This window comes from Leucopleurus acutus (genome assembly GCF_964270905.1).
Source record: "Leucopleurus acutus genome assembly, chromosome: 10".
In the NCBI taxonomy this organism is placed as follows: domain Eukaryota; kingdom Metazoa; phylum Chordata; class Mammalia; order Artiodactyla; family Delphinidae; genus Leucopleurus; species Leucopleurus acutus.
Genome location: NC_139153.1, coordinates 21,944,402 through 22,232,759, shown reverse-complemented (window position 1 = coordinate 22,232,759; position 288,358 = coordinate 21,944,402). Strand labels below are relative to the sequence as shown.

The following is a 288,358-nucleotide window of genomic DNA, read 5'->3' as shown; positions in this document are numbered from 1 at the left end:
GAGTGTTCTAAAAACAGGTTTATAAAATATGAAATTGGTTTCTTGGGCCCATGTGTTGTGGGAATATTAAATCTGTGCCTTGAATTAAGGGTCTGTCACTTGCTCCATGAAATGCTTGTGTCTTCAAGAGGGGCTTTATGTGGCAAATGAAATAGAGGTGAAACAGAAATGCAGGTTTTTCTCAAGATGTGTTGCTCTAAAGAAAAGTGGTTTTGTTGCTTGGACTTGCAAGGAATTGCCTTCAGTATCTAGAATAAGGTTTACTTTGACCACTGTGACAGATCTGTCTGGTTTTTGTGTAGTCTTAAATACCATATACGCCTGAATATAAGGCAAGGTATTTTCCTCAAAATTCACCATTCAGAAAATAGGGAGTCAGCTTACAATACAAGTTCATACCAAGTTTCTAAATGACTTTATTTTGAACAACCAAGTATAAATTGGGAAAAACCTGGCCTGAAAGATATTCAGTCCATTTTAGTTTAAGATACTTGTAGAGATCCCTGTACAGGGTTAGTTTTTTACATTTAATTTCTGCTTGTCTTTAAACACCTATTGAATTCATTTCTGCAGGGATGACCCTCACAGCTGCAAAGTTTCAGTGTCATGAATAGGCCTTTTAAAAATCTCTTTAAAATAGAGTAGGTGGTGGCATTGAGGAGATCACAAGTGTAGCCAGTATAGAACAAGTGGGGAAAACAGTGTCCTGATGTTAAGCAAAGAATGTTCACAGCTTGGGAGAAAATATCCAAATTTAGCAAAATACCTGGATTCTCTATGTGGCTGCATGTTAAAATAAGCCACAAAGCTGATATGCTCTAGAAAACTGTTAGGTGATGCAACGTGTTTCCAGAGATGACAGAAACATTGAGTCAGAGATACACACCTCCGGCTGTCAGGGCCTTCACAGTTTGCTCAGCTGCAGAGAGCTGCCTCATCGAAGGGCACACCCCTCTGAGAGTAGCCCACATTCAGTGACTGATGTAGTGGCAACATAGAGACCTGGCCCAGCCTGGGACAACTCTAATGGGTCCTGGGCACTCCAGAGCTCTCCACCGGGTGAGCCAAGATTTTATTGGGCCTGCCTCACAGCAAAACTTCTCTCTTTTCTCAATCCTGCATCTCACTCCCTCTCTACCTTCCCATCCACAGATGTTGATCCCTAATCAATACCCTGCTCACCAAACTCCATCTCAACATTTACTTCCAGAGAATGCAACTTGTACGAGCTGGTTAGAGGGCAGAGACAGAGGAAAATTACAAGTTCTGTTCTAGGTGGAATATATGCAAGGTATCTGTTAGGCAGCTGGGGGGAGGGGGCACCATGGAAACAATTTATATATGAGCCTAGTGCTCACGGGAAAGGTCAAGGCTGGAGAAACAAATTTGGGAGACAGCAACTTAATAGATGGTATTTAAAGCCAGGGGACTAGATGAGAGCTCTTAGGAAGTAAGTACAGGTAGTGAAGAAAAGAGTTCTAAGGATTGAGCCCTACCATTTAGAGTTTAGAGGAAGGGAATCCAACAAAGGAGATTGAAAAAGAAGCAACCAAGGAAGTAGAAGAAAAACCAGTTGTGTTTGATATTCTGGAAACCTAGGAAAGAGTTTCAAAGAAGTGATCGTCCATTTCAGTGTGCTGGGAGTTTGAGTCATATAAGGATATAGGTAATCCCTAGATTTGGCAAGACAGAGGCATTGCCAACTTGACAAGAATGATTCCGTGGAATGGTCTGGATAGAAAGCCTGGTCTGAGTATTTTCAGGATCGATTAGATGTAAAGAAGTGGAAAGGGGGAGTATGAAGAATTCTTTTCTTTTGCTATCAAGGGGAAGGGAGAAATGGGGTTGTGGCTGGAGGGAGAAATAAGGTTGAGGGAAAGCATTTTAAGGAGGGAAATAATTTCAACTTGGTTATAAACTGATGGGTATGAGCCTGTGGACAGTGAGAAAATAATGATACAAAAGGAAAAGGGGAGGGCTTCCCTGGTGGCGCAGTGGTTGAGAGTCCACATGCCGATGCAGGGGACATGGGTTCGTGCCCCGGTCCGGGAAGATCCCACATGCCGTGGAGCGGCTGGGCCCGTGAGCTATGGCCGCTGAGCCTGCGCGTGCGGAGCCTGTGCTCCGCAACGGGAGAGGCCGCAACAGTGAGAGGCCCGCGTACCGCAGGAAAAAAAAAAAAAAAAAGGAAAAGGGGAAGATTATGAGAGGAAAGTCCTAGAGTGGGTGAGAAGGAATGGCATCGGATGCACAGGTAGAGGGACCAGATGCGAGAAGGGACAGTTTTTATCCCATGTATCAGGAGGGAAATAAGAGAAGCGGGTACAGGTTCAGGTGGATGGTAGATTTGGTGGTGGAAATACGAGGGATTTGTTTTCTGGGTACTCCTACATTCTCAAGGGCATCACCTGAGAGTGGGAAAAAGGTCTTGACTTTCCAGTGCCAAGAGCATCATCTTTTACTCCTTTGTAGTCATCCCCCCACTTCACTTCTCTGTGAATGTGTGGATTTTCAAAAGCTTGTGACTGGCCACTTCTCACTCTCCTTCCTTTTTCCAATAGCTGTATCCCCCTGGTCCCGTGTCAGGGTATCCTCTCTTTCCTTTTGTGTTGTTCATTTTTTTCTAATGAGTTCACCCTCTTGGCAATGTGGTGTGACTCACAGCCATGCCATTTCTTCACACCTGAGTCAGTTTCCTTTCAGTTCTCATGACCCATTGATCCAGCTCCTTCTTCCATTGGTTGGAGCGGGTTTTTTTCTTATGCTTTGGTCAGGGTGCATTTGTCACTAAACAATGTGTGCCTCCCTGTTCAATTCCCAGATCCTGCACACACAAAAAGGAGTTGATTCCAAATAGGAATATTTAGGTACAAAAATAAATTGTTCAGCTCTTCACATGTGCCTGCACCCCTGGAGGCCATTGATAATCACGTTGCTTAGTTGCCCAGAGATCCTACACTGTTTGATTCCTAAAATACTCTCAGCAGTAGAACATTTATCCAATGACAGGTTCGCAGTCATTTCCCATTGGACATTCATCCTATGAATCTTCTGCACACACACAACAAAAATCCTGCCAGCACCATGGGAGACCTCAGAGATCCCCAATGCCCCGTATATGCCTGCATAGCCCAGGCTCTGGACTCAGACTTGCAGGCTCTCTTAGAGGAAAACATAGGCAGAACACTCTATGACATATATCACAGCAAGGTCCTTTTTGATCCATCTCCTAGAGAAATGGAAATAAAAACAAAAATAAACAAATGGGACCTAATGAAACTTAAAAGATTTTGCACAGCAAAGGAAACCGTAAAGAAGACCAAAAGACAACCCTCCGAATGGGAGAAAATATTTGCAAACGAAGCAACTGACAAAGGATTAATCTCCAAAATATACAAGCAGCTCATGCAGCTCAATAACAAAAAGACAAACAACCCAATCCAAAAATGGGCAGAAGACCTAAATAGACATTTCTCCAAAAAAGATATACAGATTGCCAACAAACACATGAAAGGATGCTCAACATCACTAATCATGAGAGAAACGCAAACCAAAACTACAATGAGGTATCACCTCACACTGGTCAGAATGACCATCATCAAAAAATCTACAAACAATAAATGCTGGGGAGGGCGTGGAGAAAAGGGAACCCTCTTGTAGTATTAGTGGGAATGTAAATTGATACAATCACTATGGAGAACAGTATGGAGGTTCCTTAAAAAACTAAAGATAGAACTACCATACGACCCAGCAATCCCACTACTGGGCATATACCCTGAGAAAACCATAATGCAAAATGAGTCATGTGCCACAGTGTTCATTGCATCAGTGTTTACAATAGCCAGGACATGGAAGCAACCCAAGTGTCCATCAACAGATGAATGGATAAAGAAGATGTGTCACATATATACAATGGAATATTACTCAGCCATAAAAAGAAATGAAAATGAGTTATTTATAGTGAGGTAAATGGACCTAGAGTCTGTCAGACAGAGTGAAGTAAGTCAGAAAGACAAAAACAAATACCATATGCTAACACATATATATGGAATCTAAAAAAAAATGGGACTGAAGAACCTAGGGGCTGGACAGGAATAAAGACACAGACGTAGAGAATGGACTTGAGGACATGGGGAGGGGGAAAGGTAAGCTGGGACAAACTGAGAGAGTGGCATTGACATATATACACTACCAGATGTAAAATAGATAACTATGGGAGGCAGCCGCATAGCACAGGGAGATCATCGCAGTGCTTTGTGACCACCTAGAGGGGTGGGATAGGGAGGGTGGGAGAGAGACACGAGAGGGAGGAGATATGGGGGTATATGTACACGTATAGCTGATTCATTTTGTTATACAGCAGAAACTAACACACCATTGTAAAGCAATTATACTCCAATAAAGAGTTTTAAAAAAATAAAAATAAAGGCAGGTAACCTTACCTCTTTTACTTAATTTCTCCATCTGAGAAATATGGATAGTAATAGTATTTATCATTGTTACGATGAGCATTGAAAGAGCTAAAAAGTATCAGGTGATTTAAAAAGTGCCTCACATATAGTGAGCCCTCAGTACTAAATACTCTGGTTGCTATTGTTATCTTTATTTTACTGACTTCTAGCTTCACCAGCTTGTGGTCCAAAATGAGGTCATGGCATTCAATATACAAGTGAAATGACTCTGAGCACAGTGCTTCCTGCAGAGAGAATGATGTCTTTCTTCCCTACCTGGGCCAGTTCCCCCCTCACAGTCACTCCAAGGCCACACGAATGCTTTTTAAAGTCTGGTGGTCAGTGACCCCAGCAGCTAAACAGACTGACTGAACACTTCATGTATAGAAGTGAATGAATAATAAGCCTACAAGGGTATCAACCAGAAGCCCAAGTCAAGCCAATGGCTGATCGTTCCCCAAAGTTTTGCGTTTCGAGCTCTGACTTTTTTCAAGCAATATGTGAGGTGGTGGGGAATTGGGGACAACGTCAAGAATGCCCAGTACCAGTGGTGCAGATGAACCTATTGGTAGGGCAGGAATAGAGATGTAGATGTAGAGAACGGATATGTGGACACAGGGTGGGAAGGGGAGGGTGGGATGAATTGGGAGATTAGGTTTGACGTAAATACACTAACGTGTAAAATAGATTGCTGGTGGGAACCTGCTGAGCTCAGCTTGGTGCCCTGTGATGACCTAGACTTGGGGGGAAGGTGAGGAGGGAGATCCAAGAGGGAGGGGGTATAGGTTTACATATAGCTGATTCACTTCATTGTGCAGCAGAAACTAACAGAACATCATGAAGCAATTTTACTCCAATAGAAATAAAAACTCCTGGAGATAAAAAAAAAAAAAAATTTTCTTTACAATCAGAAGGAAAAAGAGATAGGGTTATAGAAATTTTTCCCCATATCAGAAAAAAATTTTCTTAATTAATTTTTTGTTGAAGTGTAGTTGACTTACAGTGTTGTGCTGATTTCTGCTGTGCGGCAAAGTGATTCAGTTATACATATACATTCTTTTTTATATTCTTTTCCATTATGGTTTATCACAGGATAGTGAATATAGTTCCCTGTGCTCTACAGTAGGACCTTGTTGTTTATATGTAGAATCTAAAATATGACCAAATGAACCTATCTACAAAACAGACTTGTGGTCACCAAGGGGAAGAGTGGGGAGGGGAGGGATGGATTGGGAGTTTGGAGTTAGCAGATGTGAAAAAAAAAAAAAGAAATTTTTAGGCCATGAAAATTTATTAAGTTTTGCCTACACAAAATGAAAAATAAATTGTTTACGTATTTAAAGTGTAAAAAAAAAAAAGGAGTGCCCAGTACCAGCATGGGTCAGCCTAAGAGAACTAGAAAGTGGGTGAGTTAGGGGACAGAGTGCTCTGACCATGTCTTAGAAACCATATATAGAAAAGCCTTTGCCAGCCTGAGCTGTTCCCAGCAGGGCTGCATGCCCAGAGCCTGACCTCAGATTCAGAACAGAGAAAGTAGGCTGCAATCTTTTCCCTGACCAAAACATTGTCTAAAGTGAAGCATTTTTCCTCTTTGTTTTCACAGTGCTCTAGAGGTCTGTGGACCCTTCTGAGCTGCGTGATAGGTTGCCTGGGGCCTAAATAATTACTTGGCATTGAGAAATGGGTTCTCTTTACGCACAGTCATTGTCAGCGCTATGGCTACTGCTTTAAGACTTTGAGATTATTTTTGCAGGCTTAAAGATTGATCACACTACCGGTTTTTTTACAGTCTTTCTCTCTTTCTAATTGAGATGGAATATTGCATTCGTTTTAGGTGTACAATATAATGATTTGATAGATGTATATATTACAAAATGATCACCAAAATAAGCATAGTTAACATCCACCACCACACATAGTTACAATTTCTTTTTTCTTGTGATGAGAGCTTTTAAGATCTAATCTCTTAGCAACTTTCAGATATACTATACTGTGTTATTACTTATAGTCACCACGTGGTACATTACATCCCCAGGATTTATTTATCTTAGACCTGGAACTTTGTACCTTTTGACCGTCCACTCCTTTCCTTTTTTAGTGTGATAGGAGCCATGTAGGTAGGAAGAGATAAAACGTATCCTGAGCAAGTGATATTCACTTAATAAGTGAGAAGAATGGAGCTGCATCCCACCTGTGCACAGCTAGTGTTCTAAGAGGAGTCAGGTGTGTCCCCTAAGGGAATTCCCCGTTCGCAAATAACCTGGATGGCAAGAGCTAGCAGTGGCTTTTTCATGGTGTCTCATCATGTTACAAAATTGTGGGAATATGTTGTTTGTCTCTTCACTCTCTGTCCCTGCTCCACCCCACCAAAAATCAGGTCCCTGGTTTTTCTTGGGGGACATCATCCCTCAGCCCTTCTCCACGTGTTTCAGGTGGGGTTTACCTCACACCTTTATTTCCAATCAGAGGCTCTGATGGGCCTAAGTCAAGACCCCTCCCTAAGGAATTGGCTCAAGCATGAGCATCTGACCAGATCAGAACCAATAAGATACAGGAAACATTTTGGAGGGAGAGAGGGTGTTTCCCGGAATGAGCAACCCTGGCTTTCTCAGCCCCTGTCAAGTGAGGTGAGAGGAGATGGAATCTAGCACTGCTACAGAAATACTGCTGCCATTAGAGAGCATGAGGAATTACTGAAGGCAAATGCAGAGCCCAAAGATGAAGGAAATTCTGCAGGTGGCAGGACAGAGGAGAGCCACGTGGGTGCTGGCAACATTGTCTGTGCCTTTTTTTTTTCAGTTGAATTATAGTTGATTTACAATGTTGTGTTAATTTCTTCTGTACAACAAAGTGACTCAGTTATACATATATATGTGTATATATATATATATATATATATTCTTTTTTATGTATATTCTTTTCCATTATGGTTTATCACAGGATGTGGAATATAGTTCCCAGTGCTATACAGTTGGACCTTGTTGTTTATCCATTCTATATATAATAGTTTGCATCTGCTAATCCCAAATTCCCACTCCATCCCTTCCCCCACATCCCCTCCCCCTTGGCAACCACAAGTCTGTTCTCTATGTCTGTGAGTTTGTTTCTGTTTTGTAGATAGGTTCATTTGTGTCATATTTTAGATTCCACATATAAGTGATATCATATGGTATTTGTCTTTCTCTTTCTGACTCTACTTCTCTTAGTATGACAACCTCTAAGTCCATCCATGTCTGCGCCTTTGAATGAAGCCTCACCTGAAATATACTGTAGTCTCTAGACCAGTGCTTTCCATTGTATGGTCCCTGGACCAGCAGAGTCAGCCTTAGCTGAGAACTTGCCTAACAATGCAAACTGTTGAGTCCCCACTCCAGACTTCCTGAATCAGAACTCTGTGCGTGCAGTCCCATAATCTACATTTTAGTAAGTCTTCGGGGTGATTGGGTTGCACACTGAAGTTTGAGAAGCACTGCTGTTGACCGATACAATGGAAAGTAAGCTAATAGAAAGTTAGCTAGTCTAACTCAAGTACAATTATTCCAGGGTTCTCGGTACCACAAGCCGATCTATGCCTTTCTTATTAAAGCTGGTCTGAGTTTGGTTTTTATATTCCTCATCCTAGCTTTAATCTTTTTGTTCTAATAGTAGGAAAATCAGATGAAATGTCTTAATCAGAATTCTTCCTTATATTTCCAAAACATATTGAATTATGTGATGATTCCTGCTCCTTGGGACAGCTCTCTGAAGGACAGCAAGGATGTTCAGTGTACAAACTCCTCATTGTAGGGATGAGAAAACCGAAGTGCGATCCCTTAAACCTCCTGGCTGGCTAAAAGTCTGGTCTGGTTCTTTCCACCATACTTGGCTACCTGTGCAGCTGAGTAATTAGACCCACAGCTGATGGAGTCTAGCCAACCCACGTTTATATCCTGATTCTGCTACACGGGAGCTTCTAGCTTTTGTGTCTCAGTTTCTTTATCTGTGAAATGATGAAAACAGTTCTGCTTCCTTCAGATGCCTAGTGTGAGAGATCTCTGAGAATTAGTATGGAAAGGGACAAGCTCTGGGCAAATGGTCAATAAACTGTGTCCATTCAGAATAATATTGTCAAATCCATCATTGCTACTGCACTATAAAATGCAGGGCTGCACCCACAGCAGATTGAACCGAGCCAGGGAGTGTTATCTGGGAGAAGCAGCATCTCGGTCCTGCATGGAGTTATCCAGCCTGCTGATTTCAGGGAGCCTCTGAATTCCCTCAGCCAGTCACCTAACTCAAGCGGCTCCAATCAGCCTCATAATGAAATCTCTCACTTCAGCTTTCCATCAGAAGCTGTGTTTCTAAACCTCATCCCCTTTAAGGCCATCTTTCTTCTGAAAGGAGCGAGGCTGCTGGTGATTAAGAGTTGTTTAAATCGCCATCAAAACAATTAAAAGGTGAATCATTTTTACTAAAGAACTGGTCTTTATTCCTGTCCTGCCCCTAGGTTCAGGCTAGGAATGAAGACGTAGAGAATGGACTTGAGGACACGGGGAGGGGGAAGGGTAAGCTGGGACGAGGTGAGAGAGTAGCATTGACATATATACACTACCAAACGTAAAATAGATAGCTAGTGGGAGGCAGCCGCATAGCACAGGGAGATCAGCTCGGTGCTTTGTGACCACCTAGAGGGGTGGGATAGGGAGGGTGGGAGGGAGACGCAAGAGGGAGGGGATGTGGGGATATATGAATACATACAGCTGATTCACTTTGTTATACAGCAGAAACTAACACACCATTGTAAAGCAATTATACTCCAGTAAAGATGTTTAAAAAAAAAAAAGAACCGGTGTGCTTGAATCAGTGGATATCTCGCTCATTTCCATGGATGCTTGATTCATGCCTCATCCACAGAGAGGGAGGTGGTTTATTAAGGATTATGACGTCCTGCCTTCTCTGGGCCATCCAGAGGTTGTGCTGCTCTGGGAGGGGAGGGACCACATTCAGCCCAGTAATATTTTTAGAGCTGCATTTCTCTTGCCTGGCTCTAGATCATTCATCTGGCCTTTCAGCATGGCTACAACTTAAGTGACACACCAGGGACATTTTCCTGATAGATCTCATTTGGAGCTGAATCTTGTAGCTGCATGAATAAAATGGATATCTGTTTAATAACTGCCTGGGTTCAAGTCCCAGCTTTGCCGCTTAATACCTGGATGACTGTGAGGAAAATATTTAGCCATTTGGTGCCCTGGTTTATCCATCTTTGAAACGGGGATAATGGAACCTACCCATAGGATAATGATTAAACAAGTTAACGTTTGTTAAACCTTCGATGAGTAAAAATGAATAATAATAATAATATTTACCTTTTACTAAGAACTTATTTTGTGCCAGACTTTACGCTAAGCACTTTGCATTTAACAGATATGTTTATCCCGAACATAAATCACTGTAGTAGTGTGATCGTAATAATAAACAATATTGATAACAGTATTAATAATAATGGCAGAAATAATAATAGTAATGTGTGCACACAGAACTAGAGTACTATGTCTAACCTCACAAAACCTTATTAGTGAGGTTCTGTTATGATCTCCATTCTGCACATGGGTAAACTGAGCCACAGAAAGGCTAAGTATCTTTCCCAAAGTCACACAACTACCAAGCGGCAGAGTTAGAATTCAAATTTCATCCTCCCTGACTACAGATCCCAAGCTTTCAATTGCCCACCAACTCAAAACCACATAAATATTGCATTATAAAATGAAGGTGTCAGTGTTCACATTTTCTAGATGCATGGGATAGATCAAAAATGTCAATACCATTTTTTTCTCTAGGCAAATCATTCCAAATAGGAGACACATAAATGGAATGGAGAACTGTAAAGGTTCCCAGTTGGCTGTGGGGCAAGCCCTGTGTGCTCCATGAGAACGAGGGATTGTTTTCCAAGTGAAAAATGACTCCATTAGTAATAAGTTTTAAAAACTATAGAGTCAGCACCTTTCAGAAGATACTCAGTTGGGTAACAAAAAAAAAAGGAGGGGCTTTTATAGCATCCAATTACATGACAAGTGAGTTACATTTAAAGGAATTGAAAAAAAGTGATTTCAAATGTGAAATGAGGGGTGTGAGCAAATGTAACCAGCCCTCATATTAAGCTCTTTCCAAGCCCATGGGGGAGGTGAAGTCATAAAGGATAAGCATGTAACCTGACTTGAACTTGACATTTCTGCATGTAAGTAAGCAGGTGTGTCTGGTGACCAGAGACAAAAGGGAAGATTAGAAGATTAGAGTCATCACTCATCCACTACCCACTCTGTGCCTACTTCTGTGTGAGGTCCTTCCCAACACCCTGTTCTGGTCCTTCCTAAAGTGTTTCATTGGGAACCCTTATGAGCTCCATTTTACAAAAGAGGAAACTGGAACTTTGAGGTAGTAAGTGACTTGCCCACGGTCCTTCCGCCTGGTCAGGGGCCAAACTGGGGTTCGTACTGGTGTCTGTGTACTTGAGAGCCAACTCGCTTCCCACCACATCATGTTTCCTTTCTAAAAAGAGACCACAAGAGAAATTCCAGGATTTGAAGGCTCAGTTTTAGGGGAAATGACTTTTGATTTTCTTTGCACAATGTCACATTTAGGTAGAGAGGTAATTTTTTTAGAGGTGGAGACAAATTGAAGCCTTGCTATTGTGGAAATACCTAAGAAAAGAGAGCCTAATGATAAAGATTAGGGAAGATCCCTTCTGGGACTAAGTTCAAGAGAAGGATTTGTGTATTTATCTTTATGTCCTAGTGTTTTGTGTCAAGCTGGTGTAAAGTCCATGCTCCATAAACGTTCACTCCGTTGGCTCGAATTTTGTTCTTTTAGTTCCCAAACCCCTTAGGCGGAGCCAAATATACTTTAAGTTCCTTGAACCCTGGGAGAATGTCTAGCATTTCTTTGATACCCACATCTGCCCTCCAAGGCACAATGGTAAGCGTGTAGGTGCTCAAATCAATGCAATTAATACAGACCCCATAGGAAATTCTGTTAGGGTTTGCTTCAAGTTCAGTGTACTTTAGGAGGCTATGAAGGACTGAGCTAGACATTGATACCAAGCTAGACCAAAATAGTAGCTGTATCCTCAGAAATTCTGATTAAGCAGGATTGAGAGAATAACCACTAGAGACTGAAATTTTAAAAATAAGACTCTGTTTACTGCAAATCCGTATACAGAAAGAAGAAATGACGGAAGCCCAAAAGAACGGTTTAACTCTTCCATCTTCCTGGAATCTTGAAATTATAATCATTGTTGTATTCACCCTTATATAGAATTAACTTAGTTGCTTGAACAAGTGGCCAGGAATCTATCTAAGAGAATTGTCCTTTTGTGTGTGGTTAGGGGTGTGGTTATTTAGATTTGTTTTCCTAGAACTGCTTTTTATTTTTCTGTGGTCACAGGATTCTAGTAATGTAGGGGAATTTGGGGCACAGGTGTCTCAGAAATCAAGGGTAGTTTATAGATTCTTGTAGTAGAGGAAGGGAGCAGTTTAATAGTTCCCCAAATATACCGATGTCCTAATCACCCAAAACCAGTGAACGTGTTACGTTTATATGGCAAACGACATTTTGCAGACGTTTAAGGGGTTACGAGGATTAAGTTAAGGGTCTTGAGATGGGAACGTTTTCTTGGATTATCCACATGGGCTCAATCATAGGGATCCCTCTAAATGGAGACAGGGTGTTAGAGCCAGAGAAGGAAATGTGATTGATGGAGCAGAGGTCAGAGTAATAAGACTGCTCACCTGGAAGAGAGAAGAGAGCCACGAGCCAAGGAGTGCAGGCAGCCTCTAGAAGCTGTGAAAGGCAAGGGACAGTTTCTCCCCCGGAGCCTCCAGAAGAAACGTAGCGAGACTTCTGACCTCCAGAAGTGTAACATAATACATCTGTATTGCTTAAGCCACCCAGTTTGTGGTAATTTGTTACAGCAGCCGTAGGAGACTAGGACAAGGTTCCCCATCAGCAGCCTCGGCCAGAGATGGGCGTTTCCTGACGGGAGCGTCAGAAAATAGTCTACCTGATTGGAAGCCTAAGTATTATCTTTGGGTACTTGTGATGTACCTTAGGGTTTCTCAGTCTCTTCAACGTCAGCGCTATTAATATTCTGGCTGGATGGTTCCTTGTTGTGGGGCCGTCCTGTGCATGGTACGATGCTTAGCAGCGTCCCTCGCTTCTACCCAGTAGATGACAGTAGTACCTCTTCCCCTCAGTTGTGACCATCAGAAATGTCTCCAGACATTGCCAAAGGTCCCCTGGGGAGAGGAAGAGCAGCAAAAGTGCCTCCAGGCTGAGAACCATTGATCTAGCTCGATCATATCCTCCTCAGTTTTCAAATTTCTGGTGACAGTGAGCAAGCCGTCTTTCTCCCACGGCCCTAATTCATAAATTAGCCAAACCCTAGGACACACAAAATATGCTTCAGTCAGAGTCATTTTGTTGCTCAATTATAAGGCAAAAAAGTCCTCACCTCTATACTTGATAGAATAATCTCATGGCTTGTACCAAAATATCAGACAGGATTTCTTTGTGGATGAAACTCCGCTGATAACCTAAGGCAAGTTATTCATCTACTCAGCCCAGCCAGCCAACACCTTAAGCCTGTTACTCTCAGTAAATGCCAGATAAAGTGTTTTATCAAATTGAGTGAAATGGCTTTGCGGCCCTCCTCTTTATTGGTGGAAGTTAATTGGGAATCCAATTCATAACTGTTACTGGTTCAAAATTCCCAAAATGTACTGGGATGAAATGTGGTAAAGTCTGAGTAAAGGAGAGGGTACGCTCTGTGCTTCGTCTCGTTCCAAAATGTGGCTGTTATTGGACATGGAAGCAGAAGCAGCCTCTAGAAAGCCAGTTCTCCCTTCTCTGAATCAACATGCCTGCCAAAGGAGGCCTGAATTCAGGAGGCGGGGTGGGTGGGAGGAGCGCAAGGGAGAACCGATTCCAGTTCATTTACCGAAAGAAATTCACATTGTGCCATGGATAGGTTTGGCAGAGATAAGGCCGTCAGAAGTGGGAAAAGGACAAGAGAATAAATGACCCTGAGTTACGATCAGCTAGGATGGACGGGTAGGAGGATGTTATAGACTAAATGTCTGCGTCCCCTAAAAATGCTCATGGTGAAGTCCTAACCTCCAATGTAATGGCATATGGAGATGGGGCCTTTGGGAGGTATTAGGTTTAGATGAGGTCAAGAGAGTGGGGCCCCCAGGATGGGGTTACTGTGCTTATAAGAAAAGCCCAGAGCTCTTTCTCTCTCCAACATGCAAGGACACAGAAAAAAGGTAATCATCCGCAAGGCAGGACGAAAACCCTCACCAAGAACCCAACCATGCTGGTACCCCGATCTCGGACTTCCTGGCCTCCAGAACTGTGGGAAACAAATGTCTATTGTTTAAGCCACCCAATCTCTGGTATTCTGTTGTAGCAGCTTGAGGAGGCTAAGATGAGCAACTGAACCACAGAAATTTTATGAAGAGCTAGAAAGATACCAACGTATTTGAGTTTCTTGGAATGACCCCTACCATCACCATCAAACATGAGACCTCTGGCTTTTTAATTAGTTCTCTGAATTTTGTAAACATGAAAATCATGTGCTAGGTTGAAGACTAGATTCTCACTAGTTCTATGAGTGTGTACAGGTCTCTTTCTTGCTTCCCTTTTTTGGTTTCTATATTAAAATGGGCATAATAATACCTGCCTTGAAAGAGCATCATAAAAAGAGAATGAAATCATAGGTGTGAAATTCATAGGTATGTGATAGGCACTCAGTAAAGGTAAGTCTTCTCCCCTCCCATCTAGCCTCATCTTGATCAATTGAAAACAGGTCAAACCTAAATGAGGCAGGTTCAGTTAGTGTGTGAGTGTGAATGAGGGTATGTGAACATTTATGCCTGATTTGGATAATTACCAACACTAGTATACTCAAGTATGAAGGGTAGTTCTTCTAAGGGTCTCTTTGTGGTAAATATTTGAAAACACTGCTTTTGTAAACCCATCTTCTAGTCCCCATTCTTCTGGTAATTTCACCTTGATTCTCCTTTGAGAAGTCTTTTTCTCATTCTCAGTCTATGAGTTGCAGTGGGAGCTGAGAACGCTCTGTCTCATACACACACAGATATATACACACACACACACACACACACACACACACACACACACACACCCCTAACTCAGGAAAGAACACTTCCTTGGTTTGTAAATATGATCATCTACACCAATTATTTCAGATTCCACATATATGCATTAATTTGTTTTTCTCTTTCTGACTTACTTCACTCTGTATGACAGTCTCTAGGTCCATCCCCGTCTCTACAAATGACCCATTTTCGTTCCTTTTTATGGCTGAGTAATATTCCATTGTATATATGTATCACATCTTCTTTATCCATTCCTCTTTTGATGGACATTTAGGTTGTTTCCATGTCCTGGCTATTGTAAATAGTGCTGCAATGAATATTGGGGTGCATGTGTCTTTTTGAATTATGGTTTTCTCTGGGTATATGCCCAGTAGTGGGGTTGCTGGGTCACATGGTAGTTCTATTTTTAGTTTTTTAAGGAACCTCCATACTGTTCTCCATAGTGGGTGTCTCAATTTATATTCTCACCAGCAGTGCAAGCAGAAATAGAGATACAGACATAGAGAACAAACATGTGGATACCAAGGAGGAAAGGGGAGGGGTGGGATGAATTGGGAGATTGGGACTGACATATATACACTATCAATACCATGTATAAAATAGATAACTAATGAGAACCCACTGTATAGCACAGGGAACACTACTCAGTGCTCTGTGTTGACCTAAATGGGAAGGAAATCCAAAAAAGAGGGGATATATGTATATGTGTTGCTGGTTCACTTTGCTGTACAGTAGAAACTAACACAACATTGTAAAGCAGCTATACTCCAATAAAAATTTTAGAAAAAACAAAAACACTTCCTTGCATCTGGCCAGTGAGTTTATTAATCATTACCCAAACCAGATCAGAATAAATTAATCTCGAGAATACTGTTAGAATTCATTAAAAGGGGAAAGATTTCTTTCTGCTGGGATTGCTGGTAATAAGTGTAGTCTGAGCCTGAGGTTGTCAGGAGCCACCATAATGAGAAGGCCAGTGTAGAACTTAAAAGTCATCACAGAAGAAAGCAGAGCTGAGAAATGGAGAGAGTGATGGCAACAAGTCCCCTGGATCCAGCTGTTCCTGAAGCTAGTTGGTCCCTTGACCTTCCAGGGATTTGAGCCAATTTATGTTTAAGCCAGAATGAATTCAGTATCTCTCACTCTCTATATAAAGACTCCTGAAAAATATATCCTCCCACAATTATTTCAGGATTTCACCTTGGGGTGAAATTTCCTGTGTTCAGAAATTCATTTTCTCAGCCAAAAGGAGACTCTGCAGCTGCTCTTCAAATGCTGTTAGAACCATCTCAGGGCTAATTGGTTGAGAATGTATACTGATGGCCAAGCTCCCAGCACCACCTCCATATGCCTGGGAGACTGACCACAGCTACGGTCTCAGTGCTAGTTGTAAGGAAGTTTCACTGTCAGCCAAACAAGGCCCCAGTTTGAAACTATTAAGCCGAAGCCACCCCTTTCTAATAACCAAGGAGAATTCTCCTTCCTTCCATGTGACACTGGATAAGGGATACAGAGCTGGCCTCATTTAGCTATAAAGATTCCAACTGTTACTTGCTGCCTGAAGTCCCCCCAACATGAAATAGTAGGGGCTACTTTTCTCCCTTCTACTCCAACCATTGTCTTTTCCAGAAGACCCAGCCAGCATTTCTCCTGTTTTAATAAGTATTTGAGAGGTTTGTCTAATCAGGGAGGAAAAAGAGATAATAATAGGTCAGAAAAGAAAGCAAGGGAAGCAGAAATATGAGTGTAGGGTCCAAATGATGTGCTGTCATGATTTGTGGCAACATAGCATTTAGAAAGGAGATTCACTAATGAGAGGTTTCGTTTTATTCATAAATTTTTCCTGATGTAAAACATGTAACTTTTTCTTGCTACTTAACTGCCAAATAAACTTGGAGAAACATGTCCATAGGAATAATGACTCCCTCAGATACTGCCAAGTATCTGAGGGAGTAACATCAAGATGAGTGCAGATATCTAGGAATCAGCAATACTTGGGTCCATGATTGACATACCAAGCTAGCCTTTTTGTGTCTGCAATCACTGTCTACCTTTCGGTGCGTGGATATCCTTCTCTATGAATCACGTAAGATGAATCCAACTGTGCTGCTTTGACAATATTTCTTACGTAGGCACAACTTTTGTTAATTTCTCTACATTTCAAGTCAAAAAAATACGTCCTGAGTGAGTGACTATCCTTTGAAAAGGTCTAGACTAGAAGAAGGAGGTATTTAAAGATGGGTAAGATTAAGATGCCTCCGTAATTCTCTGCATGGGTAGCTCCAGCAATGTTATTATTCTATCAATTTTATGCCAGTAGGAATGCAAAGAGAAGAGTTTGGTGTTGGAAATGAGAAGTGAAAATATAAAGTGGCTTTGATAATTAGACATGCTCTTTTTCCTTAACACTGACTAGTCTTGAAATCACTAACCTGGGAAGGAATCTACCATGTGTCTGGAAATCAGAGACTACAGTTTCTAAGGGCCCTGGATCCCTCTCTCTCTCTAGATCCCTTTCTGCTTTTTCTAGGGCTTCCTCCAAAGGTTTCAAAGCCAATTCTCTTCCTTCCTCCCAGCTAAATGGAAATGTGGGACTGAAGCTGCCATCAACCTATATCTCTTGAAATGCGCATGTCCCAAGTTCAAGAAACAACAACCATAAATAGATTAGAATGCCTCTGTATCTCATTGCCAAATCCCAGGAGAATCTGATGGCCAAAATCGGGCCAGGTGTTCACCTCTGATCCAATCACCTCATCCTGAGGGGTGATACCGGGTAATACAAACATTGTCATTAGTAACCACAGGGTTATTTTGGAAGTAACTCCGAATCGCAGATGGTAGCTTTTCAAAAGCCATCTCTGTCGTTCCAAAGTCAAAGTCCCCATTCCTTTCTGTGCTTTGCTCCCTTGCCATCTTGAGCTAATTACAGCTGTGGAGCCTGTCCTCCAAATCCTAGCAGGGAGAAAGCTTGTTTCCCCTTAAGTGGAGCTTAGCCAAATGTTGCTTTTTCAAATGCAGATTTCATACAAACAGGCCCTGAAGTTTAAAAGGTGTCTTTAAACCCCATTAAATAACACAGTTCCTTAGCAGGAATATCTCCTGGGACGGGATGTCTTCTATTCAAATGCCATGTTATGACAAGCATGACAGACTTGATGGGCATCTGTTCTGAGTCATGACGTCCCTTAAATTAAGTTAGGTAGAATGTGTGCAGGCGTTCTAAGAAAATCTCCTCGGAGCCCCAGTCCTGTTATTTTTCTTAATAGCTCTGAGTTATGACTGTCTTCTCCTAGGGACGGTAAACCCTCTTTCCATACTGGCTACATCATAGCATGTTTTTAGTACCTGATACCTTACCAGCAAAGCCAGTTGGCCTGCCACACATTAAATACTAATTTACTGTTGCATTTCTTCTCCTCTCTCTCTCTTCTTCCAATAGGCCAGAGTCGGCTTCCCCCACCTGAACTTTAGTTTCTGCAAATGCTACAAGGGCCCCTCCTGTTTCCAATTTAACCTTCACCAAAGAGAAGAGTCCTGGGATGCCTCCTAATCCCCAGCTTATGCCTCAAACTTGATTCACAGTCGCCGTTTCTTTGGTGGCAAAGGCTCAACTTGCCTGTGATCATTATTGGTTATATTGGCTCTTCGATCCAATTTAGTGCATCCTCTCCATTGATCACTGCAATGTAAATCTACCTCGTTATTTTAGCTTCAAGGAAATTTGAGGCAGGACTTAATCGGTTACAAGTCATCAGGAGTAAGTTTCTCTCTGTTTCTCAGTTCTGCTTTCCTATCAGGCAGCTTTGTGAAGACAGCTGGCAGCTGCAGTGTCACATGCTCCCAGCCTCAAGCCAGCAGAAGGCAAGAGTCAATTTTCCAATAGAGAAATTCCAGAATTTCTGTTGGCTTAGTTTCAGTCACTGTGGTCAGGAGAACAAGATGTTCATTGGTCAACCCTAGTTCATTGGTCCGCCCTTAGACCTTCTACTCACTAGAGGCCAGTAGCACACTTCTCCCACCACCACCACCACCCCCAACTGCCTCAGTTTGGACAACTAAAAATGTCTCCAGACATTGCCAAATGTCTCCTAGGGGGCAAAACGTGCACCTGGTTCGAAATCATTGGCCCAGTCAAGCCATCTGAGTGGCCAACCTCTTCTTGGTTTACTACGAAATAGCCATTCAGAATCCTGGAACTCTGGCTTCTTAACCTTCTTGGAAGCATCACGTAGAAGGAATCACTGTGCATAAGAATCAACCAGATTCTCAGGGCCCACCTCCAGAGACCATAGCTTAGTAATCACGTGTAGAGTCATAGAATGTGCGGTTTTTATAAGTACTTTGAGACCCAGTTCCATAGATTACTGTTGGTCATTTTGCCACTAGTTCCTTCATTCAAGATCTATTTACTGAGCATGTACTGTGCTAAGCACTGTCCTAGAAGCTGGAAATACAAATATCACTTCCTTCAGTGAGCTTTCATTCTAGTGGAGGAGACAGGCAGTAAACATAATAAATAAGTAAATTATATAGTGTAATGAAATGTGATAAGTCTTTGGGAAAACATCAAACCTTAAATGGGGGTGGCGACGGTAGAGGGGGAATCCCAGGAGTGGAGATAATAGACATGGTGACCTCAGTGAGGGAGTAACATGTGAGCAGGCACATGGAGGATTTGAGGAAGTATTCCAGCATGCATCTAAGGGAAGCACAGATCAGAGCCAGGAGAGCCAGTGCAAAGGCCCTGAGGTGGGTGTGTGCCTGACTTACTGAAGGAGTACCAAGGAGATGACATGGCTGAGGCAGAGTGAGCAAGAGGAAGAGGGGGAGGGGATGAGGGCTAAGAGTTAATGGGCGGGGGCGGGGACTTCCCTGGTGGTCCAGTGGTAAAGAATCCACCTTACAATGCACGGGACGCTGGTTCAATCCCTGGTCAGGGAACCAAGATCCCAAATGCCACGGGGGAACTAAGATCCCAAATGCCACGGGGCAACTAAGCCCACGTGCCACAACTACTGAGCTCGCGTGCCCTGGAGCCTGTGCGCCACAACTAGGAAGAGAAGCCCTGACACCACAGCAAAGAGCCTGCGTGCCGCAACGACAGGTCCCACATGCCTCAACAAAGATCCCTCATGGCACAGCTAAGACCCGAAGCAACCAAAAATAAATTAAATAAATAAATAATAAATAAATAAATCTTTTTTAAAAAAAGAGTTAATGGGGGCAGGGAGAATATCACATAGAATCTTGTATAAAATTATATGTACTTCATACAGTGAGAAGTGATAAAAGAAAATTTCACATATTGTGATGTGGGGAAGTCATTCTGGCTTACACATGAGTTAACATGAATTTTATGCTAACTCAAAGAGCCTGTTTGTGGCCTATCAAACATACATTGTACGGGCCTTCCCTGGTGGCACAGTGGTTGGAAGTCTGCCTGCCGATGCAGGGGACGCGGGTTTGTGCCCCGGTCCGGGAGGATCCCGTGTGCCGCGGAGCGGCTGGGCCCGTGGGCCATGGCCGCTGGGCCTGCACGTCCGGAGCCTGTGCTCACAGCGGGAGAGGCCACAGCAGTGAGAAGCCCGCGTACCACAAAAAAAAAAAAAAAAAAAAAAAAAAATTGTACATCTGCTTTAATTATTAGAGAAAAGGACACATTGACCAAAAGCAAAGCATGTCCCCATTTAAAAAAAAGATTAAATGCCCCTCTTCCTGGGATGCCAATGCTGGTCCTCCTTTGATGATAAGACTCCCTTGCCAGGCACCGAGGCCATACTGACTGTGTACGTGCTGGTCTGTTCTTCTGGGGTTTCTTGTTGTTTTTGTTTTTAACCTTGAAAAAATGTAACCCTGACTTTTTAATGTTCTTTGTTCTGACAAGATATAAAACTGTGCTGGAAACCATGCGTCTCCAGAACAGTTTCTCAGAGTAATCTGGAAAGTGGGCTTCCAGCCTCGTCCTCAGTTTGGCTCGAATAAAACTCTTCCCTATTCTTATTGTTGATCGTGTATTGATTATTTTCGTCGACAGAAGACATGAACGTGTTTTAGGCAGAGGTGTGACATGATTTGACTTATGTCTTGTTGCTGAGTTTAAAACACTGTATGGGAGGGCTTCCCTGGTGGCGCAGTGGTTGGGAGTCCGCCTGCCGATGCAGGGGACACGGGTTCGTGCCCCGGTCCGGGAAGATCCCACATGCCGCGGAGCGGCTGGGCCCGTGAGCCATGGCCGCTGAGCCTGCGCGTCCGGAGCCTGTGCTCCGCGCAGCGGGAGAGGCCACAACAGTGAGAGGCCCGCGTACCACCAAAAAAAAAAAAAAAAAAAAAGCCAAAAAAACCATATATACTGTATGGGAGGCAAAGATGGGAAAAGCAAGACTAGAGAGGAGGTTATGAGAAGCGGTGACAAGGAGTTCGTGGGTGACGTCACTGAGAGCGCTTCCATGCAGTGATCTGTGTGAAAGCCTGAAAAAACGGATTGAACTGGTTCAGAGGGAAAGTGAAGAGTATTAGCATAAACAATGCTTAGAGGAGGTTTGCTTCAAGGAGAGCAGAAAAGTGAAGCTCCGGGGAAGAAGCAATGGGATCAAGGGAGACTGTTTTAAGGTGGGAGAGACGCCCGTAGTTTTACACAGCTGGGAGCAATCTCTAGATTGGCACGCACTGATGACGTAAGAGGGAGAGAGGTGAGTTGCGCGGGTGGTGTTTTCAAGCCGGAGACCGGCTCTTGTGCGAGAGGGAAGGTGTTGCCTTTGCAGAGGAGCGTGGTCAGTTTACCTACAGCGACGAGAAGGAAGACGAGGAAGGTGAGTCAGTGTTGCGGTGGGACTTTGTGGAAGTTCTCTTGTTATTGCTTTAATCTTCTCAAAGAAAGAAACAGCAGGGTTGTCAGCTAAGAATGATGAGCAGGAGATGTTAGCATTTTGAGGAGGGAGGAGATGTCAGAAGGAGAGTAGGAGAGGGATGCGTTGTGGTACTAATGCCAGGAGCGTGGGTTTACACCCAGAGATGGGTCAAGGAGTACGAAAGTGATGGAGTCACTTTCTTCTGTGTTGTTGGAAGGAAGGTGGGGACAGGATGACGTCCTCAGCGCCGGGCATGGGTTTGAGGAACGTGTTCGGGACACACCAAGTTATTCATTGAGTCTTGGCGAACTGTGGTGGAGAGGGCAAACCCTGGCAGGCAGAATTGGAATTGGGAGGCACGTGAAAAAAATGTCTTGCTGTACTGTTCGGTCTAAGTTTGATGTTGGCCTTGGACTAGTGCTTAATCCTCTGGTATATACTGGTATATACGTGTTTGCCTTCTTGCCCTCACATCACCAGGATTTTCTCAGGGTTGGAGGTGGGGAGAAACTGTGAGAAGGTATTTGAAAGCCGTTCAACCTCTTCAGAGAACAGCTGCTATGAATCACCAAGTAGTGTTCCAGAATTAATACCAGTAGGGTGGGGGAAACATGTCTTCTAAAGTGAGGGTGCTTGTAATCTCGTGGTCACCCTGTATTGAATAATAGATAGGTGCCTATCCCTTCAGCAAAGAAAATGAGATGAAAATGCTTTTTTCCAAAGTTGTGCATTTTCAGAAGAGGACTGAGCCATCAGCACCTCACCATCCTTGCCTAAAGGAAGGCTCAACAGGATCAATTGAGTGCACTTGTTGACTCATCCTATTAAAATGCCTCTAGGCCTCTAGGAAAAGCTGAGCCCAAAATGCACCGTCCTCAAAGAGAAAATTGATGGATGTAAATAGACCAGCTAACCAAATTGGGTCTGAGAGGCAAGACTAGAGATTGGAAGGACTTATTTGAAAATTATATAAAACTGTTGCTAAAAACGAACTGACTGCATCTCTCTATGTGTTCCCTTATGTCCTTTAAAAAAAAAAAAGTGTTTTTCTTACCTCACACCTTATAATGTACTTATCCGAACAAGCTTTGTTTCCTTCACAGCAGTTGCCTTTGAAGCTTAGCATTTATCTATCGTAATGATGTTCACATGAGATGCTGTCATAACGTACATGGCATCCTTTTGCACCTGCCAGCTTCCCAGTACATCTCCTTCTAGGGGGATTTAATTTCAAGGAGAAGCTACCAGCTGTTCTGAGTCAAAGCTAACAAATAACATGGCTGATCAGATAGGGGATCTGAAATTTTAAGAAGGAGAGGCCTGGGCTTCCCTGGTGGTGCAGTGGTTAAGAATCCACCTGGGGCTTCCCTGGTGGCGCAGTGGTTGGGAGTCTGCCTGCCGATGCAGGGGACGCGGGTTTGTGCCCCGGTCCGGGAGGATCCCGTGTGCCGCGGAGCGGCTGGGCCCGTGGGCCATGGCTGCTGGGCCTGCGCGTCCGGAGCCTGTGCTCACAGCGGGAGAGGCCACGGCAGTGAGAAGCCCGCGTACCACCAAAAAAAAAATAATAATAATACATTGTACATCTGCTTTAATTATTAGAGAAAAGGACACATTGCCCAAAAGTAAAGCATGTCCCCATTAAAAAAAAAAGATTAAATGCCCCTCTTCCTGGGATGCCAATGCTGGTCCTCCTTTGATGATAAGACTCCCTTGCCAGGCGCCGAGGCCATACTGACTCTCTGTGTACGTGCTGGTCTGTTCTTCTGGGGTTTTTGTTGTTTTTGTTTTTAACCTTGAAAAAATGTAACCCTGACTTTTTAATGTTCTTTGTTCTGACAAGATATAAAACTGTGCTGGAAACCATGCTTCTCCAGAACAGTTTCTCAGAGTAATCTGGAAAGCGGGCTTCCAGCCTCGTCCTCAGTTTGGCTCGAATAAAACTCTTTCCTATTCTTATTGTTGATCGTGTATTGATTATTTTCGTCGACAGAAGACATGAACGTGTTTTAGGCAGAGGTGTGACATGATTTGACTTATGTCTTGTTGCTGAGTTTAAAACACTGTATGGGAGGGCTTCCCTGGTGGCGCAGTGGTTGAGAGTCCGCCTGCCGATGCAGGGGACACGGGTTCGTGCCCCAGTCCGGGAAGATCCCACATGCCGCGGAGCGGCTGGGCCCGTGAGCCATGGCCGCTGAGCCTGCGCGTCCGGAGCCTGTGCTCCGCGCAGCGGGAGAGGCCACAACAGTGAGAGGCCCGCGTACCACCAAAAAAAAAAAAAAAAAAAAAGCCAAAAAAACCATATATACTTTATGGGAGGCAAAGATGGGAAAAGCAAGACTAGAGAGGAGGTTATGAGAAGCGGTGACAAGGAGTTCGTGGGTGACGTCACTGAGAGCGCTTCCATGCAGTGATCTGTGTGAAAGCCTGAAAAAACGGATTGAACTGGTTCAGAGGGAAAGTGAAGAGTATTAGCATAAACAATGCTTAGAGGAGGTTTGCTTCAAGGAGAGCAGAAAAGTGAAGCTCCGGGGAAGAAGCAATGGGATCAAGGGAGACTGTTTTAAGGTGGGAGAGACGCCCGTAGTTTTACACAGCTGGGAGCAATCTCTAGATTGGCACGCACTGATGACGTAAGAGGGAGAGAGGTGAGTTGCGCGGGTGGTGTTTTCAAGCCGGAGAGCGAGCATCGGGTCTTGTGCGAGAGGGAAGGTGTTGCCTTTGCAGAGGAGCGTGGTCAGTTTACCTACAGCGACGAGAAGGAAGACGAGGAAGGTGAGTCAGTGTTGCGGTGGGACTTTGTGGAAGTTCTCTTGTTATTGCTTTAATCTTCTCAAAGAAAGAAACAGCAGGGTTGTCAGCTAAGAATGATGAGCAGGAGATGTTAGCATTTTGAGGAGGGAGGAGATGTCAGAAGGAGAGTAGGAGAGGGATGCGTTGTGGTACTAATGCCAGGAGCGTGGGTTTACACCCAGAGATGGGTCAAGGAGTACGAAAGTGATGGAGTCACTTTCTTCTGTGTTGTTGGAAGGAAGGTGGGGACAGGATGACGTCCTCAGCGCCGGGCATGGGTTTGAGGAACGTGTTCGGGACACACCAAGTTATTCATTGAGTCTTGGCGAACTGTGGTGGAGAGGGCAAACCCTGGCAGGCAGAATTGGAATTGGGAGGCACGTGAAAAAAATGTCTTGCTGTACTGTTCGGTCTAAGTTTGATGTTGGCCTTGGACTAGTGCTTAATCCTCTGGTATATACTGGTATATACGTGTTTGCCTTCTTGCCCTCACATCACCAGGATTTTCTCAGGGTTGGAGGTGGGGAGAAACTGTGAGAAGGTATTTGAAAGCCGTTCAACCTCTTCAGAGAACAGCTGCTATGAATCACCAAGTAGTGTTCCAGAATTAATACCAGTAGGGTGGGGGAAACATGTCTTCTAAAGTGAGGGTGCTTGTAATCTCGTGGTCACCCTGTATTGAATAATAGATAGGTGCCTATCCCTTCAGCAAAGAAAATGAGATGAAAATGCTTTTTTCCAAAGTTGTGCATTTTCAGAAGAGGACTGAGCCATCAGCACCTCACCATCCTTGCCTAAAGGAAGGCTCAACAGGATCAATTGAGTGCACTTGTTGACTCATCCTATTAAAATGCCTCTAGGCCTCTAGGAAAAGCTGAGCCCAAAATGCACCGTCCTCAAAGAGAAAATTGATGGATGTAAATAGACCAGCTAACCAAATTGGGTCTGAGAGGCAAGACTAGAGATTGGAAGGACTTATTTGAAAATTATATAAAACTGTTGCTAAAAACGAACTGACTGCATCTCTCTATGTGTTCCCTTATGTCCTTTAAAAAAAAAAAAGTGTTTTTCTTACCTCACACCTTATAATGTACTTATCCGAACAAGCTTTGTTTCCTTCACAGCAGTTGCCTTTGAAGCTTAGCATTTATCTATCGTAATGATGTTCACATGAGATGCTGTCATAACGTACATGGCATCCTTTTGCACCTGCCAGCTTCCCAGTACATCTCCTTCTAGGGGGATTTAATTTCAAGGAGAAGCTACCAGCTGTTCTGAGTCAAAGCTAACAAATAACATGGCTGATCAGATAGGGGATCTGAAATTTTAAGAAGGAGAGGCCTGGGCTTCCCTGGTGGTGCAGTGGTTAAGAATCCACCTGGGGCTTCCCTGGTGGCGCAGTGGTTGGGAGTCTGCCTGCCGATGCAGGGGACGCGGGTTTGTGCCCCGGTCCGGGAGGATCCCGTGTGCCGCGGAGCGGCTGGGCCCGTGGGCCATGGCTGCTGGGCCTGCGCGTCCGGAGCCTGTGCTCACAGCGGGAGAGGCCACGGCAGTGAGAAGCCCGCGTACCACCAAAAAAAAAATAATAATAATACATTGTACATCTGCTTTAATTATTAGAGAAAAGGACACATTGCCCAAAAGTAAAGCATGTCCCCATTAAAAAAAAAAGATTAAATGCCCCTCTTCCTGGGATGCCAATGCTGGTCCTCCTTTGATGATAAGACTCCCTTGCCAGGCGCCGAGGCCATACTGACTCTCTGTGTACGTGCTGGTCTGTTCTTCTGGGGTTTTTGTTGTTTTTGTTTTTAACCTTGAAAAAATGTAACCCTGACTTTTTAATGTTCTTTGTTCTGACAAGATATAAAACTGTGCTGGAAACCATGCTTCTCCAGAACAGTTTCTCAGAGTAATCTGGAAAGCGGGCTTCCAGCCTCGTCCTCAGTTTGGCTCGAATAAAACTCTTTCCTATTCTTATTGTTGATCGTGTATTGATTATTTTCGTCGACAGAAGACATGAACGTGTTTTAGGCAGAGGTGTGACATGATTTGACTTATGTCTTGTTGCTGAGTTTAAAACACTGTATGGGAGGGCTTCCCTGGTGGCGCAGTGGTTGAGAGTCCGCCTGCCGATGCAGGGGACACGGGTTCGTGCCCCAGTCCGGGAAGATCCCACATGCCGCGGAGCGGCTGGGCCCGTGAGCCATGGCCGCTGAGCCTGCGCGTCCGGAGCCTGTGCTCCGCGCAGCGGGAGAGGCCACAACAGTGAGAGGCCCGCGTACCACCAAAAAAAAAAAAAAAAAAAAAGCCAAAAAAACCATATATACTTTATGGGAGGCAAAGATGGGAAAAGCAAGACTAGAGAGGAGGTTATGAGAAGCGGTGACAAGGAGTTCGTGGGTGACGTCACTGAGAGCGCTTCCATGCAGTGATCTGTGTGAAAGCCTGAAAAAACGGATTGAACTGGTTCAGAGGGAAAGTGAAGAGTATTAGCATAAACAATGCTTAGAGGAGGTTTGCTTCAAGGAGAGCAGAAAAGTGAAGCTCCGGGGAAGAAGCAATGGGATCAAGGGAGACTGTTTTAAGGTGGGAGAGACGCCCGTAGTTTTACACAGCTGGGAGCAATCTCTAGATTGGCACGCACTGATGACGTAAGAGGGAGAGAGGTGAGTTGCGCGGGTGGTGTTTTCAAGCCGGAGAGCGAGCATCGGGTCTTGTGCGAGAGGGAAGGTGTTGCCTTTGCAGAGGAGCGTGGTCAGTTTACCTACAGCGACGAGAAGGAAGACGAGGAAGGTGAGTCAGTGTTGCGGTGGGACTTTGTGGAAGTTCTCTTGTTATTGCTTTAATCTTCTCAAAGAAAGAAACAGCAGGGTTGTCAGCTAAGAATGATGAGCAGGAGATGTTAGCATTTTGAGGAGGGAGGAGATGTCAGAAGGAGAGTAGGAGAGGGATGCGTTGTGGTACTAATGCCAGGAGCGTGGGTTTACACCCAGAGATGGGTCAAGGAGTACGAAAGTGATGGAGTCACTTTCTTCTGTGTTGTTGGAAGGAAGGTGGGGACAGGATGACGTCCTCAGCGCCGGGCATGGGTTTGAGGAACGTGTTCGGGACACACCAAGTTATTCATTGAGTCTTGGCGAACTGTGGTGGAGAGGGCAAACCCTGGCAGGCAGAATTGGAATTGGGAGGCACGTGAAAAAAATGTCTTGCTGTACTGTTCGGTCTAAGTTTGATGTTGGCCTTGGACTAGTGCTTAATCCTCTGGTATATACTGGTATATACGTGTTTGCCTTCTTGCCCTCACATCACCAGGATTTTCTCAGGGTTGGAGGTGGGGAGAAACTGTGAGAAGGTATTTGAAAGCCGTTCAACCTCTTCAGAGAACAGCTGCTATGAATCACCAAGTAGTGTTCCAGAATTAATACCAGTGGGGTGGGGGAAACATGTCTTCTAAAGAGAGGGTGCTTGTAATCTCGTGGTCACCCTGTATTGAATAATAGATAGGTGCCTATCCCTTCAGCAAAGAAAATGAGATGAAAATGCTTTTTTCCAAAGTTATGCATTTTCAGAAGAGGACTGAGCCATCAGCACCTCACTATCCTTGCATAAAGGAAGGCTCAACAGGGTCAATTAAGTTCACTTGTTGACTCATCCTATTAAAATGCCTCTAGGCCTCTAGGAAAAGCTGAGCCCAAAATGCACCGCCGTCAAAGAGAAAATTGATGGATGTAAATAGACCAGCCAACCAAATTGGGTCTGAGAGGCAAGACTAGAGATTGGAAGGACTTATTTGAAAATTATATAAAACTGTTGCTAAAAAGGAACTGGCTGCATCTCTCTATGTGTTCCCTTATGTCCTTTAAAAAAAAAAAAAGTGCTTTTCTTACCTCACACCTTATAATGTACTTATCCGAACAAGCTTTGTTTCCTTCACAGCAGTTGCCTTTGAAGCTTAGCATTTATCTATCGTAATGATGTTCACATGAGATGCTGTCATAACGTACATGGCATCCTTTTGCACCTGCCAGCTTCCCAGTACATCTCCTTCTAGGGGGATTTAATTTCAAGGAGAAGCTACCAGCTGTTCTGAGTCAAAGCTAACAAATAACATGGCTGATCAGATAGGGGATCTGAAATTTTAAGAAGAAGAGGCCTGGGCTTCCCTGGTGGTGCAGTGGTTAAGAATCCACCTGGGGCTTCCCTTGTGGCACAGTGGTTGAGAGTCCGCCTGCCGATGCAGGGGACATGGGTTCGTGCCCCGGTTCGGGAAAATCCTACATGCCGTAGAGCGGCTAGGCCCGTGAGCCACGGCCGCTGAGCCTGTGCGTCCGGAGCCTGTGCTCTGCAACGGGAGCCGCCACAGCAGTGAGAGGCCCGCGGAAGAAAAAAAAAAAAAAAAAGAATCCGCCTGCCAATGCTGGGGATAGGGGTTCGAGCCCTGGTCTGGGAAGATCCCACATGCTGCGGAGCAACTAAGCCCGTGTGCCACAACTACTGAGCCTGCACTCTAGAGCCCGCAAGCCACAACTACTGAAGTCCCCGCACCTAGAGCCCGTGCTCCGCAATAAGGGAAGCCAGTGCAATGAGAAGCCTGCGCACTGCATTGAAGAGTAGCCCCTGCTCGCTGCAACTAGAGAAAGCCTGCACGCAGCAACACAGACCCAACGCAGCCAAAAATAAGTAAATAAAATAAATAAATTTTAAAAAAAGGAAGAGGGCTGATTTTCTAATACAGAATGTAAATAAAATCTCCAATTTGCAAAGTTGACTCGAGATGGGAAATTGGCTCTAGAATATAATTGTAGCCTCCTACATCTAGATTTCCCCCTAATTAGAAATAGCTTTATATTATTTCTTCTGCTTATTATTTAAACTTTATACAGAAAACATACAGATCAAGTGTAATCTCACTGCCAAGAGGTACCTGGGATTTATAGTTTTGTGTATATCTTTCTTAATTTTTCCTTGTTCCTATAGAGTTCAAAATGAGGAATTTTCTTTTGTAAATGGGATTATTATGATAATTTATCTTGTCATTTATGTAAAATGAGTGCCATTCTGTGTCAAATGTAGAACTAGACATCATTTTTAATGGCAGCACAGTATTGTGCTGTAGGGAGGATTCGTAATTTAACCAGCCCACTCCTGATGGGCGCTTAAGTGGTATCCAAAATGTTGCTTCTATAAACATTACTAGGAACGTTGCTGTCCTTCCCAATTCTGTTATTTACAAAAAGGCCTTAACCTGTTCTTCCTACTCACTAATCCTCCCTCAGGCTTTCTTCTTGAGGTAACATGTTTTTGAAGGATGTCTAACTTACAGAGTTTCCGTAGTCATCATTTTTTTTTAATAGATTTATTTTATTTATTTATTTATTTTTGGCTGTGCTGCATCTTTGTTGCTGCATGTGGGCTTTTTCTAGTTGCGGTGAGCAGGGGCTACTCTTCATTGCGGTGTACGGGCTTCTCATTGTGGTGACTTCTCTTGTTGCGGAGCACGGGCTCTAGGCACACAGGCTCAGTAGTAGTGGCACATGGGCTCAGAAGTTGTGGTTCGCAGGCTCTAAAGCGCAGGCTCAGTAGTTGTGGCATACGGGCTTAGTTGCTCCTTGGCATGTGGGATCTTCCTCGACCAGGGCTTGAACCCGTGTCCCCTGCCTTGGCAGGCGGATTCTTAACCACTGCGCCACGAGGGAAGCCATAGTCATCATATTTAATACCAAAGTTCAAATAAAAATGGCCTGTTCTGTGGCCAGCCTTGGTGTGGACACTGGGGATTCTCATCTCAATGTCGTCCTCTTGGCCAGGAGAGGACAAATTTTGTTATCACCTAAGTCACAGTTCTAGCCAGCTGTCCCCATGGGAGCTCCAGGGGTCACATTTGAACATGTGTCACTGTGTAATGCCATGCTCTCTGGGCTCACATGGTAGGGTGATACACTTAGTCTGAGAAAAAATAGAGGAAACTGGTTACACATCGTCTAATCCATCCTCTGCGTTCTGTAAACAAGATGACCAAGTCTCAGGAAGGTGAAGTCATACCGCCACAGTGTGTAGCAGTACCTCATTGAACTGTAGATCCAGGTTCACACCTTGATTGGATTCCCTGGAACCCTGGTTAATAGCATTCTGTGAGCGCATTAGTCGAAGTCTAAGACTCAGTTTTGGAAAATGGGAGTTCCAGTATTTAACTCATAGGATTATTTCATGACCATGGACTATAGTGACTTCTCAATAGTTTTTTTTCCAGCAGTAGTGGGACAGTAGTAGTTGTTGACGTCACAGTTGCTGTTGATATTGTTGTTGATATAGAAGTAGCTGCTGTTGGGGTAGAATTTGGGCAGAATTCAGGCTAGATTCCCTATTGGGTATTTCTTTCATTTTACCTGTCTTACTAGAGTTCCCAATTCATTATTTTGAACCCTACATACAACGTAGAATTCTCTCTGAGATCTGTGTGTGTGCTTCTATGGCGATAATAATCCTCATTTTTTTCTGATGGAGGAGAGCAAAATCACACCTACTTGTACTTCAAATCACATCCTGGTTGTCAGTTTCCCCCAACCCCAGGGAAACTCACGTTTGGTTGAAGCTACTGGAGTGGCCATATGTTTAAAGAAGGAAGTGAAAATTATGTTGAGGACACTAATTTTTTCTATTTCATTTTTCTGTTTGCTTTTCTTGACACCGTGAATTCCTTTGGCAAAGTGTGTGTGGCTTTACGTTTTTAAAAGGAAGGGAGGAGAAAAAAGTGTCCACGAGCAGGCAATCAATTATAATTCTCACGAATAGAACAAGTGGATCACATCTGAGGTTACATTTTCAAGTCTTGTGTATGGATTTATTCATTGACTCCCCACTGACTTAAATAAGTATCACACTGATAAATTACAACACGTAACATTTTTTTTAATTAAGGGCTAGACATCCACTGGGGATGCTCAAAATCAAATTATATTTTTTCTTATGACCATATTCAGATAACCATTCTGAAGGAGAAAATAATTAACTAACCTCATAAGAAGGCTTGCAGAGCTACCATACAACTATTTTCATTTGGAATGTTCATGCCCGAGCTTCCTCGAATTCATCTGCAGTGATTCAGCATCCAAGATGGTTGTAAGCAATGGCGCCAGTGTTTGTTTAATGTTCGTTACATGCTGCACATTGTGCTAGGGGTTTTCCCTTATGCTCTGTGTCAGTCTGGAACAGTGGTTTTAAGCTGGGCATGATTTGACCCCCAGGAGGTACATGGTGATATTTTTGGTTGTCACAGCTGGAGTGAGTGCTCCAGCATCTAGTGGGTAGAGCTCGGGGATGCTCCTGAACATTCTATCAACAGGAAATTGCACTCACTTTTTCCCATTAAAATAAATATTTTTAAGCTATTAAAATGCAGTACACCTCTGGCATGTCATATAAACATTTTTAATGATACAATGAAATATAAAAATATGTGGAATATTTGAAAATTTAAAAAGAAACTAAATAAACAAATTATTTGACTTGCATTCCACTAAGCTTCCTAGATGTTATTTTTTAATTAATTTTTGTATTAGAGTATGGTTGATTTACAGTGTTGTGTTAGTTTCTGCTGTACAGCAAAGTGAGTCAGTGAGTCAGTTATACATGCACATATATCCACTCTTCTTTAGATTCTTATACCCACATAGGTCATTAGAGAATACTGAATAGAGTTCCCTGTGCTGTACAGTAGGTTCTTATTAGTTATCTATTTTATATGTAGTAGTGTGTGTGTGTCAATCGCAATCTCCTAATTTATCCGTCTCCTGATTCCCCCTTGGTAACCATAAGTTTGTTTTCTATATCTGACTCAATTTCTGTTTTGTAAATAAGTTCATTTGTACCATTTTTTGTAGATTCCATATATAAGCAATATCATATGATATATGTCTTTGTCTGACTTACTTCACTTATATGACAATCTCTAGGTCCATCCATGTCACTGCAAATGGCATTATTTTATTCTTTTTTATGGCTGAGTAATATTCCATTGTATATATGTACCACATCTTCTTTATCCATTCCTCTGTCAGTCGACATTTAGGTTGCTTCCATGTCCTGGTTATTGTAAATAGTGCTGCAGTGAACATTGGAGTGCATGTATCCTTTAGAATTATAGTTTTCTCCAGGCATATGCCAAGTAGTGGGATTGCTGGATTATATGGTAACTCTATTTTTAGTTTTTTAAGGAACCTCCATACTGTTCTCTATAGTGACTGTACCAATTTACATTCCCACCAACAGTGTAGTAGGGTTCCTTTTTCTCCACACCCTCTTCAGCATTTATTGTTTGTAGATTTTTTGATGATGGCCATTCTAAAAGTGTGAGGTGATACCTCATTGTAGTTTTAGTTTGCATTTCTGTAATAATTAGTGACGTTGAGCATCTTTTCATGTGCCTTTTGGCCATCTGTATGTCTTCTGTGGAAAAATGTCTCTTTAGATCTTCCGCCCCTAGGTGTTAAATTATTTACCACACACAACAACCCTTTTGAGGAAATGTTGCTCATATGAATACTAATCTCAGATAAGCAGCACTGAAATCCAGTTATCTAGGGAACTGCCATCCAGAAAAGCTGAGGAGCTTGCACAGGGTCTCATGGCTAGGAAGTGGCAGAGTCAGGACTCACACAGAGAATGGAGTATTCACACATCCCAATATAAATGCATCCCACCAGATTCCCTCGGCCTCTGCCTTTCTCTCCCTGATCCAGATGTTCACATCTCCTCTCCCTCTCAGCAACAACCCATCCAGAGGTCCCTGCCCAGCCTTGAACCAGCTACCCAAGATGAACAACCCAGAGTCAGAATCTTTATCTGAATAACAGACTTCCAATCCATTTGTTGCAGTTGGAGATAAATTACCATTTCTAACTTTTTGTGGGAGGAGATATTGCTACTATTTACGATTCCTGACTATCTTCTTAGAGGGCATAACTCAAGGAAAGTCTCTGAGCTAGTTCTGAATGTCAGAAAGTACACAAGTATCAGAGAGAGTGCCCAAAACTATACTTCTAATAGCTTTCCCAGATGATTCTAATACTCACAAAGTTTGAGGCTCACTTTTCCAGGAGGAGAGAGGAACATGTATCCTGGTAAATTATGGTGTAACCAGATACATTACTGTGTAACCAGCCAAATGTTAAAATAGAGAAAATGCCTATCAATTCTATTTAGCTTTCAAAGCTGAATTCCTTGTGCTCTATGAAGGGTTTTTTGGCTGCCCAGAATACATTGATCTCCAAAAATACTCATATAAACGTAATTGTCTCTGTTTCTGAGTATAACGTTTTTCTTTTTCCATCTCGATGGAATCCCTTTGAAGATCATTATCTTGTATTCCCCAGAGTAAATAGGCTACTCTACTGAAAGCTCAGTCAGCCAGTAATCGTGGGCTGAGTGGCTATTGAATGGAATAAGTTGTATTCCTCTGTCAAGGTCCAGGGAGGGGAAATCAAGATAGAACCTAACTGAAAGAAAAATAAAAAATACTTCCTAAACACTGAGATTTGTTTCCATCCAAAATCTGAGTTGACCGGGCCCAATCCCCTCAAGGTGATTAGCCCAGTCCTAATTTTTTGTTGTTTTTTTTTTTTTGCGGTACGCGGGCCTCTCACTGCTGTGGCCTCTCCCATTGCGGAGCACAGGCTCCGGACGCGCAGGCTCAGCGGCCATGGCTCACGGGCCCAGCCGCTCCGCGGCACATGGGATCTTCCCGGACCGGGGCACGAACCCGTGTCCCCTGCATCGGCAGGCGGACTCTCAACCACTGCGCCACCAGGGAAGCCCCTAGTCCTAATATTTTTGAAGTTCTTTTACTAGGGTAGATTCTTCTCCTTTTGAGGGTTTGCCAAAGGGAAATTAGCAGAACCAATCACCAATTTCTAGCAAATTTTGCTGACATGACGATCAAAATAGAAACTGCTGAGGTGTCATGAGTTCAAGGACAAGGAACAGAGACCGTGGGAGAACACATCCATGTCCTGAGATCCTCCATAATCACTTGGAATTTATCAGAGATATTGTAGTAAGTACAGGCCCACTTACTAGGACATAAGTCAGGGTAAACACTCTAGGGTCTTTAGGACAGCTAATGCCAAAGCTTGTTTGGAAATGTGTGTGTTTATTATTTTAGCAGTCTTCAAGGCCTATCTCACATAGGAGGTAGTGCAGATATCAAGATGATTGTCTGCCATCCTATAGAAAAATCCTCGCCAAGAAAAAAACATACCTTGTGTTAAGAGAGAGTTGTGCACGTCCTCGTGGCTCCTACCTGTCTGGTTAGATCTCTGACACAGGAGGGAAAAATTGACTTATTTAGAGTTACCACCATGATTTGCACAGAGCAATTTGACCATGATCAAGTTTTTTTCTACACTAACACTTCAAATAGGCAGTTAAGCAATTATTCCCTTATCTGATCCATTCAGGGAGATAGTCCACTCAATACAGCCCCAAAACGAAGTTTGGAAGGTAGAATATAAATACCAGTGATTAAAAAAAGGACATGTAAGATACTATTTCAGAATAATACACCATTTTGCTATGTTTTAATTTTTTGCCTATTGCATAAGCAACCCCAAATTAATCTTCAAACCATATTAAAACAATCCTTCCATCACTACCAACCAAGCCCACCCCCCCAGCCCAGTACACATGTATAAGACTTGAGCAAAAGTATGCAAATTGTATGCAAATTTTAAAATTGTGGGTGTGTTATACTTGCGAATAAGGAATCCAACAAGTTACCAATTTGCATATTGTGAACTGCCTACAGCTACAGTTCCCAGAACTGATGAGACGTTCAGACCCTAATACACTTTTTTTCATAATAAGGAGGTAAAAAATGGGAAAAAATACAAAAGGAAAGCTTTTATTACAAATTTCTTTCCAGCAGTTTGGTCAGGTTTAGAAATGTTTTATTAAAAGATAGGCAGCCAGAGTCTATGATAGGGAAAAGGGTGGATAATTTTTCCAAGGCAAATGTATTCTACTTTTTCCCCTTCTTGTTCACTGTAGCACCCAAATACCAACACTTTTATCAGTATGTGGCTGGTAAATCCAACAGGAATGTCAAATTGAGAAAATTACTCTGTTCAATATCTTGTTATTGGCAGTGATCCTTAGGATCAAATACATGAGTGATGTTAGGAGTAATTCTTTCGATGGCTGACATAAATGTTAACTCAGGGTGAATAGTTAGGAGAGAGCATGATGCATGACCCATCAGGCAAAGCCACAAGAGAGAAGTTGACTTGAACCTCATCTAGGGTGCCTAGATATGACCTCAAAGTAGAGATTTTGCTAGAAATGAGATAATAACAACAACAACAAAAAAAGGTAGTCCTTTTGGGCACACTTTGGGTTTTGCTGACAAATGTTTATTTCAGTTTTCCAAGAACTGCCCAGATGTCCGTGCTGGTATATTGGGTAATATCTGGCTTGAAACTCACAGGCGGACAAATATGTCTTCTTGAGGTTCCTTCTAGGCCAATGAGAGTTCAGGCTGACATAACCAAGCCACAGGAGAAGGACTTTAGTCCTTCCGTGACGAAAGGAGAATTGCACTATTTCTGTCAAGCTTATCAAGAAAAATCCCCTCACTTCATCTTTGACCTCGTGATATTTCTGTTTTACCACATTTCCTTATTTGCTGTTTATACTCATGAAAGTCCAAGCAATCACTGAATAGCTGTCCAATGAGAGGAGATAAAACCTTCGAAATTACTATCTAAGGGCGAAAATATAAGAATGGCATTTCTGAACAAACTGTGAGAGACTTGCATACAGATGGAATGTTACTTTTTATGCATGGAAACATCAGACAAACCAGGATCAAGTGAAAGGAAATGTCTTGAAGTAACAGTGTTTGTAGTTTATTATCTCCTGTATTTCAAGCTAATTATCTTTGAGGTGAAAAACTAGAAAGACTTAATCTGTTTTTGAAGTTCAGCCCCATCCAATTAGGCAGAATATATAGGGAGCTTCTTGCTGGTGGAACTAGGATCCAGCAATGATTTAAAAATTAATAGCAACTACCTTGTAATATTTTACTCTTTGGCAAATTTCATTTATTGATTCCTTAGAGGCTTATAATTGTTCTAACTCTCTAGGGAACCAGCTTTGTGTGCCACTGAACTAGCGGCTTCAATTTAAAATCAGGAAAGGAAAATGGAGACTTTATTTTAATGGTGTCATTTTTAGGTAAAATGTGTAATGTATGCAAAAATCTTACATACATAGTTATTAAGGCATTAAATGGTCATGAATGAAAGTTGAAGTCTGGAATAAGTTCGACATGGAATACTGTAGAAGTTCTGGGCTTCTGTTTACTGCTTGAGCAAGTTTCTTATCCCCTCCAGCCTGTTTTGTGATCAGTAAAATGGGAATGATACAAACTTTCTAATAGGGTTGTTGCAGGTAATAAGTGCCTGGCATACAAATAAGCAAGCATGTATGAGTAATGTTCTCGTTTCAAGAGTGTTTACCTTCCGACAGAGGAGAGGGAGACTAAATTATTGAACACCTAACTCTATGTAAGAATAAAATGGGGTTATGGCCCTCTTTGTAAATGAGAATAACGAAAAGCAAAGAGATCAATTATGCGGCTGCCCTTGGTCTCACAGCTACCCTTTGGTCAAATCGGAGTTTGAACTAAAGTTGTTGGACACCAAAGCCCTGGGCTCTTATCCAGTACCATGCACTGATGGGTGCTCAGTGGTCCTTTTGGGGGTTTTTGGAAAGCAAGCAGTGACAAGGATTCAGGAAACCAGGGCCCTGAAAGAAAGGCTACTTCACTTTCTCAGGGCCACCCAGTGCAATACCAAAACTGAGACCAACTTTCTGATTCCTGCCCGTGGGCCTTTCAAATCTCCCTGGCTAGGTCTCGGAGCTTGCAGCCCCCATAATACAAAACTTTTTGGGTCCTTAAAATCAATGCCCTTTCTCATTTATATAAGCCTACTTATGCACTTAATTGTCATTCCTGTAGTTAGGAATGATCTTTATTCTTTAAAGTATAAGCCATGCTTTCCTAAGTGATGATCCCATCTATGTGAACTCAACATAACAGCGCTCTGTATTTTTAAAAAATCTCTCTGAGAAGTTCACATGTGTAGAGATAGAAGCTACTTCCCCTCAAACAGCTGTTGCATTGAAAAGCACTAGAATTTGAGGAGGGCTGTCTGAAAATTCATCCTTGGATTTTTACCTAGCCATTTCAAAAACACCCACTCTTTGGTCTCAAGAGTTTGATATAGCAAGCCCCATCTAGACATTCTCTTCATTTATTGCTATTTTAAATGTACAATTCTCTATGTCATTCTTCTGTAGTTATGAGACACGAGACACACCCTTTATGTGAGTTGACCTCAGAAGAGAAACCAGTATCAGCTAACCAAAGAAACTTTGTCTTCTACTTCTTTTTTCCTATTGGACCTTTCACTGTTAAGGAACCATGATTGAGTATTTAAGATCATTTCCATCATTTGTGATTGGTGGAAATCCCTGTATTCTCAACTCACTTAATAAATCTGCTGGAAAAACTATAGTCCAATATACTCTAATTACTAATGGGAGGAGAAATATAAATATTATTCCATTTGGTTAGATTAAATCTATAGTATAGTCACAGGTGTTTAGAAAGCTTCTGGAAAATGGCTGAGTTATTGACTAAAATATAATTGATATACAGTATTATATTAGTTTCACATGTACAACGTCTAAATACATTATGAAGTGATCACCACAGTAAGTCTAGTAACCATCTGTCCCCATACAAAGTTATTACAGTTCTACTGACCATATTCTTTTTACTGTATATTATATCCCTATGACTTATTTATTTTATAACTGGAAGCTTGTACCTCTTAATTCCCTTCACCTATTTCACCCAACCTCACTCCACTCCCCTCTGGCAACCACCCATTTGTTCTCTATATCCATGAGTCTGTTTTCATTTTGTTTTGTCGGTTTGTTTGTTTTGTTTTTTAGATTTCATGGATAAGTGAGATCATACGATATTTGTCTTTCTCTGACTTATTTCTCTTAGCATAATACCTTTTACATCCATCCATGTTGTTGCAAACAGCAAGAGTTCATTCTTTTTTTATGGCTGAGTAATATTCCATTATATATATACACGTTATCCATTCATCCATCATTGAACACTTAGGTTGCTTCCATATCTTGGCTATTGTAAGTAATGCTGCAGTGAACATTTTATCTTAAGGCCTAATGTGGGGGGCTTCCCTGGTGGTCCGGTGGTAAAGAATCTGCTTTCCAATGCAGGGGACACAGGTTCGATCCCTGGTCAGGGAACTAAGATCCCACGTGCCACAGGGCAACTAAGCCCACGCGCCACAACTACTGAGCTCGCGTGCCTCAACTAGAGAGGCTGTGTGCCACAAACTACAGAGCGCATGTGCTCTGGAACCAACACACCACAACTAGAGAAGAGAAAACCTGTGCACCACAACCAGCGAGAAGCCCGCCCGCCACAATGAAAGATCCCATGTGCCTCAACGATGATCCCGCATGGCACAACTAAGACCTGATGCAGCTAAAAATAAATAAATAAATAATAAATCTTAAAAAAAAAAAAAAAAAGAGGCCTAATGTGAATTCTTCATTCTTCTGCCTTGCCTCCTGACTAATGGTTACTTTTAACATTAAAAAAAAAAAAAAGAACCAGTTGTTATGAATTTTTCAATATTGAAAATGAAAAAAAAATCTGGCTCTATGTAGATGAGTCCTTAACCATATTTCTGTAACTTCTCTTTACCTACTGCCTACTAGATTGATTTTTTAAATATTTTAAATTTTCTCTTTCAAGATTTGTTTAATTTTGTTTTGTTTTGTGACCACATTAACATTAGTTATATAGAATTTCTGTTTTGTTTCAGTGCTAATTGTTCCTATTATGCCACAAGTAATTCATTTCAAGGTTTCATATATATATGTAAATATTACATATATATCTAAATTTAAATGTGTATCTATATATAATCTCTATATACATACCATAATTGTTTTAAGGAAAGTTATATGTGTGATACACTTTCTGAGCCATTAAATGTCTAAGACCATCTTGCTGTTGTCTTCAGAGATGAAAAATTATTTAGGCAGAAGTAGATTTCTTGAATTGTGTTTTTCTCAAATGTTGGTGATTCACTTATTTTCTAGCTTTAGTATTATAGAGTCTACATACAGCTGGAGTTTTGTTCCTTTGTAAGTGACATTTTTCATCGTTATTTGTAAGGTGCCTTTTTAAATCCGTAAAATTCGAAAGATGTCATAGGATAAGCCTATGATTTTGTTCTTTTCATTAATTTTTCTTTGGGCTTTTTTTTAAAGACAGAAAAACTGCTTGCTGTTATTTTCTTTGTTATTCATTCTGCTCCATCAATTCTGTTGTCTTTCAGGGATTCCTCATATGTATTTCTTCATGTTTCTAACCTTTTCTCCCATTAATTTTATCTACTTTGCTTGAATTCTGAGTGTATTTTACAGGGTTGCTATTTTCTGCAATAATTGATTTGCTAGGATATTTTATCATCTTTCACTGCCTTTTTACTGTTTTATACATTTTATATAAAATATTTATGAAAAAAATATGAATGCTACATATTTTATTAAATAATCAGAAAATACAAGAAAAGAAAAATGAAACACTCAATACAGTGCCATAAAAATAATTGCTGCTGTTAATATTTATTTTTCCCAACTCCAAATATTTCTTATATTTGAGAAATATCCCCTTTTAGATTTTATACATGTTTCATAAATGTGTTCATACTACTAGTTAACCTGGTTTTTTTTTTTAACTTAGGAACAATTTCCCTGATGATGCATATAGATTTAGTTCAACATTGATAATAACTTCACATAAATCTAATTAGATGAATGTTCTATAACTTAATGATCCATTACCTAATTGATAGACCTCTAGGAATTTTACAGATTTTTTTCTTTTTTATTGAAATATAGTTGCTGTACAATATTATATAAGTTACAGGTGTACAATATAGTGTCACAATTTTTAAAGGTTATTTAGAATTACTATAAAATGTTGGCTCTGCTCCCCATGTCACACAGTATATCCTTGTAGCTTATTTTATACCTAATAGTTTGTACCTCTTAATCCCCTACCCCTAAATAGCCTCTCCCCAATTCCCTTTCCCCAGTGGTAACCACTAGTTTGTTCTCTACATCTGTGAGTCTGCTTCTTTTTTTGTTTTATTCACTAATTTGTGGTATTTTTTAGATTCCACATATAAGTGACATCATAGAGTATTTGTCTTTATCTGTCTGGCTTGTTTCACTTAACATAATGTCCTCCAAGTCCATCCATGTTGCAGCAAACGGCAAAATTTCCTTCTTTTTCATGGCTGAGTGGTGTTTCATTGTATACCACGTTCTTTATCCATTCTTCTGTTGATCCCTGATGATTAGTGATGTTGAGTATCTTTTCATGTGCGATTTGGCCATCTGCATTTCCTCTTTGGAAAAATGTCTATTTAGTTCTTCTGCCCATTTTTTATTTTTTTTACATCTTTATTAGAGTATACTTGCTTTACAATGGTGTGTTAATTTCTGCTTTATAACAAAGTGAATCAGTTATACATATACATATGTTCCCATATCTCCTCCCTCCTGCATCTCCCTCCCTCCCACTCTCCCTATCCCACCCCTCCAAGTGGTCACAAAGCACCAAACTGATCTCCCTGTGCTATGCGGCTGCCTCCCACTAGCTATCTATCTTATGCTTGGTAGTGTATATATGTCCATGCCTTACCATTTTTTAATTGAGTTGTTGGTTTCTTTAATGTTGAGCTGTACGAGTCTATTTATATATGTTAGATACTAACCTCTTATCAGTCATATCATTTACAAATATTTTGCCCCATGCTGTAGGTTGTCTTTTTGTTTTGTCAATTGTTTCCTTTGCTGTACAAAAGCTTTTAAGTTTAACTAGGTCCCATTTGTTTATTTTTGCTTTTGTTTCCATTACTCTAGGAAATGGATCCAAAAAGAATATTGCCACAATCAATGTCAAAGAGTGTTCTGCCTATGTTTTCCTCTAAGAGTTTTACTGTATCCAGTCTTACATTAAAGTCTTTAATCCAGTTTGAGTTTATTTTTGTATATGGTGTTAGAGTATGTTCTAATTTCATTCTTTTACATGTAGCTGTTCAGTTTTCCTAGCAGCAGTTATCGAAGAGACTTTCTTCTCTCCATTGTGTGTTCTTGCTTCCTTTGTCATATTGACCATAAGTGTGTGGATTTACTTTTGGACTCTCTATCTTGTTCTCTTGATCTATGTATGTTTTTGGTGCCAGTGTCATACTGTTTTGATAACTGTAGCTTTGTAGTATACTCAGAAGGCAGAGCGTGTGATTCTTCCTGCTGTGTTCTTTGTCAAAATTGTTTTGGCTGTTTGGGGTCTTTGTGTTTACATACAAATTTTAAAATTATTTGTTCTAGTTCTGTGAAAAATGCCATTGGTATTTTGATAGAGATTGCATTGAATCTGTAGATTGCCTTGGGTAGTACAGTCATTTTAACAATATTATTCTGCCAATCCAAGCACACAGTATATCTTTCTATTTGCTTGTGTCAGATTTAGTTTGCTCTTCTTTTTCTGGTTCCTTAAGATGTACAGTTAGGTTATTGATTTGAGATCTTCTTTAAAGTCTGAATTTATAGCTATAAATTTCCCTCTTAGCACTGCTTTGCTGCATTCCATTAGTTTTAATATGTTGTGTGTTCATTTTTATTTGTCTGTAAGTATTTTCTGATTTCTCTTGTGATTTCTTCTTTGATCCATTGGTTTTGTAAGAGCTAGGCTTTTTCATGTTGCCCTTTATCAAACTGAAAGGATTAGCTTCAGTTGCTGGTTTTCTTAGAGTTTTTATAATGAATGGATGTTGACTTTTTTATTATGAATAAGCATTAAATTTTGTCCAAAATTTATGCATATATTGAGATGAACGTGTGTCTTTTCTCCTTTATTCTACTAATACAGTGGATTGCCTTTATGATTTTCAAATGTTAAACCAAACTTGAGTTCCTCTGATAAAGCCCACTTGCCCATAATATGTGATTCTTTTTTATGTATGGCTGTATTTAATTTATAATGTTGAAGATTTTTGTGTTTTTTCTCTTAAGTGGTATGACTGTAGTTTTCTTTTTTAATATCTTTGTCTGGTTTGGGTATTAGAATATTCCTGACCTGAAGAAGTTGGGAGGTGTTCACTACTCCTTTATTTTCTGAGGAAGTCTATGTAGGGTTGGTTTTATTTCTTCGTTAATTCTTTGATAACACTAACCACTGATACTATCTGGACCTGGAATATAACGTGTAGAATTCCTTTAAGAGACCTATTCAGGTTATCTATTTCTTAAGTGAGCTTTGGTAGTTTGCATCTTTCAAATAACTTCTCCAGTTTTTCTATGTTATCAAATTTATTGAAATGAAGTTATTTACAATATTGCTTTATTATCCCTTTAATAATGTAGGGTTTGTAGTGCTGTCTTTGCTTTCATTCCTGCTATGGATAATTTGTGCTTTCTCTCTTGAGGGTCATTCTGACAAGGCGTTTGTCAATTTTATTGTTCTATTGAAAGATAGGCTTTCTTTTTTTTTTAGCTTTCTGAATTCTTGCATGCTTGAGCATGACTTACTTCACCCCTAGACTTGATTACATAATATATGTATAGTTTCTAAGTTGTTTAACATTGCTTTTCTTCAGAAATAGGAAGGTCCTGTTGTCTTCTCTCATCCAGTACTGCTGGAAGTTGAATTCCAGTCTAATTCTTGGTAGGTGACATTTTTTTCTCTGCAAGTAGAGGGGATGGTCAGTATGACAATTCCTTTCTTTGTTGACCAGCAGGTTTCTGAATTGGCATCAGTTCCTTTACATTTTATACTCTTAGGTCCTTCAAAATAGAGAGAGAGCATAGAGCAGTGGTTGAGAACACAGTTTATGGAGCCAAACTGCCCAGATATGAATACCAGCTCCATCATTTACTTGGTTCTGTGACCTTGGGCAACTTGTGTACCTCAGTTTCCCCAACTTTAAAATGGAAATGATGGTAATAATAGCACCAACTTCATAGAATCGCTAGAATGATTTAATATTTATAGATCCTTAGAATTGTAACAGGTATAGAGTAACATAGGGGTTAGCAAGCTACAACTCTTGGACCAGATCCAGCTTTTGGCCTCTTTCTCTACTGCCTATGAACTGAAAATGGTTATTACGTTTTTTTATGTCACATATATATATATATATATATTTTAACATCTTTACTGGAGTATAATTGCTTTACAATGTTCTGTTAGTTTCTGCTGTATAACAAAGTGAAGCAGCTATAGGTATATATCCCCATATCCCTCCTTTTTGCATCTCCCTCCGACCCTCGCTATCCCACTCCTCTAGGTGGTCACAAAGCACTGAGCTGATCTCCCCATGCAATGTAGCTGCTGGGAAGCTAGCTACCTAATTTACATTTGGTAGTGTATGTATGTCAGTGCTATCTCTCACTTCATCCCAGCTTACCCTTCCCCCTCCCTGTGTCCTTAAGTCCATTCTGTACGTGTGCATCTTTATTCCTGTCCTGCCCCTAGGTTCTTCAGAACCATTTATTTATTTTTTAGACTCCATTATATATGTGTTAGCATATGGTATTTGTTTTTCGCTTTCTGACTTACTTCACTCTGTATGACAGACACTAGGTCCATCCACCTCACTATAAATAACTCAATTTCATTTCTTTTTATGGCTGAGTAATATTCCACTGTATATATGTGCCACATCTTCTTTATCCATTCATCCGATGATGGGCACTTAGGTTGCTTCCATGTCCTGGCTATTGTAAATAGTGCACAGTGAACATTGTGGTACATGACTCTTTTTGAATTATGGTTTTCTCAGGGTATATGACCAGTAGTGGGATTGCTGGGTCATATGGCAGTTCTATTTTTAGTTTTATAAGGAACCTCCGTACTGTTCTCCATGGTGGCTGTATCAATTTACATTCCCACCAACAGTGCAAGAGGGTTCCCTTTTCTCCACACCCTCTCCAGCATTTATTGTTTGTAGATTTTTTGATGATGGCCATTCTGACCAGTGTGAGGTGATACCTCATTGTAGTTTTGATTTGCATCTCTCTACTGATTAATGATGTTGAGCATCCTTTCATGTGTTTGTTGGCAATCTGTATATCTTCTTTGGAGAAATGTCTATTTAGGTCTTCTGCCCATTTTTTGGGTTGTTTATTTTTTTGATATGGAGCAGCATGAGCTGCTTGTAAATTTTGGAGATTAATCCTTTGTCAGTTGCTTCATTTGCAAATATTTTCTCCCATTCTGAGGGTTGTCTTCTCATTTTGTTTATGGTTTCCTTTGCTGTGCAAAAGCTTTTACGTTTCATTAGGTCACATCTGTTTATTTTTGTTTTTATTTCCATTTCTCTACGAGGTGGGTCAAAAAGTATCTTGCTGTGATTTATGTCAGAGTGTTCTTCCTATGTTTTCCTCTAAGAGATTTATAGTGTCTGGCCTTACATTCAGGTCTTTAATCCATTTTGGTTTATTATTGTGTATGGTGTTAGGGAGTATTCTAATTTCATTCTTTTACATGTAACTTTCCAGCTTTCCCAGCACCACTTATTGAAGATGCTGTCTTTTCTCCATTGTATATTCTTGTCTCCTTTATCAAAAATAAGGTGACCATATGTGCATGGGCTTATCTACGGGCTTTCTATCCTGTTCGTTGATCTGTATTTCTGTTTTTGTGCCAGTACCACACTGTCTTGATTACTGTAGCTTTGTAGTATGGTCTGAAGTCCGGGAGCCCAATTCCTCCAGCTCCGGTTTTCTTTCTCAAGATTGCTTTGACTATTCAGGGTCTTCTGTGTTTCCATACAAATTGTGAAATTTTTTGTTCTAGTTCTGTGAAAAATGCCAGTGGTAGTTTGATAGGGATTGCATTGAATCTGTAGATTGCTTTGGGTAGTATATTCATTTTCACAGTGTTGATTCTTCCAATTCAAGGACATGGTATATCTCTCCATCTGTTTGTATCATGTTTAATTTCTTTAATCAGTGTCTTTTTATTTTCTGCATATAGGTCTTTGGTCTCCTTAGGTAGGTTTATTCCTAGGTATTTTATTCTTTTTGTTGCAATGGTAAATGGGAGTGTTTCCTTAATTTCTCTTTCAGATATTTCATCATTAGTGTACAGGAATGCAAGAGATTTCTGTGCATTAATTTTGTATCCTGCTACTTTACCAAATTCATTGATTAGCTCTAGTAGTTTTCTGGTAGCATCTTTAGGATTCTCTATGTATAGTATCATGTCATCTGCAAGCAGTGACAGCTTTATTTCTTCTTTTCTGATTTGGATTCCTTTTATTTCTTTTTCCTCTCTGATTGCTGTGACCAAACCTTCCAAAACTATGTTGAATAATAGCGGTGAGAGTGGGCAACCTTGTCTTGTTCCTGATCTTAGAGGAAGTGGTTTCAGTTTTTCACCATTGAGAATGATGTTAGCTGTGAGTTTGTCATATATGGCCTTTATTATGTTGAGGTAAGTTTCCTCTATGCCTAGTTTCTGGAGAGTTTTTATCATAAATGGGTGTTGAAATTTGTTGAAAGCTTTTTCTGCATCTATTGAGATGATCATATGGTTTTTCTCCTTCAGTTTGTTAATATGGTGTATCACATTGATTGAATTGTGTATATTGAAGAATCCTTGCATTCCTGGGATAAACCCCGCTTGATCACGGTGTATGATCCTTTTAATGTGCTGTTGGATTCTGTTTGCTGGTATATTGTGGAGGATTTTTGCATCTAAGTTCATCTAAGTTGCATCTAAGTGATATTGGCCTGTACTTTTCTTTCTTTGTGACATCTTTCTCTGGTTTTGGTATTCAGGGTGATGGTGACCTCGTAGAATGAGTGTGGGACTGTTCCTCCCTCTGCTATATTTTGGAAGAGTTTGAGAAGGATAGGTGTTAGCTCTTCTCTAAATGTTTGATAGAATTCGCCTGTGAAGCCATCTGGTCCTGGGCTTTTGTTTGTTGGAAGATTTTTAATCAGTTTCAAATTCAGTGCTTGTGATTAGTCAGTTCATATTTTCTATTTCTTCCTGGTTCAGTCTCAGAATGTTGTGCTTTTCTAAGAATTTGTCCATTTCTTCCAGGTTGGCCACGTTATTGGGATATAGTTGCTTGTAGTAATCTCTCATGATCCTTTGTATTGATGCAGTGCCAGTTATAACTTCTTCTTTTTCATTTCTAATTCTGTTGATATGAGTCTTCTCCCTTTTTTTCTTGATGAGTCTGGCTAGTAGGTTATCAATTTTGTTTATCTTCTCAAAGAACCAGCTTTTAGTTTTTTTGATCTTTGCTATTGTTTCCTTCATTTCTTTTTCATTTATTTCTGATGTGATCTTTATGATTTCTTTCCTTCTGCTAACTTTTGGGGTTTTTTGTTCTTATTTCTCTAATTGCTTTAGGTGTAAGTTTAGGTTGTTTATTTGAGATGTTTCTTTTATCTTGAGGTAGGATTGTATTGCTATAAACTTCCCTCTTAGAAATGCTTTTGCAGCATCGCATAGGTTTTGGGTCATCCTGTTTTCATTGTCATTTGTTTCTAGATTTTTTTTAATTTCCTCTTTGACTTCTTCAGTTATCTCTTGGTTATTTAGTAGCGTATGGTTAACCTCCATGTGTTTGTATTTTTTACAGTTTTTTTCCTGTAATTGATATCTAGTTTCATAGTGTTGTGGTCAGAAAAGGTACTTGATACGATTTCAATTTTCTTAAATTTACCAAGCCTTGATTTGTGACCCAAGATATGATCTATCCTGGCAAATGTTCTATGAGCACTTGAGAAGAAAGTGTATTCTGTTGTTTTTGGATGGAATGTCCTATAAATATCAATGAAGTCCATCTTGTTTTATGTGCCATTTAAAGGTTGTGTTTCCTTATTTATTTTCATTTTGGATGATCTGTCCATTGGTGAAAGTGGGGTGTTAAAAACCCCTACTATGATTGTGTTACTATCGATTTCCCCTTTTATGACGGTTAGCATTTTCCTTACGTATTGCGGTGCTCCTATGTTGGGTGCATAAATATTTATAGTTGTTATATCTTCTTCTTGGATTCATCCCTTTATCGTTATGTAGTGTCCTTCTTTGTCTCTTGTAATAGTCTTTATTTTAAAGTCTGTGTTGTCTGATACGAGAATTGCTACTCCAGCTTTCTTTTGATTTCCATTTGCATGGAATATCTTTTTCTATCCCTTCCCTTTCAGTCTGTATCTGTTCCTAGGTGTGAAGTGGGTCTCTTGTAGACAGCTTATTTACAGGTCTTGTTTTTGTATCCAGTCAGCCAGTCTATGCGTTTTGGTTAGAGCTTTTAATCCAATTACATTTAAGGTAATTATTCATATTTATGTTTCTTTTACCATTTTTTTGTTTGTGTTTGTTTTTGTAGATCTTTTCCTTCTCTTGTGTTTCCTGCCTGGAAACGTTCCTTTAGCATTTGTTGTAAAGTTTTTTTGGTGATGCTGAATTCTCTTAACTTTTGCTTGTCTGTAAAGGTTTTAATTTCTCTGCTGAATCTGAATGAGATCCTTGCTGGGTAGAGTAATCTTGGTTGTAGATTTTTCTCCTTCAATACTTTAAATATGTCATGCCACTCCCTTCTGGCTTGAAGAGTTTCGGCTAAAAGTTCAGCTGTTAACCTTATGAGGATTCCCTTGTATATTATTTTTTGCTTTTCTCTTGCTGCTTTTAATATTTTTTCTTTGTATTTAATTTTTGATAGTTTGAGTAATATGTGTCTGGGTGTTTTTCTCTTTGGATTTATCCTGTATGGACTCTGTGCTTCTTGGACTTCATTGACTATTTCATTTCCCATATTAGGGAAGTTGTCAACTATAATCTCTTCAAATACTTTCTGAGACCCTTTTTCTCTTCTCCTTCTGGGACCTCTATATTTCGTATGTTGGTGAGTTTAATGTTGTCTCAGAAGTCTCTGAGACTGTCCCCAATTCTTTTCATTCTTTTTTCTTTATTCTGCTCTGTGGTAGTTATTTTCAATATTTTATCTTCCAGGTCACTTATCCGTTCTTCTGCCTCAGTTATTCTGCTGTTGATTCCTTCTAGAGAGTTTTTAATTTCATTTATTGTGGTGTTCATCATTGTTTGTTTGCTCTTTAGTTCTTTTAGGTCCTTGTTAAATGTTTCTTTTATTTTCTCCATTCTGTTTCTAAGATTTTGGATTATCTTTACTATCATTACTCTGAATTCTTTTTCAGGTAGACTGCCTATTTCCTCTTCATTTGTTTGGTCTGGTGCGTTTTTACCTTGCTCCTTCATGTGCTGCATATTTCTCTGTCTTCCCGTTTTGCTTTACTTACTGTGTTTGAGGTCTCCTTTTAGCAGGCTATGGGTTCATAGTTCCTGTTGTTTTCAGTGTCTGCCCCTACTGGGTATCATTGGTTCAGTGGCTTGTGGAAGGGACTGGTGCATGTGTTCTGGTGGATGAGGCTGGATCTTGTCTTTCTGGTGGGCAGGGCTGCGTCCAGTGGTGTGTTTTGGGGTGTCTGTTAGCTTTTTAGGCAGCCTCTCTGCTAATGGGTGGGGTTGTGTTCCTGTCTTGCTAGTTCTTTGGCATGGGGCGTCAAGCACTGGAGCTTGCTGGCCTTTGGGTGGAACTGGGTCTTAGTGTTGAGATGGAGATCTCTGGGAGAGCTCTCACTAATTGATATTATGTGGGGCTGGGAGGACTTTGGTGGTCCGAAGTCCTGAACTCGGCTCTCCCACTTCAGAGGCTCAGGCCTGACACCAGGTTGGAGCTCCAAGACCCTGTCAGCCACATGGCAGTTGAGTGGTTTATTACCAAGTATATTAAAGCACAGGAACCAACAGCCAGATGAAGAGATTCATTGGGTGAGGTTGAGAACAAAGGAACTTCAGTCCTCTTGGAGTTTGGAGCCCAGCATGGCGGCACGTGGAGGCATCCTGCTTCACCAACCTGGAAGCTCTCTGAAACCCTTCCTTTTGGATTTTAATGGTGGCTCCACTCCAAAGATAGGCTTTTGATTATATTAGTTTTCTGTATTATTTTTTGGTTTCCTGATCATTTGTTTTTGTTTGGTTGGGTTTTTTGTTTGTTTAATGGGGGGGTTGGTTTTTGTTTTGTTGTGTTTTGGGGGATTTGGGTTTTTTTCTTAAACATAGTCTTTATTTGTTTGTTTATTTTTTGGCCGATCCATGCGGCTTGTGGGATCTTAGTTTCCTGACCAGGGATCGAACCCCAGGCCCTTGGCAGTGAAAGCGTGGAGTCCTAACCACTGGACCACAAGGGAATTCCCAGTTTCCTGTATCATTGGCGTCTTTTTCTTCTTAATGACCCTCTTCCTTCTACATATTTGGGTATTAGTTAATATCCACTCTACCTTTTCCCTGACTGTGCAGCCCTTCAGAGCTGCAGATTATTCTGGAGAGTGTCTCCTGCTAGAATCACCAGTTCCTTGGGCTCTGCATTCTCCTGAGAGCTTTTCACAGTTAAAGGGCATTGTTTCTGTTAGCTGCGTAATTCTCTGCCTTCTCAGTTTTCCTTTCAGTTTTTGCCAGCTAATTTCTTACTCTTCTGTTTCTCTTTGTTGTTTTAGGAAATTTATTTTATAATTTATCCTGCATTTTTGATTGCTTTTCCATAGTAGGATTTGTCTAGAAAAGCTAGCCTTCTGTTACCAGCAGTTAGATCCCTAGTAGTTTTTCCACTTTGGAGGGCCATTGTCTCAAAGGCATTTGTGGTCCTTTCATTCCCGTCTTCTCATATTCCATCAGAACCTTGATGATTGTGCTAGTTTCAGGACAATTAGGTTGAATTCAGTCTTCTGTGTCTCACATTTTTATTTTACATTTTTGGGAAAAAGCAATATTTGTATTTCCTGAGAGACCATACATGAAACTGTGTTTTCTTGATTCTAAACATAATAACTCTTGAACATTTTTTAAAAGAATGAAGAGAGGGCTTCCCTGGTGGCGCAGTGGTTGAGAGTCCGCCTGCCGATGCAGGGGACATGGGTTCATGCCCTGGTCCGGGAAGATCCCACATGCCGCGGAGCGGCTGGGCCCGTGAGCCATGGCCGGTGAGCCTGCGCGTCCGGAGCCTGTGCTCCGCAAGGGGAGAGGCCACGACAGTGAGAGGCCCGTGTACCATAAAAAAAAAGAAAAGAAAAAGAAAAGAAAAAGAATGAAGAGAAAATGTCTATATGTCTTCATCCTAAAGAAAACTGCAATGAATATAATAGTGCATTTCCTGCCAACAAGTTTTTTAATGTATTTAGATAGACAGCTGCTCTGGCCACTGACTGTGTGTATATGTGTAGGGTTTTTTTTTAACATCTTTATTGCAGTATAGTTGTTTTACAATGTTGTGTTAGTTTCTGCTGTATAACAAAGTGAATCAGCTATATGTATACATATATCCCCTCCCTCTTGTGCCTCCCTCCCACCCTCTCCCACCCCTCTAGGTGGTCACAAAGCACGGAGCTGATCTCCCTGTGCTATGCAGCTGCTCCACGTGTCCTCGGGTCCATTCTCTATGTCTCCATCTTTATTCTTGTCCTGCCCCAGGTTCATCAGAATTTTTTTTTTTTTTTAGATTCCATATATATGCGTTAGCATATGGTATTTGTTTTTCTCTTTCTGACTTACTTCACTCTGTATGACAGACTGTAGGTCCATCCACCTTACTACAAATAACTCAATTTCATTTCTTTTTATGGCTGAGTAATATTCCATTGTATATATGTGCCACATCTTTATCCATTCATCTGTCGATAGACACTTAGGTTGCTTCCATGTCCTGGCTATTGTAAATAGTGCAGCAGTGAACATTGTGGTACATGACTCTTGTTGAATTATGGTTTTCTCAGGGTATATACCCAGTAGTGGGATTGCTGGGTCATATGGTAGTTCTATTTTGAGTTTTTTAAGTAACCTCCATACTGTTCTCCATAGTGGTTGTATTAATTTACATTCCGACCAACAGTGCAAGAGGGTTCCCTTTTCTCCACACCCTCTCCAGCGTTTATTGTTTGTAGATTTTTTGATGAGGGCCATTCTGACTGGTGTGAGACTGACTGTGTTTAATAGGAATCATACTATTGTACCTGCACTACCGAGAAGGTTAGCCACAAGCTACATGTTGCTGTTGAGCATCTGAAACGTGGATAGTCTTTTTTGAGATGTGCTGTAAGTGGGAGATATACTCCAGTTTTGCAAGTTTTATTATAAAGAAAAATAAGAGTGTGAAATATCTCATGTATAATTTTTATGTTGATCATGTGTTGAAATAGTATTTTGGCTATATGGGTTAAATAAAATAGATTATGAAAATTAAGTTCTCTCTTTTTGTTTCTTTACTCTTTTATTAAGCATGGCTTCCAGGCATTGACAATTATTTATGTGACTCATATCTGTGTCTCTTATAATGCTTTTGGATGGACTTGCTATATACTGTTTTATATTCTTTTTCACTCAGCTTTATAGAACAGGAAGTTTTGCATACCACACAAAATTCTTCAAAATTATCATTTTTAATGATAATTCAATATTTTATCATTTAGAGATACTATATTTATAGTATAGCATAAAGAAACTTTAAAAAATATTTTTAATTTATTTTATTGAAATATGGTTAATTTACAGTGTTGTATTAATTTCTTCTGTACAGCAAAGTGATTCAGTTGTATATATGTATAAATATATATTTTTTCATATTCTTTTCCATTTTGGTTTATCACAGGATATTTAATATACTTCCCTGTGCTACACAGTAGGATCTTGTTGTTTATTCATTCTTTGTATAATAGTTTGCATCTGCTAATCCCAAACTCCCAATCCATCCCTCCCCCACTCCCCCTCCCCCTCGGCAACTACAAGGCTGCTTTCTATGTCTGTGAGTCTGTTTCATAAATAAGATTATTTGTGTCATATTTCAGATGCCACATATAAGTGATATCATATGGGATTTGTCTTTCTCTTTCTGACTTACTTCACTTAGTATAATCTCTGTTTACATCCATGTCACTGCAAATGGCATTACTTCATTCTTTTTTATGGCTGAGTAGTATTCCATCATATACATGTACCACATCTTGTTTATCTATTCATCTGTTAATGGACATTTAGGTTGTTTCCATGCCTTGGCAATTGTGAATAGTGCTGCTGTGAACATAGGGGTGCATGTATCTTTTTGAATTATAGTTTTGTTGAGATATATGCCCAGGAATGGGATTGTGGGACGATATGGCAGCTCTATTTTTAGTTTTTTAAGGAGCCTCCTTACTGTTTTCCCTAGTAGCTGCACCTATTTATATTCCCACCAGTAGTGTAGGAGAGCTCCTTTTCCTCCACAGCCTCTCCAGCATTTATTATTTGTGGACTTTCTGATGATGGCCGTTCTGATTGGTGTGAGGTGATACCTTGCTGTAGTTTTGATTTGCATTTCTCTAATAATTAGAGATGTTGAGCATCTTTTCATGTGCCTATTTGGCCATCTGTCTTCTTTGGAAAAATGTCTATTTAGGTCTTCTGCCCATTTTTTGATTGGGTTGTTGGGGGGTTTTGTTGACTTGTATGAGCTGTTTGTATATTTGGGAAATTAAGTCCTTGTCAGTCACATCATTTGCAAATATTTTTTCCCAGTCCATAAGTTGTCTTTCCATTTTGTTTATAGTTTCCTTTGCTGTACAAAAGCTTGTAAGTTTGATTAGACCCCATTTGTTTACTTTTGCTTTTATTTCTATTGCCTTGGGAGAATGACCTAAGAAAACATCGGTACGATTTATATCAGATAATGTTTTGCCTATGTTCACTTCTAGGATTTTTATGGTGTCATGTCTTATATTTAAGTATTGAAGCCATTTTGAGTTTATTTTTGTGTATGGTGTGAGTATGTATTCTAACTTCACTGATTTACATGTGGCTATCCAACTTTCCCAACACCATTTGCTGAAGAAACTACCTTTTTTCCATTGTGTATTCGTGCCTCCTTTGTCAAAGATTAATTGGCTGTATGTGTGTGGGTTTATTTCTAGGCTCTCTGTTCTATTCCATTGATCCTTATGTCTGTTTTTGTTTTTGTTTTGTTGTTTTTGTGCCAATACCACGTTGGATTTTTTGTTTGTTTTTTACATGCTGTTTTGATTACTGTAGCTTTGTAGTGTTGTCTGAAGTCTGTGGGAGGGTTATGCCTCCTGCTTTTTCTTTTTCCTCAGGATTGCTTTGGCAATTCTGGGTCTTTTATAGTTCCATTAAGTATTACTTATGACATGTTTTTTCTTGCAGTGGAAATTCTACTCCTGTTACTCAACAAACATTAATGACTCTGTGATTCCTGTTCACCTACTTCTTTCTTCATTCCTTCATTGTATTTCTTTTGTTTTCCCTTCTTGTATTCATTTACCAGATATTGTTGAGGGCCCTCATAGGCAGGATAATGTAATAATGAAGCATAATTGCCTCTGGAGCCAGACTGCATGGGTTCACATCTTAGCCCTGTCACTTAGTAGCTGGATTACTTTAGGCAAGTGACTTAATTTCTCTGGTCCAGGTTTCTCAATAATAACATGAAGCTTATAGTTGTATTTACCTCATATGTTGTTGTATTAAATAGAATATAATTAATTGTAACAACACATTTTGCACACCACCTAGCAAATTTTAAGTACCATGTAGGTTATAAGTTATTAATATCAATGTCTGCTACCTTGTAACAGTCTAGCAGGGAAGATGGGCACTAGACAAGTTACTACAATCATGCTCACTCTTAGGAAATCTCTGAGAGATCCCCCAATGAATAAGATATATTCATTGCTCTCAAGTAGTTGACAGCCTGTTAGGGGAGAAAGACATGAAGATAAATAGTCCTAGTACCGTGGGCTAAATGCTAACAGGAGTTGTATTCAAAATGCTACAGGAGGGAGGAAGGATGAGCTCACTTCCTTTGGTGGTTTGTAGAAACAGTATTTTTGAGCTGAGTCTGGAGGGATGCCTTTGGTTTTTAACTCCATTCATTTGATCATGTGCAAAGACTCATGGAAGACATTAACATCAGTCAGCAAAATAAAATGCATTTTCACAAGCACGTTAGCAGTTGAATTGGACTAGCCAGTTGCATTTTTGTAAATAGAGCAAAGGTCACCAGTACCAGTTTCACACACTGGTACTTGGAATGGAGGAAGGGGAGATACTTCAGCAAACAAGGGATGCTCTTTCATAATAAAAGCATAAACAGATTACCAGTGTGTTGCAGGGATTATTTTCTTCTATTGCTGATGCCTGGTTATCAAGCAAAATACCAAATACCTCATCAGGTAAAGTGGGAAGCTTTTCCCTTACAATGAAAAAGAACTAAAGACTTCAAGTGTGAGCACAAGAGGAGTGTTAGGAGTTTAAGAAAAAAAATTAACTTAGATAAAAAATGTCCTTGATTTTAGAATGGCCAAGAACAATGTAATGATTGAAATTGATAGAATTGCTACTTACCCAGTTAAATTATCCAATCTCAGTATAATGTCCAGGTGACTTTGTGTGTTTTTCTTTTTCTTTTTTTTTAAGTGATAAGAACTATGCTTGAATCAACCCTCATTCAAGCCTTGAATCTGCTAAATTAACAGTCAGTTTACTGGGCAAAAATAATTTGACTAAATACTTGTTTTTGGACTGAAGAAAATATATCAGAACTAGAAAGCTTCCTTAAAGTCATATGTCTCTCTGTGCTCTTTTTACATCATGTTTATCTACTAAGTTAATTAATAGCAGCCAACTCTTAAACAAATAGAAGGAATGTCTAATAATGAAAGGTATAAAGATTTTGATTGAAAGCTAGTGATACAGTGTGACCTTAACTTTGCTTTGTCATTCAATTACAACTGATGAGGATTTCATTTATTTTTCTTCACCTTTTCATTAGAAAGTCAAGATGTTTATAAATCCAGATTAATGATAACAGCACTTAGCTACACCTGCTCATAGATCTATTTGTGTTAGTGTATTTTGACAGGTGGAATGTGTTGTAATCTAACTCCCACTGTACGCATTTCTCTTTTCTTTCCAATTTATAACAATCTCAAAAAGAATGCAGTAAGGGACACACTTATTCTATAATATGTTTCTGTGTTTTCATTTGTTTTGTAAACTCATTTCCAATTTAGTTGTAATGCCAGCTTTGCCATGATTTATGGTTATAACTTCTTTGTTTTGATTATATAGTTCTATCTGCATGAAAATGCTCTGACTAATGTAGGCTGATAATGCTTCAGAATTAAAGATGCTATGTTCTGTGCAAGTATTTAATACATTAAAGACATTTTTAACACAATAGCTGCTTGGGACAGATAGAAATTTCTCTTAAGGCAGTCCTGAGTGATAAAATGCAAGGTACATGTATATAGTTTATGAAACTATCACCAAGGGATCCTGTGTTGATTTGATGTCTCTCTAACTGTTGGGTAACTAAAAGAAAACAATTGATCCACTTTTTCCCAACAGGGGTGATTTTTCTCTCCCAGGGAACATTTGGCAACATGTGGAGATACTTGTGGTTATCACAACTAAGGGATGGATACTACTGGCATCCAGTGGGTAGAGAGGCCAGAGATACTGTTCAGCGTTCCACAATGCACCAGCCAGCCCTCACGCTAACAAAGAATTGTGCAAAACTGCCAGTAGTGCCAAGGATGAGAAACCCTTATCTGGTCTGAAGAATTTAAATCCCCTTCATATCCTTTAAGTGTGGCCATCCATATTTCTCTAGCTATTAGCCCTTGTCAGAGCTACCCAAGCAACATCTCAGATACATATTTGATGGTGCATACCTCTCTGGCTTGATCTAAATTGGCAAGAGTCCTGAGAAATTGAGGTGGCTGAGCTGGTCCCATCTGTACCTTCACTGGTACACACACACGCGCGCACACGCACACACACGCACTCGCTCTCTCTCTCTCTCTCTCTATCTCATCACTCTTTGAACCCAAACATAGAGCCTATCTCTCTCATCTATATATCCAGGCAGCCTGAAAGTTGCCACAGTTATTCTGACTTGCTGACAGCATTCCCCTACCGTGTTGCTTCCCTGTGGTTTTTCAATGAGCCCAATAAGAGAAGCAGTGGGAATAAGGAGAGTTAGGTGGCACCGCTGTGAGTAGCCGCTTGCTTTCCAAGGTAGCTCTGATTCCTGCCAAGCCTCAGCTCTTGTCAGCCTGGCTCCTGAACACCCTTTCAGTGTGGTTCCTCTGGACATGAGTGGCTGTGACTTCCCTTTCAAGAGGTCTGCTGTGGCAGCCTGCCATTCCCAATGGCTTGCAGGACAGAGAAAATAATACTGAGCTATTCAGAATCAGTAATTCTGTGTTCCAGGAACTAATTCTGCAGAATGTGGCAGACGCATGTTTCTTTCCATGTACAGGGTATATATGTCTTCCTTAATTTCTGCTCCTGGGTGTCAATCACTCAGCATATAATTACCAAGTATTTACAGCATGCAAAACATTCCTATGGAACTGTTCATACAGGGGAGAAAAAAACTTCTTCTGTGAATTCCTCTGAAAGTTTGGGGGATATGTGAAATGATCGTACCCAGGAGTGATCTCAAGGCAGGATGGGATTTGTAACCAATTAAGGTGATGATAATGGATGGTAAAAGTCACAAGAGGGACAGTAATACATGACAGTCTCACCTCCACTCCCCACTCCCATGCCTGAGGCAGACATAACATGTCAGAGCACTCTTGCCTGCTGTACCCAGACATGGACTCAGAAATCTGAGTCCAACGTAGCAATGCAGGTGGCTATAACCACTCAGTGGGAGAAGCTGTCTGAGATGCACTCTATTTGCCATCCATGCAGTGTGGACTCAAGTCACAGTGGTGTGGAGAGAATAGACTGGTGGGTAGATGGAGTTTTGGTAGCAAGAAGGATATTTCAGGTCTGAGAGTAACACCTTCAAATCCTAGTGTATGGGAAGTATTTGGAGAAGATTTCAAAAGCGTCTGAGCAGGAATCTGGGGCTTTATTAAAATAAGTGGAACAGTCAGAGAAGCTGCGAGTTTGGGGAAAACATCAAAATGGAGTCTAAGAATTACGGACCTCCGCTTCTTTTTTCTTATTCCCTCCCTACATTCTGGGATTTCTTCTCCATGTCTTCTCACTTTTTCACCTTTTCCACCTTTCCTCTCTTGCCGTCTTTCTTGCCCTCTTTCTGACATCACGCATCCCTAACGATAAGAGTGTTGACAAGAGGAGCATAACAATAAAGTCAGGTCTCTCCTTGTTTTCCTGAACTAGTTTTATAATTACCAGTTTCAGCATTCTGCTTATGTAAATTTTTATTAGCTGGAGTGATTTCAGGTCTCAGTTTATTGATAACAACTCTAATGATGGTAAATACTCAGAGCTAACATTTAGCAAGCACATCCCCTGTGCTAGATATACCTGCATAAATTCACTTCATCTTCAGAACAGCTCTTTGAGGATAGTTACTATTAACATCCCACTTTTGCAAAAGAGACTTAGTTACATAACTCGCCCAAGATCATCTACCTAGGAAACCATGGAGACGCCTGGCTCCAAAATCCATGCTATTAGTAATGATGGTGTTCATCTTAGTAGAGAAAGGTCATTAAAATAAAAGAGTTATCATGATGAGAGATACAGATGTATTTAAGGAGCAGTGAGAAATTAAAATTTACTGTGTGTGTTTGGGGTGGGTGGAAATGTGTAAGAGTGCTTGTTTTCCTCTTCATGTTCTCAGAGTTCTGAAGGAAAGGGAAAAAGCTATAAATCTGCTGGATGAAGGAAACACTCAGGTGTCCCCAAATGGATCCGTTTGGGAAAAACCTGAGTGACAATCAGGAGATTAACTAACAATTTGGGGGACGATGATCTTGTTTAACCGCAGAGTCTGTTCTTCATTTGGGTAAAGTTATTGTTTCTGAGTAATTCTTTGTCCCAGACACGATCTACTTGGCACGGGTACCCGGCCACCCATTATGTTTCTTCCAAAACCTTTGAAAAATACATTCATCTATTCTTGCATCATAGTACTGGCTCATTAAATGCCTTCTCCCAGAGACATACACACACCTTCATTTGCCTCCATGCAAGGACTTGCAGATGAACTCAAGTCTTTCAACAGCGTCCCCAGCAATCATGGAGCTGTTGGTAGATATTGCTTGTTGAGCTTTTCTTAGTCACTGCTAATGCACACACCAGCACTGTCTGAATTACTCTGTGAGTCCTTTGGATGTCTGGAAGTCAGCCACCCTTACTGTTACAAGAGTTTACTCTGTCAGTGGGACAGCTACATTACTAAGTCTAATTAAACACATAAAAAAGAAGGAAAATGTCCACATATCAAGCTGGATATAGAAGTCAAAGTTTAACATAAAAGAGAGGCTTTTGGGGCTTCCCTGGCGTACCGCAAAAAAAAAAAAAAAAACAGAGAGGCTTTTAATTCAATATGTCAGTTATCTTTTGCTGTCAGCTCATAGTTTAATTCAAGCACTCGCATTGTGAAAACACTGGGTCAAGAATCCTTCCTCTGAGTGAAAAGTAAATTTTGTTATGGTTTTAACAATATGCTATATGCAATAAGTTTTCTGATCAAACTGAATTTCTGAATTATAATGAAAACATAAATAAAAATAATTTCACATGTGTATTTTTCACTTTAGAAATTACTTTAGGTATCATATAGAGAAAGAGACCCTGTTATTATGTCTGATTTTTAAAAATTTTATTAAAAAATCACTAAAAGGAAAAATCTTTCCTCTGGAGACCTAGGGCATACAATCATTCTTGTCCAGCTGTAGCCAGATTCTGTTTGGAGGCCATTCCCACTGCTTTAATTAGGGGGAAAAATTTAATGTTGTAAATTCATAGCGTGTCACTCCGTATTTCCACACAATCCATCACAGTCTGAGCCTGTGTGTGGCAGCTCTTTTTAATAAAGGATTTTGCAGAGCACCTGCTGGGGCTAAAACACTTTATCATCTTTGCTAGCTCCAGGAGTCCTAGCATTATGTCATGCTTGACTCCAAAAAAATATTATTATAAGCCCTGGAATTAGAAGCCCAACAATGGAACTAGCTGATTTCAATTGCCTGTGAAGCTATCATATTCTGAGGGATAAAACTTGGTAAGTTTTCATTTTAATCAAGACCTATAACAGGACCTGGGGTGCTTGTCTAAAATGAACACTTTCCACATTTCTGGATGCTATCGGATAACGGCTCTCTCATCCATGAATTAATTATAAAACTAGAAATACTCTAAGAATATCAAATTGTATCCCCCATACTTTCTTTTAATGATAACTTTGTTTCATACACTCAGAGCTTAAAGGATGGGAGTGAACAGCCATCAAGAGACAACATTTAGAGCATCTTTTCAGCTGCGATGCCTGGGAAGATATCAGGGTTTGCCGTGTCTCAAGCATCATCCTAGTGTAATTGGGCTTATTGAGGACTCACAAGTTATTGGGGTAACTTTCAGGGAAAACTTTTTTCCTAATAGTAGCCTTCAAGGAACATATGTAAAACTGTCTCTAGTATTTCCCAGCTGAGTGAGACCTCCTTCAGTATCGAAGCCCAGTTCCACAAGTTTGAGCTATTTTCTACTTATTCCAATGGTCTCTGCAACTTGTGTGGAGGCACAGTCCTGGTTGTTTTTAAATCTCATTCTCAGCTTTTCTCTGTGTGCCCCAGACCTGAATCTCACCAGCCTTAGGAGAGAATCTTGTCTCTAACCTGTCCCCGACCTACAAACAAAGTAGTTCTGTCACTCACAAGCTTTAAAAGTGACTTTCCTGGAGGACTGTCTCTTGAGTCCAAAGAGGGAGAATATCTCCCAACGCAGACCCCCTGGTGAGAAGTAGAGGCAATAGCTCTGTTTTGTTTTGTTTTGTTTTTGGTGTTGTTTGGTTTTAAGGTTTGCTTTTTTTTTTTGCTTTTCTTATTGAAGTATAGTTGGTTTATGGTGTGTTAGTTTCAGGTGTGCAGCAAAATGATTCAGTTGTATGTACATAGATATCTTTTTTTTTCCAGATTCTTTTCTCTTGTAGGTTATTACAAAACATTGAGTATAGTTCTCTGTGCTATACAGGAGGTCTATGTTGGTTCTCTGTTTTCTATAGAGTAGTGTGTATATGTTAATCCCACACCCCTAATTTATCCCTCGCTCCCCACACCAATAGCTCTTTTTGCTGTACTTGTCTTATTAAGGGGGTGGAGGTGAGGTAGAGAAAAGGGGCCAGTTTTACAGTGATGCCCTTAAGCAAGTGCTTTAGGAGAATAGCTGCTCTCTTCACTCTGACTTCAGTATATAGTATACTTCCAGATTCTTCTTCAGCTGTGGGCTTTAGCCACAATTCTGAGATGACAAGGGCAGTCTCCTGGGTACAAAGGAGACTTTATATACGTTCTCCTCAGCAAATTAATACTGACTTTCTAAAGTAGTTTTGTACCTTAATTAGAAAGATGTCATGGCTTGGAGAGATAACATACTATAGTGTCTATACTCTAACAGTTAAATGGACAAAGCAGTGTCAGACAGGACTTCAAGTTGTAGGCTCAGTAAATTATAACTGCTTAGTAGATCTAGGAGTTAGATGCGGGTTTGGGGTCTACCCCCTCCTCATTTTCTGTGCACTGATTCTTACCCTTAGCTTCTCTACTTCTCTCCAGGCCTATCTCTTATCTGAAGCTTCCTGACATAAACCCTGCTGCTCCTAGTAGATCCTGTTAATTTCCTAGATCCAAGCCTTTGCTTATGTTGATGACTTACCTTAGAAGTTTTCCCTTCCCTCTTCACCCAGAACTCCCAGAAGAAAAGTAATCATCAAATTATTAAGCGTGGACTTACTTAATGACTACATTTGTCAGTTAGGATAAGCTGGGTTTTGCTGCAGTAACAAACAAGCCCAAAATATAAATGGTTGAAAACAACACAGATTATTTCATACTCATATGACATGTGTATTAGAGTCAGTTGGTGGCTCTGCTCTGTGGCTTCCTCAGTCAGAAACAGTCTCGAGCATGTATAGAAGCTCTGTCCCAATAGATCTCTCTGTGATGAAGGGAATGGTCTATATCTGCACTGCCCAAAGTGGTACCCACTAGTCACAGGCGGCAATTGAGTACTTGAAAAGTGGCTAATGTGACTGAGGATCTGAATTTTGACTTTAATTTAATTTTAATTATTTTAATTTCAGTGGCCACAATTAACCAATGGCTACTGTCTTATAGAGTGTAGGTCCAAATCATCATGCATTGCTAGGGGAGAGCGAAATGTGAACACTTACACACTGGTCCTTAAAAGCTTCTACTCAGAAGTAATCATTGCTACACTGTCTGACATTTACTGCACCAAAGCCCCATGTCCACCTATAGATTCCAGGGATGAGATAGAGCTGTCCCGTCTTGTCCTTGGAGGAGGAGAAACAATAGTATCACTGAGGAGCACTGATGAATTACACACCACTGCTATTCAGTATTCTGGATGTTAAGTGCAAAATGAAAGAGACATGTGCCTGGCCCTCATGGAACATAGGGTCTAATAGGGGAAGGAGGATGAGATGATCATTTGAAATACAGCCCCTTTAACCAAGCTTTAAATGTGATTAAGAGATTGTGCTCTAGAGGCAGACACACTTGAGTTCAACCCTGCTTCTGTCTCAAGTAAGTAAAATGACATTCAATGAAATTACATGACATTTATAAGCTATTTCATTACAGTTAGAACAATAAGTTATTATTGTTAATTCAGACTGTATGATTCTGTGTCCATAAATAAAATTTATCTTTATGTAATAAACTAGGTTTTTTTCCCTGAGTGCAAAACAATTAAAAATAAAAATTAAAATGCACCAACAAATAACATGGTTACATATCTTTGGGAAAAAATAACTGACTTATAAATAAAGGCTTGTAATTTAGCCAGGGAAGTAGGAAAGTATGGAAAAATGACGTGACTGATGAGTATGAAATGGTTCAGAGTGTGGTAAAGAGTGTTTCAGACGAAGGGAAGAGCCAGTGTGAAGGCTCTGGATTTGGAAAGTACCTGGTGGTACCTTTTAGGAAGTAAAGGAAGCCCTGGGAGGTTGCAGTGTAGGCCCAGGGAGGAAATGGCACTATGAGGTCTGTGTCATACTCTCTGGTGTAAGCTGTGGTGGGAGCTGAAAGTTGGCTCTCATTAACAGGAGGCCATTAAACAGTTTTAAGAGAGACACGATCTCCTGTACAGTTTTGAAAGGTCATTCTGGTTGCTGCTTGAACCATGGGTTTGAAGAGGCACAAGAGAGAAGGGAGAAAGCCATTTGTGGTGGTTAATTTTATGTGTCAACATGACTGTGCTAAGGGATGCCAAATAGCTGGTAAAATATTATTTCCCGGTGTCCTCTGTGAAGGTGTTTCCAGGACAGATTAGCACCTGAATCAATAGACTGGATAAAGATGATTGTCACTAATGTGGGTGGGCATCATCCAGTCCATTACAGACCTGAACAGAACAAAAAGGTGGAGGAAGGGCAAACTTGCTCTCTGTTTGAGCTGAGACATTTATCTCTTCCTGCCCTGGGATATCAGCCTTCCTGGTTCTTGGGCTTTCAGATTCAGACTACATTGTACCACCATCTTTCCTGGTTCTCTAGCTTGCATACCACAGATGGTAGGACTTTCTCTGGGGAGCCTTGGTTAATACACCCCTCCTCCAGAAAGGCTTTTGTATTCGTTAACAAAAAAGATGCAAACATAGTGATTGTAAACAGCCCTCATTTATGATTTCCCAGTTTGAGTGGGTCAGGAGTCCCAGCATGGCTTATCTGAGTCCTCTGCTCAGGGTCTCTCCAAGCTGCAATCCAGGTGTTGGCAGAGGTACATTCTTTTCTGGAGCTCAGGATATTCTTCAGTTGGTTGTTGGCAGAATTCAGTTCCTTGTGGTTGTAGGACTGAGGTCCCTATTCTCTTAATAGATGTCCGCTGGGGTTCCTTCTCAGTGCCTGAAGTTCCTTGTTGTGTGGACTTCTCACAACATGGCAGCTTGCTTCTTCAAGGCCAGCAGGAGAATCTGTCTTTTCAGAACAGGCCAGTGTCTCTTTCAAGGTCTCTTACCTGATTAAGTCAGGCCCACACAGGATAATCTCCCTTTGATTAACTCAAAACCAACTGACTTGGGGCCTTAATTACATCTGTAAAAAAGTCTTCAGTTTTGACACATAATCTAATCACAGGAATGATATCCCATTATATTCACAGGTCTTTTTCATATGCAAACGGAAGAAATTATATAGGGTGTGTGTACCAGGGGCAAGATTCTCAGCTGGGGCCTGGAGTGCCATCTCAGAATTCTGCCTACCGTGACTTGGTCTTTTGAGCTTACACAGCATTTGGCCTCTGAGAACCTCCCACAGCAGTTATTGTCTGCATTCAAGGGAAGAGAGAACAAAAATTAGGCAGCTCTTGACCCCTAAGAACTATTTCACTCATGTGGGTCATAAGAAGCCACAGTCTACCATTTTTTATCAACTTAATTTACTCATATATTTAGCTCTGAGAGCCTAATGTAGGCTACCCAGGCTCACAGGAGACTGACCAGTAAGCAAGAATGACATCACTATCATTTTTTTTAATTTTTAAAAAAATTTTTGGCTGCCTTGGGTCTTCGTTGCTGCATGCAGGCTTTCTCTAGTTGTGGTGAGCGGAGGCTATTCTTCATTGCAGTGCGCGGGCTTCTCATTGTGGTGGCTTCTCTTGTTGCGGAGCATGGGCTCTAGGTGCACAGGCTTCAGTAGTTGCAGCGCATGAGCTCAGTAGTTGTGGCTCACAGGTTCTAGAGTGCAGGCTCAGTAGTTGTGGTGCATGGGCTTAGTTGCTCCATGGCATGTGGGATCTTCCCGGACCAGGGCTGAAACCCATGTCCCCTGCATTGGCAGGTGGATTCTTAACCACTGTGCCACCGGGGAAGTCCCTTAATTTTTTTTTGGAGTATAGTTGATTTACAATGTGGTGTTAGTTTCTGCTATACAGCAAAGTGAGTCAGTTATACATACACATATATCCACTCCTCTTAGATTCTCTTCCCATATAGAATATTCAGTACTCTGAGCTCTATTCAACACTCTGGGAAAAGAGAACAAAATAATAGGCAGCTATTGAATATTGAATAGAGTTCCCTGTGCTATTCAGTAGGTTCTTATTAGTTATCTGTTCTATATATAGTAGTGTGTATATGTCAATCCAAATCTCCCAACTTATACCTCCCCGCCTTTCCCCCCTGGTAACCACAAGTTTGTTTTCTACAAATGTGACTCAACTTCTGTTTTGTACATAGGTTCATTTGTACCATTTCTTTAGATTCCATATATAAGTGATATCATATGATATTTGTCTTTCTCTGTCTGACTTACTTCACTCAGTATGACAATCTCTAGCTCCATTCATGTCGCTGCAAATGACATTATTTTGTTCTTTTTTATGGCTGAGTAATATTCCATTGTATATATGTATCACATCTTCTTTATCCATTTCTCTGTTGATGGACATTTAGCTTACTTCCATGACCCGGCTATTGTAAGTAGTGCTGCAATGAACATTGGGGTGCATGTATGCTTTTGAATTATGGTTTTCTCCAGGTATATGCCCAGGAGTGGATTGCTGGATTATATGGTAGCTCTATTTTTTAGTTTTTTAAGGAATCTCCATACTGTTCTCCATAGTGACTGTACCAATTTACATTCCCACCAACAGTGTAGGAGAGTTCCCTTTTCTCCACTCTCTCCAGCACTTATTGCTTATAGATTTTTTTGATAATGGCCATTCTGACGAGTGTGAGATGATACCTCATTGTAGTTTTGATTTGCATTTCTCTAATAATTAGTGATGTTGAGCCTCTTTTCATGTGCTTTTTAGCCATCTGTATATCTTCTTTAGAGAAATGTCTATTTAGATTTTCTGCCCATTTTTTGATTGGGTTTTTTGTTTTACTGACATTGAGCTGCATGAGCCGTTTGTATATTTTGGCAGTTCATCCCTTGTCAGTTGCTTCATTTGCAAATATCTTCTCCAATTCTGTGGGTTTTCTTTTCATTTTGTTGATGGTTTTCTTTGCTGTGCAAAAACTTTTAAGTTTAATTAAGTCCCATTTGTTTATTTTTGTTTTTATTTTCATTACTCTTGGAGGTGGATCAAAAAAGATCTTGTGGGCTTCCCTGGTGGCGCAGTGGTTGAGAGTCCGCCTACCGATGCAGGGGACACGGGTTCCTGCCGCGGTCCGGGAGGATCCCACATGCCGCGGAGCGGCTGGGCCCGTGAGCCATGGCCGCTGAGCCTGCGCGTCCGGAGCCTGTGCTCTGCAACAGAAGAGGCCGCAACAGTGAGAGGCCCGCGTACCGCAAAAAAAAAAAAAATATCTTGCTGCTATTTATGTCGGAGAGCGTTCTGCTTGTGTTTTCCTCTAAGAGTTTTATAGTATCCAGCCTTACATTTAGGTCTTTAATCCATTTTGAGTTTATTTTTGCGTATGGTGTTGGAGACTCTTCTAATTTCAGGGAACGACATCATTATCTTCTGGCACAAAATAATACTGCCAGGAAGACCAAAACGATCGTGTTAGCTAAGAAAACTGCAGAAAGTTTTCAAAGAGTTTTGGAATCAGAGAAGAAGGTTCAACAAGGTCAAGTCTTTTAGCTGTTCATAGCCTCAGTTTCTTCATCTGTAAAGTGGAGATCGTTTTAATCACTATGCAGCATTATTTATGGGGAAAATATGAGATAACGTATGTCAAACCCTTAACACAGGGCCTGGCACCAGATTTTAAAAAACTGGTAGCTGCTGTTATTCTCTTTGTCCTCCTCACCAGGCACAGCCAAAGCCAGATAAATACATGTTGCTGTAACACAGTGGAAGGCAGGCAGCTTGGGAAGCTGCCAGGTTTTGTCCCAGGAGGGGATCCAGAGTTGAAATGAACAAGCTTACCAGTGTGTCACTAAGCCACTCTGGGCCATCATTTCCAAATCTGTCAAACCAAGATAACCTTTCCCTCCACCTCCTTTGGTTGAGGAAGTTTCTGGCAGCAGATCAACATTTGTAGAAGAAATATGTCATGGGATAATCACACAGTGATAAATACCTTGCTTCCGTGTCTCTTGTTTCCTCCCAGAGCATAAAGGTATTCTTGCAGCTCTGACTAACATGGCTTGGTAACAGAACTTTCCTGAGCAATCTATCATTCCATTACTTTATTACTGGAATTTGATTATTTATTCATTTGGACTCTGCTACAGACTGCTTCATACCACTGAACAGCAAGTAATCAATTAGCACTCAATTTTCCTGTTGTCACACATGTATGTTGGAATGGGCACAATTTCCCCACCTTGCACCTCTGAAACCTCAGGAGTATTCTTGGAATCTTGAAGGCCCAATACTTGCCAGATATTTTCTAACACATAGTTTTATGCATTCTCAGCTAAATATGATGAGTCTTAGGATGCTGTTTTGTAATTGATTTGCAGGGATGTGTTCAGAAAACAGATGCGACTCATTCAGAGCCACACATAAGGATGTTTTGGTTTGAAATGAGAATATTATGTTTTCTCAGATTCATTGTATGTCAGATGTCAATATGCAAGTTTCCAGTAATGTAGACATGGCTGGTAACAAAAATGGAAATGTATTTTCACATCCATGTTTTAGAACTGGAGGCATCGTAGAAGGAAGAATTGTTCTCGTAAATAAACTCATCACAAATTGGTAGATTAGAACCTTTGTAATTCAGCAAAGTTCACAGAATCAAAATACTTGCTGGAATTATGCAGAGGAAATAGCCCAAAAGAACACAAAGAATGATACTGATAAAAGAACCCAAGTAATAAATCACACTGCCAAAACCCATTTATCTAGACCAGGGGGTACTAAATATGGTCCAGCCCACTGCCTATTTTTGTAAATAAAGTTTTGCTGGAACATAATCACACTTACTTGCTTTCACATCATATATAGCTGTTTCGTCACTACAGCTGTAGAGTTGAGTAGTTGTGACAGAGGCCATATGGCTTGCAGAACCTAAAATATTATTGTGTCCTTTACTGAAAAAGTTTTCAGGCCCCTGATCTAGAACATCGATTATTAACTTACTTTTGTAAAGACAATTACATACAAAATTCATTTAGAATATTGCTGTATCTACAATTAACTCACAACAGTGTCCATTATGATAGAAAATGTGTCAAGAGGAGACAGGTGTACCTAACAGCACAGTCCCAAAATAAATGAAGCAAAAACTGAAGGAAGAAATATACCATATTATTCAATAACGATAGTTAGAGACTTCAATATTCTACTTTCAATGATGGATAGAACAACTACACAAAAGATGAACAAGGAAACAGAAGACTGGAGGAATAGTATGAACCGAGTAAGCTAAGAGGCATCATCTATAGAACAGTTCCTCCGAGAACGGTTCCTCATTTTTCTCAAGTGCAGATGAAAACTTCTCCAGCCATGATAGCACAGTACTTATTATCTTTTTGAGGGGAACTTTTCAGATAAAAAGATAAAGGGAATTCTCCTTTGTTAGGGAAAGATTTTGCGAAAGTAGAATGAAGATACTTACTGAAAAATAAATATGGCTTCAAGGCTTCATAGGAGATAAAAGGAAAATATGCCGCTTTTTCTCCCATGCCTTTATTTTGTTATTGCTTCTCTGGACCAGTGCTTGGAGCAGTGGCCCAGCTTGAGGGGATACCTTTCTCTGACCGGAAGAAATGTTCGACTGACCAAGGAAATCTTATGTTTGATGTTCAGATCACAAAGCAGGTGGTCATCACTTGCAGAGCTGCAAAACCAGAAGAGATTTTCCCCCAGGCCCTACTTGATCCTCCTCTTAGCCTGTGAAAAACAACCTCCTTTTAGCTAATTGCATCCTGTTGGCTCCGATTTTCTGCTGAGCCAGGGTCTCAGCAGTTGGGATGACGTTCCATTAAACTCAAAGACACGTACTTTCTCATTTCAGCAGTCTTGCTGACTATACCTCACATAATGTCTTTTTACTGAAACCAATTAGTATCTTATCAAATTTTTAGTTAAGTAATTCTCATTTAAATTTATTTACTTTCTAAGAACTCACCTTCCCCGTTCTGGACAGTCTTATGTAATTACAAAATTAATTATAGCATTAGGCTCCGAGTCTCTCTCCTTTTGACTTCTGTTATCACCACCCTGATGTGACTTTATTTTTACAGTGCCTTCTCTGGCGGGAGGCGGGTTGCTCAAGCTTTAAGGCACTGAGAATGACTTGAGGGTCCTGACATTACTATTGACTAACATTTTCTCGCAAAGTGCAAACCTCTAAGAAAGACAGGTAGGAACATGACAGAAGGTGTGAGTCTTAGCTCTGACACTTTCTGTGTCTTCAGGGTGGCTTTTCATTCTTTCTAAGACTCAGTCTTTTCATCTGGCAAATACTGGTGAGCTACAATGTTGCGCCTTACTCATACCGGATGTTCAATACATATCAGTTCCCTTTTTCTCTCTAGTGATTTCTGTACCCTGGAACCAAAGATGTTTCGGGCTTGCGTCAAAATCTAGAATGTGAGGGATCAGATGGAAAGATAATAGATGAACTCTGATGGCTACACACATCTCTTTCCAAACATTCTGACACATGACATCTCTAAGTTGGTGAGACTTATATTTGAGAGATCAAGTTGAAAGTGATCGTCTTGGAGAGTTTTAACAGTCAAACAGAATGTCATTTCTAGCTACCTGGATTGTCCTCCCTGCAATGGAATAATAACTCAGTTTAAGTTAGAATGACTAGGTAAACCAAGGGAATATCTGAAGGGAGATCAGTTGGAGATTAACTGTATTAGTGAACTTGTCTCAAAGAAAGATTGTGTAAAGAAGAAACTTAAAGCCACCCATCCTCCTTTCACTTAACATTTTATATATGAGATCCATGCCTGTATTTTAATAAAATGGGATTATACTAGAGAGTTCAATATAATTCAGTAACGTTTTAATGGCTCTATAATACTTATTGCTTGGAGATACCATATTTAGCCACCTCTTCTTTATAATAACCTTTTATTTTGAAATAGTTTAAGGGTCACAGAAAGTTACAAAGACAGTAGAGTTTATGTGTACCTTTCAACCGGATTTTTCTAATAATAATATCTTACATAACTATAGTATCATGTCAAAACCAGAAAAGTGATGGTAGTTTAATCAGTCCTTATTATTCATGAATTCTGAATTAGTGAGGTTCTCAAATCTGTGAATTTGTCTACTGGCCAATATTTACTTGTAACCCCAAAATCAATACTCTCAGTGCTTTCATAGTCATTTGGACGTGTGTCTGCACAGAGCGGTGAAAACTTTTAGTCACCCAAAGCGAACGTTCACAGTGGAGGTTGAGCATGGGGACTCTGCCTTCTGGTTTCAGCTCTCATACTGTAAATGAGTGTCCTTTACGCAGTCTGTTTAGCACCACGTTTTGTGTCTTCTTGTGCTTTTTTGTTGGTGAACTCACTGTTAAAGTGGCCTCCTGGCTAGCGCTCCTACACACAAGAAGGCTGTGATGTGCCTTACGGAGAAAATATGTGTGTTAAATAAGCTTCGTTCCAGCACAAGTTATAGTGCTGTTGGCCATGCGTTCAATGTTCATCGGTCCACATTCACATAGTACATAGGGTGTCCTTAAACAGAAAGATACATTGAAAAAGGTAATGTACTGATCCGTTGATGAAAATGTTGTGACTGGAGGCCCGTAGGAAGATAGCCCCGTGTTTCCCATAGAAGCAGTGATTCAGCGTCCATTCATTGAGCGGCCCTTGTGACGCTGCAGATCATAACTACTGTGAAAAATCAGCATCACCCGTACGAAGCTGGTGAGGATGTAGGGTAACTAGACTTCTCACACAGTGCTGGTGGAAATGTAGGATGGTACCACAAGTCTGTAAAAGTCTGGCAACTTATAAAGCTAAACATACATTTACCATGCAACCCAGTAAGTGTACCCCTGGGTATTTATCCCAGAGAAACAAAAACTTACATTCACACACGTACTGTTGCATCTGTAAGTTTATGTCTGTTGTCAAATTTGGGAAGTTTTCAGCCATTTTTTAAATATTTTTTGAGCTCCATATTCCCTCTACTCTCCCTGTGGGCCTCGGAGGACATGAATGTTAGATCTCTTGTTACTGCATCACGAGTCCCTGGGGCTCAGTTTATTCTATTTCAATCAATTTCCTCTCTGTTGTTCAGATTAGATGCTTTCTTTTAGCCTATCTTCAAGTTCACTGAGGCTTTCCTTATTTCAGTTCTGCCATGAAACCCATCCAGTGAGTTTTTAAAATTTTTTATCTATTGTGTTTTTCAATTCTAAAATTGTAATTTGGTTCTTCTTTGTGTCATCTATTTTATTGTTGAGATATGTTTCAGTTTGCTTCTTGAGTGTTCATAATTGCCTGTTGCAGCATTTTTATGACAGCTGCTTGAAAACCATTAGAAAATTGCAAAATCTATGTCTTCTCCGTGTTGGCGTCCATTGATCACATTTTCTCCTTTGAGTTGAGATTTTCCTTTTTCTTGGTATGATCAGTAATTGTGGACTGCATCCTAGGCTTTGGAATATTACATTATTAGAATCTGGTTCCTATTTAAATCTTCTAATCAACCTATTAGGTTCTAAAGACATATCCCGGTTCACTCTTGTGGTTCATGGTTCAAATATCAGTTTAGTTTATAAAACCTGTGCAGTGGTTTTATACACCTGTTCCCCTCACTTGCGTGTTACTTAGATGATAGGAGTCCACCCTATAGTGTCCCCACTGGTGGCTGGAGGTGGGAAGGGGAGAGACACATATCATTCCTGCAGGATGGGGAAAGAGGACAGAGTCTTATGCAGTGACAGACCTAGGACAGGAGGGGTCACCTTGTTCCTGAAGAGAAGATTGAATCAAAATTTTGCCTACAGGCTCCACGGGACCAAAGTCTCCCCTCATTATCACCGTGGTGGCGTGAGGGTGCAAGTCAGAGTTCTGCCCACAGAAGAGGCAAGTTGCCTTATTATTTTCCACTCCATGGTGAAAACAGGCTCCGATTTTTTGCCAGCAGGCTCTATGCGGAAGGAGTGCTGTCTGATTACCATAACAGGGAATGCAGGAGACAGGGCTCTGCCCATGGGCTACAAAGGAGCTGGGTACACCGCGTTCCCACCACAAGAAAGCGGAGGAAGTGTGAGTTCATCCCCCAGCCCTGCAGGGGAGGGACACGCTCAACACTGGGAGATGGGGATGAAGGACAGAGTTCCACCCGCAGATCCCCCAGCTGCAGTACCCATTTGGGGAGGGAGTGGCTACAGAGGGTTTTCGTGATGTTCACTCAAGAACAGGCAGATACGGCTAATGGTTTCTGCTCGTTTGGATTGCCCTTTTCTGAGGCCTTGGCGTGAAAGAAAGCAGGTTTTGGAGGGGGGCTGTGTTTTGTCTGCACCCTTTGGCATTTCTGGGTTGCAGGTTACTCCAGCACCCAGCTGGGTTACACAGAACACAAGAAAAAAACAGCAACTCCAGAACCTCACTCCTCAGTTATTCCTTGTGTCAACTGGAAAAAATAAAAAAAAAGCATAACGTGTGAGCTGTGAGTTATGTTTTATCTGGGGCAAAATGAGGACTATAGCCTGGGAGACAGCCTCTCAGATTAGCTCTGAGGAACTGCTCTAGAGAGGTAGGGGGGAGGTCAGTATACGGTGATTTTGGTGAAGGGGGTGCGTGCAGTCAGGCACACACTTTGACAGGTTACTGCTGGTCACAAGAAGTTTGCTGATATTCCAAAGGAGCAGAGGTCTCCATTAATGATTTTAGTGCTTTTCTAGATATGAGAAGATGCAATAATTTGGGCTCATAAAATCTTCTCCTGAAAAATGTCTTACTATCTGAAGTCCTGTTCTGCCAGTTTTTCCCAGAGCCCAGAGTGCCTCCTTCCTGATCTCCACCCTGAACTCCTTTAGGATGTATTGAAGGTTAGTGGCTGCAGTGGCCAGTGACTTCATTCTGCCATAACCAGATGACAAGTGACAATTTTTAGTTGGCACTTGAGTCCCAAGGTCCCTAGCTAGTCTGCCTGTCGTCCGTCTTTGACCCTGCCAGGATTTTAATGTGTTTTGTCCAGGGATTTCTGTTGAGATAAGCAGGAGTGCCCAGAACCAGAAGTACAGCCCTTTTTGATGATGATGTAGGATTTCTGATTGCTTTTTGCCCTTATGAACAATTCTGGGATTCATATTCTTGTTCATGCCACTTGGCCTCGTAATTTCTTATGTTCCTGCAAGTAGAAACCCTGAGTCAGGAAGGTTGACTGCTAAGCCTCTTGATGCAATATGTACAGGGTAACATCACACCCCTGCAACTCCTGTTACATATTCTTTCTTTTTAATATCGGCCAAACTGACTTGAAAGACTGTGCAATCTCAAGTATTCATCAAAAATTGCAAACCATTTGGCCTTTCTGTATTTCTTCTTTTGTGAATTATTACACCTTTTGTTTGCTTTTCGATTGAGGTGTTCATCTTTTGCTTAGCAGTTTGTAAAAGTTTTGCAAGGATATTAATATTTGTCTGCCAATACAAGCTCTAAATACTTTTCCCACTTTGATTTTTAGTTGGGTTTATGTGGTTTGGTCATGCACAAAGTTTTGCTTTGTATGGAGTCAAATCTATCAGTTGCTACAAATCTTTTCCTGTTGAGTAGATCTGCCTTCCAGGTCCTAGTCTGAGCCTGAAGAGATTTCCCTTCCCCCTTTGGACCCCTTTCTGCATCTGAAATGGCAGGAGGGAGAAGAGAAACTGACACAGCTCTCTTTAAAGCACAGGAAGATGAATGGAGTAACAAATGGGAAGACCTTCTACACCAGTCTTCTATGTAATGGTTAGTCAAATGAGAGCACTCCAAAGCACATGGAAACCCCTTTCTACTTCACTCTCTCTGACCACAGCCCAAGGGCCTGCATCACCAAATCAGAGCCATCTGTACTGACCTGCCACAGGCAAAGTCCCCTTCCCACGAGAACATCAGACATAGTGTCTTTTAAAGATCCCCTGCTCTATTCCCACTCTTCATCTGTGCTCTAGTAGCGAATCAGAAAAGACAGTGATTGAAATAGCGTTTGGCAGCATCAGATACCAATTTTTCTGACTCTGACAGTTTCAAGAGTTGTCACGAACTTCTTCTCCAGCTGAGACGTAGTGGTTTTACTCCCCTTTCTTTACTGTGGCACTAAGGATCCGTTTCAGCCCTCTGTCAGATATATGGAGCTCACAAATATTTAAATGTTCCAAAGTATTGTCCTGATTCCTATTTCAACCCACGCCCCCACTGAGCTGACCTAAGCAGTCCACTCTATTGATTTGTGTGTGAAGAGAGACAGGATGAATTATTTTTTATGTTTTCTTTTCAGTTATTGCAACGCTGAAATAGTAAGGGCATGATTAAATTTTCTGTGACGTCTGTGAATGGGCTGTAAAACACTCAATGTTGAACTTAATAGATGTAACAAAGCAAGGATGAAGACGCAGTTCAGAAAGACGGCAGGCAGGTTCAGAGATGCAGACTGAACTCCTGAGAGGAGGATTTCAGATTTGCAAGTAGAGGACCCAAGTTCATTGGCTTGCTTCCATTCCTTGGCTGTTAAATACAGTTATTCAATTAATAATTCAGTGTCCTGAACTATTGTGATAATTCCTCATTAAGAAAATCAAAGCTGATCATTAAAGGACAGGTCACAGACCTTATCCACAGAGAGCAAAGGTCCAGGTCCGGGTGAACAATACAAAAGAAATACCACTGCACATTCCTCACAGGGAAGCAGGCTATGAATATTGATAGCAGCAAAGAGGAGAGGAAGAAATCTCAAGCATGAGCTTGTTTTGTTCACAGCCCCGAATCAATACTACAAAGACTGTCCAATATGCTTCAGTAACTATTCATCAATTATTTAAGGGGCTCTTTTGTTCCAAGTTTCTGTTTACAAGATTACTTTGTAACTTGAAATGATTGTTTCCTTTCATGTGGCTGCTGGATGGGGCTTGAGTTTTTTACACGATGAACCTGAAAGAACGGTGTTCACGTGTTTGTCCTACATCTGTCACCTCGGGTTGCAGATTCAAATCAGCATCCCCGTATAGTACATCTTTCTCTGCAGTGGTGCTCTGACTTCTACCAGGTAGGTCCTGCAGACTCAAGACATTGACGTGTCCATGCAGAAAGCATAAGCGTCTTCAGTTCTCTGCCAGATAGACAGCCAAGGTCAAGGGGAGGCAGTGTTCCTTGAGTTGTTTGCCGAGTTTGTCCTCGCTCTGCTTTCTCAGAGTTTTTACTGACTTGAAAACAGGGAGAGAACGCTTTAAGGTCTAGTCTCATCTGGCCCCGATTTTCTGTCAGTGGCGTCCACTTAAACCCTACACCCCCGTTTTGAGCCCAGGGCCTGCGACTTGCTTCTCCTATTCTGTGTGAGGTGACTACTTGGATTATGAATTACTCATCCCAGAGGCACAACTTTATCAAGAACCTATTATTTGCTCGCCACCATGCTAAGAGTTTGTTGATAGAAAATTCTTATCAAAAAACTCCTGCAGGATGTATATATCATTATCCTGACATCCCTATTTTATGAAGGAACTGCAGTTGATGGAGTAGAAAACTTTGAAAGATGAGTAGCAGAGCCCATATCCATCCTTCGATCTGTCTGTCTCCAGAGCCTCAAATCTTTGCCATTCTGTTACCAGGTTCCGGTGAACTCATACAATAACATCACGTTCTTCCATTGTAGAGAACATAGATTGGCCAACTTCTCTGCAAAGGAGCAAAGACTAAATATTTTAGAATTTGTGGGTCGCGTGGGCTCCATCACAACTAGTCTTCTCCGCTGTTGTAGTGCAAAACCCCAGCTTCTACACAGATGAACGGCATGGTTGTGTTCTAACACACCTTTATTAACAAACCCGGGCAGGCTGGATTTGACCGCCGTTTGCCAACGCCTAGTATAGAAGAACCCACAGGCTTCAGGTACACCTCTTAATAATGCTTTGCCTATTTCAGAGAGACCCAAAATGGTGAAGGCAGTTACCAGACTAGCTGTGGATTAATCCTTGGTCAGTGAGTCCCTAATTGCCCATCACTAGGAATTCTGTGCAGAAACATTTTCCAGTCTTGGAGAAATTATCTATGACACAGGCATCTTGATGAGGTTGTTTCCACAGGAGGCAATTCCCACCCTTGTGCACCCACAAATTCTTTACAAAATTCCATAGTATGAGCAAAAATTCAAGTGAGGGGGACTGGCCAAGTAGTCATGGCATCGGACCGGGGCGGGGGTGGGTTGTGCATACCCATCGAAGGGGCTGCCGTCTCCCCTCCACCCAATAGCATTGATGTGGAAGAATATGGGCTTAGCGTCACTGCATCTCCAGGAAACCTTCAGAATCCGTGGAACATATACCTGGGATGCATCTGCCCTGAGGCAGCCTCTAACTAAATCTTACGTGGGGAAGGGCTGGTGTTCTGCCAGTGTACACAGTGGTATATGGAACCTTATAGTTGCTTACAGTCTAAGTCATAGTAATGAGCAGTTCAATTGTTTAATCATTTTATCCCAGGCCAACAGTATTTTTTTATTCTTCTTTGGTTTTTATTTAAAATTTTATTGGAGTATAGTTGACTTACAATGTTGTTAGTTTCAGGTGTACAGCAAAGTGATGCAGTTATACATATATATATATTGTTTTTTTTAGATTCTTGTCTCAATACAGGTTATTACAGAATACTGAGTAGAGTTCCCTGTGCTATACAGTAGGTCCCTGTTGGTTATCTATCTTATGTATAGTAGGGTGTATGTGTTCATCCCAAGCTCCTGATTTATCCCTCCCCCTGCCCCATGTTTCCCCTTTGGTAACTGTAAGTTTGTTTCCGATATCTGTAAGTCTGTTTCCCTTTTGTAAGTAAGTTCATTTTTATCACTTGTAAAAAAATTAGATTCCACATATGAGCGATAGCATATAATATTTGTCTTCTCTCTGACTTAATTCCCTTTGTATGATAATCTCTAGGTCCATCCATGTCGCTGCAAATGACATTATTTCCTTCTTTTTTGTGGCTGAGTAGTATTCCATCGTATATATGCACCACATCTTCTTTATCCTCCGTTGATGGATGTTTAGGTTGCTTCCATGTCTCAGCTATTGTAAATAGTGCTGCAGTGAACATTGGGGTGCATGTATCTTTTCGAATTATGGGTTTTTTCCGGATATATACCCAGGAGTGGGATTGCTGGATCAAATGGTAGCTCTATTTTTAGTTTTTTAAGGAAACTCCATAGTGGCTGTACCAATTTACATTTTCCCCTACAGTGTAGGAGGGTTCCCTTCTCTCCACACCCTCTCCAGCATTTATTATTTGTAGAGTTTTTGCTGATGGCCATTCTGATTTGCAGTTTTGGTTTGCATTTCTCTAATAATTAGAGACGTTGAGCATCTTTTCATGTGCTTTTTTAAAAAAAATAGTTTGAGTAAAATTTACCACTTGAAATCGGCTTCTTGCAAGTCAGCCCTGTTTTGAATTCTTCTTGGATTACCTACCCCAGGGCATTTCTTGAGCGCAGGCTGTCCTTTACAGCCCTGCAGGCCTTGTGACTCTGAAGTGTGAAATTGTTATGGAAAATGGCCACAAGGCGGCAGCATTTCTTCATGCCCAACTCTGGTTACTCAGGCAACCAGAGCCTTCGCGTTCCTGGGTTATAACTTGGAGCTGAAGGTGCCAGCACACACACCCAAGGGCTTGTGTCTCATTACTTCTTTCCCCTCGCCTTTCACCACCCACCCTGCCCCGGGCAAAATCCCAACCCTGCATAACCGCTGCGGCAAGGGTGCTGTCTTGTGCAGGTGAGGCGACTCTAAGGAAGGAGGCTTGAGGGTGGGAACCCCACCACCAGGAGACATGGAGACCTGGGGACATTTCAAAGCTAATCCAACCCAGAGGCTCCACCATCCTTTGCGTGCACTGGGCTTGCTTTAGCTGTAGGAGGGCCCATCTGGATCTGGAGATTGTGGTCCCATCCAGAGGGAAGCAGGCACTCCAGGTCCAAGGGGGCAGGGCTCACTTGCTGGCGCATCCTCCCCAGTTCCCTTAGAACCAGGACAGCCCTTAGACCCCAAGCCTGCTCAGGCTCCAGGGATGTGACAGCCGCCCAGTTTTTCGAGGCCTGAGGGGAATAGGGTAGGCATGTCTTATTTAAAATTAATTTGGGGGTGGGTACTACAGATGATTTATGACGTTGTGTGTGTTTATGGTGTGCAGCAACATGATCCCATCCTGTATGTACAGATACCTGTTCTTTTTCGGAATCTTTTCCCATATAGGTTATTACAGAGTGTTGAGTAGAGTTCCCTGTGCTCTACAGTAGGTCCTTCTTGATTATCTATTTTGTATATATTAGTGCATATATGTTAATCCCAACCTCCTAATTTATCCCTCCTCCCACCTTTCCCCTTTGGTAACCATAAGTTTGTTTTCTAAGCCTGTGAGTCTGATTCTTTTTTGCAAATTAGTTCTTTGGTATCAATTTTAAAATTCCACCTATAAGTGATATCATATGATATTTGTCTTTCTCGGTCTGACTTACTTCACTTAGTACCATCATCTCTAGGTCCTTCCATGTTTCTGCAAATGGCAGTATTTCATTCTTTTTTATGACTAATATCCCATTGTATATATGTACCATATCTTCTTTATCCATTCCTCTGTCGATGGACACTTAGGTTGCTGCCATGTCCTGGCTATTGTAAATAGTGCTGCAGTGAACATTGTGGTACATGTCTCTTGTTGAATTATGGTTTTCTCAGGGTATATGCCCAGTAGTGGGATTGCTGGGTCCTATGGTAGTTCTATTTTCAGTTTCTTAAGGAACCTCCATACTGTTCTCCATAGTGGCTGTAGCAATTTACATTCCCACCAACAGTGCAAGAGGGTTCCCTTTTCTCCACACCCTCACCAGCATTTATTGTTTGTAGACTTTTTGATGATGGCTAGCCTTACTGGTGTGAGGTGATACTTCATTGTGGTTTTGATTTGCATGTCTCTGATAATTAGTGATGTTGAGCATCTTTTCATGTGCTTTTTGGCCATCTGTATGTCTTCTCTGGAGAAATGTCTGTTTAGATCTTCAGCCCCTCTTTTGATTTTTCCTTTTTTTTTTTTTTGACATAGAGCTGCATGAGCTGTTTCTATATTTTGCAGATTAATCCCTCGTCGGTCGCTATGTTTGCAAATATTTTCTCCCATCCTGTGGGTTGTCTTTTTGTTTTGTTTATGGTTTCCTTTGCTGTGCAAAAGCTTTTAAGTTTAATTAGGTCCCATTTGTTTGTTTTTATTTTCATTACTCTAGGAGGTGGATCAAAAGATACTGCTGCAATTTATGTCAAAGGCTGTTCCATCTGTGTTTTCCTCTAAGAGTTTTATAGTGTCTAGCCTTACATTTAGGGCTTTGGTCCATTTACTTTTATGGATGGTGGTAGAGAATATTCTAATTTCTTTTACATGTAGCTGTCCCGTTTTCCCGGCACCACTTAGTGAAGAGACTGTCTTTTCTCCATTGTATATTCTTGCCTCCTTTGTTGTGGATTACTTGACCATAGGTGCATGAGTTTATTTCTGGGATTTCTCCTCCTGTTCCACTGATCTATATTTCTGTTTTTGTGCTGTTACCATACTGTTTTGATGACTATAGCTTTGTAGTATAGTCTGAAGTCAAGGAGTGCAACTCCTCCAGCTCCATTGTTCTTTCTCAGGGTTGCTTTGGCTTTTGGGGATCTTTTGTGTTTCCACACAAATTGTGCAAAAAAAAAAATTCTTTTTTTTTTTTTTTTGTGGTACGCGGGCCTCTCACTGTTGTGGCCTCTCCTGTTGCAGAGCACAGGCTCCGGCCGCGCAGACCCAGCAGCCATGGCTTACAGGCCCAGCCGCTCTGTGGCATGTGGGATCCTCCCACATCGGGGCATGAACCCATGTCCCCTGCATCGGCAGGCAGATTCTCAACCACTGTGCCACCAGGGGAGCCCTGTGAAAAATTTTTGTTCTAATTCTCTGAAAAATGCCATTGGTAATTTGATAGGGATTGCACTCAATCTGTCAGTCGCTCTGAGTACTATAGTCATTTTCACAGTATTGATTTTTCCACTCCAAGAACATGGAATATCCTTCCATCTGTTTGTGTCATCTCCAATTTCTTTCATCAGTGTCTTATAACTTTCAGAGTAGAGGTCTCCTTAGGTAGGTTTATTCCTAGGTATTTTATTCTTTTTGATGCAATGGTAAATCAGATTGTTTCTTGAATTTCTCTTTCTGATCTTTTGTTGTCAGTGTACAGAAATGCAACAGATTTCTGTGTATTAATTTTGTATTCTGCAACTTTACTGAATTCATTGATGAGCCTTAGTAGTTTTCTGGTAGCATCTTCAGGATTCTCTATGTGTAGTATCATGTCATCTGCAAACAGTGACAGTTTTACTTCTTCTTTTCCGATTTAGATTCCTTGTATTTTTTTCTTCTCTGACAAAGGACTTCCAAAACTATGTTGAATAAAAGTGGTGACAGTGGACATCCTTGCCTTTTTCCTGATCTTAGAGGGAATGCTTTCAGTTTTTCACTGCTGGGAATGACGTTAGCCGTGGGTTTCCAATAGTCTTCTTTTAATAAATAAAAAAGAATAGTTATTCTTTTAAACTCAAGTGGAAATTCAATAGCAAAGTACACAAAGGGTCAGATATATACATTTGTGTGTATAAGGGTGGACAATTTCCCCAACAACTCCGAGGGGTCTTGGGAAGGTTTATTAAGTGCTGTCGAATTTAAAGTGTGAACAGAGTTCCAATTTTCCAAGGGCATGTGCTAAAAGGGTATATATGTTTTAGAGCAGCAGATCGGAACCTGAGGGAGTGCTCTAAAATCAAGGAGGTTGCAGGTTCCTTTGGAGAGACCCTGGCTGAGTTCGCAGCCTAGCTGGGCAGCTGAAAGTTCTAAGATATAAGAATTGAATGTCTCTCGGGTACTGAGACCACATGTGCCATAATCAGAGGGCCTGAGCCTGACATGACTGATATCCTCCTCTGGTATCTTTGCTTTAAATTTCGTAAAAATACAGGAAAGACTCCTATCTACTCCCCTACAGGAAAAGAAAAGGAATGATAACACTAAAATGCTTCTCAAAGAAAGCCCCATTTCAGGGCTAACTTGCAAACTAGGTAAAAAGAACACTTGGAAGCAATAATGGATGAAATGGCAGCTTTGATACCTTCCATTTTCCCAAGTGGACTGTTTATTCCCTGGTAGTAGTTTATATCTTAGAAACGAACCTCAAGGTGAATCAGTGTCATTTTCACTTGATCTTATTTGGAGCACAAGATCAGATGGATGGCTGAAAAACTAAGACATTATTTCATGTGCCATGAAATCTCTTATTTTTAAACTCGCTCTCTTACAGTGGAAGGTCTTATACACTAAAGGCAGCGGAATACACGTAGAACATCATGAATGTGCCTCAACTTAATAAAATCTTCCTACATTTTAAATTCTCCTTACTGCTAGATAGGTTTGGGAGAAGAAACTAAGTAGTAATCTATATATAAATGCCAAGTTTGCCATATAGTAAACATCCCCAACATGAAACTTTGTGTAAAGCTGTTTTTCACATTTATAATAAAAATTTGCAAGCCTAAGAATGTTAACACCATGTCTTAAGGCATAAAATAATCCCAAAAACGTATATACGCCATACACCATGAGTAAAACGAATTTTTTACTTACTAACATGAGAGTAACAATTCTGGTAAGCGTCTAGTCAGTCAAATTCAAAAAAATGTAGCAAACAAATAGCTATCACCTCATCCCATTCCTTCTGCAAGAATAAAATCAAATAGACGTAATTGTTACTGCTACAAACAATATGATAGCATTATTTCCCCCCATAACTGTGAAAGGACAGGGATAACCACCAGTGCAAAAAGTATGTTTTTGGCGTTTCTTAGTATATAAAATGTATGCCATATTATTGTAGTGGTATGTGTTTTAATAACATTATGCACTTAAAATCTGGGTCACTTTTCATCTGTAATATGTTTCTGCATGAGAGTATCTGCGAGTATGTGGAGACACGTCTGCTGCAAGATCATTAAACCAAGAAAAGAATGACTCAGGTTTTACTTACATTTAAAGAAAGAAGATGAGTAACACATAAGTAGGGAAGGAGCTAGGAATAAATCACAGTCTAAAAATTCTGCATTCAAAGGCTTTTGGAGTTAACAAAATATGGTAATATAATTGCCATAAACTGGATCGAAGAAACCACCCTTGATCTAAACAGGAACTGTTTTATATTTTCAATGATTTACCTGACTACACTGCAGCCATAAAAATCCCAACAGGTTTTCTTTCTGTTGTGGATATGTCTGTCATGATAGAGCTTTGGTTATAAAATATTGAAATCGATACCCTTCCTTAGTACTCGGTAAAACGGCGCACGGAAGTTAAAATGGGAGCATTTGATTTCTGCTAACCTGCCAAGAGAACCTCTAATGCAAAGATTTTAGATCGTCAAAAGCAATAATACAACTGCACACACAAGAACCCCGGTATAAGTCCTTCTATTCTTCCAGGTTTATAAAATAAATTTTCATCACCAGTTAATCAGAGTTCCTTAATCTATATATGCCAAAATGTTCTGCCAAAACGTTTTGTCATTTGGACCCCTTTCAGACTTCCTTCAGCCCTTGCGTTAAAGTAGAGTTCAAGAGAGGAAGAGAATGATGATCCTCGGAAACAGGTCCGTGCTCCTTTGTAAATGTAGAAAGAAACTGAAGACCCGGTGTTCCTTCAGAGGTGGTCCATTCTGAAACCTCTAGTTTGTTCCTCCAGAGTTTCTTGGAGGTATGTTCCTTAGTAATCCAGATAGGATGTCAGTTGTGTGTGCGGCAGCCCATAGGTATAATTCACTGTAATAGAATCAGGAAGCAGAGAAGGCTGGGACAGTTAAGCAAATGCCACCCTTCAGAGCACAGATATGCAAATGTGATGTGGGTGAAATCCAAGACGAATTCCTGCAAAGAGTCCAGGACTCTGGACAGTCCAAACAAGAGAGCGCTGCATCCTGTCGCTCCTCCAGGGTTGAAGCACACCTCTCTCTCTCTGCTACCGTGTGACCTAAAATGAATTTTACAAGTTAGCATTTGACACCCCATACCCACCAAAGATAACCCTGCCTGTTACCGGACCCATACATCCCTGTCTGTGTCACATGCATCGAATTTAACAGTGGGCCTCTTTATCAGTAACCAACTTTGCCAAATCACCTGTTCAAATCAAATTCTTCTTTACATGCCTTGCTTTGAGGTTGCAAAGAAAAACACACCCAAAGCCTTCCACAACATGGTATTAGCACCCTAGCTCTGTATCTTGTTGCGTTATAAAAAAATCCCATCAGATTAGGTACATTCATTGCCCATCAAGTTAACTCATGCATGCTAAGCATGCTTTGTTAATGGGGCTAAAATATGTCCAAATGAATGCTGAGTTAAATCAGTGTACGTCAAGATCAGAACGTTGCCTTTGTTCGTTCTCTTTTAAGACTTACGTTAACTCTCGTTTTCAAAAATAGGTTATTTTTATTAAACTACTGTATTTACTGGAAACATACATCCATTAAAAAGTGTGTTGTTTCTTCCATTTTTAAGCACCCAGGCTCATTATGGCTTAGGATCTAAGGAAACAGGCCTGTGGTTTCTATAGTTTGATTTCATCATGTAAGAAACTGTACAGGTTAGATCATCAATACATCAGCTGGGAATACATAAATAAAAACATAATACTTTAACATGTCTGCACCATCCAAATACTTTTAAAGTAAATTATACTATTTGATCACACAGTCGTCATGCCTGGGCTTTAGACCCAATCAGGTATTTTTTCAAACCTCAGATATGTTTTAACTGAAAGACGGCCTTGATTTATGTATTCTACACTATAATTGCTCTTTTGTTTGTGCTGGGGAATACTAGAGAGCAAACAAAATGAAAAACCCTGTCCTCATAGAACTTAGTTAGAAGCCCTGTCCTCATAGAACTTAGAATAGGGATTGGTATACTGTTTCTCTAAAAGACCAAACCATAAAATATTTTCCATGTTGCGGGCCACATAGTCACTATCACAACTTCTCAGCTCTGCCTTTATACCACAAAAGCAGCCAGAGATAATACATAAATTAATGGGCATTGCTTTATCCCAATAATACTTTACTTATGGATGTCGAAATTGGGATTTCATGTAATTCTCATGTGTTATAAAATATATTCCTTTTGCTTTTTTTCCCAACCATTTAAAACGTAAAGCTCCTTCTTCCCTGTTTGTTGTTGTTGTTAATGGCCTGTGAGCTAAAGGCTGCATCTGGTTTGCAAGACATCGCTTGCCGATTCCTACTGTAGAGGAAAAAGGGCTGGACAAATAGGTAAATAGTATGTCAACAGGGGATACGAGCTATGGAGGAAAGTAAAGCAATACTCTGGAGACCATTACTGGGGCAGGGAGGGCAGAAGGCTAGTGTTTCATAGAGGGTTGTCAGGGAAGGAGGTATTTATGGAGGTACTTGATGGAAAGGAGCGAGCCCTGACTCTGGGAGAAGAAGTTTCCGGCGAGAGGTAAATGCAAGGGCCAGTGCAAGGACTTTGGCCTTTTTCTGACTGAGGCAGAGAGGTGAGACAAGGGAGGCAGGGCCAGGCTATCCACTTAAAGGGATCCCTTTGGCTGAAGTGATAAAAGAGGAAGGCGGCAGGGTTTGTGACAAATAAAGGGTGTAGAGAAAGAAGAAGCAAGGACAACTGCAAGGTCTTTGGCCTGAGCAACCAGATGACGGAGCTGGTCATTTTCTGAGCTGGGAGGGGCTCTCTCTCCGCCTAAGGTTCTTCATCTGCTAAGTGGAGAACAGTAACACCGGCCCCCTTCAGTTGTAGTGCAAAGGGAATGAAAAGCACATGAGGTTAGGGCTCAGGAAATGGTGGCTCTTGTCACGTTAGCTCTTTCTGGATCTTTCTTTCATGCATCTATTGAAAACCCAGCCATGTTTATAGCCAGCCAACTATCAATCTACATCTAGGATGTAATTCTCAAAGGCATCTTATGCGAGAGGAAGCTCATTCTCCACGCCCAGTTTGTTTTGGAGCCTCTCCGCCCTGAGGGTCGGAGGATAAGCCGCTGATGCTCTCCCATTTAGTTTCTTTTAAAATACTTGTTGTGCTGATTGTATGTGGAAGGTTCGTTGTTATTTTGGTGGATAAACAGTTGCCATCGTGTGGCTGTTAGCTGCAGTCTCATGTGACTGGGTGCCCTGAGGAGTTCAGGCTCTGGCTCTAGGGATCAGAGAAGATAAGAGTTCAGGATAAAGGAGTCATCTCGGCTAGACCTTGAAAGACAAGTAAAATTTTAAAAGTGGGAGGAGATGAAGAGGAAGGCCATGGGGTATGGAAGTACATGGCCTATTTGGTGAGTGGCCAGTGAAAACCCATCCCAAGATGCTTATACTTTATAGTTTCTGCCAGTTACCAAGGGGGAATCCATCGGTGGTCTCTCACTAGGAGGAACCTGGGCAGGGACTTTACCCTGGTGGCACAGAAAGCAGAGTATAGGCCAGTTAAAGGCAAGAACAGAGAGCAGGTGGGGCGCTCGGAAAACTAGGGATCCCGGCATCCTGCATGCTCGTCAGAATCACCCTAAGAACAATGTCTTCAAAGTATGGGTTTTTTTAAGCCCCGTCCATAAACATCCTATAATGAGGCTCAAAATAGTTTGTTTTGAACAAGTTGCCATGATGATTTTCCTGTAGCCACTGATACCATTAGGTAATTTAACATTGTGGTAGAGAGGATGACCCGTCACAGTAGTCCAAGAGACAGAGGGAAAAGGTATCGATTTGAGTCCCGTGAGGAAGATACTAGAGGGACGTTGGTCATCTTAGATGTTGAGGGTGAGGGAGGTTTTGAAGAGAAAGCCTGTTGTTTAATTTCTTACCTCCTACCTCTAGGTTTTCCAGTACGAAATATTGGAAACAAAACAACTGGACACGTAATAGAAACTTTGAAGAACAAAAGGAAGTAAGAATCAGGTAGGATGCTTACACACAGCTACTCAAGAAAACGACCCTGTCCTAGAAAGCACAGTTTCTCAACCTCAGCACCACTGCCACGTGGGGCGATATAAGCCTTTGTTGTGGGCACCGCGCTGTGCATTTTAGGATGTGGAGCAGCGTGCCTGGCCCCCACCCACACAAGGTGCCCATGGCAAGCCCCCTCCCTGACGTGTGACAGCTAAAAGTGTCCTGAGATGTTGCCAAATGTCCCCTTGAGGGCAGACTTGCCCCTCATTGAGAATTACTGCTCTGAACACATACCTCTTCACTCTTAGTAGACGTTTTTTTAAAATCAGGAACATTTAAGCATCTAAAACTTCTCAAGATTCAATGTGAATTGCTTACATTTGCAAACAACAAAAAGCCCCCCGGGCAAGTCATTGCCTTTGGTGCTAAGAGGACATTGCACACAGTGTTAGGAGCCTTAATACTTAAATAGGGAGAAATGATTCAGCACATTTAGCAGGGTGGAGGTAATAAAACTCAGAATTGAATTAGGGAAAATTGAGGCAGGATGACAGAGTCAGTTATATTTTCCCACAAAGCAGTAGCTGCCTCCTCTCTGGGGATCCTGAAAACTACACCAGCGGAATAAACTCAATGCCAACCTTCCTGGTTAGGGAATTGTCTCCTCTCGCATTCCTATCTTCATCGAAGGCTATTAACATCTCAAGTTGACTGCTAACTCTGTCACGTTTGCACCTAAGTGGAAGTGGAAAAGAAAATTCGGACCTAGACGGCTTACCGCACATAATCTTATTTTTTAGCCTTTCTGTGTTCTGATGCTGCTGTGCATCAACTGTTAAGGACAATGGCAACTAGTTTGTTCTATAGTTAATACCCCCCTCGAGGGAGGTAACTGTTCTACCTTTATAGGACTGCTGTCTCACCTGGGGTGTAAGGTCCAGTGTCGATTTTAAGGTGCAGCTTCTGTGAGTACCAAGCGCTTCACTGAAGCCAGTCACAGCTCCACAAATGAAGTTACTCTATGTGCAGAAGCTCCATAAAAGACATAAAATGTTTTATATAGTTCAAGTCACACTGACTTGGATGAATAAAGGAAACAAAGTTTTATGACTTAGAGATTATTCTCCAGTGCTGTGTCACTTAAAAAAAAAAGTAGCTACGTATCACGAGGGCTGGGGGAACTGTATTATGCTTCTACAGCTTTCCCAAGCGCTAAATGAAACGTCACTACCACTGAGGAGGCAGCTTGAGCAAACTTCTAACCCCCAGCACATAGAGCCAAAATGGCCCTCAAGGTTTGCTTCCTGCAGCTGCCCTCGCTCTCGGCACGTCAATAGAGAGGGAGCTGCTGCAGCAGGGGACCCCTTAGACACATTCATTTCTGGAACACAGCTGGCTGGCACTTGTGTTCTTCTTTTATATTTATATGTAAGAGTCAATACAAGAATAATCTCGCAAAATGTAATTTCCTAGTTGACAAGAAACATGTTGAAGGACTTCTTTTTTTTTTTTTTTTTTTTTTTTTATCGTTGATGGATTTAAGACCCTGACTCCTTGGCCACTCCAAGATTTTGATTTAGGAGGGGGTGAGGGAAGAAGGGCTGAAAGGGGCACATTGGGAAAGGATGGTGGAATCATCTTAAGGCAGGATTTGCTTAACAAGCACACTTGGGTTTACACAGGTTGGAAGTGTATGGGGAGTTGGTTAGAAGGAGAGCTGATAAAAAGGGTGGCAGTGCCAACCTCCTTCCCCCTCCCGCAACCTCCCTGAGCTTCTTCTGCCCTGGACATAAAAGCATAGATCAGGTCATTTAACCTGATAGTTATGCTATCACTAACAAGGACACGTTAGTTGATCATTGCAATTAATGTTACAACGGTCTTGATTTTGAAATTATTCTACCTAGATAATGAGGAACTAATCAAATCACTGACTATATACTATTGGTAATTCGGGGTAGAACAAATATCAGCTAAAATCTACATTTAAAATGTATTATAAAACCTTGTTCTATAATAGTCTGTTGTAGATGTAACCTTTTATTCATGACATACTTAAATATTTATTTTATAAAATCTCGTTTATTATAATACCCCACGTACACACACATAGGAGGAGAACTCACCTTCTCATGACCTCAGGGGTTGAAAATGATTGAGAGCTCGAGTAATTCCAAATACTCATAAAGGGGAAACTGTAAGCAAGATGAGAAACGCTTCAAGAGATGTTATACCTCCTCAGGGGCCACAGCTGACACAGCAACCAGAACTAAACAGTCATCCCATTCCAGTGTGCCTAGCTCATTATAATCCTAGAATGACCGGTTTTATGAATATTTCCATTCAAGCAGTAGTCGCGGAGACATGAAGCTGGCTCGGGGACGATTATGGGTAAGCAAAACAGCGAGGGGCCCTGACTTCACAGCTCTCCTCCTAGACAGAAAGCTGTCAGTATGAAGCCAGTAAGTATAGCGCTCCCTGTAAAATGTAACTCTAGTACCGTGCTCAGAGATACAGGGAGCGTGAATCCTACCGTGAAGGATTCCCTGAAGAAGTAATGGTGAACTAGAAAAGAAAGGCGGAAGGCACATTCCTTTGCAACTGTAAAGGCACCACAGGAAGAAGGACTAGACAGAAGGCCGAGAGGGTTGGAGCAGAAAGAATGAAGGGAGGGAGGGAGGTAGTTTGCCAGGTTATTTACCTAGGGCCAGACAAGCACAGGCTAGCTAAGGAACCCAGAGAAGCCACTGAAAAATGGGGAGGTGGACTAGCTTAGCAGATCTGCAATTCGCAAAAACGACTAGGGTCATCCTGTGGAGAACAGACTGGGAGGGAATCAAGAGCGGATGTGAGGCCGCAACCTCAGTCATCCAGATGAGACACAATGGCGGACCTCACGGGGATTAGAACTATGGGACGCAGAAGCGTGGAGGGATTTGCGAGTCACAATCCCAAAGACAAAATAATAGAATGGACAGGGAGAGATGAGGAAGAAGTTAAATTTCTGGCTCAAGAACCAGGTGGAAAATGGAGTCTTTCAGAGCCAGAAAGAGGATGATTTGGGGAGGAAACTATTGACTCGCAAGGCTTGAATTAGAGTCTTCAACCATTAAATCTCCTCTTAGGCAGTAGGTCTTTCTGTTTCAGTCAATCATCTGGAGGTGGATTCCTGCCATACTGTTGTGATACACGGAACTGTCAACTCTGAAACCTTTACCTGAAATCGGCCCGTGAAGGAGCTGAACTGAATTCAGTAGCCCTGCCTAAAAGAATGCGTTTCCCCACCAAATCACTGCTCTGTAAAATCTGAAACTAAGGGTGATGCTGAGAAATAGACTTTTCAAAGGGCCAAAGTCACAGAGGGGCCCTGCCCAAGCAGGTTTATCAACAAGGAAGAACGCTGTCCTCTTGACGGCAGGACGAAATGAAGGGGGGGAGACCCCACAGGTAATGATATACTGAGGTTGCAAATTACAGTTGGGTTTTGTCTGTACTTGCCTTTGTAGTTTTGACTTTATTGCCGCTGCTACAGGACCAACCTGAGTGATCTGGCAGCACTTTGCAATCCTCTCCTTCCAAACAAGGATTCATGTGACACCACCATTTCTGAATCACAACGGAAGCTGGAAGACAAAGCCAAATACTATTTGGGACATGGTTTCTTCCTCCAAATACAGGTAACATAAAGCTCAACACTGGTGAGTACACTGGCTTCCAAGATTGCTTATGGTGAAATCTTGTGAGTAAAGAATCCAATCAGCCGTATACTGTACAGAAACAAATAGTTTCTTTTTATGCAGTTGGCTAACCGAGGATGATGTAGTTAGTGAGATCTCGCACTGTGCAGTACGCCCGCCCGGGTTTGAATTTGGCTGTGCTACCTTTATGGAAGGATCTTGGACTAGCTTTTTTACCCTCAGCTTCAGTTTCTTCATCTGTACGATGGGAATAAAAACAGAGCCTTGCCAGAAGGTGGCAAGAGCATAAAGCCAATCTGTGTGAAAGTCTTGGCTGACTGTGGACCAGTCACTGTGTGGTCAGAAAATGTTCACCATTATCGTGGTCTCCGTCTCTGGTTGCAGGTTATAGTGGTGGACGCGGATACCGCGGTTGTGTTTCATACTCTTTGTTTTCAACAGCAAAGACTAAGAACAGTCAACATTTTCAGCACGCAGGGTGCCTCATCTCTCCACGCCATTCCAGCAAGGTGAGTAACCACTTGAGTCAACTACTAGACGCAAGTTAAGATGGGAGGGGCGGGCCACCCCCTCACATGCCTACATTCTCGACTAGTCAGTGAGCTTACCTGTGAATTCCCTTTCCTCTTCATCTCACTATCCCCACAGCAGTCTGCCAGTTAAGCCCCTGAATCAGAAACTAGTACCCCAGATCTCTGGGTTTGCAGGCAGATGAAGAGAAGTTAAGGAAAAACCATCACCTTGATGGTTATTCCCATAGATTTCAAAGGACGAAAAAGATGGTGATTGATTTTTAAAGGTGAACCCCCACCCTGCAGGCTGGTATAGGACAAAGCTCCAAGGCTGGGGGTAGTATGTGTGGAGTGGGGGTGGAGGTAGGTTAGCCTTGTTTTTTCTCTTTTTTCTTTTTTTTGGGTCGAAACAGTAACACATTGACTAAAAAAAAAAAAACAACAATTCTACCCCAATGGATTTTACCACTGCCTCAGCAGTCTGAAACTAAAGTTCAAGAAAAGCAGGCATCCACAGGCCCACCTTGGAGAACTCCAGACCACCACCCTAAAGTAAGTGACACCAATTTTATGACTTCCCAGCGCCTAGAAAAGTTAGGTTTACACTATACTGTAGTCTATTAAAGGTGCAATATCCTTATATCTAAACAAAAAAAAAAATTGGTGTACCTACTGTAATTAATAAATATTTTATTGCTCAAAACTGCTAACCATCACCTGAGCATTTAGCGAGTCATATTCTTTTTGCCAGTGGAGGGTATGAAATACTGCAAGAACTACCAAAATGTGACACAAATACACAAAGCAAAGGCGGTTGGAAACGTGGCACTGATAGACCACTGCCTCAAACCATCAGTCTGTAAAAACGCAGTATCTGAAGTACCATGAAATGAGGTATGACTGTAAATCCTAAGAGCTACTTTGTCTCGAGTGCAGGGCACATCGCCAGATGTCCTGCCTGCATTTGCTGTTTTCTCGAGTGCAGGACACATCGCCAGATGTCCTGCCTGCATTTGCTAATTTCAAATTCACTACAACTCTGAGGTTCAAAGTGGCTATTTCTTTTTTCTGCATTTTACAGAGAGGAGAAAACTGAGGTCTGGTGGTATTAAATGAGTTGCCCAGAGTCACCCTCCTTCCAAGTAGCCAAGCAGCATTTGAACAGAGGCAGTCTAACACTGCTGCCAACACTTACTACGTACCCACTCCCTCCCAGCAGAGATCTCTGCTAGAGGCAATGACAAAAGTAGGTAACGGAGGAAGCCAGTGCATTCAAAACTCTTCTCCTGTCAGGCAAATGCGATGTGGCAGGATGAGGGCATAGGATTGTTCCATTATTGGCTGAAGTAACCAGATATTGTATTTTCTCCACATGCGGCCACCGTTCCAGATTTGGCCAAATACTGAGCTATGTATCCAACGAGTCCCATCCAAACCAACAGTACATGAGTCAGGCAGATTTGTGATCTAGAATAACCAAGTGCTGTTTAAACCAGGAGGTGCCGACACTGAGAAAGGCACGCAGCTAAATGGGTTATTTATTTTGTCAGAGACTGGCACTGCGCTTGAGCGGACGGACACGCTGGGGCCATGTCTGACCAAGTTACATTCTTTTCAGCCCCCGACATCACAACGGTTTCACCTTAAAATCGTATGGAGCTGTGTCATTTTCAAAGCACTTTTACGTACTGTTCCCTTGTGATGGTCGCATAGAACCTTCATTGTGATGGTCGCAAGAACCTTCAGAAGCAAGAAGGGGAGGCAGACGGTTCCAGATCCAAAAACCAGAGCTTTCCACAAAGTGAGTAATACCTGAATCGAGACTCTGTATCCATCAGTCTTTCTACTGGTACCACAATTTGCAGTAATCGTTTAGATTAATAAGTGCTACACAAAACTGACCATCTTCAAAGGGCCGACCAGTCATTGATTATTTTCTGAGTACCTTAGTTTGGTCCCAAGTAGATATAAAGATAAACAAGAGGTGGTTCCCAGCCCTCAACTGAAAATGCCATCTGCAGAACTGGAAAAGTTATCTAAACGTTGCCAGAGCTTAGTTATATTTGCACAGAGTTAAAAGTGAATCTGAGGTACTTTTTAAAAAGGCTTTAAAACTGTTCCTTAGACAAACTTTCTTCCACTCAGCAGTGGAAACCTATGTACTCTTGACAGGTATCAGAGCTACATGGATGAGTCAAAAAGAAGCTTTGACAGATGGCTAGTGATCTGTCCAGGTGAAGGCAGGAGGGTCAGTGAACGGCCACCTGGAAGCCAGGAGACCCACGTGGCTCAAGTGAGGGGTCAGCAGGCAAACAGTGGGCGTTCAGCTGAGAAAGGTGGTCTGGGAAGCAAACTTTAGGGACTGTCAAGGACAATTCAGGCCTTGATTCTCTAAGCAGTGGGAAGCCATGGAAAGTTTCTCAGCACGGTAGTGCAACAAGCCAGGAAAACCTAGGTCCCTAGAAGGGGGAGTCTGGCAGGGACGATGCAAGAATTTAGAACAAAAAGGTGCCTGACAGGGAAGACCAACTGAGGTGTGAGTGAGGGGAGAAATCTGGGAATAAAACTCCCCGCAGAGGAAATAGACTGAATCCGATATTATCTCAGCTTCACAGCGGAGAAACGCTAGTACCTTCTCACTGGACTCAGGGGAATCTGAAATAATCCTGATGCCGAATCTAGAAAAGGAGCTTGAGGTGGGGAAAATGATGGATTCAGGCTTTCATCACAGTCTCAACTACAGCACTGCCTAGCATTTTGTTTAAGGATTTAAGTGTAATAATGTATTTAAATAAATACAAGAAGGAAGCGTACGCAGTCAAGCCCTTTGGAAACTCTTTACCACTGTCCTTTCATTTCGTTGGGAAATACAGAGCGTTGGAGACAGATGCACAATAGACTCCTTAAAACAGCAGGCTGCCCTGGAATTTCAAATATTTCTAGTTGTAAAAAAGACATCATGTTCACGTTTGACAGAATACATTGAGTGAGGAGCCCTAGAATACATTGAGTGAGGAGCCCTAGAAGTAGACACTTGATCCAGAGAAAGTTTCCTTGTGAAAGACTTAATCGCAAATGTTCTTTCAGAAAAGGAGACATGATAAGAGCCATCCCAGTAGCCAAAATACAAGTTTCAAATTCCTTTATGAGTTAAGGATTGATTAAGGAACTCGCAGCTAAACTGAAAACCAACAGAGGGTTTGACCCGACAATGACTAAGGTGATTAAACAGCCCGGATGTTTCAGCTCTGAGTGCATACGGAGTAGGGCTATGAGCTGAGACAAAAGACTCAGAAGTAGGGTTCTATTAAAATAACTCTTGAGAACATCTGCCCACTTAACTGAGTTTTGCCTCCACAGGAAAATAAATTTGTAGGAGGCATACATGGTTTTTTTCCCTGGTGCCAAATACCATAATATACTTAAACTTTACAAGAGAAAAGTGTCTTGTCACTTCTATTTTTAAAATGAAATTCTTTAAAAAAGCCCCCTGCCTTAGGAAAATACAAAATATCCCTATCTGTCTATCTCCAAGCTGCCGAGCTCTAACGAATTTCTAGCTTTATGCAGAAACGAACTTAAAAAAAGACAGGCAACTAGCACTTTCTATAATGTTGTTTTTTAGGTGAAAATGTCAGGTGACGAAGTAGCTACTGTGCTCCTGGTGCATTTTCTTTACTCTCTGTTGTATGAAATAGATGGAGGTTTTTTTGTTTCTAGCCCTCGTCCCAAATAAATACCACTCTATTAAATAAAACACAATATGTATTTATATAGCTATTTAGATAAGCCCACCTTCGAATAAGACCAACAGGCTCACTTCTCAACAGCTGGCATCTCCTCTGTGGACTTAGTGTGGTTGTATTTACACAGAGGTAAGGCTTTTCTGAAGAAGAGTGTATTTTTACCCTGAAACTACGGACAGAGCGATTAAGAGCACATCTTCGGGGAATATGTAGCATCTAGAAAATGGAAACAGTCACAAGCACAGGTTCTGAGGTTTCAACGTATCGTACCTTTAGCTATTTTGCTCTCACCCCTGTTATTTCAAGACACTCACTGTGTTCTTTAAAAATTAAGCCATTTCTTAACTTTTAAGATAGGTGGAAAGCTCTGCCCATTTATATTTCTGGTTATTCAAAGAAAAGAAGCCATTCCAACCTGACCCAGGTCACATGCATAAAAGCAGTAGTGAGAGGACTGTAATTTTTTGAAGGAACCTTTTCCTTGTTCCCACACTTCACAAATGACACAGTACCGTTATCTGCACAGAGTACGGCGGGAGGCTGGGGCTGAGAGTGTACAGACTCCTCTTAAGGCCCCCTCGCACAAGCACACGCACATTTGGCGGAAACTGCTAAGGCAGGGTCTCTTGACCTACGTTTGGGACCAGATCATTCTTTATTGGGGGCGTATATCCTGTGCATTCACCATGGATATTCAGCAGCGTCCCTGGCCTCTACCTGCTAGATGCCAGTAGCACCCTCTCCCCCAGCATAACCACCAGAAGTGTCACCAGACATGGTCAAATGTCCCCCGGGCTGCAGGGAGAAAATCACGCCCCGGCTGAGAAACATTGATCTGTGGTTATCTATTTATCTATGGTGATGATTGAGATGTACTCTGCCCAACATGAGAGGCTATGCTCGATCATCAGACCTCATCAAAGCTCTGGCTGGTGAAAGTGATACTAATTCACAGTAAATATCATCATGCCACCTTTATTCCATGGCTTCCGTCCTCCCTCCACCGGGGGCGCTTCCACAAGTCTAACCTTTGTATCTCTCTTTCACACACACAAATCCTGGCTAATCTTGGGCTCACTATGCTGAGAGTCTAGGTGACCTGTCAGATTCAGAGATCACATTTTTCCTGCTCAGAAACCTCAGGGTATTTTATATGCACTTTGTTCCTAGCACTTCATCCATTCTCCTTGAATACAAATTCCCAGAAGGCAGGCAGTAAGCCCTAAAATTTGATTTGCTCTAAGGCCTTTAATATCACAGGCTCTGTTTACATCTCCAGCTTTGTCTTCTACCATTTCTGAGCCAGACGAGCTGATTCCGCTTCCCAAGGTTGTCCCCTTCATTCTCAGGTGCTCTACACGCCTGCCCTCCCTAGCTCCTTCCTACCTGGTCAAGTCAGACCGATGGCCTCTCACGGGCACCACCGCTGACCCCTCGTCTGCTTTACTAGAGTTTAATTACCCGCTGACCCCTCGTCTGCTTTACTAGAGTTTAATTACCAATCTTTCCGAGTAAACTCTGGGCTCCTTGAAAGCAGGACCTGAGTCTAATTATTACGCTACCCTCCAGCATCTAGGACATGCCAGGCACAAATGTGCTAAATTAAAACTTGATAAATGAACAAACATACGCAAGAGGCATGTCCTTCCAACTTCCAAAGTACTTTTTATAAAGGATGCTTCATTGTCCTTTACCTGACCAACACTGAGAAGGACTCAGAAAACTGCTTCGTCTGCCAGGTGGCACAGAGAACATAACTGGTAAGAAAACCGTGTGAACTCACAACTTAAAGACAGACCCTGCATCTCACCACACAATCCATAAAGCCATGAAAGATGTCTGCAATACACACAGTAACTCTTGTCCTTAAATAAGCGAAATCCGACATCTCAGAAAAGATATTTGGGCATCATCAAAAGGAAAAAAACTATAGCTTTAAAAAGTAACTAACTGTCTTCCATTCCTAGGCTTTCACCTTATTAAGTTTTTTTAAAACCGATGTTTAGAAAGCATTCACTTTGACAAAATAGTTTCACTGTACTACACATTTATTTCATCTTATCCTAAAACGATTCGGCATTATCTCTAGAATACGGTTCCTACCACAAAACAGCCTCGTCTATGCCAGTAGACGAGTCTTAGGCAAGAATGCTTAACAGCTAAATAGTTTCTGTTTTAGGATCCCAGTACTCAGCTTTAATCAATAATTCCCCATCCCTTCTCCCAAATCCCAAATGTGTATTACAGACACATTTCAATAATTCAGGGGCACTTCATAGGAGGAAAAAAAAAGCTATTTTTTCTCCCTTTTTAACTAGTAAAAGCTATGATTTTATGGAAAAGCAACAAAAAACACCAGATAAGTATCTGTGGTGTGGATTAACAAAAATGCATAAAGACAGTCCAGTGTCTATACCAACATTAATAAGTGCCCCCCCATGTCTTCTCGCCTTGGTTTTAATTTAAATGTAAATTCAAGTAAATTTTATATTTTAGATCCTCTCTATTCTTAGTGACAAATAAGATAAAAGGAACATAGCAGCAGAGGCTAGGTCTTCCCGCACGCCAATTAGCAGCATGATACTGCATAATTATTATGGGATAAAGATTAAGCAGGTAAAGCTAAAAAGCCCTAATCAAAACATGTTCAGCTAAGGAACAGATGATCAGGGAGATAGGAAAACAGACATGCCCCCTAACTAGAGCCTAAACTACAACTTCCTACACCTCCTCTGTGACTCTGAGCCAATAAACACTGACTGAGCACCGACTATTGGCCAAGCAGTGCTAGTGCAGGGAACACATATGAAGACACGATTACAATCCCATCTTTCAGGGTTTTGGTGTGCTCTGGCCACCAAACGTTGCCCTGAAGTTACAGATTTACATAACGCTTCTCCTGCACTACCCAATATAGACGCTTCTAGTCACAAGTTCCCATGTAAATTTACACTAGTCACATCTCAAATGCTCAAGGGCCACCTGTGCTTAGCGGCAGCCAATCATACTGGACACATACATCATGTCATATAGATAAGGAGATATATAGAAAGAACATTTGCGTCATCACAGAAATTCTACTGTACAGACTCTGCTCCGACACCAAATAATTGGTCTCCATCACTTACTGATCCTCTACACTAGGGAAATCATGGACCCTGTGAGCGTGTTTCCTTTGCCACAGACACAACCAAAATGTCTTTCAGTAGAAGAACAGCTAAATAAATTATAACCTGTCCAATATAATGGATGCCGTGGAGCAATTAAAAAAACAGGTCGATAGGTACTAGTACACAAAGAGCTCCACAACCTAGTACTAATAGGAATAATGCACATTGGATTAAGAAATATCCAGTGATAGCCATTTGTGTAAAACACATTCATACTGAAATCTTCCACATTTTCCACAGACCTGTCTTTAAATACACAAGTATATGGAAAATATATTGACCAAACCCATAGGGTACCCATAGGGTAGAGGCCAAAAGGGATTTTTCTCATATACAAAATTTAAAACAAGCCAGTGTATGATAAGGTATTAATATTTCCTTTACTAAGAGACAGATGCTAATAGGAACTATTACCCTATCTGTACTTTCCAGGCATCGATAAAAGTGCTTTGAGTTTTGTAAAACATTATTTAGATATCTAAGATTTTTATATCCAAATATTCTAAACTAGACAGTATAAATACAGTTTGTTATGATTCGTGAGCTCCTGTAGAAGTTTAAAATATATAGAGGCGATGTTGGTTCTGGATAAAATAGCAGAATAGGAAGACCCTGAGCTCACCTCCTCCCATGGACACACCAAAACTACAAATACCTATAGAACAACGATTTCTGAGCATGACCTAGAGACTAGGAGAACATATTTCTACAACTAAGGCTATAAAGAAAAGGCCCCATCCAAACAGGTACGAAGGTCAGAGATGTGGTCTAGTCAGAACCCACACCCCTGGTGCGGGGACCCACAAGCAGGAGGGATAACACAACCATGAAGCTCCCTGCCGAGGAGCAAAGGGTCCGAGCCCCACATCAGCTGCCCCAGCCCGGGGGTCCTGCACCAGGAAGATGAGCGCTTAGAACATCTGGCCTTGAAAACTAGTGGAGCTTACGTCTAGGAGAGCTGGAGGAATGGAGAAAACGGAGACTCCACCCTTGAAGGATTCACACACAAACTCACTTGCTCCCAGTCCCAGTACGGAGGCACCAGCTTGCAAAGTGCCTGTGTGACACAAGAAGGAAATTCATCAACTAAATTTAGGACACATGCCAGAGGGGCAGGGATCCGGTGGAACTTCCTCCAGGGACAGAAGTGCTGGCAGGAACCCTTTTTTTTTTTTTTTTAAAACTCTCCTTTTACCTAGCTTGCCCAGCACTGATGTGCACCATTTCCGTAACTCTCCATCTACCTAGCTAACACTGTGTGCCCCACCCCGGTCGGTGTTCCCCTAAGACCCTACCCAGCTGTGATCAGTCCCTCCAAATTAGCTCCTGCCCTACCTGCTGGGCCACCTCAGCCGTTACCAGTGCCCCCGCAAAATGGTCCTTGCCCCCTACCCCACCCAGCAGCTTGGCCGGCACTGGGGTCCCTCCAAAGCATTCGGAGAGCTCCGCACACCAGCAGTCCCACAAGAGTCATGATCAGGCCCCACAGCCAGCTGTGCCAGAGACGAGTTCTACACATCAACGTGCCCCATAACAGTCCTGGCCAACCCATGCAACCAGCCAGCCTGGGGGTCAGCCCTGCCCACCAACCAGTGTGTCTGTAGCAATCAAGACTCAACCATAAAAGGAGGGTGCATACAGCCCACACCAGTGATACCTCTGGAGCAGCTGGCTCTGGTGACCAAGGGTGACTGTGCCACTGGGCCCCACAGGGCACCTTGGACGTAAGGCCACTCTTTCGAGACCGGGAGACATAGCTGACATACCTCATATATGTAGTTAGCCAAAATGAGGAGACAAAGAAACACCTTCCAAATGGAAATGAACAGGAAAAAACACAGAAAAAGAACTAAATGAAATGGAGGTAGCCGATTTACCAGCTAAAGAGTTTAAAGTAATAGTCATAAAGACACTCACTGAACAAAGGAGAAGAATGAATGAACTCAGTGAGAACTTCAAAAAAGGGATAGAACTCCAAAAAAACATCAGAACTAAAGAATACGGTAACTTCTACTCAATACTCTGTAATGGCCTGTATGGGAAAAGTATCTAAAAAGAGTGGATGTATGTATATGTATAACTGATTCACTTTGCTGTACACCTGAAACTTACACAACATTGTAAATCAACTATACTCTGATTAAAAATACATATATCCAGTAACTTAAATGAAAAATACACTAAAGGGAATCAACAGCAGATGTAGCAATACTTAGAATAGACTCTAAAACAAAAACTGTAAACAGAGACAAAGAAGGACATTACCTAATAATAAAGGGATCAATCCAACAAGGTATAATGCTCGTAAATATCTATGCACCCAACAGAGGAGCACCTAAACACATAAAGTAAATATTAACAGATATAAAGGTAGAACTTGACAGGTATAATAGGAGGACGTGAACACCCCACTTACATCAATGGACAGACCATCCAGACAAAAAATCAATAATGAAACATTGGCCTTAAGTGACACATTAGATCAGATGACCTTGATAGATACAGTCCACCAAAAAAAAAACCACACAAAAAAAGTAAACTCAAGATGGATTAAAGACCTAAACATAAGACCAGATACTATAAAACTCTTAGAGGAAAACATAGGCAGAACACTCTATGACATAAATCACAGCAAGATCCTTTTTGATCCGTCTCCCAGAGTAATGGAAATAAAAACAAAAATAAACAAATGGGACCTAATTAAACTCAAAAGCGTTTGCACAGCAAAGGAAACCATAAACAAAATGAAAAGAGAACTCACAGAATGGGAGAAAATGTTTGCAAATGATTCAACCAACAAGGGATTAGTCTCCAAAATTTACAAACAGCTCATGTGACTCAGTATCAAAATAACAACCCAATCAAAGGATGGGCAGAAGACCTAAATAGACATTTCTCCAAAGAAGACATACAGAAGGCAAGAGGCACATGAAAAGATACTCAACATCACTAATTACTAGAGAAATGCAAATCAAAATTATGAGATATCACCTCACACCAGTCAGAATGGCCATCATCGAAATATCTGCAAACAATAAATGCTGTAGAGGCGGTGGAGAAAAGGGAACCCTCCTACACTGTTGGTGGGAATGTAAATTGGTAGAGCCACTACAGAAAACCATATTGAGGTTCCTTACAAACGGAAAAAGAGAGCTGCCATATGTTCCGGCTCTCCCACTCCTGGGCATATATCCAGAGAAAAGCATGGTTCAAAAGGATACGGCACCCAGTGTTCATTGCAGCACTGTTTACAGTAGCCAAGACATGGAAGCAAACCTAAATGTCCATCAACAGATGAATGGATAAAGAAGATGTGGCACATATATACAATGGAATATTACTCAGCCATTAAGAAGAATGAAATAATGCCATTTGCAGCAACATGGATGGACCTGAAGATTATCATATTAAGTAAGTCAGAAAGAGAAAGGCAAATATCATATAATATCACTTATATATGGAACCTAAGAAAACAGATACAAATGAACTTATTTACAAAACACAAACAATCACAGACTTAGAGAACAAACTTATAGATACTGGGGGGAAGGGTGGGGGAAGGGATAGATTGGGAGTTTAGGCTTGACATGTACACACCTCTATATTTAAAATAGATAACCAACAAGGACCTACTGTATAGCAGCACGGAACTCTGCTCCGTACTCTGTAATAAGCTAAATGGGAAAAGAATTTGAAAAGGAGTAGAAACATGTATATGTATAACTGCTTTGCTATACACCTGAAACTAACACAACACTGTTAATCAACTGCACTCCAGTATAAAATAAACAGTTTCCTATAAAAGCAGAAAAAACACATTTCAAGAGCACATGGAACATTCTCCAGGATAGATCCCATTATACCATAACACAAGTCTCAATAAATTTAAGACGAGTGAAATCAAGCACTTTCAACCACCCACAGCGGTATGAAACAAGAAATCAAATTACAAAAAGAAACCTGGATAAAACACAAATGCATGGAGACTAAACAACGTGTTACCAAAAAACCAATTCGTCAGTGAAGAAATCAAAGAGGAAATCAGAAACTATCTCGAAACAAATAAAAATAAAATACAATTTTCCAGAATCTATAGGACGCAGTGAACGTAGTTCTAAGAGGGAAATTTAGTGATACAGGCCTACCTCAAGAAACAAGAAAAATCTCAAACAACCTAACTTACCATCTAAATGAATTAGAAGAAGAGGAACAAAGAAAGCCCAAAGTCAGCAGAAGGAAGGAAATAATAAGTATTAGAGCAGAAGTAAATGAAGTAGAGACTAAAAAGAAAATAGACAAGATCAATGAAACTAAGAGCTTGTTCTTTGAAAATATAAACAAAATTGATTAACATTTAGCCATACTCATCAAGCAAAAAAAAGAAAGGGCCCAAATAAAATCAGAAATGAAAGAGAGGTTACAACCAACACCACAGAAATACAAAGAATCATAAGATGTCAGGAGAAATAATTATACACCAACAAACTGAACAACCTCAAAGAAATAGATAAACTCCTAGAAACATACATTCTTCTAAGGCAATCAGGAAGAAATAGAAAATCTGAACAAATTGATTACTAGTATTGAAATTGACTCAATAATCCAAAAGCTCACAACAGGATACCAAGGGGGAAGGGGGGCTGGGATGAATTGGGAGATTTGGATTGACATATATATACTATCAATACCAAGTATAAAATAGATAACTAATGAGAACCTACTATATGGCACAGGGAACTCTACTTCATGCTCTGCGGTGCCCTAAATGGGAAGGAAATCCACAAATGAGGGGATACGTGTATACATATGGCTGATTCACTTTGCTGTACAGCAGAAACTGACACAGCAGTGTAAAGCAAGTATACTCCAGAAAACAAAACAAAAAATCCCTTCACAACAAAGTCCAGGACCAGATGTCTTCAGAGATGAATTCTATAAAACATTTAAAGAAGAGTTAATACTTATCCTTTTCAAATTATTCCCAAAAGTTAAAGAGGAAGGAATGCTTCCAAACTCATTATCCTTATACTGAAACTATAGACAAAGACTGTACACCAAAAAAAGAAAAAAAAAAGACAATTACTGGCCAACATCCCTGATGAAGATAGAAGCAAAAAACCTCAACAAAACATTAGCAAACCTAATTCAACAGTACATTAAAAAGACCGTATGCCATGATCAAGTGGGATTTATTCCAGGAATTCAAGGATGGTTCAATATCTGCAAATCAATCAATGTGATGCACCACATTTACAAAATAAAGGAGAAAATCATACAGTCATCTCAATAGATAAAGAAAAAGCACTTGGCAAAATTCAACATCCAGTTATGATTAAAAGCTCTCAACAAAGTGAGTATAGAGGGAATGTACCTCAACATGATAAAGGCCATATATAATAAACCCACAGTTAACATCACACTCAATGGTGAAATGCTGAAAGCTTCTCCTCTAAGATGAGGAACAAGACAAGGATCCCTACTATCACGACTTTTACTCAACACAGTGTGGGAAGTCCTAGTCACAACAATCAGACAAGAAAAAGAAATACAAGTTATCCAAATTAGAAAAAAAAGAAGTAAAACTGTCACTGTTTGCAGATGACATGATAGTATATATGAAATAAACCTTAAAGATGCCACCAAAAAACTATTAAAAGTGATAAGTGGATTCAGTAAAGTTGCAGGATACAAAAATCAGTATACATAAATCTATTGTATTTCCACAAACTAATAACAAACTAAGGAAAATTAAGAAAACAATCACGTGTGGGATAAGCGAACCCTTATACACTGTTGTTGGGAATTTAAATTGGTGCAGCCACTATGGAAGACAGTATGGAGATTCCTCAAAATACTAGGAATAGAATTACCATATGATCCAGTAGCTACCCCACTTCTGGCTCTCTACCCAAAGAATACAAAAACACTAACTGGAAAAGAAATATGCACCTCTATGTTCACTGCAGCATTATTTACAATAGCCAATGTATGGAAACAATCTAACTGCCCATCAACAGATGAATGGATAAAGAAGATGTGGTGTATATATGTATACAATGGAATATTACTCAGCCATAAAAAGAAGAAAATTCTGTCATTTGCACCAATGTGAATGTATCTAGAGGGTATCATGCTAAGTGAAATAAGTCAGACAAAGAAAGACAAATAACATATTATTTCACTTATATGTGGAATCTAAAAAATTTTAAAAAAGAACAAACAGAACCAAACAGAAACAGACTCACAGATGCAGAACAAAAAACTGGTGGTCTCCAGAGGGGAGAAGTGTGGGAAGTTGGACAAAATAGGTGAAGAGAATTAAGAGGTACAAACTTCCAGTTATAAAATAAGCCATGGGGATGTAATACACAGCACAGGGAATATAGTCAATAATTGTGTAATAATTTTGTATAGCGACAGATGGTTGACTTATCCTGGTGATCAATATGTAATGTTTATCAATGTCAAACCGCTATGTTGTACACCTACAACTCCCATAATATTGTATGTCAACTATACTTCAATAAAAACATTAAACATCTTTACAACTGTTAATTAAAAATTAAGTAAAATCTACAGAGGCAAGCAACCATTGTTGTTACCTTTCGAAATGAATCTGTGATTAGTGAAGACCTTTCGAAATGAATCTGTGATTAGTGAAGATGAAATAATTCTCTCCTGTGCTAAAACTCATCATGCACCAGCTACTGCGGGGAGACGTAAATAAGAGACCCAGTTCCCATCCTCAAGCAACTTGCAGACTAATGGGAAGCATACATTCGACAAGTTTTTACAACAAAACAAGATACACATCATGAACTGGAAGTATGGGGAGATACAAGAACATATAGAAGATCTGAAAGGAGACTAGGCATTAAGTGGACAAATGTGTGTTGGGGGGATGAAGGGAACGATTCAGGCAATGACAGGTGAAGTGCAGAGATGAAAGGGAACAGAAAAGCCTCCAGTTTGCCTGGGGTACAGTAGTTCAAAGAAAAAAGTAAGACAGAACGAGATTATGCAGGGCTTCATCAGTCAAGCCATGGTAAGGAATTTGGATTTCATTTTAAAGACAGTGAAAGTCACTGAAGTGTGGTTTTAAATATGGGAGTGACGTAATGAGTTCTGTTTCTGTAGAAGGATCATTCTGGCTACAGCGTGAAAATTGGAAGACGAAGAGTAGTAAGCTCAGCAAAATGTGTTTAGGCCCTTAGACGGTGGAGGTGACAGTGGGGTAGAGAAGAGTGGACTGATTTGAGAGAGAGCAAGGAGACAAAATGAGTATGATCTGGATTCAGTAATGGAGCAAATATATACACTAAACTGTCCCAGCTGGGGAGACAAACTTAGCAATTTTTTTTTTAATGTTAAAGATCCTTACCTTTTTTTTTATAGACCTACAATCCTTTATCTTTAAGCCCCAAATCCAAAAAGCTCTGAAAATGGCAAGAATTTCTTTAGAATGGCAGCAATACCTGACGTGAATTAACATGAGGTTCTTCATCTTGCCTTATCCCATCCTGCATGAATATTCATATATTTTACTGTATAAATATTAATATCTGTAATCATGGGGTGCAACTGCAGAAGACGTTAGGTCTGTTAGGTAATAGATGGCATATGCACTATGTTGCCTTAACTAAATCTGACAGAATCTGAATTCAGCAACACATCTGGCCCCCAGAGTTTCTGGTGAGGAATTCTAGATGGGAAATTTTCCACGTTCACTTTCCATTTTGAAAGGTGGCGGAGATCGTGCTGATACATAGCAATGGTATGTATACAGTACGTGTACACCAAACAGTCTACAAACGTGTGTCTGTTTGGTAGGGTAGGTGGGATGTGGTTAATTACTGTCGACTGTATGGTTCTAGAGATAAGAATGTGTGTGTGTTTTAACTGCTGACCTTTAGAAATGCATCAGATAAGACAGGAAGTGTTCGTTTTCAGGGAGGTTTCATACCACTATAGAGAAGCTGCTGCTACAAGACTTAACCTCATGCATCTGTCCCCGTGGGGACTGATACTTGTTTCTAACAAGGTGTCTGCTGGAAGGAGCCAGGGGGGATCAAAAGGAATCAGTCCCAGGCCTCCACCTACAACCATCAACATTGATTCTTTTTTTTTTTTTTTTTAACCACTGCCACCATAGTCTGCTAGGGGATAGGGAAACAACAAATGAATGATATCCCAAACTATTCTCACAGAACTTGCTCCAAAGATGTTGTATAAATAGTAAACTAGAAATAAAGAAAATATTAGTCTATAACATCAAACACAAGGTGAGAAAACCAGGTTGCTGACTTTCTGAATAGAGTTTTAGAGGAGGCGGAAAAGCATGTCTAGGGAAGAAACTGCTCCAGTGGGTGATATTTGGAGAGACAGTTGGGCAAGCAGAAATCAAAGCATATCTTCCTGATTGTCCAGTAACTGAATTCCTCATTGGTACCTCTTGGGAAACATCATTAATACCCTACTCATTAAGAAATTTGTGGGGTTATATTTATGTTCATTTTTTAAATGACACTGACATAGTTGACATAGGTGCAGCCCTAGTTTCCTTTGAGTTGCAAAGACAGCAAAGTAGGGGCGTTCTTTAGTGTTAGGTCCTTTTGCAACATTAGGGAAACTGACCAGAAAGGTCTTACCTTCAACACAAGAAGGCTGAGCCCGAGTTGTGCCAGCAACCTGTCCTGGGAAGCAAGAACACTTGACCGTTTGTGATCGCTCCTCTATGCGGTTCTTGTTACAGCACCTGTGCACTGCGACCACCTCACAGGTCCCTTGCTTGATTTGGTGGTGACCTGGTGGATAACAGGGGAGCAAAACAGACCCAGTGCTGTTAGGAAGAAATGAAAGTACCAAGGATGTGAATGATGCCATGACTACATTTCCCAATTCCATGTATACTACGTTTATGAATCCTTTTTGTTTGTTTTGATGTAAATTTAAACTTATATAAAGGTGGCAAGAATAGTGCAAGAAACTCCTATAAAACTGAGGTATACAGAAATTTGGCTTCCAAGACCTTTAGCCCCGGTATCACACCAATGGCTGTGTTATGTTACTTACATGGCAAAAGAGATTTTGCGGATGTAATTAAGATTACTAATTGGTTAAGTTTAAGAGAGGGAGATTATCCTGGATTATCCATGTAGAGCTAAGGTGATGAGCCCTTCAAAGCAGAGAGATGAAGCAGAAGGCGAATTCAGATTTAAACCACGAGGAGGACTCAAAACACCATTGCTGGCTTAAAAATGGAGGGGCCAAGAGTCAAGGAAATGGAGACTTCAGTCCTATAACCACAAGGCACTGAATTCTGCCAAAAACCTGGATGTGCTTGGAAGCAGATTCTTCACCAGGGTCCCCATAAAGGAAGGCTCTCCTGCGGATACCTTGATTTTAACCCAGAGAAACCAGCCAAACTGTGCCAGACTTCTCACCTACAGAAACAAGCCGCTAAATTTATGGTAATCTGTCACAGCAACAATAGCAAACTGATATAAGACCTTTTACCTAGATTCCCTAATTGTTAACATGTGACCCCATTTGCTTTCTCATTCACTCTCTTTCATATATTTTTCTGAGCCATTTGAGAGTAAGTTGCAGACATGACACTCCTTCACCCCTAAATACTGTGTATTTCCCAAGAATAAAGACTTTCTCTGACATAATTAACGAATTCAGGACATTTAACATTAATACAATGCTACTATATAACTGACAATCTACAGTCAAATTTTTCCTCTTGTCCCAAAAATGTCCTTTAGAGCCATTTCCCCTGCTGCTCAGGATCCAATGCAGAAGCCTACATTATATTTAGTTCACATTTCTTTAGCCTTCTTTAATCAGAAACTTCTCCTCAGCCTTTATCTTTCTTGACCTTGACATTTTTAAAGAATACATGTCAGTTATTTTGTACAATGTTCCTCAGTTGGGATTTGTCTGATGTTTCCTCCTGATAAGAGTCAGGCAATGCACTTTTAGCAGATTACCCCAGAAGTGACACTATGTTCTTCTCAGTGCATCATATCAGGAGGCACATAATGTCATTTATCTGGCTTTTGGTGCTCTTACTTTTAATCACATGCTTAAGGTGGTGGCTGCCAGGTTTCTCCATTTCTAAAGGTACTATTTTGCCCTTTGTAATTAATAAGCATTTTAAGGGGAAATATATTCAAACTATGTAAACACCCCACTCTTCAAACTTTGACCCACTATTTTTTAGCATCCATTGATGACTTCCACCAGAACCAATTATTAATATGATGGTTGCAAAACTGATTCTATATTAATATTCAAATTATCTCAGATCTAGACAGGAGGAGCCCCTTCATACTGGCAGCTGTGTCATTTTGACATATCCCCATTATGCTTTGAGATCTTAGCTAAATTTCTGGCTCAAAAGATGTGCCAGATTTTCCCTGCCCTCATCATTTTTCTCCAAGGAGCCCTGATTGTTTTTAGTGGGGCTTCAGATTTACAAAGCAGGACCTTGGCACAAAGGTTTATTCATTGCTACCAGGGAGTGATTTGGGGCTGAAAGGGCAGATAGACCTAGGAAGTGTGTGTGTGTGTGTGTGTGTGTGTGCGTGTGCGTGTGCGTGTGCGTGTGTGTGTGTGTGTACAGCGTGAGTCCACAGCGTAAGTCCACACTGGCATCTCCAATTCCATCCTAGCACCACAGGTTCTCACTGCTCTGTCCACAATTCTATATTTCTACCTCCCATCGCCAACAATGATAAAACTGACTTCCATACTCCTGTGACAAACAGAAAATGGTTTACGTTTAATTTATATTGGAGTCCATTTTATCAGTTAGAAGTCTTTTAACAATGGAAAGTGATCTAAGCTCACTTAAGCCAAAGAGAATTTATTGGAAAATTATCAGGAGATTGTAAAACCAAGAGAGAACTTAGCTTAACACTAAGTGGACCCATTCTCATGGCTGGACCTGAGGGAATGATTCCACTCCATGAGTCTGTCGTTCTGTTCAAGGTCATGTCAGCTGTAGCAGCCACTGTCTAAGATGGTCCCTAATGCTCCCTGCCTCCTACTGTCCACACGTTTGTGCAGTCCCTTCCCACATGGTACCAGGGTTGGTCTTTATGACCAATAGCGTGCAGAGGAAATGATGATATGTCACTTCCAAAATTAGGTGGTCACCCTTTCTGTGCCTCTTGGATCACTCACTCGAAACCACGGGATAAGTGGCCCTATAAAGGGGCCCTTGTGGCAAGGAACTGAAGTCTCTTGCCAACAACCCTGTAAGTGAGCTTCGAGGTATATTCCCTCCTACACCGCACCAGCACTGGTCTGTGTGCCAGTGCCAATAGCACATCACAAGTGATGGTTTATCACTTCCACAGTCAGGTTATAAAAGACAGTGGTGCAGTCCCTTGCTTGCTCATCAGTCACTCTGGAGGAAACCATGCTGTGTGCTGCCACGAGTGAGTTTGGAAGTGGATCCTACAGCCCTAGTCGAAGCTTCAAAGACTACAATCCCAGCCAACAGCTCAACTGCAATCTAACAACCCTGAGTCTGGACCACCCAGCTAAGCCATTCCCAGATACCTGCTGCTCAAAGACTGTAAAATAATATATAGTTGACCCGTGAACGATGCAGGACTTAGAAGCGCTGACCCCACACACCCAGTCGAAAACCTGAGTATAACTTATGGTTGGCCCTCCTTATCTGTAGTTATGGATTCAGCCAACCACAGGTCGTGTGGTACTATAGTACATACTTACTAAAGAAAATCATAGTATAGTGGACCTGCACAGTTCAAACCTACGTTGTTCAAGGGCCAACTGTTTGTTGATTGTTTCAAGCATCTAAGGTCAGGGCTCATTTGTTACACAGCAATGGATAACTAATGCACCAACTCTGGTTACACCAAGATGGAAAGACTTACCTTTGCTCTGATAAAAAAAAAAAACAAACAACAGAAACAAGATTGTAGAGGCAATGTTTAGAAATTATTAATGAAAGGCAAGGTTTTCAGGCACCCTTGAGCACCCTCATGATTTTCAGATATACCGTTTACATATATATTGTTCTGTGAATTACAAGAAATCTCATCTACTCGTTAAAACAGGTTTCCCCGAGGATTCCCACAGGTTAATGCTTTGCTTGGTTTCTGTTGTTTGGTGTATGTGCTTCGAATAACAAAGCTCCTTTTTACAATTCTGTATTTCAGATTTTTAATCCATACAGATAGACCTTCTACAAAGTAACCTCTATATCATGGTGAATTTTTTCTGGCCCTTCCCTGTCATACTATCTTAAATGGTGGAAGCAAAATCCAATTAATGGTGAGAACAAACACTAAGGCAAAGTTTCATTTGTAAAATACATAAAAGCGGAACCAGTACCCAGAGAGTCAAATCGCCAGCATGAGAGAAAGTTTTCAATCCACTACAGAGGAAAACATAAATATGAAAGGAGTAATTAAAACTATAAACCTAATTAAATGTTTGCAAGAAGAGTGTTGATTTCCCATAGGTAGTTGTGTACAATTGTAAAAAAGTAAATAAGTAAAAAATAAAGAGTAATTACAGTGTCGGTAAAGTAGCATGGGACTTTAGCACCAAGTAAGCAGAAAAGTGAGGACTGGGGAGAGTTCATGGGGAGATCCTTTCTGTAGTCTCCAATTGCAAATAAGCACTTCAGGTCAAACGGTCCTGGACAGGTAATGAGTAGCCACGAGGGGGAAGAGGGGTGGCTGGGGTGAATTCATCCTCAGTCTTCTCTCAGTGACCACCCTCCCTGTTGGCCATTGTCTCAGTTTGCTCAGCTGCCACAACAAACTACTACAGACTGGGTGGCTTCAACAACAGACATTTATTTCGCAGAGTTCTGGAAGCCAGAAATCCAAGATCAAGGTGCTGGCCAATTCAACTCCTAGTAAGAGCTCTTTTCCTGGCTTTAAACAGCCTCCTTCTTACCATGTCCTCACATGGCAGAGAGAGAGAGAGAGAGCACGCGCTCTGGTGTCTCTTCCTTTTTTTCCTAAGGACCCCAGCCCTATTAAATTAGGGCCCACCTTATGACCTCATTTAACCTCTATCACCTCCTCACAGACGCTCTTTCCAAATACTGTCACATTGGGGGTTAGAGCTTCAACATATGAATTTGGTGGGTGGTGGGGGCACAAACACTCAGTCTGTAACAGCCATCATGCCTTAATTAGATTTTTAATGGTCCTAGAGAATCTATAATGAAAGCAGCTCTAAACCTCATTAAGAAAATAAAAGAAATGTGCTTTAGTAACTTCCTAGAATAGTCAAGAAGTGATGTGAACATTCGTTAATATTATAGTTTGCTGAGAATTTTGTTGCTATTTAGATAACCATCCACAAATGCAAATAGTTTTTTTTTTTTTTTCTATTCAATCTTGTCTCTGAATAATCAGCTTGCCTGGTCTAGAATTTTATTCATTTATATAGCACCAACTATGGTACTTCATTGATTTTTAAGATACATATTTTAACATGTCAGGATGTGTCACAACTGATAGCATCTTACCATTATAATTGGCATTGCTTTTCTTTCTTTGAAATACACAAAACAGCAGTATATTTCACAATTGACAGCATCTTAGATTTGATAAAATATGGTAGGTTGCAGGCACTCTTCTAAACTTTCTACAAATATTCTATGTAATCTTTTAAAATGCTACAGTACAGGCACTATTTTTATTCCTATTTTACATTTAATAAAATGTCCAGAAATTGATTTGCCCAAGTTAACACAACTAGAAAATAGCAAGAGAAGAGATTCAAACCCAGGCAGTGTCTATGCTCTCACAGCAGAAAGTGTAGTTGCTATGGTAGCTAATATTTCACCAAGTACAGCCAAAATATTATCTCTACCTCAGCAAGTCACAAGATATGGCTCAGTTTCCCACATAAACATCTTTTCTACTTGATAACAATGTTTATGTGGCTCCATTTAGACAGTCTTTCTAGAAATGTGTATACTGTTGACATGTGACAATAATCTTTGAATAAGGATGTGCCTCGTTTCTTTGTAATCTTTGTTCCTGGCACAGGAGATGGGTTCTCAGAAACAGGTACTTAAAACTGCTGAAGGAATGATGGCAGAAGATAGGGATCCAGTGTGGGCGATGCACAGAAATCACTGATTATACGTGCTTGAGCAGCTCATGTGTTAACATTGTATTAGTCAGAGTTCTCCAGAGAAAGGGAACCAAGAAGATGTGTCCAAGGGTGGACAGATTCATGATGCAGTAAGAGCTGATGTTTCAGTTTGAGTGCAAAAACAGGAAAAGATACGTCCCAGTTCAAAACCTGGAAGAATTCTCTCTTATTCAAGAAGAAGGTTAGGCTTTTTGCTCTATTCAGGCCTTCACCTGATTGGATGAGGCCCACCCACGTTAGGGAGGGCAATCTGCTTCACTCAATCTATAGATTCAAATGTTAATCTTATCCAAAACACCCTCACAGAAACACCCAGAATAATGTGTGACTGGGCACCCCGCCAGTCAAGTTGACATATAAATGTAACCATCGTAAACATCATACAGCTACGTAGTATAGTGTTGCTGGATGAAAAAAAAAAAAAAAGAAAGTAGAAAACAGACAAGAAACTAGTGGCTTAGTTCTCTAAAAACATACAAAAGGGATGCCTTGTTCAATAAGCTTAGTACCAGAAAGTGGCCATTTCAGGTAAACTCACTTAAAACAAAGATGCATTTTCTCTCTAAAACAGCAGGGAACATTTCAGTTGGAGATCTGTCTTGAAAACTACACCTAAATACATATACATAAGACCTGTGCGGTAAGTGAGAAGTTGTAGCTGAAATCTCTCATTTCTCTTACTTCAGAGCTTCAAGGTGTGAATTGGAGTATATATGAATGAATTATCCAGAAGTGGAGCCAGATTCACTGGACAGAAGCTGGCCAAAGAGGGGGGAAAAGAAAACTGTCCTTATTTTGCTGTTAACCCTTGTCAGTTTCTGGGCCATTTTCCTTCCAGTTTTCTCTGGGCAGGTAGATGGAAGCGTATTTATTTCTATTTATTTAACCAACACTTTCATACAGTATACTGTGTGGCAGTCACTATTCTCAGTGTTCTTGGAGACATATTTTATAAGTGGGGAAACGTAAAACTTCCTTGATTCCTTTCCACACTTCTGAACTTGCAATCAGGTTGTATATGTTGTTTTCAAAAAAGGTGACTTAAAATTAATATTGGCAGAAGTGTAAAATTTAAGATGCCTGGTTTCTCACTCACCTGACTAACTGACGTATATAACATTAAAAGAGTTAGGACAATCCTTACCAACAAAAGTTGATTGCTTTGGGATTGCTATAGAGGATGGATTAACTTTATCTGCTTAAATACATACCGTTTTTTCTGATTAAATATGCTTTTAAACTGAAATCATTTCCACTAAGATCAGGAACAAGACAAGGTTGCCCACTCTCACCACTATTATTCAGAATAGTTTTGGAGGTTGTAGCCACAGCAATCAGAAAAGAAAATAAAATAAAAGGAATCCAAATCAGAATAGAAGAAGTAAAATTGTCACTGTTTGCAAATCACATGATACTGTACATAGAAAATCCTAAAGATGCTACCAGAAAACTACTAGAGCTAATCAACGGATTTGGTAAAGTAGCAGGATACAAAGTTAATGCACAGGGCTTCCCTGGTGGCGCAGTGGTTGAGAGTCCACCTGCTGATGCAGGGGACATGGGTTCGTGCCCTGGTCCGGGAAGATCCCACATGCCACAGAGTGGCTAGGCCCTTGAGCCATGGCCGCTGAGCCTGCGCGTCCGGAGCCTGTGCTCCGCAACGGGAGAGGCCACAGCAGTGAGAGGCCCGCGTAACGCAAAAAAAACAAAAACAAAAAAACTTAATGCACAGAAATCTCTTGCATTCCTATACACCAGTGATGAAAAATCTGAAAGACAAATTACGGAAACACTCCCATTTACTACTGCAACAAAAAGAATAAAATACCTAGGGATTAAACCTACCTAAGGAGACAAAAGACCTGTATGCAGAAAACTGTAAGACACTGATGAAAGAAACTAAAGATGATACAAACAGATGGAGAGATATACCATGTTCTTGGATTGGAAGAATCAACATTGTGAAAATGACTATACTACCCAAAGCAATCTACAGATGCAGTGCAATCCCTATCAAACTACCGCTGGCATTTTTCACAGAACTAGAACAAAAAATTTCACAATTTGTATGGAAACACAAAAGACCCCAAAGAGCCAAAGCAATCTTGAGAAAGAAAAACAGAGCTGGAGGAATCAGGCTCCCTGACTTCAGACTATATGACAAAGCTACAGTCATCAAGACAGTATGGTACTGGCACAGAAACAGAAATATAAATCAGTGGAACAGGATACAAAGCCCAGAGATAAACCCACTCACATACGGTCACCTTATCTTTGATAAAGGAGGCAAGAATATACAATGGAGAAAAGACAGCCTCTTCAATAAGTGGTGCTGAGAAAACTGGATAGCTACATGTAAAAGAATGAAATTAGAATACTCCCTAACACCATATACAAAAATAAAATCAAAACGGATTAAAGACCTAAATGTAAGGCCAGACACTATAAAACTCTTGGAGGAAAACATAGGCAGAATACTCTATGATGTAAATCACAGCAAGATCCTTTTTGACCCACCTCCTAGAGAAATGGAAATAAAAACAAAAATAAACAAACAGGACCTAATGAAACTTAAAAGCTTTTCACAGCAAGGGAAACCATAACCAAGACCAAAAGACAACCCTCAGAATGGGATAAAATATTTGCAAATGAAGCAACTGACAAAGGATTAATCTCCAAAATTTACAAGCAGCTCATGCAGCTCAATATCAAAAAAAGCAAACAACCCAATCCAAAAATGGGCAGAAGACCAAAATCAACATTTCTCCCAACAAGATATACAGATTGCCAACAAACACATGAAAGGATGCTCAACATCACTAATCATTAGAGAAATGCAGATCAAAACTACAATGAGGTATCATCTCACACCGGTCAGAATGGCCATCATCAAAAATCTACGAACAATAAATGCTGGAGAGGGTGTGGAGAAAAGGGAACCCTCTTGCACTGTTGGTGGGAATGTAAACTGATACAGCCACTATGGAAAACAGTACGGAGCTTCCTTAAAAAACTAAAGATAGAACTACCATATGACCCAGCAATCCCACTACTGGGCATATACCCTGAGAAAGCCATAATTCAAAAAGAATCATGTACCACATTGTTCACTGCAGCTCTGTTTACAATAGCCAGGACATGGAAGCAACCTAAGTGTCCATCGACAGATGAATGGATAAAGAAGATGTGGCACATATATACAATGGAATATTACTCAGCCATAAAAAGAAACGAAATTGAGTTATTTGTAGTGAGGTGGATGGACCTAGAGTCTGTCATACAGAGTGAAGTAAGTCAGAAAGAGAAAAACAAATACCGTATGCTAACACATATATATGGAGTCTAAAAAAAAAAAACAAAAAAGGTTCTGAAGAACCTAGGGGCAGGACAGGAATAAAGACGCAGACGTAGAGAATGGACTTCAGGACACAGGGAGGGGGAAGGGTAAGCTGGGACGAAGTGAGAGCGTGGCATGGACATATATACACTACCAAATGTAAAACAGATAGCTAGTGGGAAGCAGCCGCATAGCACAGGGAGACCAGCTCGGTGCTTTGTGACCACCTAGAGGGGTGGGATTGGGAGGATGGGAGGGAGACGCAAGATGGAGGAGATACGGGGATATATGAATACGTATAGCTGATTCACTTTGTTATACAGCAGAAACTAACACAACAGTGTAAAGCAATTATACTCCAATAAAGATGTTAAAAAATTTTGTTTTTAATAAATAAATAAATATGCTTTTAAGAAAAGTTGCGAACAGCAGGGTAAATAACTATTTGTCCCAGTGCAGTCAGGGCTTTCCCACTGTAAAGGAGGTAAAATATAAAAACCACATTTGCAATGAAAGTTCTTCGGCTGAAACTGCGTGAAAGCTGATGGAGAGACAGAAGGCATCAGATTAGGGTGACTTTTTCTTTATCCTATTACTTCCCTTGAATCCTTTCCTTTTGTTTAAATCCTTTTTTCCCTTCCTCCTCCAGCCCAGCACAAGAAAATACACCCTCAGAGAGAAGCGTCACACTCCAGTGATCTTAGAAGGCATTTATTTGATTTGAGCGGGGTATTCTCTTTGGCATTCTCAGCCTCCCCCCTCCATGGAAGCAGAACAGAGGAAACAAAGGGCTGAAAACAAGATTTCATGAAATGAAAGCAGAGAATGAGGCCGTGGCTAGTCACCTGCCTTTGGGAAACATGCCCAGTATTCCTAGTTGTGCTTCCCTTATAATTCTCAACTTTCTTCCCCTATCCCAGCTCCAACTTGGCTTTTTGTCAAAAAGAGAGACGTCACGTAAGTTAAGACTATGGTAGCCATGGGACCATCAGCTGGACAAACATGGTAACTTAGCTGTGCAGACAAATATCCTCTGAGCCCCTACTATGCGCCAGGCCCTCTGCTGGGGTTGAGGACACAGTAGTAAAAAAGAGAGATGCTTCTGGCCTCAACAAGTAGAGATACCAAATGGAAATATCTAACGATTCTCCTAAGGCGGAAATGGAATTCTTCCCTGTTGGTAACCAAGGGGAGAGCCCTGGACTTGGAGTCAGAATTGCTGAAGTGGAATGCCAGCTTCCCCACTTGGAGAATTCCACTGAGTCATTCAATCTCATTTTTCTGATACACAACTAGTACATTATCTGTCGCACATGATGGTTATGAAGTTTCAGTTAAAGTGCTTAATGAATGAAAAGTGTTTCCTCGTGAGCTACTTACACCATAGATGTTGAATAAATGATTTCGGTTTTTTGTTTACATATTTATTCAATAAATACTCGTTGAGCACTTGCTTTGTGCCAGACACATGGAAATGTAACACTGAACAAAACAGGACAAGAAAAGCCTCTTCCTCAAGAGTCTTTTGTATTTTTGTGATGAAAGAAACACAAAGCGTGAAAAATGGAATTTAAAACAGGGAGGGCCTAAGAAACTAACACGTCAGTGTGAAATTAAAGCAGGTGAGAGACTATTACTTGCAGATATCTGAGGGAAAGAGGCCCTTTACCCGGAGCTATGTGAGAGAAGGGAAGATGAGTAGGAGATGATGTCTGAAAGATAATGCAGGGTGAATGGGCAGGTTACCCAGAGCCTCATGGGTCACCGTGAGGCTCACAACCGGATGGGAAGCCCCTGGGAAGTCTGAACTTAGGATGACCGGATATGACAAATGTTTGTAAAGGATCTACTGTAATGAGCACAGACTAACGAGGAACAAGGATGGAAGCAGGGACACAGCTCCTGTCACCATAACCCAGGGAGAGGTGATGATGGCTTGGTCCAGGTGGTAGCAGTGGAGATGTAAGAAAAGGTGGCATTCTGGATATATTTAGAAGGTAGAGGTGGCAGGATGTGTTGATGGGTTAAATGTACGATGTGAGAAGAAGAGAGGAGTCGATGCAGACTCTGAGGTTGTTGCCTTCAACAACGAGAAGGGTGAGGCTGACTCTTAAATAAAACAGGGCAAACCAGGAGCTTGCTTGTTAGGTGTTAGGTTCCTAACTGAAGAACGTCAAATAGGCAGTTAGATTAGACGTCCGAGTCTGGAGTTTAAGAGAGAAGGCTGGTTTCAAGCTAGACATCTGTTCATCATTAGAATATGTGGATGGTATTTAAAGCCAACAGACTGGGTAAAAATCCCCAAGGAAATAACTGTAGCTGGAGAATTTTTTAAAAGGTCCATTTCAATGCTAAGAGTTTGGGAGAAGAGAAGCAGTGGCCAGTGGCCTAAGAAAAAAACCAAGGAGGAATGTGGGGTGCTCTGCAAGCCCAAGGGACAAAGGTTTCAAGGATAAGGGAGTGATCATGTTAACTGCTGTTCCGAGTTCAAGTAAGATGAGGACCACTGGACAGCAGTTAACATGATTTGCCTCCACTGTTTTTCTGACACTTTTCTTGTGAAGGCCACCCCTGACCTTAATACTGCCTGCGTGTCCGGAGTCTGTGCTCCGCAACGGGAGAGGCCACAACAGTGAGATGCCCGCATACCGCAAAAAAAAATGGGCAGAAGACCTAAATAGACATTCCTCCAAAGAAGACAGACAAATGGCCAAAAGCACATGAAAAGATGCTCAGCATCACTAATTATTAGAAAATGCACATCAAAACTACAGTGAAATATCACCTCACACCAGTCAGAATGGGTATCATCCTAAAGTCTACAAACAATGATGTCATGATTGGAATGGGTTTCAGAGAAAGCATACAGTGAGAAATTGGAGACAGTAATTATAGCTAGAAATTGTGTTGTGAAAGGAAGAAGAGAAATGATACTGTATAGGGTATACAGGTGTTAGCAATTTCTTTTTTAAGATATGAGAATTTACAGCAAACATGTATGTGTTGGGAAAAATCTGATAGAGAGGGAAAGCTGCTAGAGAGATAGACGTCTGAGTAGGCAGGAGGTAATGGGTGGAACCTAAATGAAGAGGCAGGCATTTATTTGATAGGAGCACAGACAGTTCATTTATAACCCTCCTCTTTCCATTTTCTGTGTGCCACCCTTGTGCTGGATGGTCTATATGGAAGCTGTGTTCATTGCTATGTGAGTATTCATTAACATCATCAGAATAAAAAAATATGCCTAGTCACACATAAAACTAGTCCCCACTCAACACCAGGGACTGTCCTGTCAAGGCTGTCAGAGAGCCTCTCGGCAACGGTCCAAAACATCCTATGATGCAAACGTTACAAAGGATGAAGAATTTCATAAGGTCCTTGAAAGTGACATAGTAGAGTTGCTTGAATACCACTCAAAGCCATTCACTGAGAATATGGCAGATTTAGCCCAATAATTAAAAAGGAGAAAATCACCTGGAAAGACTTCACAAAAGAGAATGGCTGAAGTGACAAAGGGCTAAAGAGCAGCTCATGGGGAAATTGGGGAAGCTTCTGAATGCTTTTGTAGACAGTTACGATCCTGCGGCAAAAGGCCATGATAAAATAAAAGATGATCCATTACACTATGTTACAATTTTTCCCTGAAAAGCCATATCTAATGCAGTCTAAGAATTTTCTCCCAACTACCTTTTCCTTTCCTGCCCAAGACCTTCCACCCGCACTCAAAAAATACAACTTTCCTCCAGAAAAATTTCCCATCTACCTGGAACACTGTCTTTGTGGGGAAAACTATTGTTATCCTATTCTTATAGATATTACAAATACAGTTTTTCAATAACTGATTAAAAGTCAAAACAATAATACATTCTAACATCAACACAACCCAGCCACTTACCTTAGTTTTTAGAATATCTAAAAATCTCCCATACTCAGCATTCCTAATTCATCTTAAGAAAATTTTTCGTCTGACATTATTCAAAATAATACACCTATTCTAGGGAAAAAACATTCACAAACAATGTGACTGACAAGGGATTAATCTCCAAAATTTACAAACAGCTCATGCGACTCAATATCCAAACAACAACCCAATCAAAAAATGGGCAGGGCTTCCCTGGTGGCGCAGTGGTTGAGAGTCCGCCTGCCAATGCAGGGGACACGGGTTCGTGCCCCAGTCTGGGAAGATCCCACATGCCGCGGAGCGGCTGGGCCCGTGAGCCATGGCCGCTGAGCCTGCGTGTCCGGAGCCTGTGCTCCGCAACGGGAGAGGCCACAACAGTGAGATGCCCACATACCGCAAAAAAAAATGGGCAGAAGACCTAAACAGACATTCCTCCAAAGAAGACAGACAAATGGCCAAAAGCACATGAAAAGATGCTCAACATCACTAATTATTAGAGAAATGCAAATCAAAACTACAGTGAAATATCACCTCACACCAGTCAGAATGGGTATCATCATAAAGTCTACAAACAATAAATGCTGGAGAGGGTGTGGAGAAAGGGGAACACTCCTACACTGTTGGTGGGAATGAAAATTGGTACAGTCACTATGGAGAACAGTATGGAAACAAAAAACAAAAAACAAAAACAAAAAATAGAGCTAGCATATGATCCAACAATCCCACTCCTGGGCATATATCCAGAGAAAAACATGGTTCAAAAGGACACATGCACCCCAATGTTCATTGCATCACTGTTCACAATAGCCAAGACATGGAAGCAAACTAAATGTCCCTCGCCAGATGAATGGATAAAGAAGATGTGGTACATATAGACAATGGAATATTACTCAGCCATTAAAATGAATGAAATAATGCCATTTGCAACAACATGGATGGACCCAGAGATTATCATACTAAGTGAAGTAAGTCAGGCAGAAAAAGACAAATATCATATATCGCTTATAAGTGGAATCTAAAAAAAAATTTTGCAAATGACCTTATTTACAAAACAGAAACAGACTCACAGACTTAGAGAATGAACTTATGGTTACCAGGGGGAAGGCTGGGGAGAGGGATAGATTGAGAGTTTGGGACTGATATGTACACACTGCTATATTTAAAATAGATAACCAACAAGAATCTACTGTAAAAGAAATAATTTTTTTAAAAATACACATATTCTAAAGACTTGCCCTCCACACTTTTCTTAAGCAAATCTACTATCTCTTTGCCATTCTTTGTCAAGAATACCATCAACTAGAAGATACATATAAGAAGATGATAAGATGGTAAGTACCATGGAATAAATGCTCTGAGAGGATCTCATCATTAGATGAATACATATCATATTTTATATATATATATATATAGTCTTTCTGATTATTTATATATATAAACTAGAAATAGCTCCCAGTTTAATTATAATATAAAAGCTGTCTGTAATTAATAACATATACTTTCACATGTTACACTGAGCTGCTACTTTATAATAGACTTAATCTTCCCATATTTCAGAAGTATTCCTTCAAAACGTCTGTCATAGACTGAATTATACCCCCTCTCCGCAAAATGTATATGTTGAATCCCTAACCCCCGATGTGACAGTACATGGAGATAGGGCCTTTAGGAAGGTAATTCACGTTAAATGAGGTCTAAAGGGCAGGTACCTCACAACAGGACTAGTGTTCTTATAAGAAGAGGAGGAGATACCAGAGAGCCTGCCCTTTCCACACACGCACACAGAACAGGCCACGTGAGGACACAGTGAGAAGGGGGCTGTCTGCAAGCCAGGAAGAGACACCACACCAGAAAATGAATGTGCTGACACCTTGATCTTGGACTTCTAACATCAAGAACGGTGAGAAAATAAATTTCTGTTGTTTAAACCACCCAGTCTGTGGTAATTTGTTACGGCAGCCTGAGATGACTCATACATTGTCACTCACTAATTCTAACTTCATGGACTGAAAAAGGTGACATGTTTCACATCAAGGGGTATCACAGTGAAAACATGACTGGGCAGAAGAAAGCTTTTGGGATCATTCATGTTTCTGAAAAAGTTTCTGTCTGCGTGTGTGTATGGTAAATGGGATTTTTAAACCCAATTCATTATCTGCCTTAGTTTATGTGCACATAGTTTATTACAGTAGCAAACTGTATTGGAGAATCGTCTTGTTCTTGGGAAATATATGCAGTTTGCCACTTAACTTTCAAACAATTCAGAAAAAAGAAAAGAATAGCTGCATAGGCATATGTAATTGGCAGCTCTAATACGATAGGATCTCATAAGGGATCTAAAGATGTACTTTTCATTCAACCTTTCTTTAGATTTGAGAAGTTTCCAAATAAGAAGCTGGGGTTAGCTAACATTGCGAGAAATAACTTGAAGTCATTACAGTCACTAAAGACACCAGGTGCCTCTGTTTCAATAGCTATCCTGCCATCTCTCTACTTCTGGGAGGTTTTCAACAAGTAACTTCACTTCTCTTTGCCTTGGTTTCCATATCTGCAAAATAATAAGCCTTCAGAGGTCTGATGTGAGGATAAATAGTAATATAGATAAAGTGTCAAGAGTGCTGCCTGGTGTATAGTAAGTGCTCAATAAATATTGGTAGTGCTAGATGCAAACTAGTTTATATAGGATGGATAAACAACAAGCTCCTACTGTATAGCACAGGGAACTATATTCAATATCCTGTGATAAGCCAGAATGGAAAATATGAAAAAGAATATATATATATATATATATATATTCTTAAAACTGAATCACTTTGCTATAAGTAGAAACTAACACAACCTTGTAAATCAACTATACTTCAATAAAAATTTTAAAAATATTTGTGGTGCTAATAATAATAAGTATGACAGTAAAATTACTGCTATTATTATTATAGACTACTTAAATAACTATTAAACTGGCAAGATCTAGGAAGAAATGCAAAGAACTGAATTCAATTCATTTTTAAAAAATTATGCTTCTCAGAATAAGGAAAAAGTAAGTGCCTCTAAGAGCCAAGCATCCACCTTATGACGGTCCCCTTACCAACGGATATTTATTGAATTAAAGATTTGAAACAGTCAGCAACCTTTGTTTTAATTTTTCCCCACCTGGTGCATGAATTCCTTATTTCCCGAAAAGTTTTCATTTAATGCCTCCTTAAACCCTTAGCTCTCCCATTAAAAGCCTGTTGCTGCCAAATTTAGGGCATCGCCAACGATGTGAATCATGACTCCCATCTCCATTGCACTGGACTACACCGGGCCCTCCGGTTTCTATCTCTCTGGCTCCCGGTTTCATCATTGCCTAGTACTTTTAAAGGTTTTCAACTCAGCAGGATCACTGGGGCACAGGAAATCAAATAAAGTGGCTCCCCATGTTCAGCTGATCAGACTGAGCCCCTTTTTCTTTTGAAAGGAGAACATAATTGCAGAAAGATAGGAGAGATTGCAAAAAGCCTCTCCCATAGCGGTAGCTGATGAAGTAGAGAACTGACATTACGATTTACTGGCACCTTCCTTCCCAGCCCCAGGCATGCTCCACCCACCCCTTTCCTAGCACTCCCACAAATCAGGGGGATAGCTAAGTGAAAGAAAGAGAGAAAGAGAGAAAGAGAAAGAGAGGGAGAGGGAGAGAGAGAGAGAGGGAGAGGGAGAGAGAGGGAGAGGGAGAGGGAGAGAAAGACAGAGAGAGAGAGAGAGAGAGAGAGAAAGAAAGGAAGGAAGGAAGGAAGGAAGAAAGGAAGAAAGGAAAAAGAGAAAAGAAAGAAAGAAAAAGAAGACAGAAGGAGGAGTGAAACCGCTGTGTTCAGTTTCAAAGAGCCTGTTACACAGCTAGTGTATATATATGCTGAAGTTAGAATAAAGCCAAATGGAGAGTTAAAAATAAACAAAAGCACTTGTTTTAGTCCCCGCAAGCCCCTTCATGCACAGTTGGATAGATTTCTTAACCGTTCTTCTACTAAATTTATATGCAGAACCGTCTCCATGGACAAAAATAAATAAATCTATGTGCATGTAGAAATTGGTGATAAGCTTCCACTTGTACATTTTAAACCTAAAAAGTATATATGTATTTTTTAACATTTTCCCTCAGAAAATTTTGTTCTATTTTACTTCTAACTAAAACAGACTCCAGCAAAATGCTGCATGTTTTTTATCATAACCTAAACAATATTTCAGTTGTTATTTAAACTCTTATACACATTATTTTTGTCCTCATGTTATACATGTCACTAAGTATCTAAGCCCAGAATAATCAATAAAATAGCATTCTGATATGCTACCCTGACATGTCACCATGAACCTTTCCTTAACAGCAACTTAGCAGAACCAGTTTTCAATAGATGTTTTAATTTTTTAATTCCCAAAAAATGGTAAATCACCCACCTATGTTGATGTTCTCTCCTTTCTAAGACCCAACAAATATGACAGTTAAGGAAGACAAAAGATTTGAACTCACAAGAGCAAAGAATAAAAGTGGAGATATCAACAAGTGAGAAACATTTAATAGTGTTTTGGGAGATGGAAAGAAGGTGAATTAGGAGTGACTGATTGAGACAGCAGGAGTGGGGGAATGAGACTGATTCACTTCCAAGGACCTCAATAGGTCCTTCAAGGCATGGGGCTCAAAGCAGAAGGCTTGGCTGACCACCAATATACTCAAAAACAAATTCCACTGGTCACCAAGTCCTATACATATTCAGAGATTCCATTCTTCTATAAGGAGGAACGACATTGAGAGAAAGTCTCCAATATGAAAAACACTAAAATAAACAAAATAGAAAAAATAAAACTAGAGGACACAGAGTTAACTCAAGGAACAGACAAAGACCTAAGAGGACGAACAGTAGCAGTATGACTCCAAAAGAAAAGGAGGAGGAGGAAATGATTAACATTTAGGATGTGCCAAATAGTCTGTTTATTAATATATAATATATACCTCTACTAGTTTTATATGTATTATAATATATATAAAATCTCATAGTTATAGAACATATACATATGTGTATAGATAGATATATAGAGATAGAGATATATTCTCATTAAATCTTTGACAATAGGTAAGGGAAGGGAATAAAACAAAACTTTACAAAGCCATCTATCAAGTATTCAAAAAACAACAACACACCACATCTCAAATCCAGGTAATCTGGTACTGCAAAATGCTATGATAACAAAATCAATCTGATAATGAAAAAGCACTCTTGGGAATTTTTTAATAGACGAAACCAATGAAAATCTCTCATAAAATTCAAAAAATGAAGATAAAGAGATGGAAATCATTAACACAAACAATAAATGCTTATAAAAACAATCCAAATGTCCCAATATCCTACTCCAGAGATAGAAAACAACAACAAAAAGTGTAATGAGGATATCATCAAAGCAATACATATCCAAATCAGAAGGACTTGAATCCAGTTAGTGCCCAGAAACACAGAATGAAGAGCAGACCTATGCCAAGATACATCTGCATTAAATTTTAGACTGCTCAGAATAACAACAACAAAAACAAAACAAAAGGGTAATAGCTTTGAAAAGCCAGGGGAAAAATACTAACATGTGGAAAAAGAATAAAACAATTTTATTAGACTTCCCAAAAACAACACTATATGCTAAAAAGCAATTGAGTTATGCTTTCAAAATTCTAAAGGAAAAGATTGCTAAACCCAACAAAACTATCAATAAATTTTCAAACATTGTCTCAAACGTTTTACTTTCATGAACCCAACTGTTTAGGAATTTACTGAAGGATATGCTGTAGCAAAAAAACCCCAAAAGAGTAAAGCTCAAAAAGAGAGAGACAAGGGAAAAGAAGGAAATCAATCCAAAAGACAGATGAAACAGAAACAAAGCCAGAGGGTCAGTCTTTCAGCTAGACACAATGGAAGAAGCAGTCAGAATGGAGACAATCTCTGAAACAAAAAGGAATTTGATATGATGCATAAGCTAAAAACATTTATGCATGCAAATAAACGATAAAACTATCCAAGAAGGGACATGTATTCTTTATCTAGAAGTTTAATACATAAGATTTAAACTTGTTGAGTCAATAAATCACAGTATATGCATATTGCTTAGAAATGTGATATTAACAAAATCTAAGATGTAAAAAAAGAAAACAGTATTTGTAGCTGTTTTGTAGCCATATTTCTGGAGGAAACCATAATTCGAAAAGATACATGCACCCCAATGTCCACTGCAGCACTATGTACAACAGCCAGGCCACAGAAGCAAACTAAATGTCCCTCAACAGAGAAATGGATAAAGAAGATGCGGTACATATATACAATGGAATATTACTCGGCCATAAAAAAGGATGAAATAATGCCATTTGCAGCAACGTGGATGGACCTAGAGATTATTATACTAAGTGAAGTAAGTCAGAGAAAGACAAATATCATATGATATCACTTCTATGTGGAATCTAAAAAGTGATACAAATGAACTTATTTACAAAACAGACTCACAGACATAGAAAACAAACTTATGGTTACCAAAGGGAAAAGGTGGGGGCGGGAAGGATAAATTAGGAATTTGGAATTAACGTGTACACACTACTATATATAAAATACATAATTAACAAGGACCTACTGTATAGAACAGGGAACTCCACTCAATATTCTGTAATGACCTATATGGGAAAGGAATCTGAAAAAGAATGGATATATGTATAACTGAATCACTTTGCAGTACACCTGAAAGTAACACAACATTGTAAATCAAGTATACTCCAATATAAAATAAAAATTTTAAAATAAAATAAAATCTTAAAAAAAAGGAAAACAGCATTTGCAGCTGGAGAATGGGACCAGGGACAGAGAGGTGAGGCTGATGCTTTTTCAAATAGACACCAGTATTACTCTGATAAATTTAATCATGTATTTTGAAATTTTAACCAGCCAGATGATTTCCAAAGCCACAGTACCTTACATTCATAGCTAAGTCCTTACATACATCCATGCATACATACATACACGTACATGTGTGCATACATACATACACATACATTAATGGACTCGTTAGCACCTGATAACTATGTCTAAGTAAGCTTTCTATTTTCAGTAAAGTTTTTCTAGAATACTAAAGTTATTTTCAGGTTAAAAGAAAATTTATCTTTACGAGCATTTCTCAGATCTACTTAAGCAGTCACACACCCGTGTGCATACACAATTCCTTACGTGAATACTGACGAAAAATTCTTGTTAAAACTTCCAAGACAAAAGAGAAAATCTCAGTGAGTATAAAATAATACTTAATTGACATTCATTTTTTTTCTGGGCACCATCTCTTAGACTATCAGTTTCATCAGGGCAGGGAACACAACTCCCTTATTCATGATTGGATTCCTACGGTAAGCAGTAAGTTCTTCTTGAATTAAGGAGCTCCATCCTTTCGATTTTCTTTGGCATATATGGCTTACACTAATACTGGAAGAAAACCGCTACACAAAGCTTCATCAGCGGCCAACAAACCTGAACCAGTAGGATATTTATATCGTGAAAACCCAGGGAAGAGACTGTGTGCCCGTTCTCTAGGCTCATCATGGATTCAGACTCATTTTTAAAAATCCAAATATAATTATATTCAAGTGCCAAGCCTTTTATATCCTGGATTTTAATTTGTTGGTTCATGTGGGATCTTTGTTTTGTTTCATTTGCTTTTAATGAAATTCTAGGTAAAAAGACTTTGTCAAAAATGGCTCCCACCTGAATACATGATGGCTTTACGAATGAAAGTCAGAGAGGTAAAATAGGGGTAACTTGTGGGGATTATACATTTTAAATGCTGTAAGGGTACAGAAGTTAGTGACCACTCAGGGCAAGTTGATGATAACATGTTTTGAAATGGTCAGAACAAAATCCAGTACAGTAAACCACTGCTGATAACAATGATTATCTCTGAGGAATGAGACTGAGGAAGAGAAGTTTTAGAATAGGCCAGGATTCATTCTTATAATTAAAGAAAATAAAATCAATTATAAAAATGGAAATCAATAAAGCTGAAGCTCTCTTGATCAATGTTCTAAAATAGCAGTTTTCAAATGAGGGTATGTGAACCCTTAGAAATACACAGATTTCCAAGGGGTACCCCCATATTCAGCTTTAAGCGAGTCAATGTCTAGACTATACTCCAAACATCTTTTTAACCGAACAATGTAGGATGTGCCTATGATGAAGGTACATGCCTGCTCTCCAGGCCCACCTCACCTTCTCTAACTTTACAAAGAAAGAATAACTTTTGGGCAGCCCATATCTCACTATGGGATTAGGAATAAACATTTCTGAATTAACACCCAATAAAAGGAGAGTTTGAAATGTGGTGTTATTGACAGTCCCCTCTCCAATATTCATCTCATGAAGAGATATTCCAATAAAATTTTACAAATGAGGAAGAATTTTTAGATGTCAACCTAAAGTATGCAAAAAAGGCCCCAAGTTGTTCTAAGTGTGATTACTAAACTACCCAATGACTTTCTAGACTTTCTGTGCCACGGCACACTTAATGCTCTCACACAGGGGGAGCAACAGCTGAGCTGCCTAGTCATCAAAATTAAGAGTGTATTACCAAACACAGTGACACCATTTGTAGTGTAACTGGAATTATGTGACTTCATTGAATATTATGTAAGCTGAAAGCGTTATTTCCTCTCCAAAAAGGAAGACAAATGCTTGGAAAGACTCAAAGGCAAATTGTGAAAATGCAATCAAATAAGATGTAGGCAACCGGGGTTTCCCTGGTGGTCCAGTGGTTAAGACTCCGTGCTCCCAATGCAGGAGGCACAGGTTCGATCCTTGGTCAGAGAACTAAGATCCCGCATGCCACACAGCTCAGCCAAAAAAAAAAAAAAATTTGTAGGCAAGGCAAATGTAAGAGCAGGTAACAGAGGTTTTTTTCTTTTTTTTTTTTTTGTGGTGCGCGGGCCTCTCAGCGCTGTGGCCTCTCCCGTTGCGGAGCACAGGCTCTGGATGCGCAGGCTCAGCGGCCATGGCTCACGGGCCCAGCCGTTCCACGGCATGTGGGATCCTCCCAGACCAGGGCACGAACCCGTGTCCCCTGCATCGGCAAGCGGACTCTCAACCACTACACCACCAGGGAAGCCCGAGATTTTTTTCTTTAATTTTGTAAGGCTTCACACATATCTTAGGTCCACACTTCATTTTTACAAAGAACCCAGAATTTGGGGATGACACACAGTAGGTGAGCTTTATGGCAACAAGACCATATGGAATTCAGACATTAGATCCCTGCTCAAAGAAAAGATCTTAATCGAACATCAAATGATTGGTAAATCAATGTATACTTATAGGTATTAAGTTCAAATAAAATATTTAAGCATATTTTACATTTTTTAACAATTCCTTCTCTAAGTGACTTTCTCACTTAGCCAAACAACTATTGGTCTCAATCACCTAGATAAGAAAGCATCTACTAAAATAAAAAGTAAGATTTAACTTCAGCTGGAAGTTGAAGAGTCATTCCCAAAACAGTACATGGTGCCCCCTATAACAAGGAGTAGTCCCTTTAAGACCAAGAACTCAATTTCCACCCCAACTGGGTCATACTGTAATACAATTCTGACCCAGTCCCACAGGTCAAGGGCAAAATCCTCTACAAGACTGCCCCCACTTCAGACGCCAGGTCACCTGGCACTCTGGACAACTTGGCTACAAATTTGGGGGCTCCCACGTACCCCTTAGCTTTAATAATTCTCCATAACTACTTGCAGAACTCACAAAGCACTATGCTTATAATTACAGTTTTATTATAAAAACTGCACATTGAGCCAAGTCTGGAAGGGTCCTCGACAAGGAGCTTCCACACCCTCTCCCCTTGGATTCAGGGCACGTCTCCCTCATGGCACATCAGTATGTTCACCAGCCAGGAAGCTCCTCTAAACTTCAGTGTCTGAAGTTTTTATTGAGATTTCATTGCACAATCATGATTGATTAAATCTGACCATATAAGTGAACTCAATCTCCAGTTCTCCTCCTCTACCCAGAGGTCAGAAGGCTAAATCCTCCAACCTTCTGATCACATGCCTGATCTTTCTGGTGACCAGTCTCCATCCTGAAGTTATCTTGGGACCCATAATGAGTCACCTCATTAGGATAACAAATGCAGTCCTATCACTCAGGAAATCCCAAGGGTCTCTGAAGCTCTGTGCCAGGAATCAGGGACAAACACCAGATGTATCTGTCCTTATACTACAACAGGTAAATTAATATTGTGTAATAGAGACAGTTTCATTAGAATTTTAATGAAATTGGGGGTAGAGGGAGACTAAGAGTAGGGGAGCTTAAGAAGAGGTAAGGAGGAGAGGAAGCAAGGAAGACTGAGAACAGTGATGAAGGAACACAGAGCCAGTGAGAGAACTGGACCAAGGAGTCAGCGATGGCCTAACATCAGAATAGTGCTGTCAACATTTTTGCCAAAAAAATAGTGTTTATACAGAAACAAAGCATCTGGAAGGAGAAACCAAACAAAAATAGACCTTGCTTCTTCATCTAAGAGATGAACTAGTCTGATCACTCTAGACCTAGGGTAGATGTTGGGAAGGCTAGCGATAACAGTAGGAATCCCCCTGCCAAGCTCCCGTCCTAGAAGAGGTAGCAATACTTGGAAAGGAAGCCTCTGGAAGGAGGAGTTCACTCCTAGAATTACCTGTTATGTTCAATCAGCAACAAAACACTGGAATTCACAGATGATGCCTAACACAGTATATTGTTAGCATTACAGAATTCTTTCATTCTGTCCCAAGGATTAGGTAGGTGGGAATTACCACTTACTTCAGTAGGAGGCTGCTTTACTGAGTATTTAATACGTATTACCCCATTTGAAATTGTTCTTGAACTGGAGGAAAGGAAGATAAAACCATGAACACAGAGGCACTGCTTGTGGAGAGGAAAACTCTCTCCATGCTGTGTACTCTCAAGCAACAACAGCAGAAAGTAAATAAAGACAATGTGCTTAAATGGAATACCAGTAAAGTTTAAGCATGACCTGAATCCTGTCTTCCACGCCTTAATGGCACATGTGTGAGAAGCAGTAGATCAAAGATGAAATCAACAAATGGTATTAGGGCAACTAGACAGCCACTCGGAAAAAATCAATCTGAATTAATATATAATGCTACACGCCAATGCACACTCCAGGTGGATGAAAAAATTGAACATAAAATAATAAAATGTAGATGCACTATTAGAAAACATGAGAGGTTTTTTTTCTCCTTTTGTAGTAAGGACACCCTTTCCAGTCAAAACATAAACCTCAGAGGCCTATGGGAGAAAACTTATACGTTTGCCTAAAAAGGAAATTATGTGGCAAAACCAAAAATAAACAGTTGAACACAGAAGGGGGCTCTGCTTGTGAAAATGACAGAAGAAAGCCACTCCCACCATAAAAAACAAAAAGCCAGACCACCTACAAGGTCACTAGTTTCCTGAGCCTATCAGAGAGTCACAAAGACCTTGGGTGAACTGAATTCCAAAGGATGGCAAGTACCTCTGAGGACGGGAATTGTGTGCCTCGTGTGCCTTTTGTCAGAAGAGGGGAAGTTTTCTTGTGGTGGCGGCCACAAAAGCAGACGAGAAGAAAACAACTGAAATGTTAACCATTTGTTAAAGGCCCAATGTAAGCGGGGAGCCCCAGGCACAAGGGAAATTTGCACTCACTCTTTTCCGAGGTCCTCCACTGGGTGCTCACAAGCAAGACTAGGGACCGGCTAGGACAGAGAGCAACTCCCAAGGCGGTACAGATGTGAGACTGGTGATCAGCAGCCACTGGGGGACACACAAGACTCACTGTTCTAGAACCTTCTCTCATACTATGCAGAAGTTACGTGCAGTCCCAGACAAAGGTTGTGATCACCATCAAGGAGGTTGAAAACCTGAGTGTGCTTGCCCACCCTGCCATCAGTCAAAAGCCACTTGCCACTGGGGGGAAAATAGGAAAACCCACTCATTGCCAGGATCCTAGAAAGATCAAAAGCACTGGTCGGAGTGGGCAGAGGAGAAAGGCAGGCAACCTACTCCCACCCACATAACCTTCCCCCACAGATACCAGAGTAAGTCCAGCCACCATGGAGCGAGGAGCAGAAGCAAAAGGGCTTTGAGAAAGCCCCACCCCTGAAGCTCAGGCATGCAGGACCTGCCTAAGACTGAAGCTGGAGTCGAAGAGACGAGAAGCCCTGTTCCCCACAGGATGTACCATGAATAATGAGCACCATCAGTCTACCACTGGGGAGGGGACAAGAGCAGGGAGGGAGGCTGCCACGTGTCATGGGTATATGGGACCTGCTGGGGGTGAAGCAGAAGCAATGGGGAAAAATGCTCTGATAAAACAGGTCCCCCACTAAGCATAAGGTGGCATCGCTCCACTGCTGAAGGGATGGGAAGGCTCGGAGGCACTGAGGGTAATAAGAGCAACAAGAAAAAAACAAATCCAGCTCAACTGACAGACTAGACTGACTCGACTTACGGCCTGATAGAAGAAGGGAAGGGCCTATTTCTAGTCATAAATAGCGTCTTAGTCTCCTGTTCTATACACACTGTCTCATATTCAGTAAAAACAAAACAAAACAAAACAAAACAAAACAACAAAAAAAATTATGAGATTCACATAAGAAATCAAGAAAAAATGACCCAGAAGACAAGGGAGCAACATCGTTAAAGTACAGAGAGAAAAACTGTCAACCCAGAATTCTGTGTTCAAAATCAAAGGCAAAACACAACAGGAAAATTAAAGTAGAATTCCAAAAAATTATTCAGAAATGACAGGAAGGAGGAAATGGAGGGACAGAAAAAGAGAAGGAGCAAGAAAAAACGAACAATAAACTGGTAGACTCAAACCCAAACAGAGCAATACTTAGAGTAAATGGTAGTGGATTATGGAATTCAGTTAAAAGGCAGAGACTCTCAGAAAGGACAGAATAAAAACAAGGCCCAAATATATGCCATCTACAAGAGACACCCCTTAAGGAACAGAAAGGTAGGAAGTAACTGAACTGAAAAAAGATATATCATCGAAAGAGTAAGCATAAAAAGATGCAAATCACTCTATTAATAGTAGATAGATTATATTTCTAAACAATATGCATTGCCATGAATAAAGAGGGACCTTTCATTATTTAAAAAAAAGGTAAATTTAACAGAGGGAAATAGAAAACATTAAAGGGTATACAATAGAGCTTAAAAATACACGAAGCAAAGTCATGGAATAAAAGGAAAAATAGATAAATCTAACATTCAAAGTGAAAATTTTCACCCCTTCTCTCAACTATTAGAACAACAAGATGAAATCAACAAAGACACAGAAAACCAGAACAGCGCTATCAACCAACTTGACTTATTTAAAGAACACTCTACTCAGCAATAGAAAAAACGTACATATGTGTCCAAAATAATGTATATACCAGAACAGACCATATTGTGTGCCATAATTAAGTCTCAATTAATTTAGAATTATTGAAATCATAAAAAGCATGATAACTGAACACAGTTTCATTAGACTGGAAACAAATAATACTAAGATAAGCAGGAAAAACATTTGGATATTAAACAACATACTACTAAATAATCATTGAGTCAAGAAGAAATCATGAAAAAAATTAGAATATGTTTTGACCCGAACAGTAAGAAAAAGAGAAGGCAAAAAAAAAACTTTCTCAGACAAACAAAAACCAAGAGAAATTAATGCCAGCAGATCAGCAAAACAGAATAATCAAGGAGTTTCTCTGGGGAGAAGGAATTTAACACTGGATGGAAATATGGATTCATACAGATAAATAAGGTGTGTTTGAAATGGTAGAAATGTAGTTAAATATGAGAGATATTTTTCTCACTTTTAATCTCTTTAAATTATAACTGACCATCGAAGGCAAAAATAGCAATATATTAAAGGGTTTAAACCATCACACAAAAGATGGATGAAATGAAAGCACACCACTGTAAGGCTCTTACACTGTACATGGGTTGGTATATTATGTAAAGCTAGACTATGAGAAATTAAACTTATCTATGTTAAACGCCAGAGCAGTACTATATAAGAAAACATTCTTTGATGATGGAAATGTTTCAAATCTGTCCTATCCAATACAGTAGCCACTGGCCACATGTGAATACTGCACACGGGAAACGTGGTTAGTCCACCTAAGGATATGAAATGTGAATTATATTTAACTTTAATTAATTAAAAAATTAAATTTAACTGGCTGTACATGGATAGTGCCTATCAATTTGGATAGTGTAGGCCAGGTGAAAATAACCACTAAAAAACTGTGTAAGAAAAAGGCATAGATAATTACTAATAATGGAGGGAAAAATACAATCATGAAAAATACTCAATTCAAAACAGGCAAGAAAAGAGAAAAAAAGAAATTAAAAACATATGAAAGAAGGAGAAAAAAATAATGTACTAGATTTAAAACCAAACATGTATATAAATGTTAAATATAAGTCATTAAATACACCAATTAAAAGGAAGAGATTGTTAGAATGTATATACAACAAAACCCAACTATATGCTGTCTACTTTAAATATAAAGATATAGACTGCTTAAAAGGAAAAGGATGGAAAAAATATACCATGCAAAAATACACCACTAATGAAAGAATGGAGTAGCTATTTATTATTAGACCACATGAATTTCAGAAAAAGTAATATTACTAGAAGTAAAAATCGGAACTTTGTGGTCATAGAAAGGTTAATATATATCAAGAGGACATAATAATCCTAAATGTGTATGCATCCAATACCAAAGTTTCAAAATACACAAAGCAAAAACTCATGCAACAAATAGAAAAATTCACAATTATAAAAAGAAGCTTCAAACCTCTACTACTAGTAATGAATAGATCAATAAAAAATAACTAGCATAACTGACGTTTGTGGAACAACTCCAGGGAACATCAAAATACACATTTTTAGGTGCACATGGAACATTCACCAAGATAAATTATATTCTAGGCCATTTAAAAAAAATCTCTAAAAACTTAAAAAGACAGAAATCATGCCAAGTATGTTCTCTGTCCACAAAGGAATTAAACTAGAAATAAGTAACAGAAAAATATTTAGAAAATATTCCAATTATTGAAATTAAACTACACATTGTTTAATTGGTCAAATAAATCACAAGAGTTAAGTCAAAAACATATTGAATTGAATGAAAATGAAAACACAACATGTCAAAAATTTGTGGGACACAGCTAGCTCAAGTAAACTTATATAACTAGGTGCTTGTATTAAGAAAAAAGAAAAGCCTCAAGTTGAAAGTTTATGATTTCATATGAAGAAACTATAAAAAGGAAAGCATATTAAACCCAAAGCAAGCAAAAGGAAGAAAATAACAAGAGCATACAGTAATGAAAGAGATCACAGAAAAATAATAGGGGATAATAAGTAAAACAAAAGTTTGCTCTTTGAAAAGGCCAATTAACTGCTTAAATTTCCCCAGAATGATCAAGAACAAAAGAGAAAAAAATACGTAATGCCAATATCAATAACAGAAGAGGAAACATCACTACAGGTCTTACTGACATTAAAAGGATAAGTGAATATTACGAACAACTTTATGCCAGTAAATTTGATAACTTATCAGAAGAATGCCCTGAAAAACACAAACTTACCAAAGCTCATTCAAAAAGATATAGATAACCTGAGTATCCTTATACCTAAATTAAGAGAATGAATTTTTACTTTAAAACCTTCCTGCCAAGAAAACCAGATGTTAGATGATTTTACTGCTGAATTTCTAGAAACATTTAAGGAAGCATTAACACTCATTCTACATAAACCCTGAAAGGAAACAGAAGATATGGGAACATTTACTAACTACCTCATTTTATGTGGCCAGCATTACCCTGATGCCAAAACCAAACAAAAACATTATAATCAAAGAAAATCACAGACCAATATCTCTCATAAACATAGATGTAAATGTGCATTTAAGATCTAGCAAACCAATAAGAGCTAAAACTTTAAAACTTTTATAAGAAAACACAGGAGTAGTGAGGTGGATGGACCCAGAGTCTGTCATACAGAGTGAAGTAAGCCAGAAAGAGAAAAACAAATACCGTATGCTAACACATATACATGGAATCTAAAAAAAAAATGGTTCTGAAGAACCTAGGGGCAGAGGACAGGAATAAAGACGCAGATGTAGAGAACGGACTTGAGGACACGGGGAGGGGGAAGGGTAAGCTGGGACGAAGTGAGAGAGTGGCATGGACATATATACACTACCAAATGTAAAATCGATAGCTAGTGGGAAGCAGCTGCATAGCACAGGGAGATCAGCTCGGTGCTTTGTGACCACCTAGAGGGGTGGGATAGGGAGGTGGGAGAGAAACACAAGAGGGAGGGGATATATGTATACACATAGCTGATTCACTTTGACATAAAGCAGAAACTAACACACCATAGTAAAGCAATTATACTCCAATAAAGATGTTAAAAAAAAATAAAGAGGGAAAAAAAAAAAGAAAACATAGGAGTAAATCTCCACTAGGGTGGATTTAGAAATGGATTCTTATGACACCAAAATTATATGCCAGGAAACAAAAATAGATAAAACGGACTCCTTGAGAATTAAAAACTCATCAAAAAACATTTAAAAATTAAATTATAAGACACATATTGGGAAAAATAATTTGGAAAACATAACTAATAAATGGCTTTTATCTAGAATATATAAAGAACTCTTCCAACTCAATAATAAGGCAAAAAAATAAACACATCCTCTCACTGAAAAACAGACACAACATTAAAGAGACATTTCAACAAAGAAAATCTACCAATAGACAATTTAACATATGAAAGTATTCACAACACCAACAGTTATCAGAGGAATGCAAATTACAGCCATGGTAAGATACCACTAGGTATCTACTAGAATGGCTAAAATCATAAAAGTGACAAAAGCAACTGCTGTTGAGAATGAGGACCAGCTAGAATTCTCATACATCATTGGTGGGAATGCAAAATGGTAATAGGCACTATGGGAAGCAAGTTTGCAGTTTATTGCAAAGTTAGCCATATGATTACCATACAACCCAGCAATCTAATTCCTCAGTATTCACCCAAGAGAAATGAAAGCATATTTCTATACAAAGACATATATAAATGATTATAGCAGTTGTTTTCGTAACAGTCAAAAAGTGTAAACATCCCCAATGTCCATCATCTGGTGAATAGATAAGCAAACTGTGGTATATCCATACAATGGAATACCATTACTGAACAATAAAAATGAATTAACTACTGATACACAACAACATGGATGAATGTTAAGTGCATTATGGGAGTGAAAGAAGCCAGACTCTGAAGTCTACATACTGTATGATTCTATCTATATGTCAATCTAGAAATAGCAAAATTATAAGAACAGAAATCAGAGCTGGGTGTTGGGCGACAGGGTAGATGTCCTAAGTGCCCAAGGATAATTTTGGGGGTGATGGAAATTTTCTGTATCTCGATTACAATGATTAAACAAACTATATATATTTATCAAAACTCATCAAACTGTACATTGAAAAGGGTAATTGTGTATATGTAAATTATGTCTTAATAAACCTGACTTTAAAAAGAAGACAATGCAAGCTGACAGGCAGAGAGTGATCCTTAAGTCCAATAATTACGTCCCCAATAACAAACCAAAACAAAGTCAGACAGAATCAGACAAATATAGACAAAGGAGCTCCATCCAGTTTGGGAGCTTCAGCCATGTGAGCAAAGATCTAACAGGGAGAGGCCCATTTACACCCTCCCTAGAGAAACAAGAAAAGGATCCTTATAAGCACTGAGGATTTTCCTTCTTAAAGAAATGGAAAAAGGGAGGTGATACAAACAAGTTAATGGATCTGCTTCAGAGCTTCCCACCTAGTTTTTTGACACGCCAGGTGGCTCCAGAAACTGCAAGATAAAACAAACTTTGAAACACAATTATCACACACACGCATACCAGAAAAAGACTAGAACTTTCTATGAAAAAACAAAAGTGGTCACTAAATGACAGAATTATGGTGACTTTCATTTTCTTCTTTTTGCTTTTTGGATTTTCCCAACTTTAATCTTATAATTGAGACAGGCTGGGACCTGGGACCCTTTGCCGCAGTGCTGCAATGCTTGCACCTGGACACACCTCTCCTCCAGCAACAAAATACAGAGAAACTACATGGGACTAAAAATAACTGTGTGCATGCAGTTGGGGCAAATTCTGCACCCAAAAGATACAAAGAGACCTAAAAACCCAACTGCCACTTTTGAAGAGCCTGGAGCAAAATCAGGGTGTCCGGAGCAAAAGCAGGGTACTGTGCATGCCCCCTGCACACAACAGCACCTAAGGGATGGGCAAAACACCTAAGCCACCGCTCTGGCCCGACCCCTGGACACACCCCTACCCTCACTCCATGTAAGGAACAAGCTCGCCTCCCCTCAGAGAACAAGTAAGGACACCTGTTGTTTGCTCTTGTCCCCCCGCTGCTGCAGCAGGGGCCCCAATAAAAGCTTGCCCCTATTTCTTGTCTGGCCTCTAGTCAACTTCTGTTGATGGGGAAGACGAAGAACCCTGGTCGGTATCATAATGACCACGTTTACTCTTGTAATAAAAATTGGTTGTTTTTTTTTAATGAAAAAAGGTCAAAACACAAATGATAAATTGGGGAAAATAGTTGCAACAGGACAGATATGTTCTTCAATGCACAGGGCTCTTAAAGTTATTAAGAGAATAAAAAAAACATAAATAACAGAACAGAGAACTGTAAATGAAATATTGATACAAATTGCTTATAACCATATGAAAAGATGATCAACCTCACTAATTAAAGAAATGCAAATTAAAACAACTCAGACTGTCAATTTAAAAAAGCTTTATGATTTAATGTATTAGACTAGTTGTAAGGGAAGGTGTAATCTTTCGTGTACACTGTTATACTGTGTAAATATTGTAGTGAAATAATAGGACACCTTTAGAAATATGCATCAAAATTTTAAATGCATCTACCTGATAGCTCAGCAATTCTACCCCTAGGAATCTGCCTATCTGTCTAGAAACAGGCGTATTTCCAATATATACGCAAAGATCACGTACAAGTCTCTTCAGACCAGTCCTCTTCCCTAGTTCTAAAAAACTGTAAACAACCTAAATGTCCACCAGTAGGGGATGGTTAAATAAACGATGCTAAGTCCCCACAATGTGGGAGGGAACGCTGCAGGACCTGTGATCATATATGTTCAATTTCCACCCACAAATTAAGTAAATAAAGCAAGTTGCAGAACTATGGAGAACATTATCTTCTTTGTTAAAGGAAAAATTTAAAAAAACTATAGACAAGTTTGAACATGCATGGAAAACTACTGGAAGAAATGCATGAAAATGGTTAATTATGTTTACCTCTAGGTAGGGAAACTTGTGTATCCTTAGTACTGTTTCAAATTTTACTATTTACATGTATTAGCTTTTATAACCACTTAACCTTGACCATCAGTCTTGGTTTTCTACTTTGTAAAGTGGTAATAATACTTGTCGGGCTCACCTCAGAAGATATTGGTGAATACTAAATGAGAAAATGCAGATGCATTGAATGTGATTTGTAAGGTTTATATAGTAATGCATAAACCGCATAAAAGTTGGGTATTATCACTAATGATTTTTTTTAAGCTACAGGAAATCATTTTATGACCCAGGATTTACAACGGATAGGTATGAAGAAAAGTTAATTTAAGGGAAAAGGATAAATGAGAAATAAAGGCTAAGAACATTGCTACAAAATATATGAGTGGAAAAAGGCTTTTGTCTTGTTTGCCTTTAAGGTCAGAGTAGAAAAAATAAAAAGGGTCAAAAAATATACATACAGATGCTCATGTGAACTTAAAAAAGTCTCTGCTAAATAAAAACTTAATCCTGTAAAACATTTTTAAGGCCCTTAAAAATGAAGATAAAAACCTTATGTGAAGTTCCACAGGAGCCTTACAATTAAAGGAGAGTCAGTTGAGACCAAGGTGATCCAAAGAGCAGTATGTTCCCTCCATGCAGAGTGAATTTTAAACAGGTGTTTGCAGATATCAATAAAGCTAATGTTAAAGAGAAACAGAAAAACAAGGAGACCTCAGAGTATTCAGTGGAGAGTGAAATTGCAACAAACTAACCCCCTACACTCACTATTAAAAGCTCATTAACTCCCAGCTGTTCATCCATTAGGCTAAGAAGAAGAAAAAATGCATGCCCTCCCTGTCACATATTTATACCAGAGGTTTTCATCTAATAAAAGGGAGAGCGAAGAAGGATGAGAAGATAACAATCACACTTATATCACCAGGCTATAGAGAAAGCTGTGCTAAGTGTAATAAACCTCTCGGCAATAAAGTCAGATGAATGTCCAAAATCTGCCATGTAAGGAGGAAAGAAGGGCGGAGTGGACACCCAGAGGCGTCACCGGACTCATCCTTGAACCACTTACAAACCTGAGGCCCACGACCCACCCGACCAGGGGGTAAACATCTAATCTACGCTACAGACAGACACACCGGGAAAGAAAACATTTTTCACCAAGTTACTGTGGTATATAGTGCTTGACTACAACATTAAACAGAAGAGGGCATAGGAGCGCAAATCAGATTTAAAATAATCTATGCACAAACTACTGTTTTCTTTAAAGAGCGGTGGAATGGAGCTGCTTGTTGTACGACAAAGCTTCCAGGCCAGCACTTAAACAAAGGCAGCCCAATTCTGGCCCATGAGTTTTATGTTTGGCTCAGAGCTCCAAAAAAATTTGTAATTTTTCAGCTGTCAGTATTTACAAGTCGAGACAAGTAACTGAATGGTCTATCTCCAGCTTGTTCGGCAAAATTGGAAGATTGCAATGCTAGGCCTACACTTAACATATTTCAGTAGAACACAAGACTAGTCTTAGGTATTTGAGTTTTCTGACCTTTATTATAGCCCAAGAAGAATGAAGTATTAAAAATAAAATACAGCTTTCCCTACATCAGTCTCATGCTGTGGTGTAACAAATGGTTGGTCTTTCTTAAATTTTGTTCACAGTACCATCTCCATGGCCACATCTTCACCTATCTGGCACTATTCCTGCATGCCTCACCACCCTTCTTCCTCACTACCAGGGCCACACTGGCCTCCTTGCTGCTCCTCACACATACCAGTCACCCTCTGTCTCAGGACATCTGTACTTGCTGTTCCCTCACCTGGAACTTTCTTCCCCCAGATATTATCAGGGCTGGTTCCTTCACCTGATTTGAGTCTTTACTCTCACATTCCCTTCTCAGAGAGGTCATCTTTTTTACCAACCTTTTTAAAAGTCCACCTCTGACCCCTGCTCTATTTTTTCACATAGAACTCATGACATTTGACTCACCATGCTTTATTTGCTTATTTGCTGCCTATCTCCCTCCACACATGATGTAAGCCTCAAGAGGGCAAAGTTATTCTTCTGTTTTTTTCACTCTCTGATGAATATCAGTGCTGGGCACACAAGAGGCATGGAAAAAAGAAATTCCCATTGGACAAATTAACTTTGGTTCTCATCAGGAAACAAAAGAAAAGCACACATTCAATACATACTCACACATACCAATGAAACCATGGTGACCACATACCTCTAAAAGGAGAGTATAATTTGTCAGGACAGATTTTCCCTAAAAGAAAAGCTAAAGGATATTCTTCAGGCTAAAGGGAAATCATATCAGGAAGGAAGAGCAACAGATAAATGGTAAATATCTGAGTAAATAGTCTATTTCTCTCCTCTTCAATTTTTAAAAATGTGGATGACTGTTGAAAGCAAAAAATATAACATTATCTGGTAGGGTTTTCAATGTACATAGATGTAATATATTACATATATAATATATAAAGTAATATAATATAAATAAAGTAATATAAAGAAAGTAGGCTAAATGGACCTATATGCTTGTAAGCCTTCTACATTTTGCTCATTGTGTCAAAATATTAACTGTAAAGTGACTGTGAAAGATTAGTAGGTACCTTTTAAGCTGTAGAGCAATCCCTTAAAAAATGCAAAGAGTTATAGCCAAAAAGCTAATAGATAGATTAAAATAGAATGTATTAAAAATTATTCAAATGACCCCAAAGAAGGCAAGAGAGGGGAACAAAGAAAATCAGAAGTTACAAACAGAAAACAAAGAATAAAATGGTAGGCCTAAGTCCAAATATATCAATAATTACATTAAATGTAAATGATCTAAACACACTAATTAGAAGACAGAGACTATCAGATTAGCTAAAATGAGAATACTTACAATTTAACCAAAGAAGAACCCTTTCTGTGTTGAAGAACAAGGCTGATTATACTCAGGTGACTTGCATTACACAGCAAATTCTTAGGTGGAAAGTCAGAGCCACATTTACATAGATATGGGAATTCCCTGAATTAATTGTACAAATGACTTCAAATTAGACATAAGTGGAACAACCAACCAGGAACTATTACAATGGCACAGTAATAAAGCAAAATGGCTGAAACCACTGGATTCAGAAACTTGGGGTCAAATGGGAGAGGATGAACCAGAATCAGTAAAAAATTTAAAAGAATCTCTCCCACCTTTTGTATCACCTCAGCACTAATGAAGGAAGGAAGAAAGCATCAGGAATCCTACTTTGGTAACTTTCGGCTCTCTGGCATCCATGCCCACCCCCTAACAGCATACTTATTTCCTTTTGAAATATTTATGGCAAACCCTCAATATGTGCAGTGGCTTAATGGGAGGATAAGGCAGCTGCACATAGACAGAGACTCTTATAGAGACATGTGATCGAAACAGGAAAGAATGTGGTAAAGAACTAAAACAAGGTCACTGGGCTGGAGTCATCTATTACTGTAGGTTGGTATCAGGTGACGTGGTCCATAAAAGGGCTTCACCCTAACCACCTCACTACCTATGGCCCAGGAGCCATTGGTCATGCTGGTCCTGCTCTCCGTTCAATGCCAAGTGATGTGTGTTGAATTGTGTCCCCCAAAAAGACATGCTGAAATTCTAACCCTCAGCACCTGTAAATGTGACCTTGCTTGGAAATAACGTTTTAGCAGATGTAGTCAAGTTAATATGAGGTCTAATCTAATATGACTGGTGTCCTTATAAATAAGAAGAGGAACATGCCATGTGAATAAAGAGATGCACAGAGTGTGATGATGGAGGCAGAGACTGAAGTGCTGCAGCATCCACCCAAGGACAACCCTTGGAAGAGGCAAGGAAGGACACTCCCCTGGAGCCTTCACAGACAGAGCATGGCACTGTCAACACCTCAATTTCAGACTTTTAGCCTCCAGAAATGATAGAATAAATGTCTGTTGTTTAAAGCTACCCTGTTTGTGGTACTTTGTTATGGCAGACTTAGACAACTACTACAGCAAAGGATGATATTCCTCTTTGTTGGAACACACCATCATTTGAAGAGGGTAAAGGAGAAGAAAAAATATAGATTTGTTTCCATCAGAAGAACTGGACACTCAAGGAAAAAAAAACAAAACTATATCCTGCCTCACATGAAGCAGCAATCTTAAAGACTATAAAGTAAATGAGAGGAACAGCCATATAACCTAATAAGGCACAGAAACAAATGGGAGCATCTCTTGTCTAGGCACAGTTGTTCATAGAAGTCTCTTATGATCTTTTGTATTTCTGTTGTATCAGTCGTAATGTCTCCTTTTCCATTTCTGATTTTGAGTCCCCTCTCTTTTTCTCTTGGTGAGTCTAGCTAAAGGTTTGTCAGTTTTGTTTATCTTTTCAAGAACCAGCACTTATTTTCACTGATCTTTCCCATTGTCTTTGTAATCTTTATTTCATTTATTTCCACTCTAATTTTTATTATTTCCTTTCTTTTACTAACTTTGGGCTTCATTTGTGCTTTGTCTAGTTACTTGAAGTGTACAGTTGGGTTGTTTATTTGAGATTTTTCTTGTTTCTTGATGTAGGCATTTATCACTATGAACTTTCCCATTAGAACTGCTTTTGCTACATCTTTTAAGTTTGGTATGTTGTATTTTCATTTGTCTTAAGGTATTTTTTAATTTCTCTTTTGATTTCTTCTTTGATCCATTGGTTGTTCAGTAGTACGTGATATAATCTCCACATACTTTTGAATTTTCCAGTTTTCTTCCTGAAATTGATTTCTAGTTTTATATGACTGTGGTTGGAAAAGATGCTTGATATGATTTCAATCTTAAATTTATTATGATTGTTTGGTGGCCTAACATATGAGCTATCCTGGAGAACGTTCCATGTGCACTGGAGAAGAATATGTATTCTGTTGTTTTTGGATGACATGTCCTATGTATATCTGTTAAAACCACCTAGTCTAAGAAGATATGCTAATATTTTGATAGAAACTAGAAATCAGGATTTTGACATGATATTCCCACACTGAAACACTGCAGACTGAACACAGCACATATTTGGGCCAAATATGTCTCACAAGCCACCAGCTTACAATCCCTCCTGTCAATCACACCCCTGCACCCCAATGCAGAGACTCACATTCTAACAAAACCCTTAGACCAGCAGAAAAATCACGGTACTTTCAAAACTCAACAATCTACCAATGGATTTCATTAGTTGTCTAGAGTTTCTGAAGTATTAAGCAATCTTAATTGTTCTTAGAAAAATACCTTCAACATCCATCCTTGCAAGCTCATTTCACTTATTCATAAAATGAAATGCTGGCCTGATACCACATTATTAAATAGTACTTAACAAGGATAGAGGTTCATAGACAAAAAACCCATAACTCATCATCATTAGTAGAAAGAAAATATCAAATATAACCTTATTTCTATTTTTGGTTGAGAACATTAGCTACAACTACATATGTAGACTCACCCATTCACAGTCATTTTCTTCCTCAATAAGTCAAAGAAATTTTTTAGAAGAGACAGAAACGAAATTTCAATTTTGGTGGCACGTATCCTCATTTCATGGTCTGGGATATGACCGGAGCATCAGGATTTTTAAAAACTTCCCTGATGATCCTAGCATGCAGCAAACTTTGCAAACGTCTATAAAAGACAATGGAAGGAAGGGCTTTTTCTAACAGTGAGATAACATTCTTTCTTTGAAATTCAAAATATGACGCACCCCAAAGATAATCCCTGCAAAGCTTTCAAAATTTCAGGAAAAAAAATCAGATTGATTTATGCTGTCTCTTGCCCTGATTTTGGTTCATGAAAATCTTCTAGGTTCCTAAAATGCTCTAAAGTTGCCCATGTCATTTTATGATCGTTGTTCTTCACGAAGCAATAATTTTCATCTAAAATGTTTTCAAATTAACTGGATTAAAAGAAATGCCATTTATAATGAACAAAATGTGTTCTGAAGATACAACTTTGCTTCCATTCCTAATGAAACTCAGACCTTTCATCTTAAATTCGAGCAGAATCTCAAACACTAAAATGAAATGAGTTTGATACTTTCATATTTCTATTAAATTGATGGCCATCTACACACAGGTAAAAAGCCTCCTCAGTCTCTTCATTATCCCTGTACAGCTGTGCTAGTACTTCTGTGAGATCAATGGGTTATACTGTCTCTTAATAGTGGGATTACATTTTTCCTATATTTCTGCTTTTATTTTTCTGGACCTCGCAAAGCATCTCAAGTTTGGCAAGCAAATACAGGCAGTTAATCGCTCTCTGATGTCAGGGAAGTAGAAGCTGACTTATCCAAAACCTCCACTGGGAGACAGATCTTCGAATGAGATCGTTTGAAAAATTCAGAAAAAAGAAGATAGTCCGTGGGCATGACCCCAACATTTGCTAAACAGAAAAGGAGACTGGACTATTGTTTTTAAATTCCACTAAACAGACTGCATAATTAAGAGAATACAGGCCCAATAAGTGCACTCAGATGATCACTGCTCTACTGAAAAACGCCCTCTGTTTTAATTGCCTGCTTGTAATTCGTTTCAGGGTTTGGGTTTGCAGCAAACCCTTTCAGATAAGCAATCCTATTTGATAGTTCAGAGACAGGCAGCCCAATTTGGAAATCCAACAGCCATTTAGGCAATGATTAGTCAGAAAGCTAAATGGCAAAAATGGCATTTTAATTTTGAGCAAGAGAACATTAAAAACATTTAGCATGAACCAATGCTCTCCCGCAACAGTTAGCTGAACTTCACGGAGAGTAACAATTACGATCTTTTGCAAAAGGAATGAGTGAGACTTTGAGCCAGTTTTTTAAAAAAGGGAGCTGCCATTTTTATTGCTGTGCCTGAGTTATGGATTTTAAAAACTCCACCTCGTATGCAAGTTTAATTCACTCTATAACAATGAATCAAATGTAAGCACATAAAGTGGGATGCCAAATCAGATAAAGTGAAATTCAGAAAATGCCATCTTTACCTGCCATTCTACATAATAACTCAAGAGGTAGCCTCACTGTATTTAACGGCGTAATCAAAAAAAAAAAAAAAAAAGTCAAGACACGGGAATGGTGAAGCTGCTCCACTTACACCCTGTCCCCGATGAGTCATTTAAAAGCGGGCAGGGAATTCCCTGGTGGTCCGGTGGTTGGGAGTCAGTGCTTCCACTGCAGGGGGCCTGGATTCGATCCCTGGTTGGGGAACCAAGATCCCGCTAGCCGCGTGGCGCGACCAAAAAAAAAAAACTTTAAAAAATAAATAAAAGTGGGCAGGTTGTCCCAATCAATGGGACATAAACACCTCTTATGCCCTGAGAGGCTGCTAGGATCCTGACCTGTGCAACCCGTTATTTTTTCAAACTCCTCTCTTTGGAATAAAAGGTGCTCTTGAAAGTTCTAGGATCTTTTACTAAACATTGGTAGGCATATGACAATGGATTTTGCCATTGATGAGAATACAGACTTCACGTTATAAGGAGTCACTGTCCATGAATACAAGCTAAGGAAAGACGGCACCAGTTGCTTTGTGTCTTTTTTTTTTTTTTTTTTTTTTGCGGTACGCGGGCCTCACACTGTTGTGGCCTCTTCCGTGGCGGAGCACAGGCTCCGGACGCGCAGGCTCAGCGGTCACGGCTCACGGGCCCAGCCGCTCCGCGGCATGTGGGATCTTCCCAGACCAGGGCACGAACCCGTGTCTCCTGCATCGGCAGACAGACTCTCAACCACTGCGCCACCAGGGAAGCCCCGCTTTGTGTCATTTTTTCCCCTTCGATTTACCCCTGCCTGGAGAACTAATCACTAACACGGGGAGGTCTGTCTTCACCCTGGCTGTCTTCCTTTCTTACCTTGTACTTTGAAAAGCTATAGGGTGTATAAAGATCACTGTATTTCACTCATGTTAAATACATGCTGCATTATTATAAAGTAACACAGGTAACTTTAAAGATCCTCACTCACAATTAAATAAAAATAACAGGGACAGCTCTGGCCTTCAGATGACTTTATCTTCCTCCCCCGATGGACCACTGGTCTGCTCTTCCATCTCCTTACATTTCCTTATCACTTCTCCCTGCTTTCCATGGCTCCCTCCTTTCTTCACATTTCTTTCAATATTCCACATTATGTACTGATCTTAGTGAACGGCTTAGGCCTACCTGAAGTTATAAGGGTAACTGAGAGCCAAGAAGATGTCTTTGTTAATCATTTGGAATCAAGGGGTGGGGATATATATATATATATATTCACACATACACTCCACCCCTCAGAAAGCATGCTGTAACCCCTTTATTGAATGTGGCCGAACGACTCTGATTCTTTTTTTATTTTTTAATGATCATCCACTTAACCCCACTAAGGCAAAGAGCAGTAGGAATTGACCGCATCAAAGACAAAGAGAGAAAAAAAAATATACAGCTACTGTAGAACCAAGTGTTGATGCAGATGAAAAAACATAGGCTACCAAGAGTTATACAGCCTAAACTAAGCCTGTGCTTTTGAATCAGGTTTATGCTTCAATAGGGAAATCACAATTAATTTTGAAAAATTAAATTCAGAGTGCTGTAAGTGCTTTACTAGCACTCAAAAACATACTTCGATTTTTATTGTGACTTGGACAAGAACTGAAGGTTACAGAAAGAATAAGCATAAAACACACTTACCTGGCAGAAGTGTTTCTCCAGATATGGAAATTCCTGAGGAATTAGAGGAGCAAAGGAAGTAGCCTTTGAAAGGAAGCTGGTTTTCTGATGTGCTTCCGCATGTCTTGTTTAGAGAAGAAAGTCAGATATATGAGTCCATGAACTACGGAATAAATCCCAAGGGCTCGCTCTTTCAACGAATAGGTATTTGAAGGCCACCGTGTATCCAACACGGTGCACGCACCAGGGATGTAGCTCTGAGTGGAAGAGATCCCATCCCCATGGAGCACACAAGCTTCTCTACTCCATTCACTGGATAAATATAACAGTGGACATCACAACACTGTATATTGTTAGTGGAATTACAAATCACCTTGACCTATACACGTACACACACAAAGGACCGAGGCCAAAGAGCGAGATCTCAACGTACATGATTATCAAATGCATCACGGCAGGAAGAACCAGGGTGTGTAGATGTTATTTTTCAGGTAGAACCTTCTGGAACAGCGAAGTTCTGAGCAAGGTTTATTTGTAAGGAAATGAAGAACATGAAGTAAGATTCCATGTGTAGCAAAACTGGTGCTATGACTTGATCAAACTCAGGCAGGTGACAAAATTGAGAAGAGGATGATTTTACTTAATTAGACAGCAAATATGTGCCTAAGAGGTAGAAATCACCGTTCAAGGTGTTGGGCAATAGTTTCTTACACTTTATAATGCTCTCTGTCCTATATGCATATTCTGGTCGGGAGCAGATGACATGAACACACAAGTTAACTAATTGTGCCTCACTCTTACGTCTCCCTCACCTCCCACATTCAATCACCAGTGTCCTGACAACCCTGTCTCCTACCTCATAAATCCATCATGGTGGATTGCCAACTTGGCCACAAATTCCTCCCCTCCTTTCATCTGTGCCCTTGCAATGTGACTTGGTAACTTCTCCCATCAAGAGCTGGAGTCTTTTTCCACACCTGAATCAGGGTTAGACTTGTGACTTGCTTTGGCCAATACGACATCAGCAAACAGTGAAAAAGCACTTGCGTGTTAAAGACTTGCCTTCTTGCTGTTCTTTTAACTCGCTGCCCTGTGAACAAGCCCTGGATAATTCTGGATGACAAGAGACACGTGGTCCCCTCACCCCCTCACCCAGCCAGCAGCCACCCAACCTCACACAAGTAGGTGGAGCCATCCTGACCAGTCAGCCCCTAGTTGACCTTCCAAGTGATCTCAGACAAGTAAACCCAGTTAAACCAACGGCTTGTCACAAACCGAGAGAACTGTCCAGAAGAAGTGTGAGCTGAATAAATGCTCATGTTTTAAGCCGTAAGTTTTGAGGCAAAAGCTTATACATCGAGTTACTCATCTCTTTCCTCTGCCATCGTAATTTCTCACCTAGACCATTACATCTTCCATCTTGCCCTCGCCAGTCCACTCGCCACAATGCAGCCAGATGGATCTTTGAAATTATATACATGTGAGTCTACATGTATATGTATGTGTATATATGTATATATAACGTATGTACTATATAAATATATTTTATATATTAAATATATTTTTATATATTAAATATATATAGGGACTTCTCTGGGGGAGCAGTGGTTAAGACTCTGTGCTCCCAATGCAGGGGGCCTGGGTTCAATCCCTGGTCAGGGAACCAGATCCCACATGCATGCCTTAACTGGGAGTTCGCATGCCACAACTAAGGAGCCCGAGAGCCACAATTAAGGAGACTGCCTGCCACAACTAAGGAGCCCACATACCACAGCTAAGGAGCCGGAAAGCCACAACTAAGAAGCTGGCGAGCTGCAACTAAGGCCCAGTGCAACCAAATAAATAAATAATTTTTTTAAGTGCCATCTTTAAAAATAAATATATATATAATATACATACGTACATATAAATACAAACATAGAAATTTGATGAACACACTCAATGGTGTATGGTAAGTATTTAACAACCCTCTCAAGGGTAGGAAGAGTGACTTGTGGCATTTGCCAATTTCCACAGTGTAAACAGTCCCACCATGGCAGATTTCAAGCTACCAATGGTTTAACCAGTTGCTTGCACAAATTTTGAAAAAGGAACAATCAGCTTTCATGAGCCAGTATCAAGCCCACTCTAGCAAAACACTCTTTTCTCCTTAAAACTTTCAATGGTTTCCCATTAAATTCCGGATAAAATCCAAACCTCACATGCCATATCCTATAAGGTCTGTAGGACCAGACTTTGCTTCTCTTTCCTTCCCAAGTTCTACAGTCTAGTCCTGTTAAATTTCTTTCATTTCCTTTAATTGTGTTTCTCAAAGCATGGGATTAAAAACAATGGCAAAAGAATCTCATGGAAGGAACACTGGTTAAAAATTGGGAAAACAAAGCTTCATCCCAGCGATCTCAAGTTAGAACTTCTTGGGAGTGGAGTCCAGAGATTACAAGTTTTAACTCCCTGAACAGATTCACGTGCAGCAGAGGTAGCAAACCTAGACAAAGGACCACCTTAGCCCGCAGAATTTTATTTTGCCCATACAGTGTTTTTAAAATTTTAATCCATTGCCAAAATTTTTGAATTGGCAAATGTGAAATAAAAACTCTTCAGAAACAGAAGATCTGGCAACCTGGACTAGAGCTGAGAGGACAAAGCGACTTGAAATAGCCTTTTGACTCACAACGCTGCCAACATGCATTGTCCTCATCCTGGCCAGCTTCTTTCCATGATTCATCCTCCCAGACAGAGGAGTTTGAGACCCTTGGTGTATGACAGTTTCTGGGCCTTTCTACTTCCTCCCATCTACAACAGTCCATTCCCCTTATCCTAAACAATCCTCATCTGCCTCTAGGTAATTCTGGGATCCACGTTAAATAACACCTCCTCACCGAAGCCCTCCCAGATCCCGCAGACTAAACGTTCCTGTTAAATTCTCCCACCCCTTCTCCTGCTGTAACACTCATCACACCTATAATTACCTGTGAAATGCCAGTCACCTCCACTAAATAGTAAGTCCCTCAGAGGAAATAATCAGCATTTCTGTGCTCAGCACACAGGGTCTGAGAGATGAACATACTTTAGATGTTTGTTAAATGAATGGATGGACTCATAAATAATCAGATAAATTTCAGATCATTTTGTGCTGGGAGTCCTGCAGGAAGGACTCTGAGAAGAGGTAAAGTTTTAGCTAGACATTAAAGAACAGGTGCAGATACTAATAACAGAGAAGGCAGAAAGCATTCTAGATGGGCCAATTCCAACAGCTGTTAATTTGGGGCCACTCAGCATCCACTGCCTTCAGTGCTAGTAAGAGCCTGTTTCTCCTTCAGTAAAAGGCCTTCCCTATTTTCAATCTCATGATTCAGGCGGGGCCCTACCTTCCAGCTCCAGTTACAGATCCTATGACCCAAACCTAAGATGTCAGTGCCTTGCATTTGCCCCCCGTGTCACAATAATTGGTTTAGTAAACAATAAGGTCTTACTGTATAGCACAGGGAACTCTATGCAGTATCCTGTGATAAACCATAATGGAAAAGAATATGAAAAAGAATATATATATGTATAATTGAATCACTTTACTGTACAGCAGAAATTAACACAACATTGTAAATCAACTATACTTCAGTAACATTAAAAAAACAAAAACAATAATTGGTTTAGTGATGAGTTCAAGTCTACCCAAGCAGGCCCAGTTAGAGCTAACCCAGTCTTATACCCAACTGACAAGTATATTGCTCCATCCCATGACAATGAAACTGGAATGGATGTAAGGATTGAGCTACTATCTTGCCACCACATGGACCCTAAAAATAAAAATAAAATCCAGAAGAAAGCAGAGGCAAAAAGCAGAGAAAAACTGCATCTTGGAGCGATTGTTTGAAGCTCAATCAAGCTCTAAACACAGCAGACTCTGCCTTCACAAGAGCCACCATATGCCCCTTTTGCTCAAGACAAACTGGATGAGTTTCTGCCACTTGGAAAGAGACCTAAATAAAACAAGGAATTATATGAACAAATTTACAAAACCTCCATACCCTAAAGAAACCACATGCTGCTTGCAGATTTATAGGCTGGTGACTAGGGGATGGAGCTGAAAAAAAAAATTTTTTTTTTTTTGGCCGAACTATAGAGGAGCAAAGGCCTGATTGTAGGGTTCCAATACCTTACTACTTCCAAAAAGAAAACAGGGGTGCTACTCAGTATTTTTAAAATCTATATACAGAAAGGTGATATTGTGATTTATCATAAGAAATATAGGTTTGGTCTCTCCAAACTTTTGGAATTTCCTAAGTGCTGAGAGTGATAAAGGTGTCCTTTATTATGCTAATAAGATGACCTGTGGACTGTACATAGGATGGAACTGGTTGCTAGTGGAGCCAACCCTATGATCAGAGGGTCAGAATTTCCAGTCATATCCCCTAACCTCTGAGGAGGGGAGAAGGGCTGGAGATCGAGTTCAATCACCAGTGGCCAGTGATTTAATCAATCATTGCTACATAATGAAGCCTCCATAAGAACCCCAAAGGATGGAGTTCAGAGAGCTTCTTGGCTGAACATGTGGAGGGGCTGGGAGCAGCTGGGAGAGGGCAAGGAAGCACTGACCCTTCCCCGTACCCAACCCTAACCTTACACATCTCTTCCACCTGAATGTTCATCTGCATCCTTTATCATACCCTTTAACAAACTAATAAATGTAGGTAAGTGTTTCTCTGAGTTCTGAGAGCTGCTCTAGCAAATGAATCGAACCCGAGGAGAGGGCTGTTAGAACCTCCAATCTCTTGCCAGTTAGTCAAAACAACCTGGGCTTGCAACTGATGTCTGAGGTGTGCATGGGGGCAGCCAGGGGGCAGTCTTGTGGGGCTGAGCCCTTAACTGGTGAGGTCTGACCATACCTCTGGGAAAACTGTGTCAGAATGGCATTAATTTCATATACACACTACTATATATAAAATAGATAATCAACAAGCACCTACTGCATAGCACAGGGAACTCTACTCAACACTCGGTAATAACCTATATGGGAAAAGAATCTGAAAAAGAGTAGAGGTATGTATATGTATAACTGAATCAGGTTGCTGTACACCCCAAACAAACACAACATTGTAAATCAATTATATTCCAATAAAAATAAGAAGAAAAATTTTAAAAGAAAGGGAGGGAGCGGGGAAGGAAGGCCTACAGTATTCCCCTCAGGCCTCGGTGACCTGGGCTGGTGTCACATCCCAGGAGCCGGAGCAGCCTTGGGTTCCAAGGCTGGACTGTCATGGGGCAGAGGGAGCTGGGGAGGATGTGCCTGCAAATGAGTCCCCTTTGGACCTGGAGTGCCTGGTCCCCTGCGGATGGGACCACAATCTCCAGATGCAGGCGGGCCCTCCTACAGCTAAAGCAAGCCTAGGGCACAGAAAGGACGGTGGACCCTCTGGGCTGGAAGGGCTCTGAAAGGTCCCCTGGTCTCCAAGTCTCCTGGTGGTGGTGTTCCCACGGGCAGCCTCCTTCCTCGGAGTCTCCCCACCTAAGTACGATGGCAAGCTCAGCATAGCGGTTTTGGCAGGGCTTGGGAATTCTCTGCCAGGGTGAAGGGTAAGGGGGAAGAAGTAAGGAGACACAAGGCCTGGGGTGTTTCCTCTGACACATTCCACTCAAATCTACGACCCAAGGACAAGACTTTCTCTAAGGCTCTGGTTGCAGGCGTAACCCTAGTGGGGCATGAGGAAATGCTGTCCCCCTGTGGACATTTCCCATAACAACAACTTTACAACAGGTGCTTATGGACACTTCATATTCGCAAGGCCTGCGGGGCTGTGAAGAACACCTGCCTTCAAGAAAAGTCCTGGGGTAGGTAATCGAAAAAGAATTCAAAACAGGGCAGGCCTTCAAGAAACGGACTTGAGGATATGGGGAGGGGGAAGGGTGAGCTGTGACAGGGTGAGAAAGAGGCATGGACATATATACACTACCAAACGTAAGGTAGATAGCTAGTGGGAAGCAGCCGCATGGCACAGGGATATCGGCTCGGTGCTTTGTGACCGCCTGGAGGGGTGGGATAGGGAGGGTGGGAGGGAGGGAGACGCAAGAGGGAAGAGATATGGGAACATATGTATATGTATGACTGATTCACTTTGTTATAAAGCAGAAACTAACCCACCATTGTAAAGCAATTATACCCCAATAAAGATGTTAAAAAAAAAAGAAGCCAATTTCAAGAGGTAAATTTAATACAGACTGTTTTTGTTTTTTTTTTAAAGCACATGAAAAGCTGCTCCCTATTGCTAATTATTAGAGAACTCCAAATCAAAACTACAACGAGGTATCACCTCTCACCAGTCAGAATGGCCATCATCAAAAAGGCTACAAACAATAAATGTGGGAGAAGGCATGGAGGAAGGGAACCCTCCGACGCTGTTTTTGGGAATGTCAAGTGATTACAGCCACGATGGAAAACAGTATGGAGTCTCCTTAAAAAACTGAAAATAGAACGACCACATGATCCGTATATCGCACTCCTCGCGTATACCCAGAAAAAATCATTCACGTGGACCTAGGTGTACACCTGAAACTAACACAACATTGTAAGTCAACTATACTCCAATACAAAATAAAATTTAAAAAAAAAGAATTGCATTAAATTGTAGGACATCCAGCAGACCCAGCGAAAATCACTCATGTGTACCCGGGTGTACACCTGAAACTAACACAACATTGTAAATCAACTATACTCCAATAAAAATAAAACTTAAAGCAAAGAATTGCATTAAATTGTAGGACACCCAGCTGGTGTCAGAGAGAATTGCTCGATGTGGGGAAAAAACCTCCACACATTTGGTGACCAGAAGTGTCAGAAGTGAAACATTCTCTTGAAGGTAAAGGAGACACACAGGAAAGAAAGACGTAATAGGGAAGAACTGGGTTTTTCCTTAGATAGGAAGATAGAAAACTGTAAACGTATTCATTTACAAGAATAAAATCATCAACCTCTTTCCAGAAAAGCAGAACTAGTAAAATTAAGTTACACAAAATAAAATAGGACCAAGGAAAATAATAAAATATGCAAATTTAAAGTTCCACATGGTTATTACAATTAAGTTTAAACATGTCACTGAGTTTCCTGATAACCAGTTTTCTTGCAGTCTTTGTTTTATTTTTAAAAGAAAGATGCATCTTGAAAGTAGTTTACTCTCTGGGCTACAGGGAACGATCGAAGGGTTTTTGAACAGAGACATGTTAGGAGTATGTGGTGGACAGAACAAAGCCATCCCTCTCCCTGCCCCGCCCAACCCCCCAAGACGTCCACGTCCTAATTCTCAGAACCTGGCAAAGGGACTTTGCAAGTGTGACTAAGTTAATGATCTTGAAATGGGGAGATTGTTCTGGATTCTTCTGGTAATCACAAGGGTCCTTGTAAGAGGGAGGCAGGAGCCTCAGAGTCAGAGACAGGGCAATGTGACAAGGGAAGCAGAGAGAGAAAAGACAAAATGATGGGAGGACACACACCAAGGAATGAGGATAGCCTCTAGTAGCTGGAAAGGGCAAAGAAATAAATTCTCCCCCCAGAGCATCCAGAAGGAACCAGCCCTGCGGACACCTTGATTTTAGGACTTCTCACCTCTAGAACTATAAAATGATACACTTGTGTCATTTTAGGCACTTAAGTTTGTGGTATAAAGCCCATTTTCTTAGACACACTCTATCTTAGTGTCACTTACAGAATCAAACTTTTAAACAAATGGAAGCATGGCATGGATTTTGTGAAAATCCAGTTTGGCTTATATGAAAAAAAGTGAGTCGGGGAGCGTCTAAGCAACCCGCCACGCTCAGGAAGTGTGAGTTCTCGGCCTCCCAGTTCACATTCATCTCTGTAACAGGTTTGCTCCACAGGTGCTTTGAGTTCTCCAGGGCCTGGCACCAGGACGCAAAGGCTGATTCTGAAGAATTTCATTAAGGCATGTTTGAAAGATTCGTCACAGCTTAAAGGGAGAAAGAAAAGCAAGTTCTGCCAGGCGCATCTTGCACAAATTTAATGAGAACTGAAGCACGTGAAGAAATGAGTTGCGATCATTATTAACGAGATGTGGAATTGAAAATAAGGCTAAGGACAGGACAAGCTCATGAGATCAAAATGATGGGACGTCAGCTTTGTCACCAAAGCCATGGGCGTGTGGCAAGTATTGAGGGGAAGAGAGCAGGTGCCACCCCTTCGACAGGTGCAGAGCTAATAGGGCTTGCAAGAGTCAAATGGCCACTGCTGCCTGGTACGAAAGAGCCCCCCATTAACTTGCATGACCTCAAGACCCCAGAGTCTCACAGCCCGATCTGCTCTGGATTTACAATCCAGGAAAGGTTACTCCCCTACCTTCCAAGGTCATGAGTTTTACTTTTACGGAGTTAGGAGATTTAATAAATACTGTTTTCAGTTATTGTCGCTGGCATGTAGATTTCTAAGTGAAATTCACACCCATATCCTCACTGGCCAAAATATTAGCAAAAATCACCATTTTGCTGATGTATCCCTGTTTCATTCTGTCTTTGCCTAACTGACCATCCCTTGTGGCTGTGAATGAGCCCTAATCCCTGTGGGTTTTGTGGCAGCCTTTGGGGGGAATATGCAGGTTTAGGTTGAGGACCACTCTCATCTCTTTTCCACTGATGGCTGTTCAGTGGCTTATGTGAAAAGCTGGAATTAAGAACCTTCTTAGTTTATAAAGTTTCTCCACTCACAACACCAACTGCAGTGGTGCTTTGCTTACTACAGTTACCTGTTGACGGCAGCATGAACGTGGCCCAGAAAGGCATTTTTTACCTGCTACGTATCCATCATGGCAATGCAATTAGGCAGAGTTTTATCACCACAGTCTAGATCAGAGGTTGGCAAACTCTTTCTTAAGAGACCAAACAGTAAATATGTTAGGCTTTGAGAGCCAAGAAGGAGAATCAAGGCTATTATATCAATGCCTAAATAATCATTTGAAATATGACCATTTAAAAATGTAAAGAATATTCTTAGCTCACAGACCATACAGAAAGAGGTAGTGGGCCAGAGTTAGCGCAAGGGCCATACTTTGCCAACCTCTAATCTAGATAATTAAGAAAGCCTGTTCATAGGTGGGGGAAAAACCCTGGAATTTGAAGTGTTCCCTTAATCATTCAGATTCTTTACATAAAATCCATGTAGTATTTTTTTTCCTGGAGCCCAGAAATCAATGGTGTGTATAAGATGCAAACCAGCCACCGGGAGCTTCCGGGTTTTCTGCAGGTAAATACAGTTAAGGAATACTGACACACACGCAGGTTAACAAGATTTTTCGAACTAACAGGGTAGGGATTACATTATATTTTTACTCTATTGCAAAATGATAATAGTGGTATTAAGCAACACGGAAAGCTATTCTAATTGATATCACCAGTTAGCTAACTTTTATATGCAGTTTAGCCTCCTCTAACTGACATTTTATAAATGGTATCTGCTTCTACGCATTCCATTTTGATTCACACCAATCTGCTGGCATCACACAGGAACTGGAAGAAAAGACGGAGCCTTCTGCTCCAAGTATCCTAATTTACATGCTAAATCAGAAGGTCAAAATGAATCTGTGTCCTATTCAGAGCCCAGTACGTTGGCCCAGAAATAAAAGGCAACATGTTGATTTTTTTTTTTTTTTTTTTTTTTTTTGGTGGCAGGAAGGATAATTCCCCCAAACAAAGCAGCAAGTCATAACTCAGTGTGAGTTCAGAACAACAAAATCTAGTACACGGGAAGATGGATACTGTGCAATGTGTTTTGGCACGATGAGTATGGCTCTGTTGAAGTTGAAAGTTCTTCTTCATTCTGATAGTAGCTGAGGAACACATGGCTTGAAGTTGTCATAAATATGTAAGCCCTAGAAGAGTTCTGCATTGAAGAGCAACCAGAACACAACAGTGCTGAACTACACAGAGCACAGAGAAAACCGTCTGACACCTACAGAAGAATGCGAAGCCTTCCCCCATACAGTATGATTTCTAAGCGTAGGAGAACATCTGAGACACCACCTAGCTTTCCCACACAGCAGTAGTGCATAGAGCAGCCCCATTTTTGAAAGGCTCCGTGGGGACCAAGTTAGCCTTTCTTTCAATTAAATTACCACATTTTCGCAACATAGAACTTGAAACAGAACTTCAACTGCTTTCTTCTTTGGAAACTTGCTGTCAAAATCGAAGCTTACTAGTACGATGAAGAGCTGTACATTGCAAAGGAGGACTCTAATCGGATGGTTTGCTCCAGCTTAAGTGTAACTTTCCACCCTTCTCTAGGCACTGTGATTTTTTTTCCCCTTGTTCCTGTCTGCCTAACTGAGTACCTGAAATGCCGCCCAAAGAGATCTTTGTTGAAAATTCCCTTCACTGATGAATTATGAAGGTAGCTCACTTTATATCTATGGCAGCTACAGCCATAATATTTTGTAGTTATCAGGCTTCAATAAATAAATACACATGAGATCCATCCATCTATTTGGTAATGCCTATTATGTGCTATGCTAGGTAATGAGAAATACAGAGACGAATAGTTTACAAAGGGCAATACTCCTCTCCCTGTGTTGCTGCAGAATTGGTTTGAAACTACTGCCTTCTCACACTCAGTCCTCCAAATGGGAAAAGGAGGAACTGATTTGATTGGGGAAATAATGAGAACCCAAAATCCCTGGTCCATCATTCGGTCCTGGGCAAGTTGATTTATTCACAATTGCTCTGCTGACCAAGACCATGGTCCACCACGATGCTGCACGTGGGTTGCTGGATAACTGTCTGTTCTGCCACTTAACAGACTACAGTACAGTGTAAACATAACTTTTATATGTGCTGGGAAAGCAAAAAATTAGTGTGACTCGCTTTATTGCAATATTTTCTTTATTGCCGTGGTCTGGAACCAAACCTACATTATCCCTGAGGTATGCCCGTATTCTGTTCTAATATGATGATCGCAGTGGATTTGAACATTTTAAAGTACAATCAAAACACTGAAAGCACAGTGGATCAGTATGAATCACAGCCAACAGTGTCTCTTTTGGATTGCCAGTTTGTGAACTCAGTTTACCAATGCAATGAAATTCTAGTACAACAAAATAATCTGGACATGGATTTAAAGTTCATTATGACAGTATGGAGTTTAGAGTTATTTATCTAGAAATATAACTTGTGGCCAACATAATTTGGTTGCTTCTTTTGGGCAGTTCTGAAATATACAAATTTGATATAGTAAGATATGATATGAAATATTATTAAAGTTTCACTATATGTACAAAGTTAACCCTTCACAATTAAACAAAAGGTGATGAATTTCATTTCAAAGTTGTTGAGCCATGGAAACTATAAACAGTTTGTGCTACACCATATGAAGGTGCCAATTTAGCTGGTATGCAGATACACAGCCTTTGTTAGCACTGTGGACACCAATTCTGCAAATTATTTTACCAACTTTCATGGCTGTTGTTTTAACAGTTAATACTTACAAGTTACATTGTTTTCATCTATAAGAATGTCATCCAGGGCTTCCCTGGTGGCGCAGTGGCTAAGAATCCGCCTGCCAATGCAGGGGACGCGGGTTTGAGCCCTGGTCCAGGAAGATCCCACATGCCGCGGAGCAACTAAGCCCGTGCGCCACAGCTACTGAGCCTGCGCTCTAGAGCCCGCGAGCCACAACTCCTGAAGCCCGCACGCCTAGAGCCAGTGCTCTGCAACTAGAGAAGCCACCGCGATGAGAAGCCCTTGCACCGCAACGAAGAGCAGCCCCCGCTCGTCACAACTAGAGAAAGCCCGCGCGCAGCAATGAAGACCCAACGCAGCCAAAAATAAATAAATAAAATTTAAAAAAAAAAAAAAAAGAATGTCATCCATACATTCACTGATGCCGAAGAACGCGGCCAAAAATCAATAGCTTTTGAACCACTGCCAACATATACCATGCTGTTAATTTAAGTACAAATTCTGAGCTATTAGAGATAATACTGAGGAAATAAACACAGTATCAAAGCAACAATAAGATATGATGGCTGTAGATTTACGGACCATGAAGACAACCCCATTTGATTTTTTTTTTTCTCCCCAGAAGAAAATCAGTCTCAGATGCATTGTGCATTGTGAATTATGTGAGCTCTTCAGGCAACACTCCTCACAATAAACCCCACTGCCACTCGGTTTTAAACCTTGCCACAAACAGTGAATCCATGAGGGCACATTCCCAGTAGCTATGCTTCATTGGGGTGTTTTGTCCCTATGTAACTTTTTATCCAAAAGACGAATGAGAAAATATTGACTATTTAAACCATGGTAAGTAACTAAGAGCTCTCTGTTTTCTATTTCAAGACACGGCTGTCAAATCCATCACTTACAAAGACACTTGCGAGTCCTTCCTCCAGTAAATCTGCAATGGAAACCGCCTGCAGAAAAGCTCTACTGGTATTAATTCTGCAAACCTATTGAGCCTCATGTTAACAAAATAAAAATGTATCATGCTCGCTCCTGTTACATGGCAGGTGTGGACAGCTTTGAAAAGCTACGTGTTTACTTGGGGCTACCATAGCTTTCTAAATTATGCAGTGAAAACAAATATTGACTTTTCAAAAAATGTCATCCAGGTAGTGAATATGGTGTAAAATGTTCTTGAGTCAAACGAATTTGACAACCACGAGCATGCCTACTATGTGCAACGCCATGTGCCATATCTAAGCCTAAAACTCTCACCAAATAAGCTATCTGATATGCTAGCTAATAAGCTCCTCTTAGGAACTCTGGTTGAAGCTCACCTGTGGATACTGCGCAGTGACAATGGTCAGCACAATTTAATGGACCTTCTTACTCATTCTTGGTCAAGAAAATTTTCCTGGCCACTGTTATTTAACCAAAATTGCCTCTAAGAGGCAACTGCACTGAAATTCTTATAACACTATTCATTCCTTTCATTGTGTTTAATGCTTTGCTAACATGGAATTAATTTCACTCTCACTACCTTATCTTATTGTTTATTGGATAGGTCTTCTCTCCTGGTAAGTTAGCTTTATAAATAACGTTTCAAACCATGAAACCCAAATAAAATTCAATTGGTACAAGAAAGCCCTTGCCCTCTTCCAAATGAAACAAAGCAGTCATATCCTTGTCCTAATAGACCTACAGTCCCTTCGATCCTCAAGGATTTACAGAATACACACACTGACTCTTGATATAAGTATTATGATCTCGAAGTTTCACTATACTGCCTTGTGGTCTTTCCAAAATGCCCTTCCCAGGGATTCATGCCCCAAGGGGGTCCACAGTCAGAAATGCAGTTGGAAGACACGGCAACTGAACCAGGATGGGGAAAAATTACATTTTCATTCCATAAGCTCAAATTGAAATCTATCAGTTCCTCCAACGATGAGGCAATGAAATGCAATAGTATCAGCAGTACATGCGGTTTTATCACCAAAAGATATCATGAATATTTCCATCTCACATTTCAGTTTTTGGAGATGCGTTGAAATACCATTTATGCTCATTACAACTTCTAAAGTACAGTAGATTTAAGGCCTGCCACAAGATCTTTTTTAATGTGTTACTAAGGTTCAAACATTACTTTAACGCAACATTTGGGGGGTTTTTAGTATTTGCTAAGTGTAATTCAATATAATGGAATTTCTGGGTCATAGTACTGAGTTTATGAATTAAAAAGAGAGTTATAAGAACAGTCCATAGACTACATAACGCACTGCCAAAGGGGTCCATGGCTCAGAAAAAGAACCAAAATAGGTGCAGTACAGTGACAGTACGTGAGTACCAATGAGAACCTAAAGCTTAGAAACTCTGTGAGCGGCCCACGTTGCTTGGCTCACTGCCCGCTCCATCTTCACAGCCAGCAGTCACTTCACTCCAGCCTCTGCTTCTGTCCTCCCAGCTCCTGACTCTGACACTCCCACTTCCCTCTTTCACTCACAAGGACTCTTGTGACTACACTGGGCCAGCCAAATCACCCAAGACAATCTCCCCACCCCCAAATCCTTAATTTAATCTCATCTGCAAAGTCCCTTTTCCCATGTAAAAGAACATTCACACCGGTTCCAGGGATCAGGAAGTGGATCTCTTTGGGGAACTATTATTCTACCTACCAACCTGGCCCTATTTCCTTCCAGCCATGCTTTACGTGGCATAACAATCCAATGAGTCTGAAAGTATCATCTTCAGTGTAACAGATGAGAAGGCTGAGATTTTAAGTTCAGAGTTCAAACTCATATGGCCAGCAAGCGGCAGAAACAAGAACCAGTCCTCTTAGACACCAGACATTTTGGGGTGCCTTCTGTGTATCAGATGTTTATATCCAGGTTCCCTTATCCTTTACCCTCCAGCCTTGCTGTCCCATACTCTCTAGACCAACTCTCATTTACACTTGGATGCGAAGTTTAATGCTTTCTTTCATGGCTCTCGGGGGGCTAGTACTTTCAATGACATGTCCCCCCATCTGTCCCTGAATTTTACTTTTACTCATCCATTATCTTACTGCACATACTTCAGCATAGGGGGGAAGCAAAAAGGAGAGGCTCACTTAGCAACGTCTTTATCCTTTGATGAACTTGGTCCTCCTAACTCATAAAATGCAACCGTTGAAGGGAATGACTTTCAGTATCTGTAAGGCCTTCTACGGGGAGTCTCAGGTCAATTCAATGACCATTTCCACTCTCTGGTGCAAGACTTTATATTGGATTCTACTGGGGACACAGAAAGGTGTTCATCCCTGCTCATAAATTGTTTATAACATAAGGGATGGGAGAGGGATAAGCAGAAATCAACTCGTGCAAACATGACTATTTGACAGGGAGGGATGCAGTCAGTGTCCCAGGCTACAGGTCAGCATCACGAAGGGGCTTTTAATAAGAGAATAAATCAAACCAGCAGGACCTTCCTTTGGAACAGGCAGGGAGCTCGGCAGAACAAAGAGGGTTTTGCAGGTGAGTCATGGCTGTTGGCTTGAAATCATGGCATAGCTCAGGGAAGAGTTTTATTTGGGCTGAAGAGAGGAGGTGAGACAGGAACAGACCACTGGACCTGGAATCAGAAGGCCGAGGTTTGGGGAGTCAGCTCTGCCACTACCTGTATAACCACAATCTCAAGTTTTCTCACCCATAAAAAGGGATAAGAAGGCTAATTCAGAGGGTGGTATGATTAAAATAAAATGAAATAAAATAAAATAAATAAAATGTAAAGTAAAATAAGTGAGCCTTGTGTAGCCCCTTGAGGGTAGAATCCCTATAGAAGAGCATCACCTGGAAATGAAGGAGAAGAGGAGATACAGTATAGTCTGCAGAGACTCAAGAATAAGGAAAACCCACCTTCCTTCTGAAGACTCAATACTTTTCTACTCCAACCTCTTTCTTACTCAGTAATATTAGAGCAAACAGGTGTGGGAATAAATAACAGGTCTTGTATTATTTCAGAAGATTTCTATTTTACAGGAAGTCAGCTCTTCTCAAAAGACCATAGAATAATCACAGATTCAGCAGATGTACGCAGAGACAGAGTCTAGAATTTTCCACGACTGAAATCCAACTTCATATGAAATGTGGCACCCAGATTTATAGTACCATGTCTTGTCTAAGAAGCCCCAATAACAGTGCCAATGTAATGATTATTTTGAATATCTGAAGCATTCAGGTACTTGGGAATAAAAATGAGAGTAAAGATTGGTTCAACATGGTGGAGTAGAAGGACATGCGCTCACTCCCTCTTGCAAGAGCACTGGAATCAAAATTAGCAGCTGAACAGTCATTGACAGGAAGACACTAGAACTGACCAAAAAAGATACCCCACATCCAAAGACAAAGGAGAAGCCACAATGAGATGGTAGGAGGGGCGCAATCACAATAAAGTCAAGTCCCATAAATGCTATGTGGGTGACTCACAGACTGGAGAACACTTATACCACAGAAGTGCACCCACTGGAGTGAAGGTTCTGAGCCCCACATCTGGCTTCCCAACCTGGGGGTCTGGCAATGGGAGGAGGAATTCTTAGAAAATCAGACTTTGAAGGCTAGCGGGATTGGACTGCAGAACTTAGGACTGGGGAAAACAGAGACTCCACTCTTGGAGGGCACACACAAAGTAGTGTGTGCATCGGGACCCAGGGGAAGGAGCAGTGACCTCATAGGAGACTGAACCAGACCTACCTGATAGTGTTCAAAGGTCCCCTGCAGACGCAGGGGGTGGTTGTGGCTCACCGCAGGGACAAGGACACAGGCAGCAGAAGTTCTGGGAAGTACTACTTGGCGTGAGCCCTCCTACAGTCTGCCATTAGCCCCACCAAAGAGCCGGGTAGGCTCCAGTTCTGGGTCGCCTCAGGCCAAACAACCAACAGGGAGGGGAACCCAGCCCCACCCAGCAGCAGACAAGCAGATTAAAGTTTTACTGAGCTCTGCACACCAGAGCAACATCCAACTCCACCCACCACCAGTCCCTCCCATCCGGAAGCTTGCACAAGCCTCTTAGATAGCCTCATCCACCAGAGGGCAGACAGCAGAAGCCAGAAGAACTACAATCCTGCAGCCTGTAGAACAAAAAGCACATTCACAGAAAGACAGACAAAATGAAAAGGAAGAGGACTATGTACCAGATGAAGGAACAAGATAAAACCCCAGAAAAACAACTAAATGAAGTGGAGATGGGCAACCTTCCAGAAAAAGAACTCAGAATAATGACAGTGAAAATGATCCATGGCCTTGGAAAAAGAAAAGTTGGCAAAGATCGAGAAGATGTAAGAAATGTTTAACAAAGACCTAGAAGAATTAAAGAACAAACACCTAGCAGAAGTAAAGAACAAACAAACAGAGATGAACAATAAAATAACTGAAATGAAAACTACACTACAAGGAATCAATAGCATAGTAACTGAGGCAGAAGAAAGGATAAGTGACCTGGAAGACAGAATGGTGGAATTCACCATTGTGGAATAGAATAAAGGGAAAAGAATGAAAACAAATGAAGACAGCCTAAGAGACCTCCGGGATAACATTAAACACAACAACATTTGCATTATAGAAGTCCCAGAAGGAGAAGAGAGAGAGGAATGGACCCAAGAAAATATTTGAAGAGATTATACTTGAAAACTTCCCTAACATGGGAAAGGAGATAGCCACCCAAGTCCAGGAAATGCAGAGAGTCCCATACAGGATAAACCCAAGGAGAAACACACTGAAACACATAGTAATCGAACTGACAAAAATTAAAGGCAAAGAAAAATTATTGAAAACAGCAAGGGAAAAACAACAAATAACATACTAGGGAATTCTCACAAGGTTAACAGCTGATTTCTCAGCAGAAACTCTGCAAGCCAGAAGGGTGTGGCAGGACATATTTAAAGTAATGGAATGGTAGAAGCTACAACCAAGATTACTCTACCCAGTAAGGATCTCATTCAGATTCAACGGAGAAATCAAAACCTTTACAGACAAGCAAAAGCTAAGAGAATTCAGCACCACCAAACCAGCTCTACAACAAATGCTAAAGGAACTTCTCTAAGTGGGAAACACAAGAGAAGAAAAGGACCTACAAAAAAACCCCATAACAATTAAAAAAATGGTAATAGGTACATATCGATAATTACCTTAAATGTGAATGGATTACATGCTCCAACCAAAAGACACAGGATTGCTGAATGGATACAAAAAGAAGACTCATCTATATGCTGTCTACAAGAGACCCACTTCAGACACATACAGACTGAAAGTGAGGGAATAGAAAAAGATATTCCATGAAAATTGGAAATCAAAAGAAAGCTGGAGTAGCAATACTCACATCAGTTAAAATAGACTTTAAAATACAGAATGTTACAAGACACAAGGAAGGACACTAATGATCAAGAGATCAACCCAAGAAGAAGATATAACAATTATAAATATATATGCACCCAACATAGGAGCACCACAATACACAAAACAACTGCTAACAGCTATAAAAGAGGAAATCGAGAGTAACACAAAAATAGTGGGGGATTTTAACACCACACTTACACCAATGGACAGATCATCCAGACAGAAAATTAATAAGGAAACACAAGCTTTAAATGACACAACAGACCAGGTAGATTTAATTGATATTTATAGGACACTGCATCCAAAAACAGCAGATTACACTTTCTTCTCAAGTGCACATGGTCATTCTCCAGGATAGATCACATCTTGGGTCACAAATCAAGCATCAGTAAATTTAAGAAAACTGAAATCATATCAAGCATCTTTTCTGACCACAACACTATGAGATTAGAAGTCAATTAAAAGGAAAAAAACGTAAAAAACACAAACACATGGTGGCTAAACAATATGTTACTAAATAACCGAGATCACTGAAGAAATCAAAGAGAAAATCAAAAACTACCTACAGACAAATGAAAATGAGAACATGATGATCCAAAACCTATGGGATGCAGCAAAAGCAGTTCTAAGAGGGAAGTTTATAGCAATACAATCCTACCTCAAGAAACAAGAAAAATCTCAAATAAACAATCTAACCTTACACCTAAAGGAACCAGAGAAAGAAGAACAAACAAAACCCAAAGTTAGCTGAAGGAAAGACACCATAAAGGAGCATAATAAATGAAATAGAAACAAACAAAACAATAACAAAGATCAATAAAACTAAAAGTTGGTTCTTTGAGAAGATAAACAAAATTGATAAACCTTTAGTTAGATACTTCAAGAAAAAGAGGGAGAGGACTCAAATCAATACAATTAGAAATGAGAAAGGAGAAGTTACAATGGACACCACAGAAATACAAAGCATCATAAGAGACTACTATAAGCAACTCTATGGCAATAAAATAGACAACCTGGAAGAAATGGACAAATTCTTGGAAAGGTATAACCTTCCATGACTGACCCAGGAAGAAACAGAAAATATGAGCAGACCAATCACAAGCATTGAAATTGAAACTGTGATTAAACATCTTCCAACAAACCAAAGTCTAGGACAGATGGCTTCACAGGTGAATTCTATCAAACATTTAGAGAAGAGCTAACACCCATCCTTCCCAAACTCTTACAAAAAACTTCAGAGGAAGAAACACTCCCAAACTCATTCTAAGAGGCCATCATCACCCTGATACCAAAACCAAACAAAGATACTACAAAAAAACAAAATTACAGACCAATATCACTGATGAATATAGATGCAAAAATCCTCAAAAAAATACTAGCAAACAGAATCCAACAACACATTAAAAGGATCATACACCATGATCAAGTGGGATTTATCCCAGGGATGCAATGATTCTTCAATATACACAAATGAATCAATGTGATCCACCATATTAACAAATTAAAAAAGAAAAACCATATGATCATCACAATAGATGCAGAAAAAGCTTTTGACAAAATTCAACACCAATTTATGATAAAAACTCTCCAGAAAGTGGGCATAGAGGGAACCTACCTCAACACAATAAAGGTCATATACGACAAACCCACAGCAAACATTCTCAATGGTGAAAAACTGAAAGCATTTCCTCTAAGATCAGGAACAAGACAAGGATGTCCACTCTCACCACTATTATTCAACACAGTTTTGGAAGTCCTAACCACAGCAATCAGAGAAGAAAAAGAAATAAAAGGAATACAAATGCGAAACCAAGATGTAAAACTGTCTCTGCTTGCAGATGACATGATACTATACAGAGAGAATCCTAAAAATGCCACCAGAAAATTACTAGAGCTAATCAATGAATTTGGTAAAGTTGCAGGATACAAAATTCATGCACAGAAATCTCCTGCATTCCTATACACTAACAACAAAAGATCAGAAAGAGAAATTAAGGAAACAATCCCTTCACCATTGCAACAAAAATAATAAAATACCTAGGAATAAACCTACCTAAGAAGGTCAAAGACCTGTACTCAGAAAACTATAAGACACTGATGAACGAAATCAAAGATGACACAAACAGATGCAGAGATATACTATGTTCTTGGATTGGAAGAATCAATATTGTGAAAATGACTATACTACCCAAAGCAATCTACAGATTCAATGCAACACCTATCAAATTACCAACGGCATTTTTTTACAGAACTAGAACAAAAATCTTAAAATTTGTATGGAGACACAAAGACCCCTAATATCCAAAGCAGTCTTGAGGGAAAAAAAACAGAGCTGGAGGAATCAGACTCCCTGACTTCAGAGTAGACTACAAAGCTACAGTAATCAAGACAATATGGTACTGGTGCAAAAACAGAAATATGGATCAAAGGAACAGGATAGAAAGCCCAGAGATAAACCCACGCACCTATGGTCAACTAATCTATGACAAAGGAGGCAAGGATACACAATGGAGAAAGGACAGTCTCTTCAATAAGTGGTGCTGGGAAAACCGGACAGCTACATATAAAAGAATGAAATTAGAACACTCCCTAATGCCACACAAAAAAATTAACTCAAAATGCATTAAAGACCTAAATGTAAGGCCAGATGCTATAAAACTCTTAGAGGAAAACATAGAACACTCTATGACATAAATCACAGCAAGATCCTTTTTGACCCACTTCCTACAGAAATGGAAATAAAAACAAAAATAAGCACATGGGAATGAAACTTAAAAGCTTTTGCACAGCAAAGGAAACCATAAACAAGACGAAAATACAACCCTCAGAATGGGAGAAAATATTTGCAAATGAAGCAACTGACAAAGGATTAATCTCCAAAATATACAAGCAGCTTATGCAGCTCAATATCAAGAAAACAAACAACCCAATCCAAAAATGGGCAGAAGACCTAAATAGACATTTCTCCAAAGAAGATATACAGATTGCCAACAAACACATGAAAGGATGCTCAACATAACTAATCATTAGGGAAATGCAAATTAAAACTACAATGAGGTATCACCTCACACCAGTTAGAATGGGCATCATCAGAAAATCTACAAACAACAAATGCTGGACAGGGTGTGGAGAAAAGGGAACCCTCTTGCACTGTTGGTGGGGATGTACATTGCTACAGCCACTACGGAAAACATTGTGGAGGTTCCTTAAAAAGCTAAAAATAGAATTATCATATGACCCAGCAATCCCACTACTGGGCATGTACCCAGAGAAAACCATAATGCAAAAAGACACATGCACCCACAATGTTCACTGCAGCACTATTTACAATAGCCGGGTCATGGAAGCAACCTAAATGCCCACTGACAGACGAATGGATAAAGAAGACGTGGTACATATATACAATAGAATATTACTCAGCCATAAAAAGGAATGAAATTGGATCATCTATAGACGTGGATGGGCCTGGAGATTGTCCTACAGAGTGAAGTAAATCAGAAAGAGAAAAAGAAATATCGTATATTAATGCATATATGTGGAATCTAGAAAAATGGTACAGATGAACCAGTTTTCAGGGCAGAAAGAGAGACACAGATGTAGAGAACAAACATATGGACACCACGGTGGGAACGTGGCAGGGGCGGTGGTGGTGGTCAGATGAACTGGGAGATTGGGATTGACACATATACACTAATATGTATAAAATGAATAACTAATAAGAAAAAAAGTGAGAGTAAAAAGTTTTGCTAAAAATAAGTCCAATAAGAATGAATAGTCCACAGTCCTTTTTATTTAAATTGCATCTAAATATTTAATGTGGTTGGAGAAACAACTTTTCTAAATTCTTTTGTGACTTTGAATAGAAGTTTCCCTTAACTGATGTCTACCCTAAACACTCCATCAGCAATAACAAAAACCAACGCTTTCATGTCTATAGTTTGAAAAATAATAATAGAACTGGGATTCGGGTCTGATCCCGCAGTTCGCACGGCCTGGTCTGGGGCTGACCCAGAAGGGGAACCCCCCCAGCCACGATCCCCATGGGGCTGTGTTTTCCCTGTCCCGCTGAGGCCGCGCCTCCTTCGCCGGACCTGGAAGAAAAAAGAGCAAAGCTTGCAGAGGCTGCAGAAAGAAGACAGAAGGAGGCTGCATCTCGGGGCATTCTGAATGTTCAGTCTGTGGAAGAAAAGAGAAAGAAAAAGGAAAAAATAGAAAAAGAAATGGCTGCATCTGGACCCCCACCAGAAGGTGGCCTTAGGTGGACAGTTTCATAAAGCATAACACGAGTGGAAGAGTCTACTGCCAATAACTAGTACCTGCAATCAATCGGACATCCTCAATTTAATTTCTTCTCTTTGAATAAATGAAGATTCAGACTTCGTCATTTTAGTGCTCTTAAATGCAGTGCTTTTTTAAAATTGAATACTGAAAATGCTTTTGATTGTTAGACTTAGAAAATGGCCAGACCTTTCATTAAATACTTATTTTCCCTACATTTGCTCTTCTGCAGACAGTGGGTGATTTGCCGTTTTTTAGTAGTTAAAACATGGGCCTAAATAGTGAATATATATTTATATATTGCATGGAAAAATTCTGCATACATCTCAGATATTAAAGTTTGCACTTGTATTTTCCCTCCTTTACAAAATGATCTAGCTATTTATAGTTTGCCGATTAACCTTATATCTCTTTATTTCATTATATGTGAAGACTTTTGCTTAAACTTATGGACTTAGTGCCTTTAAAATGATCATCAGGGAAAATCTTGAAATATCATTTGAAGGGCTTACATGAAGGAACACTGTAAATTTTTATAACTTGCTAAGAAATTAATATTTGTAAAAAACATTGAATTTCCCCTAATTTATTTTCTACTTCTGTCGCTTATAAAATTAACATACTGTGTTTTACATTATAATACTTTTTGGGTTTTTTTTTGCTTGCTGAGTTTAAAATTATATATTAGTGGTACCATCAGAGGGCAGTGATGTACTATTATACAGTATCAGATTCAGCTCTATAAAGATCTTTGCAGTAATTGAATGAGTTAAACTAAGAATCTGGATGGGTTAAATATAACAAAGTATAGTGGTAATGTGTTTGTCCAAATTTCATAGGTGTTTTTATTCTTTTGTATTTATTAAAGAATGATCATAAGATTTATATAGATGTCAAATTGCCAAGGCAAGTATGAATATATGAAAGAGAAATATATAAGTACTGTATTTAAAAAGGTCCACTTTAAACATAAAAATATTGCGAAGTAATTCTATATGATACATTGCCATAAACTTTGTAGATTTTTGTTCATTTGTAACATGTATTATAGCATATTTGGTTTTTTGAGTTTTTTAATATATAATGAACTAAAATAGAAGAATGTTGTGTCTTTTAATTTGGTTGCTCTTTTGGATGACAAGGCCACAGTCTGAGCCCTAAATTAGAATTTTCAAATATCAAGTACAATAGGGACTGTCAATTAAACAGACCAGCTCATTTGATTTACAAAAAGGAAACTGAACCACTATCTCGCTCATCCTTCCCACAAATCTTGTGTTATGTTGCAGTATGTTATATATGTTAATTTTAAAGAGTTTGAACTAGAATATAGATCTCTTGACTCCTCATTGGAAAAATCACTACCTTCTATTACAGAATGAAATATCTGTGACTATCCAGGCAAGATATGTAGTTATAGACAGGTTCAATTTTAAGTTTTAGAGAATTAGTGGTATGTTTGCTCATAAAGGATAGTGAAGTCATTGAATTATATTTTAGAAATATAATTTTTGACTTTTTGAACATGATTAATTTTTCCAAGGCAGAAATAAAAAAGGAACATTAATAGATGAATGGATATAGAACCAGAGCATACTATCCTAGAACTGTGCACATTCTTGCTTCTGTTTTAGTACGGAAAGAACAATTTTATCTGTATTACAGCTTAGAGAATTACAGCTTGGGTTGGTGTAAACAAAAGGTTTACATCTAGGGGATAATGCTCTATTTCTAATAGTAGTTTATATCCAAATACCATGCTCATTTACTGTTGAACCAAGAATGCTGTGCTGATGAATTGCTTTCTAGGAACAGTGGGATATGCCATTCCCGCCAACCATGGCCTGCCTCCATGGGTGTGATCGTGTTTCCTCAAAACCACATGGGTTGCATGGGCTAAGGGGTGATACTCAATGTTAGGAATAGTGTTAGGAAGGGGAAGGAAAAGGGGAGACTGGATGCATGATAGGAAACCAGTAAGTGACTACTTAAAAAAGAATGTATACACACATACACATATTCCAGGAATCTTCCTCAAAGTTATGAATCAGTTCCTGATGAAACCTTAGCCTAGAGCCAATTTCCCATAATTCATAATTTAAATAGGAAAGCATTATAATGATTCATATGTCACCCAAAGTCCCCAACCAAATTACTACAATAAAACCAAACAGTAAAATGCTTATATGTAACTATCATATTGAGATATAAAATTCTTAAATCACTACTTCTTCATTCTAATCATTAAACTATTACTGTGGTAACAAAAAGTTGTATATTACCACACAGCCCCTCTGCTAACGTGCTGCATGTTTTTTAAAACATCTGTATGTGATACTTTTGTTCCACTGATTTTATTTGGAATGTAATTAATAGTTTTGTTATAAATGCTGTACTGCCTTACAGGGTACAAATATACATTTTCCTATATAAGAAAAAATAATAATAATAAAATGATCACCCCTTCACTAGGCATGGACATATATACACTACCAAATGTAAGGTAGATAGCTAGTGGGAAGCAGCCGCATAGCACAGGGAGATCAGCTCGGTGCTTTGTGACTGCCTGGAGGGGTGGGATAGGAAGGGTGGGAGGGAGGGAGATGCAAGAGGGAAAAGATATGGGAACATATGTATATGTATAACTGATTCACTTTGTTATAAAGCAGAAAGTAACACACCATTGTAAAGCAATTATACCCCAATAAAGATGTTTAAAAAAAAAAAAGTTAATCAGTGGGGGGAGAAAAGCCATTTCAGTTTGAACCAAACATAAAAATTCTGTCTTTCATATTTTCGCCTGCTAGTTTTGAAGTGTTTCAACTTATTCAGGAACATACTTGATAGTTTTAATATCTCATATGTGTTTCTAGGTCTAAGAACAGCAGATGTTTTAATATAATTAATGCTGAGATGTTTAATTTCTAGTAGAAATCAAAAAAAAAATAGCAGAGGAACTAAAGACAAGTGTCAAATCACACAGAGATCTTCCCATTGCAAACTATACGATCTTAGGTAAAGTAGCATCTTTAAGTGTGAGTTGCCTCATCTGTAAAATGGTGATAAAAATGTGGAGATTACTTGAAACAATTAGTGTAAAGAATCTAACGTTCAATCAGATGGGTACCGGGGAGATAAGTATTCCCAATGCCTGAGGCTCCATTAGCTAGAGTTAATGCTCACCCTGGCTTCTCTCCCCAAACCTCAGGAGCCTCTCTCTAGAGGGAGAAGAATGACTTCTGCATTGACTGCTTGGCAAGTTTAAGGAGAAGGAAGCGACTTTCAAGGTCTGTGTGTGATAAGAGTTCATTCAAGACCTGCTTACCTGAGCAGACACTAACATTCTGATCTGCTCGGTACCTCCATGCGGTAAGAGACCCACCCCTGAAACTGTCCACCTCGACCATGCCTGGTAGGAAAGCCTACCTGACTCAAGAGTAAAGTATGGGCAAGTCCACTTTGCCATAGACACGTTCTCTAATCCTGTGGTTATCAGCAATAAAGTTGACATTTCAATTCTCTAACTGTACAGCTTTTGTTTCAACGTATCACTTGGTTCTGAATGCAGACACATGAAACAGAATGTTCTTTATTGTGTTCATACACTCAAGTAACAGGCACTCAATCTTAACAGCTCTCACTACCACCATCTTCCGAATCCTCCTTATGACCTCCACCACCACACAACCACGTGCCTTCCTGACCTCTTCATTTGAGTAGCTCATCAGCATTTCAGCTCAACATGCCCCAGATCAGACTCCTGATGTCCATGGCCACCCCCCACCCCTGTTCCTCCCGTACCCTCCCTCATCTCAGAAATAGCATCACCTCCCTTCTGGTTGCTCCAGCCCAAAATATTTGCCTCATCCTTGATCCCTCTCTTTCTCTCACCATCTATATTCCATCTGTCAGCAGTCGTGTTGGCTCCATTTCACATTTTCCGAGTCTACTCAGTCCTTGCCATCTCTAGTGGTACTACCCTCATCCAAGCCACCCATGTTTCTTGCTAGGAATTATTTCAACAGCCTCCTAACTAGTCTCCCTGCTCCAGCTCCCACCCTTATACTTCTCAACACACCACCAAAGTGATGCTTTCAAAGTGTAAGTCAGATACGGTCCCCCCTGCTCAAAACCCTCCAAAGTCTTATATCTCATTCAGGGTAGAAGCCAACATCTTCACAATGGCCTATGAGGCCCAATACTATCTATGTTCCCATGCAGGGGCAGGAAGGGCAGTATTCACTCCATTGAACTCTCTTGTTCCTTTCCCTCCTCCCTCACAGCCTTCAATGTGTCATGCACCCCACCTGGAACACTCACTCCCACTCATCCTCAGGACTTCATCTAAATGGTACCCCAGCAAAACCTTCCCTGATGGCCCTATGTGAAATGGCTACCACCTCTCACATCCAACCTGCTCCCCCCAATCCCTTGAACCTGTGTAATTTTTCTCCTTAGAACTCGTAACCATCTGATGTTCACTTTTTTCTGTTTGTTGATTACCTATCTCCACTCACTAGCATCAAAAACTCCTTGAAGGCAAAGACTTTGTTTCCCCGGAATGAGAACACTACCTGATACACAGTCAGCATGCAAATATTTGTGGAATGAATGAATCAAAGAATGAATGAATGAGGTCAACGTACATGATAGAAACAAACGTTAATATTTCTTCCTTGCTAACTGGCTTCTGCAAGGTCTGATAATAATAAATATCATGAATAAATAAACCCCCAGATTGTAATGTCTCAATTTTTCTATCGAAGGTAGTCTAGTCAAGTTAGCTGCTCAAGTACAGTACAAAGAGAACACTCTTGGACTTCCCTGGTGGCGCAGTGGTTGAGAGTCCGCCTGCCGATGCAGGGGACGTGGGTTCGTGCCCCGGTCCCGGAAGATCCCACGTGAAGTGGAGCGGCTGGGCCCGTGAGCCATGGCCGCTGAGCCTGCGCGTCCGGAGCCTGTGCTCCGCAACGGGAGAGGCCACAGCAGTGAGAGGCCCGCGTATCGAAAAAAAAAAAAAATCCGCCTGCCAGTGCAGGGGATACGGGTTCGAGCCCTGGTCCAGGAAAATCCCACATGCCATGGACCAACTAAGCCCGTGCGCACCACAACTACTGAAGCCTGCGCTCTAGAGCCCGTGAGCCACAACTACTGAGCCCACGTGCCACAACTACTGAGCCTGCGTGCCACAACTACTGAAGCCTGTGCTCTAGAGACCGGGAGCCACAACTATTGAAGCCCACGCGCTCTAAGACCTGTGCTCCGCAACAAGAGAAGCCACCCAATGAGAAGCCCACGCACCACAACAAAGAGTAGCCCCTGCTCGCTGCAACTAGAGAAAGCCCGCGTGCAGCAACAAAGACCCAACACAGCCAAAAAAAAAAAAAGAGAGAGAGAGAGAGAGAACACTCTCGTAAGAAATTTCACTACAAAGCCCAGACGTCCGTGGCAGTCTTGCATGGGCACAAAGTTGGCTTGCAGGTGAGATCACTAGGTCACCTGAGGCAAGAAGGCTTAGAAATGCTAAAGAAATTGATACAAGTTAGTGTCCTTGTAGCTTTAGCAGCTGTGCCTTCCCTCTTGCCTCCTCAGGATCGAAAGCCCAACTCCCAGCCTTCCAGCAGCATCTCTACTTCAGTAAATTCCACCTTAAGCAGCCATTCTGTCTTCTTCACATACCCTTCTTCAAAAATTATATGTGATGCTTTAAACACACCTGCCAAATTGCCCTTCCCTTTGTGTCAGAAGAACCTTGTACAAATTATAGTGTGTTTTCTAGCAATACACAATATGGTTACCAAGAAACCCATTCCAGCAAGGTCTGTGCATTTCATTTTTAAAATCTTATTAAGTGTCCTAAAATGAGAAACTCCAGAGAACAAAGAAGAAAAGGGTGTATTACCCTTGTCCGGCCCCTTATTTCTTCTGATTGGTGACGTAACAATTGACTATTGATTTTGTTTTGGAGGAACTCCCCATGAGAAGATGATAGGAGTTTTGTCTGGGATCTCTTGCCCCAGGAATACTCCTTGATTCATTCCTCCATTCACCAGGAGGTTTGCCAGAAAACAATTTTATCCCCAATGCTGAGAAGGGAGTGAAGGCTTAAAATTAAGAGGGGGTAGTATCTGTTTGAAGCTACACGGTAATGACTTAGGTCCTTGCAAATTACATTTATCAAACTTAAGTGCACCGCCGAGCATGAAGGAGCCTGAGCGTAGAAAAATCTGCTTCCTAGGACTTGCAATGAGGTTCACTAACTCTATTATGGGTTGCATTGCTTTACCTCAAAAATCCCTTCCCATAAAACACTATTATTAGAAGTGGGAAATCATGAAATAGCCGTTCATTCAATAACTGTTTATTGAGCAACTACTGTGTTCCAAGCCCTCTTCTAGGCAGTGAGGATACTGAGAGAACCAAAGATATAAATTCTTGCCCTCATGAAGTGTACATTCCTCCAGTCCTTCAAAAGAAAAGTTATTTCCAAAGCAAGATTTATTGCTAATGTGGAACCCACAGTGTATAATAGAAAAAACACTCAGATTGTAGTCCAGAGGTCAGGCTCAAATCTCAGCTCTGCCACCTGGTAGCTGTGCATCCTTGAGAATGTTCCTTAATTAACGTTTCAGAAGTCATTTTGAGGGGAAAAAAATTACTTAGAGTAGTTCCAGGCAATTAATACACTCCCAGTGAATTTTAGCTATTTTCATTTTCTCAGCTTTTGGATTCATCAGTTTAGTTTTTAAAAACATGAAAAACCTGGAAAGACCATAAACTATTGATCTTAAAAATAAGGTATTGTGGGGGCTTCCCTGGTGGCGCAGTGGTTGAGAGTCCGCCTCCCACTGCAGGGGACACGGGTTCGTGCCCCGGTCCAGGAGGATCCCACATGCCGCGGAGCGGCTGGGCCCGTGAGCCATGGCCGCTGGGCCTGCGCGTCCGGAGCCTGTGCTCCACAACGGGAGAGGCCACAACAGGGAGAGGCCCGCGTACCACAAAAAATAATAATAATAAGGCATTGTGAATTCATTTAAAGTGCATGCACTCATCCCTAAATTATATCACAAAAATAGACTACTTTAGTAATAAACACATAGATCAATGAAACAAAATACAGGACCCAAAAATGGGCCCACATAAATAAAATTTTAAAAATTAAAAAGAAACAGTAGTTTTGCATATACTACCAGGATACAAATGAATGAAACCACCTTCCAAATGACCTGTCACATGAAAGGTGCTCAGTAATTCTGAAGAACAGTAATAATAATTGGTATGATTTGGCAAATCATGGCCCTCAGGGCCAAATGTGACTGGCCACCTGTTTTTGTAAATAAAGTTTTATTGGGACATAGCCCATTTATAATTTATGTATAATCTATGGCTGCCTTGGCGCTACAATGGCAGAGTTGAGTAGTTGAGACAGAAGCTTTATGACCTGCAAAGCCTAATACTTTTACTCTCTCACCCTTTAGGGAAAAAATTTGACAGCTCCTGCTCGAATCCCCTGTTATGCTAAATGAGGTTCAAAAACAGATGCAGGTACCGTCATCTGGCAGCTTATTTGAAATGCAGAATCTGAAGCCCCACTCCAGACCTGCATCAGAATCTATTACATTATAACAAGATCCCCACCTGTGATTTGTATGACATGGAAGCCTGGGAAACACTGACATGAAGTCTGCCATGATGACAGCATCCTTGCTCTACAATGATACGGTGAATTTCACCCTTCCCCTTCCTCCCAATATTTGAACTCGGAACAATGATTTTCCACCTTAGTAAATATCAGAATCACATATGGAGCTTGTTAGAAATATAAAGTCCTGGGACATCCCTCCAGTGATTCTGATTCAGTGTGTCTGAGGTGGAGTCAAAGACTCAAAATATTTTTAAACAAGTACCTCCTGAGGAGATTCAGACACAAGTGACCCCGGGACATCACTCTGGAAACACTGCTTGAAAAGAGTAGACTTTTATATCCTGTAGAGTTGGGGCCAAAATCAAGAAGCATCATTTGTGTCCACCACTATTAATGTTTTTCTTTTGGATACTTAAAATACCACCAGGAGATCTGTCAGCTACAGTTCATTGTAAAGTAATGACTCATGGGGTCTCCGTGCCTACCAAGGGGTCAAGTGCCGTACTCTGAGCCACAACAAATATTTTACCACAGCTACTGTTTTCAGTGACAGGAATCCAGCTTTATGTCTTCACAGCCTTGTTCAAGACACTTTACTCAACACCAGGTGTTTGCGAGACGACATTCTAGGTAGATGGAGAGTCCAAAATTGAGGGACCCAAGTGACACTCCTTCATTGCACAAATATTTGTTGAGGGTTGGCTCAACAGCCAGGCTCTGTTCTAGGTCAGGGGTCAGCACATGTTTTCTCTAAAGGGTAGATGGTCAATATTTTAGGCTTTGTGAGCCACAGAGTCTCTGTTGCATACTATTCCTCCTGGTTGTTTTTTTGTTTGTTTGTTTGTTTACCCCTTTTATAACCCTATAAAAAAGCAAAAATCATTCTTGGTTCTTAGGCAGTACACAAAGACAAAGGGCCAGATGTGGTCTGTGGGTTGTCGTTTATCGATCCCTAGTCCAGGTGATAGGAATACAGGAGTGAATAAAAGTGCCTGCCCTCATGGAGATTACAATCTAGCGTAAGGACATATATAATAAACCAACAAATACAGTAAAATGACGGTAGCAATTAAGTTCTATGAAGAAAAATGTTAAAGGAATTAAAGAGTGACAGCAGAAGAGGGTAGCCAAGGAAGGTGACATTTAAGCAGAGATCTGAATGAAGTGGGGAAATGTGTACTCCTCTTCCAGATATGGCAAGACCTGCTCACGTTAAATTATCATCATGGGGAATAATGTTAACACCACTTGGGAGCAGCGGAAACAATGTCCAAAACAAACAGAAGTCATTCATAATGAAATGGGCTTCAGGCCATAAACATGAACAGTCAAGGTGGAAGTGAAATACTTCAAACAGGGTCTGGAAAAGTCGGCACCAACAAAGCTTCATTAATAGCCAGATGCAATTCACAACCTTTTCATGTGAGAAATGTTCCCCTGCCTCTTAAAAAGACATTCTAGTCATGTACCAAAATGTTCATTGCAGCTCTATTTACAATAGCCCGGAGATGGAAGCAACCTAAGTGTCCATCATCGGATGAATGGAAAAAGAAGATGTGGCACATAGATACAATGGAATATTACTCAGCCATAAAAAGAAACGAAATTGAGCTATTTGTAATGAGGTGGATGGACCCAGAGTCTGTCATACAGAGTGAAGTAAGTCAGAAAGAGAAAGACAAATACCGTATGCTAACACATATATATGGAATCTAAGGGAAAAAATGTCATGAAGAACCTAGGGGTAAGACAGGAATAAAGACACAGACCTACTAGAGAATGGACTTGAAGATATGGGGAGGGGGAAGGGTGAGCTGTGACAGGGCGAGAGAGAGGCATGGACATATGTACACTACCAAACGTAAGGTAGATAGCTAGTGGGAAGCAGCCGCATAGCACAGGGAGATCAGCTCGGTGCTTTGTGACCGCCTGGAGGGGTGGGATAGGGAGGGTGGGAGGGAGGGAGGCGCAAGAGGCAAGGGATATGGGAACATATGTATGTGTATAACTGATTCACTTTGTTATAAAGCAGAAACTAGCACACCACTGTAAAGCAATTATACTCCAGTAAAGATGTAAAAAAAAAAAAAAAAAACCATTCTAATCCCTCCTTTCCCTGACAAATGGCCTGTTCCTCTGCTTTCCAACCTCTTGTTAATCCATGAGAAGTGTTAACTTTGAGATCAGTGGATCCTCACCACAGAATTTTGTTGCAAAGGAGCTGCTGAGTCTTGGAAGTTACAGTTAAGGGGAAAAATCTAAAGACAGCAACTCCTTAAGCTAGCTGGAAGTTTCATAGGTCAGATAGACCATCAGCTCTAGTCACAGAGGCGCTGGGCTGGGATGGGAGGAAAATGGGAGAGACTTTTGATGGGTCCACCATGAAAATGTAGCACTGGCCACAGATTTAAAACACAGTTAGAAAGCTTTCTTAGACTCTCTTCACCTTCCTTGGCTTCCAGGTAGAAGCTCTGATATGACACTGTCTTTTCCTCCTCAAAGAAGCTTTTGTTCCCTTAGGCTAAAGTCTCAAGAAAAGATGGAGACTGTGAGACAGAGGACCGCATGGAAAATGTGGGCTGCATCAGTAAACCTTCCCTGGCTAGAAATCACGGTCTTGCCACTTAGTGATTTTAGAAGTACCATCTGTTGGTACAAATGAACTTATTTAAAAAACAGAAACACTCACAGACTTAGAGAACGAACTTATGGTTACCAGGGGGAAAGAGTGGGAGGGAGATAGATTGGGAGTTCGGAACTGACACGTACACACTACTATATTTAAAATAGATAACCAGCAAGGATCTACTGTACGGCACAGGGAACTAGGCTCAATATTCTGTAATAACCTAAATGGGAAAAGAATTTGAAAAAGAATGGATACTTGTATGGGTATAACTGACTAACACATCATTGTTAATCAACTCCAATATAAAATAAAAATAAATAAATAAACTGCCAAAAAAAAAAGAAATACTATCTGTACCTCTAGGTCAGCCGTCTCCCCAAGAAACGCTGGAGAGATACAACACACGTGACTTTTAAAAATTAAATTCAAAGTCTAAAGTTCTGTTTCCTTAAATACCCAAAGACAAAAGCTGAGAAGCTGGCAGGTGACATTTATGTGTATCCAATATGGTGATGGAGAAGGGAAAATAGAGGCCTAGCCCTTCCCCATGGGGAAAAATTATAGTTCCACAGTTGTTTTAGCAACAGCCACTCTGCCTGGGTGACGAGCCTTTCATAGTTCGTCCGTAGGTGCCGCCATGCCCGCCAAATACCACGCTGGGCGCGTTGCCCCTACTATAGCTAGAATGACTCTTGCTTCAGTCACTGTTACTTCCTGAAATACTGAACTAAGTAGTTTCTTTCTAACGCTGGACTTGCCCTGTCTCACATTCCCTACCTCAGCTGTCAAGATAATAACACTGTGATCGGTGCAAAAACCTATCAACACTCAAAGGCTTTCATCCTTTCTTGACAAGTCTAAATAGAAGGTGATCTTCCAAGGGGGGAAAGTGCTGGTGGGGATGCTGGTGGTGGGATGAACTGGGAGATGGGGATTGACATGTATACACTAATATGTATAAAACAGATGACTAATAAGAACCTGCTGTATAAAAATAAAATAAAATAAAATTCAAGAAAAAAAAGAGGGAGGGGATATGGGGATATATGTATATGTACAGCTGATTCACTTTGTTATAAAGCAGAAACTAACACACCATTGTAAAGCAATTATACTCCAATAAAGATGTTTAAAAAAATAAGATAAATGGAAGGTGATCTTAAAAACACACACGCACACACACGCACAGGTGCACGCGTGCGCCAAAAAACAAAACAAAACAAAAAAGAAACCTTTTAATTTTCATTGAGTCTCTGTGGTTCCACAACTGTCTGGCACTGTTCTCGCCTTTCTTCCCTGACAGCACAAGGTCACCAGCCCCTGAGCTAAATCACAAGGCGTGACTATCACCCTACACAATTCATGCAATGTCACCTTCAACTGATTGACTAGAGGGCTTTGAGAGGAACTGAGCTTCTCAAAGGTCACAAGTTCCAACTTAGTAGATTAGAGCACAGGAAGGTATAAAATCACTTGGTCATAAAATTCACATTAATTTCCCAGGTGTACAGCATCTTTTGGAAACATTTACTACCTTTGCCTGTACTTCCTGCTTTGCCTTGTCCTCCAAAGTGTAAGAGAAACACATGCAGAATTCACTCATCTAACATTCTGAAGTCCCTACTTTGTGCCAAGAATTAATGCTAGGAATTACTCTGGAAAAGATAAACACCACTACTGCTAATAGCTACCGCTTTTATAGCATTCTGTCCACTTTACATGCAACCATGTAGTTAATCTTCACACCTCTACCAAAAGGTAAATGCTACTGTTAGCCTCATTTTATAGGTGAGGAAACTAAGGCAAAGAAAGATTAAGTAATTAATCTTAGTGTGTACAGCTACTAAATGGTAGAACCAAGACCTGAACACAAGAAGTCTGGCTTCAGGATGTGTGCCATTAACCGCTCCGCTACACCACCTTGTGACATCTGTGGAAATGTGTCTTCTCCGCATTTAAGTGGAATTCACACAAAATTAAACTGTCCAGCATTTTCTGAGGCTCTACCCTCTACATGACTCCATTTCTAGACATGGGACAAGAGACAAGGAATAGGACAGTATCCTCTCTCTACGCCCAGCCATGTATCAGCAAATAAAAATAATGGTCTCCACTCATATTTTTGGGTTTTTTAAGCACATGATCTAACTGGCGTTTCCTATCACCTATATGCCTTTCCCCTACAAAGCAGGTAGCCTAAATCAATAAGGTAGAGACTTTTAACAGCCTTTTCATCCTACTGTTCAGCCTTTCCACGGACCATGGGTGGTCAATGACTTGCTGGCAATGGTACCATGAACTTACATGAAAGGTAAAAATGGACATGCATATTTAATTACTTCACTTCCCCCATGCGCTTCGAACATCTCCCACACCCAGTGCCCGTGGCTCAGACAATCATTTCTATTGGCACCTCCAGAGGAAACGAAACCTGTACTACACCACTCTCTTCCCCAACACCAAGGTGCCTAGCTCCTCTGCCACTTTCTCAGGCATGACTGTTTCAGGATGGGAACACATAGTTCATAGTACATGGAATATGGCAGACTGTCTCCTTTCCACCTCATTAGTTCAGCATATAAAAATCAAGTTGATTCACTGGAATGGTTTTCCAGGGAGAATGCCAACTTACAAAGAAAAATACGTACAAAGGAAAATAAAAACACTCCTCTAAAAGTTCTCTCTGCAATAGACTTCCCACCTTTAGCACAAGTTATCCTTCCAGAGAAATGGAGCAATGAAAACTACAGCTGATGAATATAACGCATATATCATTTTTCTATTAAGTATCTTTCCCTGGCTATTCTTGTATGATTTTTGCTTTCAAACCCCTATTTCCTTCTTCTCAGATCTCTTAAATTCCTTTTGGCCAACAGATGCATCAAAAAGTGGAGGTAGGGCTTCCCTGGTGGCGCAGTGGTTGAGAGGCCGCCTGCCGATGCAGGGGACACGGGTTCGTGCCCCGGTCCGGGAAGATCCCACATGCCGCGGAGCGGCTGGGCCCGTGAGCCATGGCCACTGAGCCTGTGCTCCACAACGGGAGAGGCCACAGCAGTGAGAGGCCCGCGTACCACAAAAAAAAAAAAAAGTGGAGGTAAGTCATTGTGGCAGATGAAAGCCTGCCGCCAATGCTTTGACGTCCCTCTGAGGGAGAAGTAGGGATCTATGTCCCCTCCTTTGAAGATGATGTGCTCTGTGACCACTCTGAATAACAGAATATGGCAGAAATGACACTGTGCCGGTTTCTGGGCCCAGGCCTTAAAAGACTGGCAGCTCCCACTCCTTGGCTTTTGGAAAGTTTGTTCTTGAGCTCTGAGCCACTATTGAGAAGTACTATAACCTCCCCGCGCCCCGCACCGGGAAGACCACGTGGAGAGACCCTGAGACTCATGCAAAGGGACCCAGCTGACCGCCGCCTCCCAGCTGTCCACCAATGTGGCATTAACATGAGTGAAGGCACGTGAATCCTTCAAACTAGCCAGATGTCATCTGAATATCACCAAGCAACCCAGTCCATGTGGAGACCATGTGGAGTCCATGCAGGTACCCCTAACCAAGTGTCCAGAATTCCTGATCTGCCATCATGACATATGACAAAACATTGCTTTAAGTCACAAGTTTTGGAGTCGTATCTCATATTGCATTAAATAACTGGAACACCAGTCCTTCCACAAAACCCCAACTTTCATTCATGTTGCCTAACTCGCCTCCTTCTCCAAAGGGATCCGCTACTGAACAGCTCACTCACTGTGCCATGGCCTTATGGCTGTCCAATGCTGCCAGCAACAGGGTAGAAAAGTCCTAATTCCAGGCAGAAGCATTAGCAAGCTCCTCTGGCTATAGACGTGAAGGCACATTCTCCAGCCAGCTTGAACAGTGCCCAAGGCGACGCGCTCATCTCCACTTGCCTGACTCCATAGCTCTCTCTCAACCAGTTCAACCAGTAACCACCCAGGGGGTGCAAGTTCCCAGGCCTCCCAAAACTTTAAAAGTTTTGAGTTGAACTGACCAAGCTTCAGCTTCTGCATATAAGTCAATATACACTGGTCATCAATTTCCTTTCAGGTTTACTAAGCCTGTATCCTTAGTTATTGAAATTCATTAACCAAGTCCCCAAACACTATTAGTCCACCTTCAGCTTAGCCTTGTCATCGGCTAAAACAAAAGCAAACTAGCAAGACTGAGCTCCTTGGTTCTTTTATTTTTATTTCTTATTTTTTGGAGTATAATTGCTTTACAATGGTGTGGTAGTTTCTGCTTTATAACAAGGTGGATCATCTATATATATACATATATACCCATTTCTCCTCCCTCTTGCGTCTCCCTCCCACCCTCCCTATCCCACCCCTCTAGGTGGTCACAAAGCACCGAGCTGATCTCCCTGTGCTATGCAGCTGCTTCCCACTAGCTATCTATTTTACATTTGGTAGTGTATATATGTCCATGCCACTCTCTCACTTCGTCCCAGTTTACCCTTTCCCCTCCCCATATGGTCAAGTCCATTTTCTAGTAGGTCTGTGGATGGACCTAGAGTCTGTCATACAGAGTGAAGTAAGTCAGAAAGAGAAAAACAAATACCGTATGCTAACACATATAGAGCCGGGGGTGCGGGGTTGGGGAGGTGGAGAAAACAAAACAAAAAACAAAAGAACAACTCCCTCAGCTCATATTCAAGATCGGACTAGATAATCCTTTTGAATCTAAAAACTCTACATGTTTCCCAACAGTGTTCTGAAATAATTCCTCCTTAATGAACTCTTCTCCCTTCAAAGAAAAACAGACGATTCTTTTTTCCCCCTTTTTCTATGAGTTTATTTGTTTGCTTCTTTTTATCTAATTTTTAACTTTATATACAGTTTTAAACTTTACAATCCATTTACAGTTATTAGAAAATATTGGCTTTCTTCCCGGTGTTGTACAATACATCCTTGAGCCTACCTGACACCCAGCGGTTTCTACCTCTCACTCTCCCACCCCTATATTGCCCCCCCCAGCTGGTAACCACTAGTTCATTCTCTGTATCTGTGAGTCTGCTTCTTCTTTGTTATATTCACTAGTTTCTTGTACTTTTTAGATTCCACAGAAATGCAAAGGTTCAGGTGTGATTCCCCTGAGCCTTTTGCAAGTACATTGTAAGAACGTACGAAGCAATGTGATTTCTGCATAAGTAAATTATACTTTAATTTAAAATGTCAAATAGATATAAAGTTGGAGTGTCACAATGTTTCTGTATCTATTAGCCTTAATTATTATCATTATCTACTACAGAGTTAAGGGGAAAAAAAATTTTCTCCCTTGCCAGTGCTCTAAAAATAAACCTTCAGGTGTTAATAGATATGACCTCGTTGTGTTTTTAAGACAGGAGAGTGTGACTCCGTAACACCCATCTTCCTTCTATTACCTTTACGTCTATTTTAAGTAATGTTTTAACTGCATGATTTATCGTTTTTATTAATTTCCTCTGGAAGGCCCACATTTCCCCCTCTCTTAAAATCCAGGTAAGTCCCTTCTCCCCCACTTAGAGGGAGGTGTTGAGTCATGACCCTTCCTTTCCCCAGATCATACCTTGGCTAATTCCTACCCTACTTCTAACTTATACAGCACAATTATCACCCCTCTGCATGCTTCTTTAGTCTCTTACCATCCATTTTCCATAATATGGCCCTTTATTATTCATTCCAATGCAATAAATATTTACTGAATGCCTACTGTAGGCAAAGACATGCAGTCAAGTGGTTAAGGGATCACAGAATGCCCAAGTACAAGGATCCTCCACTTACTACCTGCTTGACTTTGGGCTAGCTGGTCAACCTCTGTGCCTCAGCTTCCTTCTTTGTACAAAGAGAGCTAAGAGTCTGACCTACCTCAAAGGTTCTTTAAACAAATTAATACTTGCAAAGCACTTGGAACAGGGCTTGGAGTGTAGCAAGCTTCGGTAAACATTAGCTGTTACTAATATCACTACTGCTAATCATATTCCTGGACTCAGGGAGTACACAAATAAACAGGGCATGGTGCCTTTTCATATTTTAGAGCTCATTCACTAATTTAGCAAAGATTTACTGAGCACCTACTATGTGCCAGACACTATTCAGGGGATGTGACTGTGAAAATTCTCTGTCTCAGTGAGAGAGAAAAACAATAACTGGTAGAAAAATAATTGAAGATACAATAGGATATCAGATCATGATGAGTTCCATAAAGAATTATAAAGCAGAGTAAGGGGAAAGAGAGATGTAGCAGGAAAGGGGACACCAGAAGAGATGACATTTAAGCGAAGCCCTCAATGAAATGGGACAGTGAACATGCAAGAAGGGTTTCAGGGCAGAGGGAACACAAGCCCAAGATGAGAATGTTATGTGAGGAAGGGCAACGAGGCCAGTGTGGCCGGAAAAAGTGAGTAAGAAAGAGAAAGGCAGGAGATGATGCCAGGGATGTAGCCAGGGCCCAGACCAAACAGGGCCTTGGAGGTCACAGGAAGGACTACAGCTTTATTCTAAGGATCATAGGAAGCTGCCAGACGGTTACATGCAGGGGAGTGACATCATGTGCCATATGGAGAATATACTAGAATCACATACGTACATTTTCACTAATTGTCAAAATGCTGTATGTTCACTAGTTGCTCTTGTGAGCTCTCTGAGCTACTTACAGGCAGGTACCAAGTCTTAAGATTCTGGGACTCTCATACAGTTCACATGGAGCGAGGAACAGACACATGATAAAAACCTTACTGACTGGAAAAATAATCTTCGCCTCTCGTTTGATGCAGTTTTAAAAAAAAAAAAGCAAGTATTTTCTAATATGTTTGTCTCTCTGTTCTGTTTCTTTGTATGGTTTTCTATGTTTGCCTCTGTTCCTAACCAACTTTCAAAAAAAGGTGAATGGGCTTCCCTGGTGGCGCAGTGGTTGAGAGTCCGCCTGCCGATGTGGGGGACGCGGGTTCGTGCCCCGGTCCGGGAGGATCCCACATGCCGCGGAGCGGCTGGGCCCGTGAGCCATGGCTGCTGAGCCTGCGCGTCCGGAGCCTGTGCTCCGCAATGGGAGAGGCCACAGCGGTGAGAGGCCCGCGTACCGCAGGAAAAAAAAAAGGTGAACAACAATTTTGCCTTCACAGAAGTCCATTTTCCAACAACCTCAATCTTCTAGAACAGTCTTGAAAAACAAAACAAGAAACATTCCACTAAGCTCTCCAAGAATCAATCATAACTTCCTAACACACAATCTCTGTATTTTACCTGTAGTCATCTGGATACACTCCCATTCACTCTTAGTTAACATACAATTCTAACACCTCTGGTCCCAAACCCCCAACAGAATAAAAATCTTAACAGGGGACAGTGGAGTTCTTAGGCGCCAGAAAACTGACAATGATAAGTAAAAGATAACTCTACGAAAGCTAAGTAAGAAAGAAAATCTAAATTATAACAGAACTATGCTGGGTGCTCCCAAAAAAACTCAAAACCAGTTGTTTCTAAAGTTGCTGACACCAAAGCATTCAATTATGTTCTGTATCTTTTCATTTACAGAAGAAAAAAAAAAAGGAAACAGTAAAATATCTCCTAGATGGATTTCTACGCAAAATGGTTAAAATCAGCAAAGTTTGGGTATGTGACAGGAATGGCTTGATTTACTCTTGTACTCTAGATGTAATGGGAAGAAAATTTGATTGCTATAATGAAGCCCAATAAATTACTCACATAACAAACTGACAAGTAGGGAAAATAAGTTGCAGAACAATATCTAGAATATACATCATTTATGTGTGTGAGAGAGAGAGAGAGAGATTTTATGCATACTTATACAGGTACATAAATTCATTGAAAAAGAATGAATGGATAAGAGACACTGGTAAAACCAACCCAACATCCCTTTGTCCCATATTCCTTACTATGAGAAGCATGATTTTTTTCCCAAGTGGTCATGTGACAACATTCTGCCCAATGAATGTAAACAGATTTCACTGGGCATGGTCTCCAGAAAAGCTACTGTTTTCCTAACAAAAAGGACCAGAAGCAGTTGCCATGCACCTATTTCTGTTTGCCCTTTCCTGTTTTTCCTGCTCAAAATGCACAAAGGCTATCCAGAACTAGAGTAGTCACCTTGCCACCAGGAGGACAAAAGTCACAACTAAGGATGGTGAGGCAGAAAGAGAGGAGTCGTCGACGTCTGAACAGTTATACCACCCTGGAGTACACACCCTTAGATCCCTTGTTAGGAGGCAAAAATAAACTGATTTGTTAAGTTTAGTTGATTACATGGAGAGGAAAACAATCCTAACTGATACATACACCAAACTAATGAAGAAAACTGGGTTAGGGGCACAGTGGGAGAAGAGGATTGGAAGCTCTAAGACCGCTTTACTTGTTTAAATGTTTTAAAATAACAATACTGTATTATTTATGTCATATTTAATTAAAAAACAGATGACTGGGCTTCCCTGATGGTGCAGTGGTTGAGAGTCCGCCTGCCGATGCAGGGGACACGTGTTCGAGCCCCGGTCTGGGAGGATCCCACATGCCGCGGAGCAGCTGGGCCCGTGAGCCATGGCCGCTGGGCCTGCGCATCCGGAGCCTGTGCTCCGCAATGGGAGAGGCCACAACAGTGAGAGGCCCGCGTACCGCAAAAAAAAAAAAAAAAAATAGATGACTGATGGTGACTATACTTATCATGGTGATCATTTCACAATGTATAAAAATATCGAAGCACTGTGTTGTACACCTGAAACTAATACTATAAAGTCTATTATACTTCAATAAAAATAATAATAGAATAGAAGATCATTCTGAGAGTCCATGAATAATATGGCACAAATGAGTAAGACAGCCACTACGGTTGCCCTACACAGCATCGCTCTCCAAAGACTGAGATGGTCTCAAACACACCTAACTTGTCTGACTAATCCCCCTTAGAACATTCTTCCAGTGTCTTATGGAAACTTCTCTTGACCTGTGTTTTCAACCCATTAGGCAGCCTTTTGGGGTAAGAAACTTCACAAGCTATGGAGCAGTAAACTTCACGTGATTTTCAAACTAACTCCTAGGAGTGGTACTCAGGCAGGAAGCTTACGCTAGAAAACAGACCCAGTTTCACTCTTATCTGTAGCACACATCGGTACTGGGAAAGTCACTCAACCCAAGTGGGAAAGCTGGAGTAGCAATACTCATATCAGATAAAATAGACTTTAAAATAAAGAATGCTGCAAGAGACAAGGAAGGACACTACATAATGATCAAGGGATCAATCCAAGAAGAAGATATAACAATTATAAATATATTTGCACCCGACATAGGAGCACCTCAATACATAAGGCAACTGCTAGCAGCTATAAAAGAGGAAATCGACAGTAACACAATAATAGTGGGGGACTTTAACACCTCACTTACACCAATGGACAGATCATCCAAAATGAAAATAAATAAGGAAACAGAAGCTTTAAATGACACAATAGACCAGCTAGATTTAATTGATATTTATAGGACATTCCATCCAAAAACAGCAGACTACACTTTCTTCTCAAGTGCACACGGAATATTCTCCAGGATAGATCATATCTTGGGTCACAAATCAAGCCTCAGTAAATTTAAGAAAATTGAAATCATATCAAGCATCTTTTCTGACCACAATGCTATGAGATTAGAAATGAATTACAGGGAAAAAAGAAAACATAAAAAACACAAACACGTGGAGGCTAAACAATAAGTTACTAAATAACCAAGAGATCAATGAAGAAATCAAAGAGGAAATTAAAAAATACCTAGAGACAAATGACGATGAAAACACAATGATCCAAAACCTATGGGATGCAGCAAAAGCAGTTCTAAGAGGGAAGTTTATAGCTACAAAAGCCTACCTCAAGAAACAAGAAAAATCTCAAATAAACAATCTAACCTTACACCTAAAGGAACTAGAGAAAGTAGAACAAACAAAACCCAAAGTTAGCAGAAGGAAAGAAATCATAATGATCAGAGCAGAAATAAATGAAATAGAAACAAAGAAAACAATAGCACAGATAAATAAAACTAAAAGCTGGTTCTTTGAGAAGATAAACAAAATTGATAAACCATTAGCCAGTCTCATCAAGAAAAAGAGGGAGAGGACTCAAATCAATAAAATTAGAAGTTTAAAGGAGAAGTTACAACAGACACCACAGAAATACAAAGCATCCTAAGAGACTACAACAAACAACTCTATGCCAATAAAATGGACAACCCAGAAGAAATGGACAAATCCTTAGAAAGGTATAACCTTCCAAGACTGAACCAGGAAGAAACAGAAAATATGAACAGACCAATCACAAGTAATGAAATTGAAACTGTGGTTAAAAATCTTCCAACAAACAAAAGTCCAGGACCAGATGCTTCACGGGTGAATTCTATCAAACATTTAGAGAAGAGCTAACACCCATCCTTCTCAAACTCTTCCAAAAAATAGCAGAGGAAGGAACACTCCCAAACTCATTCTAAGAGGCCATCATCACCCTGATACCAAAACCAGACAAAGATACTACAAAAAAAGAAAATTACAGACCAATATCACTGATGAATATAGAGGTAAAAATCCTCAAAAAAATACTAGCAAACAGAATCCAACAACACATTAAAAGGATCATACACCATGATCAAGTGGGATTTATCCCAGGGATGCAAGGATTCTTCAATATATGCAAATCAATCAATGTGATCCATCATATTAACAAATTGAAGAAGAAAACCCATAAAATCATCTCAATAGATGCAGAAAAAGCTTTTGACAAAATCCAACACCCATTTATGATAAAACAAACTCTCCAGAAAGTGGGCATAGAGGGAACCTACCTCAACATAATAAAGGCCATATATGACAAACCCACAGCAAACATCATTCTCAATGGTGAAAAACTGAAAGCATCTCATCTAAGATCAGGAACAAGACAAGGATGTCCACTCTCACCACTATTATTCAACACAGTTTTGGAAGTCCTAACCAAAGCAATCAGAGAAGAAAAAGAAATAAAAGGAATACAAATTGGAAACGAAGAAGTAAAACTGTCATCGTTTGCAGATAACATGATACTACACATAGAGAATCCTAAAGATGTCACTAAAAAACTACTAGAGCTAATCAATGAATTTGGTAAAGTTGCAAGATACAAAATTAATGCACAGAAATCTCTTGCATTCCTATACACTAATGATGAAAAATGTGAAAGAGGAATTAAGGAAATACTCCTACTTACCACTGCAACAAAAGAATAAAATACCTAGGAATAAACCTACTTAGGGAGACAAAAGACCTGTATGCAGAAAACACTGATGAAAGAAATTAAAGATGATACAAACAGATGGAGAGATATACCATGTTCTTGGACTGGAAGAATCAATATTTTGAAAATGACTATACTACCCAAAGCAATCTAAAGATTCAATGCAATCTCTCTCAAATTACCAGTAGCAGTTTTTACAGAACTAGAACAAAAAACCTTAAAATTTGTATGGAGACACAAAAGACTCCGAATAGCCAAAGCAGTCTTGAGGGAAAAAACAGAGCTGGAGGAATCAGACTCCCTGACATCAGACTATACTACAAAGCTACAGTAATCAAGACAATATGGTACTGGCACAAAAACAGAAACATAGATCAATGGAAGAAGATAGAAAGCCCAGAGATAAACCCACACACCTATGGTCAACTAATCTATGACAAAGTAGGCAAGGATATACAATGGAGAAAAGACAGTCTCTTCAATAAGTGGTGCTGGGAAAACTGGACAGCTACATGTAAAAGAATGAAATTAGAACACTCCCCAACACCATACACAAAAATAAACTCAAAATGGAATAGAGACCTAAATGTAAGACCGGACACTATAAAACTCTTAGAGGAAAACACAGGAAGAACACTCTTTGACATAAATCACAGCAAGATCTTTTTTGATCCACCTTCTAGAATAATGGAAATGAAAACAAAAATAAACAAATGGGACGTAATGAAACTTCAAAGCTTTTGCACAGCAAAGGACACCATAAACAAGACGAAAAGACAACCCTCAGAATGGGAGAAAATATTTGCAAACGATTCAATGGACAAATCTCCAAAATATATAAACAGCTCATGCAGCTCAGTATTATAAAAAACAACCCAATCCAAAACTGGGCAGAAGACCTAAATAGACATCTCTCCAAAGAAGACATACAGATGGCCAAGAAGCACATGAAAAGCTGCTCAACATCACTAATTATTAGAGAAATGCAAATCAAAACTACAATTAGGTATCGCCTCACACCAGTTAGAATGGGCATCATCAGAAAATCTACAAACAACAAATGCTGGACAGGGTGTGGAGAAAAGGGAACTGTCTTGCACTGTTGGTGGGAATGTAAATTGATACAGCCACTATGGAAAACACTATGGAGGTTCCTTAAAAACTAAAAATAGAATTACCATATGATCCAGCAGTCCCACTACTGGGCATATACGCAGAGGAAACCATAATTCAAAAAGACACATGCACCCAATGTTCACTGCAGCACTATTTACAATAGCCAGATCATGGAAGCAACCTAAATGCCATTGACAGACGAATGGATAAAGAAGATGTGGTACATATATACAATGGACTATTACTCAGCCATAAAAAGGAACAAAATTGGGTCATTTGTTGAGACGTGGATAGATCTAGAGACTGTCCTACAGAGTGAAGTCAGAAAGAGAAAAACAAATATCGCATATTAACGCATATATGTGGAACCTAGAAATATGGTACAGATGAGCTGGTTTATAGGGCAGAAGTTGAGACCCAGATATAAAGAACAAACGTATGGACACCAAGGGGGGAAAATGGCGGGGGGTGGGGTGGGGGTGTGATGAGTTGGGAGATTGGGGTTGACATGTATACACTGATGTGTATAAAATGGATGACTAATAAGAACCTGCTGTATAAAAATATAAATAAAAATTTTTAAAAAAAAGAAAGTACAAAGTCAAAGTCCCCACTTCATACCCCAATCTCCCAACTCTACACTCAAAGGCATTTGCTGTTAAGGGTGATATATATCCTTCTATCCATTGTTTGTAGATAGAATTGCTTGAGTGAATGAAAAGACAAAGTCCTAGGAATGGAATTTTGGAGTGAAAGTTTTGTGTATTTCAAACGTTGAAGGAAAATGCCAACTGTATACTAAGTCTTTTAAATGGACATGATCAATCCATATAAATGCAGAGCTAGAGTGAAGTGAGAACTCAGTCTGGCCCCATCTCTCCAACAGCGCTGGGCCAGCTCAAAGATGGTAGACCAGCACTGCCCCACAGGTGCTTTGGAAATTTGTAGGAGAAAGGGTATTCTGTTGCCACAATGATTGGGAGGGTGGAATAAGGGGCTTGGACATTAGACATGTTACAGTGCATAGGGTAGTCTCACCGAATGAACAACTGTCCTGTGTCCCATACAATCTACAAATGTTTTGGTGGGCATTCATGTTGGTGAAGAATCTTTATTATCATGGGTCCAGAGCTTGGCTACATTTTACATATAAATTCATCCACAGTTTTTTGTGTTTTTTTTTCCTTTGTCATGTTTTTAATATACATTGAATTTTCCAGGAATACAGCCACGATGTAAATAGAGAGTTAAATGTTTTGGAAAGTTGCATCACAGTGGCATTTTAAGTCCTAAACCAACATATTTTTATTGTTCTCTATTTATAACTAATGAGTTCACAGTGATTCTATTTGTAATCTGACTATGCTACCACTATACCCAAGCTTATACATAATGACATATAATGTTTATTATATTAACTACTTGCCTTTTGGTTTCTTTAAAAAAAAAAAAAAAAGCCTGCTGCCAGATGCAGCTGTACAATATAAAAAATAAATAAATTTTAAAAATAAATATATATAAATAAATAAAGTACAACATATATACAAATTAACTCAAAATGCATCACAGACCTAAATGTAAAGACTAAAATTAAAACATTTCACAGAAAACAAGCTTTGTGACCTTAGATTAGAGGCAAAAAGACACCAAAAGTATGGTACATAAAAGAACAAACTGGCAAGTGGGACTTCATCAAAAAAAAATCTGCTTTTCAAAAGACACTGCTATGAGAATGAAACGACTGGGAGAAAATATTTGCAATTCCTTTCTCTGATGAAGAAATTATACTGAGAATATATAAAGAACTCTCAAAATTCAATATTAAGAAAACAATCCAACTTTTTAAAAAATGGGCAAATGATGTGAATAGACACTTCACAGATATACAGATAAGCAAATGGTAAGATGTACAACATCATTAGTCAGTAGGGAAATGCAAATTAAAACCACCACTGATATCACTCCTCACCTAGTGAAAGGGCTAAAATTAAAAATACAGATCATACCAAGTGCTGACAGGAATGTGAAGGAACTAAGAGTCTCCTACTCTGTTGGGGGGAGTGTGAGCTGGTACAACCACATTGGAAAACCGTTTGACAGTTTCTTGAAAAGTCAATCATACATCTACCATATGAACCAGGCATTCTGTTCCCTAGGTACTTCCTTAAGAGAAATGAAAGCATATGTTCATATAAGCACTTGTGAGAAATGTTCATAACACCTCTACTTGTAATAGTCAAAACTGGGAACACCCCCAAACGTCCATCAACAGGTGAATGGATACACAGTGTGTGACACAGGATGGGCTACTATTCAGCGGTTAAAAGAAATGAGCTACTGATGCACAGGACACCACGGATAAACCATAAAGCAACTATGCAGAAAGAAATCAAACAAAAAAAGAATACATCTTGTATGATTTTACTTAAACACAATTCCAGGAAATGCAAACTCATCTATAATGGCAAAAAGATCAGTAGTTGCCTGGCAACGGTGGAGGTACGGGCAAGAGGGACTGATTACAAAGGGGCACAAGAGAACTTTCAGGGGTGATGGGTATATTCATTATTTTGATCATGGAGATGGTTTTCATGGGTGTGTATATTATATATATATATAATGTACACACACACATATATATTATATATGTTAAAACTTACCAAATTGTACACTTATAAATATGAAAAGTTTACTGTATGTCAATTACACCTCAATAAAGCTGTTTAAAAAAAAAACAAAATCAAAATAATGCATTAAGTTCCCAATGGAATCCCCAACTTTTCCTCTGAACTATTTTATTTAAACCTCACGAAAACACTTTGAGATAGAAGGTGCTGTTATACCCATTTCCAGGAAAAGCAAACTGAGCAAAAATCTCAGAGAGATTGAATAACTGTTATTCAATAACTCACATAGCTAGGACCTCACAGAGCCAAGGCACAAGCATTTCTATGTCATGTTAAATAAATGCTTCCAAAGCACTTGACAATTTTTTAAGATAACTTCAACAGCTCCCAAGCAAACATATTTACACTATTTATTTGCTTAGCAAATCTCCTTTCGTAGGCGGCACATGCGTAAATGTCAACCCTACCATTTCAGGATCATCACAAATTCTAAAATTAATAGGGTTCAACTTAAGGTTTCAGTGACTGAGAGAAACAATCCAGGTTCTGACGTGTCACACACCCAAGAGTCACCAAGTCAGCACATTGGAAAACAAACTCAAGATCAGCACAACATACAGCAGAAGAGACAGGCTAATAACCTTTTTGGTCCCACCTGGAGAGATCAAACTCCGTAATTTTTCTTCTGGAGCACACACACACACACGCACACACACACCTGGCAAACAAAATGCTGAGTGTGAATGTTTCAAGTTTCTAGATGTCCACTAACTAGAAAAACATTGTTGATTGGTGCTTTCTTGCTTTACATACAGTCATTATTTCCTATCAAATAAGACTGACCAGCAAAAGCTCAAATACATAGAATATCCCCCATTAAAAGTCGCTGTCCTCCACTGGTCGACAGTTTGGAAGTCTCCTAATGACTGCAGGACATCTGTGGAGGGAGACAGGCAGAGAAAACTGCAACAAGTTCACTTCTATGGCTCAAATCCAATCAGACTCTCAAAGCTCCTCTTACAAAAAATGGCTTCCACAACACCTTGCAAACGCTTCCCCAATAGCAAAGCATACAGCTGTGTTTGGTTTGGGGGAAGAAGACACACACCTTAACTCTGTGCCAAGTTCAGGCTGTTCAAGTCCCCCACCCCCTCCCTGGACTGCTGGTATTAATTTCCAGCCCTTTAGCAGGTAGCTGTGCAAAGTCAGTGACAAACTACAGAAAGATGACCTGCTGGTGGATTTACTCATTGATCTCATTTTGTGCCCATATTATTTTTTTCCTGAAACAAAGTTCTCTCCTGTTTCCCTTTCTGACTCTCCACAACAGATAAGAAACAGGAAAAGAGAGCACAGTCCGAGCTGCTCCCACCTTCAGGCCCTCCTAGCCTGTTCAAATTGGTTATAGTTCTTATCTGATTTCAGACATTCCCTAAAATATATGCATCGATGGCACAAGGCATAAGGAGTGGAAAAGTTTTTAACTGTTGAACACACAGTCTTCTCAGAGTGAATTAATCTGTTTTAATGGATTTTTGAATATCCATTCAATAATATTAATTAATATTAATATTATTAATATTAATAATATTACTTGTGCTATTCTGAGACCAACCACCATATGGGCCAAAATATTTCAAGCATCCAAGCTACACCTAGAAAGACACAAAACCTCTTTTTCCTTCCCGTACCATCTTTACCCCTGCTGATTCTTCTTACCAAATGATTTTATTTTCCTTATATGGGACAAACGATTCTTATTTCCTCAGATAATGCTGACAGATGATATACTGACCCCTGGCTTTTTAAGCCCCAAATTGTAGGCTTTGTTTAGATAAGTTCAAGTGCATGGCTTGAAAGAAGAAAGAGGAACTTTCTTCTCAAGGGTAAGGAGAATCTTTTCCCTAACTACCCAGAGAACTCTTCCAAGGCCGTGGGTTGCCTCTTCTGCCTCAAAGACACAAAAGGGGGCAGGAGAAAAAGCCTGCTCTGCCACATAGGGTGGCTCACAAGCTCATTTAAGGAACTGAAATTCTTTACTCTTCTGTCAGTGAAACAACCCTTCCTCCCCACGAAAAAGAATGTGAAGCACACTCATTTGTCAGATATTTTGCAAAGCTGACCTTGACGGTGGCACTGGGATTTGAACTTGCAGGCAAGGAGATGAGAAGTTAAATATTAACACCTCACATAATCTGTTCCTTTCCCTTCTTATGAAACATCAAGAATAAGACGAGCCTATCAAGATGGAACTAGAGAAAAATAATGTAGGGTCCAAGGGAGGTCAATGGAATCTCTCACACTACAAGCTTTTAGCATCCAGGAACAGCCCTGCCAGGGCAAAATGACCAAGCATCTTCACAGTCCTTCCAAAGAGATGGATACAGAGGTCACCGTCAGAGGGAGAAAACACACCTCTGCTCAGCCTGGCAACATGTAGTGAGAATGAAATGGAGACTCATCACCACCGGAATCAAACTGTAGCTTAACAAGAGCTTGAGTCAAACCTGACTTTTTGTTCTGAATCAGTGGTTCTGATACTCACCAGGCAACTATTAAAAAATATAGTTGACTGGGCTCCACCTTGCAAGATTCAAATATAACGTACATATGGTAGGGCCTCCATGTTGTTTAGTGGAAAACTCCCCAGATAGAGAATCAAGTAAGCGTCATCACATAGATGCCGTCTTCATTATCAAAACACAGGCTTTTCTCCCGTTCCAAAATCTTTTTCTTGTTTCTAAAATAAAGGTTATTCCTGTAGAATTACCTACATAAAAATGTACCCATACAGTTAAAGAAGTAACCATTCATTGGGGGCAGGGCAGGAAGATGGAAACAGTTATGGAAGAAACCATATTAAAACTGTATCTGGGCTTCCCTGGTGGCACACTGGTTGAGAGTCCGCCTGCCGATGCAGGGGACACGGGTTCGTGCCCCGGTCTGGGAAGATCCCACATGCCGCGGAGCAGCTGGGCCCGTGAGCCATGGCCACTGAGCCTGCATGTCCAGAGCCTGTGCTCCGCAATGGGAGAGGCCACAACAGTGAGAGGCCCGCGTACCGCAAAAAAAAAAAAAAAAAAACCTGTATCACTGGATTTCACTCCAGTGGATAAACACTGATTACAGGTCAAAGTAAGCTTCCAGGGAATAACTTTATGACTTAATGGCTGGGCTTCCCTGGTGGCGCAGTGGTTAAGAATCTACCTGCCAATGCAAGGGACACAGGTTCAAGCCCTGGTCCGGGAAGATCCCATATGCCACGGAGCAACTAAGCCCGTGCACCACAACTACTGAGCCTGCACTCTAGAGCCCGCGAGCCACAACTACTGAGCCTGCATGTCACAACTACTGAAGCACACAGGACTACAGCCCGTGCTGCTCAACAAGAGAAGCCACTGCAATGAGAAGCCCGCGCACTGCAACTAGAGAAAGCCCGCACACAGCAAAGACCCAATGCAGCCAAAAATAAATAAATTTATCTTAAAATGTCTTCATGGCTGAAGCCATCACTCACACCAACGCACACACATACACTTTCAAATTATCCTGCTACTTCTCTCTCCCTAAAAAATATGCTCTTGCAAAGAATGATCATATGGGCAGTTCATTAGGAAATGGAACCGTTTTCCCCACCCTTTATGAGGGCTACAAACCCCACTTACCTGGCGCTTTTCCTGAATTTACATGCAATCATTTAGGAAAAAAATAAAAAGAACTAAAACCAAAAATATGAAAAGAAATTAAGTGAAATAAAGGGAGATAATACATTGTGCCCTAGGATTGACCCATGAAAATATAAATAAGTCATAATTCTAATCTTTCAGAAAGTAATGCTAAGACCCAATTCATTACTCTGTACTAAACAGATTACACTGGCCTCTGGCTGCATGTAGCTATTGAGTGCTTAGAATGTGGCTTGGGCCACAGGTTGAAATGATCATATTTGGGTGTATTAGATTAAATAAAATATATTATTAAAATTAACCTACGTGTTTCTTTTTACTTTTTAAATGTGGTTATAAAACATTTAAAATTACATATGTGGCTCCCCCATTTCTGTCAGACAATGGCTGCATCAGGCTAGAGTCCTGCTTCTGGCTATTTAGCTCTTCTAAGCCTTGCCTGCCCCCTAGTGTCAGCACTCTGGCAATGCAGACAAAATATTTTTTCAAAACCATCTGTATTGCTTGGAAAGAAATAGAAGTTTCTTCTATTAGGAAGATTAGGGCTAAAATAGTCATTCCAATCAAAATCATCAGAAGGGTTCCTATAAGAATTCAGCCTTTACAGGGGACAGAAATATGAGCCCAAACATAGGTGCACTCTTCATACAATTTAACCAAAGTTAAAAACAACACAAGGCACCAAAGCACACAAGCCCAACAACATTCATGTTCTGCATGTATCATTTATAACAGAGAAAACAGAAAACCTAAATTTCCATAAATGTAAACATTACAGAATCTCTATAAACCGGGATTCACTCAAAAGGAGAAGGCAGTTCTCAATAAAGATGACTAACATTTATTAAACACTTACTGCACAAACACAATTCTGAGCACTTTCCCGGTATTAAGTGACTCCTCATTACAACTCTTTAAGGATGACTTTTATTGTTTCTTATCCCCACTTTACAGAAGAAGGGGCTGAGCCCCAAAGAGGTTTTGTCACCAGCCCAAGTGTGAAAGGAGAATGTAAGCTAACCTGGATGCCTGCTGCTCAGTGTGCAGTGAGAATAAATCCTTCTTCTCTGACCCAGGGATCTCATGTCTTCTGCAAGCATCCAGGAAACTGACATGCTATCCTTTTAGCCTGCAAGAAATCTCAGACCTGTCACAATTTTTGACACCAGCCCCCAGTAGTGAGGTGCCCCTTCTACAGAAGATCTGGCTGAAGGCCAGCAGGTAAAAGGGCTCTCAGCATCCTTGGGTCACTCTGTTTTCAGCTTCTGAAGCCTTGTTTGTCAGAAATTTCTTTTTTCTTAAGGTTGGGCTGAAACCCCAGTCTTCATAAAGAAATTCTCTTCATTACAGTCAGCTTCTAGGACAATGAAAAACAAGCCTTTTTCTCTTGTACACGATAAAGCTTCAAACCTTAAGTCACTGATCACATCTCCCTACACATACAAAGCCGTCAATCACTCCTTGAAAATTTCCAGACTCCTTTTCATTTTGGATGCCTCTAAATATGAAAATAGCTACCATTTATTGAGTGTTTACTATGTACTAATCCCTTCACCTACTTTCTTAGCTAATCATTCCAATAACCCCATAAGGTAGGCATGTACATCATTTTATTTTTACAGATAATGAAGCAAATTCAGAGAGGTTAAGTGACCTGGATAAGGTCACACAGCTAGGATGTGGCATAACCAGGGTTATGTTTGACTCCAGGCCCCCTATGCTTTGCTGCCTCCTTCTCAGTTGTGCTCCAGTTTCTTGGGCCCTTAATACTTTGGACAGAATATATTAAATAAGAGGTTTTACACCAAAACAGAGTATATTAAATAGCAGCTAGGCACCATGGCATCTGCTGGAATGAAAACACCCCAAACCAGTCATACTTAAAGCTCTCTGGAGAAATGGAACTATTAAAATGAACTTGTAAACCAGCAGCACCCCAGTTCCCAACTCTCTCAGCTATAACAGAAAAGTAGCTATGCTTCTGTTTTCAAAGGGGAAAATTTAAATTTTTGAAGTGTCCAAATATTCCCAGGGATAAATCTCCAGGATGTAGGGTGTTTTGTGTCCCAAACTCATCATGTAACCAGCCAATGAATTTCAAATGACTCTCAAGTTTCTGAACCTATCAGCATCTTTCCACTGCATTACATTTGCTGCCTTCTTGTGGGGAAATGATGTTACATATGGGGCTGGGGAGGGGCAAGACAGGGAACAATAGGACATATTGCTAGTTGAAGAAATAATAGAGTTAACTCTGGCTTCCTTTTAAAAGAAACTAACCTACCAAATGGCTCTCACACCTTTCCTACAGATCGGGGCTACAGAAGCCCATGTCTCCTACTCAATTATTATGTCAGGTAGAATTTTAAAAGCAACAAAGTGGCCTTTTGTGTTTTCTAATTCCTTAAAGATACTACCTCTGGACTCTTGTGAAAGATTATCAATGCCATGTGCCTTAAAGAAAGATTCCTACCACCAATCCTGTGAAAATTAGGTGTGTTTGTGTTTCTTACACTTGAACTAAAATGAAACTTCAGTCCACACCTAACAATACCCCATCCGATCTGCCCAAATTAGGGGCGGTGTCCCACATTCTTCCCCTCCCTCTCTGTCTTAGAGGTATGGGTGGAAATGGGATTGTAAAGTATCTCCTTGTTCATACACAGCCATCAACAAGCCACTCTCCTAATCTGAGCCATTAGAAGCATCCAAAAAACTTCCAACTCGGGCTTCCTAGGGACACAGTTCCTTAATCGGCCAGCATGAACCACAAACTCTTGGGACAGTGTCAGGGGTCCTCTGGACACCGCACAGAGGCTTCTTCAGTTAACTCTCCGCTCTCAGGCTGTTTCAGATACACCCAAAAATCTGAGCAGAGGTTCTCAGGTCTGACCCTTGACCTTGTCACCAGCTGAGCGCAATTCTGGGAAGAAACTCCACGTGGCCACTGTAAGGTCATCAGAGAAATGTACAACACCTCCCTGCCACCGCCAGTTCCCTCTTTGTCCATCTCTCTCTCTCTCTCTCTCTCTCTCTCACACACACACACACTCATTCACTCACTCACTCACTCACTCACTCACACACTCACACAGCCTGCTGGAATACACAGCCTTGCTAGAACGGGAGTAGTGGCCAAAGGAAAAGCAGGAAGAAACAAGGAAATGATGGTCAAACACCTCCCTGCCACCACCAGTTCCCTCTTTGTCCATCTCTCTCTCTCTCTCTCTCTCTCTCTCTCACACACACACACACACACACACACACACTCATTCACTCAGTCACTCACTCACTCACTCACACAGCCTGCTGGAATACACAGCCTTGCTAGAACGGGAGTAGTGGGCAAAGGAAAAGCAGGAAGAAACAAGGAAATGCTGGTCAAAGTACTCGGGTGTCCTCAATTTTCAAAGAGCTTTCACAAATCGACAAGTAATCAATAGAGCCAAGACAAAAACGGATAAAGGATAAGATAGTGCAAAGAAGAACAAATACAAATAGTCCCCCAGCACACTGAGTACTTAGTCAAAAAGAGTTGCAAGGGCTTCCCTGGTGGCGCAGTGGTTGAGAGTCCGCCTGCCGATGCAGGGGACACGGGTTCGTGCCCCGGTCCGGGAAGATCCCGCATGCCGCAGAGCGGCTGGGCCCGTGAGCCATGGCCGCTGAGCCTGCGCGTCCGGAGCCTGTGCTCTGCAACGGGAGAGACCACAACAGTGAGAGGCCCGCGTTCCGCAAAAAAAAAAAAAAAAAGGAGTTGCAAGACAATCCAACAGCAGTTTTCATTACCATATTTGCAAAACAGTAAGACCTGATAGCACCCAGAGTTGATGAGGGTCTGGGGAAACGGGAGTTATCGTACTATTACTGCTGGTGTAAGTATAACTAAGTCCAGAAGTTTTGGAGGGCACTTTGCACTATTAAAACCTTAATGCGTTGTGTCAAAGGCTGCAGGATACTCACCAAAAATCATTGTCTCCTCTTTGAACTGGGCCCACAGCTAGGGTATGTTTCCCAGCAGCCCAGGCAGTAAGGTGTGGCCATGGGCCTCAGCTGCAGCCAACGGCAGGACAATTCAAGGGGTGCAGTCAGCGTCTAACCCCGTCCATCAACACCTCCCAGGTGTATCCTCCATGCCCATTTCCCTTTCAGCTGGCTGGAATGAAGACCACTCTAGAACAACCTTTAAGGCCACGGGTTGAAAACACTAGAACTTCCATCCACTGTGGTTCCAAGAAGACCACAGTAGAGGAGAACATCCAGCTGACATATTACCCACCCAGCCCTCATGAGCAAGAAATCCAATTTCTTTTATTTAAGCCATTATGTATATTTACTTGGTCTGTGTGTCACAGAAATTAGCCTACTCCCATACATTTACATGCACTTTAATTCAGCAATCTCACTATCAGGAATTCATCTGAAGTCAGGACACATATATTTGTACAAATATGGTAACAAGCTATATGTCCACCAAAATTGGGAGTGATCAAATAACTTATGGCACACCCACACAACAGATGACTATGCAATGTTACAGAGAGTGATACAGATCTGCACGCACTCACATGAAAAGACCTCTAAACTTTATTGTTAAATGGGGAAAAAAATCAAGGTACAAAGCAGGGTGCCTAAAGAGACATCTGTGCATACACACATACTGGTATATACATGCCTTTTTCTAGAAGGATAGGTGTGTGGATACATAAAATCTAAAACAGTATAGAAAATATATAAAATATAGATGACTATGTAAAACAATACCTAGAAGGCTATATGAAATTAACAACGTGACTGGGCCAGGGGACCCCCAGATATCTGCTTAAACATTATTTCTGTATGTGTCTGTGAAGGTGTTTCTGGAAGAGGCTGCATTTGAGCTGGGGGCTGAGTGAAGCCAACGGCGCTCCCCATTGTAGGTGAGCCTCATCCAATCCCTTGAGGACTTGAATAGAACAAAAAAGCAGAAGAAGGTTGAATTTGTTCTTTGCCTGATTGTTGAGCTGGGACATTGACCATCTCCTGCCCTCTGTGCTCCTGGACCTCAGGCCTTCAGACTCAGGCTGGAATCTACACCATTGCCTCTCTGGCTCTCAGGCCTTTGAACCACATCATTGGTTTTCCTGGGTCTCCAGCTTGCAGACTGCAGGTCATGAGACTTCTCAACCTCCACAGCTGTGTGAGCCAATACCTTATATCAATAATAAACTAGTTGTGTTGGTTCTGTTTCTCTGGAGAACCCTAATAGTCAACAAAAAGTTAAAAGCCTATCCTTTCACACCTGCCTATTATTTTCTGGAATTTTTACCACCAGGAGAAAACTACGTAATTGATCACAGGGTGACAAATGCGCAAAAATCAGCCTATTAATAAATATTCATTTAGCACCCATTATATTCCAGGCATCAAGGACACAGCTTAAGAAACCCGCGAGGGAGTAAGACTTCACAGTAGGATTCAGGAGCCCTCATCTGCGGGTATGCAAAGGGTACAGGCAGGCCTCAGGGATTTTGCCAATTTGACTCCAGACCCGCGCAATAAAGTGAATATCGCAATAAAGCAAGACATGAAATTTCTGGTTTCCTAGTGCATATAAAAGTTATGTTTACACTATACTGTAGTCAATTAAGTATGCAATAGGATTACGTCTGAAAAAACAATTCACATACCTTCATTCTAAAATACTTCAAAGCTGTAAATGCTACCCATCATCTGAAACTTCAACGAGCCATAATCTTTTCGCAAGGGTCACATCAAAGATCACGGATCACAGATCACCACGACGAACAGAGTAAAAATGGAAAAGTTTGAAATATTGCGAAGATCACCAAAACGTGACACAGAGACATGAAGTGAGCAAATGCTGTTGGAAAAATGGCACCAAAGGACGCTGGATATGTAAAAAATGCAAGATCTGCAAAGTGTAAGAAAGAAGCTAAGTGCAATAAAATGAGGCATGCCTGTACTTCAATAAAACGAGGCACGTCTGTACTTCTGTAAAGACGGTTCTTCATGCAGCCTGCAGCCCCAGTGAGAGAACAGAGCCCCTTGTGGGCTGGAACCAGTCCTGATTGCTTTGAAGGTTGTTAAGATAAGAGGTGAGAAGGACTTAAGTTCCAAAAACGAAAGCAGGAAGAATCCCCCAAAAGACAAAAAAACCAAAGATGGGCTGAGAATCCAAATAAAATCATCTAGAAATTCTAAGATGAAAATTTCATTTCTTGCGCAAAACTTGCCAAGGCTTTGCTCAGACTTCTCACCCTCCCTGTTGCAGGAGGGTCTTTGCTTATATGGAAGACACTGCATCTCTTGTGTACACAATTCTAATCTTAATTTAGATTTATCACTACAGTTCCACGTTTTCCAAATTTAAAGGGTTATGGTATGAAATGAGGATTGCCACAAAGATTTAAAAGTGAAGGTTCGCATAAAGACTACCAATGTCGGGGGCTGGGGGGCTGGTGGGATAAATTGGGAGATTGGGATTGACATATATACACTAATATGTATAAAACAGATAACTAATTAAAAAAATAGGTAACTAACAATAACCTGCTGTATAGCACAGGGAACTCTACCCAATACTCTGTAATGGCCTGTATGGGAAAAGAATCTAAAAGAAGAATGGATATATGTATAACAGATTCACTTTGCTGTACACCTGAAACTAACACAACATTGTAAATAAACTATATTCCAATAAAAAATTTTTAAAAAGAAGAAAAAAAACCACTACCAGTGTGTATATGTTGGGTGTGGAGGGGTGATAAAATAAGTAATCTAACCTGGAAGAAAAAAAAACCTAAGTATAATGCCTTTTAATAAATGAATATTGAAATAAAGAAATATTGAAGATTCAGTCATGTCCCCTGTTTCCTCCAAGTTTAATCATTTTTCATCATAATCTCTCTGACATCTGGAAATGTGCTGGTGATAACTCCCCACCCCGAAATGCTTTGCTTCTGTACTAGCCTGACTCTCTACCTGCACCCAAGAAACGAGATGTGTATCAAACAGGTAAGACTGATGACTTCAAATTCTCTATTCTTGAGAGCAAGCTCACCAAAATATACACAGCACAATAACCAACCAGCCCTGGGCACTTTCACAGCAGCCAAATGGTATTGATTTTATGCTGACTCATTAAAATTTCAATCATTAATTTTCTTGAAACTATTGCTTAAGGACAACTGAGTCATGAGAGTGTTTAAAAACTTAAGCCTAGGACTTCGCTGGTGGCGCAGTGGTTAAGAATCCGCCTGCCAATGCAGAGGACACAGGTTCCAGCCCTGGTCCAGGAAGATCCCACATGCCATGGAGCAACTGAGCCCGTGCGCCACAACTACTGAGCCTGCGCTCTAGAGGCTGCGAGCCACAACTACTGAGCCCACGGGCCACAACTACTGAAGCCCGTGCGCCTAGAGGCCGTGCTCTGCCACAAGAGAAGCCACCGCAATGAGAAGCCCACACACCGCAATGAAGAGTAGCCCCCGCTTGCTGCAACTAAAGAAAGCCTGCGTCAGCAACGAACAACCAAAGCAGCCAAAAATAAACAAATAACTTTATTAAAAACAAAAAACTTAAGCCTAAAATTAAATCTTAACCTTAACTTATCAGAATAAGTAAGTAGAGAGCTTCACCTGCTGTATATCTGAGGGTAAGGAAAACTAACAAACTTCTCTGCATACTTTCCTGGAGAGAGACTTTACAATCCTGATGCATACATAGTTTAGGGCTCAAGCTTCGCTCTTTCACTAAAAAGTCAAAGCATGCCTGGCACTGCCACACCTCTAATTACTGAAGCAGAGACAGCAAATTAATTGCTTGACAACAAGTCCACTGACAAATGTGAATTATTTAGGAAAACACAATTCTCCGGGGAGTTTCCAAGTCTGTGTCACTTTAAATGTAGATGTAACAAGGGGACAAGAAACACACACGAACATACACACACAGATACTTTACTGATTATTTTCATCTTTCTTTAGAAATAAGCAACTACAGCCACGGGTCTCACTAGAAATTAACAGAATGATTCTCTAAAACTTCAGACATTCTATTTTAGGCCCTGTGTAAAAGTTACCACTGCTTTTTTTTCTTTTGTTCCTTTCTTTTTCGATCTTTCACCATCTTTTCTTAAAGGGGTCTTAAAATTATCTGAAAGCTCCCTTCACTGTAGCCCTGGAAGTGTTCATTTAAGTTTATTAATGAAGATGTTCTGCCTTCAAAGGAAGCTGGAGTATATAATCACAAAGTGCTGCTGGTTTTCCAGGATTCTTTGAGAAAAATCACTGAAAAAATGAAAGTGTACTCAGGAAGGTAAAAAAGGAAAAACCTGGAGGACATTTTAGATAGATGTCCAGAACAACAGGATTTAAGCATCAAACCCTTAAACTGCTTTACCCTGTTGTATTTCATGCTTCCTCTGGTTAGTTACACACCATCAAAAGCTTTTGTCAATTACCTGTGTCTAAAATGTGGGCTTAGGGGGCTTCCCTGGTGACACAGTAGTTAAGAATCCCTGTGGGATTCGAACCCGCAAGGGACATGGGTTCGAATCCTGGTCGGGGAAGATCCCACATGCCGCGGAGCAACTAAGCCCGTGTGCCACAACTAATGAGCCTGTGCTCTAGAGCCTGTGAGCCACAACTACTGAGCCCACGTGCCGCAACTACTGAGGCCCACGCGCCTAGAGCCCGTGCTGCACAACAACAGAAGCCACCACAATGAGAAGCCCATGCACCGCAATGAAGGGTAGCTCCCTGCTCACTGCAACTAGAGAAAGCCCGCGCACAGCAACGAAGACCCAACACAGCCAAAAATAAATTAATTTAATTTAATTTAAAAAATTTTTAAATAATAAAATAAAATGTGGGCTTTGGTGTTTGAAAGGGTTTTATTACTTGATCTCAGTGGTGCGTAACGAGTTTAAAAGACTTACCTGCGTGTCCCCGGAGATGCTGGCTGGAGGCAGACATCAGCTTACAGCACACCATTAACACATAGGCCAGAAAGAGCCAGTGAGACAGCAAGACTGACCTAGCACAGACTCTCATCCTGGAAAGAAAGCAGGATGCAGTTAGTGAGGGCTGAGCGACACAAGGCTTTTCAGCAAACACCATCCTGAGAAGGTAGGGAAAGCAGTGGAAGATGCTCAACTATGGACTTCTTCCCCCACAAGGAAACTGAAGGCCAATCCAACCTTATTTGCACTGTTCATTCACTCAATTTTCAATAAATACCTTTTTTTTAACATCTTTATTGGAGTATAATTGCTTTACAGTGTTGTGTTAGTTTCTGCTGTATAACAAAGTGAATTAGCTATATGCATACGTATATCCCCATATCCCCTCTCCCTCTTGCATCCCCCTCCCATCCTCCCTATCCCACCCCTCTAGGTGGTCACAAAGCACTGAGCTGATCTCCCTGTGTACAAGTTTTCGAAGTTAGCTACATGCCTCGGTGAGAGGTCTATTTATGAATCCCTAGAGTGTAGCCTGAGTGGCCCTGATAGAACATGGGGGTTATATACTATTTTAGAGCATGAAATTTAAAAAGCGACATACTTAGAGCTGGATTCAAATAGAAGATATGTGGTTTCCTCATTTGAAAGAAACCACAGAAACTTTCACACCAGGCTCGAGAGATTTCCCCTGGCTCCTCTGTTTATTAACGCCCTCTGCCTAGAAGACTGGCTGAATAGTTTATTAATCCAATCTCAAAGTTTGATGGGAATATGAGCAAGTACAGGTGAATAGAGAAACAACTTCATATAGATGTCAACAGATAAATGGATAAAGAAGATGTGAGATAGAGATGATGAAATATTATTCAGCAATGAGAAAAAAGGAAATCTTGCCATATACAAAATTTTAGATGGACCTTAAGGGCATTATTGCTAAGTGAAATAAGTCAGATAAAGATAGATACTGTATGATCTCACTTACATATGGAATCTAAAAAAGACAGACTCAGAGAAACAGGTTAAGTAGCATGGTGGTTACAAAGGGTTGAGAGTGAGGAAAATGGGTACATATTAGTCAAAGGTCAAATATTTCAGTTACATGATTAAAAAGTTTGGGGATCTAATGTATAGCATGGTGATTATAGTTAATAATACTGTATCATATACTTGAATGTTGCTAAGAAAAATGTTCTCATCACCAAAAAATAATTTTAAAAAAAGGTAACTATGTGAGAGTAGGAAGGTGGTAGCTGATACTATGCTGAGAATCATTTTGCAATTGACAAACATTAAATCAACACAGTGTACACCTTAAACATACACACTCTGGGAAGTAGGTTGTGGCCTCTCACAAGTTAGTCAAACAGATCTTGTTGAAAGATCTCGTATCGCTCCCTGATTTGAGACTCAATCTGCCTTTGAAGCAACCACAGTAAGACAAGATTCTAAGATTATCTTTGAAGAGCACGGTGTTAGAAGGGACTCAAAGCTTGACATCTTTTTGCCCCTTGCCTTGGAAACCCTGAAAATTTTAAACCTACATGGAAACATAGGGTCTCTTTGCTTTGAAGGGCCTGCACATGCCTTAATTTTACAAAGCATGTCTTCTGTCTCCCCCACCTCGGCACACACACACGGTAAGTAGAAACTCTAGGATCAGTTTGAAAGGTAGCAAAGAATATACATGTAAGCCTACGTGAGCTTGAGGTGCTATTGTTTAATTATATTTTCACTTCAGGAAATTGATTATTAATTTATTACTAACAGGGAAAGCATGTAGGTTCAGAATTCCATAGTTGCTGAATTTTTGAATGAGGTGCTCTATCTCACCGATAATGTTTTAAAATTTCATCTGTTAACCCCAATATCAGTTACTGATCTAATTGTTACAAAGGCTTATCCCTCTTACTCAAGGATCAAAAATTCAAACATCTCCAAATAAATGTGTAGGCTGCCTGGGTCAAAAGCACTGGTGAACAGTAGGTAGTGTAGAGACCTGTCTAGGAGCAGCTGCTCCAAGTGATGCCAGGAACGACTTTTAAAGAAAAGCCGTTTTCTGATACGCACTCTACACACTTTATATGTCGGCAAGCTATTCCATTTTCTTTGTTTTTTTCGTTTTTTGTTTTTTGGGGGGCGGGTACGCGGGCCTCTCACTGTTGTGGCCTCTCCCGTTGCAGAGCACAGGCTCCGGACGCGCAGGCTCAGCGGCCATGGCTCACGGGCCCAGCCGCTCCACAGCATGTGGGATCTTCCCGGACCGGGGCACAAACCCGTGTCCCCTGCACCGGCAGGCGGACTCTCAACCACTGCGCCACCAGGTAAGCCCCATTTTCTTTGTTTTAAAAACATAGTGCAGAGCTTACCTGGTGGAGCAGTGGTTAAGAATCTGCCTGCCAATGCAAGGGACAGGGTTCGAGCCCTGGTCCGGGAAGATGCCACATGCCTTGGAACAACTAAGCCCGTGCACCACAACTACTGAGCCTGTGCTCTAGAGCCCACGAGCCACAACTACTGAAGCCCGCGTGCCTAGAGCCTATGCTCCACAACAAGAGAAGCCACCACAATGAGAAGCCCGTGCACTGCAACGAAGAGTAGCCCCTGCTTGCCGCAACTAGAGAAAGCCCACACACAGCAATGAAGACCCAACACAGCCAAAAATAAAAATAAATAGATTTTTAAATAAATTAAAAAAAAAAAAAGACCACAGTGCAGACTGAACGAAACACATTTGCAAGCTGGATCAGGTACCCCGGTTTCCAGTTTGTAGCAATTAGTGGCCCAAAAAGCAAACTTTCAAAGAGTCAGATGAATGGAGTACTAGTTTTCTATTGCTGTATAACAAATCTGCCAAGTTTAACAGTTTAAAACAACGGGTCTCCTACTGGCTTCTTAACTCTGCTATCCTCCACTTTTTCCTGCTTGGTGGGTTGGCTGCCCTCCCTCTAACCACAGTGCCCCACCCAGTTTAGAGTCTCTAAATTCAGACTAGGTCTTTCAGGTGAGCTATAATCCCTCCCACCTAAAGTATAAGTGAAATTCAGTTTCCATGTGTTTATCAGTCACTGCATCACCTAAACCTGTCTGAATGGAGTTTACCAGATCTGGAGAGTACGTCTGAGATGATCTGAGTCTCAAAGGTTGTTTACCCTGGGAGGCCAACTGTGAGATGGAAAGTGATGAGCAGGGGGTTATTTAAAGGATGCTCTAGGGAGAATCACCTGTGGAAGGGAAGGGGCGAGAAGAAGGCAGGACGGAAGTAGGAAACAGCCTCAGATAACCCTATGGAGAGTTCCAAAGCTGAGACGCCCCTTCTCCGCGGTACCAAGTTGGAGTGAGGGTCCAGGCTTTTATACTTGGACATAAGGGAAAATCTTAAATCTTCAGCAAGGAGGCTCTTCGTTTTGTTTGTTTGTTTGTTTTTGGCCACACCACATGGCATGTGGGATCTTAGTTCCCTGACCAGGGATCGAACCTGCGCCCCCTGCATTGGAAGTGTGGAGTCTTAACCACTGGATCACTGGGCGAGTCCCCCAGCAAGAAGGAGGCTCTTTGAATTGAGGACAATTCAAAGGAGCTGTAGGCCATCTTCTGTAATACTTCCAACAGTTGAGGGAATAAATCCTTCATTCCTGAAGGGGGTTCTGGCAGTGCATCACAGACCACTACTGTCCACCTTCAGACAGAAGATTCCAGGGCATGTGCATAATTTACTTGGTGGGGCTGTGAGAATCAGCCTCAAGAGAAGACTCATCCTCTGAGGTAGAAAAGCCTGTGCCACGCTCACTAAAATGTCATGGGAAGAGGTTTCAAATACAAACTCTATGCCAGCCTGGGCCTGTTTTGCCCTCAGAACCATTCTTTCCCCTTCCCCTGGGTAACACCCATACACGGCATTTCCCAGCCTCCTGAATCACCTGGCTCCTGGCTGGGCTTAACCAACAGGAGACCCTGGCTGGAGCGTGGAGGGTGGAAGGGAAAGGGCAGGGTATTTCTCCCCACCTTCTCTGTCTTGGTAGGTGCTATGGAGTGGCCATTTCTCCTCCACAGTGTCCATTTCCAAGAGAAGGGCCCACTATGGACCCAGCTCCCGCTGAAGGTCCCTTCCCCTAAGCACTGGTCGGCAGTACTGCCCTCCTGTGGCCCACCAGCCTCAGGATGGCAGAAGCTTCCTGCTCTTGCTGATCTCTGGGCTGCCTCTGTATCTTCTGCTTAACGTCTTAACGACGCTCCCATCACATGTGTGACCAGTTCCCTGAATTCACTTCCCTCTGTTCCACATTATCAGGATGGTTTCTGTTTTCCTGGTTGGATCCCAACAGCAAACCCCAAATCAAAAGTCTCAGGGGCCATTGTTCCAAATCTCAGGTGATAATTCCTGATCTAACTTCTTCTTCATGGACAATTCTACGTACCGGTGCGGGGTGAATAGTTACAAGTTCCCAGTGCCTAAAGTATTTATAAGTTAAGTATTTACTTAACAATAGCTATGATTCCCCAGAGAAATGCCTACAGCTAAGTGGGCAGCCGTTGAGCAATGATTCTGTATTTCACTCAATAATCTAGGACCCCCTCCGCCAGTAAAAGGATTTCTCACCTACTACATCTACCGTGATACCTCAATTTCTTCTACATTGAACAACTTTGCCCAAATGTAAAACAAAATTGGTTTACCTTAAAAATCTCACCATTTACCCTGCTGAAGGGCTGAAACACTGCTTTACAAACTGAAATAATTTCAAAGATGAGAGCTAGGGCTTCCCTGGTGGCGCAGTGGTTGAGAATCTGCCTGCCAATGCAGGGGACACGGGTTCGAGCCCTGGTCTGGGAAGATCCCACATGCCGCGGAGCAACTAAGCCCGTGAGCCACAATTACTGAGCCTGCGCGTCTGGAGCCTGTGCTCCGCAACGAGAGAGGCCGCGATAGTGAGAGGCCCCGCGCACCGCAATGAAGAGTGGCCCCCGCTTGCCACAACTAGAGAAAGCCCTCGCACGGAAACGAAGACCCAACACAGCCATAAATAAATAAATAAAGCAAAACTGTCAACAAGTAAAAATAAATAAACACTATAAAAAAAAAAAAGATGAGAGCTAAAATTTTTTAACCTCCCCAAATTCCCACAAATTCAACATAAAAAGGCGGCTTTTATAAAGGATCATCAACGCTAAGATACTCAGTGTGGCTAAATTCTTTATGCTTCGTAAAGATATCATCTCTAGGTATGTGTTAAAATCATTTTACCTTGGAGACTTCATAAGATTTGGTTCCAGTCAAACACAATTATTCCAGGATGTATTTCAGAGTGACTCCAAATTCCCATTGGTAGCTAGGACCACTTTTGCAGTTCCAAAAAATTATCTTAGCTTGGAAGACCTATTTTAAAAAACAAAACAGACAGGAATCCATTAGCATTTTAATGCTGAAATGATGCAGATTTCCAGTAGCAAAATTGTGGCTTTTTTACAATGCCGCCTGCATTTTCAGGCAAGCGGTAGACAGCCAAACACATCCACATTTGTAAAGTGTCCTAACAGACGGAGCGGAGGGGAGGAAGATACAGAATTCTACACTTATTAACTAGCCACATATTAGTTAACATAATATAGTTTTAAAGTAGAAGTTCCCTCCAGAGCAAAGGCATCCCCAAGTTGACAGACGGTCTAAACCATGCTAAATTTCACTCTCATTTCATTAACCATGGGATGAAAATGAAATTGGAGGTAATCCAATCCCAAGAGTTCTACAACTTGCCCAAGTTCACAGAGCAGTGGTAAAGCCAGCATGAAGATCTGAGTTCCTATGTTTGTGTGATATAAACCTGATGATGCTAAACAATTTGCAAGACACACTACCATGCATAAAATAACCAACAAGGACCTACTGTATAGCACAGAGAACTATACTCAATATTCTGTAATAACCTGTAAGGGAAAAGAATCTAAAAAAGAATATATATATACAACTATATATATATAGATATATAACTGAATCGCTTTGCTATATACCTGAAACTCACATGATATTGTAAATCAACTATACTTCAATTAAAAAAAAAACAATTTGCAAGGATGCTTTTTGAAAAATGTTGATGGGAGGCAGAAGGCAAAAATCTTTCCAACATAAAACACCATACCAAAATACAGAAAAACTTAATACCATAATTGACACTCAACACCGTCCTTTAATGCACAGACCTAAAAGGACTTTTCTACTCAGTGAAAACATTTTTCAGGAAAGACTCAGATGACTCCAAACCAAAAGACATCGCAAGAAAAAGGAAAAAAAAAACAAACAAAAAAACCCCAAGAAACTACCCATTTTTAATGTTGCTAAATTAAATACGTCTCCCCCAGGGGTGGAGATCAGAGAGAAATAATGATGGGCAACAATAAATATTTAAGTTGCAAATATGACATAAAAATTATCTTTGCAACACAGTCTAATTACTATTGAATCCTGTGGAACCCATTACAAATCCACCACCAAGCACAACTGAGATTCTTCTCTTCTTTGGATGCCCCTTTACAGATGTTTGTCTAGAGTTCACTTTAGGTGATAGACTTGAGATCCACCCATTCGGGGCTACAGGAGAGACAGGGGAGGCCTTGAGTCATCAGTGCTACGAGAGGGAAGTGGCTTTGAATAACTGTATAAATATAAGGTATTCGGAAAAAAAAAACACTGGAAAATAGTCATGTCCCAGATCCTCCAACTTTATTAAGTATGTTTGTCCTGATGTCCACCCAAGGGCACAATGTGACCTTCTGTTATCGGAAAGAAGTACACAGCATAATTTATCAGAACCCATCCTAATGAACTCCCCACATACTGGAAACAAAAATGACCTTTCCTAGCTAATATTTATCTTTTTTTCTTCACACAAAGGGAACCACTGGGGATTCTTTTTTCAATTCTTTAAAAAAAAATGTATCCATCCGTGAAAAGAAATGTGATCCAATAGTTCGTATGCCAGACAAAAAGCCGAGTTTAATTTTAGGCTGAGCAGTAACTCATTCAGTCAGATTTTCCCAGAGTGTACCCTAGGCACTTGCTTAAAAGGATGAACGCTTTCTCGTCACCTCCAAACTTTAGTACGTTCAAGACCATCAGTTATTTTGTGCATTACGCCAAAAGCATTGACTTCCGGTCACTCTACTTCCCTCTCCGTTGTTTCACATCAATAGCACAGTCCTTTCTATCACTTGCTTTAAAAGTCATTCATTTATCTATTATATATTGAATGGATAACTAACAAGGTCCTACTGTATAGCATAGAGAAGTATATTCAATATCCTGTGATAAGCCATAATGGAAAAGAATATAAAAAAGAATGTATATATATATATACATAAACATATATATGTATAACTGAATCCCTTTGCTGTACAGCAGAAATTAACACAACATTGTAAATCAACTATACTTCGATAAAAAATAAAATATTCAAACTAAAAAATAAAGTAATTCATTTTTAAAGAGTCTAGGTGTTTATAACGACAAAAGGCATTGCCCATATCTAGACTACAAATAAATTTTAATGTGTCTGGTCATTGTCAGAATGAAAAGAACTCAGCATTTAGATGCTAGGTTACATTTTTCATCTTTCACCTTACATGTTGGTCTTATGTGGAGACAGTCACTCTTTTACAACAAAAGAGCAGGATGCCTGTTTATGTTTCCTGGTACCAAGAAATTTTGAGTTCCCCAGACAGAGGAGACCATTCTTCAGACATTTATTTCTGTTGTACACAAGAAAGAATTCTGCCTGCGCTTGATTTCTTTTCAAGGAAATAGCAAGGATCTAACTCTTGATCTACCTGCCTTCGCTATTAGTAGAGTGAATTCCCTAAAAGGATTATTTTGGGAGAATATACTTATTTACTTGTTGCAAATAAGCATCCTCAGAATACCTCTTAGGCGAGTTTCGCTACACCCACCTCCCTCCACGCATGTCAATCCATGCAGCATGACGTTCTCCTCATCTTTTTATTCCAAAAATGTACACTGGTGAAATATCACTGTTCCTTTTAAAACCATAAGACACAACGACCTTAAACCTGGACCTAATCGTGAGGAAAAACCAGACTAACTCAGATTTGAGGGACATTCTGGAACGTAATTGCTCTGTATTCTTAAAAAGTTTCCAGGTTATGAAAGACAAAAAAAATTTGAGGAATGGTTAAAATTAAAGACGTGATACAGGGCAACTAAATGAAATTGTGACCCTATGTTGGATCTTAGATCAGGAAAAATATACACACATAGTCATTCTCAGAATGAACTGTGTGTACAGACACATATACACACACATACACACACACATACACTCATATGTTTACACACATATAGCTATAAAGGACATTACTGGGACAATTAAAATTTTCTAAATATAGCCTATAAATTCCAGTGTTGTATCAACATTAAATTTCTTGATTTTGATCATTGTATTACAGTTAAGAGAGAGAATGTCCTTTAGAGAACAGACTTATGATTACTACGGAGGAGGAAGTTAGGGATGGATTGGGAGGTTGGGATCAGCAGATGCAAACTATTATATACAGAATGGATAAACAACAAGGTCCTACTGTATAACACAGAGAACTATATTCAATATCCTATGATAAACCATAATGGAAAAGAATATTAAAAACAAGAATGTGTATATATGTATAACTGAACCACTTAGCTGTACAGAAATTAACACAACATTGTAAAACATTCAAAAATGTTTGTAAATGTAAAACATTCAACATTGTAAACATTGTAAAACATTCAAAAATGTTTGTAAATGTAAAACATTCAACATTGTAAAACTTCAAAAAAATAATAAAATAAAAACAAAGAAAAAAAGGAGAGGGAATGTCCTTGTTACTAAAAATACACCCTGAAATATTAAGAATAATGGGGCAAATGTCTCCAACTTACTTTCAAGTGATTCTGAGGAAAAAAAATAGACATGAAAAAGGGAAGAGGAAAGGAAGGAAGGAAGGGAAGAGTGAATGAATGAATGAACACAAAACAAACAAAATGCAAGCAACTGGTGACTCAGGGTAAAGGGTTATATGAGAGTTCTTTGTACTCTTCTTTTGACTTTTCATTAAGTCAGAAATTATATTAGAATAAGACAATAAATATTCACTAGAAGACTTCAGTTTATCACATATACTAAAATGATTTATAACTTATTACCAATCTTAAACAATAAGGAGAGTTGACAGTTGAAATCTTCTGGCTAATTCAGTTCTCTGAACACTCACCCAAGGCCCCGGAGGAAGTTTATTTGTTTTTATTTAAAAAGCACTTCTGGGGCTTCCCTGGTGGCGCAGTGGTTGAGAGTCCGCCTGCCGATGCAGGGAACACAGGTTCGTGCCCCGGTCCGGGAAGATCCCACATGCCGCGGAGCGGCTGGGCCCGTGAGCCATGGCCGCTGAGCCTGCGCGTCCGGAGCCTGTGCTCCGCAACGGGAGAGGCCACAACAGTGAGAGGCCCGCGTACCACACACACACACACAAAAAAAGCACTTCTGGGGCTTCTCTGGTGGCGCAGTAGTTGAGAGTCCGCCTGCCGATGCAGGGGGCACGGGTTCGTGCCCCGGTCCGGGAGGATCCCACATGCCGCGGAGCGGCTGCGCCCGTGAGCCATGGCTGCTGAGCCTGCGCGTCCGGAGCCCGTGCTCCGCAGCGGGAGAGGCCGCGGCAGCCAGGGGCCCGCGTACCGCAAAAAAAAAAACAAATAAATAAAGCACTTCTGGGGTGGGGCTAATGGCAGACTCTGGGAGGGCCCACGCCAAGGAGTACTTCCCAGAACTTCTGCTGCCAGTGTCCTTGTTCTCACGGCGAGACACAGCCGCCCCCCCGCCTCTACAGAGACCCTCCAACACTTGCAGTGATAAACAGCACACAGCGATGGACCGCTTTCAACGTCCGAGCTACTAGACTTGACCTCCCCACCAGCTTTAGGATGACAACACTGAAACCCCACCAGGTGGGAGAAGTTAGCTGCATGCCGCCCACAAGCACGGAGACCCCAGACCGGCTGGAACCAGAAGGTTGATGATGCTGACGCCCACTCACCTCCCCACCAGCCAATCAGAACAATGTCCACAAGCTGATCACGCCCTCTTTGAACCATTACTATAAAAGTCCTCGCTGCCCGCTCCAGGTCGGGACACACAGTTTTGAGGGCATTAGCCCACTGTGGCCCCCTTTGCCTGGCAAAGCAATAAAGTTATTCCTTTCTACTTCACCCAAAATAAATATATAAATACATAAATAAATAAAAATAAATAAATAGAAAGCGCTTACATAGTGCCTACTATGGGCCAAGCACTTAACATAATAACTCACTTAAAAGTAGGATTTGTTTCTATCCTGCTATGCAGATGAGGGGAGTGAGGCACAGAGACGACAAGGGACTTGCCCGAGGTCACTCAGCTAGCAAGTGTCTAAGCAAGGATGCAAATTCAAGCCATCTGGCACCAAGGTACCTACTGTTTCAATTCTTGTAAAAATATTTTCAAAAAGCATCTGTCCTTTTTCATGCTTTAGTAAACAGACTGAAAATAAATCTATCTTTCTTCAGGAATTCAAGACATTGATCATCAACCTAAAAAAAAAATTCTGTCTGTGGACCCACATGTGTAGACAAGTGGGCTGAATTAGCTACCAGACCCTGGCTTGGAGCATAAGCTGTTTTATATTAACCCCTAAATAATTTCGGCCTCATCTCTGAGAGGCTGGTGAACAACAGTGATTCTGATTTGCTGCAGATTTATTAAAGGCTTATGTCATTTTCCAGATTAAGACCAAACATACAAGAATCCTAAAGACCTTGAGCACTTAAGCTGCCATTTTTCAAACAGATGGAAAACAACCGCACCTCAGATCAGAACTCCTCGAAGATGCTTCAGCAAAAATATAGCAGAGCCACAACATAAGGCTAAATGACTTCTGTCGATTTCTATAGGAATTCAGCATCGAAACAAAACAAAATGGATTTTTCTCAGCGCATCCACTCAGACTCATTTCCTGATAAACTCCAATTCAGAAGCATTTTTGCAACAATATAGCAAGGCAGATTCTGGCTTAATAACAAAACAGACAGTCCTCCAGCTACCAATCAGCACTGCCCTTTCCTGCCTGCCCACTCACCTAAGAGGTTTCCAAGCACTGTCTTGCGTCACCTGCTGAGTGGGGAATGTTTGAATAACTATTTCCAGACTCACCATCAGTTCAGGTGACCTCCCGGAGTGGGATCTGCTGGGATGATCTGGTAACTGTGGTTCTCAGCCCCTCAGGTATCAGGGCTCAAGTAAGGAATAATTCTTCCAGCTAATGATGTAAGAGGTGATACCCTTAAGAGTTTAGACATCGCTGTAAATCATTTTTCCACACTAATTTCAAATCGGTCAAGACGGAAGATGATAGAAGCCAGGAGTGTTTCATAAATTAGCAACCTGGGCTTGGGGAGTAAAAGCAGAGTTTTATGAGTGGAAAAGGGTTTAAAGGATGGTCCCCCAAGTGAGGTCTTGTCTGATAACCAACGGAAATTTTGAAACAGAAGTTGCCTCCTTGAAATAATTCATCATTTCTTCGGACAGAGAGGAGGAAAGATGCTTCCATTTCTAGTTGCTTAAATAACACAACCACATTGCATTGTCTTCTGGAAATTTTCAAATAGCTTTTCCACAAAAGTATGCAAAGCAAGTGTAACCTCTCTCTTGACAAATTTATGCTGGAACAAGACAAGTATTAATGAGCGTCTGATATTTAAGAGGGTGCTGATGAAAAGAAAGCAAATGTACTTGCTAGGTTATCAATGCTTTTGTGAATGTATTTCAAGCACTGATACATGGCTGATGCCTCAGCTGAGCTATCAGTTGTAACTGTCACATGATGTGTGGGATTACTTTGTAATTTAGAGCATGTGCAGTGTCTTACGTTCAAGTGGACATGTTTTGCTGCCAAAATGTGGTATATACATGTCATAAGTTGCTTTTTTAATGCTAACTTAAAAAACATCAATGAAGAATTTACTCTTTCACTTTACAATATGCCAAAGCATGTTCTAAGTGAGCCATTAAAGACAATAACTGTGTCTGTTAAACGTTAAAGAATTTTACAAAATTTTATAAATGGCGCTTTAATTTCAAGTGTTGCCAATACCATCGCATTTAAATTAGGTGGTAGAGGTCTTCAAAAGGGCCCTTCTGGTCAGAGATGATTCGAATACATTAAATAGACATGCTGTGATCTCCTAAGATTCACATTCTGTCACTTTAAGAACTGAAAAATTCCTTACAAACCCGCAGTATCTTTATTTCCATGCAGTGACATGTTCCTTTCCAATAGAAATGTGGGCAAAAAATGCATTTTGTTAATGAATAAAAACTCTAGCCTACAAGTGACCATGAAATGTACGAAAGCAATCATCGCTAAGTGATGATGGTTCAGCGACAGCCATTATCAGTCACAAAACAGAGAAAACAGACCTGAGAGTGACATAAAATAAAATGCACTCACCAAATTCAGGGACACTCAGCATGATTCCACAGCTTGTTGTCCAAGTGAAACTGCCCAGGTCTGGTGCTGAACAAATGTGAGTGGTAATGGCAATTTAGCCATAAATCTCTCAAGGCCCAATTATCCTTATGGCTAAGGGTTTCTTTCTTTCAATTAGACCAGCTTTTAATTGGAAAATTTCCTCTCCTTTCTCAACTTTCAAAGAATCAAAACAGTGTCCAAGGATTTTATTTAGCATGACAAATAACCAACATCATTATTTTGAAGGCTACCCACAAGTAGCCAAGCACTCGAACTTTTATTTAAAAAAATTTTATGTGATATGATCTCACTAACTTCTACATAGTATTATAAAAATACAGTAAGTTGTACGTAAGTATCAGTAACAGAATTCCTATGACATGAATAGTTACCTTGCTGTGGTGGAGGTTGTATGTTCATTTACAAATAGAATGTAAAGCTCTTGAGGGGAGGGTTTATGTCTTACTTCTCTTCTACCCTAATCCCTAACATGATGCCCTGCACATCATGGGTGTTAAATACATTTCGTTGAATAAATGTAAGTCTCTAGTTTTACTCCCAAATGAATGGTCATTTCACTTCTATGCTTCCCTAATTCCTCACCTGTAAACTAATATAGTTCAACTACATGATCACCAAAGTTCCTTCCAGCTGTAACAAGCCTCACAGAACATTTTAGGAAAAATACAGTAAGATGCAGCTATTGATAATTTACAACTCATGGACATATATGCACAGTAAATTCAACTGCAACAGGATTACACAGCAAGACAATGCCCGTCGCAGGGAATACTGGCCATTTTAATCCATTAGTGGGATAAATGCTTCTTAAAAGCTTAACCTAAACCATTATTAAATTTCCAAACTTAGTCATCTTTTGTTTGACAACAGTGCCCTCCTGTGGCCAAAAAAGGAAGTCTTCTGACGGTGCTAACATAATCTGATTTACATGTTTTTATTATAAGTATATTTTAATTTTGTTAGTAAAGTCACATTTATAAACAGAATGAAAACTATACTTAAATAAGATAGTTTAAATAACAATTTCACACTAAATGGCATCACAAAAAAAGTTAAGTCAAAATATAGTAAAAAGCTTCTAAATGAACTGGTAATTATTTATATGGAAAACTACACAAAATAAGCACAAGCATAACGGGATTCAGTATTTATTGGTTCTCCCAGTTACTTCTACAACACAAATCCATGATACAACCTGTGAAAGCTCCCCAAGATACTTAAAGATGCTCTAAACACAGCCTATACATACAAAAGCATACTGAGTTCTGGCTTTATACCAAGACATGCTGAGAGAAATCAAGAATAAGACTAATTCCTGTCTATCTAAAAATGACAAACTTATTGGAAAAGACATACATGGGGCAACGAAGAGAGTAGGTCATTAATATTTGCCATTGTCTTTTGGAATAATAAAAATAAAGACTTCAACAATGTTGAGAAGAGTAAGATTGGTGAGGACTGCTGCAATCCAGGAAAACTTCCTGGAGGAGGCAACAACACAGAGGAGCGGGGGAAAGAGTAAAGAGGTGTTCAGGAATTTTTAAATTTCTGTTTGTTTTGTTGGTTGGTTGGTTCTTGTTGAGGGGAAAAGATCTGCCTATGTGTGTGAGTTTGTTTTGTTTTGTTCTGATTTGACCTGGTGGATAAGGTGAAAGGGCCACTAAAGGAAACCACACAGAGAAAGGGGGAAGGGAGGGGAGGTAGGTAAGGCACGCTGACCATACGTGGAAGTCATACAGAACAGGTGAGCAGTCTTCCATATTCTACCCCACGCTCAACGGGTCACCTCTGCATGATTCCTTCAACACGTATTTTTTGATCAGCTCTTTTGCACCAAGCCCTGTGTGGGTGCTGGGCACAGAAGATGGTGGTAAGGTCCCGGGTACCCTGGAGCTTGCATTGCACCATGGGAAGACAGACAAACAAATAAATGGGTGTGAATAAGATAACTGTGGGTTGAGATAAGTGTGACAGAGAAAAAAAAGTGAATAGTGTGACAGACAGAGAGATCAGCTCGGTGCTTTGTGACCACCTAGAGGGGTGGGATAGGGAAGATGGGAGGGAGGTAGATGCAAGAGGGAAGAGATATGGGGACATATGTATATGTACAACTGATTCACTTTGTTATAAAGCAGAAACTGACACACCATTGTAAAGCAATTATACTCTGATAAAGATGCTTTAAAAAAAAGAAACTGCCTGCCAACGCAGGGGACACGGGTTTGATCCCTGGTCCAGGAAGATCCCACATTCTGCGGAGCAACGAGGCCCGTGTGCAATAAGAAATAAATAAAAATAAAATAGTGTGACAGAAACGGTCTGGGTTTGGAGGAAGAGAGGCTGCACGGATGGGGTGTTCTGGGAAGGAACCTCTTTGAGAAGGTGACTCTTGACATAATGACGGATAATACGATGTGACTTCCGGGGGAATAGGGTCCCAGATAGAGAAACAGCATGGCCCTGTAGGAGCCTAATGCCAAAACAAGCTGGATGTGGTCAGGTGCAGAGAGGCGGTCAGAGGGGCTCGAGGAAAGTGAGTGATGCAAAGAGAGGCAGGGGGGTGATGTCGGGGGGGGTTCTGAGAGCAGATCACGCAGGAGTTTGCAGACCACAGTGTTGGGATTTGGTTCCAAATGTGATGTGAGAGTTGTAAGCAGGAGAGAAATAGGAGATGGTTTAGGTTTGCACAAGAGCCCTCCTGCTGCTGGGTGGAGACGGCCCTCTGGGGAGAAAGAGTAGAAAATGAGAGACTACTGCAGTCGTCCAAGCAACGGATGGCGATGGCTTGAAGCAGGATGGCGACAAAAGAAACCAAGAAAAATTGATGTGGGGAGTTCCCTGGCTGTCCAGTGGTTAGGACTCAGCGTTTTCACTGCCAGGGCCTGGGTTTGATCCCTGGTTGGGGAACTAAGATCCCGCAAGCTGCGTGGGGCAGCGAAAAAAAAAAAATTGATGTTCCTATGCCTAAAACAGAGCCTAGCATACAACAGGTTTTAATAAATATTTGTGAATGAATGAGTGCTTAAATGAGCAAGGGAACAAACTCCCATTTTGCAATCTCCCATTTGTCCCTCATTAATTCTCTCTAGGGCTGGAGTCTGTCTGACATGTAAGTGCAACAAAATTACTGCCTTATCTAGGCCCTCAAGAAAAGAAAAACCGGCAAAACATTTTATCGTCTGCTTGCTTGGGTCAGACTAAGGTCTCAGCCCAGAATTACAAGAGAATGAATCTGGCCAGATGTCTGGAGAGCACAGCCCTAAGGAAGTCAGGCCTCTTTCGCAAGAGTTCTTTTAACATACACCGCTGGGTATCCTAGACCCTCCACCTGGAGTCAAACTACTGAACTAACTTGCAAGGTTCAAATGTCAGGTACTGGTACCAAGAATACTAGTTTTTATCTTACGGAACTGTAAATCTTATACTCAATTGTTTTTTACTCTTCACTTTGGCAGCTAGGAAGCTCATAGCCAAACTTAGAGTCCACCTTCAATAAGTGAAGAGGACCTTTCACCAAGCATATCATATAATAACCTTCTGCTTAGTTGTCCTTATTTTCTCTTTATCTCCAATTTCATAAAATATTTTTAACAGTTTTCTCAAGTCTGCTTTGATGGGAACAGGTACACATACATGAATATGTAAACAAGACACCGTACGCCTTAAAAGGCCCAACTTGTCCTGTCTTTTCATCCTCTTCCCTTTTTTCTACCCATTCTACTTGCCAGACCAAAACTCAAAACTCCCACCTTGACATGGTTACCTCAGGGAAAAGCATTACTTCTAAATAATAAAATGAAAAACATTATCTAGACTACACAGCCTAGAAACTAACGAGCGATGAATCACTTTGGGGTTCATCGACGGATTTCTCAGTAGACTGCGGGATGTGAATGAATGGGACAAAGGACTCGGTAACGTTTGGTTTAAGGTGAGTAAGAATGTGAGGAACAAGCTCTAATGCCTGCAGTACAGGGAAGTGAGCACAGTCAGGGGACGCCGAGGAAGACAAGGGGAAAACAGGATGGGATGGAAAGGGACCCGAGGACACACGTTTTAAAAAGCTCAGTCCCGGCCAGCGGCGATTCATAACCAATCACTCCCTCTGATATTAAGATCACATTATATATAATCTAAGAATCCAGAAAAGTGTTCACGGGACACAGAAAACACTAGAAAGCCACATCTGACTGTTCTGTACCTTAGTTTAGAGAAGAGAATCAAGGAATCTTGATAATCATCTAGCAGCTGGATACTCTGAGCCAAGCATGAGACCAGACGCCATCACTTCTCATCTCATGGATCCCTCAGAACAACCCACAGGACAGTTTTACTTTATTTTGTTTTCAATCTCTAACATGGGAGAATATAAGTAATTCCGCTTACCCAGGAGCACAAAACAAGGAAGTAGTTAGTGGACCCAGGATTGCAAACTAGGCTGGGATATCCCCACGCTGGGAGGAAAAGGGAGGGTGAAAAAGGGAAAAGTCTGGGAGAGCCAGAGAGCGGGCTGGAGGTGTAAAGTAGTCAGCCGAGGCTGTTCCAAGACTGGAATGTGCACAGTAGAGAAAATCCAACTCAGAACGTCTCCCAGTTCAAAAATGGAGTTGAAAAAGATGGAGTCCCCCAAACAACTGGCCATATTAGAGGAAGGAATACATCACATAATTTCAGTCACATATCCACTTTTTCTGATGTAAACATTACAAAATAAATGAAATGCCTATCAAACATTTCCAATGAAAATTTACCATCTGAGTTAAGATGCGCCCTAAGTATTAAAAAAACACATAGGATCATAAAGACTTAGAACCAAAAGAGAACTCCCTCATTAAAGTTTTAATATTGTTTTTATAAAGTTTTAATATTGTTTTTATAAAGTTTCAATAATTTAAAGTTTTAAAATTAATACTGTCATGACTTGTTGAAATGACAGTATTATAGATATAGCAGATTTAAAAAAATACATTATGAAAGTTAAAACAAAACTCAGGCTTACGGGTATCACCACAAGTTGTTATCTATAGACAACAGTACACTCTGGATTATTTGTTTCTTCATTTGGGAAAATCTCTTGGCTTTCACAGCAGTTGTCTTCAATTCCTCCCATGGTTTGACATCACTGACTCATATAAAGGCCTATGAGGCCACTCCTCTTATTCAGGCTCTAAAGAAGACACAGCTCACATTTATAATGCAATACAGTCAGAACCTGAGTTCTAAGAAATTTCTGCGTCTCGTTCACAGTTCCACACAAGAGTTCACTAATCACACTTCATTCAGGCATCAGGGAAACATTCTGGCAGCAAGTACGCCCATATAATGAAATATTAGGTCATGATCCTATAATTCCAGTACACAAGAGATGCACCACACTTTAGGCTTTCATTTATTTTTTTTAGTATTTTTTTAAATATTTATTTATTTTACTTTTGCCTGCATTGGGTCTTCGCTGCTGCATGCAGGCTTTCTCTAGTTGCAGCTAGTGGGGTCTGCTCTTCGTTGCGGTGCGCGGGCTTCTCATTGCAGTGGCTTCTCTTGTGGCAGAGCACCGGCTCTAGGTGTGCGGGCTTCAGTAGTTGTGACATGTGGGCTCAGTAGTTGTGGCACACGGGCTTAGCTGCTCCGTGGCATGTGGGATCTTCCCGGACCAGGGCTCGAACCTGTGTCCCCTGCATTGGTAGGCGGATTCTTAACCACTGCTCCACCAGGGAAGACCTAGGAGACCTTTTTTTTTTTTTTTGCGGTACGCGGGCCTCTCACTGTTGTGGCCTCTTCCGTTGCGGAGCACAGGCTCCGGACGCGCAGGCTCAGCGGCCATGGCTCACGGGCCCAGCCGCTCCGCGGCACGTGGGATCTTCCCAGACCGGGGCACGAACCCGTGTCCCCTGAATCGGCAGGTGGACTCTCAACCACTGCGCCATCAGGGAAGCCCCCTAGGAGAGTTTTAAAGCAGAAAAACACAGGAGGCCAGCAAGAATGACCTCTCTTTCCAGGGACCAGTTTATACCTGCCAGGTAACAAATGCACTCTTCATCCCCAGAAGGGAGAAATGCATGTGAAAACAAAGATTATCATAATCTGCTGTGTAACATAAAAATGTACAAAATGCAGATTTATCTTTGTGACCTATAGGACCTTCACCTTTTAATTAAAATGACAGAGTCCCCTGAAAACCCATCAATTATAGTCAATGCCAAAGTATTTTTGGTAACTGGGGCCAGGGGAGCAGAAACAGTAAAATTCTCACATGAACCAAGTGAAGTTTCCTCTTCTAGAATTTAGAATGGAGCCTGAGAGACAGCAAATCATTCTGGAATAAGCTGCTGAAGGAGGGAGATACACATTTGGGGGTTGTGGGGTGGCCATCCTTCTCTCATCACATGCGGGGGGAACAAAGAAAGCCTGTCTTCACAGAGACAAGATCAGCACAGATGTGCCAAGAGCAGAAACGACCCAGAAGAGCGTGATCATGACCCTGAAGATCGTTCTATTTTTAGCCTTTCCTTGGCCCGCTTTTATTCCTTCCCTTGGATTCCACAATGGCTATAACTTTTCCAAAAATAATAACATTTTTGTTTGGCCTCGCTAGAGTGAATTTTTAATTGTCATTTTTGTTTGGTCTCGCTAGAGTGAACTTTTAATTGTCCCATTTCCTAGATAGGGAAACTGAGCCCTCAGGAGTTATCTTCCCCAGGTGGCAAAGCTAATCAGTAGTAGAGCTGGGCTTTCCACCCAAGCTTTCTAACACAAGAGCCACTCTGTCTGCACTGTCCAACTGGTAGCTACTAGTTACATGTGGTCACTGAAATTTAAATGAACTTAAATAAAGTCAAATTTACAATTGAGTTCATCGGTGGCCCTAGTCCCAGTTCAAGTGCTCAGCGTCTCCATGCGGTCACTACTGTTGTCCTGAACAGCACAGCTACAGAACATCTCCACCATTGCAGAAAGTTTGATGAGGTGGCGCTGGATCCCTGAAGGAACAAACCTCTTCATTTGTCAAATCTGAAACGAACTGCAAAGGTTCACTTCAGCCGCTCTGCCAAATGCAGTGGGACCCACTGGAACCTGGATATATGTCTCACCACCCCAAAGCGTGGGCTCTTGTCTGCACTGCTTCATAGCCTTTCAGTGGACAAATCATTGAACCTCTCTGTACCTCAAGTTCTTCATCTCGAATATGGATATTAAAATAGCTACCAGGGTTACTGTGGGATTCAAATGAGGTGTGGTACAGGGAAGGGCTCCGTGGACTGCACCTGTACTAATACGAGTTGTTCTAATGAATAAAGCAGCAGCTTACGACCACTTCCAGAGCCCGTATTAATGCCTGGCTCTGCTCTAAGAGTTTTCTAGGCATTAACTCTCTTCATCTTCTCTACGTGCTTGGAGGTATTTGCTATCATTATCCCCATTCACAGAGGAGGAAATTTGGATGCAGGGAAGTGATGGGATTTACCCAGGGTCAGCTACCAAGTACCAAGTGGCAGAGCTGGGAACTGAGCCCAGGTTCCAGAGGCTGCCTTCTCAACTACTGGGTACACTGCCTTTCCAATATCTAAAAATGGGCATTCACCCCTCCCTCCCTTTTACCCCACCACCATTTTTTCCAGCTGATACCTATATAGTTCACTTTGTGTATGTGCACTCCAGTTATAATCTTGTCTCTTCTAATATTTCTCCCTCATGCATAGATATAGATTTTGTATATGGGTATGAGAAGTTTACTAAGGACATAAAAACACTTGATGTCAAAACCAAAAGCAGGCTTGTTCACTCTATGACATTCTGCAGAGTAGTAATCAGCAAACAGATCCTGCCTGAGAAAACCTGACAAACCAAGTTAGTAAAATCACTCTCCAAAATATTTTCAATCTACTAAGTAATTTCAGACACCATTGGTTCTCCTAATCAATGGCCATTTCCATTATAGATGAAAGGAACCAAAAAAAAAAAAAAAAAAAAAAAAAAGCAGAGACAGGAATCCTGATAGATAACAAGCCAGCATCATCACTCTCATTATTAATGTTCACCTGACCTGTAACAACAGCATGCAGTGCTCAGCGATGCTTTCCTTCAACCAACATTTGCCAAGTATCTCTCGTGAGGCAGATGCTGCAGCAAAAGGCCACAACCCACCTAGCAAACAAGAGCTTTGGCACAAGCCTGAAAGCATCTGCCAATCCTGAGAAGAGGGCTTCTGAATTTGGAGTCCTTGGATAGAATTCAGGGGGTTCATGAACTGGGATGAGGGGGAAAAATGACATCTTCATTTTCATTGTCTCCTATTTGAAACATCATTCCCTTCAACTATAAATGTCAGCAACAAACCAGAGGGGCAGTTAGCAGTTCCTAGGACTTGACCACAAACAGAAACCACAGGTATTTTCAAGTCACGTGACAGTCTGTTGCAGATGCCTCAAAACATGTGCCCATCACAACCTCGTAACTAGAGAGTTAATGGATCTGCCTGTAAGTCGTGTTGTTTAATGCATCCATGCAGAAGCATGCGTGTCCTGTATCACGAACAATGTTAACGTTTTGATGACCACACTTCTGTAGACTTGGCTTCTTTTGTAATCCTACAAACTTTGTTTTATGTGTTTTACAACATTATTTTGAGACAGGATCCACTGGCTTCACCGAGCCTCCCAGGGAACCCATGGCAAAGAAGAGGTTAAAGGATCTACATCCTAGGAGATGGCAAAGCCCTATCTTCGATGTGCAATACCACAGCTGCCTTCCCCCTTCTCCCCCACACCCACCCTACATAAGCTGAAACTGTCACCCATCAATTCTGCCGGTACTGACACAGAAGTTTGAAAGAAAACGGACGGATGATGTAATGACTTCTGTGCAGGGCATAAATCAGTCACAAAAGTACCAGACAGGGCTTCCCTGGTGGCGCAGTGCTTGAGAGTCCGCCTGCCGATGCAGGCGACACAGGTTCGTGCCCCGGTCCGGGAAGATCCCACATGCCGCGGAGCGGCTGGGCCCGTGAGCCATGGCCGCTGAGCCTGCGCGTCCGGAGCCTGGGCTCCGCAACGGGAGAGGCCACAGCAGTGCGAGGCCCGCGTACCGCTAAAAAAAAAAGTACCAGATAACAGTTGCAGAATGACTTGGAGAAGGTTTTTAAAAAAACCAATTTGCCCTGTATAGCAAGCACCATCATTTCAAGTACTTCTTGCAACCACTATCTGTAATGTATTCCAACTTGCAAGGGTAGAAGTGGCCTCATTATCTCCACAGAGGTCCTTCAGCAAGTCTATTTCAAAGCAAGCACCTCTGAAAGTTGGCCCACCATCTAAAAGCCAGTGCTATAAATAGGCATGGGAAAGCAACAGCAAGCTGGATCCCATGACTGTGTCTTCAAGAAACTAGGAGAGGGCTTCCCTGGTGGCGCAGTGGTTGAGAGTCCGCCTGCCGATGCAGGGGACACGGGTTCGTGCCCCGGTCTGGGAAGATCCCACATGCCGCGGAGTGGCTGGGCCCGTGAGCCATGGCCGCTGAGCCTGTGCGTCCGGAGCCTGTGCTCCGCAACGGAAGAGGCCACAACAGTGAGAGGCCCACGTACCACAAAAGAAAAAAAGAAACTAGGAGAACTGGGGGCCGGTGGATTGCTCAGTGAACAACTATAAGAAAAAGGAGACGAGGTTTTTAGATCTTTAGAATAACAGGTCTCAGAAGTCCAAGAGACCCTTGTCACCCTGAAAGACGTAAAACACATAAGCAGGCAAACGCTCATAAAGACATTCATAAAAGGTTTCCCAATTTATACTGTAAATGTCTATGCAGGCTGTGACAAAGGACAGGCAACGACAAAGTGAAATTATCCGTGTGAATGGGGTCTTAGGGTGGGTTCTCCCCAAAGCAGAGCCTGAGACAAGGATGTAAGATAAGAGCATGTGAATGAGGTTGCTGATGTGAGTAATGGCGACTGGATTCCCCTAGGCCCTCCCAAGACGCGTAGAGAATCATCCGCCTAAAGACACGAGGTGGAGGCATTGACACATCAGGTTTCCATCAGAGGCATTGACTCCCCGATTCTTCTGCACTGCCTCTGCTTATACGCCATTGCAACAGAGAAGGCCCCGTGACAAAGGTGGAAAGACGACTGGCGAATACTAGGGACAGAACATGAGCTGCTCATCCTATCTGGTACCTCGTGTCCTCAGCTCCCCACAGAGCCACCTCTGAACCTGTTCAGGACGGTCCTTTGAAGCTGTGGGGAGCTGAGGGCTTGGACACGAGGTACCAGAGCTACGTGCTACCCACAGCAAAGGTGGAATGTAAGCTTTTTTTCCTAGAGTAGCCTCCCCTGTGTTAACTTTTTTTTCTTTGCGTTTTCTTGAGATATAATTGACAGACAACACCATATACGTTTAGAGTTTACAGCATAATGATTTGACTTACATGCATCATGAAATGATGCCCACAATAAGTTTAGTGAACATGTATCATCTCATAGAGATATAACATTAAAGAAAGAAAAAATGGATACATTTTCTTGTGATGGAAACTGTTAAAACTTATTCTCTTAACTTTCATATAAAATGTACAGCAGTGTTAATTATATTTATCATATATATGTACATATATGTACATTACATCCCTAGTACTCATTTATCTTTTAACTGGAAGTTTGTACCTTTTGACCGCCTCCCTCCAATTCCCCCTCCTCCCTAATACCTGCCTCTGGTAGCTACAAATCTGACCTCTTTTTCTATGACTTTATTTCTGACCTATAATTGTCCTATAACACTATGTTAGTTCCTGGTATACCACATAGTAATGCAATACTTCTGTACATTTCAAAATGATCACCGCAGTAAGTCTAGTTACAATAGGTCCCCAAAGATATTACAGTTATTGACTGTACTCCCCATGCTGTACATTTCCTACCTGTGAAAGTTTGTACCTCTTAATCTCCCTCACCAATGTCCGCATGGAATTTTAAAATTCATTCACTCGCCAAATATCTGTGAGCCTCAACTATGGGCTAGGCACTGCCTCTAAGTGCTAGGACATGGCAGGGACAGGACAGATGAGGTCTGTGTCCTCATACACCTTGTATTCCGAGAGCAGCTATCTGAAAAATGAGTATTCCAGATACTGACAGAAAGAGATAAGGGAAAGAAGGATGAGGAAAGGAGAGAGGGCAGAGAGGATACCTTAGCAAGGGTAGCTAGGAAATGCCATTTTGATTTGGAGCCTGAAAGATAAGGAATCAGCCCTGGGACATGCAAAGGAAGAACGCAGCACAAGCAAAGACCCTGAGGTGCAAAGAAGCCAGTTAGAGCACCAGTGAGTGCAATTTCCCACAGGGTGGGTGAGGGGAGCATTACCATCATGAGTTCTCCTCTGTCAGAGAGCAACCACTGTGGAAACCTGTTTTCAGATGGTAACGAGCTCTAGACAATACACAGGGTCCTCTCTTTACGCAGACCTCCAACCAAACCGAAGTGTTTCTTTTCTTTTTTCCTTTTTATTTTTTTTCTCACCACATTTTCACCCACGGATCACTGAACTTGGAGTTTCACAGTGTTCACCATGCTTGAACCAAAGGGAAAATCCCCAACTGCCTGTAGTCCCAGGGCATTTGGGAAAAAAGAGAACAAAAGGAAATCATAAAGTACTTTCACATCTGAGGAAGAGACGAGAAGGAGCAAATGGGGATCGGTACGCGTGGACCAAAATAACGTTCCGTGTACACAGCTGGCCAGATAAGGAAGCAGGATGTGGGCTTGAGGCATCTCAAAGGATCGAGTGTCCTTCCTCAAAGTGGCCAAGCCAACTCTGCATCTCCATTCCTTTCTCACATCCTGAGTGATGATACATTGACTGGCGTTAACAGAAAATCAGGTATTGATTTCACGTGTCCCTCTCTGGGCATTAGAATTGAAGATCTTGCCACAGCACTGCCCTTTAATTTCCATTATTCGGGGCCTTTTAGCCTTGAGAAACTCGGTAGGCAAATCCTAACTGCTGCCATTAGAGAGCTTTTATTTAGCATTAACTATGCGCCAGATACGATGCTGAAAACTTGTTCCACACATTAACTCACGTGAGTCTTCACAACAGCTTTCTGAGGTTGGGACCTCCTCAGAAGAAATCCAAACTCAGCAAAGTTAATCACTGGACCAAGGTCATAAAGTTGATAAGCAGGGAAGCTGGGATTTGAGCCAGCCAGGGTATGACTCCAGAGTCCCTCTCCCAACCACAAGCTCTAGGGCTTTGTTAAGTCCGTGGGAACAGCACAGCTGACCTTCCGTGGTGATGGCTCTTTTTTTTTTTTTTTTTTTTTTTTGGTGATGGCGTTTTGAAGGGGCTGGAAGCCTGCCTATAGAGAAAACCCTGTGTCTCATCTGAAAACCACTTCCCACAGTATATTGCACCCGTCATGAAAGGGTCTCAGTAAAGTGATTTTAACCAAGAGAGAGATTTTTTTTTTTAACAAAAAGGCAAGGGAGAGAAGGTTTAGAGAAATTGATCCTCCGCTAATACCCAAAGTAGTCCAAGAAATTAATGCTCATTGTCTGAACCGAAGGTGGAGGCATAGATATGCACCAGCTGTCATTCTCAGTATAATAGCTTTCTCTCTTGCTGGCTCCTTTAAAGTCATCTGCTTTGGAGAATGTCTTGATCCTTAAATGAAAAATCTTCCAGCTTCTGATATGACTGTCGGGAAGGCAAAAGGCTGGAATGAGCTGAGCCCAGCAGAAAACACGCAGGACTACAAAAGGGCTATTTTTGTTACTCTCAGGGCAAGGAGAACAACAACAAGACATTGGTCTCCTGCTTGGAGAGGGTGGTGTGACGCTCATAGGTGACAGCAGACAGAATTACCCAGCCTCTGGTCTGCATGCGTGTTCTGTCAGGAGGGGTGAGATGCTTCCCATAAAGAGAACAGGGGGCACTGATGAGAGGGAACTGAGGTCCAAACTAGGTGCTGCGATTGTCAGAGTGCCTGCCCTCTTTGAACGTGTCTGAGGCTCCTGGCCCTGCTGAATTAAACTCCATGCTACTGCTGGCATGAGGTGGGAGGTAGCAAAAACATCGTTGGCAAACTCCGAAGCATATTGGAGAAAAGGAGACACACCAACAAATGAAAAGGAAGGAAAATAGAGGTTCTGCCAATTATAAATCAGTAAGCAATTGCTAACCTCACCCCAAAAATTCTTCAAATGCCATTATTAACATGGGGGGTGGGGACAGACAGCAGCAATGATTACACGCAATACGCATGGATTCACTAAGAATAATTCATACCAGGCAATGCTCATTCCCTTTCTCCATACTCACTGACATCGACAATCAAAAGACTGTTACGAAACTTATGGTGGCCGAAGGGGAAAGTAGGGAAGGGAGGGATAAATCAGGAGTTTGGAACTAACACTACTACACATAAAACAGACAAACATTGGAATTTCCTGGCAGTCCAGAGGTTAGGGCTCCGCGCTTCCACTGCAGGGGCACCGGTTGGATCCCTGGTCGGGGAACTAAGATCCTGCATGCCGCGCGGCCAAAAACTGAAGATACTAAGGACCTACTATACAGCACGGGGAACTATATTCCTTATCTTGTAATAACCTACAATGGAAAAGAATCTGATAAACAATATATACATATATGTATAACTGAATCACTTTGCTGTATTCCTGAAACTAACACGGCATCGTAAATCAACTATACTTCCATTTTTTAAAAAATTTATAACAAGAAAAAGAGCCTGTTATGGTCATAAAATCGAGAATGCAGCAAGATACTCTGACTAGGTTTTTCATAAAATTCCAGTGCAAACATATAAAGAAATATAGGCTAGACATAATGAAAATAAGTAGGCTGAATAACTCACTAGAAGGTTGCTTCTGCTTAATTGTATCTGTGTCAATTTAGAATGCAGTCTCTAACGGTATGCCACTGGGCTCCATCCAGAGCACTGTCCTGTTCGTCTTATCAAGAACTTGGATGCCAGGGTTGCCAGCATTCCACTCAAATCTGAGGATGAACTGAAGCTTGGAAGGAAAACAATGATTCTGAAATGTTGGAAGCAAAGTTGAAAAAATTCCAATACAGTACCCACTCCATTAAATGCTAACAAAATTAAATTCTCTAGAGGTAAATGCAAACTATTAATATGAAGCTTGGCTCTAAAAATAGAAGTAGACAACTACAGGAAATAAGAAACACTGTTCTCTTGTATCACCCGGGTAAAGATTGCTCATAAATGTCTTATGGACTTTCAATTTAAAATGAGGAATACAACATGGCTGCTAAAATTGTTACTTTGATCTTGTGTTTCATTAACAAATGTATATGACTTACAACCAGAGAAGGGATACAGTTCACTTATACTGAGTTAGTTAGACCAGAAGGAAACCCTCTCTTGGGGAATGTGAAATTAAACTGAGCAAATATTTCAGGCAAAAACTGTCATCAGATCTTTTTTACATGCTTAGTAATTTAAGGGGAGGTAAGAGTTGATGTTCACCAAACGATTAGGTACCAAGCATTAAGTTACCCTTTTAATGATGTTTTATTAGGACAAACCTATGAGGTTGGGACAATGGAATCTGATTGTACGTGGGATTTGGTGTTTAAGTGTGTAAAAGAAAACTCACATAGTCAGATTTACTCTCTGAAAAATCCCATAAAATATTTTTGTGTACAACCCTGTAGAAGAGTCCTTAGCCCTAAAGTTTGAGAATCACTGAGCTAGTCCATAGGAAGGAATAAAACGAACGTCTCCATGGGGAAGTCTGGGCATTCAAATTTATTGAAAAAATGAATGTTGAATGAATTCTGCTTATAACTATCAAAGTTCTATAGGGCTTCCCTGGTGGCGCAGTGGTTGAGAGTCCGCCTGCTGATGCGGGGGACGCGGGTTTGTGCCCCGGTCTGGGAAGATCCCACATGCCGCGGAGCGGCTGGGCCCGTGAGCCATGGCCGCTGAGCCTGCGCGTCCAGAGCCTGTGCTCCGCAACGGGAGAGGCCACAACAGTGAGAGGCCCGTGTACAGCAAAAAAAAAAAAGTTCTATAGATGGGTGATGGGTTGAGAATTCTTAAGTATTTCTCTGGCTTAAAGCGTTGGCTAGGAGATTTCTTGCTGCTTTCGCCCACACCTCCATCATCTTCTCATAAGACAAAGACAAAACATCAACAATTAAGAGGTGCTGTCCAATTAGAACCAAATGTTTGTGTTTTTTTTTAAGATTAACATTCCCTGTGGATTTTGGACTGAGAGAGTAAAAAGAAAGGGGACAATAACAGAGGCATTATGTGTCAGACACTGTGCTGGACGAGGGCCCCGTGCTAGGTCATTTGTACCTCACATCCACCCTAGGTGAAGGGTATGAGCAACTGCGTTTCACAGCTGAAGAAACAGAAGCTGTGAGAGAGGTCCCATGGTTTGTCCAAAGCCACACACACACACACACACACACACACACACACACACACGAAACTGCAGCTGGAAGCTAGACCCTCAGAAGAGGATCCCCTAATATAGAGCATGTCTCCAGCACAGGAGAATCCGCAAAACGAATCATCTGTTCAACAAATATTTGAAAGTCTTCTATGCGCTGGACAACCCCACCTGCTGCATGGTTTGTAAATAAACCAGAGAACCAATCAACAGGGGAGACCCAGAAATACAAGTTCACCTGTAATCTTGGGGTAGCAGATGGGGGATAGGGAAGGAAAATGGCGTAATTTATACCACTATGTCAGACAAGGTTAAACAGAAAAATAGAATGCCACAAACCTTCCTGCAGAGGGTGTCTGTATGTCGGGATGTACGTGTCAGCGGATGCGGCTGCCTTGGCTCAAAAACCTTATTAATAGTGATATGTTTGTTACCCACGCCGAGGGCTCTAGCACCCAGCTCATCAGCCCAAGAGCTGTGAAATCATTTCAATTCTCCGCACCTCACCCCCAAGGCATCACTCTTCTCCCGTAAGCGCCCTTGGATCAATGTTTCATCCGCTACATTTGAGCGAATCACTGATCCTTCTCCTTCATTCTTTTGGTCCAGGCTCGCAGAATATTGCCTGCACATTTATTCCATTATTGCCATTCTATTATTTTCCCCACCGTCTGTTTCCCAATTCCCAAGACATTAAAGAGAAGCCCTCTCCTGAAGGGTATACAAGCCAATTTGCTTTCCTTCACCTGACAAGGTGCCTTTAATCATGAAACATCAGAAAAGACCTGCAAACTCAAATCCCCCTTCCACTTTTGCCAGTCCCATCGAATCAAATCTGAGTCTTTTTATTTGCCTGCAGAGTAGTAGATCAAAAGCAAAGGGGTGGGGGGATGATTAAAAGACTGCAGCAGCCCAAGGACACAACCAAAACATAACATGCCTGACTTAACTACTGACCACTAATTCAATGCAAACCAGTAGCGACAATGCGAAATGGGACAAGCAACACTGTATTTATTCGGTTTTCCTTTTTCCTGCGCAACGAACAGCCCTGGTTTCCCCCACCCCCATCCCGCTGTATTTTCAAAGTGTTTGGGACCAGGTGAGCGAGCAAGCAGGACGCCGTTAATCAACCCTTACTCATCTGTGTGTGCCGCTGCATTCTGAGAGAATCAATAATGGGCTGAGCTAAAAACAGGGGACCAAGGTGCTGCTGGCTCCCATTCAAGTGCTCTCGGATTCACGGCTGTTCTTTTAAGCCCCAAGAGTTCAAACCCACTTGTTCTCCTGTTAGAGCCTGGAAATTGGAAAGCCCTACGAATACCCTCTCTCGGCTTCAGGAAACCACTGGAGGTTAACAAAGTCGAAGGAAAAGACTCTGGGTTCTCAGCTATCTTCCTCTGGGTGGATGTTAAACCACTTGTGGATCTCACTTTGTGGGTTCAAGGTGTTTACCCAAGTTCTTAATGCAGGCTAGCTGCTGGGAAAGGCGTGACTGAAGGCAGTAGGGGAGGGAACCCAGCCCCCCGGTATTTCTCCAGGCAGGTTAGACTATTAAAGATCAGCTCTTGGGGTTATTAAGGAATTGTCTGTCCTGGAGGAATTCATATGGGAAGACTTTCAGCTGTCCAGTCATTCATTGAAACGGCCCTGATGACACTCATTTTGAATAACAATTAAAAGAAATATTGGGTTGGCCAAAACTTTCCTTTGGGTTTTTCGCAACAGCTTCTGGAAGAAACCGGAACAAACTTTTTGGCCAACCAATAATAAACACAGTGGCTGATTCTACCTAACGAAAACTTCCTGTGTGTCAAACCATGCAGTGCGCTGTATACACATTTCCCATCTAATGCTCACCTGCTATTTTCTCCGTTTTATGGATGAGGACACCTGAAAGGGTTGCACAGATAGTTAGGACTGAAGCCAAGGTTCAGGCAAAGTCCAGGCAAGTGATGCCAGAGGCCAGTTTTCTAAAGGCCACCGAGTTCTGCCTCTTTACACGTGGTGGCTGGGTGGCATCGCCAAACAAAGCTTGCCAACCAGGAAGAGAACAGAGGGCATCGTCGGGGGGGAGGGGCAGCGCTGCCACCTGGGGTGACAAAGAGCCCAGGAAGAGGGGGAAAGATTTGCTGGAAGGGACAAGGAAAACTGACCAAGATGAAGCTTGTTCTATTTATGCAGAATAATTAAGAGTAGAGCCTTTGGAGCCATACCTCCTGGGTTCATATTTCAGCTCAAATCAGGAGCTGCTGGAGATCAGCCTACAGTGATGTTCCTTACTCACCCTCTCTCTGGCACGGGGTCCTACACAATGATAATCATTTGGAGAAATCAACACAATTAATCTGATCGATGCTTGAAAGTCATTCTCAGTGAGAGACAGAGAGAGATGGAAAGACAGAGAGAGACGGAAAGAAATTCAAGCTCTTTAAGTTACTAGCCGGTGACCCTGGCCAAATGCTCCATCACTCAGTTTCCTCATCTGTAAAATGTAGACAATAATCCTACTCACCCCATTAAGAAAGGCTGATAGAGCCAAAGGATTCAAAACAGTGTTTTGCACAGGATAAGCGCTACTTAAGTGTTAACTGTGTTTTATTTTTGTAAGAATTCTGGCAAAAAAATAGCTCTGGCTCAAACACCCAGTCTGAAAAACATGAAGATACGCTACAGAAACGAAGGTGTATGTCAACCAAAAACATGATGCGAACGTTCACAGCAGTCTAATGCATAGGCTAGAAAAAACCCAAATGTTCAACACTAGAATGGATGAGTAGAATGGCTTTTTTTTTTTTTTTTTTTAGCTGCTTTGGGTGTTTGTTGCTGCACGCGGGCTTTCTCTAGTTGTGGTGAGCGGGGGCTACTCTTCGTTGTGGTGCACAGGCTTCTCATTGAGGTGGCTTCTCTTGTTGCGGAGCACGGGCTCTAGGCCGTGCGTGCTTCAGTAGTTGCGGCACATGGGCTCAGTAGGTGTGGCTCGCGGGCTCTAGAGCGCAGGCTCAGTAGTTGTGGCGCACGGGTTTAGTTGGTCCGCGTCATGTGGGAGTTTCCTAGACCAGGATTTGAACCCGTGTCCCCTGCACTGAATCCCCTGCAGGCGGATTCTTAACCACTGCGCCACCAGGGAAGTCCCTCGGAGTGGCTTGTTAATACAATGACTACTACACAGTGAAGAAGAACTACCACTACGTGCAACAGCAGACATAAGGCAGACCAAAAAACTCAGACAGGAAGGAATACATGCTGTATGTTTCCATTTATATGAAGCTATAGAAGAGGGAAAAGTAAACTCCGCTGGCAGAGGTGAACTAGAGGTCACCTAAGGGGGCGTGGGTAGGGCTAGGAGGAGGTACAAGGGACCCATCTGGGAACTGGAATTTTGCAGTCTGTCGGGGTAGTGGTTTCATGAGGGCGTATGTGTACGGTCATGCCATTCAGGTTGGCTGCTCTCTGCACCTCCCCTGCTCAACCAGGCCCTGCTTCATTCACACGACTATCCAGTCCTCTGAATTATACAGCTTAATCTGTAACCGCCTACATGTGGGCCCCCTGCCCCAGATGCTGGTTTCCCTGGTAACTGATGAGCCAATCTGACATCAATTCCCTCTATAAATGGTAGCCTCTTTCTCTCTTGAGTAGAGAAGATTACTGCCGTGTCCTGCCTACTGTCTGCTATCAGTGGTGGCGTATTGCTCCTGAACATTTTGCTTAAGAACCCTTGTCCAATAATGGGATGTCCGTTGATGTCTCTGTCACTGTCTCGGGGCTCTTTCTTCAGTCTCGAGGCTGGGCAACTACAAGTCTTGCAGGCCTGCGGGGTGCCACCCAACAGTACCTATGTGCAAATTCACTAAGCTCTAATGGTTAAGATTTGGGTACTTTATTAGAAGTTACACCTCAATTTTTAAAAATTAACAAAAGGTACTGAGTCAGTATGGTATGTGGCGTGATTTTATGTTCCATTTTAGTAATTAATATTTAATTAATATTTAAGCAGTGGTTCCTTTAGCCTTATTTCATTAATATATAATTGTTCAAGATGAGACTGAATGTAAGGCCATTTCAATAAAAATATGGTAAAAAAACCAAAGTCTCTCAAAGGCAGTGTGCAAAGACTGAAATTTGGAAATCACTAGACTGTGAACAGCACACACCTTGGCTATGGAGGGAAGTCAAAGGGGCCTTTATTCTATCCCAGACTGAAAAAAACTACGCCCAAGGACCAAGGCCAGCCACTGCCTGTTTTTTAAAACACGGAAACTAAGAATGGTTTTTACATCTTTAAATGGTTGAGGGAAATCAAAAGGATAATGTTTCTTGACACATGAAAATTAAATGAAATTCAAATTTCAGTGTCCATAAATAGAATGTTATTGGAACATAGCCTTGCTTACTCATTTACATATCGTCTCTGGCTCTGTTCCTGCTACAACGGCAGAGCTGAATAGTTGTAACAGAGACCATGTGGCCCACAAAGGCTAAAATATTTACTACATGGCCACGTACAGAAAAAGTTTGCTGATCCTGGCTCTAGTAGCTAATTTCCATCTTCGCCACTGATGCTGCCCATAAAGTTACCTACTCTCCTAATCTTTCCTCACTTAGACGCTGCCCTCAAATACCCACCATAATGAGCCCTTGGCTCTAAATTCTGACTTTATAAAGCCACAGCATGTGTCTAAACTCTGATTTCTGACCCAATGACAACTAGAGCATTATGAGAAGATCTTAGCCACAAAAGACAACGCAGTCTCAAACTATCATGGGCAAATATTAAGAGTTCGTTTCTTTAGTTTCATTGTAAAACTGTCCATTTTTTTTTTCCTGGAATGTTTACTCTGCCCTCAGTTTAGTTCTTGCTTAAACCCAACCAACTATAGAGTCCTTTTTTTGTTTTCAAGTCATTAGCGTATCTTCATAGTGTAAACATTTAAGGCTGTTGTTGGAAAGGTACCAATAGAAAATAATTGAGGTGCTAATTGGTTGATTAGAAAGTTTAACTGTCTAAGGGTGAGGGAAGGTGAATTTTCCCATCTCTGAAACTTCAATGGGTTTATTTCCTCCACATGGACTATCCCCTTCCTTCTAGCTCCACTGTAGCTAAAGCTCCCCTACTACCCTGAAAGCTCGCTGAGTATGAAATCCGTATTAGAGTCCAAAATCATACCCAGCCCACCACCTTATGCAAAGTAAGCATTTGAGAAATACATGGAGAAAAGAAGAAACTTATAAGACAAAGTCCGATCCTCATTCAATAAATACTGAATTGATCAAGATATGCTGAATGTATCTGCTCATCTCCTTAGATTTTAAGTGACTACTTCTCCATTTGCAAAAGCAAGAGCTATTTTTGACAGACAGGTGCAAAATCTACCAGCGTGAATGTGTACTTTTGGAAACAGGGGAAATACCTTGTGATTGTGAATTTCTTGAGAAATTCTTTCTTGTGGAATGCTGTTTAAGAAAATGTGTGAGGTTCCTACCGGCTCTGCCTAATGTTAAGCATTTATGAAATACCGTGGTGCGGAACTCAGCGATTGGAAACATTCGAGGCAGTAAATATATATTTCCTGCCAAAACGCATCAAACGGACAAGGCTTCAGTTTATTTGAGAATGAGTTGTAACTAACTTCAATGTTGGCAATTTGGAGAAGTCTCTGATGGCTTTTAATAGCCTTGGCTGTTTTCTTCACTTCTTGCCCTTAAACCACAGAGTATCTCTGAGTGACTCTCCCCAGAAATGGCTCTCACGATCTATCTGTGTAGTATTCATTCCTCCTTTTCCAAATCTGTTGTATAGGGTAGCCTTCCCATCAATCAGATTTTCCAGAACCAAAGCTATGTCTATACGTAACTTGAAAGGGTGTTCTGGATTGACAGACTATAAATCCCTCTACTGCATTACGAACTCATTAAGGGTAGCTCTAACCTTACGTGTCACTGCATTGCACCTGTATCATTTCGTCTCACTGCATGTAACAATGACATAAAAAATAAAGGCTTGCTCTTTTACAAAAATTAAGTCAAATGGTAAGCAGGCCAAGGCATGTACCTCAGCTCCACACATCAGGGCCTCAGGCTACTTCCATTTTCCTCTTCAGCCATGTGCCTTTCATTCTCGAGGTCACCTCATAGTCCAAGAAGGCTGCTGCAATACCAACTACTACATCACATTCCAGGATTTAAGAGATCCAGGAAGGGCTCCCCTCACAATTTTACGAAGATGCCCCAGAAATAGCACCCAATACTCCTACGTTTATCTCACATGGTGAAAGAGGCTGTAAAACACAGTCCTGACTCCATGAAGCATGTGCCTGGCTAGAAATCAGGGTTCCGTGATGAAGGAAGGGGGAAAGATATAGGCAAGTAGCATCTCTTCCACAAGTCTGTATTGTATACGTCCATTGTGTACGTATGACCATCAACCATTAAATACATGAAAGACATGTAGATTCTCCAACATGGTGCCTTTCATCCCCTCGGGAAACCCCCCGGAAGACTGCATTCCAGCACCCTGAAAGGCAGCATTCACCGCTATATGTATTTCTTCTCAGTTTGGACATTTCTTCTCAGATTGCTCAGTATTGCGTATTTCCTTATCATGTTAACATAATAAAAGATTCCAGATGTAAATAGTACCACGACTGCACTTACCATGAGACTAAGGTGTTCTGTGGTTTAAATTTTTAGGTTTTGTCTTCGGTGATAGTTATTGATAAAACCATAGATGTTTCTATCTCACTGAACCCAAGAACAGAATTAAAGACTTCTGCCCCTGACACACCCCTGTGTGTCAATGTGGAAAAGACTAAGAGTTCAGAGAAACAATGGCATTTACGTAAGATGGGATGAGAAGGCAGAAACCCAGACTCTGAATTCAACACCTCTTGAGTTTTCATTCCAATGCCCAGCCTTATGGCAGATCACTACAACTTGGCAGAAGGAACATGGCTTCTGGCAGAACTTCAGGAATATTGGCAAGGCCTCCTGAAACACTGAGCTGCAGTTTTCCAAGGATTTCCACATAATAGCAACTGGAAACACCCACCAATGCTTTATAGAGGGCAGACTGCTGTCGCTCCAAGTAGGTAAAAGACCTAAGTACTCGAAGTAACATTTGAGACTTAAAAGATGAGAAGGAGCTGACCAGAAAAGAAAAGGAAAAAAAAAATAGGAGATGCACATGCCGAGGTAAGTACAGAGCCACTGAAGAAGGAATAAGTTTAGTGCATTCTAGGGGAAAAGATGGATGGCCAGTGTCATTACAGGAAAGTAAACAAGGGGAGGAGGTCTCAGATGACATCAGACTGTTCAAATCCATAGAAAATTCCAGAAGTAGAAGACACCATTTGCTTAATAGCAGGTTTGCCATAAACTTCCTTTAACCTCAATTTGTGTATTTTTAAAATCAAGATGTACATACAAATACACAGTCTTACTTCTTATATATCAATAGTAAACCTTCAAAATATCCTTCTGCAAGAACAGAATTCCCAACCCCTGCCATAGTATTTACACCTAGTAGGCCCTCAATTTCACTGGTTCCTTCGGCGGTGACTTGCAAGGCCCACTGCTTCAACCAGTTTAGAGGAAAAGAAAAAACATTTTAAAAAATATCTTGGCATCCATCAACTGACATTTTCAAGGGCAAGAGAACTGCAGCGCCCAAGGAGCTGTCCGAGGTGCTTAAGGTTAATGGCTGTATTTACATAGCCATCAATTCACTTTACGAACTGCCCCAGTAGAACTGTGCAGCTCCCACCAGGCCGCCTAACCAGGCAGAGCAGACAACAGTCTCTAAACGAGGGAAGAAAACGCCTGATAAATCTTAATGGCAGCACCTTGTTTTCATTAGATTATTCATCTCTTTATTTTCAGTTAAAAGGTCTTAAGCCTCTTATTGAACAAAGCAGACTCCACGTCCATCTCTGCTTGAGTCACCTTCTGAAACATTTTGGGACAGAAATAAAACAGTAGCTGTACTTCTAGGATGGTGACTCCCTCCCGCTTGTACTGTCCAAAATGAGAGCCACTAAACACACGTGGCCATTTCAATTTAAAGTTAAATTACTTAAAATTAAATAAAATTTAAAAGTCAGATTCTTGCTCACAATAGCCACATTTCACGTGCTCAGCAGTCACTTAGTGGCTATGATCGCTGACAGCATGGATTTTAGAACACTTCCCTCATCACAGAAAGTTCTACTGGAAATTATAAAATTGTTCATCTATAAAGTCCAGGACCTGACCTGTTCTGGAGTTTGTACATCTTTTTCTTTCTCTTTTATTATTTTTTAACATCTTTATTGGAGTATAATTGCTTTACAATGGTGTGTTAGTTTCTGCTGTAAAACAAAGTGAATCAGCTATACATATACACATATCCCCATATCCCCTCCCTCTTGTGTCTCCCTCCCACCCTCCCTATCCCACCCCTCTAGTGGTCACAAAGCACCGAGCTGATCTCCCTGTGCTATGCAGTTGTTTCCCACTAGCTATCTATTTTACACTTGGTAGTGTATATATATCCATGCCACTCGCTCACTTCATCCCAGCTTACCTCCCCCCTCCCCGTGTCCTCAACTCCATTCTCTATGTCTGCGTCTTTATTCCTGTCCTTCCCCTAGGTTCTTCAGAACCTTTTTTTTTTTTTTCAGATTCCATATATATGTATTAGCATACGGTATTTGTTTTCCTTTTTCTGACTTACTTCATTCTGCATGACAGACTCTAGGTCCATCCACCTCACTACAAATAGGAGTTTGTACATCTTAATTCCAAGAGAACATAATGATGAAACAGGCTTTCTGCATCCTCACATTTTCCAGATTCATCCTTAAGCAACGTGATGCTCTAAAACATACCCCCTGACCTGGCAGTTCCACTTCTACTCCAGAAAAACACGTGCACATGAATACAAAGAGATGTGTAACTATGAGAGGGCTTTAAACAGTAAACACTGGGTCTCAGTTAATGTCAAGTACGAATTTGTTCAAGAATGTTCTCATGATACTCTCTGTAATAGAAAAAATGGGGAAAAAATATGAATGCCCATCTGCAGGAGAAGAGCTAATTAAAATGTAGTACGTTCACAATGGAACATTAATGGCAGTTAGAGAAATGGACAAGCGCTATGTATGTATCAACATGGATAGACCTCAAAGACAATGACAAGTGAACATTGCAAATTACTGAACCAGATGAACCGTATGTTAAGCAAAAAATTTCACACACAGCATTATATCTTTCATAAACATGCATAATTTAAATAACATAAGTAGAGCAGGTTAATATATTTTGATGTTTCCACATTATACATTTTAAATAAAGTTAAATGCCAGATATGCTTCCTACTTCTGTTGATCAGTGAGCATTGACAAATCAACTTCAAATGGTTAGAGAGAGTCTACTAGGACATCCTCAGTACATTTTCTCTTCACATTTGGATAATGCATATTAACTATTTTAAATATGTGCAGAAAAATACAAGCCAAACTCGTAATAGAATTAGGAGGGTGAATTGAAAGGTGTTAGAGAGATTCTTAAAGGTGATCTGTACCTTTCATCTTACTCTAAGTTTACTTTTACTGTTTTAGAACTCGTGTGTTACCAGCGGGGCTTCCACAAAGTCACTACGATCCTGTATGACGACTGGTGGCATCCTCATCTGTGTGACTCAATGCTAGCAGCTGTAATAACACTGACCAGCCATTCCCAGCCAGCAGAGGACACAGTCTACACGCATCAGGCTCTAGGGTAAATCAAATGCCATGTGTTTTTCCTAAGTGGATATTTGTTCTTAAAAAAAAAAAATTGGGCAATTTTGTAGTTTGGAAGCTTCTGCTGTTTAGTCTTCCATGTAAGCTATGTTCCACTGTGCCCTCATCTGCCACTCAGCTTGGAAGCCTCATCTTCTAACTGTCTGTAGTTGAGGGCTGAGGCGGACAAAGGGCAAAGTGGCAGGCAGCCAAGGAGGAGAGCCGTAGCGTCTTGACAGTTGGGCAGAGATGACCAAAGTAAAGGGACAACACTGACTGATGGGTCCCAAGGAAATGTTAGTACAAATCTAGTCATATGCAACATGCCACAGCCTTAGAGAAAGCACCACACCTCCACAAACCAGCTATGTAATCAAAACACAGCTCTGGAGACAGAGGAGGTTAAATGCCTTTGACCCAGCCCATCCACTCTTCTTGGTGGTTGCCAGTTCCCTTCCTACCAACACCCACACATTTCTGTAAGCCAGGCTATCTCTAAAAAAATCTCACAAAACCCCTTTTTAAAAATGACTAAAGGTTTTTTTTTTAATCAAGCCCCTTTCATTTGTCTTTTATTCAGAAGAGACTTCAGTTTGCAAACTTCACATGTTTTTAACTAGTGCAAGACAAAGTCAAATCCACCAGAAGCTTTTCATTTAAGCAAACACAGAAGACAATTTCTTCCTCCAAGTGGCAGGAGAACACAAGAAGCAAGGCATCTGTGCAACAACCTTCCATACCCCCTGAAGTCCTATAACTCTATCTACAACTCCAACTTCTGGTCCTGACTAAATCTTCAATTATTCCCAGAATGGATGAAACCTTAAATCCACATCAGCTTTTAACATCTGCTGAATCTTAACTATGCGGGAACAAAAACGAAATTCCTGTATGTCACCTGCCGACAGGATTACAGTTTAAGTCAGACTCAAAAGTATATGGAATTAGAAGCCAGATTTTTTCCCTAGTCAATATAGACATCAGCCAGATGACAGAAGAAGGCAATATCCTAGTTACGTGCTCCGTTCAGCAAACCTTCCTCAACATCCACTTAAAGAACTATCCAATTCTTAGTTTAAAAGTCCTCAATTACAGAAAATGCATCTTATGCTCTAAAAGACATTTAGTGACATAATCAACCTCAGTTTCTCATCCATAACACCGATCCAACCAACATCCAGTGTGTATATTGGGCTCAGGAACTCAAGTCGATCTTCACAATCATTCTATTTAGACAAGCTTATCAATGTATTAGAAAACGTGAAACCCACCACCTAATCAACATAGCCTTGTTTTCTGAAAATCTTTGTATTAAAAATGCTAACTCTGGAAAATGAACTGTAAAAAGAGGTGTTAAGGGGATTCCCCGGTGGCGCAGTGGTTGAGAGTCCGCCTGCTGATGCAGGGAACGCGGGTTCGTGCCCCGGTCCGGGAGGATCCCACGTGCCGCGGAGCGGCTGGGCCCGTGAGCCATGGCCGCTGAGCCTGCGCATCCGGAGCCTGTGCTCCGCAACGGGAGAGGCCACAGCAGTGAGAGGCCCGCGTACCGCAAAAAAAAAAAAAAAAAAAAGGGGGTGTTAAGCCAAGTGTGGTCTGAGGCTTGGTAGCATCAGAGCTCTGTGGGAACGTGTCAGAATGCAGATTCTCAGGCTCCATCCCAACCTTGCTGAACCAGCAGCTCTGGGGGGTGAGCCTGGGAATCTGTATTTTAATAAAGCCCTCCACGTCATTCTTATGCACCGTTCTAAGTGATAATATTAAGAATTGCAATAATACCGGAACTGGGGGACAAGCATACCAAGCAAGATCGATAATATGAAATAGACTTAAAAACCCAAAATTTGCAGAGGACAAAAACAAACCTGCAATCAACATGAACCTGATATCCGTCTCCCCTCATCATTTACCTCTAAGTAAATGAAGGCACCGAAACTCATATACAGACGTAGTCAACTGCTTTTAAGTCTATTTTCATGTCTATTTATGGTATGGTTCAGAAATATTTGCACATCAAACCAGAAGCTGAGTTTACACCTGGGATCCCAAGTCTTTTGTAAATGTGAAGAGAGTCAATTCGGAATCAAAATGTCTTGAAGAAATGAGTCTTCCAGGAATCTTGCCAGTCCTTTTCCTCAGGGTGACCTTAACTTTCAAACTGGAAGAGTATTTTCCTTTCCTGATTAATACTTCTGTAGGAGGATTAGTGAACTTTGGTCATGTATATGTCAGGACTAGCTGCCCCCCCTCTGCTATCAAGAACACTAGAGCCTGCTGGCCCATCATAAAAGGGTAACCCAGTATGGTAGACCAGTTTCAACGGCAAAGCTTGCTCTACTCTCTGCTCCCCTGACTCCCCCATGAAAAACGTGGAGCTGATGTGTTCCAACATTACCAGTTTCCTTTCAAACAACACAGAAACCCTGCAGATGAACTACACACATCTGACTGAGGATTCCAGGAGGGCCACCCCCGCACCTAAACAGAGCCTTATTTCTAGGCTTTTAGAATCAAATTAGAACATCCCGTCAGATACCGATTGGTGCAGACGTTAATTTCAAGTACACTTAAATGTCTTCACATCGAGCTGCTTCCGCTATGTAATCACAATAATGAATAAACATGGGGTGCTTATAAAGGACCCGGGCACCACAAAACTGATCAATTGTTAATTCTCTAAAGTGACTATATGTGCCTTCTTTTGCAGTAACTCCATTAAGCTGTGTTTTTGGTGGGGGGAAAAAATGCCCATGTCCTCTGCTCGCTGTCTCTGTAAAGTAAAAACTCAAGCATCACTCAGATCTGACCTAAGGCGTATCCCGATCTCGATTATTTCCTTGTACTGTCTCAACCCACCACTACCCACCACCTCCAACGAGTAACAAAATCGGCATGGCGTTTTATAAAAACATAGGCTGCGTGGTTAGTAGTTGCCAGAGGACTAATATTAACCACCAAAAGAACCACACTGTGTTATTTACTGGCTTATTATTTTGATCAAAGATCAATTTCTCAACGAGTATTTGACCCACGTCTCACTCAAACTCTTCAGTGTGGCAGGATGAGGACTTTTAGAGCTTCTCTCTGGAATCAACATGTTTGTTACTTAGCTCTTATTCCCCATCCTTCCTGGGCCATACACAGGAGGAGTCCAGTCAATCTTTCCTGAAATGGAAGAATGGATACTCTACTGAGAGCTTTGGCTCTACCGCACTGCCTGGGTTCAACTCATGGCTCTTTCACAAGCTACCTGTGTGCCTTCATGCCAACGTGCCTCACTTCTCTCATGCACAGGATAGAGATGATGACCGTAGCTACCTTGTAGGGCTTGAAGGAGGATTAAATCAGACAGTGCACTAAAATATAGCCTCTATGGAAAACAGGATGGTTTCAAAAAATTCAAAATAGAATTACCGCACGAACTAGCCATTCCACTTCTGAGTATTTACCCAAAAGAAATGAAAGCAGAGACTCCAACAGATATTTGTTCACCCAGGTGCATAGCGCCATTATTTGCAATAGCCAAAAGGTGGAAGTTAACCTAAGTGTCCATGGATGGATAAATGGATAAACAAAATGTGGTGTATACGCACAGTGGGATAGATCCAATCTTAAAAAGGAAAGACATTCTGACACACGCTACAACATGGATGAACCTTGAAGACATCATGCTAAGTGAAATGAGCCAGTCACAAAAGGATAACTAATGCATGATGCCAGAGCAGCTCAATTCATGGAGATACGAAACAGAACCGTAACTGCCAGGGGCTGCAGGGCGGGGACATGGGGAGTTGTCCTTTAACGGGTACAGAGTTTCAGCTTTCCAAGATGAAAAGATTTCGGTGGATAGATGGTGGTGATGGTTGCCCAACAATGTGAATGGACTTAACACCACTGAACTGTATACTTTAAAATGTTTAAGTAGGTAAATTTTATGTCATTTGTATTTTACCACAATTTCTGTAAATGTTTAGTGCAGTAGCCAGCAACATCCTTACTCAACAAATGATAGCCATTGCTACTACCATACTTTTTTGAAAGGTCAACAAAGCAAATATTTAACAAACATTCCCTAATGTAAAGATGGCAAATACCAGCAGAAAACTCTAGTGAAAGAGACATTGGCTATCAATGTCCAACTCCATTTAAATGTCTCCTTGCCCACCCCACTCACCCCTACCCCTACATGCCCTTCTTGGGGATGTTTAAATGTTAACCAGTTTCCCAAATCTCCTCAGCTGATCATCAAGGCCCTAGGCTTTGAGGTGGTGGACATGCAGCACACGTAGAGAATGAGACCAGTACCAAGGGACAGACTCACAGCCATCCCCCAGCTTGCTTAATGGAGCTCCGTGCTCCTGAGCTGACCCAACGGTCTGCAAAGAGCAGGACGGAGTGCAAGAAAGATGGGAGTTTTATCCTGGGAGCACTGGGCTCATGGTCACCAATTTTATGGTTCTTTTGATTTGTGCCTGTGATGTGTGTGTGTGTGTGGATGTGTGTGTGACAGAGAGAGAAGGAATTAATCCAAAAATACAGATGAAGAAAGCTGTGTGTCTCCCATGTGAAGCCCGCTTGCATAATCAGTTCTGAAAGCAGAGAAAAGGTAACAGATGTTTACATTATCATCTGGCTGCTTCTGGTAGAGCTGCCAAATGATTTAAATAATAAGGAAGATGGCAAGATCGAGGGGCCCCTGTGATTTGTTGCCCCACTGATACGTGCAGAGAATTCACCCCAATAATATTTTCTTTGGATGGTCTCAATTAAACACCTCTTTGTATAAATTATTTTGTCCTTCAAGGTACTTTAAATCTTAAACTGGACACCAAAAAAAAAGGGAGAACTCAAGGACTCGTTCCAACACTAACATCATGAAACTTGCTGTCTTTGGCAAAGGGGAATGCATTAAGATGAATTTTTAAATAGCATAACATACAGTCATGAAGACTCCGGGCTCCCAATGCAGGGGACCCGGGTTCGATCCCTGGCCAAGGAACTAGATCCCACGTGCATGCTGCAACTAAGGAGCCCGCGTGCCACTACTAAGACCCTGCACAACCAAACAAATAAATATTTTTCAAAAAGAAAAAGAATGGCATATAGCTCTTTTCACTGATTCACCATCCTTCCTAGAATGGCCCCAGAGCATATCTGAGTCTCATACGAATGCATGTAAAATGGTCACCACTGCACAGGAGGTCTCCACAGTCAAGGGGATTTTGCCTGACAGTGTGGATGTCACCTGACCACGTGGACGTCAGCCTCCTTTCCCAGCTGTGGGTTCACTAAGGGCCCTCCAGTAGCCCTTTGCCAAGTAAACAAAACAGGACACAGATTATATGATGTATGACCCCATTTATCTAAATGATTTGGTCTAAATGTCTGTATGTGGATAAAAGCAGAAGGAGGGAATTGGAAATAAATTTACTGAAATATAAAAAGGAATTGTCTCAATGTCAGGATTGGGTTCATTTTTCTTTCCATTTTACACCCTTCCATAGTGTTTAAATTTGCTACCCCAAACATGTATTACCTTTATAAATTTATTAGAAAGAGAGAAACAGAGAACTCTACAAAACAGAAGCCTAGAGTGATGAAAAGAATCCTGGCTTATGTATTTAGAGACCTGGGTTCCCTGCCAGACATAAGGTGCTGGGGACACTGATAAGCCATTTCATGACTCTGGGCCCAAAAAGTTGCACTTCAGCGGCATTTCTCAACCTCAACACTATGGACATTTTGGGCTAGCGTATGCTTTGCTGCAGGGGCCGTACTGTGCCTTATAGGATGTTCAGCCGCATCTCTGGCCTCTACTTACTAGAAACCCACCTAACCCCACCCCAACTTGTAACACCAAAAATGACTCCAGACACGGACAAATGTCCCCGGAGGAGCAAAACTGCCCCCAGTTGAGAACCACTGCCCTAGATGATCTTTAGGTTTCTTCCTTGCTGGAAACCTTCCTTGATTATTTTAGGAGCTGTATCTAAAAGTCTGAAGTTTTAGGCTCAGTGAGGTACAAGGAAGTACCTTTGTGATAACAAGGGCACATCAATATTTTAATGATTCATTAAGCACAGGATGATATGAAAATGAATAAAGAAATAAAAAACATGAATTTTCAGAGAAAACTTTACGACACATGGCACAGATGTAAAACGAAGAGAATTCAAGCAGACACAGTGCTTGTTACAAAACTAATAATAATAGTAACTCTAGCTTTTGATAGTTCCACCTTTAGAGTTAAGACAAGTGAAATGCTGCAGAAACATTCACCTGCGTTCTAGTTTGGAATGAACTTACAGCACGAACCAAGCCAACACAGGTTATTTTTCCTGCAATGCTGTATTTTTATTTTTTTTAAAATCCTGCTGTTCTCTCTTTACTTTATAAAAATACAAAGACATCTTCCTATCTTTCTGAAAGGGATATTTTACTCTTCTGCACTAACAGTACTAAAAACAATCCTATAAAAGGAGACAAATTATCCACATCTTTACTATCTTTCTAAATACGGCATCTTCCTTTTATTCGACATTTTATTAACAAGAGCTTCCTAATACCTGACACTACCATATCTCTGGATGAAAATTATTTATGCTCATGCTAATGACTTGCTACTGTAAGATCCTGACATCTTTTGGATTAAAAAGAATGCCAAAAAAAGATCCAACCTGGTTTTAAATGCATGAATCTTTCAAATTCAGTAGTTTATCTATATAAGCCAGTTATTAATCCTATACCTGGCACACACTAAGTGTTCAGCAGAGGTAAGATACCATTATCAATATTCACAACCATGCTAGAAAAGAGTTTTATTCCAAATCACTGGTTCGGTTTTACAACAACTAGAAAGTACAAAGTATGAAAGAAGAATCTATCACACAATAAATGAATGTTTTGAGTTCTCAGACCTTAAATGATGTCTCATTTTATCATCTGTGTTTTTTCCTGTGCTCAAATAGGTCCAAATTTAGTCACTCTACCCAATCCTCATCCACCATCACCTCCCAGATAAATGTCTCTTTTATAACTGCAGATACTATAACTGCAGATACTATGACAGCTACCAGGGAGTGACCGAAACTAACCTGTGCATATAGTTACCAAATCCTGAGCTGGGTTCAAATAGCATAATGTTCTAACTAACTGAGCCTTGATAATGTAAGAAGTGGTGTGGTCCTCCTCCATGGAGACAGCTGAAATGCGGGGTCCTAGCACATCACAATAGCCATTCCCTGTAGGTCTTCGTTGGAAAAAGCAGTGGGCTAGGAGTAAGGACCCTGGGATTCTAAGCCCACAGTGGATGCAAGTCACAACACCTCCTACCCTTGGTCTTCTGGAAAGCTGAACTCTGAGGTACTTTCCAGATTTAAAATTCTATGAGCCTTTGAATCTTTCCTTAAACCACATTGCACAGTTAAATTTAATGTTACACACACACACACACACAAAAGCCCTCTTAACTGACTTTATGGAGGAAAATGGGTTTAACTTGAATGGCCACTGCAAAACAAGAAGAGTTGTTTTTATTTTTCCAATAGATATTAAATACACGGAAAGCCAAAGTTAATTTTACCTTGTGAGAGGTGGGGTGCTGGAGTTCACAAAGTGAGTGAGCTGTTATTACAAAGCCCAACTCCACACACCCATTCAAGCCTACGTCTGTAAGTAAGGGCTGCCTAGGAAGGACATGAGCTTTCTCTAATAATGTTTTCAAAACAAATAATTATGAAGTCATTACAGCAGCCAAGATCACTGCACCAACCCATTTGTGGATACCTTTTTCCTATTGCCTGTCCCCCTGCCCTCAATGCTGTATCTTCTCAACAAATTAGGATAAAGTACACTACGATCTCCCAGTCATTTATGATTGGCTTCAGGCCTTGTAGTTATGTTGTTAATCCTTAGCAGATTTATATCCAGCGCCTGATGAAATGCACACATGTACACAAACAAATAAGTCCATCACCTAGATGTTCCATCTATCTCGAGGACAAAAAAAAACAAAACAAAAGGTTAGTCCATTTATTATGATGTTTCTCCATATGTATAAAGAAACAGAGCCAAAATGCAGGATGAAAAACTCCCAGAGAGGAAGAAAGCATAAGGGGAAATGTACTTATGCCAATACTGCAGAGATCTATAAAACTGGAATCCGAGAATTTTATTATTAAGTTAAGCTTCTTAGTATAGAAATCCCCAAAACTCTCCAACTGGGCAATTAATTGAGAGTTAGGAAGAGCCCACGGACTTCCCTCTTTTTCTGATTCATCACAGGCAATATAGAAACCCTTGCTGAATATGATAATGTGATTTTGTCAATGCATGTTCCAATCAGATAGAGGATTGGCTGGTGATGATGTCATACCCATGGGTTAATCTCCAGTGAATGCAGTTTTAATATCATATGCACCAACACATCATTTACATAACAAAGTATTTTATTAAGTGTACCAACAAATGAGCTGTTCAGATAAAAGCAGCTATTAGAGAAAGGCTACGTGCCACTGAAAAGTAGTTAGGGAGACAAAGCAAAGAATCTTTGTGTGTGCGTGTGTGTTTGTATGTGTGACTAAATGGAACTAGGTCATCAAACAAAACACTTCTCTAAAAAGAGCCAAAAAAGAATAGTGAAATTCAAGTGACCTAGAACATTCTAGTACTAGAAATATGGAAAGGTTGCCACCAACGAAAAATATTCAATAATCAAGATGATTTGTAGGGTTTTTGTGTGTGTGTGTTTGGGGGAGAAGTAAAAGAATTAGTCATTCAAAAATAAATGAATTGGCAGCCACTGCTTTTCTGGGAAGAGCAATTTTCTTATATTTTAACAGGGAAAACTGGCCACATCAAATCGTGACTTAAAACCTTACAATAAATTTCAAAGGTTAAGACGGTATAGAGGAAAGAGAGCAAAGTCATCCAAAGCTGAAGAATTAGAAGAACTGAGGAAGAAAACCTTGAAATCCAGCTTTTGGTGATGAGAATATTGATCAAGAAATGTCTACACAGATAAAGAAAGCTTTTTGCACAAATGAGCAATGCCAACTCACACGGTCAGTTTGGGAGGACATAAGTCATCATTAGCCATAATGATTCTGAAAACTGCTCTCACACCGCCTTATTAAGATCTGTATTTCCAGTCAAAAGGAAGTGTTGGGCTTCCACACTGATTTACGACTGCAAACTTAGCAGAAATGCTCCTCAGTGTAAAACCCACAAGGAACTGTTGAAGAATTCTTCAAGTCACACATCTGTCCTCAAATGACTGAGGGGAAAATGCAGGTTATATTGGGAAATGGACATTCTTCAGTTATTTTACACTTTTGTTTGTTTTTAAATCCAGGCCCTGCCTGAACTGGGCTCAGACACACAGACAAATTGCCCTCGCCTCACTGCCCCTCAGCAAGTGGCCTGGAGGGGGCCACTATGATCAGAAAACTAAGCCATCAACGCGCACAAGTTTGGGCATCTGGGTCTACAGGTAGGGGCTTCGGGTTATTGTGGACAATCCCCAGATCACGGATATTACAGAAAGAATCAGACCGAGGCTTCGAACATGTCATTCCCACACACCGGGATCGCCTGTCACATCATATCAACCTTGCCCGTCTCGGAGGGACAGCCGTTGAAAAGTTAAAGGGGAACAGAGTACAGGGATACAGACGCTTCGCCAAGGGGGTCCTTAAATCCTGTGGGGGGATGGGCACATGGGTAGGTTTCAGCGAGTAACCATGAACGTATGCATATACATCTTGCTGAGAAGTTGATTCATAGCTTGGGTAAGGCTCTCACAGGGGTCCGTGGAGCCCCCAACCGTTACGTGATACTGATTCAGGAGAAAAACGCACCAGGGGCACCGTGTCTGGCTGGGGCTGGCTCCGTAGGTGCGGTATATCAGACTTTCCACTCCATCCTCCCCGAGGATGAGCTCATAGCTTAGGGTTAAAGACGCCCTCCCTTCCAGGAACGGACTGACAGGGCAAATAAAACAACAGCGGACGAAATTGAAAAAGAGGGAAAGAAATTTAAACACGCCGGCTTGGTGGACAAATCCGAGGTACCTAAGGTGGGAAGAGACGGAACTTCCAGACCCGCTCCAGTTCACCACTTGCGCGGAAGCTTTGCGCTCGCAGCTGGAAGACGTGCCCCGGGCTCACGGAGCGTCCTTCCAGCAACAGCCCAGCAACCAGGGGTTCAGGTATAGGCTAACCTGCTCCCTCCTGCAGGCCCTTATACGGACGGCGGCTCAGACCTAAGGGATGAAACCCCAAGGCTGGCTTCTCCAAAACAAGAGCTTGCCCTCCCCCTCCTCATATCTATCCATCAAGTGATCTCTCCCCGCATCCATGGAGCACCCCCAGGATCTCTGAATAGCAGACACAAACCCCGAAGTTGGAAGCGTGCCGCAAATCCCCACTTCGCAGCGCTGCTTCCAACTTCGGAGTGCACGGCAACTACCGCACAGGAGGTCACTCCCGCACTCCAGAGCGCCAGGATGAGCGGGCGAGCAGAGTCAAGCAGGTATCAGCCCGAAAGGCAGCTGCTGCCCAGGAGACGTACCCTGAGCATGGGGTCCAAAGCCACCCCAACTCCATCTTCCCACCCCCTCCTTTCCCTTTCAACCTTCCTTATTCGACTAAAGCCGGCAGCCAAGTCGGAACTGCGCGCCCAGGGCGGGGCACCAATCTCCGCACCGGATCCGCAGGACGCTCACCATGCCGCCTCCTAGCATTTGTCCCGGGAGTGGCCCATCATCTCCGCAGGCTCGCTGTGAAAGGAAGCTCCCAAGACTCTCTGAAGACAAGTCCGAAACTGCATCTGGAAAACCAACGTCTGCTGAAGCAGCGGCTTCGACTCCACTCGTCCGGTCTGGCGACAGCACCGCACCAACCCGTGCGCCCCGTCCAGGATGGCGAGCAGCCAGCAGTGCCGAGTTGAGCCTGGCGAGCGCACCCGCGGGGAGGGGCCGGGCCGCCGCGGGCTGCGCTGATTGGCCAGACTGGTTGGCTACCCACGCCCCCCGCCCTGCCTGGTGGTCCACGTGGGCTGGCCCTCTCCCCGCCCCGTACCCCTGATCTGTCAGGGTGCTGGACTCACGGTGCCTCTCCCGAGCGCCTCGCTGTGGCCACCACTCACTGCGTGCTGGGGAAAGCTCTTTTTTCTGAGTAACTGAGAGCCTCGCTGAGCCCTGCTTCAGCAAGAGGAATTTAGGGTTCGGCTTCCAATCGAAAACAATCCCCACACACGGTGCCCCCATCGGAGGACCCAAAGCAGTTTGCAAACAGGCTTCCTTAGCAGCCCTGTGCGCAGCACATGCATAACTAATCCAGCTTCTTATGTAACTTACTTGCAAGGAAAAGGAGGGAAACCTACACAGTTATTACCTAAATACTTTCTTACTTTAGAAATTATGGAAGTACAGCTAAGGGCTTCCTTGGTGGCGCAGTGGTTAAGAATCCGCCTGCCAATGCAGGGGACACGGGTTCGAGCCCTGGTCCGGGAAGATCCCACATGCCGTGGAGCAACTAAGCCTGTGCGCCACAACTACTGAAGCCCCCGCGCCTAGAGCCCGTGCTCCACAACAAGAGAAGCCACCGCAATGAGAAGCCCGCGCACCGCAACAAAGAGCAGCCCCCTCCCGGCAACTAGAGAAAGCCTGCGTGCAGCAACGAAGACCCATCGCAGCCAAAAATAAAATAAATAAATAAAATTTAAAGAAAAAAGGAAAGTACAGCTAAGACTTCTTTGCTTCACACCCCATACCAAATCCTCTTCCCTCTCCCTTCCCCAAGTAACAGCAATAATCCGCAACACTTAAATAGTATTCACTTTACAGAGAACACCTCATCTGATCTCCATTTTATAGACAAGAAAACTGAGGCACAGACACATTCAATTACTTACTGAAGATCACACAGTTAATCAGTGGTAACTGTAAGTTGAACTCTGGAAGTCTGGTTGCAGAATCCATGTTCTTTGATATTCAAAGTATAATCCAGAAGAGGCATCCCCTGAGAACTTGTTAAGAATGAAGACTTTCAGACCCCATCCAGAATCAGAATCTTCATTTTAACAAGATCCCTAGGTGATTATCTGCATAAAGTTTGAGAAGCATTGCTCTCTATCACTGTGGGGTTCACTGTCATTGGTTTGCCTTACCTTCTGGTCCTCTTACTCTGCATTGACATACCATTATGCATCATCTTGCCCCAGTTGTACTCCAAAATATATTTGCCCTTCTCTGAGCCTACTGCTTGAACTACTGCAGGCTTCCTGCCTCTGTTCCCCATGCCTTTGTTCTACAACACACACGTCATGCCATACGATTTTATGCATCGTTTAACCTTTTTTCAGTCGTTTGCTCTTTTAGTCTCAGAGTTGGGGCTCTGCAGCCAAAGAGCGTCATATTACCAAGACGTCAACAGTCTAAGAGGGAATTCAAGCATCAGAGGCAGGGCTTGATCTTTGAGGAGTCCCTCAACACTGAGATTCTTCGGAGGACAGGGCAGATCCAAGGAAAGCCTGAAATTACATGCCAGGACATGCCAGAGGTCTCTTCTGACAGCATTCATTCATTCACCTAATGAAACTGAAGGCATACTCTGTGTCAGGCACTGTAACAGGTGCTGGTACATACGGAAGTAACAGAAGTAAATGAAACAGTAAAAATTCTTCCTCCCATGGAGCTTACCTTCTAGTGAGGGAAGATAGACAATAAAAACCATACATAAGTGAAGTACACAGTATGGTAGAAGGTGTGTCACAGACAGAAATAAAGTGCAGAAAGGGAAATGAGCTCAAGGAGGTCGTGATTTTAAATACAGAGGTCAGGCTAGTTCTCAGTGAGAGGATAACATGGGAACAAAGACTTGGAAGAGCTGAGAGCACAGCTCATTTGGAAGAACAGCCATTCAGTCACCAAATATTGATTGATTGAGGACTGTGTGTCAAGCATGGGTCTGTGTGTTTACTTAAGTCCTGCTGTATTTCATAGGTCTTAGTTTCCCTGGACTGAAGTTTTCTTGTCCTGGTGGGGAAAAATATGCAAGCGATTTTGTGTGGCTCAAACTACTATCATATTTTCCCATCCTGGACGCTTAGGATTGTTAGGGGTTTGTGTCCCCAAAATTCATATGTTAACATACTAACCCCCAGTACCTTGCAATGTGACCTTACTTGGAGACAGGGTCTTTACAGAGGTAATCAAGTTAAAATGAGCTGCTATGGGTGGGCCCTAATCCAATGTGACTAGTGTCCTTATCAAAAGGGGAGATTTGGAGACAGACAAATTCAGCCCTCGGAGGGAACCAACCTTACCAACTTCTTGATCTAAAATGACTACTTCCAGAACTGTGAGATAATCAAATTCTGTTGCTTAGGCCACCCACTTTGTGGCACTTTGTTACAGCAACCTAACAAACGAATACAAGTATGTTTCTAAGGTAAGATGATACTCTTGTGACTCACCTACAAATTTCCAATGACCTTTATGGCTTTTGTGTATTAACAAGAAGCCAAAATGATCTGAGTTGAGATTTACCAACCAAACCACCACAAGAAAAGGCAAATTATTATTTTTTTAAAAGCCAAAGGAGCCCCAATTATTCAATTATTTCTCCACCGACTATCCAATGCCTGCTATCTGCCAGGCTCTGAGATATGGTGACAAACAAGGTGGATGTGGTCCCTGCTCTCATGACTTGTGTATAGCATTATGGTGAGAGTTGGACGGTAAACAAATCAACAAACATAAACACGCTAATTCCAGAGCAGAGTAAGTGCTTAAAAGAAAAGAAAATAAGGCTAGAGAATTAAAAGAACAAGGGGATGGGTTTAATTTTGATTGGCTGCCCAGGGAAGGTTCCTATGAAGGGAGTGAGTTTTGAGCAAAGACCTCCGTGACAAAGGCCATCCAAGCAAAGGTCTGACAAAAACTGTTCCAGGCAGAAATAACAATTCCTCTTCTAAGAAAACGTCCATGCCATTTACTCTGTACCACTCTTCCTTTCTCTCTTTGCTACCCAATTTGCATCCTTTGAGATGGTACAAAATCAGTCAACGTCTTTTTGATAAAAATGGGGTCAAAGTACTTATCTTCTTATGTAAGAACCCGTGAAGGTCGTACCAACAGGGTTTTGCACACACTCTCTCACAAAACATCCCGTGATGTGCCTCTGTGCTTACAGGTAGTGACATCACGTGAGTTGAACATTGTGTTTATTTTCCGCATGTGTATAACATCTAGCCTACGACCAGGCATGATTAATCAATATGCTGATGAGCGACTGTGCCTCCGAAAGAACATTCTGAATCTCCCAGGCCTATTTTTAAAATGCTCTTATTATCAAGTGAAGCTTCAGTTCTAAATTTTTGCAATGCTCATGTACTCTGAAGGTAATTTTTACTTAAGAGACTAATAAAAATAACAACATTAATCGGGGGCTTGAATGTGGCTCACTCTGCTAAGTGCTTCCCAGGGACTGTTATCTCCATCACCCTACAAGGGAAATTCTTTTTATAACATCCGTTTCACAGATGGGAAAACTGGGGATCAAAAAAGGTAAAGTAATAGGCCCAGGGTTAAAACCACTATGGAATTGCAGACTTAGGCTTCGAGCTGGTCTCTTTCATTGTGAGGCTTGCGCTAGGGTGGATGAGCTGAAAGCAAAAAGCATTTGTCTATTCTTTCGCATTTGTCTTTGAAATGTTCAAAGCACTGTTTTCTAACTTCTTTTTTTTTTTTTTTTTTTTTACATGCCAGCCCTCTAGCTTTCAAGTTCACTTTTCTAGCCAGATATTTGCTTTGCTTTCTCTTGCTTCAAACCGGGAACTGCAAGAACTTTGATAAATGAAACGACAGATACACTTTTTGTTTTCAGCCTGTTTTTCAGCATCCTCTGAGGAAACGTGAGTCAAGCTTCTTAGAGGTCAGCCTACCTTGACAGACATCCGTATCTCATACACTGACAGCTCCCCGTCACCAAGAGGTTCCCTCCTCTCGCTCAACTCATAGAGAAAATCGTGCCCCCTGCCAGACCAAATGCTGTGCACAGTGCATGATGCCAGCTCTCGCCCTCTTTACACAGATACTAATAGATCCTCCTGGATGAGAGTGAACATCTAAAAATGGCTTCAACTGGCCTTTGCGAATCGTTTTCTGTTCTCGTGGCTTCGCCACAGTCCTGCTCAGTGAGAACGCCTGGGGAACTTGCAGTGGTGAAAAGATGTGAGGTATCTCTTGCTGGATCCCGGATTCCCCTGCCTCGCTCAGAGAGTAGGCAGCCATTTTCTCAGTTCAATGACTTCCTGCCTGGGATGCCTTGGTCAGGCTTGCTCTAAACTTCCGGAACTCGGACAAGGTATCTGGCTGTTCACTTTGGAAAGCTCGGGTGGGTTTCACTATCCTCCCCTTTGCTAGCCACAACTCCTTCAATAATTTATGCCTTGGAAAAGCACAGCACTTCAGGGTAAATTAGCATAAGAAGGATTTATGAAACCACAGTGGGAGGGCATTTTTAGACATCGAACAAGAGCTGGTGCATGGAGCATTCTGAGCTAGTTCCAGGCAGGACCAGCCTCAGGTAGAATCGTCAAAGAAATAATGCTCCTTTTGGTACCCTTTCTTCTTCCCAGCCCTTCGACCCAGCATCTCCCAATGTGGTCATACTCCCCCAAGCTATGCAGAAGACTGTTGCTGTCATTCATTAATTCATTCTTTCATTGATTCTTTTATTAATTCATATAAAATTTTTGTCAAAGACATATGTGTACATCCATGCTCATAGTAGCCTTACTCACAATAGCCAAAAGGTAGAAGCAATCCAAGTGTCCATAAATGCATAAACAAAATGCGATATAGACATACAATGTAATATCATGCAACCTTTAAATGAAGGAAATTCTTACACATGCTACAAGGACGAACCTTGAGGGCATTATGCTAAGTGAAATAAACCAGTCACAAAAACACAAATACTGTATAATTCCTTTTGTATGAGGACCCAGAGCAGCCAAGTTTATAGAAACATAAAGTGGAATGGAGTGGAGAGGTGGTGGGGATAATGGAGAGTTACTGTTTAATGGGTACAGTTTCAGTTTTGCAAGATGAAAAGTGTTCAGGAGATGGATGGTGATGATGGTGGCAACCAATGTGAATGTACTTTGTCACTGAACTATACCCTTAAAAAATGGTTGTGAGTGGGCTTCCCTGGTGGCACAGTGGTTGGGGTTCCGCCTGCCGATGCAGGGGACGTGGGTTTGTGCCCCGGTCCGGGGGGATCCCACGAGCCGCGGAGCGGCCCACGAGCCATGGCTGCTGGGCCTGCGCATCCAGAGCCTGTGCTCCACGGTGGGAGAGGCAACAACCGTGAGAGGCCCACGTACCGCAAAAAAAAAAAAAAAAAAAAAATGGTTGTGAGTAAATTTTATTTTATGTGTATTTTATCACAATTTAAAAAATTTTTTCAAACCTAGTGAAAATTCTTCTAAATCAACCTAAAATGGAAAATTTTTCAAGCTTAAAATGTGAGATGTGATTCAATTTGTATCACAACTTACCAGACTTAGACTAAACACACTTTCATGTAAACAAAATTTTTTTAAACTTTGTGTGTGTGTTCTAGACATTGTACCAGGCAATCTAGATGCAGTTGTAAAAGACATTCATAACCCCTGACCTCAAAAAACTTAACAAAAGAATACCATGATGACCTGATAGAATCCCTTACTCAGTTCATACTTTCTCCCTCCAATGAATACTTATTGAGTTTCTACTATGTGATAGGCTCTCTGTTATCTGCTCAGATACATTGGTGAACAAGATAGACAGAGACCCAGTCCTTACAGGGCTGCCAATCTAGCAGGAGAGAAAAATAATAAACAAGAAATTAATGTTTCTCTAACTCCTCTTCTCCATCTAAATTTACTGATTCTCACTTAGACTCTTTCACGAACGACCTTATGAAGTCTACTAGTGATACCCAAGTATAAAGCTTCTAACTGTCATCCCTTCACTATTTGTAACATATACCTGCGGTAACATTAGAAACAATATATTAATGCAGTTTTTTCCAAATGTGGCTTGCATCCCAAAGATGGTTTGCAAAATGATTTTAGCTAAAACACAGAAGAATTATTTTAACAGTTGTAACTTATTTTAATGTATATTAGGAAAAAAAGTTAAATGATAATATCAAAACTGTGATTTTCTGAAAACTGTTATTTAGAATGAGGCTAAATTAAAAGGTGATTCCAATTGAAGACAAGTGTTATGATAACAATAATAATTTAGGCATATGGCAAAATCAGGAAGGTGAGACCCAACAAAATCAGGAAGAGAGCTGACATTTGTAAAATTAGGAGTGACTCTATTAGCAGAAACGCTTGACCAATGATAGGCTGATGAGAATGATATTCTGAGTAAATACAGGTTTTATAGTCACCTTTATACCTCACCACAGGCCTAGCCTGGCTCCAATGTTCATGTTCTCCTCCCTTTCTAACTCTGCAGCTCTTAGAGGCAGCCACCCCACATCACACTGAGTGATGACATGTACTATGACTCTCTTCCTTCCCCATTCACCAGCTCAGCTTCTTCTGAAAAGACACAATCCAGAGGAGGATGGTGGTGAAGAATGGAAGATGGTCAAATATCTTTGGTGCTTGAGTTCTCAGCATGCTGAGTTTGTATCATGCAAATTGATACTGTAGCAAACTAACAGTAGAAACAATAATCCCATTTCCATCCTTACTTGTCTTATTTACTCTCCTAGACGTCTAGTGCAAAGTTTTGGGCAAAGCAGAAAAATAAGTATTGGGTTTTATTCCAACTTTCTTTTCACCTGCCCTACTTTAATACATGCAAAAAAAAAAAACCCCACACACCAGTTGACTTTTATTTTTGGACTTGAATTTTTTTGCCTCTACCTATTTAGTAAAAGGTCATGAATGTTAAAGTAGGATTTAAAAGGCTTCACTTGGACTTCTGACATTTGGAACACCCTTGATCAGAGACTTACCCACCATGGAAGCCAAATCTATCAATAGACCTCAAATCCCATGGATTTAAAGACAGTGAAGGACTAGACATTTGCCTGCCTGCCAAACATCCCCTTATGAGAAAGCACACTAACCAGAACTCTTGACTGCAAGTGACAGAAACTCAACACTAACTGACATAGGCTGAAAGGGGTAACTGTCTGTTTACGTAACTGAGATGCTCCAGAAGTGTTACTGGATACTGGTACTCAAGGGAGGGCACATCTTCTCCATCTCTTGGCTTTGTTTTTCTGTTTTTTGTTTTTTTTTTTGCATGGATGGGCCTCATCCTTCCCAACCAAGAGGAGGCTTCTTCCGAAAGGCAGGGAAGAAGTCCTTCAACAGCTCTGTGCCATATTTTTCCATCCAAATGACCCTCAATGCAACAAGAATTCTTCTTTAGCTTCAGGTTAAAGAAATCTGGCCCAGCTTGTTTCATAAGCCCATCTACATGCCCAGTTTGGGCAGAGGAGATGGCAGTCCCACCCTAATCATATTATAAATTCCTCCAAAAGAGAGAGTGCTGGACAATAAAAACTCATGTCCAGGCAGGAATCTGCCCTACCTGCTGCCCTGATGGACCAACCCACACAACAACAGCTGATTGGATTAGTTTGGGCTCCTAAACCAAGAACTGTCCATCCATCCAATACTTCTGACTTGTGTGGCCTGGCTAGAAAAGCGGCATGGGCTAATCAGGCTTTTCCTCTGGAATTTGAAAATGGGAGCCCGAGAGACTGAACATTTAGATGGGGCAGTTGAACTAAATGACATGACAGACAATTATAGGCAATGTGCAGCTAAAGCTATGAAGAAGCCAGCCTACAGAAACTGGAGATCAGAGCAGAGAGAAACATTGACTGTGAGACCACATCACTTCTGAATGACAGGTTCAGGGAGCTGCTGACTCAGCTTACTGATGGAGGTTCCGCATGTTGTGCACTCTACCAGAAAAAGAGAGATTGGGGCAGAATTCGGGGAGATAACAGTGATTGTGCTTCTAGGTGCCATAAGATGAAAGGGACTCCTAATAGTTGGTTTTTGAGGGCTTGGTCATTTTTCTGCCATGCTTATGTGGTTTCATCCTCACAGTGTGCCCAGTCTGAAAAATTCAAGAGAATCTCCCTTTTACACATGAATTTCTAAGCAAGCCTTGCAAATGAGCACAGGCCTAAAGGGCCGGAAGGCAGAGAAGGAGGTGGAACTTCAAGAAGTGGGTGTCAGGTTGAATATGGAGACATCCCCAAGGCAACACTTCCACGCAATCTTAACAAACAAGGTTCCACATTGAGTTGATTTTGCCCCTGGTGAATTGAGGATATTCTAGCATTTCAATAAGATTTTTTTAAAGCAACACAAAATAAAGTATGATTCATCATGTCAGCACTTTATTTTGTAAAGTTATTAGCACACAGTGACATACATTTTAAGGAATAAATAAATGTTCTGAGATGATTTTTAAAATATTCCCTTTGCTTCCTTTTACTCTATGAACCTCCATCCTCGCCCAGAACAAATTTGAGCAGCTAGACAATATGCTTCCCACCCTAGGGGGAAATACGCCAAAGCCAAACTCAGAGACAAAGCCATGGCTTGTGAGTTTCAAGACAGGCCGCTGAAACCCATGCCAGAGATAATAGTTGTGAAAGGGTTTCTGAGCCTCAGAAGCCAAGTTTCTGAATATCAGAAAGCCACAACATACTGTGAACAATAGATTGGAGAAAAAATAGCCTCCCCTCTAGCTTGTGGATAGAACAGAAGATAGTTCGCAAAGAAGAAAGTCAGTTGAGGGTGAGCGTTACCGAGAGAGACCGCTGTGGACAGCTGCCCCTGAGTTGTGTGAGGTCAACCAGAAGTCTGACCTAGAATGGAAATGCACAGGGCTCCTCAACCATGTTGCTATTGGCATTTTGGCTGGAAGATTCTTTGCTGGGGGTGCTGCCCTGGGCACTGTAGGATGTTTAGCAGGATCCTTGGCCTCTACCTGCTAGATGCTGGTATTACCTCCAAGTTTCGACTGCCAAAAATAACTCCAGACATTGCCAAAACTCTCCTGGGGGAGTGGAGAAAAATTGCTCCTGGGTGAAAACCAATGAGATAGAGAAAGAGACAGAGGTTCGACATACATACACACATGTATCTTCCTAATAAAAAAAAAAGAAAAGTTGTATATTCTTTATACGGAAAACTGTAAGAACACACACAAAAATCACCCCCCCAAAATTATCTGTACTCTACCCACTGAGAAACCATTATTGTTCATGTTTTGTCTACACACAATTTTTCTTATACATATATGTATTTCCACATAACCCAAAGTGGGTCCATATAAACATATGTCTTATAATCGGCACTTTTTTTACTTAACAAGATATCATGAACTTTCTTAGAGCTATAGCATTCCTTAACATACTCATAACATAATTTAATTAGCCAATCCCCTATTTCCAGACATTCAGGTTACTCCTAGTATTTCACCATCTTTGGTAATTCTTCGATGAACATCTTCATATCTTCCTTTGTTTTCTTAAGATAAATTCCTAAGGAATGTTCTTAACAGAGAAAACTGATATTTGGGGGTTGTATCTATAATATTTACTATTTTGCTGGTTTAAGTTATAATTGACTGATTTAAAATATACCTTTTATTCTTCTAGGGCTTTTACCTTTCCACAGTGCTTTCCACTTTACCAAGTATGCAAGGCAGCTACCAATTGCCCCTTTTTACTGATACGAAAACTGGTGTTCATGGAAGTTAAACGAATTGCCCACAGCAACACCATTATTTAGCAACACCATCTCACCTGAGCCCTGGGTTCTCGTTACTGCTCACATTGGTAAAACATATACCACCAAAACTGAAATAATCCAGAGGAGATCAGAATGTCCCCCGTTCACAGATGATGTGCAATTCTGTGAACACTAGGATGTTAGAATAATTCTTGTTTATGAGTTCTGTCTCTAAGTACAATTTTGTGTAGATTCCAGAGGTCCCAAAACATAGTCAAGGCTATGAAATCTTGGATGAGTGAATCTACCACTTCCCATGCAAAATTCCACAACCCATCTCATCTCCCAGTGCTGACTTAGAGGGATAATATTTAAAGATGCTAATTCCAACATCTGCTTCCTTTTTATCCCTGAAGCCAAATTATGTTGGCACAGTCTGTTTTTCCTTCCAGTTATACTCTAACACAGATTTATTACCAATTAATTTCTTATAGAGGAGAAACGACCCCATTATAAGTATTTGAGGTAATGATATCTACGTATTTTATATTGCTTTTACTATGAACAGTAGAATACAGAGTGCATCCAGTGTTCATTACCTCAATGCTTGCATTCTTTTCCACGTTTTGATTCACAAAAAAGAAAAAAGAAAATGCTACCCGCTAACCATTTTTTAGGTTTAATGAGATTCTGAGGGGGAAAAGATTACAGCTTAATAATGTTTTAAGTGGTTTGTAGAAACACTCCTTCTACCATGGGCACAATTTTAAAGCAAAGCCAACTTCTGCAGTGCCACTGAAGGCTAATGAATGCCTTAATAATATGCAGAGGAAAAAAACCGATGATTCTAGATACAGAAATATCTGAGACCTCTGAAATATGATAACAACTCAACTGTACTCAGAGACAGAACTCCTAAGAAAGAATTATCCTACTATCCCAGTGATCCATTTCACTACCATTAATAAGAAGTGATTTGGGCAGCATATGGGGAGGTAATTGACACTCACTGATTTGAGAGCTCGACTTTAAAGCTCCAGATAAACCTTGAACCAATTTCCCTCGGTTCTAATAATACCTAGAAAATGAGCACAATTTGGAACGTCATATAACTTCTATTTTCTAAAACCTGGTTGACGCCAATCCTCCCTCCAGCTAATTAAAACTCTTTTGCAACTTTGTACTTTTATTTCTTTTTTAACAAAGTATTCAACAGATTCATCTATAAATTTTATTTTACTTTTCCTGGTCACCTATCTAGTCCTAGGGACTGTTCTGTATGTGCCTATCTCTCTGTGTGTGTGTGTGTGTGTGTGTGTGTGTGTGTGTGTGTGTGTGTGTGTGTGTAAGATTGTTACCTTCAAACATACTTGATTTCTAATAGTTAGATATCTAATTGTGTCTAACATAATGTAATGTATTTACATTACACAAACCTGAAATAAACAGAGTTTCTTACAGTCTGGAAAACTCTAAGATGGTTTTTACTTGATCCTTGGAGTCTGGAACAAAGCGGTACATTAGATGTGACACTGCCTGGGTGAAAAAGGCAAATATCAAATAGCATATACCGTTAGGGAGGGAGCTGTCAAAACAAGTGAAGAATCAACAGACAGGAAAATGCAGGGAGAGCAAAAATAAAAAGGAATGAAGCCCTGATACATGCTACAACACAGATGAACATTGAGAACATTGTTTGATTCTATTATTAAATGAAACCAGCCAGTTACAGAAGTCTACATACTGTATGATTCTATTTATCTGAAGTGTTCAGAATGGGCAAATCCATAAAAAGAGAAAGTAGATGAGTACCCAGGGGCTGGGGGAAGGGGAAAGAGGAAGTGACTGCTAAATGGATAGAGGGTTTCCTTTTAGGTGATGAAAATATTCTACAAATAAGTGGTGGTGATGGTTGCATAACTCTGTCAATATAGTAAAACCACTGAACTGTATAGTTTAAACAGGTGAATTTTATGGTATATGAATTCTATCTCAATAAAGCTTTTAAAAAAACAACAAAAACCCAAACAAAACAAAAAACAGCAGACAGAAAGGAGTCAGAAGAAAAGACCTAGAGGGCTGAGAGGTGCAGGAACCTCGGTCACTAAGAGAAGCTTCTTTCCTCATTGGTGTAAGTTGACTGATGAGGTTCCCAGGCAACTTTGACATAACTAATTGGAAATTTTTTAAAAAAACAAGATAAGATCAATACTGGATCTGTGTTCATCTCAACCAGCTAGATTCAGCAAACACTGCCTAGCCCCTACTGTGTGCTAGCCACCTAAAAAATAAAGAGAGCTCTGCCCTCGTGGAGTCACAAGCTTTTGACTAGAAAATAACATATTTTTTTTAAATAAAGGAAGAGAGTACAAATGTTAAAAATGATTCTTTTCAGATGATGGAATTATGAGTATTTTCTTTTTTTAGGGGTCTAGCATATAATGACTTTTTATATTATATAGAGAGGGAAAGAATTTTTAATGAAAAAATAATAGAGAAAAATATAAGTGCTCTCTTAAAGCTATGGAAGTACAGAGGAAGGAGAAAAGAGTTGGGGCTAAGGAAAATCAGAGAAAGTTTGACGGGCAGTCCTTGGTGTTAATCCCAAGAGATGGGAATCTTGGACGTGCAGAAGTCTTAGCATGTTTCTCCATTTTTCATTCCTGATTTGCAGGACATGAGAAAGACTGACTCCTTCAGAGTCTGGAGTCTGCTAGAGTGGGCCACAAGACTGAACAGCCCCCTGACCCCTACCCCAGGCCCACTCTGGGGGAACCAAGGGGCTATAGGCTCCGGGCCTGGGGAAATACCATTCACTATCCCCAGATACCCACTCAGCTCCACCCACCGTTAGGGCCGGCTTTTTGTTTCAATAAGGGCAGGAAGATTGTTAACAAACAGAAATCATTAGGAAGGAATTAGCTTCCGGATTTGGGCCAGCGGGTACCACTTCAGACTCTCCTACTGTTGCCAAAGCACGTAACACAGTAAGATGGTTTGCCGCAGAAGTAAACCCAGAGAGCTTTGCTAGTAGTGCACACACAGCGTGGCAACAGGTAGAGGAAAACCTCCATTGGTTCAGTTATTCTGTAGGAGAGATAGCTGACGCATGGTGTTTATTTATCATTACGAACTGTGTTCATCACCACAATTCTCACCCCATCACCCTTTGCCTTGCGCTTGCGGTATCCCAGCCTTCTCTGCTGGAACAAAAGAAGATGGCAGAAACCACACTGGTTCAAACCCATGGTCCATCCCTCCCTGCATTCTGAATGCAAAGCAGGGAGGCAGGCTATGATGAGAAAAGAGCATGGCTTTGGGTTTGAATTCTAGCTAGATCAACCCATCAGCTAATTGACTTTGAGAAAGTTACTCCAGCTCTCTGGTGCTTTGTATTTTCCTCTATAAAATGGGCATAGTTTTAATAATGCCCTTGTAGGGTGGTTGTGAAAACTATTTCAAATAAGATACACAAAATCACCTGGCACCATAGGTATTGAATAAATCTGAGGTCATTTTCATCAGTTCTCCTAATGGAAGTTTCTCTATAGCAACAGCTCCCAAAGTTTAAAGACAATGACTATGAATTCTACCATTTTTCTTCACTGATTTATTTAGCCAATATATATTTATGTATACAGAAACACATAGACTATACATAGATATATATACACGAACATATCTATACAGCATCTACTTTGTTGGAACGGTCTTTGTTGCAAGTGACATAAATTCAATTTCACCGGCTTAGAACGCTTCCAAACATTTAGAGACTGTTTGCTGATTCACATATATGAAAAGTCCAGTGATGGCTGAACTTCAAGCACCGCTGTATTGTGAGACCCAAATAATACCATCACAAATGTGTCTCTCTTTATGTTTTAATCTCTGCATTTCTCTGTGTGGTTGAGTGAATTAACATACATAAAGCACTTAGAATACTGTTTGGCTCATAATATAAATATTTGTTACTATCATTTCATTTAATCTTCCTACCACCCTCTGAAACATGTACCACTAGTATCCTACTTTTGTATATACAGAAACTGAGGCACAGGGAGGTCAGATAGCTACTCAGTCACTAAACTGGGCCAGGCAGTCTGATTCAAAAGTCTTTTCTTGACCACTTCTCCAAACTGCCCCCCATTGGGCTGGAAAAGGAGGTTGAGCCCTGATTGCAAAGGGATGGGAACCCTAAAGACAGGTGCTTCTAGTTAAAGCAAATGCGCAAGAAAGTTTGGGTCACTTGCCACTTGACGGGATACTAGCCTTTCAAATCTGTTTATTTTTGAAGCACAAAATAAGTCCCTTTTTCTATAATTCGTGTGTGGATCCTGTCACTGCTACACAAAAGCAGGAGTTACACCTGCTTAAAAATTCTCGAAACAGAAAGTGGTTGGAATATGAGCCCTAGTACTGGTTATTCTTCGTTGACAAGCCCATCTCCCATCCCCAATCTATTTTCTGCTCTCGCCTGTCCTACTCTGTGCCCTACAAGGCTGACCTATGTGGACTGACCTCTGGGTTACTTTTTCTTCTGGCTTCCCGTTGGGTTTGGCCAGTGGTCACCTGCCTGTGTCAGTTCAGGCCCACAGGTGGTAATGGTTACCATGGTAACTAGTCCTTGTGTGCTTTGCTCCCCCTTGTTGGTTTTCTTAACCCAAACCACACCTCTGCAAAGAGCCTCTTCACCTCATTCTCTTCAGTGAAAAATCTTTGAGTCTGCCATCAGTTTCCAGGTCCATACAATGACTTTTATGGACCTTGGCATTTCCACCTTTGTGAATTCCTTCCTCCATAAAAAACTATTAAAATTTTTATTTTATGACTGCATTGATATGAAGATGAATATAATCCAGGCTGGATTATAGCCACTCTTTTTCTTCTGGTTGTACAAGAAATTAAAACATTTTCATGGGCTTCTAAAAGTATCATGGGCCCCAGACACTGAGCTTGCTGTGTTTAATGGCGAAGTTGGCCCTTGTTGTTTTCTGCAGTCTCTTCTACCTACAGACCTAACAGGCAGAAAATGGACAGAAGCTCCCAAGTAGATAGGCTACTATCTATCAAGTTAAAATAATGATCCTTGGGTCAAGTTTCCCAAACAGCCTGCTTCTGTTACAGTAAACGCAGCACCCTCGTCCCTAAGCAGATTCTATTTCCAAGTCACAGCTATGATGACATGATAATAACAGAAAGAAATGGAATATCTAGTGTTGAATTAATTCCTAATTCATTTATTACTCACCACATTCCAGTGCCTGATGACACAACAATCAGAGACTTTATCAATAAACCTCACATTCCCATATGTAAATCTATCACTTGATAGTTGTAAAGGAGAGAACTTTTTCTGTGTTCTCAGAAAGATCCCATTGTTTTGCTCCCAGTACTGAAGAGCAAGGTTAGAGCTTGTTTTCTCTTTAATTGAGAACTGAGAGTTTTTGGATGGTGCAAATCACCTTTCATTGGTCATTGGTTAAGTATTGAAGATACTGAAGGTTATAGTTACGATTCTATTTGCTTAGCCGGCTCTCAGTCTGTGGCCAGCCCAGGGGGGAGAAATGGACCATGTAAAATGATGCTGGGAAGACAAAGCTAGACAGCAGAAGGATTTTTTTTTTAATTAATTAATTTATTTATTTTTGGCTACGTTGGGTCTTTGTTGCTGCGGGCGGGCTTTTCTCTAGTTGTGGTGAGCAGGGGCTACTCTTCATTGCGGTGTGTGGGCTTCTCATCACGGTGGCTTCTTTTGTTGCGGAGCACGGGTTCTAGGCACACGGGCTCAGTGGTTATGGCGCAGGGGCTTAGTTGCTCCATAGCATGTGGGATCTTTCCGGACCAGGGCTCGAACCCGTGTCCCCTGCATTTGCAGGCAGACTCTCAACCACTGTGCCACCAGGGAAGTCCCAGCAGAAGGATTTTTAAATCTAAGACCAAGTTATTGATTTTCTGTTGGAGGTAAACTCTTCATACCCTACTCAAATGTGGGACCAATGCCACCTCAGATTCACTTCGCCTCTTTTTAACCTTCATTTCTAATTTCAAGGGAATGCCAAATTTAAGCCTCTAAGCCTCTGGATCTCTCTGCATCCCTTTGCCAGTCAGTTCTTTGACAGATTGGAGACGTGAGAAGGTCCCGAAGAGGACAGGGGAAGCTGAAAATTTGCCCCTCAGCACCCTAAATATCAACCATAAAACTGATGAACTGTGGCAACTGAATTGTCCAAGTTCATTCCAAATTATGTCTTGGTAAAGTTCATGTTTGTTTTCACTTATCATCCTGGAATCATAAATGTCGAATCTGAGGTACAGCTTCTCAGCTCTCTGAATCTTGTTTGCATTCTTCTTACTCTTACGCCCATGATATGCAATTGCTCACTTTGCTGAATACTTAGGGCCATGAATCCTCTCTTGGAAAACATTAAAAAGACAAACAAAAAAACCAAACTCTTTTATTTTTAAGGAATTAAATATGAAAAGGCCTCTGAAAAAACTGCCCTGATTCAATGAATCTCAATTTTGATGTGTTGCTGAAGACGGTGTTTTTAAGCATATGCCCCTTAACTATTCATAACCCAGTTATAAGTTCATGTATATTTTATATCTTCTTTCCCTTCATCCTCTTAGGCCCATATAACATTTACCCTGACAAGTTTATAAAGAATATTGAGGTTGATACTTGCTGGTTCTTAGTAGAAATTAATCAAAATCCATCTGTTCCCTTCTCAGCCTGGACAATTTCATTACAACTAAACCAGGGATTAAAGGATTCTTACAGCTTCTTTTTTTCCAACACAGTTCAGTTGATTTAGAAACAATGATTAAAGCTGCTTACTTTAAGGAAGATTGTTTCCAATCTTCCCTTCTTGCAAGGCAGAGAAAGATGAAAGCATCTTGATCCTGAAATATTGATATCTAAGGCTGGAAATCTGTATCGGAGGCATGATGAATGATTCCACCCAAAGATTTTTTTATTTTAAAGTCGTATTTATCTTTACACTTCACTTTCCTCACAAGCTGGAGGAAATAAGCACTAAATACACTCACTGCCCCCTATCCCAGGTAGATTTCCTATCTTTATTTAATTGTAAATCCAATGTGGCATAATAAAGAAATTCTAAGATAAAGATTACCTTTCTGACACTGACTGTTTATAGGGATAAATGTCAGTTATCCTTATGTGGCCTTAGAATGACTGCCTTCAAAGGAATGCAGAACACAAATTAGAGGGAATGAATTTAAGCCTCCCACAAGGACATACCTTGATCTGGGATTCAAGAAATCTGAAGAATTAGAAGTGATTACTAGAGAGTAACTCCGGGTTTCCCAGCCTTGCACAGGTGCTATAATTAACTATTCTCCCTTTTTAAAAAATCTGGTTTCCACACTTATTTTTTTCCCTCTAATGCCCTTTTGGTTGAGGTTAAAATGCTCAGATCTTCAGTATACAGTTGGATCGCTTTGATAAAGGTATACACTCATAGAACCATCACTCCAATCAAGATCTAGAACATGCCCCACTCTTAATTTTTGTTTGTGGGGCTGTGTTTTTAAAATGAGGATGATTACAGCCCTCTGCTACTAGGAATGAACTCCACTCTGAAATCCAAAAGGGATAAAATAAAACCAAAGACCTGTGAGCTGGTTCCCTATGGAGCCAAAAGCTGTTTGAAACGGGTCCATGTCCAGGGCCTTTTAACAATATAACAAAAAAAACGGGAACTGATCTTCACTAGCAGGCAGAGGGGATGGCATCATGGCCCAAACATCAGATTAGAAACACAATGATTCCCTGGGACTGGACGCTAAATCCTGGCAGACGATGCAGCCTTTCACCTTCTGAAATGCAGAAATCGAATGAAGCAAGGCCAATTCTGGGCCAGACTGTTGGATGAGCTGCTTTTTTTTTTTTAAGTTCCTAACTGTTCTACATAGACATTAAAACTTCAATTACTGCAGACCTAGAAACTGTCCTCCTGACCTTGACATTTCCTCCTTCCACACAAGTTCCTGTGTAGCAGTAAACCAGTTACCCACCTAGATCCCCAGACCTCAGCACCCTGCCCTCAGGGGCGCTTCCTTGTATGACAGAAATCCTGTTGCATAAAAGTATAAACAGCTATCCTTAGAAAGTTTGAAGGGAATATTGTATAGGTACAGCCTAAGGAGCGCAAAATGCTCTTCAGTTCATTCAGGAATTGCTGCTTGGGGACTTACATACAAAAATAAAGTATGAACAGACTGTAAAGTATAACAAAAAAAGAGCTGAATTCTGGGAAGTTGTTTCTGCTAGTTTGTTTAAAACGAGGAGTTCTGGGTTACCAAAGGGGAAAGGTTGGGGGGAAGGATAAATTGGGAGTTTGGGATTGACATATACACACTACTATATTTAAAATAGAGGGACTTCCCTGGTGGTACAGTGGTTAAGAATCTGCCTGCCAGTGCAGAGGACACGGGTTCGAGGCCCAGTCCAGGAAGATCCCACGTGCCGCAGAGCAACTAAGCCTGGGCGCCACAACTACTGAGCCTGCGCTCCAGAGCCCATGAGCCACAACTACTGAGCCCACGTGCCTAAAGCCTGTGCTCCACAACAAGAGAAGCCACCGCAATGAGAAGCCCACGTACCGCGACAAAGAGTAGCGCCCACTCGCCGCAACTAGAGAAAGCCCACATGCAGCAACAAAGACCTGACACAGCCAAAAATAAATAAATAAATTTTTTAAAAAACTTTAAAGTAGGTAACCAACAAGGACCTATTGTATAGCACAGGGAACTCTGCTTAATATTCTGTAATAACCTAAATGGGAAAAGAATTTGAAAAAGAATAGATACATGTATATGTATAACAATCACTTTGCTGTACATATGAAACTAACAAAACATTGTAAGTCAACTACAGTCCAATATGAAATAAAAATTAAAAAAAAAAAAAGAGAGGAGTTCTGTCCTGGCAAGTTTTACTGTCACTGCACTGCGGTACCAGAGTATCCAAGTTCAAGTTCTGACTCTCACATATATGATATGTAACTTAGAACAAATGACTTACTTCTCTGTACTTCCGTCTCCACCTCTGTAAAATGAGGGCAGTAATGGCACCCACCTCAGGGGTCAGCGAACTTTTTCCATCCAAGGCTGGATACTAAGTCCTTTAAGCTTTGTGGGTACCATGGTCTCTGTCACAATTGCTCCGCTCTGTCAAAGCAGCTCCAGACCATATGCAAATGAATGGATGTGGCTGTCCCAATAAAACTTTATTTATGGACACTGAAATTTGAATCTCATATCATTTTAAGGGGTGAACAAATATTCTTCTTCCTTTGATTTTCTTGTTTCAACCACTTAAAAATGTAAATGATATTCTTAGTTCACAGGCTGTACAAAAATAGGCAGCAGGCAAATGTGGCCAAGGCGGCCATAGCTGACCAACTCCTGAATTAGCTCACAGGGCTGTTAGACTATGAACACATATACAGCTCTTACGTCAGTGCCTAGCACATCATTATCACTACTTCCGTGTTATGATCTGTGATTATTATCTATTGGAATGTGATTAGTGCAATGGAGAGTACATCCTCCAGGGGTCTGATATCAGCACTATTTCCCAGAAAGTTGACCTTATGGGCTTCTCCTTTTGAGAAAAAGAAATAGAGGTCCTAAGAGAGAAAATGATCTTAGTGTCTTCCTCCCATATCTAAGAAAGATGTAGTGAACACTGTCTCCAGATATGGATCCAGTATACAGAGTGCGCCATTGTATAGATCCCATCATTTGGGGAGTGATTTTTTAAAGCCATTGCTGTCCATTTTTGCACATTAAATCCCACAAAGAGATTTATTTACAACATTAAATCATTTCCTTGCTGCCTGCCTACGTTTTAACTATTAAAATATTCATCACACATTCTAAGAACCTAATGCCAAGTGTTTTATGACCTTTTAAAGGATGGCTTCTTTAAAAAATCACCTTCAGACGTGGATGTCAGTTTACAGGCAGGTCTGACGAAGAGCAGTCCATTGTCAAACATCAAGGAGATAAACATGAGATCGCTACCCTGAAAAGCACCCCCGGAGATGGGCCGATGAAACAGAAATGTGTGTGATGCACAAAGCTGTCGGTTGAGGCTAGGGAGCTGGGGATGAGAGGCAGGGAGGAGTACGGGGCAAAATATTTTTGATTCCTACTATGAGAAACACACTCTATCGTCCACGGCACTGGTTCTCAAAGGGGGCAACTGGGTCCCTAGGAGACCTTTGGCAATATCTGTAGACTCTTTTGGTTGCCGTGACTGCGATGAGGAGAGGGAATGGCTACAGCATCTAATGGGTAGCAGCCAGGGATGCTGTTAAACATCCTGCAAGGCACAGCATAGCCCACCCTGCCCCCCACCACACACACACCAAGAATTATCTGACCCCCTGATGGTCAGTAGTGCCAATATTAAGAAACGCTGGTCTACAGGAATCACCCCAGCTGACCCCCACCTCACATCCCATTTTATTTTGCTTTTACTTTGAATTGGCTATTACAGGAATATGTCAAATAACTAAACATAAACCCAGGAAAGCATCCCTCCGTGTGTTTCTATTAAGGACCACAATTCAATGTGAACTCTCCATCCACCCACTTTCTCAAAGGCATCATGATGGAAAAATTGCAAGATTGGTGTTCATTTAAATTACACAAATTAATTCAATTACCCTGAAGAAAACTGGTACCAGATCACCAGATTGCTGAGCAACTGATGCTAATTTGGTAATTCAATTTACTAAAGAGGTAATTGACAAATGTTTAAAAGCTAGTCAGCTGTACCTAGTATCAAGCCATCCAAGGAAGCCTCTTCCTTCTGGGTATCAATTTGGATCCAATCTTACTCCTTGTTCTACACCAAAATGAATCTGCTCATATTCCTTAAGTAAATAAAGCCCTTTTAGACCAACACAAGATGAAAGGAGAGCTGAAAATCAACTCCCATCCTTTTACAAAGAACCAAAATACTAAATAGACAAGGAGAACTGTTACAAAGCTTCCAGGTCAATTTATGGAAAAGTCAAAGTAATTCTGATGATCCTAACGTAACTTCCAATTATAAGTACACTCATTAACACTGAATATTTAATACCATTTTTAATTTTTGTAATATCAGTTTAGAACTTTCTTTCCACCATAAAAATCTATTTAAACTGTATTGCTAGAGTGCTTTACAGTTCTATTTAAATTTGTCTATATTTGTAGAGTGCTTTATAATTTATGAAGTGCATTCACGTATATTATTTCACTTGGGCCCTAAAATAATTCTGAGCAAAAGGGATTGCAGGTATTATCATCCTTGACTTACGGGTGAAAACACAGGTTTTAGACCAATGTATAGGTCCCTTTGGCTTACGAGAATACTCAACTGATTGCATCATGTTTCAAAGTTGGATTAGGAGGGAGTGTGGCACAGACGACTCTTCCAGTGTTCTACTGCCAGATAAACAAGCCCAGACTCGGTGACTTAATGCAGCGAACATTGCACTGCACCTCACAATGTAGTGGGACAGGACCCCGGGGGGAGCCTGGCTGAGCAATTCTGCTCTGTGTGGTACTCACTGGGCTCCCAAGTGTCGCTCTGTGATATTCAGCTGTTGGCTGGGTTGCAGGATCCAAGGCAGCTTCACTCACCAACCTGAGAGGGCGGAGGCAAGCGGGGCTCAGCACCTGTGTGCTTGTTTGTATTCTCTGCGGATTGACGGCTGTCTTTGATCCCATTTATTCCCAAGGCTTCAACCACCATTTCTACGCCGGGAGCATCTATTCTGCCAAGCTGCAAGACTCCTACACCCACAGGATACCTCTCCCTCACAGGCACCTCAAACTCAGCACAACCAAAATGGAACTCATCATCTTTCCTCCAAAACCAGCCTCTCTCCCTGCTTCGCTGATGCAGCAAGGGACACAATAATCCAGCCTGTTTTCCAAATCGGCATCCTTAGTAACATCCTTGACCACTTCACCCTCAGTTTCTTCATTAAATTGATAATCAAGGTCTATGGATTCTAATGCCTAACATGGACCCACTTCCCTCCATCCACACTGTCACTATACATAGTATCCTATCTATACTTGTCTCCCATTTCCCCTGCCCCCATCCCCATTTGCTTCCATACGATCCAGACTGACCTTTCTAACATACAGAGACCATTATGTCACTTCCCAGTTTAGTTGGGAGACATACGGTTAAGGATAAAATCCAAACCCTTTAATGTGATTGACAAATTTTGTTCTTGTGTGATGCAATTTGAAGACACCAAATGCCATTCTGCTCCCAAATATTTCTCTCTCTGGCATTGCCAGTAAAAGGTCCCAAACATCCATTCCTTCCAGTCAAGGCATCTGGAGTGTCTGTTAATTGCAAATGGTATCTAAGAGGAGGGGCCCCAATTAACATCATATCAGCCATTAACTCCTCCATTGGGGTTCACTCATCAAAGTATCTCTGTGGCTATTCAATTCTTTGGGAATGGGTCACAGGATAGGTAAGTTCTGGAAAAAGCAAGCATTGTCAACGTTTGCCTGGAGTCATTTCTAATGCATAACAATTAAAATAACTTATTGATGTACATTTTTAAAAGTCAAGCATCTGGAGAGATGCTGTATTGTGAAATTATCCTGTATGCCATTTTTTGGATGAAGGAATTAGTGATCAATATTAGTCAAAAAGTAAGTGTTTGAGCTTCCCTGGTGGCGCAGTGGTTGAGAGTCCGCCTGCCGATGCAGGGGACGCGGGTTCGTGCCCCGGTCCGGGAAGGTCCCACATGCCGCGGAGCGGCTGGGCCCGTGAGCCATGGCCGCTGAGCCTGCGCGTCCGGAGCCTGTGCTCCGCGACGGGAGAGGCCACAGCAGTGAGAGGCCCGCATACCGCAAAAAAAAGTAAGTGTTTGATGAATGGAACAGTGGAGATAGCCACCTTTGACCCAAAATTTCAAAATCACGTGGAGAATCACCCAACCATTTTCACTTAATAAGGTTGGCATAGCTACAAAGTCAATCAAATCCCCCAAAACTAAATTCCATGGGATGACTTACATATGTTGTTCACATAGAAATTTGCAGTATCAATTATTTCTGGAAATTAGGGACCCATCAGGCAAGACTTAAAAATTATTTCCATATATAGTTCAACTTCTACATTGTAATATTATTTATTACTATGGTCTGACTTGACCTTTAAGAGAATTTAACATTTTAAAAACTCAAGTTCTCTGTCTCGTCCTTGTCCACCTTCCACTGCTGTTTCACTTCTCCCAGGTTCTATCCTGGTGCCAAAAAATGGAACACAGACATGTGGCCACAGTGATCAGAAGACCCACGCCCTCACTGTCACACACGCCTGGGCTACTGGCTGTTCCTGATGATGTTCCCTCTTCAATGATCTCCTGCTTTTCTTTTTTTCTGACATACTTGTCACATTTTCCATCATCTCCTTTCCCAGCAGCCTCTTAAGCCCCTATATCTCATCGCTCAGCTTTCCAAAGCTCCCATGTCATTTGCTTATAAAACCGGAATTGCAGTGATGACAATGGCGATGATGATTAGTTAACAGTTTTTCAGTTTTTGATGTTATGTTATCTTGAACTATCTTCTGTAATCCTCCCAGTACCACTACTGTGTCCAAGTCTTATTAGTATCCCTTTTACAGAACAGGAATCTGTGGCCCAGAGAAGTCATTTTGCTGAGGTTGAGGATTTTACAAAGATATCCTGATAATGCTAAATCAGAAAATTTAATTGATTAGGACCCATCACCCCCAATCACTTTTTTATACACTGAAATATTTACGAGTAAAATGATACGAGGTCAAAGATTGGCTTCAATATGATTCGGTGCTGAAGTAGGTAGGATTTAAGTGAAACAAGAGTGGCCGATGATCATTGTAAGTGGGTCACGGGTACGTGGGCATTCACTGTTCTACTCCTGTGTATATTTGAAACTTATCAGATAAAAAGGGTTTTGTAAATGTCATCTTTTTCATACAATTAAAAACAACCCAAGCCTACCAGGATAGCCATTCAGTGTTTGTAGGTAATTTCACAATGTTTCATTACGCACCCAGGCTTATAAATACCTTAATATGGGGATAACAGAAGAGCACTCCAGCTTTAGGTACAAGTGTCTCGTCTTTGTCACACAAGTTTATTTTTTTCCTAGACCCCTGTAATAGGCATTGCATAGCTGTCCAAGTGGAAGAAACAATTACCTAATGCTGTGTCCAACTGCATGGTGTCACCTTTTAATTAACCTGTGTAGCCTTTCTTTTACTTAACCTACTTGGAGAAGTGACAGCCACCTAGGCTGTCTAAATAATGTTCGCCACTGCTCCTTTATCGGGTCTATTCGATCAAAACAATAGTTCCTGGCGCGTGGGCCAGCTCTCCAAAACTGGAAACACTTTCTATTCAGCCATGGTCCTCCTCACAACATCAGGATTGTAACCTGCCTTCCTAACCAGAGTGCTCAGAATTGTTTCAATATATGAAACACAGATGGATCCAATATGTTCTCGTCTCTGTGTTTTTTGTGTAAAAGCTATTCTGCAACTCTGCTTAAAAACCCTCTGCCAACTCATTCAGCGTTGGGGATATGTGGGGTAGTTGCACATTCAGATATCTGCTGAAGGGTTAGATGAAAAGTGCCACGTTTCTGGATGGAAAGTTATCAGTATGTTATCATATCTCTACAAATGAGTATGTCCTGACATTCAGCAGTGCTGTGTCTAGGAATTTATCCTAAGAGTTGGACAGATGCATAAAGATGTATGTGTAAGGATATTCAAGACACGGCAATCTTTTTCCTTAATAATATTAAGCAGCTAGAAAGAGTTTCACTGCTCAACAATACGAAGATTGGCTTCATGAAATTACCTGCAGACATTAAAAATGTTGATGTAAATATTTTTATGGTAATGGGGAGCTGTCCTTTAAATCCTGTTAGTAAACAATAGGTTATCCAGAAATACACATAGCATGAATATGTATGTATTTATAATTTAGCATGAAGAAAGTTATATCTATATACCTGTCTGTGTACAATTTGTGTGTATGTGTTTGAGGGAGTGTTGGCGGTGTGCGTACAGCCTAGGTCTGGATTGATAAATACTATGATTTCCTTTAAGTGATATTTCCCCTATCTGTATTTTCATATATTTCTACAATCAACATTAGCAGCTACATAAAAAACAGAAAAGAAACAAAAATAACAGACAAGGTCTTTCAAGAGTTCAGATAAAAGGAAAATGAAATAACCCAGAGAAGATGTAAAAAAACCTTTTGGGAGCACTGCTTCAAAAAAGAAAACATTTCAGTGTTAATTATTGAACAGAAATGATGGAAAAGGTAACGTGGAAGGAAGCAGAGAGAAAAGCGAAGATTTACCTTGCAACTGGGAACAACAGCCCAACTCAAGGCTGGGAGCTGGTAATGGGACGTGCTGCCCCCATCAGAAAAAAAAAAAAAAAGTGAAATATTGTAGCACATCTTCCCTCCCGTTTTGAGGGGGGGGAGCGTGTCAGAGCTCTTTGGAGCTCCCGTAGTAAGCCGGGCATGATTTGCTGATCCTTACAGCAACCCCTGAAGGCAGGCATTCCTAAAGGGTAGCCCCGAGGGTCCGATGCCTTGTCCAAGGTCATAGAGCTGGGAGCCTTGAGCTGAGGTTATGAACCCACGCATTCCCTTTACACTACCCTTCAGGGGCTCTCCAGGACAGACAGAAGAGAGAACCCGGAAAGCTCAGAGAGAGGCATGATCACTGCTGTGTTAGTGACCAAGATAGGACCTTGGTAACGTCTGGGTAGAATTCTCTGAAGAGGAACGGGGTCAAGCTGAGTTGTGCAGGCAGTAATGAGAGGACCGTTTTAGGAACCAGAAGTGAGCCTTTGTGACTGTCAATTATTCAGGTTAGATGTTTACAATGAGCAGTCTAGCTTCTGGCCAATATTAACTTCTGTTCCTATTACTATCAGATTAATTGCATTTGGGTGCTCTTTCTAAATGCACTTCAAATCAGGAAACCTATAATTCAGCACTTAGTCATTAAAGTAGCAGCGGATCTGCAACTGTGTTATCTGAAGCTCATCTACAAAATGAAACAAAAATCCAGGGTTGGTTTTTTTTGGGGTATTTTGGCATGATAAACAGAGCATTAATAATAAGTAACGAGGATGTGATTTCTAAATTGAAAATGTCTGAACTGAAAAATTCTTCAGATAACAAAAGAAATCAAGGCAAATAGACAAAAGAGGACTGAAGGAACACGGGTAGATCTGCATTTTAAACAACGGCTCTCTAGAATACATAAAAATATGGTGGTAAAAACTGTCACTTCAAGATTATAGAAACCATGAAATATACAAATACTGTGTATGTTAGGATGTTCATGTACAAAGGTAAGATAGACTTAAGGGGAGTTAGTATTATCTGACACATTTCAAATACTAAAATATTAAAAAGTCTTATTTCCCATGTACTTCAGAGACTATATATAAAAATGCGTGTGTATCAACATATATACATAAATAAAATAGTCTTCATTTTTCATTGTTCCCCATGATCACATGCCTTTACTCGCAGCTGCTTATCAAGTACTATTCCACGGCTGATCAATAAAACACGGTTTACATCAAATGACCAGAGAGTTGTCAATTTTTAAAAATCCCAGCCTCTCTGGTCGGTTGCTGACTTCAAAGATATGCATTAAGATTATTAAGCAAGTGATGATTGATTTATTACATAACATTAAGACATGTTTTCTTTGAAGCACAAATTAAAAGGTCATGGAGGCCCCAATTTTTCTCCAGGTTGGGAGTGAAGAATGCAGAATAGATCATTTTGCTGGCCATGAAGGACATGTAAAGGGGATTTGAAGTAACTCTCCTTTCCAGGCAATATTTTAATGAAATGCTTAATATTCTGTAGTGAATTAATGAGGCTGTTCTCTATTTTCAAACAATGGTGAACAATTAAGACCCAATCCTGAAAACAAATTGACATGGCTGTTATTTTGTGACAGTATTAAAATGACCATCGCTGGAGTAACAGGGCATTATTTAACAGGACAGAAAAATAACCACTGACTTCCAGCAATTCAGTGGAGATATCTGAGGGGAAAAAAATGTCTGTGGCAGCTGCTGCTCCTAGAAAAAAAGCTGACATTTTAGGATGAAAGCAATTTGACCAGCTGAAACCTCGACGTGCTTTGTGCCATGTTCAGAAGTCACCCAAAATACATGGCAAGGTCTTAAACATTCCCCATAAAGCCAGCAGGCTGGGCAATTGCTCAGCCCTGGTTGCAAAATACTCAGAGAGGAGATGGGTGCAGATCTCTGAAGAGCTCAGACTTGCAAATGAATGGAATTAATTAGCCACAGGAGTATAAGAGAAACCATACATCAAGTGTGGGAAAAGGAATCTACATATACAGATTCACCGGGAAAAACTGACCTTCCAAGTGAACTCAAAATTCAATCCAAGACTGCCATCAACACCCACACGTCCTAAATAATCAGGAACTATATTGCTCAGCAAGCTTGTACCACGACGCAAACAGAATAATAAACGATCTCATAGGTTCCCAGTGCCTTATGATGGAAAATGAGGAGGAAATTCCAGTCGTCAATGAGAATGAACTATTTTTCATGCCCAAGATGCATAGAACACCAGGGAACTTTTCTTATACTTTTGTGAGTTGTAATTGTGTTTACCTCACTATCTTCCCCAAGGAACATTTTTCGAATTCTACTTCTCAGAGCTCCAGTCTTTGCTTCCCAGATTGCAAAGTTATTTTGCTTGCTATTTTAGATAACTTCTGTAATTTAGTCCTTCCCCCCCAAAAAAGAAGTCTATATGGCCAAATTGATGGCCTGAAATGATATGTTTAAAGAATAATTCATTATACTATCAAGATCTTGGCATGCCAGTGTCTGAAAAGATATTTTGAGCGGTCAGGTCTAAAGCACCTATTTTTTCATTGACTGACATGTCAAGTGCTTGATGGAATAATTAATTGTTCCCACTGACATGACCATGGCACACAACCCTTGGACTCGGTGTAGCATTTTTCAGGTTGATGAATAACACTGACAGTGTTTCCGTGGTGGATCAAACTGAGAAGGTGAGGTCAGGTACAGGGACTTGCCGAAGGAGGGGATGGGGGTTTAGGGATGGAGGGAAGAGTGGGGAGAGGACCAGGGACATGATAAATGTCAGCCGTGATGGTGGTCCACGTTCTACACTTCTCAATTAAAAATATACACAAGTCCATATTTCTACCGGATTGCAGCAAAATAGCCCCTTCCAAGTAGTATTCTGCTTTCTTGCTTGGAAAGGTTTTTTTTTTTCTCCTTTTTTTTTCTGACTTGCAATCTATTTGCTGCTACTGCACTCAATTCAGAAACTCAATTCCTCTGACTCAGAGTCGAGCAAGCCAAAAGAAGGCACCCAGACCAAAACCATTCGACCATTATCCTCAGCACAGGTCCTGTACATATTCCCAAGATGTACCCTGCTCCTGAAGTATCCTCATCCATCCCTGTATCTCTAGAGTAGGCCAAATCTAAACCTTTCTAGCCAAGGGAACACCTTCTGAAAGCCTGAAGACCCACGGAGCAGACATGTCAGGAGCCCTTGGTGATGTTAAGGGGAAGATGGACAAAATGCTGAATACTGACAAAGGTCTCCGTCCACATAGGCAGTAATGCATTAGGCACTTCCCATTCACGTAAAGAACTTTTTTTCCCTGTGTTGCAAAGGCAGGCTTGGATATTCACTGAGACAAATCTCTAGTTTCTCTCTCATATTTGCAAATGATATGACTGATAATGGGTGAATACCCAAACTTATCACTAGCTCATACAACTCAACATCAAAAAAAAAAAAAAACCGATTAAAAGATGGGCAGGAGACCTTAAGAGTCATTTTTCCCAAGACGACATACAGATGGCCAACAAGTACATGAAAAGATGTTCCACATCACTAATCGTCAGGGAAATGCAAATCAAAACCACCATGAGGGCAGATACTCAGAGAAAACCATAATTCAAAAAGACACATGCACCCCCAATGTACACTGCAGCACTATTTACAATAGCCAGGTCACGGAAGCAACCTAAATGCCCACTGACAGACGAATGGATAAAGATGTGGTACATATATACAATGGAATATTACTCGGCCATAAAAAGGAACGAAATTGGGTCATTCGTAAAGACGTGGATGGACCTAGAGACTGTCATACAGAGTGAAGTAAGTCAGAAAGAGAAAAACAAATAACGTATATTAACGCATATATGTGGAATCTAGAAAAATGGTACAGATGAACCGGTTTGCAGGGCAGAAATAGAGACACAGATGTAGGGAACAAATGTATGGACATCAAGCGGGGAAAGCAGGGTGGGGTCATGGTGGGATTAACTGGGAGATTGGGATTGACATATATACACTAATATGTATAAAACAGTTAACTAATAAGAACCTGCTGTATTAAAAAAAATTAAATTAAAAAAAAAAAAACCACAGGGCTTCCCTGGTGGCGCAGAGGTTGAGAGTCTGCCTGCCGATGCAGGGGACACGGGTTCGTGCCCCGGTCCGGGAATATCCCACATGCCGCGGAGCGGCTGGGCCCGTGAGCCATGGCCGCTGAGCCTGCGTGTCCGGAGCCTGTGCTCCGCAACGGGAGAGGCCACAACAGTGAGAGGCCTGCATACCGCAAAAAAAAAAAAAAAAAACACAATGAGATATCACCTCACACGTGTCAGAATGGCCGTCATCAAAATGTCTACAAATAACAAATGTCGGCGAGAAGGTGGAGAAGAGGGAACCTTCATCCACTATTGGTTGGACTATAAACTGGTGCAGCCACAGTGGAAAACAGTATGGAGATTCTTCCATAAAACTAAAACCCGAACTACCATACAACCAAGCAATTCCACTCTTGGGCATATTTCCGAAGAAAATGAAAATATTAATTCGAAAAGATATATGCACCCCAATGTTCATAGCAGTATTATTTACAAGAGCCAAGACATGGAAGTAACCTGAGTGTCCAATAGCAGATGAATGCGTAAAGCAGATGTGGTTTACAGAGGAATACCACTCGGTCATAAAAAGGAAAGAAATTTTTCCATTTGCAGCAACATGGATGGACTCAGGGTACTGTGCTTAGTAAAATAAGTCAGACAGAAAGACAAATACTGTATGATACCACTTACATGTGGAATCTAAAGAATAGAACTAATGAATATAACAAAAAAGAAACAGACTCACAGATATTAGAGAACAAATGAGCAGTTATCAATGGGGAGAGAGAAGTGGGGGGGCAAGATAGGGGTAGGGGGTTAAGAGGTACAAACTACTATGTATAAAATAAACAAGCTGCAAGGATATATTGTACAACATGGGGAATATAGCCAACATTTTGCAATAACTGTAAATGAAACATAACCTTGAAAACTGTGAATCGCTCTGTTGTATACCTGAAACATATTGTACAGCAACTGTACCTCAATTTTTTTAATAAAAGGGGTGGTGTCAGGCTTGGAGCTTCATTGAGACAAACTCTAATTTCCAGGCAGAGCCCTTCTCAATCACGTGCCCCCGAGCAATAAGCAATCATCATTAATAACACCTGCCTCAAGAGTTCCCCTCTCCCTCCACCAAATAGCAATTCACTTTATTTCTTTAAAAAAGTAAAATGAACACAGCTTTGGTTTCCCCCCCTTCCTGGTAGTCATTTTCCTACATATAATTGAAAACTCTGGGCTGTACCAGGATTTCTTGACATTTCAGCGCATCCTTAGACACTTTAGCAAATAAATGAATCCCCCCTCCCCCTCAGGATTAAGAACGCACATTTTGGAAAAAGACTTAAGCGTGAAGCCCAGAAGAACCTCCTTCCCGTCAGAGCCACCTTGCAACTACCGTACATAACTGACCCGTGAGTTTACATATGTGCATATATTTGCACAGATCACGTACCATTTGCCGTTTCATCACAGACGTAAGGAGCAGAAGCGAAGTTGAGATGCGGGTACCCCTCATGTAGCAGCCGAGAACGCTGAGGCGAGGAGAAGGCCGGTGGGCGCTCAGGCCTTCATGGTTGGTGAAATTCTCAGGTGATGTTGGCAAACGCACTCAGTGGAAAGCAAAGTTCGACTCCTACAGCCCTAGAGCCTCTGCAACTTTTGTCTGGGGCCCATCTGGCGTCTGTGAACTTTTCCACCACTTGGACCGTCAGCCCATCGCTGAGTCGAGCAGACCTCCATGGCCACCGTCCTCAGAGCATCTCAGGCTAAAGCCGTCATGCGCGCAGGTTTCTCTGGTGCTCACAGGCCTAGCACTCTAGCGCCCCGTGGGTCTGCATCTTCTTCCTCCTTGTCAGCCACCTCGTCTTCTTCCTTCTTCCGCCTCCCAGCTCCTCTCCCTGCTTAGGAGGCCTCTCTGTGTGCCAGACGCTAGGTGTGTTATCTTATACTTGCTTGGGAAGGACCTTCCCCGGCCCCTCTACGCCCCAGCTCCAGCCCCAGCGCACGGCATCTCCCTCGGTTACAACAGGCTCCTTCCCTTCCCGGCAGCCCCTCAGTTTATCCTTAAATACCTTCACCTGCGTGATTATCTGATTAAGATCAGGCGCCTCTGTTCCTCACAATTGTTTGCTCGGCAAAGTGCCTCGCGGGTAGAAGAACCAAATAAAGCCTCACACAACCTTCGGGATGGTTCCCTTAATAGCCTGCATTTACAGATGAGAAACTGTAGTTTCCTACCGAGGCTGGTTTTGGAGGGTGTCAGTGGCTTGCCTGAGGTCACTCGGGCGGTAAGGGGCAGGCCAGAACCTGTAACGTTCACCACCCAGCCGCTCCTCATCACGGCTCTGCAAAGCCTCTCTCATTTCCCCTAAGACTTCACGTGTTTGCACTTGCCCAACATCATTACCCTACAGAAGACCCCCGGAGGGTCTCAGGAAGCCTGAGTGGGGGAAGTGGACGTTATCCACGTGTATTATGGGTCCTCCTCCCAAGGGACAGCCCAACAGAGTAAGTGCAAAATCTGCTACAAGGTCTTACCGCCATGGGTGACCACCCAGACCACGATGTTTTTAGTCCAGACCTTTCTGCAGCGTTCCTGACCAGCGGTATTTACTTCCACCAAGAAAGCCAACTTTTAAATGCTAATATTGGGAGAAGGGTGGAGAAGAAGACGGGGAGGAAGAGGAAGAAGAACTAAGGAAGAAGAAGCAAAAAGACAAAAGCAGACAAGAGCCTTCGCAGCTGTTGGCGCTTCTCACTAGTTTAAAAGCAAAGTCGTAAAAGAACGGGTGCCTTTTTCTGCATATTACTTTTATTCCTTGTCCCCCAGATTTATTGCCTGCACCAAGTAGCAGTCACCATAAAACTCTTTTCAACAGACTATTTGCATTGCAAATGCAAGACTATAGGAGAACATATAATCCAGTACAAAGTCAATATGATAGCATCACCAAGCGATTTCTGAGAGGCGGTTTATTTGCATAGAGATACCTGCCGGGCAGAACCGAAATCCCATCTGGGCTCCGTGTCTCGTGTCTCGGTGTGGTGATGGCAGTACAGATGCTCCACCATCACATCTTTTAATTTCACAGGCAAGAGGATGCACTGACATCCTTGTGAACCGGAGGAGGAAAAACTCCCAGTCCCATTTCCACCAAGTGAACCATAAACGCTTCGAAAAACATCTTGTGTAAATTCTCTAGCTGAACGTTGCTGAATATTCCCTGCATTTTTGAAAAGGGCTACGTAGATAAAGATATTTCTCTGGAGGATTTACATTTTTCTATCAGTGTAGAATTGCTCTCACTGTCAATCCGTGCTTTCTTGCTTTGCTCTCCGTTTCCTGCCGGCCCCAGGGGCTGGAGTACTTGCCGCAGGAAGATGTTGCTGCAGGAAGCAGTTGCTTCCGGTTTCCTCAGCGTTTGCATTGTCTTCCTCTGCCTCCTTTTCCTCAAACTTTCCAACGTTCATGCTGGCCTTTCCCTGCCTCTCCTTTGGCCTGTGCGGTGCGTCTGGTACTTCCCTCATTTCCCTCTTGTCCTCGGCTTTATTTACTGTCTATTCCACCTTAAGGGTGGGTTTTCTTCTGGGACTTGGAACCTTGACCTTTAACTCACCCCCTTGCTAATTTCTCACGCAATCACCTCACAGCAAACTGGCCTGATTTCTCTGGCACCTTTATTTAACCCTGTGCCCGGCTCCTATTTCCCCCTAAGACCATAGGTACTTCTACAGATTTGCGTCCTTGCGATTTGCTTTCCAGATTTTTTTTTTTTTTTAAACTACCATTACATTTTCCCTCCACTTGTCCTGCTGAGGCCCTTGACTTGAGAGTCGGGAACGTGTTAGGGCAGCTGGATGGCATTAAACTTGGAATATGAAGGCCTGAGTCCACGTCCTTCCACTGCCATGGTGTAGTGTGGGGATAATCACACCTGGAGTCTGGGATGGCTACGTTAGTTGGGTTCTTTCAGGCCGGAAGGAAGAGGTCATCCCATGCATGACCTGAATGTACAGGTGGCCTCGTGGATACCTGGAGAGTAAAAGCTCATAGTTGTACTTGATACAAAAGAAGCGCCAGTAACTGAGATCTGGTGTCTTGGTACCAGAAACCTCGGCATCTTCCTCACGTCTCACATCCAAACGTCCCTGCTGAAGGGAT

At 41.0% G+C, this 288,358-nt stretch overlaps 2 protein-coding genes across 2 annotated transcripts; one reads left to right on the top strand and one right to left on the bottom strand.

Annotated features, from left to right (window-relative positions):
* Nucleotides 1–86,156: 86,156 nt before the first annotated feature.
* Nucleotides 86,157–211,437, bottom strand: TAFA4 (TAFA chemokine like family member 4; the record flags this gene model as incomplete). Its single annotated transcript, XM_082847454.1, has 6 exons — nucleotides 211,359–211,437; nucleotides 206,093–206,208; nucleotides 105,320–105,475; nucleotides 89,021–89,168; nucleotides 87,672–87,740; nucleotides 86,157–86,280 (listed from the first exon to the last, which is right to left on the bottom strand). The coding sequence occupies exons 1-6, from the start codon at nucleotides 211,370–211,372 to the stop codon at nucleotides 86,157–86,159; spliced, it is 627 nt and encodes a 208-aa protein (XP_082703580.1). The 5' UTR covers nucleotides 211,373–211,437.
* LOC309966923 (small VCP/p97-interacting protein) lies at nucleotides 167,958–168,241 on the top strand. The gene has a single exon (XM_082847365.1). It carries the CDS (start codon nucleotides 167,969–167,971, stop codon nucleotides 168,200–168,202), a length of 234 nt encoding a protein of 77 aa, XP_082703491.1. The 5' UTR covers nucleotides 167,958–167,968; the 3' UTR covers nucleotides 168,203–168,241.
* Nucleotides 211,438–288,358: the final 76,921 nt, after the last annotated feature.

Coding starts and splice junctions, on each gene's coding strand:
- LOC309966923 (XM_082847365.1), top strand. CDS start 167,969: ATGGGGCTGTGTTTTCCCTGTCCCGCTGAGGCCGCGCCTCCTTCGCCG.